Source organism: Dermacentor albipictus, chromosome 1 (genome assembly GCF_038994185.2).
Source record: "Dermacentor albipictus isolate Rhodes 1998 colony chromosome 1, USDA_Dalb.pri_finalv2, whole genome shotgun sequence".
In the NCBI taxonomy this organism is placed as follows: domain Eukaryota; kingdom Metazoa; phylum Arthropoda; class Arachnida; order Ixodida; family Ixodidae; genus Dermacentor; species Dermacentor albipictus.
This window is the reverse complement of record NC_091821.1, coordinates 71327711-71616068: the sequence shown is the minus strand read 5'-3', so window position 1 is coordinate 71616068 and position 288358 is coordinate 71327711. Positions and strand designations below refer to the sequence as shown.

The 288358-nt window shown below is 46.2% G+C and overlaps 1 protein-coding gene, 1 long non-coding RNA gene and 1 pseudogene across 6 annotated transcripts; 1 reads left to right on the top strand and 2 right to left on the bottom strand.

Moving 5' to 3' along the window:
- Window positions 1-89578: 89578 nt before the first annotated feature.
- Zasp52 (Z band alternatively spliced PDZ-motif protein 52) lies at window positions 89579-196404 on the top strand. Of its 4 annotated transcripts, XM_065434408.2 has the most exons (17): window positions 89585-90355; window positions 141420-141571; window positions 145445-145565; window positions 147650-147819; window positions 149779-149987; window positions 154428-154623; window positions 156072-156157; window positions 157649-157751; window positions 163985-164258; window positions 168641-168706; window positions 172782-172869; window positions 176047-176133; window positions 186757-186868; window positions 187960-188146; window positions 189992-190112; window positions 193426-193541; window positions 194702-196404. In XM_065434408.2, exons 1-17 carry the CDS (start codon window positions 90248-90250, stop codon window positions 194777-194779), a joined length of 2274 nt encoding a protein of 757 aa, XP_065290480.1. In that variant the 5' UTR covers window positions 89585-90247; the 3' UTR covers window positions 194780-196404. The 4 variants fall into 4 exon arrangements, with proteins under 4 accessions (XP_065290477.1, XP_065290480.1, XP_065290479.1 ...); XM_065434405.2 differs by lacking the exon at window positions 176047-176133 and having other exon boundaries at window positions 89579-90355; window positions 186280-186868; XM_065434407.2 differs by lacking the exon at window positions 176047-176133 and having other exon boundaries at window positions 89586-90355; window positions 149779-149864; window positions 186280-186868.
- On the bottom strand, window positions 98658-132062 carry LOC135903936 (uncharacterized). 2 transcript variants are annotated; one of them, XR_010564963.2, is made up of 4 exons: window positions 131680-132062; window positions 131450-131493; window positions 129898-130030; window positions 98658-99120 (listed from the first exon to the last, which is right to left on the bottom strand). It is a non-coding gene; the product is annotated as an uncharacterized lncRNA (long non-coding RNA). The 2 variants fall into 2 exon arrangements; XR_011507400.1 differs by lacking the exon at window positions 131450-131493.
- A 46203-nt stretch (window positions 196405-242607) lies between the features above and the next one.
- Window positions 242608-242787, bottom strand: LOC135903987 (U2 spliceosomal RNA; annotated as a pseudogene).
- Between the last annotated feature and the right edge of the window lie 45571 nt (window positions 242788-288358).

Genomic DNA, 288358 nt, shown 5'->3' with positions numbered 1-288358 from the left:
GGTATTACACTTGATGGTTTCTTAAAATGACACTAAAGATTAAAGTTAAGTCAACGTGGACTGTTGAAATACCATCCCAGAAACCTCGAAACGCTTGTTTCATGCGAAGAAGAGACTTATTTTAACAGAAAATGCGTTGTGAAGCGTCCGCGTACCTCTAGCGCAGTTCAAATCACCCGCGCTCCAATCGAGGAGTGGTGACGTCATGGTCTCATAGTGACGTTGCGCCGTCGGTGAGTAAAAAGTCGACCGCAGACAGCGCTACGGCTTTTCTGCGCAAAAGGCAAACGCGCGGCCAGAAACAGAGCCAAAATAGAGCCGACAGCAGCGCGAAAGCGGAACTTTGGTGGCTAGCGGAAGGGAAAGTGCGCGACGATAAGCTGGCGATTTGGCTCGCGATTTAAGCACTGATGAACAGGGGCGTAGCCAGGGGGGGGGCTTATGGGGCTTCAGCCCCCCCCGAAATTTTTTCGTGCTGTCATGCGCCGCCGACCAAAAAAACTCCCGGCGCCGGAAATAATGCTCGGTTTTGTCTATAATGACCTTAATTCATGCTCGAAAAAACATTTTAGCGCGAACATTGCCAAATCCGGCTGGATTTCGCGGCAACGCCCATGCTTCGGGAGTCGCATATCGTAACGCAAGGAGCCCCACCGAGCAGAAAATTTCAAGGGCGTTTTGATGGCAAGCGGGCTCGTCTCGGCATCTCGCGGAGGCCGCGGAATCTACGGAGCGCTTGGATTTCAAGTCTCAAACTTTGTGGGTATAAAGTTCTCATAACATGTTGATGCGAAAGGTGCATTGACATTTCCAAAGTCGTGCTTTAGATTTTCAATTACGGAACTTTGTGGGTTTAAAGCTGTTGTAAACATTTGACGCCAAAGGTGCATCGACTTTTCTAAAGTCGCACATCGCGCCATACAACGAGACAAGCCAAATCAACATAGTATCAGACAAGTTGACAAAGCACGCAGCGAGGTCCGATGAGACAAAGCGTTGTCGTGGTTCATTTGGGCCGTCAGGTCACAGAAAAGAATATGAACATTTTTTTTTCCACCTGCGCCAAAGCATCCATGTCAAGACACTAAATCCAGCATTTTAACTAAGTTCTTATTTATTTTTCTACCTAGACTTTTATTCGCGAGGATACATTGAGCCTCTTTCTCTTTTTTTTTCTTTTGTTCTTGTAACCCGCTGGCTGCCGATCCAGCCAGAGCGCATGCGTTTTTCTCGTGCTGAATCGGCAACCGCGCTGCGCACTTGGATGCGCGTTCGTTTTTCTCTGGCCGACTACATTTTCGCATGGCAGAATTTTGGACGCTTCCTGGCTAGCAGACGAGAAAAAGAAACAATGCATAGTCGCTCGCCGCCAGCACTGCGGGGACTCGACGGATTGCAACGCGTTCGCTTGAGCGCAACCTTTCCGGAAAATTTTGTCTCGCCGGTGTAGGATACCGAGCAGTATGCGTATGGTTTTCTGTGGACCAAGCGTCACACGTTTTCTTCGATATTCCTTCGGTAGCCACACTAGGTGCCCAAAGCAGGCATTCGATTGTAGCCAACATGCTTTCCTTTGCGTTATTCTATTTCACCGCCCCCCGTCCCACAAAAGAAAAATAGACATTGTTGCGGCGCAGCGAGTTGTCGCATGGTGAAAGTTCGATTTTGTTACTTCTTTTGCGGAAAGTAATGGGCCACGGGACGCTTCAGTTGCCGGATACTATTACAGTGAAAGCTCGTTAATTCGAACTTCAATAATTCGAATTTATGGATAATTCAAACTGTACGATTTGGTCCGGCCAAGCTCCACAGAAGTCTATGTATAAAAAAGTCCGTTAATTCGAACGCGAGAAGGTTCCCTCACGGATAATTCGAACTACGCTCGCCTGACACACGGCCAGAGAAGCGCGCCTACTGCCTACACACAGGGCTGTATTGCCTCCGAAACGGAGAGAACGGCGAGAGAAGGCAAAATCGGAAAAAAATCTAACCGACGCGGGGTCAGCCAGAAGGCAGCGGCGGCTGCCGCCTCTCCGTTCTACGTAACCTCCGAGACTTCATGCCCGTTGCGAATCTCGGAGGCTTTGCAAATCTTGTACAGCTGCTAATGTTGTGTGGAGATGGCACGGCAAGCTCCCAAACACAGCGAATCAAGTATGTCGCAGCTGCGCTTGCAATCAAGAACCAACGAATCAGGGCCTTCGCCACCTTCACATGTTCAGGGTCTTTGTCTCGGCAGTCTTCATCGGTCGTGCACCTCTGTTTTCAGCTTAGGAGGTATCGGCCGTCACGATTCATTGTATTGGTGTTAAGCCTCGGCTAACGTTCGTTTCAGTGGACATCGGTAGTGTGGCACAGTCGGACCCAGAGCTTCGACTTCAAGATGGCGTGGGCCCGCGGCACACGCCATCACTTTCTGACACGCCAAATTTCTGACATGCCCTACTGCTTCCAAATCGCAGTGTACTGTTGCCCTCCTTCACTTTCGTTAGTTCGAACTTTCGTTAATTCGAACTGAAGCGGCTTCCCCTTGCGGTTCGAATTAACGAGCTTTTACTGTATATTATTGCGATAGCAGCTATATGAAGACTCCAGGCGCATTCCTGCCGTTGCCCTCATGTTCCGTATAAATAAAGGCCAAGGGCGATAACATCGTGACCGCGCGCCGCATGCTCTATGTGCGAATGAAAGCGTGAGGGGGGGGGGGGGGGGGGAGGAGGAGGGGGTGAGCCGACGATGAGTCTTGTGTGCGCAAGGGAGAAAAGCGGGGAGGAAGCGCACCGCCTTCCGTCGCACGCGATACATTTTGGGAGTGGAAGGAGGGGGGGATGCTGTGATCTGTGAATCTGTTGTAGCGCAACCTGTTTATTTGCCTTGTTTGACGCATTATATATAGTGACTTTTTCTTAGGTGCGTAGATTTATTGGAGACTTATACGTATATTTAAATATCTTGTTGCGAGGTTTTGTGTATATGCGCAGTGAACTTTGTTTCCAGTGACAATTTTTTCCCCTGTATCAAGCTGTAGCTTTACATTTGTATATTCCATTGTATCTTCGTATTTCTAATGTACGAAGGCAAGTCAAATGAAAGTGAGACAACCCGCCCCGCACAATAATGGTTCCGTTCATTATTTTCGAGGCATGCGCGTAGCACATACGCATCTCATTTACAAGTGACATGCAGAGGTGAGGTTAAATGTTCTTTAATGTTCTCATACAATGGGTTGAACATGGTTGCGTGACGATGGACACTCCAAAAGTTGAACAGCTTGGTGTCGTGAGGTTTCTGATAAATGAAGATGTTTCCCAAAAAGAAATTATTCGCCGTATGGCTGCCGTATGCGTTGAACATTGCGTTTCATTGGCCACTGTGAAGCGTTGTAGCAAACTGTTCAAAGGACATGAAAGCTACAAAGACGATCCATGGCCGCGCCAAAGCCACCGTGCAATCACCCCCAACACAACTGAAAACGCGTTGGTTGCTCAGTGGCTATGGTGTTGGGCTGCTGAGCACGAGGTCGCAGGATTGAATCCCCGTCACGGCGGCTGCATTTCGATGGAGGCGAAATGCGAAAACACCCGTGTACTTAGATTTAGGTGCACGTCAAAGAACCCCAGATGAAGGTGACGCCTTTTTGTCTGCAATTGTGACCGGGGATGACTCATGGTGCCGCTACTACTAGCCTGAAACATTACGGCAAAGCTTACAGTGGAAACATTTGAATTCACCACTCCCAAGGAAAACAAAGGCCGTCATTTCTGCCGGAGAAGTGTTGACTTCTTTTTAGATCGTTAGGGGCCATTACTGATCGAATTTTCTAAACCTGGAGAGACTCTAAATCGTTTCAGATATTGTGAAAGGTCGTATCGGCTGCTTGTCGCAATCAAGAACAAACGACGTGGAAAATTGAGCATTGGGAACATCTTGCTTCACGAGATTGCCCGTTCCCACGTCGCTGATGTGGTTAATACAAATCTGGCAAAGTTCAAGTGGGAAACGCTGCAAAATTCCTCATGCAGCCCAGACCTGTTGTTTTGCGTCTTTCACATTTGGTAAAATTTGAAGAAACTGCTCAAGTGAACCAAATTCGTGTATGAAGATGACGTGTAGTCATTTACAGATTTTTGAGGCAGCAATCCAAGGAGTTTTATGACACTAGAATTACGCGACTCGTTAGTAGGACAAGTGTCTAAATACTCATGGTGACTACACTTAAATAAAGTACCCCGTTTGTCATATATTCACATTGTCTCACTTTCATTTGACTAGCCCTCGTATATTTTGCAGAACTCCTGTTTTTTATATGTGCTCTCTGCTGCGACTATAATTTCTGAGAAATTACTCGCAATACACAACCGCTGACAGCTGCTCCTGCGCAATACATTCTAACAAAGGACAGCGTCATTGAGATTTTCCCCTGGTCGTTGCATATGTACGAAAATGTAAACAAGGTTGTTGATTGACAGATATATATATATATATATATATATATATATATATATATATATATATATATATATATATATATATATATATATATATATATATATATTGATTCCTCGACTAATTCTATAAGGGGAGGCCGAGCTGCGAAGTCAGCCCCCCCCGAACGAAATTTCTGGCTACGCCACTGCTGATGAACGTGTCCTGCTGCGGAGGGCTTGTGCTGCCGGCGTCGTTGCGTGCTACTACGACGGCAACTGTATGTCATGGCTGTACATATTCGCACGTTTGTAGCTTTTTCTTCGTGAAAACCTAATGCCGCCCTCACCACCCCGTCTTCGACCTGCAGTTGTTCTTGCACTTCGGAGAATGCAGGCAAGGGCGATGGAACAGCGCTACGGGAAAGCATTGCTTTGAAAGGCACTCCACACAACTTACGTCAGCAAGTCGGCGTTGAACTCGTAATCCTCTGGAAAAAAGTGCAGCGAGCACAGTATGAGATTTTTCGGCTCTTTACCAACGCGCTGTGGCCGAAGTACGGCACTTAACCACTTCGAACGGAGAGGTTCACTTGGCACACAGTGATAAGTAACGTTGGATTCCCGGCTGCAGCTGCCCTTGCCTAAGTTCCGCGGACCGTTCGCGCATCCCATGACATCACATGGACGTGGCATTCTCGCTGCTTGTTCCAAATGCAAGTTTCGCGAGTCATCAGAACCAGCGCAGCAAGACACGATAACGAAACAACAGAAACTCCAAAGCACGTGCCGCGCAGAGTCGAGCGCGCAGAGTCGAGCGAAAACGAAACTTTTCGACCAGCCATACTACCGAAGGGTAACGTCAAAATGTTATGTTTTCTTAGAATCGAAGTAGGTAAGTATCATTTTCTTCCGTCTTATAACCTAATGAAATTATCTTTTTCATAGGAGTAGTTGAGTACTAGTGACAAATTATGATGAGGTGTGCATTCGTCATCGGGCTAGTACCGGAACGTCGCTGGGGGGGTCTCAAATCGTGTCACGCATTTACCTCAATTTCTCTGTTACTAAAGCTCTGTTCGCGATTATATTGACGCCTTGGACGTTCTAGAGCATTGTTTTATCACTTTAACTTGACTTCATAGTAACCTTTTGTGTCCCTTTAAAGCTCAACGTGCCATCAAAAGCTCCCGGCTCTTATGCCACATTGTTGTGACGCCTCTGCCTTAGGATGGTCATTACAAAAGCTTACTCGTCCCGCATTGGAATTGGTGACACGTTTGTGTATGACTTATTCAAGCAATTAAACTATTCAACAGTCTTTGCGCCTTTGTCACCGGTTCGACATCGAGCGTGAACCTCTCCGGACAGCATTAGGCCGGCTGGACACAAGATTATTTTCGGAGAGGAAGACCCTTGGGCCATGGTCGTAGGCATCGATGGAACAGAAATCAACAAGAGCATTATTGCAGTACTTCAAGATATATAGGTCTCTGCGACCGTTTGTAAACTTCCTGCACATCCTCACGTGTCCGGGCAGCTAGTGCTATTTTTCTCCCCGATATGTCTGTTTTTGTCCCTATATACAGTGTCCTCAGTGCAGAGTAGCAAAACGGACGTGCGTCTGGTTAACCTACGTGCTTTTCCTCTCTTCTATTGATATCCCCATATCGTTCTCATCTATAGATCCTCTCTGTTGTTTGGCTGACTGAAAGATAGAGCGACATCATTAAATGGACAGCTGAGAAGATTACCTGTCCGTAGGCATAGCATGCTACTTCAGATTGGCTGTATTATACAAGAAATAACACACACACACACACACACACACACACACACACACACACACACACACACACACACACACACACGCACCCACACACACACACACACACACACACACACACACACACACACACACACACACACACACACACACACACACACACACACACACACACAGGCACGCACATAGAGTGAGAGAGAAAGATAAGGGCAAAGGAACGATAGGGAAATTAGCCAGAGGATATCTTCGGCTGGTTACCCTGTAACGGGGAAGGGGGGAAAAGGTGCGAAAAATGAAAGCAAATGAAAGATAAAAAAAGAGAATATAGAACTGCCTCTCTGGACGCTTCACACAGTCTGCGAAGACACCACGTAGTCTTACACAGTGCAAACGTTCTATTAAAACATTCAGTGTCCCACAATACATAGTCAAAAATGGACCCACAGTCCAGTATATCTTACGTAATACACTGCAGCAGCACCTATATAACGGCTCGAGCTGATGTCCGTGTAGGCTAGTGTCCAAAAATATTACTTTCCCTGAGTGGGCGCTTCTCTAGCTGGTCTAGGGTGGCTGCGAGCGCTGCTCTTTGCGGGTTGAAACGAGGGAACTTGCAAAGAAGGCGCGTGATCGTTTCGCTAAACCCGTAGACGGCACAAAGGGTCATTGGCCATCCCAGTCATAAAGGAGTACGCGTTTAAAAATACTACTTTGAGACATAGACCGGTTACAAGGGTGCAGTAGATGGTTGCAGGTTATGAAGGCGTGAGGTTGTAAATTCGGACGATTTACGTTGAATGTTATGTTATGCTACGCACAAGCGCGCTAAGTTTTTTTTTTTCGCTGAATCGGCTCTCGAAGGGGAGTGAAAACACAGTTGACGCCATACACAGAGAAGACACGCACACAATATACTCAAGCATACATAGTGAGCTGCGATTAGCGCATCTGATTATTGCCATTGTGCCCCAAGCACCGATGTAATGAGCTTGCTTGCGTTTTCATAACGTTCGTTGTTACTTGCTCATGGTAATGCGTTGCTAGCAAACGTGTGCACTGAATGCCATGAGAATCACTAAGCTTTCATCATTGTTTCGTTAATGCCGCACTAATATGTGTGCTGCCTCGTGAGTTCACCATGTCCTAAGGTTAAATACTTAATATCTTCCCCTTCTTTATTGACTGCAAAATCTGGGAAGTCTATGGGAAGTCTGCCTGGGTAGGTCTTCCTGACTCATGTTTTTCCCTGCGTTGTCGGTACTACTAGAACGCAAATTAAGAAACAAGGGATGATCAATTGTAGCATATCGAAAAAGGAAAAGAAAGCTGATGAATGTGGAGAATTGTTGCTTACAATAAGAATGGGGGAGGGGGGGAGCAGTGATTGATCTTGTTAAGCACATCTTTTTTTTCGTCTCTGCGAACCAGACCACCGCCGCAGGCAAAAAGTTCACTCAACCTACAGACACATTCCGAGGCCAACGCTTTTAGAGTTAGTCTCGAGCGCGGCAATACAAAATGCTGACACAATTTAGTAAACACTCGAAAGCGGGTGCAGTTTTAGTGTCTAGGCTGCTCGTTAGAGAATAACGGACGCGTAATCTAGAAATCCTTCCAGTGCACATCTGAGGCTTTCGTTGACTTAAGCGATCTCCTAATGGGTGCTTCCAAATGCTTTTTATAACAGCCGGGGTAAACAGACCGGCAGTGACCACTTTGATGAAGAGTTGGAAGTTACGCGCAAATATTGCCCAAAACCAGGGGCAGAAGCACGGCGGTGCGAGCGAGCCACGTCAACTCTGAGACGAGAGCGATCGATGGCTACGACATAGGCGTACACTGCCCGGCGCTTTATGACATGAGACTGAGATACCGATTGCTTACTACCCACAGGAACATTTGATTAAGCTGATGAGTTACATATTTTACCCGTGATAAGGGAGTTTGACCGATACACGAGTATAGGCAGGAAAGCGAATGCTGTTTGATGACGTTGATCGATATCGTGCAGGGTCTTCCAGAGAACTGGCTGGTTGCAGAGCGAATGAAGCTGTGCAGCTTTCGGGCCGAAGACGTACACTGTCAAATATACATGTCAAAGCCAAGGCGACTGTTTTAATATCCTTCACAGAGATGTAGGCGCAACCTTTCCAACGATCAATATTTAACAATCTGCAGCTGAGGATCTTATTCTAGTGAATGTATTTAATGCGATATATCATTAAATCATGAGATACTATTAAGATGACCTTTGGTGTCACAGTGCAGAATAAAAGCACGCACGCGATATGTGAACCAGTGCTGTCACATGTTATAAAAATAAATATACACAAGTAACACGCATGTTGGAATCTACGTGAAGTGAAGCTTTTGTGAAGCGGTAAATAAATGGAGTAAAACAAAATACACTATGTGCAATCGTCCTCATTGTCATCCTATCTATCTTGTAATCTCACGCAATGCTTATGTTTATGTGCCACTAAGGTCATAACTTTAATGTTGTACAATGTCCCAGCATCGAAAAATCTGTTCAGGAAGGAAGGAAGGAAAAAGTGGAGAAGGAAGGCAGGGAGGTTAACCAGTTTAGGTTAACCGGTTTGCTACCCTACAAATGGGAGCGGGATGGGGGAGATGAAAGATGGGAGGAGAGAGAGAGAGAGAGCACATAACACAGCGAACACATCGTCAGTTACAGTCCGTCACTCTTGCGCAGTACGCGGTATCACTGTCACAGCCGCTTGTCCAAGCCGGTATCCTTCATAAACCGAAGTAGTCCCTTCGTCGCCTTCAGCTGCGATGTCTTCTGTCGGCGATATGTGAAAATGGTTGCAACTGACAATGGTCTATTGTCCAGGTGCGGTAGAACAGACGCCATGGACTGTCTCTGAACATTATATTCAGGACAGTCGCACAGAATCTGTTCAGAATTTGTATGACACCTATGACGAGTTAAAAGGTTCTCTCAGTGGGCAGGAGAAGGGCGTTTGCGATTTGCGCCACCAAGTCGACACTGTCGAGGAGTCACAAGAAATGACAGAAATTGTTCGGTTAAAACGGCAAGTTATCGAGTTCGAGCAGTACAGCCGACGACAAATCATCGAGACTCATGGCCTTGCTCCTCGCGAAAATGAGAACCGTTTACAAGAAGTTAATAAAATATGACGCTGCCTTGAAATTTCTGAAATTTCCGAGGGTGGCGTAGATAGGATGCACCGACTTCCGCCCAAAGAAGGCAGGCCTCTAGTTGGTACTCTCTGATTTTCGTCAAGAACAGTCATTGCGGGTGAAATGGTTCGAGAAACGAAGGCAACTAAGGATCAAGCATCTGTTTGTAAGATATTTTGCCAATCTCACAGAACAACGACAGCCACCAAGCGACTACTCTGGCTGGCGAAGGACTAAGGGAAGGAAAAAAGAAGCTATATGTTTGTGTGGACGTCAATAATGACGAATCTTTGTGTGCAAGCGTCCTGAGCTGCGCGCAATCAGAATCTCGACAGAGTGTCAGGATTGGGGGCTCAATCCCATCGCTCGCAATCAGTTGTCAAGATTGGAGTCGGGCATGAATTAGAAGGTAGCTGGCTCATGCCGTCGTCCAACTAATTCACGGTAAGGACGTTGTTGTAGGGAAGGACTGCTTCTCATCGAGAACGAGGAATATGGGTTTATTTAGAGTATCTCAATAAGGACGTTGCAGTTCATCAGTCTAGCATGACTGCGAGAGAAAGTACATCAGTCTAGCATGACTGCTTGAGAAAGTGTACTGCGCAGCCACACAACACCAGTTTATAAACACACGGTCCTCCCCCGATACCCAGGTCAGGGAAACGGCTGACCAGTCATCGTGAACAAGCCGCCTCTCTGCGGGACGGCTTACACACACACACTTCCGCAGAGGTTCACGGTCCGGAGCCGACGTCAGACGGACTTCTTAGAACTCGGGGCTTGTGTCAGGAAAGGTGCCTTTTATTCCCTGAGCTGACCCCCCGCAGCGCGGCCGGGTGCCCATTGTGCCTCGAACTACGTTCCCGCGAGCACTCCCCCGCTCGCGGCAGACCAGGGCGGCGGTGGCGGCTCAGTAACAATAGTTGGTCCACCAATCGTATCAGTCACAACGGCGACGAGGTTATAGCGTAACGGTGGCGTTCCTAGAAAAGTTGCCACCGCTGTCGCAACTGGCTGGTAAAACTTGCACCTGAGCTGGGCCGTTCTTAACAGCGCCTCCATGGCCCGGAAAATCTCGACTGTCCAGCGCTGACAACCGCTGGGCAGGAAGAGAACGGCTGGTGCCCAAGGGGTGATGCCTTGGCTCGCAGCGACAACCTGTGTAGTGATTTCACCATCCCCAAAACATCCAACAAGGACAGGCAACTGCAAAATGAACCCCACAACATGACTCTGCGCCGAGATGACGTACCTTGGATCTCCCTTTAGACCCGCTAGGCTTCAAAGAACACATAAGTGAACAAACAAAAAATGCTGCATTTCGCTATGTCAATTTTTGAAGCAATTTCGTGCTGACAAATTCAGCAATCATGAAGGGAATCTTGCTAAATGAGAGAGGATCTTCTTGGCTTAACAAAATTAACAATAATAACCCTAAAGTTTAGGCGGGACTCTTAAACGCAGAATTCAAATTAGCCTGCTCAAACCATCCGCATTGCTATGCAACTTTCCCTTCTTATATCTAACGGAGAAGTTGTACTCTTGGAGAGTGAGACTCCATCGGAGTAAGCGGCCATTTTTGTGGGACATTTGATTGAGCCATGTCAGAGGACAGTGGTCGGACTCGAAGATGAACTTCGCTCCGTACAAGTAACACGACAACTTCTGGGCGGCCCAAATTAAACAAGCGTATTCCTTCTCTGAAGCGCTGTAGGCTTCCTCTCTTACATTTAGTTTACGGCTGGCATAGAGGATAGGATGCTCCTCGTTATCGTCGCCGACCTGGCTAAGTACCACGCCCATACCTCTGTCGCTTGCGTCGCACTGAATTATGAATTCCTTTGTGTAGTCTGGCGCGTGTGTAGTCTGAAGCACAGGACGGATGAGATTAAGAAACTTGCAGGGACAACATCGCCACAATTAGCCCAGGACCGGGGTAGTTGGAGAAGTATGGGAGAGGCCTATGCCTTGTCGTGGGTGTAACCTGGCTTATGATGATGATGATGATGATGATGATGATGGTGGTGATGGTGATACACTATAGAAAAATCACCGCCCAAGCACACCGTACAGATGGTTAACCAACGAGAGAGAGAGAGAGAAAATAATGCAGAGACAGGCAGGGAGGTTAACCAGAGGTAGTTCCGGTTGGCTACCCAGAACCAACGAAGCTGAAACGTGCTGTCCCAGTGTTTATCACTGGCTTAGTCCCGACGGTTCATTAAACAAAAGCTTGGTAGGCTGTCGGATCCTGGGTACGCAGTTGCTGCGTGCGCCCGGCTGCGCGAGCCTGTTCTTGTGTCCGGGCTGCAGTATTGGCACGGCGTAGACGAGCTCGTTCCCGGTTCTGTTCGCGACGTTGCTCACCGAAAGCAGCATGTTCCTCAGGAGTACGTATGACGCGTGGCCTAACCATTTTGGAGCCGGAGGAAAACTGCTGCGCGCGCGCTCGGCTGCAACTGAGAGCAACGACGTCACTACTGGCGCAGCAAATCGCGCACCTCTCTTTCACTCAATTTTTTTTCGCGCATGCACTGGAGGAGTTTTCGGAGTACAGGCGACGGACGGACGAATCGGCTAGCCGTATACTGATTCAGTGTAATATTTACAAAGTTTCGTTAAGGCTATCGTGGCCCGCAAGATCGTCAGTAGCGCTTTCATGGCGCGTAACGCGCAGGTGGTGCTTTGCTATGGGTCAAGAATGTGCCGCAGTTCCAAGATCGTGTCCCATCGTAGGTGTAGTGTCGCCTTCGAAGACAATCTCCCGGACGCGTAGCGGCAGCAGTCGCACAGAACATGTTTCAGGAGGTCAGGGGTGTTATATGCAGAGCTTGTTGGCGAGTCCGTCAGTTGAATCTTGCACTTGAAGTAGTTCGTGCCAACCATGTTGAGTCTGATGCGGAGAAGTCATGTTTGGCCTTGTGTATTGAGGCCTCGCGGCATGTCAAAGTCACACGATGGATTCATTTTGTGCAGGGGTCCACAATAATGACTTGCATCTGTCCAGAGGGATCGCTGGAAGTGTCAAGCGTGGGCAGATAGCAGTGTCAACGTGTCTTTTCTAGAGAAAGGTATCTGGACCATTTTTCTCAACGTGTCGTGTCCAGCTTTGGCAGAAAAGTCGGCATGGACGTTGCCTTCTAATCCGCAATATGCTGGTAACCACTGCAACTGCAACACAGCTAGCGTTGTAATGCAGTTCGTAATCTTTATTGCATAAGCATCTGATCTCCATGACGAGTTGTTCATCCGTGCGTGAGGACTTCAGGGACTGCAAGGCCGCTGTTTAGTCAGTGAAGATTACCCAAGACTCAGCTCTCTGGTTTATGATGTAAATAAAAGCTGTCCGCAGTGCAATCAGTTCAGTGGCTGTAGCGGAACTGCGATGACTCAGAGTGGCAGAGATGGTAACACTCACAGACGCAATCCACACACCAATGGCAGATTATGTAAGTGTAACGGAATAATTAGTGTAAATATGACGGTGAGCCCCGTAGCAGGTATTAATATGCTGCAAGGTATGTCAGCGCTGGACTGGGAGTATTTCTCTTGCTCTTGAACCCAGACATGAAAGGGACAATTCACCACGAAGGAAATTTCAACAGTGGCTGCGTTGGCATAGAAGCGCTTTGATAATTCGACGGGAGCTAGCGCTGCGCCACAGGATCGCTGTCTGAAGCAAGCGGATGACCCGACACTCTGGCAGCAAAGCGCATATAAACTCGAAGAAACTCCTGCTGCAGAAGCACTGGAACCAATAGGCGTCTTATACCTTCCTGCAAGGATTCCTACACTTGATGTATTTTTCGGTAGGCCGAGGCACACCCTCAAGGCTTTTGCTTGCGTACCAGTGAGCGGTTTTATGTTCGTTTGAGAGATGTTCTGCAGCATAAGAGGGCTGTATCACAGGAGACCTTCGCAGAGAGCCGTATGCATGCATAGCAGAGCATTCACGGAGCAGCCCCCAGTGTTGTTTGATAGCATACGGAAGATTCTCGCGTATGACCTAATTTTTTCTTTTAATATTGGAACATGGAGTGTCTACGTCATTCGTCTGATGATTGTCACGCCCAGGAACTTGTGATTTGACACATGCCGAATGGGAGAATGCGCAACCTTTTATGTGTAGCGCGAGACATCATGTTTAGTCAAAACAATGGCGGTACACTTACCTGGTGACAGCGTTAGATCTCGTGCGAACAGAAATTTACCAAACGATTGATAGCTTTCAGCAATTTCGCTCGTAGGACACGTCTGTTGCAACCACAGCTCCATATGCAGATGCCGTCTGCATATAAGGAGATTTCAACCGATGTGGAAACGCGCTTATTCAATCTAATAACAAAGATGTTAAATAAGGTCGGGCTTAAAACACCACCCTGGTGAACTCCTCGACACCACCGCAGATGAAGGTGGTTGTGTCACCTTCTTTTGTCGACATCTAGACTGACCGATCAGTGAGGTAGTCAGACATCCAACAGTACATACGACCACTAACTCCGACGGACTTAAGAACATATGAAATAGCCTCTTGAGTCACGTTATATAAACGCTCCTTTGATGTCCAGGAATATGCCGATGGTGGCATTGCGTGCAGCTTTCTTGAGTTTTACTCAGTTGACAAGGCTGGCCACATTGTCTATGCTGCTGCGGCTCTTTCGGAACCCTGACATTTGCAGAGGGTAGACATTGGTGTTCATCAGGAACCCGTACAGGCACGTCAACACCACCTTCTCCATAAGCTTTCTGACACCACTCAGAAGGGCTATTGTACAATAAGAGCTTGTCTGTTGGAGACTTACCAGGCTTGATGACAGAGTTACCACGAGCTCGTTTCCAGCAAGGTTCAAGGTGGCCACTCACCGAGCTGGCATTGATGATGGTAAGAAGGCACATTTTTGCCTTGTCGCCGAAATGTCATCACTCGGCGTAGCTGATACAGTCAAGGCCCGGAGATGTCGCCTTGTCGACCAATGCCAAGGCGCCAAGCAGATCCATGATCGAAAAAGGTTCGTCTGCTGCAATAGTGCTCATTGTCGCTGAAACCTTCTGTGCTGCTCGGCGAAAAATTGTGAGCGTCGCTGCAGCAGTAATCTTAGAGCAGAAAGTCTCCGCCACGTCCAACTCGTTAGTGGTACGAAATAGCACTGCAGAACTGAAAGGATGCAGCTGAGTCGGCGGGGTTCTTAGATTGCGCACAATGCTCCATATTTTTGACAGCTGTTTTCTGTGATCAAGTTTGGAACAAAAGGCGTGCCATTGACTCCTGTTCAGCTTTTCGAGGTGACGTTGGATATGTCATTGCATTCGCCTAGTGTCGCGAATGTCATCGACAGACAATGTCCTACGAGCATGTCTCTCAGATCTATGGCGTATTGACCGGAGCCAATCATACTCAATATCGGCCGTGAAATGAGTTCGAGGTGGTTTCAGCTGTTTAGTCCTGCTTTGTTTGCTCGATTTAGCGCACTAACAAACTCCTCGTACGTCAATCCAGATAAGTCTGAGTCTTCGATTGTAGTATTGTGTACGTCTCATCTAGTGAAACGAGCCACCTTTTGTTGTGTGTACCGCGTAGGACAGCCCAAAGAGAAGCAGGGTGGTACGTGGGCACTGACATGACTATCAATGCCTGCGAACCAGATCGCCGTAGATATGAGGTGCGAGGAGATCATGGTGACGGCGAATGCGCAGGATCGGTCTTCCTTGTAGAAGGTTGGCTGCCTTTCGTTAAGAATTGCCAAGTTATTTCAATTTGCTATGTAAAAAATAAACGCGTCGACCGCGGGCTGAAGACCTCCTACCCCCCAGGCGGGATGTTCCATCTTGGCAGTAGCGACGAGCCTGCTCCGGACACGTTAATCACGTTCTGCCTGTGCTGCAGGTGACTGCCACGCAGCCGCACTGCGCGCCTACGAGGATCAAGCTCCCGGCCCACGCTACGCGCGGAACCATGAAGTTTGCATCGTCTACCACCAGGAAGGTGTTATCGTCGGCTGCACCGGTGACCTGCCGCGTCGGCCTCTACGTCACAGCATCGGCAGTACAAGAGCACCTTCTTCGTCTTGGCCCCGACACTTGGCAGTAGCGACGAGCCTGCTCCGGACACGTTAATCACGTTGTGCCTGTGGTGCAGGTTAGTACCAATAACACACGAATCGTAAACCTTTCTTTTCACGCTCGTCGCTCCTGCCAAGGAATTGTTCTTGTAAATCCTCGCCGACTTTGTGTTTCTTACCGTCGTGTATGAACTTTCAGAACGGCTAAAGAAATGGGTAAAATGAAGAAGGAGATGAAGGCAGAGTTTTTGAAACTAAAAGAAGAAATGAGAGCAGAGCTGAAAGAACACCGCGAAGCGGTCGAGCGTCAAATACGGAGCGAGCTCCGTGAACTGAAAATCGAGCAACAAGCTTTGGCTAAGAGCCTTGAGTATGCTCACGGAAGCATTAAAGAGCTAAAAAAACTGAACGCTGAGACTACAAAAAATGCTAGGCCCGCATCTGAGAACGAGGCGCGTCACGCAAAGCACGCAGCGATTGAAATCCTTTCCAAAGTTGGCTCTGCGATTAACGAGCCTATCGACGACGGTGATATCGAGGTCTGCCACCGCGTGCCTACGCGCGACGCTGATAGGTCTCATATCATTGTCCAGTTCAAGTCACGCACAAAACGCGACGCTAAGAAAACTCGACTAACGAACAATGACCTTGGCCTTGAGAACGCAACACCAGTTTACGTGAACGAACATCTTTGCCCCGCCCTAAAGAAACTACTTGCCATGGCTGTCAAAAGGAAGCATCAATACCACTGGAAAAGCGTTTGGTCATACAATGGGCAGATTTTCGCAAAAGAAGCTGATGATTCACCCATTGTTTTGATAACGAATGTAAACGATGTCAGCAAGATCTGTGCTCGTCAGGTTACCGGTACACCAAGCGAAGCGTCCGCCGACGTGCGAGGCTCTGCTGTGGTGCAGTGAAGGAAGTTCCGCTTCTGCTTGAAACAGCGAAGACGCGATGAACTACCGCCAGTTTTGTTTGCCACACACAGTTCAGCTTTATGATTTATCGTGTGCATCAGCCCTACACATTATTATACGTTCTGTCAACAACGATCAGGATTCCATCGCTTTCTTCTTAGACCAATTTTCTTTCAAGTTCAGCATAATCATGTTTTCGGAGACCTGGTATCAAAATGATTCCCAAATATTAAATCTAGGCGGCTACAATGCTTTCTACATAGATCGGAATAATAAACGAGGAGGTGGAGATGCCACCTATGTTACAGATCGAAAAAAATGCGAAATGGTTTCAGAATTTACCAGAATCACCGACGACTATGAAATTCTTACTGTGGTATGCAAAAAGCGAATTATCTCCGTTATCTATCGCCCTCCGACAGGGGATGTGCTGCGTTTTTTAGATTTATTCGAACAGTTTCTAGATTACATAAGTAAGAAGAAATATTGCGTAGTTTGTGGTGGGGACTTTAATTTAAATATCCTGGACCAAGATTGGTCGATTCATGAATTCAACACCAGGCTCTCTTCATACGGTTTTGTCAACTTAATTACGACTGCAACTCGAGTCACACAATGTAGCTCTACTGCGCTTGACCTTTTTATTACCGATATTGACACTACCGTCTGCAGTGCTGGCACAGTAGCATCAGATTTAAGCGATGATTGCCCAGTCTTTCTTATTTACTCCTCTCGTTCCGTGGAAAGGGATGCCAGATCTGAGCCTTTGATCGTTCAGCGAGTTACCCAGGACAGGCTCGTATCATTTAAACAAGTCGTCATGAACAACGATTGGTCATTTGTATTTCATAAAACCAATGTAAATGAAGCATACACAGAATTCCTGCAGGCTTTTGTGCGCATTTACGCACGACATTTCCTGCTCATAGCGATGAAGGTATCTAAAAAGATACGGAAGCCTTGGGTGACTCAAGAACATATAAACATGATAAAAAGTAAAAATCGCCTCTATCATTCTTTTTTGCGGACGCGTTCAGAAGGAACGCTCAAACAATTTAAGAGATTTAGAAATCAGCTTAACGCAGAGTTGCGGCGATCTAAGATGAACTATTATCAACACGTTTTTGGACATATTACTCGGCAACGCCCTGATGTAACTTAGAAGACAATAAATGATGTTCTCGGTTGTAATACCAGTATGCCTTCTATCAAAACGTTAACTGTAGGCCACCGTGAACTTAAAGGCAAAGAGCTTGCAGACTATTTTAATACTCACTTTGTTAATGTAAATGTAACAGACAATAGCCCACCAGACATCAGCACACAATATAGCAATTTTGTTGACAGTATATTTCTCGAACCAACCAATGAACATGGAATCCACAGCACGTTTATGATATTGCGAAATAGTAAGGCTCTAGATATCGACAACATCCAAGTTGAATCCGTTAAGCATGTTTTGCCGTTCATCACTTCCCTAGTTGCTTACATCTTTAACTTAGCGATGAAGACTGGATTTTTTCCTGATGCCATGAAAAAGGCTAGAGTATCAGTAATATACAAGGGGGGAGACAAAAACAATGAATCGAATTACAGACCAATCTCTGTTCTACCTGTTTTTTCTAAGGGGTTGGAAAAAATCATATTTTCACGATGAACGAAATTTTTCGACATGAAAAATGTGATAACATAGTCTCAATGTGGCTTCCGAGCGGGAAGATCTACAGAATTGGCATTATTGTCCATAAAGGAAACCATCCTAGGAAACATTTAACAACATTTGTATACAGTAGGTCTTTTTTTGAATTTTAGTAAGGCTTTTGATTCCATTGACCACGATGTTCTTACGACAAAGCTTACACAATACGGGATTGTGCGATTGTGGCACAATACGGAATTTGGCCTTGCTTGAGTCATACCTGTGTGACCGACAGCAATGTGTTTTTATTAACAATAACAAATCATCTTTTTCACCCGTCACGCACGGAGTGCCTCAGGGTAGCGTCTTGGGTCCACTTTTATTCAGTACTTATATTATTGACATTGTCCTGATAGACACCGAAATTAAATTTATGATATACGCTGATGATACCAATTTTACTGTCTGCGGTTCCAATTTAGATCAAACAATTATGAAATGCAATGACGTTCTCAATAAGGTGTCTTTATGGTCCAAAAAAATATAGATTTAGGATTAATGCAACAAAAACGAAGGCCATCATATTCTGTGCAAAAAACAAAAAGGTTTCCTCGTCTCATCAGCTTAGCTATGAACACCAGCCTGTTGCCATTGTCAGTGACCACAAAACTCTAGGAATATATTTTTCTTCAAATTTGAAATGGGATACTAACATCGAATTTCTTTGTCGAAAGTTGCCTGCAGTTACAGGGGTACTATCGCGCTGTCGTAGTATTCTTCCACTACAAGCAAAGCTTCGAATCTACTATGCTCTGTTTTATTCACACATAGACTACAGCAACCTGGTTTAGGCTACCACAACTAAAACTAATATAAGTAAAATTGTTACCATACAAAAAAGAATTATACGACAAATTTCAAATCTTGAACGCACAGATACAACGAAAGAAGCATTTCTAGACCATAATTTACTTCGTGCAGATAAAATGTATGAATTTCGGTTATTGCAGTTGTTTAATTTTTCATCAACTAAAATCGTTAATTACCTCTCTTCTCTGGCATCGTTACAACGTTACTCGTCGACTGTTAAAACGCGCTGCACTGATATGTGGGGGATACCACATTTTCGTACGAATTACAAATTTCAGTCACTGGCTCACAATGCTCCCCTAACACTTAATAAGCACCAAAATACTGCTGGATATAGTAGAAGGCAGCTTCGAACATATGTTGTGCAATTGTAACTAAATGAAAGATCCAGCGTATTGTGAGCTTTCGGTTTGATACCGTGTTTCTGGCCTATTGTGTATTGTTTATATGCAGAGTGTTTGCGATTGCTTATGTATCGTGTTGTAAGTCAGATTGTTGATTTTTATTTCGTGTTTTCATGCCCACTGATTGCGCACAATGCACTTGAAGTTGTTATTTGAGAATGACCTTCAACTTTGTGTCTTTTCGTTACCTGCTCTCAACATTGTTTCTTTCTTTCAATACTTAATTTGCTGATCTTTGGCGTATCTTGTAAAACTGATTTCTTAAACTGAAATCGTGTTTGATTTCATTGCTTGCGATTATACCTGTTTTTTTATGTGTATTGTCCGCTATGCCCGGTAATGGCTTCCTGCGCCTTTTTTCAAGCTGCTCTAGCCGTCCAGATGCTTCTGGGAAATAAATTGAATTGAATTATGTCCTGCAGCCTATCCGCATAAAATGTAGCTCGAGATGGTATGTATGCTGCAATCACCGTCAGGGGCAAATTGTCCCAGTTCACTGTCATTGCAGCACATTCGCTGGATGCATCGGCTGGTATGGCATGAAAATTGATAGTTAGGTCATTGCGAACAGCCAACAGAACTCTGCTGGTATCCGCTCCTGTAGGTAAAAGTGTAATGGTATATCCAGAAGGGCGAATGCCGGTGCACACTCGGGACTCTGAGATAGCGATCACCGGAAAGCGGTGCTTGTGTACAAGTTGTTTGAAGACGGAGTGACGACAGCGGAGGCTGCAGGCGTTCCACTGAAATATGGTGGCTTTGTTTCGAATGTTCTTCGGGTTGGGTGGTTGTGCCATTAGTGCCATTGTGCCTGAACAGGAGAAAGTCAAGCAGCGTCAGGACGCCTATCTGAAAGGACACTGGAGTGAGGAAGCTGCGAGTAGCATCGACAAGCGCAGATAGCAATGAGTATGTGTTTTCAGGGTCTTGTCGAGTGCGGCACTCGCGCGGCCCATCCCAGAACGTTGAGACCCGTGTCTTTTCCGACGGTCCAGCTGTGTGCTCCTGGGTAGCTCGCACAGGAGGAGTTCGAGCTGGTAGGCGAGTCGGTGGAGACGGGAACTCATTTGTGTCTTCAATTTGTGGGAGCTCGGAGGTGGTCATAACTGCCTTCTTGGGTGTGCCTTTGCGGCCGCAGGCGTCTTTGTTTGGCCATCGCCTCGAGTTTACTGTTGCTTGCGTACTGTTGACTGTTTACTGTTGCCTTTGCCGATTGGTACCCAACGTTGTTTTTCCTCTTGTAATTGTGTATCTGTTTCTCTTTACGCAAAATAGCGCAGCGAGCAGACGAGGATTCGTGCTTTTCTGCAGTTTTTTCGGCAACCACATCCAGCTTGCCTGTGCAAATGAAGAGCCATGGCGCCCCGACGCGGATCAAGTGAGTCGTGATTGTTCTACAAGAGTGAAAAAACAGCTTTTTTTTAGAAAATATACTCAAACGTTGCTAGCATTAATTATACACGCATTAAATCATCGCAATGTTTGCCGTCAAGTGGCGCATTAATCTAAGTTGCAAATAATTCGCACGAATCAAATTGCGGATATTAAATGTGTAGTCTAGCTTGTGCTGGAAATAGAAAACTACCACGCAAAACTTCCTCAGTGCTCGCGGAACAATTTTGCGAAGATGTGAATATTATCATTCGATTTTTAAATCTGAGCTGGAAGTTGTACCAAAGATATGATTGTTCATCATCTGTCTTTTATGTTTGTCACAATATAGCAATATTCTATTAATTTATGCAATATCTCTCACACTTTGTTGAGGTAAATGCCAAAACTCGCGTTCATTTTGTCTTTTTATTTTACTTAAATTTTTTGTTTGTTACTATTTGTCAGATTAGGCCACGACCTTTTTCATTCGGAGTTTCTAAACTTCGCACTTCCAGAATAAAAGAAAGGTCATTTGCATGCAAGGAAACTTTTATTTGATGAGCCTCGTAGCTGAAACTTTTGTATTCAAAGTTCTCGCGGTTCGGCGAAGAATTTTATATATATATATATGTATCTTAATGCACCATACCACTGCAAAATCTGAAACTCTATGCGCTGCCGGACAGGCACCGCTGTTTTCCACAGAAACTTAAGCACAGCACTCAGGGCCAAGGTACTTGGACCGTGCCCGCCTTTCGCTGCATACATTCCACTCTTCATTTCCATATTCCTGGCACTGTCTTGCGTCCATTTAACGCGCGCCCCTCACGTAATAAACCCCGAGCAATCGATCATTTGCAGCTTCTTTCCTTCTTTTCTTCTTTCTTTTTTATGTCGCCTTTGCTTTTCCTCCCTGTCAGTGACATTTAGTACGCCTACGTCGTGGTTCTTCGAATACAGCTCAATGAAGCTTCCCTTTTGTTTGTTCATTTCTTACTCTGGCGAGGGACGTGTGAGCCAAGGTGACTTCTAGCTCCGCTGTGTACATGGTTCTAGACTTTGCCTAAGAATGCAATCGTTCTTTGTGCTCTTCCGCCACAAACCCCCTTCTCCGCCCCCCCCCCCCCTTTTGAAAAGTTTTCACCGAGCCATCTGCGGCTGTCTGCTTTACACCTCGAACTACTTTAGTGCTTTAGTTGAAGGGGAAATATATTATTGTATTTAACATTACGATCGTGGAGTTCATCTAATAGTCTTTTTTTAGATCACGTTGGAGCCCACTGTTTCGCTGCTGCAAGATTGACGCTGAAAAACCCCTACACGCTTCGCGAACTGTCTCGCAGGCAGCGGCCAAGTTCTCAACGTTTCCTAGGCAAGGAAAGTTTGAAAAGGAGGTATTCTTGACTGACAAACAAAGCTGACATGCACTATTTTTGCTTTGCTTTGTTTTCTTTAAACTGAAGTCTTTTAAAGTTGGGGGCGCAACTCTTGAGTATGCAGATATAACATCGGTGAATCAAAGATCTAGGCGCGAACAGTGAAGTTTACTTATTTTCCCTTGCATTACTGCGATAGCAATTATATGGACACATTAAGCGAATTTTCACCGTTGCCGTGATGTTCCGTGTATATTTATGTATGTGTGTGCTATAAGTTTTTACCCGCCGCGGTGGCTTAGCGGCTATGGTGCTGCGCTGCTAAGCAACAGGTCGCGGGGGTCGCATTTCGGTAGGGGTGGCATGCGAAAACACTCGTGGCCCTTGCAGTGGGGGCGCGTTAAAGATCCATTGGTGGTGAAAATTAATCCAGAGTGCCCCACTATAGCGTGCCTTATAATCGCATCGTGTTGTCTTTTCCTTGCCAGGGTTGTTTAACCAGAGTTAGGTTTTAGCTCTGGTTAACCTCCCTGCCTTTCTTTCATTTGCACCTCTCTCTCTCTTTTTCTTGCTTCTTCCTTGGGGGGGGGGGGCACGTAAAACACCAGAATTCAATTCTATGCGTTTATCCATGCCGTCTACATGCAAGGTAGGTGCCATGCTATCAATTCATGTTAGTTGCTTGCTCAAGCCTGGTCTGATGTTGTTGGCTGAATAATTCCTCAGAATTTTCGACAATCACAGAGCACAAACAAAAGTAACGAGTAATTTCATTCACAGCGTATGGCTCAGAGCTGAGACATCTAAAGGATCTGAAACCTCTACACTTGGATCCCATTGACCGTACATCTGCCTACCTAGAGGTGAGCTCAAGTGCGCCACCTTCTGAAGCGCGCGTTGGCGCGAGCGCGCCGTGCTGCCAAAAGGCAGGTGCGTGTAGGACTATGGTCTTCGAGGCTGCCAACGCAGCCCCGCGCCGACAGTCTCGGAAGCGCAGCTCGGATAAAAGAGTTTCGCCTGCCGGCCGGTGGTGGCGCCGACGAACTCGTCCTTGCTCGGCAGAGGCCGCAGAAATGCGTAACGCGAGGTGCCACTCAACGATGGCGCCTGACTGCTGCTGACACTGCTGACAAGCTTGACGTGAAGCAAGAATGTTTATTCATTGCTGCGATCCTCGCACCTCCGGCTCGGGTGACACTCCTATCTGTTGCCGGTGGACGGTGGCGCTAGGTAGGTCACTCCTAGGCAGCAGGGTGGACTGAATTAAATGCACACCACTGGGACCTGCATAGCTTGCTGCTTGAAATACCCCAAGTTAGACTAAAGAGGATGGGGATGGAAAGTAGCGAAATAAACACATCCCAGCTTCGCGGATATTTAGAGAAGAAACGGTGGAACAAGAGGTTGTGAAGTCAATTTTGATTTCTGATTACGTACCCTAATTTATCCTAATTTATCTCTCTCTCTCTCTCTCTCTCTATATATATATATATATATATATATATATATATATATATACGAACAATTGTTTTAGCTCTACAATTTAAGGCTAAAAACGGGGTTGTGCAGGGAGAGGCGGATAATAATTACTCAGTACAGTCCATTAAGAAGAGAGCTAGACACTTTTTGCCAGCAACATATCCTCTACAGCCAAGAATAACATGATAGTCACTAATAAGCTCATTCCCATGCCAAAATTCATCCTTTTAGTGACTAACGGATGTTCCAATTAAGGAATTCGTTTGATTGGTGTAAGTGTAACAAATACACAACTGCGAAATACGCGGCTTACTGTAGAGCTGCAGATTATCATTGCGCAACCTTGCGTGTCTTAAAGTGCACTAAATTCTTTCGCACGTTTTTCTACTCTGCCTCCATCTGAATGAACGCGCTGGCGGAAACGTAACTCGTTATTTCGTTCCCAGCAGCACAATCAGACAGCTGTGGAGTCGACATGGCTGCTGTAATTATATACGGTAGTCAATCGAATCAGGGGTAAAGGTGCGCGCGTTTTCGAGGAGTCTTGGCCCGTGTCCCCAACATTTATGTAGAGTCGAGTTTTTGAAATGGCCGGTGTTCGGTCGTCAACCACTCTCGGAAGCAAGTGTCGACATGACAGGAAGCCAATCACTGCGGCGATGGCATAATTTTGGACGCAACTTGCATGCTAGAGTTGTTTTGTGAATACCGCGGTGCTTTGGAAACACCGCAACAGCAACGACGAAGACGACAACAACGACAAGAGCGGGAACACCCTTTTTTTTTTCGTTGTATAAGTAACAATGAGATGAGAGGAGAAGGCGGAGGAGGACCATCACTGTCACCAGATAGTGAGGTCGGTGTATGGTCCAAGTTTCCCGAGCTACATACAATCAAACCGAGCTGGTCAAATTTGGATAATAGTGGTCACAAAGCGTTACTCTAGTTGTTTGTAGGCTTCCAAAGTCCCACGTTCAGCATTCCCGAGGCAGACGTATTAGTACATTCCAACAGAAAGCAAATCTAGGAAAGTCGAAACACGGTTTGAAATCATTATTTTGAACTTATCTTAAGGTTTACTGTTGTTCCTGCATTGATTTCACATAGCGTTCCGCAAAATAAACGAAGCTCCATAAAAGTTAACTTTCATGCTTCCTACCATGCCAGTACAAAAACAATGTTAACAAAACAGCGTATTCTATAAAGGCCGGGAAAGCGTAGATTCATTAGGACTTGTCGAAATTTTTACATGAAACTGCACTTTGCTGATCTTAACGAAGCAGTCATAGATTTTTTTACTGTCGGCGTTAGTGCCCTCCAGACATGAAAATATGGGTGTTGTCAAGCGGCCACGGTCGCAGCACACTAGCCGTGCCCATACCACGTACCTTGTGGCCGTAGCAAGGTCTGAAATTTCATGAATATCGTAGGTTAGAGAGAGATAGCCGTATGGTGTGGTAAAAAGCGCCCACTGTCAAGTTGTTTTCTGATTTTGCTCAATGCTGTCTGATATCTGGTAAACATGCTTCTGATTTCGATACGCTGCATTGTAACGTGTAAATAAAATTCATAATACTTTTTTTCTTGTTTTCCTCCCAAACACTCGTTTTAGTTCACTGTTTGTCTCGGATTGATTATTCAGTCCTGTCTCATAGTTATGTAGTGCTCACTTAGTGAACTTTAGGCGACGCGACCACCTTAGAACACTACGTAACCAAGAAGCACCCCATGTACACTTCGTTGAGCGCCGGCGATAATCTACTCAGAGTGGTGTAACTGCACAGAATTTTACATTTTGATCTGCTGTTGGTTCAAATGTGTTACATGCCTAAAACTCGTTTTGCCTCTGTAGGTAACAAGAGAAAGAGACATGGCTTAGACACGCAGGTAAAGGCCCTATTTCAAATCGACGTCAAGACATAAATAACCCCATGTTGTGTCTTTATGAGCAGTCCTTATGAATAGATCGAGAGAAAATGACTAAGAAGTGAGCTAGATTTGACCTGGGAGATCAAAAGATCGTAGCAAACAGTAAAACAGAAGTAACCTACATCTTCAAGTCCTTCGAACCCCAAATAAGCATGCATAATCCGGCGCAAATACTCAGATTCCAATCACCTCATATGTGCAGAATAATACTAGTTAGTCTAGAATACGAAATAACGAACTTACGTCTGATACAGCGAACAGCCCTACCAGAGAATAATTTGCCTAGAACAAATATATACCTCGTTCGGAAAAAAGTCCACCCAGAAAGAATAAAAAACAGTGAGGTCAAAAACTATAAATGCAGTAAAAAAACGTGTAAAAACATTTTATACAGATGCCTGTTGTCACACGGAAAGTACAGTAAAGCAGCAGTAGTAGGGAAATACTCAGCACTTGTGAAAAATTACTTGAGAGTTCCCACACCTCAAAGCGCAAATAGATGCGTATAATGCTTGTCATAACCGAAAACAAATGCAGAAATTAGTCCCGATTATCATTATAATGATCAGTTAAGTCGGCTGCATACGCATTCAGAATAAATGACCGGTCCCGCGCGAACCTTCAAATTCACATTCATGCGACCACCTTAAGTGTACGCATTCAATGGGTTCCATGGAACCGTCACACCGTCAAGGATTGCGAGGAAATCTAATAGCGCACCAGCCCTTCCACGGAGATTATCTAAGACCTCCTATCCTTTTGGCCTGTGGAAGTTTAACATTTTTCAATGTAACTAGGAGGCCGTCGAAAAAGCAACGAAGCTTGACAGGGCACCTGCCCCCTGAAATCCCGATTCATCCCCAGTGTGACACAGTTTTCATTTTCCATAAAAAGTGTTTGCAGTGCACATACACAAAGAACGCGATAGGTACAAGCACAAGAAACTGGAATGTACAGTAACGCTTTTGTGCAGAAAATATGCAGAAAATAATAATTATTACATACAAGAGACAAGAAATATACAAGGGAACCAAAAGACGACAAAATTTAAAGCAGTAAAATAACAGCGACAGATTGTTTTTTTTTGTGATTTTCAGCTAACACAAAGGGTAAAAAAGGGGCAAACAGCAAACACTTTTTAGGTAACATGAGGCAATGATTAGGCTTGTATTCATAATAAATATGAAGTAATTTTCTTTTAAAAACATTACGTGCGCTACTCTCCTCGATTAAGGTAGCTACAAGAGGGTATTTATTTTAACATTGCAGAATCTGACAGCTTAGTTTTTCAGTGTCGTATTTGGTGCGTTGTTTTTCTTTTCTATAAATCTTATGGAGTACATTGTGACGGCGGTCTTTCGCAATATACCCCTGAAAAAGAAAAAAAGCTGAAGGATCAGACTTTACTTGGGCGTAAATGACCATTGTCAATTTTTTCTTCTTGATGTTTGTAATAGTACTTCCTATTTTTTTAAAAAAGAGAGGCGGCGTCTTAAACCTGTATGACACTGCTTTATTCAGGGGTATAGCTATAGCATTCTTTAGCGAGGCACTAATACTATCGGTGTTAGCTTTAGTCGTATTACCCCATACATTGAACTATTGTGTAATATAGCTATTTTTTTTAAAACATTGTGGAAGCTGTTGTCGTAATTTACGAACGATAGCCGCAGATCTTCAAATGCTGGAGCGGACGTAGTTGGTGCGCATGGACCAGTCTATGTTCTCTCGAAAAAGTGCCTCAAGAAATGTATATGCTCTGACGCGTCAAATTTTTTGTCCCTCAAAAGTTATGTTATGTTGTAGACATTCAGAAACCCAACAAATAAAAAAGTACAAGACAGAATCCCAAAGCAATTGTAAAGATGTTAACATCTCGCAGGGCAGCATACCACTCTTCTCCGCAGGACATCCTACGCCAATTCAAGAAAAGTATCTGTCGTAAGGAAAGGACAAGCACACCCCTTGCACAGACAGCACTCTACCCGTTATCGTTGACAGATGCCCAAGTTCTACAAATTGTAGACAGCTAAAAGCTTACCTATCGCACATTCATACCCTGTGGGAAGGCTCTGTGGTCTCCCCTTGCAAAAATATCTGACCATCAGCGTTACGACCACACCAGCTTCCAGGAAGCTAGGTCGAGTAGACCAATCACCTACAAATGCTCGAGAACGTGTGACTGTCGCTTCTGGTGTGGCGCAGTGAATCTATATACAGGAAAAGAACCCTTAGGCCCATTATAGAGGCCACAAATGGAGCCTTAATTTCGTAGAAACTAATTTATGTTACCTCCTTCAAAGTCACTGTACGAGTGAATATATTAGTGGGCAGGGCGTCGATTGAAAACTTGAACCTCGTTAATAGGAAGAACCTGGTCAATTGCAACAGGTTAACCGGGGACAAACAAAACTAAGAGAAAAAATATGTGATTGAAGAGACGTTCTTAAGGCTAGGGCAACTAGGAAAAGAATACCGCAGTGATGAGCGCAAGCGTTCACTATACTGAAACAGCTTCCTTGTGGCGTCTTAGCAGCATAGACGCTGAAACCCCGCGCTTCGGTGTCGAAACGTTTTCACTAAACCACGACGAAGCTTCCTCAACTTTAGCTTTTCACAGATGCGATTTAACGGAATTTCATTAAAGACGTAACAAATTACTATTCGTCCTCGGTTATGCTTTAAAAAAAATTATAATAGTTTGACAGTGTGCACACACTTTTTACTTGGTTCGCCCACCAGTATGCGCCAAGAGGGATCCCAACAAAAACTTTAAGATAAAACATACCGTTTTATAGGACTGTGATATGAAACGAGGCCCCAGAAGAAAAAAAAAACAGGTTAAGCTGTTTCTTTCAACTTATTGGTTATCAGGCAAAGCGGAGTTTATGATCTGCGAAGGAAAACCGACACCTTATTGTTATTTCTTCAGTACGGTATATTATGTTTCACAGCTACATAATCTAATGCTACTTCTGTAATGGTGACGCATTGCTGATGAAACAACCGAAGCAGGGAGTACATGCCATTTTATTGCGCCATGTGCGTTTACCGAAGAGCTCTTCGGTGATATTTTAAAAAGAAAAGTAATGTCCTTTAATCTGCGCGGAAGTAGCAGCACCTCCATATTTTTATACGTTATCTCAATAAAATTGGTATTAGGACAAAGAAGAAAAGGCACACAAGTTTTAAGAAGCGGCATTTATATCGGCCTTTTTTTTCCCTCAGTGTGTCACAATGACGATAAAACTGCGTAGCTGATTCTCTCCTGGAGTTTTACTCCGAAGGAAGATTAAGAGAAAAGTCACTTCTTACAAGGACATCCTTAAAAACATTGCTGCCGGAAGTTCTGATAGGAAGCCATAAGCATAATACTAAGTCTTAAGATGTGTCACATGAATCTATTCGGGAGTATATAAAACGCCACGAGGCTCCTGCCATTTAATATCCAGGGAGGCATTGTCTCTGCAAAGAGTGCCAACCGAGAGACCGAATCTCGTCACCTCACATCCCACGCACACTCGAACGACTCGGCACGAACCACCACGCCGGACAGATAGAAAGCGGCCTTGGGGCGCGCCCCAAGGTCTCGTAACCTGCGCCGAGGCGCACCTATACATATTCACGTGTACGCGACGACATATGACATGCACGAATGTGTTGTCGCGCTCCTGCTGTCGCATGTTGTCATACGTTTGAAGCGAGCCGCCGCAGCGTACTCACTCAATCCGCGGCGCTCGAAGGGCGCGTGTTTGGCTTCGAGCGAGCGCCAGACAAAACAAACACGCAGGCATTTTTTATGCGTCGCGAGACGTGCTTGTGTCAGGTTCCTCAGAGCGCGCACGTTGCATGAACGTCGCTGACTTCTTGCAGCTCTCTGCCGCGCCATGGACCTTCTTGCTTCTTCAATTCGCACAAGCGGTGCAAGTGACGCGCACCTGCTGAGAGCGAAGGGACTGCTGTCGCTTTTCCGGTGCGCAGCTCTTTGTCCCCACGCGTTGTATGCGGCATTTGTCGCGTGATTCGCACCCGACTCATACCTTCAATCTCCGTCCGATACCAAACTCTTTATGACCGCCTAAGTGCAGTTCCTGATTTCCTAGCCTTTTTTTATTTATAAACTGAGCGGCTCGTATTATGCTGTACATTTAATATTAATGTTAGTCTCAAACCCATTAAAGGTCCTCTTATGCAGGGCATTCTTCTCAATGTATCTCACCGTGTTGTTGCTACTTAGCGGGAGCTAAGGCGAACGCCTAATGGCCTTGACGAACGGGAGTGGCGCATATTGTTTCAGCCTCAATGTATCTTTCAAAAAGGCTTATCAAGCCGCGCTACGGCTTTGGGTGGTGATCAAGGCTTCGTTTTTTTTTCCTCTTCTTGTTTTTCTTCTTTTCAGCCTCAACGCGTGCGAGGTTTGTCAGTGTTCTCGCGCGCATACCTGCATGAACTCTACAGGTGGCCTGTTGAGCTGTCTGCAGTTGCTTCTGCCATTGTGTGTACGAAGCAGAGCAACATATTTAATATTTGAATGCATAATGCAACCGCGCAAGCGAAAATGGGCGAAGAAGGAAATACACTGGACAAGCGTGGAACTTCCACTCAGATTTACTCCAGGGAAGCCACATAGTTATACATGTATTATAATCACACTTGATAATCATCGGATAACCATCACTCGATATTGGCATGCGGCGTTAATGGCACAAATGTCTATGTAAATTATTTAACTCTTTTTCACTCAGTGACACTGAAAAGCTGCTTACGCAGCTACCAGATTGGATTTCACTGCGAGATGGTCACCTCGGGGCTAGAAGCCCTTGCCAAGGAAGCGCAGGGCCCATCAGAGCTCCGCACAAGCGAGGAGCCGCAACGCCGGGGACCTGTTGGCAGCCCGTACTACCACAACATCTCTCACGGCCTCACAAAGGTGGCTGAAAATGGTGAAGTCCCGGTGGTTTTTACGGCGCCCAAGAAACTGGTGGGCATGTGCAACATGGTGCAGGGAAGGAAGAAAAGGAATGAATGCAGTATCAAGCACGTTGACAGGTTCGTGCCATGCAGAACAGGGGTAGTGTACCAGATACCCATCTCATGTGGCAACAGCTACATAGGGCAGACGGGACGGTGTTTAAACATCAGACTGCATGAGCACTGCGCAGGGGTAGAAGGATTGGCGGGGGGTGGCAAACTAGCTGACCATTGTCGCCACTGTCCTCATTGCACGCCAAGGTTCCGCGACACAACAGTCTTGAAGATGTTTGCATCACAAATGAGCCTATAAATCTATGAAGCATATATACTGTGTAAAAATGCACTCTGGCAGCTGCGTAAGCAGCTCTTCAGTGTCACTGAGTGAAAAAGAGTTAAATTATTTATATAGAAATTTGTGCCATTCACGCCCGCATGCCAATGCCGAGTGATGGTTGTCCGATGATTATCAAGTGTTATTATGATACATGTATATATGTGTGGCTTTCCTGGAGTAAATCTGAGTTGAAGTTCCGCGCTTGTCCAGTGTATTTCGTTCTTCGTCCGTTGTCGTTTGCGCGGTTACATTATGCATTCAAATATCGACCATCAACTAGCCCGCCTTTCTCTGTTACAACATATGTAAAATGTTTATTTTTATGTATATTTCTAAGCTGTACAAGAACGTGTTGATAATACAAGATAGGATAATAAAAAGAAAGCGACTTTTATTGTGCAGATAGTGTGCGAAGATAGGCAAGAAGTAGAAGAGGCCAGCGCAAGAGCAGGTATAGTACACGTCTTCATCGGACATTGGCCTTAAGGGTCAACAGGGAATGATTGAGGAAGAGAGGGGTGGGGGTGGTGAAAACTGCTCATGTACACTCTAAGAAGAAAAGGAGGAAACGGGGTATTGAGGTCACTCCTTTAAGGCTGGAACTGATCTGCCACAACCATTCCTCCTTTTAGGGGGTCAGTGCGAGGGGATGAATTGTTACTCCCTATGCGGTTACTTCTTCGGGGACTAACAGTTGCTATTTTCCCGTGCTCCTCATGGGAGTAACGGTCATTCTTTTCGATGCTTCTCAAAGATGGAATTAACGAAATTAGCCATTTATGCGCTGATAAAAAAGATTAATGAGCTTAAAGAAATTGAAAACAAAAGTGCCCGACTGTAGGATCTATCTCACGTCCCAGGTACTCTAACCACTTCACCATGGGCTTGACGAGACAGGATACAGAGACAAGGTTAAGCATCTGAACGCAAGTGCGGCAATGAAAAAAAAAAGAAGAAAAGAAACTCGGCAATTTGTGCATGCTACGCGGGCAGAGTAACGTTGCGTGTACTTGCAACCATAAGCGACTGCAAGAAGAAAGCTGCCCGAATAGTTTTAGGATGATTTAAACTGAGACATTACGTGATGCGTGTAGCGAGTGCAAATGGGGACCCAAGATGACAGAGAAGGCCAACTTATCTGTCGCTTAGCGAGCCCCGTTTGAGCTACACATCGCTTCAGTGAAGTTTGTAATCTCTCTAAAACACGAGGAGCTTAGGTACTATAGGCCAAGAAAATTTGGCAGTCCATCAATGACTTGCGCATTTAATGTGTATCGCGCACTTAAGGTGTGCAAGCACACGAAGTGCATGACTCTTAGCATTTTACTTTTTAAATTTCACGCAATTTTTTTCACGAAGAGGTGAAGTGCTACTTTGCGTGTAGTTCCATAGACAGTGCACGAACTTCGAACTATTCGCGCTTTATAAACATATATACCTTTTTTGCCGCGTCACTAGACGACACGAACGAAAACAGCGTAGTGTATGGGGAGTAACTGTTGCCATTCGTCCTCCCGTTGCTCTCTTTCGGACCAGGGACTAGACGTTTACTCTCCGAAATTTGCACATGGCACGCACATTCCTGCAGTTAGTCCCTTGAGAGACGAAATCACGTTTTCTAGCAATAACTGCCCAGTTATACTCCCGTTTTTTCTGGCATTTTTCTTAGAGTGTAGAGTTAGGCACTGCATGATCAGCGGCAAGCCTAAGTGACGCTGGAAAGCTTCTTGCCTTAACGAAGCACGGCAGCGACACGAAGATGTGACATCAAATTTTCGCGCGCAGTTTATGCGCGAAGCTTCTCCTTGCAAAACCGAACTTCAGGAACATCTTGCAGCGAAGAAAGTATATAAACAGCGGAACACATATTACATGCATTCCCCGCGCACCGCGACGACAGATTTTGTCTTCAGCACCAAATTGACATCATTTGTCCCGTTACGTAGCGTTACGCAACGTTGCAACGTTACGTGAAATCTTAGGTCCTCTTCCCTGCCATTCAGACCAGCGGCAGGTCTCGTATTCACTGTTAGCATGTTCTTCAGAAATTTGTCTTTTATGAAACGTTTAACCAAGGTTGACTACATAAAGGAGAAAGACCTGGATATAAAGCCATCCATCCAAACAAAAAAAAAAAAACGTTTCTTTCTATAGTACCATGATACATACACAGTAGAACGTATCATTGACCAATTTACAGAACGCGCTTTATTAGTTTTTCTGTATGAAGTGAACATTTTTACTGTTTTACATTTTGTTGAACCCCCAAGGTGGAAGCGCACACAGAGTTCGAGCAGGAGGAAAAGGAGTACAAGCAGTGCTTCATGTCCTTCATATGTGTTGACCGGGCCTTGAAAACAACCACTGGCAATTTTTTTCACTCGAGCATCTCCGCTCAAATGTATGAGAAGCTGGGTGATCAGAGAATATGCGTAGAATGTAAATACGTGCAGCTGTGTCGCTATTCAACATAACAACATATACTATTAAGTCCAACGAAAACAACGGCATTCGATCCAGCGCAAGTTGAAAGACTGCCCTTCGAACCGGAACATTAGCATGCGACCACCTCCTCTTCGTCGGTAACACGAAAAGGAGTAATCGACCGGGCGCTGACGCAATTAGCACCCTATAGACAATTCCTCGTCCGAGTTGAAGAGAAATTTCCTATCTGGAAAATGTTGGTTTGCACGTGCGATGATTGCTACTTTGTGTTCGTTTTGTCAATAAAAGTACCATGCCCTTCTGAAATGAAATCAGTTTATAGTTAGCGTATGTCCTACCGTATTTCTTGTCCGTGTCAATTGCAGCGCTATATGACATAAAATACCGCAGCGAACCAACTAACCTAGAAATCTGTATTCTTGAACAGTCAAGTCTCGTGATCTCACTTCGTTACATTGGAAATGTGCAGTGGTTCAGATAACCCTTTTTTAATTATGGAGTTTTACGTGCCAAACCACAAACTGATAATGAGGCACGCCGTACTGGGGTACTCCGAATTGATTTTGACCAACTGGGGTTTTTTAACGTGCATCTAAATTAAGTACACGGGTGTTTTTGCATTTCGCCCCCATCGCAATGCGGCCGCCGTGGCCGGGATTTGATCCCGCGACCTCGTGGTTAGCAGCGCAGCACCAAAGCCACCTAGCAACCACGGCTGGTTTCGATAACCTGTAGAGTCAATTGGGAACGAGAAGGTTAGGTTCGCGTTCTTTCAAAAAGCGTGAAAAAAAAAGCACCAGGAAGAAAACAGGAGAAAAGGAGCTCTCCACCACTTGGTGAGAGATGAAAAATCTGCATGCCTATTTTAAACCAGCGCAGACGCTTTGGCTCTCAGCAGCAGCAGCAGTAACGACAGCTGGGGCAGTGGCAGCGCAAGGGGAGAAGCTTGCATTCCTTGGAGACACCTATGCAGGAGGGAGCGGGAAGTCCGGGTCTCGCTCTTCCGGGGCCTCGTCCCGGGCACGGGAGAAACCAGAGACGAGCGACCGCATTCCGGCGGCTATTCGCGGGAATGGCCCACAATCGGCCCGCGCCTCACTCGGGGCGCTACATGCCGGTGCGACAAAGCGAGGGAGCGGCGGCCCCTGGAAGACCTCGCCCTGTTCTTCACGCCGGTGGCATTGCACCCAGGAGGCCGCGTGCACAAAACGCTGAGTCCACCTGGCTAACGCGATGCAGGGAGAAACGCTACATCCCAACATTCGGCTCACGCTGTATTCAATCATGCAGTGGAAAGCGGATGTTCTGCAATGATCCATAGTGGATCGACAAATACAAAGTGTACTATTATACAAGGCGCACCAAATAACATACAGCAAGTCTAATCGTACCCGTCGCGGTAGCCCGGTGGCTATGGGGTGGCGCTGCTGAGCTCGAGGTCATGGGTTCGATCCTGGCCACGGCGCCGGCGGCATTTCGAATGTGGCGAAATGCGAAAAGCACTCGTGTACCGTGCATTGGGTGCACGTTTCAAGAACCCCAGGTCGTCAAAATTAAATCGGCTACTCCCACTACGGCGTGCCTCATAATGAGATCGTGGATATGGCACGTAAACCCGAGAGCTTAAATTGCTTTTAAGTTTAATCGCTTTGAAACAAAAGCCTACTGTGAGCATGACACCGACCCTGTAATAGCATCCACGAGGATGAGGCTCCGGCATTTGCCGTATTCCGCCTAATTGGTTCATTAGTAAGCGCCAATTAGCTCATTTTCGGGGTGCTCATGTTTCAAGGCGAAAACATCTGATAACCTTTCAAGTAACTGTACCTTGGCTTAAGAAGCGTTGCCGTCTGTGCACCGTTCCTCGACCGGGATAATGTTATGATTCTCTCTGCCCACGATATCATTGGGAGCGGCCGGCCTTATTCGGTGGATCATAGGAATATATTCCAGCGAAATGAATTGTTAGAGCAAACCAAGCCCTATTTTCGCGTTAAACACGCGCTACCTGCTCTGCGCCGCTACTCTCAGGAAAGTCGCGAATAGGACCACGCGCGAGCCGACATGACCGAGCAGCCCATAAATGTGAGATGTCGCCTTTTTCTGAGGCGAGGTGGTACCTGCATTCGAGCCAGACGTTGTATTTGCTTGAAGGGGAACATTGAGAGCACGTGCCAGCGTAATTATGGATAGCGCGGCTATTGCTCATTGCTTATCGATCTCACAAACTGTCGCATGCAGCCGACCCGGAGTGGGTACAATACTGCTCGCTGGTGCAACCTTAGCGATCACATGACCTTGTAAAATGTCTACGTTGTAGCAAAGTCAGGCATAGAACGGACTTATGAACCATTCATTCGCTGTTTGTTTCAGTAAAGCGGTGCAACGAGAGCAAGTGTGGTTTTTGACGTGAAACGGTCTTTAAAGGCGGTCAGAACGGGTAGCTTGTTAATACAGGATGTGACGAAAACATTTAATAATATCATCGCCTACGTCCATCTTTGTTACCGTGCTCCCCACGCTTCTTGCTTCGGCATCGTTGTGTATACGAAAGAAGCCATTATTCTATCATATAATGCGTTGCGTGCACGATGGCGCTATGCATGACGCAAACGCAGCTAAATTTAGCCTCGCGTGCAGCGTTCAGAGAGGCGCAGCTCGGCAGTACGTTTGTACATCCGAGAATGAATAGTCGCGTTTGAAAGAGCTCATCTGCCACAGCAGGTATAAGTTATATCAAACTCAAACTGGCGCCCGTAAGGTGTTACAAGACCTACAAATGTGCAATTTCTTCCAGAAATTTCGCGCTTGCTCGGCTACGGGCCACTGCGTTCGACACGCGGGGTTCACAAATGGCGTGAAGAGACTGCGTAATTCCGTAGAGAACTTAATGCGTAGAGAACTGAGTTCGCGGATTGATTTATAACAAAAGAATTTCAATTCCTTTGTTATAATCTGTTGCGTCGGTGGTTGAGGTACGCCGATGTTCGAGGCAATGGCAATGGGAGAAAAGAATTCAAGAAGGAAATCGTTGCAAAACTGATGTACGCTGAATTATATCGTGGATTCATTCTGATTATTCGTGGCAGGTCGTATTTATAGCACCTCGTTACAAGTGGAAGGCATGTGATAGGCTTTCGTTTACTCGCCAACGAAGCTGTCAACTTCGGTTCATTGGAGGCGTTACCCATGCTTGGAGCAACCTGCTATATTTTTTTTTTGTTATAGGAGTAAGGACCTTCTTTATTTATACGCAACAATGACCTCAGAGCCTGTGAAGGAGCGGGAAAAAATCTGTGGGTATTGAGCGGCAAAATCTGAGAGAAAAGCGGTAGCATTACATCGCAGCTATTCGAGGTCCCGAATATATGATTCAAACACGTCTTGCCTCTTCAAGGAGCAAAGTGCAACACTGACGGTAGTCCGGAGCAGACCATCGTCAATTGTGCCATATAAATATATATATATATATATATATATATATATATATATATATATATATATATATATATAAATATATATATATATATATATATATATATATATATATATATATATATATATATATATATATATATATATATATATATATATATATATATATATATATATATATATATATATATATATATATATATGTATATATATATATATATCAGAAGAAAGGAGGTTAACCGAAGGGCCCGATTTTTATTAATAATATCATAAGAAGCCAACAAAGACACCAAGGACAACACAGGGGAAATTACTTGTACTTAGTAATTGAATAAAAGTAATTATAAATTAACGGAACTGAAAGTGGATTAAAAAACTACTTGTTGCAGGTGGGGAACGATTATTACGCGTTAATCTCGTTACGCGTGTGATTTATTTATCTATTTAGCAAACACTGCTGGCCTGTATATTACAGGCCTTAGGCAAGAGTGGGGTACAGAAACAATAAAAACAGAGAAAACGTACATTGCAGCAGAAGAAGCAAACAACAAGACTCGACCAGAGCCCAAAAGACAGTAAAATTAAGCCCAAAAGCAAAACACTGGGCTCAAAACAGGTTGCATGTGTGCCCTATTCTTCACTCAGGACTTGTAGAAACAACTTCACCGTTTCGGAACTGACCACGTTTCCAGGCAGACAATTCCATTGAACAATGGTACGGAGAAAAAAATTAGTATTTAAAAACATTTGTTTTACATGACAATGCGCCGACTTTTTTAGAAGGATAGGAACGCGCAGGGCGTTGGGTAAGGGGTTAAACTAAAATGCCTTCCTCTAGTTTTATTTTATTATGACAATATAAGTAAAATAATTTTAGTCGCTCGCGGTTACGTCGCATGTCCAGCTGCTCGAGTCCTGCGGTGTGCAGTAGGGCTGTTGGGGATATGTTCCAGCTGTAACAATTAAAGGTAAATCTGACTGCCTGACGTTGGACATTTGCTAGTTTCACTTTGTTACTTTCTGTCCAGGGATGCCATACTGCCGCAGCATATTCTAATAGTGGCCGTACATAGGTTTTATAAGCTAACAGCTTTATTTCTTGAGTAAATTGTGCTAGTGTTCTCCTCAAGTAATGCAGTTGTAATGCTCTACCAATTTCGCTACCGCTGCGCCGTCTTGCCATCCACTTTCTGGGGTATTTATGCGTTACTACTAGAACTAACCCTCCGAGTGTTAGCCAGCGCCCCCATTCACAAACCTTGACGGCGGATGGGGAACATCCTTTCTGCCGCAGGCGTCACTAGTACGTGATCTTTTAGGGTGAAGGCAACTGGGTCCCAGGGTTTGTTCTAGTAGTAACACATATATACCCCAGAAAGTGGATGGGAAAAGGGCGCCGTGGTGCCTCCATTGGTAGAGCATCGCACGCGTAATGCGAATAAGTGGGGTCGTTCCCCACCTGCGGCAAGTTGTTTTTTCATCCACTTTCAGTTTCATTCATTTATAATTTCTTTATTTCAATTAGTAAGTACAAGTAATTTCCCCTGTGTTGTCCTTGGTGTCTTTTTTTGTTGGCTTCTTATGATATATCACTTTGACATTCCTAATTCTAACGTATTAAAAGTACCGTACGTCTTCTCTGGGGGTCCGAATTGCCCTTTCGGATGTAGAAGAAGAGTGTGCGATAGGGAGGACCATTTAGCCGTTTTTTGCTGGCAATTTTCAATTTGAATGCTGACCCCGACTTAGGAAGCGTTGCGACTCGGAGTAATGCTGGTTGCCGGTCGAATCCGCAGCTGGTGTAGTATAATCATCGGCACTTACGACACTTATAGTCCTAGTGAACAGAGGGGAGTAGCGCGGGTCGGTCATTTCAATTCATAGGCTGCTGCGATGTTTCCACCTGACCTCGTGTGAGGCGTTAATGAGACACCCAAAAATAAGCCTTGGCAAAATTATGCCTTCTTTCTTAGTCAAGCTACAAGGGATGACCACCGAGCACGGGGGGGTTATTTGTCGCATCTATCAATGAAAGCAATGTTTAAAAGTTTCAAGGCGCAGCCTGCAATTGCCACTGATCATGGAACACGGTGCAGCTGCGGTGTCTTTGGGATTGGCGGTTTGGCGGATTTGTCTTTAGATTTGTCCGCGTGTCCAGGGTCCCATTCAACGGTGATCTTGTGTTGATGCATCCCGTTGAGTCGGTGACCTTCTTATGCTATTTGCAGCCGGGAAAAGACACGGTTCAGTTTGGTGAGCGCTTGCGTCGTATCCGTCCTAAGGGGATATTGGCTCATTTTAAAAGATTAAGTCAGAATGGCTTTCATAAATGTCTCAAAAGGCCATTGTCTCCAAAGGTGTCGGCGTGTCGTTTTCTGCCTTCCGATAAGTATTGGTGCCATGTGTATCATGTGTGGGACAGTAATTAGAAATCTGAGTGCTTTCATTCTGGGCACTTTCATATTGAAGAACAGCATTAAAAGGTTTATTCCGATTCTGAGTTTGGATGACTAGTATTCGTCACTAGTATTCACTAGTAGCACTCGTGACTATACTTAAGCACCTCAGAGCGGCCGCTGCCTTTTAGTTGCATAAAATGACATAAATGTTGAGGCATAATGACGTAGATGTGAGGATGTGGTGAAAACAGAGAGAATGCGCTTTACTGAACAGTAGGGAGTTCCGCCTGCATGTTCAGCACCAGTAGCCCAGTGACTCTGGCATTGCGCTGCTGAGCTCAAGATCGCAGATTCAACCCGGCCACGGTGGGCGTATTTTTATGGGGTCGAAATTCAAAAAACGCTCGTGTAGTTAGACTTGGTGCTTGTTAAGGAGCCCCAGGTGATTAAAATTATTCCGCAGATGCCCTCTACGATGTGCCTAATAATCAGAACATTTATTTGTCCCGTAAAATTCCTGATTATATATGGAGCTGAAACTCGGAGAGTAGCCGTGAAATTTGGAGTAAGCTAAGGGCTACGAAACCAGAAATAATAAATAAAAAAACAACCACAGGTCTAATGCTAAGATCTATAGGAAGACGACAGTTAGAGAGCAATTTGAGCAAAATAATGGATGTTTCATGCGATGTGTACATGGCTATATACAGACCTAAATTACTCCCTTTGGCTAACTCTGCTCTAGATTTACCCAACCTGTGACGTGCAGTCTAAGACGACAGAGCAATAGGTGTAGTGATAAGATTGTAAATGTTGCAGGCGTAGAATGGGGTTCACGAGAGCAGATATTTGGGTGAGTTGGTACATAGATACACGGTGGAAATAAACAGCACAACGTTCGGCAGAATGCAGACAAAGACAGAGAAGCGCTTGTGTGTCTCCTTTGCCTACAGTCTGCGCAAAAGTTGCCCTGTTTATTTGCATCATGTAGAATGGGGTTGGTTGGCGCAAAACACGTGTACTTAGAAGCCGCTGTGCGAGACCTTTGTCTGGCTGTATATTTATATTGGTTAGTGTTGATGGCGATAATGATGAATAACAGCTTCGTTAGCGAAGCACCTGATTGACTACAACTTAGCAGAGCCTTTTTAACTTCGAAGTCAGTCGAGACGTGCAGCACGCCCCTGGTAGTGTTTCACTGAATCGAGAGAGAGGTGCACTGCTCTCGCTTCACCACTCGCGTAGCGACTGTCGTCATGTGTTCAATGTATAACGCAGCACTCGGGCAGTGCAGAAACTATGTTTGTCGCGTCCATCTTTGCTCACCGCAGTGACACTCGAGCAGCTATACAACCGCGGATGAAAAAAATGTGTCCCGTAGCTATTTGAGAGAGGGGGCACACGTAGACCTCAACGCGTAAGGGGCGGAAGAAAGAGAGAAAGCCAAGCGGAATGAGGTAACGCGGTGGAAAGTCGTTCGCAGTGGGACGCCTCGGCATTCAGGAAACCCAATCGCTGCGCTGCACGCAGCCTAGGCTGATATTCATGCTTCTGCACGGTTTCCAGTTACGAAAGAAGACTGCTCCGGGCTCTTCACACCTTCCGGCGTTCATATGACGACCACGGCTACGGAAATCCGGCTCAATCCGTTCTCATATAACACGTTGGCACTTCGCATTCGTGTGTAATGCTGGCACTCTTGTCGAAAATGCGCGGCTACTGCGACGCTATTTTTCAACGGTTCTTTTCATTTTCTGTTGCTTTTGCCTTTCGTTACTGGATCGTGCGAAGCCTTGCAGCTGCTGGCGCGCAGGATCGCCCACACCGCATGACGGATTGTAAGAAATGAGTAAAATCAGAGGAAAACACACCTTACAACTTGCTACAGAGCTACATTTGACAAGCCTGGCTGTGCATGTGCGTGCATCCTGACATGGTGTTGCGTAAAAAAAAATATGTTGCGAAAAGAACGTCTGTACCGCGATCACTTGCCCTGTACGTGGCGGTGACGCAGCGAAACCATAAAAAAAGGAATTTTTTTTATTGGCAGGATGCAATAGGAGAGGTTCGGTGGCACCGGCTACTCCTTGTCGCTTGGCAAAGAAAAATATGGTCACTTAGTATTTTCTTCTAACACTTAGCTTGGGCGTGATAATCCCAAGGTCAGTCTTGCTATCGCCTTGCGAGGCGTATGTGTACACAGTAGCGTCGCTCTACAAAATGATCACTTATGGTTCTGAGCTGCCGATCAACCGCTGCCGTTATTGTTATGTGTTCAACAAGAATAGTGGCTAGTGCACGACAACATCTTTGCTGATATGGCAACTTGGCAAACTAAGCATTCAGCGCAAGACAGACAGCGACACGAATAATACTAACACAGAAATGTCGACAATCAATATGCACCACGTATTCTGCTGTTTTTTTTTTTTGTTGATATGTAATTAAAAGAACGATTGGCGCCTTTATTGGAGCCGGTCACTCCTGTTCGAAGGGAAAGCAAGAACAAAAGCATAAAAGGACTGAAAAAACACTGAAGACAGTCAAATATCACGAACATTTGCGTAGTATACCCAGACACACACACACACAAACACTCACCCACACACAAACACACACACACACACACAAACACACACACACAAACACACACACACACACACACACACGCACACACACACACAGACGCACGCACGCACATTTAAACAGGGAAGTCTAGGGAAGTCGTACCGACAATCCAGTATTTTTTTCATCACGAACTATTAAGTAATTGCTTTTAATGAGTAAACTTTTCACTTATTGTTTGAATCGCGAACATATCCATCATAATGTTGTGGGGCACCTCAAATAACCTCCGAATCAAGCATTTGTTTTGTGCTCAGCTTTGCCTCGTTGGCTTTTCCGAGAAAAAACAAACCCGCGAAACATCCAAAATACGAATTAGATACGCGCTAGTGCGCTACTACTCAAGTGCTCCCAAGCGGATAGCCACAGATACGCGGATTCACTAGCGGCGGCAGCTCTATACAGGGCTTCAAAGCCCGAGAGACATGGTGCGATTTTGGGTGCGATCGGTCGTACGACCATTCGCATCGGCAGCCGCACGGAACAGGTTCTCAACCAAATCCGCCGCATGCAGCGTCGAATTGCTCGCCGCGCATGCGACCAACGTGCTTGTCGTGCGACTGCCGCATCGATCGGACGACCGCAGCCAATGACAGCGCCGGTAGCGTGAACGTCATGGCCACGTGGTAGACCCGACGAGGCGAGGCCGGCGAGCGAGCGGCTAGCCGCTCCGATCATGTTTGTATTTATTTTTCTCCCTGGTCGAAACGCAGACCTCTTTCACCGCTGACGGCGGCACATAAATCGGCTACAGTTTGTTTCTGACACAAAATAACTTGCAGAACAAAGTGAACTCGAAAGTTTGCGTGTTATAAAACGTTGTGCGAAATAGTAAATCGTTGGCGTTATTTCTACTCGGACCAGCAATCGTCGATATGAAGCGGCTCGCCTGACTGGCGTGTTACTCATCGCTGCTAATGGTGCCGGGAAAACTAACCGTATTTTCACTTAAGAGAAACATACATGTTCAGGTATTTATTGTGCTGATGAATTTAGGTGCTTTATTACGAGCTGCGGAGGCATCGCTGGGGCCCTCGGCCCCGGATAGACCACCGGCGGGCTAGGCCTACACCGTATCCTAGCGATCGCAAGCACGCCTGGCATGCTCGTTCGCTTCCGTCGGCGCCAATGAAATAATATGGGCTGCAGTTTAAGCGTGACATAGTTGTGTACAAGTTGTGACGACTAACATAGGTGCTTCGTTATACGAGCTGCAAGCGATCGTGTCACAAGCGCCACCGGTGCCGGATTCGATGGCCGAGTGAGCTATGCCGGCCGGCTCCTAGCCATCGGCGGCTGCCAACGGAGCCGATACTGCGGAAACACGTCGACAGTGCTCGTATAGACGTGTTTATATTGTCAACGTTTGTTTCAAACCAGAGAGCTGTGCAAACACGTTTGCTTTCACTTTCTGTTCGAAGTTAGCATTCCAAGCATCCACGCAGGGGCGCAGGTTCTGGGAGGAGCCACCGACTTCCGATAAGTTGCCCGAAGAATACCGGCAAGTGCTTGTGATGCTTCGGTCACTCATAAATACCCTTCGTATACTCTTAAACAAGCTGCATGTTCCGTCAACGCAAAGTGCAGTGCAAGTGCTGGATGCTCCTAATTCAGTGCTTGCAAGTCTCGAGCAAGCCCCTTGGCACAACCAAAGCCTCCTGTTGGTGCGACGACCGCTGGTCCTTGGGTCAGCCCAGATGTCTTCAACGCACATAACCAGCTTTGGGATTTGACTTTGGTGTCACGATGCTTCGCTGCACACACAGTTATCATTTCCTCCCTCTTTTCCGCTTTCTATTCCCCCTTTCCTTTACCCCTAGTGCAGGGTAGCAAACCGTACCTTCGTCTGGTTGACCAATCTGCCTTTCCTCTCTTTGCAATCTCTCTCTCTCTCTCTTTCAATTTTCTAACCGCAGTCGTGGCCTAGTGTCAGAACAGCCACCTCAGTTACGGAAGGTCGTGGGTACGATTCCCACCACCACCTACTACTCACTTGTTCGTTCAGAAAGGGCGCAAGCGTACCCCAGCCTCGGCTTTCTTTAGGGGGGATACATTTCGGAAAGGCGCCCACGCCCTGAAATCCTCCGAAAAACTCGTGAGCCCACAGAAAAAAAAAAGAAATAATAATAATAAAGAAAGGAAGAAAAAGAAAAAAAAAATAGCAAAAGAAAAGGAAGTTTGGCGGTCTCGTGCCGCTAACTTGTCAGTGGGTGTGCGTCGTCCAAGCGTCTGGAACTCCCGGAGTTGCCGAGCACCTGGCCGGACGCGCGCCTTTACCTATTTTACCGGTAGGTACCCGCCGGCAGCACTCGTTTGCCTCCCAAAGCAGCGGCGGGTGCTCGACTACTTCCCCAAAGCTGTTGTGGGGACAAGGGGCGCCCAGAGACCTTCGCAAATCTCTACAGGGCCCCCTTTCGAAATGAGAACCCATATAATTTAACCCGAGGGCCTGGATGTGGGTCTCTCTACATATTAGAAAAAAACTCGCGGGTTTCCAGCGGCACCAGGATTTGAACCTAATACCTCCCGGATACGAGACGGACGCTCTACCGTTTCAGCACCGCTTCGGTGCTTAAAAGAAAAAAAGAAAAGAGTCTCGCACCCGCGCTGCCAACTTCCCAGTAGGTGGGTGTCCTTCCAGCTGTCTAGAACTTCCGTTGACGGACAGCGCACGTAGTTCCATTCTATGAATGATTCATTTAGAGCGCGAATTTCTCTTAAAATGAGCATTCCAAAATTGATAAGTTAAAAAGAAAGTGGAAGCACGAAGCTTACAAATTCATATATCTGTACTAAGAACAGATATGCCAGTTCTGTAAACAGCATCCGTTAGAGCATCCAAAGGGGACAAATGTTATTGGTCAAGTTACATCTTATGTGAATTTATTCCATTGCTTGCAAGGGTTTTGCAAACGCGCTACTCACATCTTAATTCTACTCACATATTAATAATTATATTTGAGAGCCATATATAATGCATCAATTTTGTCTGCTTTAGATGTACTATTAGATACCATTCACAGAACTGTGATATCACTTTTCATTGCTCAGTTACCGAGCTGTAAACTTTCTAGTTTTGTTTTCTGGAAATTTTCGATTTTCAACAATTTTTACGAGAATAATGACGACCCAAATAAACAATTCACAACCAACACTCACTAGATTTCAACTTTTATTTTAAATGCAACAAACCTAATCAAATTTGGTGCAGCGGTTACCGAGAAAAACGATTTCTCATTTCCCATGTATTTAGAGAGGAGCTCCCGAGGTAAAGCTTCCTCTTAATACCAGTTTCAATGTCAACCTATTGGGAATACAGGATAGGATAGGATAGGATAGGACTAAACTTTATTTGTCCAACACATAATTCAAAGCGTGAGTGTAGCTCACGAAATTATTTCCATTTGGCGCTCACTAAGTCATCTCTTCCCTTTGTAAGGTTATCACTACACTAATAGACGCCCCAGTGTTCCTTAGCTTACACTGGGCATTGGTGAAAAATCACCATGTGGAACGACAGGAAAATTTGTTGGCGAACGCTGCGTTCAAACGATGTTGATTATTTAAAGCATGCACTACGTAAATTGCAGACAAAATGGCAACCGCGAACGGCTAAGTCAGCTTAGCCATTGCTACCGCTCATTCGTCACCATTTTAGCTTTCGTCAAAGGCATATTATTGAGATCATTGGTAAAGCTACGCGACGACGATAGGGCAAGCTAAACAGAAAAATATTTGCTTAACAGTCGGCAAGTTGGCTTGAGGACGAAAGCACGATCGTATCTACGAAACGTGGGCTAGACGCTGTGAATTCCGAACTACCCCCCCCCCCCCCCCCGGCCTTGCATGGTTACTCGGAATCCACGACCTCTCAGCCATGCGGCGCTTCCCAGGACCGCCCCTGAAACACGAGAGAGGTTTCCAAACACCGGCTCATCTCTAGTTAGCCAGCGGGCACAACGCTTCGCAATGCTCCACCGCCACGCCGCCAACCACTGCGGGCGAGAAGCACAGTCAGCGGCAACAGTGCCGTGAGGTGAAGCCCACCTATGCGCCGTGCGCTGCGAAAGAGGGCGGTTTCCCGGCAGCCTCGAGAGTTTCGGGCCGGGATTCATTCCGGACACCCGGGGCCCCTGTCCAATTGTGGCTAGGAGAAAAGCGATCTACGGTGACGCAACGCGAGGCCCGCGAGGGGCGAACTTGCGAGCGCTCTATTTTGGGGGGAGGCCGGCGGCCAGAAAAAGCGCTCCACTTGGCCCGCCTGCGCTCCGGCACGCGCGTGGCGGCGCCGCGGGGTTTGCGCCGCCGCTTGGCCCGCGTGCTCCCTGAATCCTTCTGCAGCGCCGCTCTCGTTGTTGCTTTCTTTTCCTCTTCGCTTCCGTCCCCGAGCGGCTGCTGCTGCCTGCTGGGGCCGCCGGACGCGCTGAGGCATCGCGCCGGGAACGCGAGACACGGAACCCCCCGCGCCGGGACGCGCGGTATTTCAGACGTGGTGTACGCGCGACGCCGCAGCGTTGCGCCGGAGCGTGGGTTGGCTTTCGCGGCGAGCCTACAGGGGTGAAAAGAAAAGAATGATGAATGTACACGCAAGTTGTTAATTGCGTCTGCGACCTTCGACATACCTCTGCTTTCGGGGGCGGACACAAAAGGGACAGCGGCATGGCCACTGCACACGCGCGTGTTTACGCGTCCCGCCGCATCAAGAAGCGCCCCCTTAACCGTCACCCGGGCTCTGTTAACTTGAGCGTGTGGTGCAGTGTATACGCGGGTAGGGCGTTTTGTTTTTCTCGGAATTTTGTTGCGGCGCAAGGAGAAAAAAAAAGAAAGAAACGAGAGAAAGCAAAAAAAGGAGCAGTGCTCGCATATCCAGTAGAGCTGTCCGTATTCTTTTCTGCAGCACCGTCCAAAGAAACGCCAGTGTATTTCTTGAGCTGCAGATATGACGGGTTGCAAAAACACGACGTAGAAAGTTTCCGCCGTGCTTACATGACACAGGTGCGAGACAGGGTAAGAGTCTTGCCCACTGAGTCACGTTGTTAGCACATTCGCAGAGGGTAACCCGAATAGATCTATGAAAGCCAAATAATTGCCTTCTGGAATTCTATTTCGATGCTCCGATTAGCTACATATGTGATAGCAGCGAAAGCACTGTTATAAGGTCTCTGACCAGTCTCCTTAAGTAAAGAGGGCGTGCAAAAGCAGAAAGAAGCACAGAATCGAAGACTCCTTATCGCGACTACGCTATACCACTACATAATTTGTTGTCTTTACAATTATAACAGAATATCTCGCCAGTAGTCCATGATATACATCGCTCAGTTGTGCTCTTTCGGTTCACTTACTCGAAGAGCCACACATACCGCAACCAAGAAGTAACCATACAGAATTTTCTAAGAAAATTCCACTTATCAACTGATCTATGGTCACATGTCACAGTTGCCTGACTGAAGTCAAGCAACACTCAATTCGTGGCCATTTACCAGGAATCATGAAGCTACACTACTTTCAAAATAGCCGTTCCTACAGCGTGCGCCGTATACATTGGCGTTTCACGTAATATTATATCGCTCCCCCCTCCCTCTTTGTTCAATGAAAATCAAAAAGGTTAATAATATAAAATGCCTTAGTTATATATGAGTATATTTCGTGAGCGTTGTGGAAAGGTACATCTCAAATGTGGTCGTAGTCGGAAAATTTCCTTTGAATGTGTTTACTTCGAGTCTTGTAGGTCTTTAATTGCGCAGTTATCACAAATAAAAAAATTATGCAGATACCCGCCGTGGTTGCTTAGTGGCTATGGTGTTGGGATGCTAAGCACGAGGTCGCGGGTTCGAATACCGGCTGCGGCGGCCGCATTTCGATGGGGGCGAAATGAGGAAATACCAGTGTACTTAGATTTAGGTGCACGTTAAAGAACCCCTGGTTTTCCAAGTTGTCATGGAGCCCCCATTACGGCGTGCCTCATAATCAGAACGTTGTTTTATCACGTAAAATCCCATAATTTCTTTAAATTATGCAGATACCACGTACGGCGGGAATCAGTGTTATGCGAGGCCTTTTGCAGGTAGCTGACTATGGCGTTAACGCTATGGCGGTGCGTCCCGACCAGCTGTTTGACTTCCTCGATGACTTCGAGCAGGCGCTCATTGTGGAGCGCAGACATGCTGAGGAGCACAAAGAGCATGGGCTTGCCTTACTGCTCGATCATTGCAAACACGTTCCCCTTCCTCTCCGTCAAGTAGTACTCCACTAGTACGCCATCTTGGAGCTGCTCAAGTAAATCCCTGATGAACGCAAAGTGAGATTTGACGCATGTTTAGACAAAGCTGCACCCATCTAAGAGCTTCTTCGTTGGCGTCAAAAGCCGGGGTCGTCGATCTGAGTCGGCGTAATGACGCTGCCATGCTGGAGTTCGGCGCAGCGTTGTCGTACTCAGACTCCATGTGCAGCACGAAAGAGCAGGCCTCGATGCTTGATTAAACGGCCCGGTAATTAAATGCGAGATGGGCCGTGTAAGCCCGGTACAAGCGTGCAGAGGAATGAGTAGGCGGTGCGTTGCTGTCCGGTGATCGGAAATCAATGCTCTGGGGGTAACTTGCTTTTCAATTTGTTCGTACGGAGGAAACCACCACCCGGTGTTCCGCGGCCGAGGTGTCCTTACGCGCGTCACCTGCAGGGCTCGAGCGCAGGTAGTACGCGAGAAGCAGAGGCGACAGTCGAATGACGATGCTCGAATGACGATGATGCCGCGGCCAAGACATGAGTATATACCCAGCATGCAGTTCAAGTTGGTAGTCACCATCAACACAGCGCCGTAGGGGAATATAGATAGATGGATACGCCCGAAATGTCTGAAGTTGGTGAAGAATGATTTGCATTAATACAGTTGATGAAGTGGAATCATGCTGTCTGCTACCACGCTATGCCGTAACATATTGTTCTAAACAAATAAGGAAAAAGTAGGTGGTAAATGCTGCGCAGCGTGTTTGCACAGTATATTTGCCGCGTACACGACACCCAGTAAACGCGTCAAATTTATTGCTCACTGATGTAAAAAAAAAGAAAGAAAAAAACCCTGTCAATACTTCCGGATAGCACGTGCCAGCGGCAAATAATATCGCAACAGCAGATATTTGAGTTGAGTCAGACTACCAGTGGCGCCCTACCATATATGGACACAGCACCGCAGATATAGCAATATAATGGCGAAATTCACACTGATAAGAACTCACTTTCAACGCGGTCAAATGCATGCATCTGCTTAGAACAGGGCAGCGCTATAGTATTGCTCAGCCCTTCCGTATCGTCGCAAAGCTTAATTCCTCCCTGTGATAATGCGCACCATGAAGGGAGTGTAATGCGTAACTACGCTAAGAGACGAATGAAGATATCGTGATATCGCTTAGTGCTGCGTGTTGCGGTGGCTTGCAAGCTGGGTTATATTTAACGCGTGAACTCACAGTCTAAGCCTTAGCTCTTGGCACGTTTGAAAGTGGTGAAGGAAAGGGAAGGATCGGTGCGCGAGCAGGGAAGGGCACCGTGCCGGATACTTCCTTCAGGCGGGTTGCTTAGAACATAACTTTAGAGGCGTGCTGAATAACGGGGAAGAACTTTCGGCTCGGTTTTCAAATAGACTGCGTTGTAGCTGCATGACACCCCCTGGTCGTTACCACCCAGTACTACCTAACTTTCCTGAACCCTCCCGACCCCGTCTCCCGGCGACAAAGCGACCAATGGCAGCAGTAAAAAAACAGGAAAATTGGCCTCGTGCCTGCTTTGCTCTGTTTCCCTCGGACTTACTTTCTCTGCTTGACTTGTCCTGCTACTTATCGTCTCCTGAGGGCGATGTACAGCGCGTAAACACCAAGTCTGTGGGGTGCCACGACCAAGCTTTCGACTCCTTAAAGGGAAATAAGCGCACTATATGTTGGGTGAAGTGTGACATCTGTAACAACCTATAGCGTTAGTGCAGTACAATAAATAAGCGAGTGTGTCAAATCGGCAAAGGCACAAGCCGAACGTTCGTAAAGTGTGATGCCGAAAAAGAAAGAAAAAAAGAAAACGAATTCCTGGAACGGAGTGTCTGGTATTGCAGCCTAGTATCTAAGTCACCTAACCTTGTATGACCCGCCGTGGTTGCTCAGTGGCTATGGTGTTGGGCTGCTGAGCACGAGGTCGCGGGATCGAATCCCGGCCACGGCGGCCGCATTTCGATGGGGGCGAAATGCGAAAACACCCGTGTGCTTAGATTTAGGTGCACGTTAAAGAACCCCAGGTGGTCAAAATTTCCGGAGTCCTCCACTACGGCGTGCCTCATAATCAGAAAGTGGTTTTGGCACGTAAAACCCCAAATATTATTATTATTAACCTTGTATGTTCCCTACGAGTTGTGTGTTTAGTGAGTCGAACGGTAAACTATTGGGTCCCTTCTGTTAATTATTTCGCTATTCTCGCGCATTTCCTCCCGCCTGCCCTCCTTCTTTTTTTTCTGTCTGCATACCAGTGGTCCTGCATCTACCAAAGAGAAACGCCCCGCAGACATAAGCAAAATATGCAAGCTTCGCTTACTGCCCGCTAGTCCTCTCAGTCATAGCTGCGGACTCTGCAAAAGCCCCCGCCCACGAAAGTTACGAGATAGCAGGAGAAAAAGCAGTCGACTCGTTCTCATTTTTTTGTTGGCCCACTATTCAGCCGTGGATATGCGGCTGAAAGGGATATTGGATATCCGGCGAACTCTTTCGGCAGGTGACAGTGCGCGGAATCAAGAGAATCTCGTGCCAGAGCTTGGCATCAGCCCGTTTAGACTTGCAAACACGGGCGCTCCTGAGCTAGCGGCCGGTGCCACAGATGTGCAGGGATAGCGGTGACGCTGCGCGTGCTTGCGGCGGCGAGCCGCACGAGCCGCGAGAATGACGACGCCACGATTTCAGCGCCATAAAAAGCCGGGCACGGCGACCGCGAAAGCAGCGCGAGCGAGGCCTTCCTTTTCCGGTGTTCCTCCGATACAACACGGCTGCTTTGTTTCTTGGCGGGCGGCGAACGCGCGGCTGAATAAACGCGCGCCCCGCGAGTTCCGGCGCTAGGCGGCACGCCCGCCCTCCCGCCCGCTGGGTGCCGGATGCGTACAGGGCTCACGGCGGGCGAGCGACGTTCCCGGTCGTGGAGGTAGCGCCCTCGTGTTGTGCCGCCGAGCGGGAATACGAGGGCCCCAGTGCTGTAGACCGAAGCTGACAGCAAACAACCAGATGGTGCAAAGCCCCAGCGCTACGTCTACCTATACCAGTTGTGACGCACTCGCTAGCTGGCCAACAAAGTTAGCAGAGGCCTGCCTCGCTTTGGTCTCGCGACGGTGACGCGACGGTAGAACGAAGCGCTCGGTCTTTGTCTTGTCTGGAACGTGTCGCCGGAGATGAGCAGCTCCGGTAAAAAATACTCATCATCTGTCGAAAAATACCTCGAGTCATTGCCACCTCAACCTGAAAGGGCGGTCAACCGCAAGAAACACTAAGCAGAGAAAATAGCTGGCGCGCTGGGAGAATTTTTTCGTCGTGAGGGTCGACGAATAGGTTGCTGACAGCGCCGTCGGTGCAGTGAGTTTTTAGTCCTATGGTGATATTTCTTTTTTTTTTGTGTGTGATGACGACGAGGAGAGCGAGGAAGAAGACAAAGACCTTGCCTACTCTCAGCTGAACCTCCGGGAAACCGTGATTTCGCGTACATTGGCGAGTGTAGCGCTACAGAGGAAAAAAAAAAAAGACATGTTTGAACAGCGAAGCTGTAAACGACAACCAGAACGAATACCCATGACAACGTAGGTTGAAATTATTCACGTGGCGAGACTGACATGTACTTTACCTAATTATAAGCCTAAGATGTTTCGACGGCCTACTACTTGGATTGCGCCGCTACTTCATGCACTTACGAAGAGTGGACCAGAGAGAGCAGAACTTCGTCGCGCCTCGTGTGCACGCTGCTCTTCAGGAGTCCTCGCCATACGTGGCCTTCCCATAGCACTGTCGCAACACAAATCAGTTGCTGGGCGGCTTGTTCTTTTACGTAGGAAAGCGCAGTTACCTCGCTCCCTTACCCTAAGGAAAGCGCTTACCTCGCTTCATATCCTACAGTGAAGCTACTGCCACCGCGGCAGCTTGCGAAGCATTAATGTTTACCGGGAAACGTATGCGGGGAGCGCTACGTGCTTTGCATTGCTTGCAGGCGCAGGAGTGCCTTATCGTGAATTATGTGGTTCTGATGCTTGTCTTGATCTTCTTTAGTATTGAAACGTATGCTGTTCTGTATGTTGTATGCGTAATTTTCAAGAAATGTATGCACTGTTCGTTTCACTTTGTTGACTTCTTGTAGTCCCTGCCTTATGAGCCATTGCATTTGGGGGAGTGAGCCATACATGATAGTTTTCTGTCGACGTCACGCCACGAAGAAATCTCGGGATCCCAGCCATAGACAGCTTCGCTGTAACAAGTAACAGGTATGAAATCACTGTTCTTTTGGCAAGCAGGTCAATCAGCTTTGATAGCGAAGGAATCGCTCCTCTGCCTCTTTGCAAGCAAGTAAGCACTCTGCAGAAGACCCTTGGTTATATCCTGCCTTTTAAAGCGAAGGCTCTCTTTGGCGAATTTGGACAAATTGGAAAGTTGGACAATGTCGCACAATAAACAGTGGCGTCATACCCAGGGACCGAAGTTGTCTACTAGCTTGGGTCACTAGTTATGTGCTGGCTGCTGTCTTGCCGATCAGACAAGGGGCACTGTGTACGTGCCCCCGAGTATACACCTTGCTGCTGGCTCTCAAGCAGATCACATTGGAACTTCTGCATTGTTCATACGCTAACTGAATTCATGTTTACACGGATGGTTCCGTCTCGGAAAATTCTACGGGCGCCGTTGTTCTACCATCTCAATCGGTCGTCATCAAGTTTAAGACTTCACACGTAACGACATCTACAGGTTCTGAACTGGTCGCTCTTCGCGCTGCTGTCGAATACATTGAAAAAGAACCGCCCAACAAATGGGCAATATTTTGTGACTCGAAAGGAGCCCTCCAGAGCTTGCGAAGTTTACGACGTGGCAATTATGAACAACTGGTGTCACAAATTAACGAAACCCGCCATTACGCATCTGAAAGAGGACATGATATCATATTTCAGTGGCTGCCGGGACATTGTGGCATCGTTGGTAATCACCTCGCCGATGACGCTGCCCGACGTGCCCAGGCTGGCTCACCGACACTCCTTATACCTTTATCCAGAGTCGACGCTGCAAGAGAGCTTCGCAGTCTCGCTCGTACAATCACGTTAGGTTGCTGGCATACACCACAGAACTCTAAGTGTCGTTTACACAGCCTCGACACATCACTAAACTTACATTACCAGCGAGCCTTCCACGACGTGACGCAACAATGCTGTGTCGGCTGTGGGTACGAGTAGCATTCACCAACTCTTACAACTATCGTATTGGAATGGCGGATTCACCAATGTGCGCTAAGTGCAAGTGTGAAGAGACCATCAGTCACCTTCTGTGCCACTGTTCTCGCTTCGATAATCAACGTGAGACTCTCCAGTGTGCCTTAAATAGACTGGATGACAGGCAATTTACGGAAGCGAAGATCTTGGGAGCCTGGCCTCACAGTTCATTGGCCCAGAAAGCAGTTCGAGCGCTTTTTCGCTACCTGAGGGCAACAGACTTGAGTGCCCGACTATAGACATCCTACACCGAAGTTCTCTCTCTCCCTCTTTCACTCCCCATTCCCTTCCCCACGTGTAGGGTAGCGAACTGGACTCAGTCTGGTTAACCTCCCTGCCTTTCCGTCTTCCCTTCTCTCTCTGTCTCTCTGCCGGGGTGACACAAGAGGTATGTATTAAAGCAATAGGGCCCATTCCGCAACAGATACCGCCGCGTCAAGTGCGGTTGCTTGCTGAATACTCGTTGCAACGAAATACTGGGAATACTGGAGGTTGCTTAAGGAGTTACAAATGGGGTGCTGTGATTACAACAAAATATACCATGTCGTGGTATCATTCGGCATTGTGGTTGGCAGCGAGATTGCCCCTTCGTGTGTCTGCTGATGTGCCCATAAGGTGACGCGATCCGTGGATGGCATGGGGATGCGCTGCAGGTTACACAACAAAGCTATCACTGACTTTGACCATCAACATCATCAACAACGACGACGACGATGACAACAACAAAACAGTGCTTGGACTTGCAGGCAAACGTGTAACAGCGCTGTTCGTCAAGCTATATTCTTGCTTAGGCATCATTTACCGTTCTTCCATACGAGCTGTGTAGTGTCAGGATTGGGGGCTCAATCCCTTCGTCCGTGGTCCTTTGCCAAGATTGGAGTACGGCATGAATTCAAAGGTAGCTGGCCCATGCCGTCGTCCAACTTATTTACGCTGAGATCGTTGATGAAGTGAAGAACTGCTTCTCATCGAGAACGAGGGAAAAGGGGTTTATTTACAGAAATTAACTCAGTCTAACATGACTGCTTGAGAAAAAGAGTATTAGTCCAACAGGACTGCATGAAAGGAGTGAACCAGTCTAACATGACTGCTCAAGAGAAGTGCGTCCAACAATCGCACAACCACAGTTTTTATACACTCGATCCGCCCGTCCACGACGCGGCGGCTGTTCGTTTACACATCACCAACTCGCAGCTGCTCTGAAGACCAGTTTACAGACACAAAGGCACACACATTCCGAAGCCCAAGCGACGGTGTTGAAGGTGGTGCCGTTCCGGAAAATCGACGTTGTCGATCGCGCGTCGCTCATTGTTCCGAGCCACTCCAAACCTTGAGAAGCACAAAAATAAGTCTTCCCGCGGTAGCTTCTCCAGGCGTGTCAAATCAGCCCCGCGTTGAGGAACTCTGGAATCATTGTCCACACACCGAATTCGTCCCGTCACCATGTCGAAGGGGCTGGAGGAAGGCGGCGGGTTCCAGCGCAAAGGTCGCTTCTTTGAACGCCTCGCAGCTGCAGCACGGAGAGGTGCAGGTGCGCGTCTTGCACCCCTTGTCGTAATCAGGTGGCAAGGTGGCAGTCTTGTTGTGCAACCCGCCGTTCTTTACAGTAGCAAACAAAGAGCAGCTTAATTATGATCCCCCGTTGCCTTTTAACTTTCTGTCCTCTTTGTCGGCTTCTACAGACCTCCGAGGTTGGCTTTGCGCACACTGGATTTCCCCTTCAGATGTGTACTGGATTTACTTTCCTGTTCTATCTTCCATTCCTTCAGCTTAAACTCATTTTTCTTTTCCCCATGTGCCGAATAACGAAATGAATGTGTCTGGCTAACCATTATTCCATTCTTCTTGTCTCTCTCTCTCTCTCTTTCTCTGCTGCATTCGCTTAGTTGGTGCCTCCAATAATACTCTTTAAAACTGATGTTTCGGCCACCACAAGCGAGCCTTGTTCACAATGCGTACATGACTTGATTGATTGTGAACAAGGCTCCCGTGTTGGGGCAGACACGTCAGTTTTGTTGAAGTATTTTATCTTAGTCGGCGCTTCCTTCTTAGTGGCCTGCTTCCTTTTTTTTTTTGCCATAACTTTACCTGACCAAATGCAATTTCATCAGACTCCCGAATTCACCCCTAACAATATGAATAAGGACGGATTCAGGCCTTCTCCCAACTAAGAATGCCAAAAAGAAGAAAGAGAAGGAGAGAGAAGCCAGCTGCCTAATTCAGCAGAAATGTTTGCTTGACAATCCAAAATTACCTAATGGAAATAAATCGATTACCTTGTTTAACTGATCGTTCTCCCTCCCCATCATAGCTTTTATTTCTTATCTCTTGTTAGATTTTTTTTATATACACGGTTTTCTTCTGATTATTTTTTTTCTCCACCCACAAAACGTTTATTTTTTAAGCTCCAACGTTCAAATTGTTAACTCCCTTGTCTTTATACACCTAATTTACCCACCCGATTCATAGCCAATCCCCCCCTGTGTGTATGTGCCACAGCCACTCAGGACAGCAAAACAACAACAGTGCCAGGCTCCGATGGCATTACTACGACAATAATAAAAAACTATCATAAAAAACTATATTAAAAGATATCATCGCACAGATTACTTCCCATGGTAAACCATTCTATTTAAAATTCGTGGATTCCTCCGGAATGCAGACTTTCAGCAGTAATCCCATTAATAAGAAAGAAAGGTACCGGTTAGTTACCAGATAACATTAGGCCATTATCTCTTACATCAAACCTAGTAAAACTCATCAAAAGAATCTTACACGACCACATAGATATTTGGCTGACAGAGAACATGATTTTGAGCACATGATCAAACTAGCTTCAGATGTATGTGATCGATTTGGTGTGCCCATGTCGACCTAGAAATGCGTATTCAACTAGCTCGATGTCAGAAAAAATATGCAGCCTTAGTCACTTTAGATATCACTAAGGCGTATGACAGCGCAGAACACGTAAGCCTAATAAACGAGCTTCAGAATACTCTGCTGCCAAATTATTTTGTCGCATGGGTTTATGAATTTTTGAACGGCAGGCAATTTTACTTGCTCTACGCGGATTGTCTTCATTAACGTATCAACAGTCAAGAGGTCTGCCTCAAGGATCGGCCCTATCGCCATTGCTGTTTAATGTTTTACTAAGTACTGTATCTTTGCAACAGGATGTGTATGCGTACGTATACGCCAACGACATCGCATTTTTTGCTGCATCGGTAGATTTACATGCTTTGTACCAAACTCTACAGTCCTATATGAGCCACCTAGAATTGTGACTTGATGACATTAACCTCTCTTAATATCAGAAAAAGTGCCATCCTAGTTTTCTCTAAAAGCGTTCCTGAGCAAATTTTGGTTCTTTGTCGACAAGACAGTATCCCACAGGTGAATGCATTTGAATATTGGGGTGTATTGTACATCGAAAAGCCTAATTGGAGTCCACATATGCAGCATATTACCACAAAGGGAGCACGCGGGGAAGGAATGCTGCGTAAACTAAGCAGAAATCGATAGAGGTTGCGTCGGCATGCCCTCATTATGATCTATTGCATGTATGTTCGCCCGATAATAGAGCTAGGCTGCGTTCTGTTTTCTGGCGGACCTGCATATGAAATTCGGCCTCTGATTCTATTAGAACGAGAGGCATTATGTCTATGTCTTGGGCTTCCTAAATTTGTCGGTAATGATATCTTATATCAAGAAGCACGCCTGCCTTCTTTTCTCATGCTATTTCATAACCTAACAGTACAAACTTTTCTAAAGATATTGGTCACCACAGAGGAGATCACAATATCTTTTGATTAATGAATCGGGCTCATTTTTTAACTATCAGTGGTATCACTCACGTTGCCCTCAAGTTGTTTTCGTACAACAGCTATTGGACTCACTAAATGTTCACCTATGCGAAGTGGCCTTACTAAATTCCTCGGTTCCAGGCGCTAAAATTGAATTTTACGATATTTTCCCAAATATTTCTAAACATATTCGCCATCACTATCTGAATAGTATTCTGGAAGACCACCTTGCACACCTGGATACAAAGACCGTTATAGCAACTGACGCTTCCGTCTCTGAAGAAAAGACAGGTGTGGGCATTGTATCACCCCATCTAAATTGATATTCTTCCATTCGGCTACTTGACTTCACGCCTATCTTTAAGGAGGAATTATTGGCAATTGTCTTAGCTTTACGCAAATTACCATTGTCTATGTCATCAGCCGTAATCTTAACTGATTTCCTGTCTGTCTGCTCTTTACTAACCACATCCATATGGTCAGATTCAGACAATCTGCATGTCATTAATTGTAAGTAAAAGCGCAGTCTTAGAATTCCCGTTCACGGATCTGATTTTAATTTCTATATCTTATAAGCAAGATCCCATTCCCCAGGTTGAGCATCTAAAATATTTGAGAATCATCTATGATGGAAAACTAAACTGGAGTCCACAGAGAACGTGTAGCGCGTAAGGCACAACGTGCTTTAGGTATACTGCGCAGAATGAGTCACCGACAGTATGGAGTTCATAGGGATTTTCTGCTAATGATTTACAAAATGTATGCGCGCCCAATATAGTAATTAGGGTGTGTATTGTTCTCAGGTGGCTATGCTTATAAAACAATTTTTTTAGAGCGTGAAGCGCTGCGCCTGCGTCTGGGACTGCCCAGGTTTGTGGCTAATAATGTTATCTATCAAGAAACGCGCCTACCAACATTGCCCTGCAGGTTGCGCATCTTTACGATTCCAACATATCTGAAATTTTACAGCTTGCTGCGCACACGATCTGAATACACCTTTAATAACGATTCGAATTCTTCTTTCTTGCTCATTTGCCTCGCTTTTGCATTCCATAGACTGTATTCGTACAAAAAAAAACAATTATCTAGTCTGCATGTGAACATTTGAGAGGTAATTCCATCAACTGAATCGAATCACAATATTAAGATAGAATTTGACGACATTTCCCCCCGAAATCCGAAGATTCAATCAATCACATTCTTAAGTAACCTGCTGCAATACCACCTTGCACACGTACAAACAAATAACATAATTGCTACAGACGCTTCAGTGAAAAACGAAAAGGCGGGTGTAGGCATTTTCTCACTTTCGTTTGGCTGGTCATTCTTGAGACTGCCAGATTTCCCTCCCGTTTTTGAAGCCGAGCTATTAGCAATAATTTTAGCGCTTCGGAAACTCCCTTCGAACGCAGTAAGTTTGGTTATTATAACAGATTCCCATTCTGCCTGTAATTCGCTTACATCTTCATCCAGTTCACCAACTCTAAAGACGTTTCTAACATTATTTCCTCCACAGTTAAATTTTTCTCAAACTATCATGGGTACCAGGTCACTGTGGATTACATTTAAATGAAATGACAGACTCATTAGCTCGAGCATCCCTGAGTGGACCTATCATGCCGGTTCTTCCACTAGTGGCGCACATAAAACCAATTAGATATTGAAAACATTCAATTCATAGCGACGTCATTGAATCAGTAATAACATGGGCAGAATTTCGACGCGTACAATTTTCATGGAAAACCCAGTGGTGCCCATCAAGACAACCAGAAGTTGTGATCACCAGATTACGCCGCCGTGTCCCTACATTAAACCTATATTTACACAGGACTGGTCTGACGTTATCGCCTCCGAGTCCATATACTGCCAAGAAGTAGAATCCATAGATCACGATATTTCATTATGTCGCCGATACAAATTGTTCAGAAAAATACCATTAGAAATTCCACTTGCTAAATTAGGGTTAATCTTATCATCAGAAATAATGCTATCTTTCGGTGCGTCAGTTATTGGTTTCAGCCACAGGGACGTGTTTGATGCGGTTTCCGGCTACATACAATCAAATAAACGAATAACTTTTTTAATGTTCTTTCGTTATTGGTTTCTTTTTGTGTTTTTTTAATGGCGTATGTAATACTTTAAAGGACTAAGTAAACGTTTCAGCACACAATTCTTGGCCAATCCCTTAGTGTGGGTATGAGCCATATCATGAGGCAATCATCATCATCATCATCATCATCATCATCATCATCATCATCATCATCATCTTAATTGTGTCCGCCTGTAACAGCCGACTCTTTGAAGAAAGCCCATAAAATCTTCCGAAAGCAATTAGTGATGCGTTGGTGAAAGGCAGCGAACATTGCTTATGCGGGCCTCTTTCCAATGACCCGGCTACTGGAGGTGGACACGGGGATAAGAAGCGTCTTTCTGATGTCTCCCGTTGAATGGGCAACCCGTAGAAATCGGAGTGGTGCTTTTTAAGTTTTATGAAATTTTAAAAAAACACCCTGTTGCAGAGAGCGTAATTATACGCCTCTAAGCTGGATTATTCAGAGAGGCGGACATTACATAGACAAGAAATCGAAACGCATAATCAATTATTTACAAAATCCACTAGTTATCTTTGCAATTAATTACTTTTCGGCACACATTTTCAGTTACAAATTGTAGCCGCTGAATTCGCAAGGCATATCCGCTTGAAATGAATTTGCAATATGTGCCCTAAAGTGTTTAATTAAGAAGTTAAGCAGTTAATTTTTTTTAATTGGATGAACACGGATTTTTGATTTTTCGTGCTAGTAACGTCCGCCTCTTCAAATAATCCAGCTCGAGGACAAGAGTTACGCTAGCTACCAGAGGGGATTTTTAAATATTCCATAAAACTTAAAAATGATCACTCTGTATATGTGAATGTGTAGAACACCGCTAACAGCGTACTTAGCCTCTCTGCCTTTCTTTTTCTTTTTTTCTAACCAAAAACGACTACTACGCTCCAAAGGCATGATGGTTTATAAGGCTGAGCATTTTTACTTACCTAACTAGTATCCTTTCTTTTTTTTTTTTTTAATGACAGACCGTACGTGGTGGCTGTGGCTAGGGCGTTTTGCTGCTCTGCTCGAGGTCGCTCTTTCATTTGCCCTCCGCTGCGACCACATTTCGATGGGGATGAAATGCGGAAATGCACGTGTACATAGATTTAGGCAGACGTTAAGTAACTCCAAGTGGGCGAAATCAATTCGGAGCCCCCCGCTACGGCATATCCCGCAGCCCCAGTACGTGTTGCTTTACTACACTAAGCTCCGTGATTGAATCAATTCCTTAAATGACTACACTCAGTGACACACTGGCTGGGATATCTTGCTATTTACCTTCTCGGCTGAAGGTCTAACATATTTTTTTTGTGTGTGTGAAATATACAATGGCAGTATAGAGGCAAGTTGTATGACAGGCGTCACATTACACACGTCTTAACGCTAAGCTGTGGCGCCGGAGTTACCTATAGGTCACTCCTGAAATTTTTTTCTCCGTTTGATGGCAACGTTAGGCCTGATGAAAAATAGCGCAAACAACTAAACTTGCGTGTGCGTTGTGTATTTGGAATAAAAAAGCACCGGTTACCTATAAATAACAAAATCGGCACCTCTATAAATTAAGTGGCAGTGTTTAGCATGTACTGGCCCTCGCAGCAGTTGATTCCATTTTTTTTTATTCTCTCTGGAAGCAAACCACGTTCGCCACCTTATTAGCCCTTACTATTGAACTGGGGGTCTCATACAATTTGTGGCGTGTGTTTTTTATAGTAGCTTATGTTGAGACAATGATATTCTCTGTACATGTGCTGATGGGCTATAGTTAGTCATAATCTCAGTTAAGCTAGCGTGATAGCAAAACCACGTATAACATAAAGAAGCAACACTAACACACGCAGAATAAGGAGAGGCACGAAGCGCTGAAGTGGTACTACTTAATTATTACTCAAAACTATGCTCTCAGTGAACAAACAAAAAAAAAAGAACGAAATGCAATTTTAAAATGTTCATGGTTTTTAAGTGGCAGCTTGCTTCGCAGCCCAATTGACGTATGTAATATTATGGTTTAATGTAAAATATAAGCTTATATATTCTTTGTATCACGGTGTTATGCTGACAAGATAGACACAATAAAAATTTTTGAAAGCTTTGTACTCTTCTTTTTTTCTTTTGAGAGAGAGCTATGGACGCTATGTGGCTCACGTGATTGCAATATAGACCGAACCACTGCAAATTTTGTTCAAAAGGTGAGGATCTTGAGGCTTAGCGTGTATTCATATTAGTAAGAGTGGATGACAGCAGGTGAAACACAGGGGAGAACGTGTCTTACCTGCGAGATTGGGTTTCCACTTACGTTATCATCACCAAACTGTTATTTATGAATGGCGCTATTGCGGCTTTAGATGGCTTCACAAGTTCACTAAAGAGAGAGAGAGAGAGACAACTTTATCAAATGTCCTTGCTGGGGTCAAGGGGGCGGGGTCTGGGAGACTAAGCCCACCGGAACTCCCCTTCCTCAGGCGGCAGCCAGACCTTGAGTCTTGGCGGCGTCGTCGGCCAGCCGGACTACCCAGACTTGGTTCTCCGGGCATGCGCTGAGCAGCAATGCCTCCCCAGGGTTCGGGCGGGGTCACTTGACACGTAAGGTTACTGCTGCATTTAATGTGTCGCTGCAGGTCATGCCCAGATAATGTGGTCGAGGTCGGCGCGAGCCACGTGAACCACATTCAATAATGTTCAATAAATTCAATACAATAAAAATCAATAAGCCCAATAAAGAGTCGTATCGCCATTCTGAGGCATAATCTTACGAATGTGTTTGAGCGCTCGCAAAATAGAAGCGAGAAGTACTCTGTGGAACGAATTAACAATTTCTTATAATTTTGTGGCAGCCACGTTAAAATATACTTTCAGAGACAATGAAGAGTAACACAACGTTTCCCACTGAAAATTTTGAGCAAGAGTGCCCTGGCGTAGTTTTTATTTTTCTCCGCTAGAATGTGGATAGGATTCCATAAATAATCATGTACTACATGCAAAATTTTATACCATCCCAAAATTGATATAATCAAGCAAAGGAAAACCACACGATACAGATTTCTTATGCTTTTTGGTAAAGCTTTGAACTACACCTGGCGCGTACTTTAACGAAGCGCCTGATAACCACTGTCATCGACAGGAAATGCGCTGTGATGAGTGTAATTGTTGACATTTGCGGACTTCGTAGATTTTACGCACTGGGCCACCACGGCGGACGCAGATTGTTTCTTGACGTGGAATAATGCACCACAATAGAAGCAAAATAGCATTTTCCACGGCTATTGGCTAAAAAGTAGTGTTTCAGTTCGAAGGTATAGTTGGAGTTTTCTTCCGGAGATATCTCAACGCGTGCGCAACAAAATTCACACCGAGTTGCTATTAGTCAATGCAACTCACCCGAGGATATCCATACCTCGCATACTGAGGGTACTGTTAAAGGCATCAGATGACAGCCTGTGCAGAAAGGCTTACGAGACAGCGAAGAAGGCGTAGCAATGGGTTGCTGCAAGAAAAGAAAAAAAATCAGAACAAACGTTTCCTAGACGCGGAAATGGGGACACGAAAGGCATGGCACGAGTGGTGGCAACCGACAGATTACGTTGTTTACTAACTGCAGTGATACGCGCTTTCAACTCTGCACAGTGCAGGTGTCTGTCTTTTTGTACCCAGAATGGGTAGAGTTATGTACTACAGCACCCATTTTGACACATCCTAAGTCGCAGCGTTATCGTTTATAGTGAAGCTGTATATGAATAGCCGATTCGTCCGTCCGTCCATCTGCCCGTCTGTCGGTCGCCTGTACGCCGAAAACTCCTCCTGCGCAACCCCATGCGCATGCACTAAAATAAATAAAGAGAGAGAGAGAGGTGCACTATTAGCCAACACCCCCTAGATAGCGCAAGGCCGGGGCCGTTATCTTGTACACGTTCGAAAAGCGGACGTTCGATTTCGCCTCGCGCGATTGTCCAGGCTGCACCGATATCGCGGCCTACACTCTAAGAACAGTTTACACCCTTTGGCTTGCCCCTTCTGCCACACAAAAATAATCGTCATCTGCCTTGATGCGTTTCCTTTCTTTATCGCTGCGAGCCCGGAACTTTCCAGTAACGAACGGCACGCGCGTTATCAGCATAGAACAGTTTACACCCTTTGGAGTGCCTCTTCTGATAACGCGCGTGCCGTTCGTCACTGGAAAGTTCCGGGCTTGCAGCGTTAAAGAAAGGAAACGCATCAAGGCAGATGACGATTATTTTTGTGTGGCAGAAGGGGCAAGCCAAAGGGTGTAAACTGTTCTTAGAGTGTAGGACAATCTAGTCCGATCGCGTGAAGCGAAATCGGACGTCGGCTTTTCGAACGTGTACAAGATAGCGGCCATGTTTGCTCCGATCCATGACGTCACGCTACCTGGCCCGTAATTTCCATTGACAAGGCTGGCGTGATGACGGCGGTGACGTCAAAATCACCGTTGCCTGCTCGGGAACATTCCCATTAGATTCTATGGCAGTCGGGCCAGGTAACACGACGTCATGGATTGGAGTGAAAGGTTATTGTGCTATCTAGGTGGTGTTGGAAATAGCTGCGCTGGTGGTGACGTCGTTGCTCTCCGTCGCAGCCGAGCGCGCGCGCAGCAGTTTGTCCCCGGCTCTGAAATGCGTATAGGCCACGCGTCATACGTACTCTTGAGCAGCAGGCAGCTTTCGATCAGCAACGCCGCGAGCAGAACCGAGAACGAGCTCGCCTACACCGTGCCGATGCTGCAGCCCGGGCACAGGAGCACGCTCGTGCTGCCGAGCGCAAGCAGCAACTGCATACCGTGGATCCGGCAGCCTCCCATGCCGTCATTTAATGAACCATCGGGATTAATCCAGTGATAACCACCGGGGCCGCTCGTTTCAGCTTCTCTGGTTAACCATCTGTACGAAGTGCTTCGGCGGCGATTTTTTTCTATGAGCAAGTCTATGTGCTGGCGTTACCAATAACTACAACGCCTTGCTGTGACAATCATTCTACCAAACAAGGTGTACCCTTATGGGAAGCAATGGAATTGGTGGCAAGTGCTGCGATGTCTGCGGCTGCGATGACCGCATCGACTATCCATTGTGCTACATGCCACTGGTAATCGACATGAGTTGCGTGGACAGCTCCCACCACTCATCCCATTTGCGCAGTGAGACGACTGGACGCTTGCCCACTGTCCATTCCCAAAGTTACTCGAACACCAGTCTCACAACTAGACGACGAAGACACGTGTATGATTGAAGGTGAATGACCAGCTAAAAGCAACGTACTTATGAGTATAGAGGACGATGGGATGAAGCTTCGTCCCGTCGTTTTAGTGCTTCCGTGTGCGTTCTGTTTTCAAGCAAAGCTTGTATTGCCGCACTCGTGTCGGCTTCGGTGTTGGGGTTGCCGTACGAAATAAAAATTGCTTGTTGGACTGCGGATTCGAACCTGCGATCTCCGGGTTGCGAGACCACCATGCCAACAGATTAAGGCACTGTCGGTCCAGCGTACGTGACCTTTAAAGCGGGGTTTTATATGCATGGAGAAGTAGACGCAGCGCAAGGCGCTAGTCATTAACAGGTGTCCCCTCCCTCCGGAGGAGGGAAAGGGTGTGATCGCGTATTCACCCGCCTCGCGCACGCCGTTTCCCACCAGTTCAGGCCTTGCAGTCGGATGGGGAGGCCGCGTTTGGTTCAATCTGCTGAAGAGCAGGCTGCGGCAGTGGAAGCGGGCCTCGCGTCGTTCGTTCGGCCGAAGAATAGGTGGTGTTTGATGAACGCCGCCGGGAACTCGCTCGAGAAAAGGCTCGTCGTCTACGTGCCGACCTCGCAGTGAGGGAGCGCGAGGCCGAGGCGTTATGACAATGAAGAGCAGCGGATTCCGAGCTTCGATTGCACCCCTCTTCACAGTAGTGGAAGGGCTGTCAATTTATTATTTCTTTTCTGTTTTAGAGCGCAGCTCTTAGGCGCCCGTTCCTCCGTTGAGCGTCGACGTGCCTCGGCGTCGTACCTCGTAACCGAGTGAACAAGCACAGCGAAAGATAAAAGCGAACGTGGAGGGCAGCGGGAGATGAAAAAAGAGAGCGCCAGGACGAAAGGGGAGGAGGAGGCTTCAGTGAAAGCATGAGGTGTAAAGTAGAGGAAAAACGGAGGGGAAACGGCCTGAACATGCGTTGAGTTGCCGGCTGCCATGGAATCCGCAGCCGCGTGGGCGATCTCATCTGCGCTTCCGAGTTGGGCCAGGGTGGCGTGAAGTGGGGAGGGCTACGCTCGTCTGCAGTACGAGCATGTGTGACGGAGATCACTGCTCCTGCAAGGAGTGATGGCGAGCGGCTACGAGTAAGCCGCGATATGACGCTCCCTTGGGATTTGTCGCTGCTCACACTGGTGGTACCACCCCTTCCCCGCGACGAAGGGGCGCTCTCGTCATTGGTAGAACGAAAGCCTGAGATGAAAACTATAGTGCCGCGCAAGACGGGCTATGCGGCGACGACGCCTACGATATGGCGCCAGAGTAGTGAGCGTCGTCTGTATGGAAACAAAGCGCTGCATAAGAGGAGGTCTGTCCGCGGCGGCTGCTGTGAATCGCGCCCACGTGTCACATACGCGCCGCCTCTCGCAGTCTCCCGCTTAGCGAGGCAGTCGCGTCACACTTCACTCCGTTTGCAATGTGCCGCACGAGACAGATTGTCCACGCCAGCTACGCTACTCACAGCGTTCTCTTCCTGATATAAACCATGTACCTATATAACCATAACAAAAAATATTGACACGCGAAATGAAAACACACATATAGCTGCGCTAGAATTTCGCATTGGGAAGTATCGTAATCGTCGGTGAATTTTTTAGCTGATTATTCACCTTCAGTCATCTACCAGCTGGCCTACCTTTCGACCTCGTTACTTCACACGTTTGCGTTTCTTGAAAGCGACCGGCTTGTGCGAACATCTTTAACTGCGTGGTGTTAGCATGGTGCGTTTGCACATTATTCAACGCGTCTTGCCTTCGCATCTTTCTCATGTTTCTATTATCGTAATTTCTGCGATCGTAACTCCAGTGTATAGGATATCCTAACCGGTTATTCTTTCTATGGCTAACATCGCTACATTCTGTCTTCTTCTGGGGCCCCATAACGTAAAACTGTTCCAATCTGTTTTTATTCCAATCTCCTGAAGTAAGTCAAATTTACATAACCACAGAGGAAAGCATCGGACGGTAACCCACAGCGTTGTTTGAAAAGCCCAATCAAACGCGCTCCTCGTTTATAGGAGGTCCCTTCTTTTTCTTTCACAGCGCATAGCATTGCCTACATTGAGCAGATTTTCTTATAGAATTGGCTGAAAAGAGGCGAGGAGTACGCTAAAGTGGAGAGGGATTAGCCAGGGCCGTGCCAGCACAGCGAAAGTAGATAAACGAATGAAGAGGGTGGTGCCGACGTCTGTGATTGATCAGCTTCCCCTTACTTAGCTTGCGGTGGCTGGTCGAAAATCGCGGCAGCGTGCAACGGAACACTAAAAATGCCGCCAGAACGGATCCTCAGCAATGAAGAGTTGGCAAGTGATGTATACGTGCCAAAAGGGCTCGATAGCGTTATATTTGCCACGGAAAATGGTTTATTATACGCAAATATATCCATGCTCCCTGGCCGTTCCAAGTAGCTATAGAGGCAGTGCAATCGGCGGGCAGCCATCTTCTATTGCTTTCGGAATGGGGCAGACTCCGGCTATTAAGGAAAAAAATAAGTTTTTTTCGGGATATTAAAACAAAATATGGGGTTTTCGTGCCAAAAACGCTTTCTGATTATGAGGCACGCTGTAGTGGAGGGCTCCGGAAATTTCGACCACCTGGGGATCTTTAACGCGCACCTAAATCTAAGTACACGGGTGTTTTCGCCTCCATCGAAATGCGGCCGCCATGGCAGGGATTCGATCCCACGACCTAACATCATAGCCACTGAGCCTAACACCATAGCCACTGAGCAACCACGGCAGGTTTTTTCGGCATATTAAAGCGTCTTTAGTGCGTAAATGTCACTTTGACGCAGTGAGTTCTCGCGGTTTTGTGACGTCGCGTGACAGACAGGCGAAGTGGGCGCAGCCCGAAAACGTTTGATCAATGGCAGAGTATTAGGGCAAAAAAGGCGTCGAATGAGGAATAATTACTTTTATTTCATTCGCTCTAATCACGCATAATCAATGTGCACAGGTCATGTCAGATGGCGCGTTTTCGAGGGTTTCGTGACGTCGCGTGAAAGACAGGCGAAAAGGGGTTGGTCCGAAAATGTTTTGACCAATCATGGAGGACTGATTGCAGAATGGGAATAGAAATTATTGGAATAGCTTTACGTTGTAGCGCCCCTGATCTCTCTTTCACACGCATTTTATCGCAGGCATTTAACCTACACATTCATTGCTTTCTATAAATTTGCGTTTTTTGGTTTAGTTTCGTGCTTTTTTTTTGGACGTTAATGTTTCCAGACCGGCAGGGATTTCATATAGTCGAAGTTTTGAAAGCTTGTAATGAATGGGGTTTTTTAGTAGTTTCCTTGTCCTTCATGTAGCACCCACACGTAACCAAAAAGAAATCAAATCATTATGTGCCGAACCAGATAACAAAATATGTATCTCTATGTATTTCTGATTCGGACATCATGTTTATCATTAATACAGATACCGGCGCCTCCTTTTTCCTTCTTCTTCTTTTTTTCTTTTTGTAAGAAATAAAGCTCATGCTCTTATGCATTCTTTCTAATATTTGGTCTTTTTTTCCTCTTGTAAACGTCTCTTCCACCCTTTTAAGCTGCTTGTTGGCTCCATTGTAATTCTTCTCCAAGCTGTTCAAATGGTGCATCGGTAGAAATACCCGACGAAATATTTTCATGAGCAACGCTCATAGTTTATTTGACAGAGCCGTTCTTCCTAGAACGCATTACGTTTCACTTCCACAGCTTCAAATGTTGAATCCAACTACGTCTCGGCCTCCTCCATTTGTGGGCGTGCCATGTGCGCACGTGCCTTATTTACTTCTTAGCTTATCTCCTGCTAATAGTCAGGTAGGAAATCGAACACTATCCAAGGCTTACGGCAGCGTTTGCAGAAGCACGAGTCACGGCTTCACTGCGCCCTTGATTGTCGCACGAATAACTCCACATTTATTGCGCCTCTGTGAAGAAGCCCTATACTCTTCAACGGACGCATTTATGTTTTTGCTATAAAAGTCCATTTCTCCTCACACGGCTATATAGAATTTTCCGCCATTGAGACGCTACTGGAACGCCGTATCCACGGATTATCGGCACAGAAGTCAGTGGAGGCGCTTTTGTGCTTTCTGGAAACGAGTGGCTGGTGCGGGCGCATTTGGCTGCGTAGTGCTGTCCGTGGACGCGCGCACATTCACCGCATTTCTCTCTATATATATTGCTACGGAACAATACGTGCGATCACGAAAAGGCGAGCAGTGTGAAGACGACGACGACGATTAGAAGCTAGCGCGGGCTGTTGCCTCTTGGCCAAGCGCAGCGCATTTTCCTGCAAATATACTTGTATATAGCTTTTCCTCTGCGTCTTCCTACGTAAAATATCTGGTGGAGGTGGACGTTCCCTGTACCTCGTCACGGAGCTTCGCAGTGGACGGTACGTCGAGCCTTCCTTCATGGCTCCCGGCAACGACAACCGGACTCCCCCGGCTCCGACACCTGCTGCCACTTCGACGACCTACATCACTCTCCCCGCTCCTCGTGATCCTGGCGTATTCTCGGGCAAAGATGGGGAAGACGTCGATGACTGGATCAGCCTGTATGAACACATCAGCCGCAATAACCGGTGGGACCCTACTATTATGCTCGCCAACGTAGTCTTTTACCTCGGTGGCACACCTAGAGTTTGGTATCGCACGCACGAAGATGAGCTCACCAGTTGGGATTCACTTAAGACACAGCTTCCATACTTGTTTGGCAACCCCTACGGTCACCAACTTGCCGCGCAGAAGGCGCTTTCCGGCCGTGTGCAGACGTCAACAGAGCCCTATGTCACGTACATTCAGGACGTCTTGGCTCTGTGCCGCAAAGTTGACACCCACATGACTGAGTCAGACAAGGTTGCCCACATCCTCAAAGGCATTGCCGATGACGCCTTCAACTTGCTCGTTTGCAACAACGTGGCGACGGTGGGTGCTGTTATAAAAGAGTACCACCGCCTGGAACTCGCTAAAAGCCGACGTAATGACCAGCAGTTTGCCCGTATGCCCAACACCCCAGCGACATCTTCCTGTGCCGACACTCCTCGTCCCAACAACACTGCCGATGTTACCAGGATCCTCCGGCGTGAGTTCGAGGCCGCCTATCCGGCTGCCTTCGACTCCAGTCCCACCAACACATCTGCAGTCACGGTGTCACTGATCCAGGCAGTTGTCCGCCAAGAGTTTGAAAACATGGGTCTTCACACCATCTGCTCGGCCCATCGTCCTGATACCCGCCCGGCTTCTTCGATTCCGCCCCGTCCCGCATCTTCTTACCCACCACGTTTCCGCAACCCATCTGAATGGCGCACTGCTGACGACAAGCCCATTTGTTTCCACTGTCATCGAATCGGGCACATTTCTCGACACTGTCGCAGTCGCTGGAGTTCCTCGACCCGGTCTACTTATACTGCCTACTCTCGCCCCCCAGGTGGCCCTTCTCGTCCCTATGCCGCACGCTCCGATAACGCCGCCGCTGATTCTCCTGCACCGAACCACTCCTATTCTCGTGCGCCTTCGCCCCTACAACGACAATCTCGCTCTCCCCAGTCCCGTCGCTCCTATTTGCCGACTCCCTTCGGACGCCGCTCCCAGCCGGAAAACTAGACGATGCAGCGCTTCGAGGTGACGCTGCATTGCTCCCTACGCCGCCAAATCCTCTACTGACGTTGCCCACTCATCTGAACCCTGTTGACGTGCAAGTCGACGGTGTTTCTGTGTCTGCCCTCATAGACACTGGGGCGCATTTGTCCGTAATGAGCGCTGACTTTCGTAACCGGCTCAAGAAAATTATCACGCCCGCCACGACGCCTGTTGTCCGCGTCGCCGATGGCGGAACAGCCCCCGTAATTGGTATGTGTACCGCCCGCGTCTCCTTCGCCGATCGCTCAACAATCGTGCTATTCACAGTCATCGCCCACTGTCCCCACGACATCATCCTCGGCTTAGACTTCCTCTCCGCACATTCTGCTCTCATCGATTGTTCCGCCAGTACTCTCCGCCTTGACCTGCCTGTTCTGGATCCTGCTGAACCACAACCCAGTCGCCTCAGTTCCGTCGACTTCGTTCGCTTGCCACCTTCGGCACTGACCTACGTTGACCTAGTGTCTTCCCCACCAGTCCCCAACGGTCACTACATCGCGACTCCTATGCAAGACGTCCTCCTTACACACGGGATCACAGTACCTCATACAGTTTTATCTATTACGGCGAATTGCGTCTGCCTGCCAGTGGTCAACTTTGGCTTGACGACACAAGTGCTGCCACACGGGATGTCTCTGGCCCAGCTTTGCTCATTCGAGGATCACTCAGTAGCATCCATTGCAGTAGACGACACTTCATCTGATACTCCTCTACCATCGCAGTCGGCAAATTGTACGATCGCTGAATTACAGAAAATGATTGCGCCCGCCTTGCCGTCCGAGCACGCTCGTGAACTCTACCGCGTTCTGTTTTCCTACTACGATATTTTTGACTTTAACGATCGTCCTTTGGCCCAAACTACAGCTGTCAAGCATCGCATTAATACCGGCAACTCTCCTCCTATTCATCGCCGCCCGTATCGAGTGTCACCAGCTGAGCGTCAAATTATTCACGCAGAAGTTCGCAAAATGCTTGCCAAGAACATTATTGAACCATCATATAGTCCATGGGCGTCACCTGTTGTACTGGTCAAAAAGAAGGATGGCTCATGGCGCTTTTGCGTCGACTATCGGCACCTTAACAGGGTTACCAAAAAGGACTTGTATCCCCTACCTCGGATTGATTGCCTTCACGGCAATCAATCAACCTTGACTGCCTTCACGGTGCTCGCTATTTCTCCCCTATTGACCTTCGCTCCGGCTACTGGCAGATTGCCGTGGACGACCTCGACCGCGAGAAGACTGCTTTTGTAACACCCGACGGTCTTTATCAATTCAAAGTGATGCCGTTCGGTCTATGTAACGCCCTTGCCACTTTTGAACGCATGATGGACTCCCTTCTTCAAGGTTTCAAATGGTTCACGGGCCTGTGTTACTTGGATGACGTTATCATATTCTCCCCAACGTGCGCTACGCACCTCGAGCGCCTCTCAGCAGTCCTGGACGTTTTTCGTCGAGCAGGTCTGCAACTCAACGCATCGAAGTGTCAATTAGGCCGTCGCCAGATTACCGCCCTTGGACATCTCGTTGACGCGAACGGAATGCAACCGGACCCTGGCAAGATCCATGCTGTTGCGCACTTCCCTGTTCCGAAGTGTGTCAAGGATGTGCGCAGCTTCATCGGCCTTTGTTCGTACTTCCGCCGTTTCGTGAGAAATTTTGCCGCCATAGCATGACCACTAACCGAGCCTTTCCAGTGGGGTGATAACGAGGCCTCTGCATTCTCACATCTAATCGACATTCTCACAACGCCTCCTGTTCTGGCCCATTTCGATCCTTCTGCGCCTACCGAAGTCCGTACTGATGCCAGCGGTCACGGTATTGGCGCAGTACTGGCACAACGCCAGCGTGGCCACGACCGTGTTGTCGCTTACGCCAGCAGGCTCCTCTCACCCGCGGAGCGCAACTATTCCATCACTGAGCGTGAGTGTCTGGGCCTAGTTTGGGCGGTTACGAAATTCCGCCCCTACTTATATGGCCAACCCTTTTCCGTTGTCACAGACCATCACGCGCTTTGCTGGTTAAGCTCACTGAAAGATCCTACAGGAAGACTTGGTCGCTGGGCCTTACGCCTCCAAGAATATTCGTATACTGTCACCTATAAATCTGGCCGACTACACAAGGACGCTGACTGCCTGTCTCGTTACCCGGTTGACGAGCCTGACGACGCCAACAGTACTAGCGCCAACGGCATTTTCTCTGTGTCTGCCTTCGCTAACATCGCCGATGAGCAGTACCAAGACCTATCGCTGCGAGCACTTACCGAGTGTCTGCGCTCAACACCTACCGACGCATCCGTTCGCCGATATGTGCTCCAGGGCGGCATTCTGTATCGCAGGAACTTCCTCCCTGACGGCTCTGATCTTCTTGTCGTGCCAAAACAGCTACGACAGACTGCGCTCTTTGAGATGCATGACGCACCCACTGCAGGACATCTTGGGGTAACCCGCACGTACGACCGCGTCCGCCGCCGCTTCTATTGGCCTGGTCTCGCTCGCTCCGTTCGACGCTATGTTGCTGCTTGTGATCCCTGCCAGCGTCGGAAAACACTTCAGGTGCTACCTGCCGGTCATCTCCAGCCGATCACCGTCCCTGTAGAACCGTTCTTTCGTGTTGGATTAGACCTGTTCGGTCCCTTTCCCACGTCATCCTCTGGGAACAAATGGGTAGCCGTCGCGACTGATTACGCCACCCGATACGCTATCACTCGGGCTCTCCCTACCAGTTGCGCCACTGACGTCGCGGACTTTCTCTTGCGTGACATTATCTTGCTTCATGGCGCCCCGCGACAGCTGCTTACTGACCGTGGTCGAAACTTTCTCTCGAAAGTTATCGCTGACATTGTGCGTTCCTGCTCCATTCAACACAAACTGACTACCTTATACCATCCTCAAACCAATGGCCTGACAGAGCGGTTTAACCGTACTCTTACCGATATGCTGTCCAAGTACGTTTCCAAAGACCACCACGACTGGGACATTGCCCTTCCTCACGTAACATTTGCGTACAATTCTTCCCGGCACGACACCGCCGGATTTTCTTCATTCTATCTACTCTACGGTCGCGAACCGACCTTGCCCCTTGACACGGTACTTTTTCCTGCTGCGACCTCAACAAGCGAGTATGCGCGCGACGCCATCGCCCTCGCCGACCATCCACGCCAGCTTGCCCGTGCTCGACTGACGGACTCGCAAACCATGCAACAGTGTCATTACAACGCCCGCCATCGTGACGTACAGTTTTCGCCTGGTGCGCTCGTGCTCCTGTGGTCGCCCTCCCGTCACGTCGGACTTTCAGAGAAGCTCCTTTCGCGATACACAGGGCCCTACCGCGTGCTGCGCCAGGTGACGCCTGTGACTTACGAAATTGCTCCTGTGGGTTCAACCTCGCCCTCTCCTCTGGCATCAAGTGATGTCGTGCATGTCTGTAGGCTCAAAGCCTATTACACTGCTTCCGAGTCCGATCTTTAGTCGCTCCGGGACGGCGCTTTTGCAGCCGGGGGTAGTGCTACGGAAGAATACGTGCGATCGCCAAAAGGCGAGCAGTGTGAAGACGACGACGACGATTAGAAGCTAGCGCGGGCTGTTGCCTCTTGGCCAAGCGCAGTGTATTTTCCTGTAAATATACTTGTACATAGGTTTTCCTCTGCGTCTTCCTACGTAACAATATCTTTATATTCCCATTTTCCCCTTCCCCCAGTGTAAGCTAGCCAACCAGATACATTTCTGGTTAACATCCCGACATTCTCTCTTTCCTTTCTCTCCTTCTCCCTCATTGACACACACACGACTCTACCTTAAAGCCTCTCCCATGCGTTTATCTATATACAGCCAGACCGTTCATACAAATGTGGCCTGTAGCAGCCCGATTCCAACATTTCAGATGGATTAGGCATAGCTGGCTAGGTACAACAAATCGAGATGTTTATTTCTTTAGTTAGAAATGCGGAACCTTTTAACATATTCACGGGGAAACATAACAAAATAAACAGATTTTTGAACAAAGAAAACGAATACTAATGAGAAAATGTCTGCCGAATTTCTTACAAACAAACGTCGCAAAACTGGAAAAACAGGCATATCGTGGCGTTCAATCATGACAGCATATAAAACTTTGAATGCCCGAGAGAACGTGCAGGGAAATAGCTAGCGAATATTTCACCCAAAAAACGGTGTGCGAACCAGAGTTACCATTTCCTTTTACTATGATTATAATGTAGGCGTTATTTTGTGCATTCTCTTGTGAAATTATACAGTCGCTAGTAGCAGTTGTTTTAGGGCTTGCTGATATTGATACATTTTGTTCCATAACAAAGAAAGTTGATATGTATATAGTCTAGCCTGCCATCAGTGTGCCACTTATTGGTGCAATATATTTCACTGTTATATCTAGGAAGGAAGCCATGTTGCTTATTTGGAATTATTTTGAGAAAGGCCAGTCGCTTGCTAGCACTATTTCATTTGATCTGCCTCATTAAATCATGATCTACGTCTCCGCGTCATCTGTTTCGCTCACCGCACTTTCGCACATTTCATTTCACGAAAAAGAAGTTTCTCGACAGTCACTTTTGCCCCGTCATACAACTATTACAAGGCTCATAGACAAGGTGTGGATTACCAAAAGTGGAACGCCCCAGCTACTTCGCACTGGAGTCCTGTTTTAATCTAGCCAAGGTAACCAGTTGCTAGGACCCCTGTTTATTTTTGCAGCCACTGGCTTGGCATCTGCTCTCGTGGGTCCCTCCTTTACATTGTTGAATTCTCTCCAATTCTCTTCTCATGACCCGCAGTTTTGTTCCTGTCACTTCCACAACTCAAAGGAGCCTTCCTACCTCGATCTTAACCTCCCCTTTATCCTCTAACTTCCAACATAACGCGTTTTTTTTGCGTACTCTCTTTCCCTTTTTTTCTAATCAGCAAATACATCATATTCAACACAGCATCAATCTATGAAACAAGAAATTTTATTGAGTTGAAAGGATGGACAATTGAAATTTTCAGGTATTGGAAAGATAATTCGCGATTGTTTATAATGTCCTGTTGTTGTCAAGACCGTTACAAAAGGACGCCCAGACGGTATGCATACAAAAGGTATGCTATACCAACGCTATCCGTGGTGTTAAAAGAAAAGAAAATGGTGCAGTATAGGGGTGCTATAATGTGAAGCTATTCGAAACTTTTCTATTCCAATTCTGCAATCATCCTTCCGCCATTGGCCAATAACATTTTTAACCACCCCCACTTCGCGTGTCTGCCACGCGACGCCATGAAAACTGCTGTACCTCCCCATCTCATATGATGTGAACACATTGATTATGCATCACTGCAAAGAACAAAAGAAAAATAGTTATTTCTGATTCGACGCCTTTTCACCATTAGACCACGGCTATTGGTCTAAAGTTTTCGGGCTGCACTCACTTCACCTTTCTGTCACGCGCCGTCACAAAACCTCGAAAATTCACCGCGTTAAAGTGACGTGTACGCGTTAAAGGTGCGTTAATATGCCGAACCAAACTGAATTCTTGTCTGAATAGCCCGTTCCGACAGGAATAAAAGATGTCTGTTGTCCCGTTCCGACAGGAATAAAAGATGGCTGCCGCTGATCACTCGGGCAGTGACTACTCGCACCTGCCGGAGAGCATGGGTTTATTTGCGTACAATAATACTTCTTGCGTGGGTGTGTAACGTTTCCGAGCACTTTCGACACGTTTACGACCTCACTCAGTCTACTTTTCTTTGCTGATGATCCTTTTTAGCGGCATTATTAACCTTCCGTTGCATGCCGCCGCGGTTTTCGACGAGCCACCTAAAGCTAAGTGAGGGAAAGCGGACCAATCGCAGTCGCCGGCACAACCCTCTTCATCCGGTTATCGATTTTCAGTGCACTGGCTCGGCCTCATCGAATCCCTCTCCACTTGAGCCGTGCTCCTCCCCTCTTATCGGCCAATTAGACAAGACAAGCAGCTCAGTGTAGGCAATGTTATTAGTTTTTAAAGCAAACAAAAGTGACCTCCTATAAACGAGGAAAGCGTTTGATTGGTTTCCTTGAACAACCCTGCGAGACACCGCCCGATGCGTGCGTCGGCGGTTACGCAAGTTTGACGTCAGGAGATTGGAATATAAAACATATAGGAATAGTTTTACGTTATGGGCCCTAGGATTACCAAATTTGCGGTGTTCGGTCGACAGTCCTTTTGAGTCACCAGGTTAATTCTTCTGTAGTGATGGTGTGCATAACTGTAGAATATTATTGAATCAATTGTTTACTTTCTGAATTAAGGACACAACCTCCAATCGGAAAGCTTCCACTGCGTCCTAAAACATTCCCTCCACTTGCTTTCAGTGCGATATGCCCAGTGTAAATATTTTTTACTTGAGGATAGCTACTCGGGATAAAATATGCGCGTAAGTTTATTTATTTTTAATATGTGGATATATGGCTAACGCATTTTTGAGAAATGAAAAAAATAAATTCCGACAGTACCCATCTCACGATGAATGTTCACGTTAGTGCGATTAACATTGAAGCTATGTAACGACACACCGTATTGCTACAACCGAAATAAAAGCGTGCTAGACACGAAAAAATGCCGTGTGACTAGTCACGCGGCACTTTTCGCGTGCTTTTGCGGGCTTCTTTCAAACTTGGAGAAAAAAAAACTTTCATGCAGCACGTATAGAGCAACAGAAAAAAAATGGATCGCGAATCTTTCATGATGGCCTACAGTTTTCTGATTGACAATGTTGCTAAGATTATAATATCTGAGAATTGAAAGAAGTAATAATAATTAAATTTGCAATTAGGTGAATTACAAAAGAAATGCGGCAGAACCCATCTCACAATGACTGTCGATGGTAATGTGTTACCATTGAATCAAGATAGCGACATAACGCATTGCCACCATCGAAACGAGTTATCTATGAGGTATGTACTATAACCGGACTCCTCTTTCGCGCTTCCCTAGGAACACTCGGCGCCATCTAGCGCCGCCGCTGCGAAGCCTGCGCGTGGCCCGCGAAATGCATGGGGCATCGGTGCGCACGAAGGCTAGGAAACACGTCATGCGGCAACCTGGCTCTTCTCTCGCGCTTCTTTCTGGACACGCTGCGCCAACTAATAGCATTACCTAGAAGTTCACGCATGGCCTCCGAGTCGAGAGGCGCGGCGCGCCGGTCCGTGCAAACACGCAGAATTGTTCTATCCCTTGCCGCACACTCAGTGGCACATACTCAGCGACTAAAGTTGTCGAGAGGTTCATTGAAGAGAGGTACGCACCGAGTGCATTTGTGGCACAGCCTTCTAATGTCTCGGGCTGCTGTCCTTGCAGCATCGGATAAACTTAAGGGATCTTTTTCATGACCCAAGTTAGCGTCGAGTGACCAAGTGGCGCATACGCAACGCTCCAAGTCGGCGTCAAAGTGTTTCTTCGAGCAGCGACACCTACCCAGTCCCGCATCTTACGGTGACCCATGCAGGTCGGAAAGAGGTTCGTTGCAGAACGGCGCGCATGTACACATTGCCATATACTCAGAGACCCAAGTTGGTTCGACGGTTGGTTTCGAAGCCTGTGTCCTCAGCACAGCAGCCCGATGCGCTACCCATTCGACCACGAAATACCCAGTGGCGCAGGAAGGCGGGAAAACACTTGGCTACAAACAGAAACAAACATATATCGATACGTAGTACATACAGAGATAGACAGATAGACAGATAGACAGATAGCGCCTTAAAAGGGCGCCAAGTACCTTAAGAATCCTAACGAATGAAAGATAGTGTCACTTGCTCCAAGTCACTGGAAACGACATTACCTCGGTTCTGTCCAGCTACGTGACACTCGCATATTTTTAAAGTTTTTGGCACAAGTTACGTGCGACCTGATATGACGCGGGTACATGATGCTGGTTTGATTCCGCACTGCGCCGAATAAATTTTAAAGGGTATTTTGTCATGGAAGAGTGGCACATACCGAGTGATCCAAGTTGGGGTCAAAGAGGATCATTGAAATGCGGCACATACCGAGTGACATGTAGCCAGTGATCTAAGTTGGCACTAAAAAGATTCAGCGAGAGTGGCACATACCGAGTCACATGTGCTCAGTGACTCAAGTTGGCGTGAAAGAAGTTAATTAGTGAGCGGCACACACCCAGTGACACATAATTTGTGACCAAGGTTCGTGTGACGGTTGGTTTTTGAACGCGGTTCCCTGAGCACAGCAGCCCTATGCTCTGCCCATTAGACCATGGACTCCTAGACCATGGACCTCTTTCCTTCATCCTGTGTCGCGCTGTTAAAATAAATCTGCTGTTTTTCAAGATCTGCAAACTAGCCAAAAGGAACACGCTGCTATCATTGACCACTGTTTTGTAGATTGCCAAGATGCGGCATTCCTTTGGGACATGCTGCAAAGGACAAAGTACGTTGACATACCATCATATTCAATACGTTTTCTACCATTAAAGAAAGGTATGTGAAACTGTGTAATGTGTATCTTTTGTTCTTTGCAGGATCGATGTGCCAAATGAACACCACATATTGCAATCTACAAAAGAGTGCTCCACCCTCTACCTTAAAAACGGCCCCACCTTAATAGAAATTATCTCCCTCTTTCTCTTCCCCTCTGTATCATTGAAGGACCCTGGCGGCCATCTGTATGGCATGTTGATCTTGTCAGAGCTACAGAGTATTTGGCAGAGTTTGATGTGTGACCGACATGCACAGACACCGAAGTCTACGAAGCCACTCTCCCGTGAAAATGTATCATATGGGCGTATAGCGTGTACACTGCGCAAGAGTGGGTGCCAGAGTGGACATTTTTATTCGACGCTCGTGTTTGTATGCCTCAATACTAGGCGTCTGTTCGCGTAGACCTCTACGATGTGTTTTCCATGTAAAAAAGAAAAGGAGAAAGTTGCGCGGAAGCGCAGCGGGTAGCGCGCCCGGCTGCCAAGTGCGCATTGCCGCCGGGAGATGAGTTCGTACAGCGGTGACAGATTTTTTTTCTAAGCACTTATTTGGCTACCAACATCGTGTTTTGCAGACATTTGTATGTAACTCATACGTTGCAACACTTTAATTGTTAGACCTCTATGATGAAACCATTGACTCTATAGTAAATCATATGCTCTTCCGTTAGCATGTCTGCGTGCTTTTAAGCCACCTAAGTATAAGCCAAATACGCATGTGCAAGCATTTTAAGGTTAAATATTTGTTTATACAAAATACAGAATACCACCGCATGCTGACCTTGTGGGTCAGCATGCGGTGGTATATAAGCTGGTTTGCTGGGGGTTTGGACTGTCTGCAGCGCAAACAGTGCAGCGGTGGTGTTGGGCAGTTTTATTACTTTTTTCGCCATATGGGGTGTGCAAAACTGAAGTAGAAGAGGTTCCCTGATGACGACATATCGACGATGGCTTGACAACGACGGTCGTCGCAGTCCTCAGGGTCAACATAACACAAATGGCAGACGGACGAATGGACGCCCGGACAAAGCAAACCCAGTTTGGATCGTTGAACTGCTGTGGTATTAAAATAAATCTAATGGGAAGCCGAAGACAGTCGAATAGTATAAGCGAATGATTGCTTCGGAATACGAGTGCCTTAATAAGGTGATTTGTGTAGCGAAGCAGGTTACACAAATTGCATTGTGGTATACCTCGCAGAGGTGTGATCTCCGAGAGAACTACGCGGTTGTTTTGCTGTTCACGTACGCACTTGAATGCTCATCAGCCGTTGTCGTCATCAGCGTCGTCGCCGTCGTCACCCCCCCCCCTCCTCCCCCATTACCCCCTTTATTTATTTCTTCTTTTCCGTCACGGGGATGAGCCTTCAGTATAGGAGAAGACGGCTCCATGGCACTTGGGTTGACACCACCACTCAAGCGTTTAATGTAAGCTGGCGGCGTCCAGCCCGGCGCCCCATGCTGTTTTATTCCGCCGAAATATGTGGCTTGAGTTTAGTTGTGGCAAGGAGCGAGAAGTTGATATAACCGAATACTAGAGGCAAATACTTGTAATCCCTCCCGCGCGGGTTGCAAACAAACAAACAAACGAAAGAATGAACGAACGAGCGAACGAACGGACGGACGAACGAAATGCTAGCGAGAAGAAAGCATGTTATTCTAAGAGAGGCGTATCGTGGGAATCGCTGGAGAGGCAGGCTCAAGCAGCTGCTTCCAGGAACGCCGCTCATGTCACCCATATGTTCGGGCCAAGCCGTTGGCGATGAGGCTACTTATATTGTTTGCGACAAGCGATGCGTGGCCTAGCGCGTTACTCGCTTATCGCAGCGCGCCATAGCGTCAAGTTGCACGGGGCCACGCGGACGCGCTGCGCGAGTGAGCAGCACATTGCCCGTGGCTTATACCACCAGGACGCACACCGCTCGTTTACCACTGCGCGTCGCATCCGCGTCGAAATGGTTGCGAGGCGAATGCGACCGCTCTCCTAATGCCTACATCCAACGCAGCACAAACACTCGTGACACCGGCAGCTCCTAGACGTGGACGAAGAACGTCCGCTGCTGGTAAAGAAAAGAGCAAAACGCGCAGCGCGCCCCACGAACGGCGGGCGCGCAGGTGCTTGCACCGTCCACTCTGCGCTTTGGAAAGGCCGATAACTGCGATAACACTCGCGAAGCTTGCGAAACGTACCTAGCCGTCCGTCCGGCCCGCCAGCTGCGGTTGAGCGGTGCGACGTCACACACATTTAGATTTGCACCCTTTCCGCGCGAGCCCTCTTGAAGATAAGAGGCCACGAGGAGAGCCGATGGGTGCGATGCACGTGAAACGGCTGGCAGTCGACGCGCTTAGGTCCCCATTTGCATGCACGCCCTTGTTGAAACGTGACTGCGACGGTGAGCGGCGCTAAAGAAAAGCGCTGTGCTGCCACCGGAGAAGAATTTTTCGTGTCATTTCGTACAGTCTACTGTCGTTAATCTCTTCTCGCGCTCGCCCAAGGTCTCGGACGAAAATTCCATTTAGTTAGCTTTGTATTCGCCGCCATGCCGAGGCCTTAGAGGATGTAATACAGAATATGGGAAATAGTTATTACATTTTGTCCCTAAAATCATCATACATACTTCAATCTAGGCTCGATGCCACACACTTTTTTCTGCTCGTTTTTTCAATATCTTTCTTTCACTCCTCATCCTTCCCCAATGCACGGTAACAAACTATAGCAGTCTCTCTTCCGGTTAACCTCCTTGTTTTTGCTATCTCATTTAGCTCTATCTCACTGCCCTCTAACAAGTATTTCCTCGGAAAAGAAATTTGGTGACAGCCCTTATTCACGCTCTCACCACACGTGTAGCGCACAACGACAATTTTCCCCGACGTCGTTGGTCATTTACGAGCACGCAAACACGTAGGGAGGCGTAGCACTTGCTCAGTCACGCGTACGCTATTGCGTACGCAGCTCAAGTGCATCATAAGTGATTCGATGGTAACTGTCCTCAAAAAAAAAAGTATTTACCGACATTACAATTGCTTCGGTGCCACCTTCACATTTGAGTGCCAGTGCTACTTAGGCACCTTTTGCGTCTCGATAACACCATATGCGGCCGATACAACCGCTCAGACTTTGCACCTCACTTAAGCCGCAAAAAACATTCTGCCATACCGTGTGCTCTTGTCTTTAAGAACCTATTAAACACACACGCACACACGCACACGCACGCACACACGCACCCACCCCCACACACACACGCGCGCACGCACGCACGCACGCACGCACGCACTGTGTGCAGGCGCGCGCGCGCCTGCACACAGTGTTTGCATATGTGAGAACGACACTAATGAAAATAATATCGTGTCAAAAATGCTCCCGGAAAACCTGTGGCCTCGTGTGACAGTCAAAATCGCGGACGTATAAAACAGTGTGTGTATCTAAACAAGTGTCTGGAATCTTGAAGCACTGTAATCACCACTACTCCTTCGGAACCGGTCAGCTAGCTGCATAGACTGGTAATAAAACGCTACCATTTTACTGCCGACCTCTGTAAAAAAGGCCGCTACTCAAACTACCGTTGCCAGACGTCGACTAACTCCGACAATGTGCCGTCCTATTGAGTTGTACAAGCGCTTTCTAATATCACGTGGCGCAGATCGCAACGAATGCCTGCTACCGTCCTCGAATCTGTCAAGAGGCCAGGTTCCTGGTATCTGCCGGGGATTTCTGAGAGGCCGTGCGCGGTCAGTGGGGCAACGAACGTCCTCGATGACTGAGCGTCGTGTTTCTGGGCATCGGCATTTCATCTTGGAAAAATGCGAAAAATCGCCAGCAGGCACCGTATACGCGCAGACTTAAGACGGGGAGTAAATATTCTTTAAGGGGCGCGCTCTATACTCCATAACCCACATATTTGTTTCATGCTTGCCCATAAACGACGGCCACGCATACCGAGGCGTGCACCGGGTCACTGTATATTTGGTGTTCTTCGTTGCTCTCTCTGCAAGGAGGGCCATGCGATCCGTTAAACGTTCTGCGCGCTCAATAGAAGCGATGTAGAGCGGAGGGGTGGGGTACCAAATCTCCAAGAAAAAGAACATAATCCACAACAATAACAAAAAAATATATGAAAGAAAGGGAAGAAAAAGCAATTGTTGGAGAAGACAGGGAACACGGCGAGGTTCTTATCGAAGCTGGCGCGACCCCTTGGCGAGGGACCATTCCTCCTTCTTCGACTTCCACAAATCGCTTTCGATCTCGGCGCGCGGTCCTCGCGTACTTCGATTTCCTGGTGGCGCCACTGCGGCTTCCACTTTTCTTTCTTCCGCAAGCGGCGAGACTTTCCAGAGGGGGGTCAACGTTGTTTTTACCTCATTACCTGATCGCTGTCATCGTCGGAGAACGCTAGGGAGCACGTGGCTCCGCGTTGGAGGAAAACGAGCACACGACGCCCCACGTCTTTCTCGACGTTGTTTTCCCCCACCGAAGTTTCAGGTCGCCGGTGGGATTTACCGCATTTTTTTTTCTTCTCTCCGTCGAACATGCGTCGTCCGCGTGCACCCTCATGCTGCGTGTACGTCTAGCCGTCGTATACATTACGAACGTGCGGAAGCGCAGGACTCGAGAGGCTCCGACCCGATCTTATCGCGTTTACGGCGATTGGAAAAACGAAAAGGGCACCGACGCGTGGATGTCCTTTAACACCAAAGAAGAAAACCGTACCAATCTTCGCAAGGCAAAGCGCCGGGCTTTGCCGTGCGAAATTAGGGAAATAACGCGTAGTTGAGTAACTTCAAGCAGGATCCGTCTCTCCAGCTTGACTAACTCACTGTTTATTAGTGGGAAAGAGAGAGAGAGAGAATGCTATCCAGATTATGACACCAAATCGGTCTTGTTTTGATAACCTGCAGCCTCTAAGCTGCTGCTGAATCTGCAGCTTTGTATTGAAATACGCATTCCACGGGACACTATTTCTGCTCACATACAAGCTGACACCGGTACCAACAGTGAGCTGCCACCAACTTTAGAAGCATCTTTCCCAAAGTGATCCCCAGGATGATTTTCTCTACCGCAAGGTGGAGGAAATTCTCCGTCACACCACACCAGGCTTAATTCCACCGTGTGGTTGGAACCTTCCAGGCGGCCTTGCCCACCAGGAGGAGGTGCTGTTGCGGAGACTTCGTGTGGGAGCGGCATTTACCCCATCAGTCACCTATGCTTGTTCCACAACATCTCCGTGGACCAATTACGGATACCTGCCCATATTACTCAGCTCGTGCGTCCGCGGCTGCAATCAAACACCTTTGTGGACATACCGTGGCCTAAACCAATTGGTCTTCATCCCACGAGACCACCGGACTATGATTCTTGGCTCTATGGGGCCAACCATCGAGCACTATTGATTTACATCGCTGAAACTGGCCTAGATTTGTATCATCATCATCATAATCATAATCATCATCATCCTATTTTTTATGTCCACTGAAGGATGAAGGCCTCTTCCTGCAATTTCCAATTACCCCTGTCCTGCGCCAACTGATTCCAACTTGTGCCTGCGAATTCCCTAATTTCATCACCTCACCTAGTTTTCTGTCGTCCACGACTGTGCTTCCCTTCTCTTGGCACCCATTCTGCAATTCTAATTGTCTACCGGTTATCCATCCTACGCATTACATGGCTTGTCGAACTCAATGTTTTTTTCTTAATGTCAATTACAATATCCGCTATCCCCGTTCGCTCTCGGTTCCCCACCGCTCTCTTCTTGTCTCCTAATTTTTACGCTTAACATTTTTCGTTCAATCGCTCTATGCGCAGCCAACTTGTTCTCGAGCTTCTTTGTCGACCTCCAAGTTTCTGCCCTATATGTGAGCAATGATAGAATGCAGCGAATGTACAACTTTCTTTTCAATGATGGTGGTATATTGAATAGTCTATGCCGTTGGGTAAACTTAAAAAAAAAAAAAACATAGGCGGACTCTTTTGATGGTTGACAAACCTCGCCACATACAGTGACGTGGGCTCTCTGTATTAGAGGAAGAACCTGCGGGATCTGATGAATCATAATCAAGCACGAAGCGAAATGCGGGGGCACAGTGCGGTAATTTACGTACTTTATATCTTTTTTTATTTTCTTGCTGGTTGACCTTTTGGTTTCTGGTACGTATAGTGCGCATTTTATGAAATTTATTTACCGTGTAGTCTATGCGATGCATTGGCCATGTTATTGTAAGGCGATAAAGAACAGCATGCATGTGTCAAAAGCAGCTGTCGTTTCTATCGACACGAGCCTTGCATCAACCCCGTGGCTCCGCAACAAGTCAATGCGCAAAAACGGTCAGGTCGGTGACACGCCATGGGCATTGCTTCATGCAGGCGGTAATAATTGCCGATTTTGCCGTAGGCTCGAGTGGAGCAACGACAGCACTGAGGTCTGTCGATGTGGACACCACAGCAGTCGAGAAAGCTGTGCGCCCGAAAAATGTAGGATACCACTTTATCAGCTGTACGGCTGCTGGCGGTGATCCGTTTCAGCTGAGATGTTTGCCTGTAGTCCACGCTCACGGCGCAGTTAACTGCAGCGCGAACATAAGTAGAATGCCAGAGGCCGGTCGTCACCATTCCGACCAACGTTTAAAGACTTCGAAAGTAGCTTTATCTTTTTTATTGCATTGTTCTCGCTGTCGACAAGGCCTCGAGTGCAAAGCGGCGCACCTTTCATTAGGGCCACATCACCTCATTAATGTGCGGAGGCCCTCGAGGCACTCCGTGCAGACGCACGTGCATGACTGTTCACTTCCGATTTTACTCTTGCAGCCGGCGCAAAACAACATCGTAAAGATCGTGTGCAACTGTCACGATATGCTACGACAACCATAAGAAAATGGATTTTCCGTATATATTAATTTTTTTCTTCGGTTACGATCAAGTTAAGAGAAACTGTACTAAGCTTCATTTCTTTCTGAGTGTAGTCAGTTGAATATAAAAATACTTTGCGTTGGATAGACATAATAAACTTCTAATTGACTGCGTTTATTATCATTTCATTAAAACAAGTATTGAGAGCATTTACCGTCTTAGAAACAGAAAATATCAGTTTCTACAGCCAGTGGCGTAGCTAGGTCGTCTGGCACCCGGGGCCCATAGGTCTTCTGTCGCCCCCCCTCCCCGGGTGTAGCCGGCGGAAAAAGGGGTGTCTTCAGACGTATATGAACACCCCCCCCCCCCTCACTGGCCCCTTGCACCCGGGGCCCACGGCCCCCCGGCCCCCCCTGTTGCTACGCCACTGTCTACAGCAGAAATTTTTATTTAATTCGAGACTATAGAGAATTTCTGTTTACGCCAAAGACAGCGTTCCTTGATTTCAACCTTATGGTTACCGGTAAAGGGAACACCTAATCATGAATACTATGTATGAAACAAGTTTCTTTAGTTTCCTGAATGTCCTCAATTACCATTTGCGTATGCGCAAGCCTATTTCATAAGTCTGCATTTCTGAAAAAAAGGTACAGCTGCTGAATGGACCAGTCATGCCACTGAGAGAATGTTTGAGTGGATACTTCGATGCGTCGCGGAATGCCGGCTGTCTTCTCAGTCCTGATATGTTTTACATGTGGGGCGACTTTTCTGTACTTGTATATACGATCTGTTACAACCGCGTCGCGGCATTCCACTCTTCCATAGACTGAAAACTGCAGTCAGAAAGACGCTAAAAGTTACTCCCATAAAGGGATAGTTTCCCTCCCATAAAGTGAGGGAAACTATATTGCTATTATTATTTTACTTCTTCTTCTTCTTATTATTATTATTAATAATAATATTATTATTAACGTAAATGTACAAAAGCATCACAAATGAGAAAAAGAAGAGGGAGATAAAAGAATATAAAAGGGGAGGGAGGCACACCACAGCACACCACACAGTCGCGCGTAGAGTACGACCATTACAAAGGACACTCCAGCTCCATGGTGGACAAGAATTCCAGCGCAGCTTCGTTAGCCTAATATCGAGTTGAAGCACGACCTTTCGTAAGGAAGATAATATTGAGCGCAGTTCCGGCAAGATTAAGACCATGGAACTTGCTTAGTAGCCCACAGCGAACGCTAAGGAATGTTGGACGTTCTACCAGCAAGTGCTCAAGTGGCTTCCTCGGCGCGTTTCCTTGTCGGCGAATGCGATGTTCGACATTAACACACACCCAATGCGTAACTTGAACAGTAAATACCTACTGCTTAAGTGAACTGACGGAAAAGCCGCATTACAGTGAAACTATCGGAAAGATCGGAGCAAGCAAAGAAAGGAAATTGTCATAATTTTTTTGTCTATTTCACAATTTTTTTATTTTTTTATTTTTTACAGTGTGTGGTTTAGCAGACGCCTAAGTAAAACGAAATAGAACTTAACAAGTGTACTCACTGAATAGAAGTTTAATTGAAGGTGAATTGTGAGTTTCATTTATTTCCAATGTGCCATTAAAACTAAATTTATGTTATGGAGCAAGTTTAATGAAAACCTAATAAAAATGGTGAAAAAATATTTTTTGTAAGGAAAGGAGGCTGTTCATTCTACCTATAATACACACTGTATGTGACCTAAATAAATTAGGTTGAATAATGAAATTACGAAGAACGCGCAAAACAATTGAGGTGGGAACCTCACAATGTAGTTTCCCCTTTCCACGTCGAGGTAAAAGAAGAGGAAACCGACGCCAGTGAAAGGCCTGTGCGCAGTGGGTATGTTCGTTTGGTTCGTATTTGGTTGGTTTCTCGTGTTCATATTTATAAATTGATGCTAATTCGCCCTATAGCTTTACGCCATATGTAAAAAAAAGGAAAAAAAAAACCTTACATTATTGAGTTTTACGTGCCGAAACAACGATATGTTTATGAGGTACGCCGTAGTGCCGTAGTGCCTCCTGACCATATCGTGGTTTTGGCATATAAAACCCCAAATATATATATATATATATATATATATATATATATATATATATATATATATATATATATATATATATATATATATATATATATATATATATATATATATATATATATATATATATATATACTTTTTTTACATATGGCGAAAAGTTATAATCAAGGTTAGTTTATGCGCACACAGTGCACACAACACTTGCGCGTTTTTTTTTTTTTCTTCTTTATTTTGTCTTCATCGAAATGCGGCTGGCGGAGCCGAGAATGAACCCGCAACCTCAGGAGTGCAAAGCCATAGTCATTGGGCTACTGCGGTGGGTCATATGTTAAAGCAGTACGCTTTTGCAGCACTCCGCATTGCTTATTTTCTTGGCTACCGAGGCATTCCACCGCATAAATTAGGCGCAGAAAAATTGGCAGGTGTATCGGGACAACGCTCTTGCTCGCAGCAGTAGCTCAGATTTTGAGAAATATATGATTACGTTGCCGTCTCTTCCTATGTTACGCGTTGCTAGAGATAGATGAACCAAATAACTAACAGAAAGAAATTGAAGGAAAGTAGGCAAAACTGCTAAAAATAAAGAGCTTGGAGAAATGAAAGGGGAGGGGGGTAAATCATCTATAGATAAACTCGAAAACAAGCAGCTAAGAGAAGTTAGTAAAATCGTTTTTCACTCACAAAATGACTTTTTTTGCTTTTTTACGATTCTGACCTCTGGCGTCTGTGGCTGCACATGGTTAGGTAAATTGAGAGGTAAGCAATAGAGAAAATGAAAAAAAAAGAAAGAAAACATTTAGGAACCCACAAGACACTTGTAAAATGACTGGCCTACTCAGCAGACCGAGAGAAGTCTTTAAGGCCCTCCTTGAAATGTATATTGGAGTGTTCGGTTTAGAAAATTATGCTTACTTTCTTTATTATTTATTTTATTATTCATTTACTTATTCATCTTTATGAAACTACGCACAGAATTGAGCAGCGCTGATATATGGACATTATCTATACTCACTGTGTCCTGGAAAAGTAGAAGCTCCGGTGGGCGCTTTCTATGTGGGCGTTTCGTCATTACATACAAGAGCAGATACATTGCACTATCACAGGCACAACAGATACTTGAGGCACGATAGCAAGTACGTAGGGTGCTGTCACTATTCCCATGAAAGCGCAGCCGCCCTCCCAGTGTGTCCATACACTCGCTATACGCCCTGGCGTTCTGGCGCACACAACTAACGTAGAGAACAATGTAAGCGGCCGTTGCGGAAACAGCGGTGAACGTATACCAGCAAACAAACAGTCGTGTGAAGGTCGCAGTCGAATTCCGCGTACAAGCATTCGCATATACATCGAGGCAAACTGGTATAACCTGACTTCGGTATGAAATACTACTTAAAGTGCCCGCGCCACAAAGATGCGGCAGTCCAACGATAAATCAAGACTTGTAGAATATTAATAACAAAGATTGTACAGTAGTCTTTTTTATAGAACTTGTATTGGTGTAGGGTGTACGGATCAATCGGGTCAGTTAAGGAACTAATTTGTGACACCCAGGTTGAACTTTGGGCTGTTATTGGTCTTCTATTCTTTCACCTAATTTACGGTGCTTGCGGCCAGCTTAAAAGTGGTAACTGAGGCTTAAAGACTTGTCTGCACTGACGTTGCGTTTGTGTTGTGCAAGCTCGTTCAATTCTCACCACCTACTGTGCCTAACAACGATTTTTTTAACAATACAGTATCTAAGACAACAGTGCCTATTGCTGGAAAGGAAATATAGGTTATCGACTGCTGCACTTGTGTGTTTTATCAGGATTTGCGTGAAGAAATATAGCTCCTGATGGTTTTGCAACTTTATGCAGAACCAAGGATGTATACGTATGGTAATATTCTTAGAAGTAACACTACTTCATAGTAGTATTTGTAGAAGTAGTAGTAGCAGTGGTATTAATAGCAGCGAAGAAGACGAACTAGCTCGAAATGAATTAGACTACGTTGTAGTATAGAGCATCCCGCCAAAAACAACGATCGACAGCCTAGAATTAGGTACGTGAAGCTCGTGCCAAGCCCCACTGCAGATCACCGATAGCGTTACTGAGCGCGCTCATGGCTTCATTTTTTTCTTTCTTTCTTTGTTTCGCTTCCTACGGTCTGTCTGGCGAGTATGACACTCGGGTTGGCGTCGCGCGCGCCACGCGTGCTTTTCCTCCCCGCATCGCCGCAGTGGTGCTGGGCGCTCGCAGGGGGCCGGCCCGTGCATGTGCGTGCGTTTATGAGAGCAAGCAGGCCGGTGCCGGGCGCACACGCGGTTCGCGTTGCCCCCCTTCTCGCGGCGCTCTCTTAAGCGGCGACAAGGCACGCAGGAAAGCTTGACGTCAGTGGCTTTTGCACACGGGACGCCGTCTCCCCTCGCGCCTCGCGCGCGCCGACCGTCCGGCAGCGAAACCGCCCCGTTCAGCTCAGCACGGCGAGGGATTGAATCCAGTCCGCAAGCGGCCGCGCTCTCTCCTCCGACGAGAAGCGATTCTTCCACCACCCCCCCCCGCCCCCCCACCTTCCGCGCGAGGAGCGACGACTGTAGCGCGCGCCCGCGCACCGCCCAGCGGCTGGCCCGCACGCACTCGAAAAAAGAGAGGAGCGACTCGGAAAACTTTCTCGCGGTGACCGGGGTATATCGATTTGGATGCCGCTCGAGTTACCGCGCGCACAACCCTTCGCTGCCGATCTCCAGTTGTCGCGGGATTAACTTCTGCGCTCTCTCTCTCTCCTCCGTGTTCAGGCGGCGGGTCCGACGATCCAACTGAGAGAGCAAGTGCGCGCCGCGTGTGGAGGAAGGGAAAACAGTAAAACGTGCATCGGGAATTTTCGGCGGCGTGCGACGACTTCACCGACTCGACCAGCTGGACAGCGACAAAGCGGCGAGGCATCAAGCGGCCCTTCGACGAGGCTACCACTACTAATACTACTGCTACTACTGCTACTGAAGATATAGAGGAAAGGCCATCATGGTTGACACGGTGATAACGGTGAAGCTTCAGCGCGGAGAAGGCACCTCCTGGGGCTTCCGGCTCGCTGGCGGCAAAGACTTTGGATACCCGCTCTCTGTTCAACGGGTAAGTGGGATTTCCTTCCCTACCGGGCCCGCAGGCAAACTATTCGGTGTTGTTCGTTACCTCACAAGTCCACCAAATTTCAAGAGTAGCAGTGCTACAGGTCAGACCGATGCTGCCTGTTTGTCTCCCACGCGATAGAGGTCCTGGCGGCCGAGCCTGGCGTTCGTCTTTCCCGCCTGACTCGGCGGTAGCGACCGCTTGGCTCGGACTGCGGGCGCTAAATTCGGAACGCCCTTGTGAAATTTCTCAGAGGACGCGTGTGCCATCTCCGCGTTTAAGAGAGCGAGGAAGAAAAAGAAAGGGAGAGATGACGGAGCGTCTGGTTGCATATGCCTCTTGCACGAGCTCAAATGACGCGTCTGACATTTGAGCTCCGCGCACGACAGTGATGTAAATTGACGTTTCGCGTCATGTTTCGCTTTAACCATGCCTTAGGTTAAAAATAACGTGCAAATTCGTCAAGTGAGCAATGAGTGCATTTTCACTGGAGGTCTTCGGTAGTTGTGACGTTGGTCTCCCAAATCGGGAAATATTTCGCCAACGGGCTTTATTTTATATCTTATGACGTGAAAAAAACGAGTTGATTAGTTGAGTGTTTAAACTGTCCTTTAATGAGAAAGGATTCAAACTAGCAAGGCGCAAATGTTCTTTTTCTGTGAATATCCAAGGGTGAAAGTGCAAAGACTTCAGAAACTGTGTCCGCAAGTCTTAGACGCACGGGGCAACCCTGCAAAATCCTTTCCTATCCAGTTTCCTGGCACGCTGCCAGAGGAAGCCTTCTATGTCATCTCTCGGGTAATTCATGGCCGCTGAATAGCGGCGTTTTCGGCAATGACAGCTGAGCATCTTTCCCTCGTTTTTTACTTCCCCTTCTTGTTTTCCTCCAATTCGCTTCCAATCGAACGCACACTGAGATATAATTCGAAAAAGACTGAAATATCAATGCTTACATTCCCGAGCCTCTGAAACTGAAGAAATTCCGCAGTGAAATGGTTGCCGTGTGCAAAATGTTTCACCTTATCTGCGGAAATATAGCTCGCGTGAAACATGCACCTGCGCCCAGCTCTAATTGACCCGCATGGACCAAGTCGCAGTAGGAGATTCTGCGACGCATTGTGTTTATTGGAATTATTAGACTGGTAACGTTCATTAAGTTTAGAAGAGTGTTTGGTAATGTGGGAAGGAGAGCTAGAGTTGAAATTTGACGTTTTGCACCCGAATGGGCATTTGAGCTACAAGGCGCGCGAGTTCCCTGGGGTCGAGATCCGTGCGCCGCTGCTAGGTCTGCGGCCTAAAAGTTAGCTTATCTATGGTGTGCACTTCATCTTACTCTTTTACTCCGCTCTGACACCTGGTATTTAGTTTTTCACCGATTGAGTAGGTGTTCACAGCCGAAGCTTTGAAACAACACTGAAACACTTTGAAAGACAGCACTTTGAAAGACAACGCACGGTATTACAGCCCTTGTTAGCAACATTTCAAGCATGGTCATTTAGTTGAACTGCAGATCATACGACTATCTTAGCTATAGTTAATAATCAGTAGACTCAATGTCAACTTGTTCATGCTCGCGTGCGAAGCACGACCGAGAGCTCGCAAATAATGTGTAATGTCATTGTGACTCCTGCTTGCGATAAGAATACAATACTCGGAGAACAATTAAAAAGCCGAGATATGGATATGCCGTGGAGGTGGCATGGAATGGCGTGGAAGGATAGAAGTGGGCCACTTATATCTGGGGAATGTTATTTTGTTCTAGGGCAGCTCACAAGTGCACGTTGTATAAGAGTTCGAAACACTGATAAGAAGATATAGATTAGAGCACCCGAGGATGTCTGGGTGCCCTTTGGCATGATTCTGGAGTTCCATCTCTATGTCAATACGATTAGCTTCATGCATATGTATCGGCAGCAAATAAAAGCCCAGGTATATCTGATATAGTTGAGAGCGGTGAAATGCGTCGTGGATCTACGAAGGCTGAAGCGCTGTACTTATAGGGGCTTCAAGAGCGTGTAGCTTTTGCGGATAGACGCAGAATGCCTATAATTGCTTGCGCAGCTGACCGTAATTTAGCACCACTCAAATAAAAAGGCTGCAGTGAATTCTTCTTTGTTGGCGTTTGTGAGACATTGATTAGTGTACTAGTCTATCTCGAATCATGGTTAGCAGATGGTAGGGAAAATTGCGTCACGAGTATACTCTTTGAGGAGGCGTCATGTGGACGGAGCCAACTTGCACGGCATTTGAACTGACACATTCTTGAGCAAGAGCCGTAACTCACACGGCGAATCGTCGGTGACTCTATCATTCACTGAAGGATGACGTTTACCAATTTGTGTACATCAAGCATTCTGTGTTGCATACATAAAATACATAACAGTTGTTTGTGTTTGCTTCGAGACAAAGTAGATGACTGAACAATACGATAACGAAGAAAATTGCTTCGCTAGAGGAACAATAGAAATGTGGGATGCTCGAAATAAAAATTAATTTAGGGTGTAGGAAAAACGAATGCTGCGTACTATAGCTTCAAGCGTATTTTCCCTGAATTCGGCGCTGCTACCAAATCTCCCTTCGATGACCCGCGACTCTTCAGTGTAGAGTATCGCGCTTTGTTTTCGTATAAGCGATTTGTCTTGCTTGGAGGCTTATAGGATTGCACAGTGCGCAGTAAGAGTCTACCGCGCCTGCAGGACTGCGCAATAAGCGACATTAGTTCCCCGTTAAAGTTATCTACCGTAGTTGCAACATCACAGAGCAGAATAATCTTGCTGTCGCTTCCCCGAATATATTTTTATCGAAGAGCTTCGTCGCTATGGGGTTCTCTGCTGCCAGCGGACAACGAAGTGTACGGAAAGGGCAACGCGACCAAACTTCCTGCATAGGGTGTCACACAGACTGTTACAGTATGACACTGCGCAGTGCAGTGCTGTTCCTTACGTTCGGGTTTTTCTGCGCATACATCTACTATGTGTGAATGCGGTTTGTAAGTGCCACTCGTACCTGGAAAAAATAAATACACAGAAAGAAAGCCAACTAATACGCTAACAATAAAAACTTATCGCTCATAAGGCACATATGTATTTGTTATTGTTACAAACACTATTGTTAGACACACAGACACAGGCACAAACACTGACACACACACACACACACACACACACACACACAAAAAAAAAAACACTCGTGGGAAGGGACGCAATGTGGCTGTAATAGCTATATGGGATGGACCGGTCACGAAGGATCTCTGAATATACAGAGACGCGAAGCTTGCTTATTGATTCATATTCAGGCGTTCTTTACGCAGTATCAGCGTTGCGGCAGTTCCTTATGAGCGAACTATAGGCAGCCTTGTCCTGAGTGAAGCATATTTGTTTTGGTTACATTTGGGTACATGTTATTGAATGATGAATGTCCTATCTTACTTGAAGTACTTGCCAATGTAGTACATTACTACAGGAAGCATGTATGTCTCTAACGCGTGCACCTTCGTTTACATGTGATACTCTCGTTAACGAGCTTGTTGCATTCTGCGTATCCTTTAAAATTTTTTGCGCCACTTCTCATGGTGAACACTGATTGGATGAGTGTCGTCGTTTTTTTTTTCTTATGGTAAGCATTTATCCGCATAAAAACTCGATAATGTAACGTAAATAAGACCCATTGAATAACCTACAATATTCCGAAGGGGATTGAATTCACAGAAAGGTGATGGCGAATTCAGCATGGTGACATATTTTGCGCAGAAAGAGACGCTCAGGAGGAGAAATTGGTGGCCAGGTCTGCCAGGGCACAGCCTGCCTGTAAGCAGGTTCACCACCACCACCGTCGCCACCACCATCAGCTTCTTAGATCACTGTTTTCTTGACTGTCCCGTCCCTTTTAACACCTTAACTGTATATGAACGACCATCAGTTTTCAAGCATCTAACATCTCGTACTATTTCGTTTCGCTTAAGGAACCACAGGTACTAAAACGTAATCTGTGCCTGCATTTAAATCATAGCGCTGGTCACTCAGTTTTTACCTGACAGTAAAGCCATTTCGCCGTCGTGTGCATACAGGGACAAGCTTAGCTGGCGGTCGATTCAGGTGAATGATTAATTCATTTCTGTTACAATCGGATGGCTGTGGAGATACCGAGGTAGAACATGGCTCAGCCACGCCACATCTATCTGTCTTTCAGAAAAGAGAGATCGACAACAAAAAGAGAAAGAAAGAGGTAATACAGACATCTTCGGCATGAGAGTCATCGTGTAATAAGATGTAGTTGGAATAGATGAAATTACGCTGAAAAAGCGAGGACACGACAATACACAAAATGTGCACCACAAGCGCCTACGTGCAACTCAGTTTACTAGTTGTAAGTGGGTGCTTTTGGTGTTGGTAATCTGAGTTAGTAAACTCAGTTGGGTGTCGGCGCTGGTGGTGTACATCTTGTGTGTCCTTACGTCTTCGTTTTTTCCGTGCCATTGCATATACTATAAATATGTACCAATTAGCTCAAGCCTTAGCACCGTAGCGTCATGGCTGAGGTCATACGCCACACCGAGTCACGAATGCAACTTAAAACTTATTCACACGCCCGTGCATTCCTGAAGCCGCATTCCTTTCAGTTTTACGGGGAAGGAGGGGAAGCTGGCGTCTAGTGAGCTTGAAACGAACATTTACAGATTTCTAATTACTACTGTAAAACTAAGGTCCTTGTTTTGTATCTAATTCGCAGATCTATTCCTTTCTAGACACTTCAGTAGCTTATGCACTTGAATTGAGTTTTCATTCCCTGTCATTTTTGGAAACAATAGTGAGAATAGTAGCAACTGTAGGAGGAAGAGGAGTGGCTTGCTACTTGTACAAGCTATATCGCTGCACATTTCTGGTGTGGTATACGAATCTCGGTTATATGTCGATGACTGTTGAAAAAGAAAGAGAAAGAAAGCTGGCGCTTTCACAAGGGGACGCGAGCCACGTCCGAGGCTAAGCTTTTTGTACGTTGGAGCGAGGTCCCCTTTCACTCGACTCACGTCTGCCTTGACAGGCTCCATTAAATGAGAGCGCATCACACTCTGAAAAATAAGAAGCAGTTCTTTTATTTCTTTCTCGGAAGATTCCAGATTTTAAGGCAGACTTTTAGACTACTCTGTCCACTTCTCTTATCTATTGCCAGCGCTCGGTCCAGTAATTTCAGCAAGCTCAGTTCCTGGACGCGAAACTATTTCCACCAGTATATTCTGTGCATGTTCAAAAAAATAATAAAAGAAAAGAAAAGAAAACAATACCAGGATCAATTTTTGGCTCTTTGATAATGCTTTATAATTTCTGCTGACATGAGGGCCCCGCCTGGTGCTTTTATGCCCGCTTGAACTTTTATTTTTTGGTCGGGCAGGTTGGACACCACTGTGACGCAGCATCCTGTGTCTCCAGGTCGTTCTTTTAAGCGGCTGAAGCAAAGAAGACGCCGATAGGAAATTCCATCGGCTCAGTGAGTCACAAAGGCGGAGGAAAATAAATAGCGTGCTTGCTTAAAACCTCCGCGTTCACTCAATCGCTTGGAGTGAGAGCATCATTGAAACCGGTTCTAAGTGGCGCGGAGACCGCACGTACGCCGCGGCCACTGCACGTCAACGAAGGTTCACTCGTATACACAGAAGCGGGGTGAGACGTTCGAAAACCACGCGGAGGAAAGTGTTTTGCAGAAAAGGCCGAAAAGAAATGAAGATGACGCCGGAAAGCAATAAAGCTCGATGGAAGAAAGCCCACGACGAGAAGAAGCAAAGATACGTCCATACCTGCGTGCCACTTGCATTCAAATTACGAATCACGTGACCGACGTGGAGAATGCGTATATGTGCTCTCAGCAGCATGTATACGTATTGCGAGTGTCCGCAGAGTTGTCATGAGGCGCCTATGGTCGCTAGCGAAGAAAATTTTTGCTCGTCGTACTCAGGCTTTGCCTTCGCAAGAGGAGAATAGAGCTGTGCACAAACTGAGCTCCATGTCGCTTGTGCACGTGCGTATCACAGACTCTCCTTACCGATATCTGACGCCAGCGAGAAACGAAAAGTAGCGGCAGAATATGGAATAAGTTTTCACGAGAGAAGGGCAGAAACAAACCGCGCGCGCCGAACGACGCTTCGCTCCCGTCGTCAGGTTCTGACGTTTTCTTCCAGAAGAATGCGTTCACAGAAGGAAGAATAAGGAACGAAATTATGCAAGGAGGCGAAGAAGAAACCTCCAGACTCGGCCGGTACGTGACGCGCGCTGTCATATATATTGCAACATATCTATTTCGGAGTATTGGTGGAGTTAGCACGGTTGGGGTCGAGCTGCGCCTTGCTCAATCGGCCGTGCGCGCGTTTTCTCCAGCGTGGGCGAAGCTGGCGGAATGGTGTGCGAACGCTGGCTCACGCGGCGGGGCAGTTTGGATCGGGTTCGCTGCTGTTGGAAAACGGCGAAACGCCTTCCCTGTTTCGTCATTCATTGCACCTTATCTTCCGCCAAAGTAAGCGTGATGTTGCAAATGAAACTGCCAAACGAATTTCCATACGTCTCTCGCTTACGGCTCTCTGCGGTATATGTAGGTTGCGCGAGACGGCAAAGGCCGACTGTCAGCGCCGTGGCGCAGACAGCCGCCACGAGCCAAGATGGGAATCTCTGGAATACAACGACCGCGCATCGCTGATCCCACCGGACTCCGCGCGCGCGGGGGTCCGCTTCGGAGTAGCTGCTGCGGCAGTGCCAAAGGGCACGTCGCAGAAACTCGAAGAGGGCGCGGGCCGCGCTTCGCTGTTTATTTTCGGGCGGGCCTCCCGCGACTGGTGCGACCCTTCAACGCGCGCTCCTCTTCTGTTTGCTGCCTCAGCGAACAGAAAAACACAAACGCTCGCAAGCAGAGGCCCCCCTTCCCTTCGTCTCGACGTGTCGCATGTCGCGACGTCGGAGCGCATGCGCCACCGGCAGCCAGCTCGCAATATATCAATGTCAACCATATGTATGGATTAATCAGACGCGGTCAGCGAGTTTCAATAAACGAGAATATTAGTCTCCAAGCCGAGGAAAGGTAAACGGGATCAGCAGAAAACAGGAGAGAAGTTGGAAGAGGAAGTCGAAGGAGAAGCGAACGGCGAGCATGCGCGGAAACAGCGATAAACAACCCAGAATATCACCTTAACAGCGCCGCGCTGTTTTTCGCCTCACACCAGAGTTCGTATGAGCCTGCTTCGACGTCGACGGGCAGAACGGCGTCAGATGTACTTGGTTGCATACGGTAACTGCGTTAATTACGAGAAGAAAAATAATACACCTAGTGGCAAAACGGGCTTTTGATTAGACAACTACGACCACTGGAAAAACTTGGAGCTGAACTTTCTTTCCTCTTACTTGAACGCGACGCCGTGAACTGCAATTTCTTTTCTTTTTAATTACGAGCTTAAAGTTTAATTTTACCAGAACAATATAGGAGTGTCTGCGGGTTACGGGTTGATACACAAGGATTTATTGTCAGGGTGTCTTATTTCTGTGATAAGCGTCAATAGCAACTAAGCGCCTGACTGACGTTGAGCATAATTTCGACTTCGTCGGCGGCGGGTCAAGCTGAGGCGAATGAAGTTAGCTTTGCCCCTGCTTTGTGGTCTCTTCCTTAATATGTAGAGCACCTGCGCGCCTTCTCCACGTTCTTGCATTTATGTATCTTTACTTACCAGAAGAAACCAAAAACTTTGAACCTTTCATTCTTTTGGTTAGCTGCCGACATAGGGCATGGCCCCCCTTCTGGAAGAGCAGAGCGTTTGAAAAGCAGCGCTGGCCCGGTTAACGGTGTACAATTGCCACCAAATATAGGAGCCAGTTGCGCATGCGCACTTGCTCTATACTGTGACACGCATACGTACACTTAGCTCTTGGAAGTGTTTTAATCCTACAGCGTAAGGCCGCAATATCACGTTGCAAAGCTGAAACCCTTAGAACTTCCTGCGGAAGTTTATGGCCCCGCCTGACAGTATACCTTCGACGCTGTATACGGGTGCTATGGGCTTCATTTCCCTTCGCGGGTTATGCGTACACGTATACTTACGGCAGCGTCCCTCAAGGGCGAGCTCCGGCCCTATTCGAGGTCACCGTTTCTCACGAGGCATAGCGAGAGCGCCGTAATGAGGCGTAATCTACTCACGGACGCCTCGAAATGGCAGTTCGCGCAGAAGACAGCCCCCTCACCCCGCCACCCCACCCCTGATGCGCGGTTAACAATTGGGCAATGAGCAGAAGAAAGGTCATCAGGAACACGTCATTTTCTTGAATTGCTGGGAATGAAGCGCGCCAAATGAGCTAATCTTCTGGGTGTTTTTTTTTTATGGCGTGCATTGAGTCACCATAATGTCGAAGTTTTAAACAAAGTAGGAGAAGATAAAGCTTGGAAAGGGGGCAAGTGGCGCGGAGCTATACACGTTGGCGCCGGAACGTCAGCGTCTTGAAAATTAGTTCCAACAACGAAGCAACGAGCAAGATTTCTCCGAGCAAAACGTTTCAAGGCGCTACACACGTATACGGGGTTTTCTGCTCAGCCAAAGACAGGTGTACGTTGATCATTGGCAGCATCGCTGTGTACGTAGCACGTGCGAGCGCTGTGCAAGTTTGCCGGGACATCACTTTCGGTGCGCGAGTGCGGCCGGGCTTGTCTCGGCAGTTCCTCGCGGCTCCCCTGCGAGCTCCGTGGGGGTCGGGTGTCGTCCGTCTGCGGGAATCGTGCCGGACCGTCATAACTGAGTGCGCCTGCGTGAAAGCGCGCTGCAATGCGTAACGCGAGAAAAGTTTCAGGGTCGCCGCAATTAGTGCTAATTAGGCGGGCGGGCGACGCGCGCATTGCCATGCACGATGTGGCAGCGCGGCCACATTTAATGAAGCCCGCGGCGCCAATAGGCGCTTTTGTTCGCACGATTACGCGTGCTAGGCACGGGGCTCCGCTGCCTACTTACGGTGAGCCAAACGACGCCCGATGCTGTTGCGCAACTGAAAACTCCGCAGGGTGGCGTTCTCCTGGGAAGCTGAGCAAACTTTGCGAGCCTTGGTTTTTCTTGCCTTTTGGTTCATCTCCTATTCAAGAATTACGCGTGCTAAAGAAGTCGCTCTCTCTCGATCGCTACCCTGGAAGATGACAGTTCATTAATTGATAATACTCTTTTCGGTCTACATGCTTGCATGTCTGTCCCAGCAGCTGCAATTCCTTAGCGCGAAACAGCCAGTTACAGCGTCTGTCTTAGAAAGAAGTGCATGTTTTCCTATTGGTTGATGAAGCGTCCTTCGCAAAGCTTCGAATACAGAACAATTGATCCTATACAGGGGACACAGTTGCTAAATTTAAAGTCTTAAAAGTTCAGTTTTAGGGCTTCAAATGACAAAACCGCCATGTGATCATAAGGCATGCCGTAGTGGGAGACTGCGGAATAATTTCGACCACTTGTTTTTTTTTTTTTATGCGCACGTAAATCTAAGCATACGAGCTTTTTGGCATTTCGCCCCTATCGAAATGCGGCGACCACGGCTGGGATCGAAGCCGCGACCTCGAGTTCCCGGCAGCCACACCCCATATATTTATTAAGCTACCGGTCATGGCGTGGCAGCATTTTTTGTGGGCGTAATGCGAAAAACCCTCGTGTACTTACATTTTGATTCCATGCTAAGGAACGCCAGGTGGTCAAAACTAATCTGGAGTCCCCCACCTACGGCGTTCCTCACTATCATATCGTCGTTTTGGCAAATAAAACCGTACAGTTATATATATATATATATATATATATATACGCGCAGACTAAGAAAAAAGGTTCTTACGCTAGCATTGTTCGTGAGAACATTTGCCACCAAACGTGCATGGTGTTGGACAATTAGCGTAGACGGCCGGCCAATGCAAAAACGCTTACAAAAAAAATTAAGACCCCGATTTACTGCGCAGTGAGGACTGATGAACGTGACCGTTGCGCTTCGATTTCCACGACGAAAGGGTCCTTAAGTGCGACGAGGACGGTGGTCCCTGCCTCGCCCCACTTTTTCTCTCTTTATAAAGTGCTTTGCCTATTTTTTTTTACTTACTCTTTTCATTATTGTTTTAACTGCTCCACGCTAATCGTTCCTGCCGACACACGTGTCCCATCGTCTATGTGACGGCAGCCGGGTTGTGACGACGTGTACATAAAACGGCGTGTCTCGAGGAAATCGATGCATTAGAGGCGCGCAAGAAGAGAAGCGCCGTGTCCCCCCAACAGGCCGAGATCGTTCTCGGAGCTTCTGCGGGCGGCTTGCTAGCGGGTGCCCGTTCGTGGCTTCGCGAGGAGACGCGGACTATTCCGGGCACCCCTAAATATATAAGAGGGCCCCGCGCCTTATGCACAGCTGCGAGGGCACCTTTGTGGCGAGGGGCAAGTCGCGGCGTCTGGGAATTTTCGGGGATAAGCGCGCGCGCCCAGTGTGGGCAACCCTTATACGTACGCTCTTTCACTTTCTGTCCTTCTTTCCATGCCAAGAGTGTAGAAATGTTCAGCCCCGGATTATTAGGTACCGAAGAGCTGTTCCTGCGCGAGCATCAATTTTGGGGGCCACGTTTCGTTAGGACGATTTTCCGGTGACTCTATAGTCACTTCCTGTGATTATATCCGTCTCGCCGAGTGGTCGATATCACCGATAGTTCATGCTAGTTAATGAAAAAAAAGGAAAAGTGAAGGAAAAATGCACGAAAAAAGAAAGGCTACGAAATACGGGCCCCTCTTTCCAACTCTGTAGGGGGACGGAGCGTCGTCAAACTGCAGTTTGCAGATTTTTGTCGTCACCCCCATATTTATCATGTAGAAATAGAAGTTCGTTTGACTAATTGATTGACTGATTGCCTAATTCAGTCTTTGATTGATTGATTGCTCCAGAAAAAAATAACTTCTGATTCTGAAAGGGTTCGTAAGAGCAGATGTCAGCCTGACGTGACGTCAGACATAATATTAGCAAAGGCTTTAGGTCCATGGCACACAGTACTTACGAAGACTTCGTGAATTCGGCCCACGTTTCTTAGGTCTTTTTCTTCTTGTCGTCTTAGACCGATGAAAATTCAAGTTCAAACAAAAGGGACCTCCTATGAACAAGGAGAGCGTTTGATTGGTCTGTTCAGACAACCCTGCGGGTGACCGCCCTGAGCTTGCGTCGGCGGTTACGCAAATATGACGTCAGGAGATTGGAACAAAACCTTTTGTAATAGTTTTACGTTATAAAGCCCCATGACGCAGAACAGTTCATTTGAAGAGCTTGGTTGGCCATGCGAAAAATTCTATCAGAACGAAGCAACAGCGGTAAGCTGGCAAATAATTGAAAAGAGAAGGCGAGGTCGAATTCACAAAGCTTTTCATCCGCAAGTGTTTTTCGCCATTGGCTGGCCGCCTTCGCTAATGAAATGTACAGCATCAGGATTGGTTGGAATTCGTTCTCACGGACAATTCTAGCGTAAGAGCTTTTTGAAAATATGAGCTGAGCATTCGTTATTATGAAAGCTCCTGGAACTTGGGTATTAAAACACGCTCAGGTTATTCACCTGACAAAAAAAAAGGTAAGAGTGAGTTCAAGCAGCCATGTTGGAGGCTCGTGCACTATAACATGTGGCTGCCAAGTTACGAAGTGTGCGCGACAAATCAAGACAGACCAAATGCATAAGTTGCCGGCTCACGGTTTTTGCACGGCCTTCCTATATAGCAGGATGACTCTATGGTTTTATGTGCCACAACTACGATATGACTATGAGGAACGCCGTAGTGGGGGACTCCAGATTAATTTTGACCGCGTGAAGATATTTAACGTGCATCAAATATAAGTGCGCATTTGTATTTCGCCCCCTAAAAATCGTAAGTGCACCTAATTTTTTTCGTTTTATAAAAAATAAAGATAAACTACTAATACAAGTTGAATGTAGTGCGAATCGCACCCACAAAATGTGCACTAATTCCGGCTACGAAGGAGTCGTAGCTTTCGGAACGATAAGGCCTGCTTGGAGGCAGGAATGATGCCAACTACAGGATAGAAATACGTGATCCATAGTCCTGTTTCAAAGCCGCCCCCCCCCCTCCCCTTTAGCGAAAAAAAAGAAGAAACTTCGCACACTAAAGGGGTCTGCCCGAAAAGGTGCAGTAGACTTTTAAAACACGTGTCGGTGAACTTAAGAAAATAAGAAACGCGTATTTTGAATAGAAAGTAATTTTTCTGTAGATTTGAATGAGTGAGGGTGTAAAATTCAAAAGAACAGCAAAACTATTATGCGGGCCTCACGTACTCTGGGAATCGAAGTTAAGCGAACACGTTTGCAGGTAGGCTGGCGAAGGCATCGACCTTGCGGCGGCTCTCTCGATGACTGCGAGCAGGCGCTCATTGTGGAGTTCGGACATGCTGATGGTCACAAAGAATGTGGGCTTGTCAAACTGTTCGATGATTGCGAACACGTTCTACTTCCTCTGCGTCAAGCAGTACCCCAGTAGTACGTCATCTTGAAGCTGCTCAAGTAAACCTATGAGGAACGCAATGTCCGAGTAGACGCATATTTTCTTTTTTTTTTTTTGACGAAGCTGCGTCCTTCCAAGAGCTCTATTGTGAGCGTCAGGAGCCAGCTGGGGTGCACTGGGTGGGACACTTGCTTTCGAACCGCAGTTCGTGCGGACGCAACCGCCACCCGGTGTTCCGCAGCCGACATGCCCGGATCTTCTAACGCGCGCCGCCTGGCTCTGCGCAGGTATTAGTACGCGAGAATCAGAGGCGAGAGTCGGAGCTCGAATGACGGCGATGCCGCGACCACGCGGGCAACGCGAACACGAGCATACACACCCAGCAGCTCAAGTTCGTAGGCGCCGCCAGCCCCGCGGCGCAGTAGCCTAGATAGATACACTCGAAGTGCCTGAAGTTTGCGAAGAATGCATGCGTGCTGAATGAATGAATGAATAGACTTTATTGATAGGAAAGACAGAGAGGTTGACCTGAGCTAGTGTGCTCTAGTCTGCTACTCTGCACTGGGGAAGAGGGAAGGGGAGTGAAAGTATTGGGATGGATGATGGTGATAAGAGAAGTGGTGAGTGCTTATGTACATGAGACAGTTGCCTCGCTAGAGCCGCTCGTCGAGCTTGGTATCCTGCAGGAACTTCAACAATACTTTTGTTGCACGCACTGAAATTACAGTGTCAGGCCATGGGCCGAGGATACCTTCCTCCGACAGTAGTTCTCTGCCAACGCGTGCTAATGTTTGAGGAAATGCGCTAGATGCACTGTTTCATTTTTTTTTCTCATGTTACAGTTGAGCGAGAGTTAGGCGCGGGCAACTGTGGCATCGCTCCTGCGTATGACTAATTTGTGCTGTACTCGGTTGTTCGTTCTCGTGATTGCCTATGTTGTTTCTATTAATCGTGCTTAATTCCTAAGCACCGTAGTGAGCGACCACCAATTCTTTATTTATTCTTTCCTTTTTTATTTATTCGTGATACTTACGATCCCTTACAGAATAAAGATAACTGGGACAAAAAATGTATAATGTATACATTGAATAAAAATATCCTATGCATTCAGTCATATACTGTGCATCGAAACAAACACAATCAGTGCACAAAACACGACCAGTTGTAGCGAATGAACTCTAGAATGCCACTTTTACACCCTTAAAAAAAATCTGAGGACATAGACGCGAACTCCCATTGGCTAACTGCACCGACTACACAGGGAATTGTTTTCCTTCTCTCGCTGCTCGAGATATGCCACGCTAACATCTCTAGCATATCATTAAAGTTTGTATCTCTCTCTCTCCTTTGCTGCTCGCTAAAAAAGGAATACATATAGCATACTTTCATAATAATAATAATAATAATAATTATCACCAGCCTATTTATGTCCACTGCAGTACGAAGGCCTCTCCCAGCGATCTCCAAATAGACCTGCCTTATGCTAGCTGATTCCGATTTGCACATGCAAATTTCATAATTTCATCATCCCTCCTAGTTCTCTGCCGCCCGCAACAGAGCTTCTCTTCTCTTGGCACCCATTCTATAACTTGAATGGTCCACCGGTTATCTACTCTACGCATTACATGGTTCGCCCAGCTCCATTTCTTTTCTGGTAATGTAAATTAGAATGTCGGCTATCGCCATTTCCTCTTTGATCCACACCGCTCTCTTCCTGTCTCTTAACCTTATACCTAACGCTTTTCGTTCCATCGCTCATTGCGCGGTCCTTAACTTGTTTTCGAATTTCTTTGTTAACGTCGAAGTTTCTGCCCCATATGTTAGCACTGGTAGAATGGAATGATTGCACACTTTCCTTTTCGACAACAGTGGCAAGTTCCCAGCCACGATTTGGCAATGCCTGTCGCAGGCACTCCAACCCATTTTCATTCTTCTGTAAATTGCCGTCTCATGATCAGGGTCCCCTGTGAGTAACTGACATAGATAAACGTACTCCTGTACAGACTCTAGAGGCTGATTGTCGATACCGAATACGGATCCCGAGCTTCGCATGCATATTCTAGTACAGTCCGCCCTATGTCTGCTATAGATATTCCGTTTTATCCGACAAAAACTGCCGTCGCAGCAAAAGTCGGTCAAGGCTTTGTTGACTTTTCTATGTGACAGTGGCCTATTAAAAAGACTATAACGACCCCATTTCATCCCTTTTCATATTTTTTTCTCACGCTTTTGTTTTTGTCACGCTCTTCTTTCCGTCTTTACTTCCCCTTTCCTTTCCCCTAGTGCAGGGGAGCAAACCGGAGGTGTTAAGTCTGGTTAACCTCCCTGCCTTTCTCTCATTTGCATCTCTCTCTCTCTCTCCCGTTTTATCCTAGACGTAGTTTCATTCCCATACTGATTCTTGTTAACCAAGACCAAGTAGTTCATCATGTTGTAAAAAACAAACAAACAAAAAAGGTCTAGCCTCTTGTGGTTTCTTCGATGTTGGAGTAACGAACATAAGCCGGCTTTTTCATAAAGGGGCGATACAGAATCTAGGCTCCTGTAACAGGAATGAATGCAAAGCGGTGCTCGACGCTGTACACTTTCAAATGTGAGTTGATGTTTCTTAGCATACGGATCCCAAGATTTGCATGCATAATTAAAAATAAGGCACCCTATCCTTTTGAAGGCGATTAGCTTGGTTTCGCTAGAAGCAAGTTTGAGAGTGCGGTGCGTAAATTCTAATATTTTATTCGCTTTCCTAACAATATTGCTAATGTGATGATTCCATTCCAAGTCTAAAGTTGGGGTAACGCCCAGATACGTATAATATGTCACTTTTGTGAAGGAGTTGCCTAGCAATGTGTATTTGAAGTCTTGATGCCAGTGTATGTGAGTTGTGTGAGTTATGGTGATGCATGCAGTTCTTTTTTTTTTGCGCATTCAGTGATACCTGCCATTTATTACATCATTCGTTGATTGTATTCAAACACTCATTTAATTTAGTTTGATCAGCACTAGATTTAACTTCAATTTACAGAACGCCATCTCTGCAAACAATCTAGCTAGAAGAGCACATTGAGTCATCAGATTATTTATTTATTTATTTATTTATTTATTTATTTATTTATTTATTTATTTAAAGATACCTTACAGGCCCCTAGAGGCATTGTGTAAGGTGGGAGAGTACGCTCAAAGGTTATACCATAATTATAATAAATATGTGAATACATATACAAGAAATACAGCGTAAGAAATGCGCTAACATGCAGTAATGTTGTGTTAAAAATTGTGCAAAAGACAAACCGAATGCTTTATAACGCGGGAGTTGAGTGAACAAGAAATTTTCACAAAGTATAACCAATATAATTACAGAGTTAATGTACGATTAACGTACATTAACAACGCAAAACTCGAACAGGTAGCATTACGGCACGTCTAATTCAACATAACAGATCTCAGACCTGTTTCCATCAATACAGACATACTGCCGACGGTTATTTAGAAATGACTATATTGATTGAATAACGTTACTTCTTCCTATAGTTGATCTTTATTGTATAATTAATTTCCTGTGAATTACGGGATGAAATGCTTTCTTGAAGTAAAATTATATAATCTTTTCTTCTTGACCCCTTCTATCATGCATTTCGGCAATATAATGGTTTCTACTAGCCGTGTCACTGTACATAAGTCCTTCTGAAACAAATGTTGATATTCGTTGAAAATTCCTTGAAATATGTCCTTAGTAAATATGTGCTCGAATACTTTGCTCGACGTAGTCATTACCTTTCGCTATCAGAATTAGAACGCTTTCTTTCAAAATTTACCAGTAGTTACATAGCCATCCATTGGTCATACTTCCTCAGCAATGCATTGGGAATTTCGTCTAGACCCATCGACCTAGACGTTTTCAAGTTCAGTAATACTTCTAATATTCCGTATTCTGAAAGTTCCGCATCACCCACATCCGCAGAAGCACTGAATGATCCAACTTCAACTGATCTGCCTTCTTGCTTCGTGGATGCGCTCAAGAGTGTATGTACGATCAGCTCTGTTATAATTCATGTAAGATGAACACAACCGAGTCTTCTTGTGACACTGGTTCAAGGTCAACGTTGTATTTACAATGTGATGACTCGATATTCCTGGTGTAGTATACATCAACTGTAGCACATGTCATGCTGAAGTGCCGCGTGAGTAACGCCACTGTACACAGATACATCCTGCAGCGTACGGGATGTTTCATTCGCTGTGCTGTATACACAGACTATGACTCGGAGCGCGTTCTTCGGCCGTCTCGTTTTCTACAGGTTCCTTGGCTTCGTCACTCTCAGCGCTTACGTCAGCAGCCCGTCGCTCGGGTGTTTCAGCAGCGTAGCGCGTATGTGGCGGCTTCTATCGACGTCTTCCTGTGAAACACGACGCTCATGGGCCGAGACGTCTTGGTTACCTTTATTTTATTCTGTCTCGTTTGCCCCCCCCCCCCCCCCCCATACTCACCACCGCAGTGTTAAACTTAAACTACCCGACCCCATCACCGATCCGATCCCTTCACGTTTTCTTATAACTCGCTTCATAGCATGTACTGTGTTGTACACTCATTAAGACGTCACCGCAGTTACTCAGCCGTCTCATTTCCAGTGCCCCAACGCTTCACCTCTCAGTGCTTCCAAATGTGCCTTTGAGCGCCAGCCGTGCGCCAGTAGCTCCGGGTGTTCATATACGCCTAGCTGCTTTCCCCTGTCTCTTCTTTTTTTTTTTGCTTTCTGCACTTGTTCCCACGTTTTCTCCCTACGATCCTCCTCCCCCTCTCCTCACGTACTGATTCCATTGGTGCACTGTTCCTTTCGGCATTCCTTGCTCGATTAGTGCAATAAACGCGATGAAATTTGTGGAAGCTTAAGTTGCAGTCACGTCAGTACCGTGTATTCGATGTCACCTCGAAAACCAAGCTAACATACTTCCCATTGCGCGCTCTGTGCGCGATCCGGCTTCATCGTGCAGATTTCGTCACTGAAGGAAAAGTGAAAGAGGACGCACGCAGCAAGTTTTGCAAAATTCGGTTTTATTTTGCCTTCGCGGTGATTGTGAAGTTCTAGCCGAAGGAAAGAAATATACAGCGCGGAATCTTACATTATTAGTCGATAGACTTGGTTCACTTTACCTGGTGCTATATTATATGAAAGTTTTTCCTCCTCCGAATAAATTAAATGATCGTGATCCACTCCTCCGAATGTCTTATCGCGACGGCGGCGCGGGTGCAACTTCATGCGGTCCAATGACGAAGCGGAGAAATAATGTAAAGCGAAAGGAATCGTTACATAATACGGGCCCTAAGTTTCGAACGTTAATCTTTAAGCTTCACTTTAAAGCTCCTCAACTGACACTAACCGCGTAAATAAGTCCGAAGTCATTTTCCTATGCAACCCGATCCGCTAAATATTTTGGTACTAAGACGGCGCTCGGGATATTTCTCGTCGATGTTATTGTTTCTGCCGCTAGCAACTTAGCAAGCAAATGCACGAACCACGCAGCCATGTTCATCGTTGGTATCGGCATAAGAGCACGGTGCGCTAATTACGCGTCTATGACATCGTAACAAAATCTTCAACGTTAATTGCAGCCTTGATACACGCTCGTCACCAAAGTGCATGTGCTGCGCAAAGCCTCAGCCTAACAACAACAAAAAAAAAACTAGATCGCTCACACGGCTAATTGGTAACTGGATTGGGCGATGTCGCGAATACAGACTGCCTGTCTGTTTCCTATTCTGAGTGCTTTGCCCCGCACTCGCATAGACCACGTATGGTAGAAATAACGGAAAAACACGTACAGGTTAGATTTTTTTTTTGGTAAGTCGGAAAGTTTAACTCCCCGGCACATAGAAAGATAAATAAGGATACGTCACTGTGCGCGAGAGCTTCAGACAAACTGTGAGCCTTAAAAACACTTTTTTTTTTAAATTGCCGCCCAATTGGCAACATCAGTATGCATGCTGATGAACGCCGGTTGTTTTCACCGCTTATTTAATTCAGTCGAGCCAAACTAGTCATAACATTGGTGTCAGCATCCGTGTCATCGTACTCTAGCAATGAAGTATGGTGACTATAACTTCACTTTTGTTATTCATGCGAATCCCGTCAAAATATACAAGAACCACGCCGAGCGTGGGCATTCGTGCACGTGCGTGCGCATGTTTTTATGTGTTTGTGTGCGTGTATGCGTACAGGATAATTAGTTGGATATATAATGAATAATTTGTTGTGTTCTGTGTATTTATTAGCTTTTCTATACCTTCACTCGAGCGAAACGGTGGAAACTGTCACTATTGTCAGTATTGGAAACTGTCACCTCAGAGAAAAGATTTCTTCGCTGGTTATAATTTTGGTAGAGGCAAACATATGCATTACGTATATCTGTATAGCTCACGTAACGATCGAATGGAGTATTCCACGAAATAAAAAGAACGAAAAAAAGAAAGAGGAAAGCTTCGTAATAAAGGAAACGAAACGGCGCAGTTGTAAACGTCAGTCGGAGTTATGTACGATCGCACTTTTTCGAACGTCAGAAGCTGTAGTCGTGCAAATGATACTTTCTTTCAGCTTATTTTATCGGCGCGAGATGGAGACGGAACGTTTGTGCGAAGCCAGCGGAAACCCTGTTGCAGTAGCCTGTGACGTCCGCACAGTGCAATGCGACAGAGCTTGCAGCACATGGACATCATCGTCGCGCGGATGTCTGCGTGGAATATTCGGGGAAGTAGGGGCGGTGGCGACGCTGACAGGCGTATACGCAGAAACATGAGGTCCATGTCACAATGGAGACGAAGACCTTCAAACGAAGAAGATGGTGGGTAAACGCTGCAACGCCATGACTACTCAAGGTGTCGTCCACGTTTCTGGAATAAATTATAATAACGCGGGACATTGAGAAGGTATATATTTTTAGTCAACTATACATGAAGTCAGCAGACGAGGAGGTCAATGAAAGTGTAGCGCAAAGAAAGTTCTTAAACTCTCAGGGAAATTGTACTAGGTCTTTAAGTTTGCGGTAACAGTATTATTTTTGATCTAGAACAAGGCAACTGAAAGTCGAAGAAAATACAACATTGCTGCCGATGAAAGCCGAACCCGTGACCTCCGTGTTTGATGCTCCGCCTTTTCTAAGTTTCTCACATGATACTGCACTCTTCGGGGCAAGGGTGTCTACAGTGCATTAATCATTTTCCCGTTCCCATGGTTTACCCTGCATTTAAAATTAAGCGAAATTCGCTAGTATTGTTTTCTTATGAATCGTATTCTAGAAAAAAACGAGGGTGGTTTTTCTTTGACAAGAAATTAAATGAGAAATGTGGGCAATTTAATATTCGATTAATCTGGCCATCTACCTTTTTTATAAACAGAAAGGTGTGTTGGGCTTATTAAGAACACTGCTGAAAAGCAGTGCAAGCGTTGGCAGTCGACGAACGCAACATATCGATTAAGACGAACTTGCATTCGCGAATAGCTTATATACGTGGAATTTTTATCAGTGTCTGTAGCCAAAAGCACATTGTCTGGCAGCGGATGAGCAATAAATTAGATCTTATTTGCAAATGGCAGCCTCACTCGTGAGGTAGTCTTTTCTCGTCAGCTTTACGAAAGGTATCACGACCAAAAAAAAAAATTGCAGGTGTGGGTGAAAGCGGGGGGGGGGGGGGGGCGAAGGTGGCTTAGCAAGTGCGTTTTTGGCGGCTGTCGGTGTTTCTGGGGTCAGTATTCTCGAGCGTATGCGAGCAAACATTAGCCTTCAGTACATACACGGGGCTTTCCAGCTGACTTGATTGACGACCAATATTTCGCACTTGAACCAATACAGCACTTTAAAAAGAACACGATGACGCCACTTCTTTTGTTATTAAACGCGAAAGACAAACCAGTGTATCATAGGAATTCGCGTGAAACCAAACGAAACAAAATACAGGCGCGAAGAAATGCAAGAAGCCTGCGAAGTCGTGCGCGCGTTACCATCCGGCATGTCGTTCTCGCCGGTCGCCGCAGCGATACGGCGTCCGCGTCCGTAGGAAATGAGGCGAGCGAAGCGGAAACGCGCCCAGAATGCTTGTATGCACGCCGGCGTGTATACGTGCACAAGCAAACGGTACACGGCGTCCACCGCGCGCGCGTGTAATGGCCTCTTCACGAGCGACAACAACTCCCGCCACGAGGAAACAATCCCTCGCAAGAGGAGAGAGAGACGACGCGGCCGTGCTTTCGCTACTGGAATGTGATTCACTGCTCAGGAGCCCTAACGAATACAATAACCAAACAAATGAAGCAAAGCAAAGCAAAAAACGAAGCAAGAAAGTAGCTACTGCGAGGGACGTCTCGCCTTACAGATGCGACGAGAGGAGAAGATCACCGTTCGGAAAACACGCTGCAAACGCTGCTACTTGCAATGCGAACGTTTAGTCACAGGCGCTGTCACGGACTCCGCTTATGTGCGGCGTTAGGAAACGGACCTGATCCGAAGGATTTGCGTCTCCGGAGGATTCAGGCGTTGCTCCCGCGAGACAGGACGGGAAACGACGCGTGGCGACCGCACGCCGGATATCCTTCGAAAAAAACGAAAAGAAAACCGAAAGGAAGGAAGGATGGCTGCCGTTCGTTCGACGCAAAGAAACGATACGAGAGAAAGAAAGAAAGAAAGGTAGCGAGGGTCCTTCTTCTACAGTTTGTGCCATGGTGTTTGGCAAGGTGTGACAAAATAAACAAACGAAAGCCACAGAAGCTGAGACCTTGGGGATTAAACTGAGTCCGATAGAAAGTAAGCAGCCATTTTGCTTTACGTTTTCACAAAATAATGCAGGAGATAAACGCAGAGATACACAACAACGTACGCACCGCACCTTCTTTTTCCTGCAAAAAGGTGTACATAGACGACCATGAGGGCTAGCCCACGTTCTCATCGGAATTAAATTGTTGCACATAACTACAAAAGCAGTGAGCTGCAAAACTAACTACCATTGGCGTAGCCAGAAATTTTGTTTGGGGGGAGGGGGAGGGGGGGCTCACATCGCAGCTCGGCCTCCTCCTCATAGAACTTGCCGAGAGATGAAATGAATGAATAATAACTGCGTTATCATTGCCAAAGATGCTACAAACGAATTCTGTAACGCTGCGCACTGTCAAGAAAAGTAAAATATGTACTTTTTAATAAAAGGATATATTCGTATGTCCCAAAAATTGATATCAATGCTTCCATATTTTTTGTCTATTTAATAAATAAAGAAAACATCACAAGAACTTTAGAACTATATCAGTTCGAAACCAGCAAAGCAGAGCATGCCGCTGATATGAAAAACATAAAGGCCATGAAATGAACAAGTTGAGGACTAATAATTTTAATGAAACTTTGTCATTCAATAACCTTGTTTACATTTTTGTACAAACTTTGTCATTCAAGAACCTTGTTTACATTTTAGTACATATACAATGGTCAGTGAAATATCTCAACGACGCTGTCCTTCGTTCGAATGTATTGTGCAGGATCAGCTGTCACCGGTCATGTATATTGAGTAATTGCGCCGAAATTATACTCGCAACAAAGAGCATATAAAGAAGGAGGAGTTCTGCAAAATATACATTAAAAATGCGAAGGTACAATGGAATAGAAAAATTCGAAGATACAGCTTGATAAAGGGCAAAAAAGTGCCAATGGGAACAAAGTTTAATGCATGTATACACAAAACCTCACAACAGCCTATTTAAATATACGTATGTCTCCAATAAATCGACGTATCTAAGCAAAAGTCACTGAATATAATGCGTCAAACAAGGCAAATTAACATGTTGCGCAATCACAGATTCACAGATCACAGAATCCTAAGGCTTGGCCCCTCTCCCTCCACTCCCCCCTATGCATAACGTGCGACGGAAGGCAGCGCGCTTCCTCCTCGCTTTTCTCCCTTGCGCACGCAAAACTGAGCCACCATCGTCGGCTCAGGCTCCCCCTTCCCCCCCCCCCCCCACACACACGCCCCTCCTGGCGCTACGTCCCCCCCCCCCCTCCTTCCTGGCTACGCCCCTGCCAACTACTGCTTGCGTGTTATGTTGAACGATCTCGATGCGGGCAGGGAAGACTTACAAAAGGCATGACTGTTGTGCACGTGCACTGGATTTGGGTTTTGTCAGCGTGTCAGCATGTTTTGTCAACCCACGCACTCAAAAAACTTATTTCGTTGAAATACGATGCTGCTGGGCCGTGCCTTACGACACGACGGCTTGGCTCCAACTACAGTTTGTAGGTGCCTCTCTCGCTGTCCGAGCGGATCGCTTTTCATGTCATGACGATATGGACGGTAAACGTGCGTATGTTTCTGCGGTACGGAGCAGTCATGCTGTGATCATAGAGTGGGAACGCTCAATTTGCTTCTGAGAGAAAGAAAAAGAAAATAAAGAAAAGAAAGGAAAACAATGTGGTTGACTGAACTCTCGTTCTATTTGCTATCCTATGCAGGGGGAAGGAGGTTAAGGGATAGAAAGATAGCAGCAGAGGAGAAAAAAAATTACTGCGCACACATCATGAGAGGTACATGAACAGTACAGGTGGTCACAAAGGTTAGTTGACTTTAGGAACTGCATCATTGAACGTGTCGTTTCCTGAGCTATCGACGCATGTGGCCGCTGTCCGCCGTATACGTTATTCACCAAAAATATTTTCGACCACAAGTGATCTAACGAGGTGTCGACTAGAGGGCGCTGGTAGAGTAGTTGCGCGAACAGATGGATAGATGTTCGGCGGACTCATCACAACGGCAACTGTCGCGTGAAGGTGGGCGATCCATTGCAATGAATAACGAATAAGGCTTTGTGGATAAGGGTTTGATGATTATTCAGGGAAGGATTGAGGGCGAGCCGGCGACAGGCGATAGCGCGTGAGACGCGGGGAGTTCCACTCGGCTAGCCTGGTGTTGCGAGTCAGTGAACTGAGTTCTTCGGGGTCGCCTCGAGTCGTAGGTATTGGAACTCGAAAAAAAAAAACGCTAAAATTTCTCGGTGGTTCCTGTACGTCATGATTTGTCTCGCCACGGCAAAGGGGCAAGTTCAATCACTGTCTGAGTACTATCGCGGTAGTACCGGGCAGCACTGTCAGCGAGGCAGCAATGCTGCAATGACCCGATCGAGAGCCAGTGAAAAGCGACATTGTGTCCCTCATCGAAAGCATGAGCGTGAGCCTACCGAATTTCGGTCACTGACAGGTGCGTAAGTTCTGTGACGCAGGCTTGACAGCAGGCACGGCTTAGCAAATCGAAAAAGACAGTAAAATTTCTCGGTGGTTGCTGCATGTCATTTGTCTCGCCGCGGCAAGGGGCAAGTTAAATTCCCGTCGATGCCATCATGCCGTCATGATGACGGCACCTGAGCAGCTCGTGAATAAAATACTGCGCTCGGTGTAAAGGTGCGTGCAGTCAACCATACGCCTATTGCAGCGAAGGTCAAATAATCTACTTCAATGTAAACGCAGACAGCTCGGCGTTTCTTGTGATACCTGGGAGATGGAGCCTGTGCGTGTCTTGGTGGAGTAATTATAGAGCAATGGGCATGAAATAAGCGGTGGACACTGTCCCAGAAAGGCATAGTGCTTAGAAAATAAAGAACAGCATGATGACTACCACGTTTTGAGCACAGAATTATACAACTGAATATTTATGTGCAATACAATTTGCTAAGAGCAGGTGGGAGGGATTGTATGCATAATTGCAGTTTTGTAATAAAGAAACAAGCTGCGTGCACCGGGTGACACAATATTACGGACCATGAAGTCTGAGACAAAGCTGAATATCTCTGCAACCTCACAACGCAGCTTCGTATTTGCATTTCGGGCCTCGACTAGAATATGATAACAACATTGTCGCATACAGTTTTACTGGATACTGCTACAGGCTGCTCGGGTATTGAACGTTTTCTGAGATCACGTGGTTTGTAAAATTTTGTGGTCGGGTGTACATAACCATACAACGACATCATACATTTATCATGCGCACCGGTACTTACCGTTAACTAAGCAAAGTGAAAGTGACACAGAGAGTACGTTTATTCACCAATTACACATTTAAGCCGCGAAGACTCCTTTTTATGGTCTCTTGCGCAAAACTTTTTGATACTGAAGAGTTTTTGAAAATTCTGAAGAAAGACTCGTCTCAGTATAACATATGAGCATAGTAAACGCCGCTGCGTTGTTCATTCAAAAAGCAGTGCTGCAAAGCGCGCACTGTATCGCACTGTGAAATTAGGCTTGCAAAGCAGTGGGGAAGAGTAGGCAGCAAGCTTCGACAAGAATTTCTGGCATACATTTCACAGGGAACATTTCGGACGTTCTTCAACTTGTCGAGTGGAGGGAAGCCGTACGCGCGACACAGGAGAATTACGTGCTGTCCTTCCCTCCATAATATATGCGATGAAGGTGTAACTATAAGACCCCGTATATAAAGTAGCTTGAGCGGATTTTATTGCTGAGGACACTCAGTTAAAATGAAGCTGTAGGTGAAACTGCATCCGATATTATATTGACGCGTATACTTGTCTATACTTCTTCCGGGGACTGCATTTCCCGCCAGATGTCACATTATCGTGACAGCGTAGAATAAGACACTGTCAAAACCGTGACTTCGAACATTAAATTTTTATTGAGCGAACATGTGCCCAGAAAAGCATTTGACACCCAAGCACAACGAAGGCGGCGAGCGCAGTCATCGATAGTCGAAAATCTGATCTGCGGGTCAATCGCGTCGGCTTTTATACATGACCCATCGAACGTTCTACCGTAATCACTGATGCCCGTATGCCTTCCAGAAAGTACTACCCAAGTTACCCTGTACTACCCAAGTACTACCCAAGTTCGACAGGCAGACAAAATCAACAATAACATTCGAGTAAGTTCCAACTCATGCAGGCATGTCTTGCGCTTAACGATAACTGTAAGTTATTCGCGCCTGAAACGCCATCCCCGCAAAAAGGATAAACAAGTATACGTGTCAATATAAATAATGTCAATATCGATATAAACATGTTTTCAGAAAAGAAACATCAAGGTATTGTTAATGCGTTTACCTAGATCACGTGGCCCCACCACACCCCCTTCGCTTGTCTCGCGTGTAGTCGACAGGGAAATGAGTCACTTGACGCTCACGCATACACCCCGTGTTAGCATTGACGCCGACGTGCAAGACACGTTACCCTCGCTCTTCGCTGTGAGCTTCGTGTCTGTAGACGGTGTGAAAGGCGCAAACCAAGTTCTCTTCCGAGTACACTCACTGTGTTATGAGGTGACATTTTTCACGAACCCCAAGCGCCTGTACTCTCGACGCAGTCATTCAGCAGTCGTCATGTTCCCCCAAGGACATACTGAACGACGTCTGGAAGTGTTCCGCCACCTCGTAACGTCCGTTCCGCGGACGCTGACCTAACCTAACTGTATATGTGAGGTGAACTTTGAGAGAGGGATCTTTCAGGCGAGCACAAAGCCGTGTGGTGAACAAGAAGTAATTTATGTCCATGGCACGCAGGTGGCTCTTCATTGTACAAAACGCAGGCATGCTACGTGTTATTTTTGTCGCAATTGCGCTCGGATAGGCGGTCTGAAACAAAACTCTTTCTTTAATTTGACGTCAGCCTCGGCGTTGACTTACCTGGCATGCACTACAGCTGCTTTGCCGCAAAGGCGTTTGTCAGGAAAGGAAAAAAAAGAAAAAGAGAAAAGTTGTAGCGCGATTGAGCTTCCAGTTGAAGTCGACGAAAGACAGACTTACTGAACGAGTCGAGGGAGAGGAATGGGCGGAGTCACAGCGCATCCGGGCAAACCTGAACGCTTTCCCGCCAACTCTACCGAGTCTCTAAGAGACTACGATTAACAGTACTCAATGCGGCTTAGTCTGTTACGGAGTTTTCAAGGTGACAACAATGCTACTACAACACGCATACTTCCGACTCTGTCTATCAGCGCCTAATAGAGAGAAATTTGTGCGGCTTCGTTCCTTCTGCAGCTAATCATCACTCTGCCTATAGAGTGATGGTTAGTCACTCGGCTTATAGTCACTCGGCTTTAAGCGATACTTATAACCGAGAGCTCCCACAGGAGCCATGGCCTGGCTACGGGTCGCTCGACGAACGTCACGAGAATTCACAGGTGGCCGCACGCGCGGCGAGTAGAATGAGACCAATGGCAAAAGAAAGGGAGTCGGTAGAAACCGCACTTGCCTCGCCTACGAGGCGCACGTGCACGCGCCAGCTCAGTGCGCAACCGAAGACATTCTTTTTTTTTTTTCGAGTGCGGTCTCCCAGTATCGCGATTTTAAATTAACACATTACGGCGCCACGGGTGCGCGGGGGACGGAGCGAGGTCGCGCCACGCGGAAGGGAGCCGCCACCACCGCCGTCGCGCGCTCGGATTGAGCCGCGCGAGCTGTCGAACGCACGCCGAAAAGGCCGCGACCTCCCGCTGCTCGGCTGTGAATGACGCCGCGCTGCAGCCAAGGCCGTCATGCAAATGAAGGCGCTGATAGGATGACGCTCGACTCGACGACGCGCCCCGCTTCTTCGCCGTGCTGTCTGGGGCGGAGTGCAGGTCTCGTGTATTGTACGGGCGGATGTATTATATAGTGCGCGCAGTGTGCGGGCGCTAAAGGATTGCGCAGCGATCGGCGTGGCCTCGTGTCAGCTCAACATGGAGGGAAGTTGCACGGTGAGTTATCCGAGCGAAGAGCACCATCTACTAGCCCGCAGTGATGCGCGCGTTGGTGCGCTCCTAATTCAGTGCCGTTTGAAGTTTTCGGGGGCTGCTACATGACTTCGCCTGGTTGCGACAGTCTCCTTCACGTCGGCGTACATTGTGTCTATTTTTTGTCACTGCTGCTTATGATTATTATCTTGCAATTTCATTTTATGGGCATGTACAAAGTACTGGAGCCGGCCTCATCCAGTAGACAAAAGCGACCTCCCCCATCCCTCCCCTCCTACACACCCCACACACTCTCACACACTTACTCTTTCTAGGCTCCTGAGCCTTCTGGGCTTTTTAAGAGGCTGCAAATCTTCTTGCTGTGCTACCTATGGAAGTTACCAGTACTTCCATTTTTAGATGCGCGCTCTAAATTAAAACTGACAGGCTAGCAAAAAGAAACCCGCTTTTAAACTGTTGCGTGAAGAAAGAAGTGTCCGTGGACGGACTGTTAGAATTTCTTTCGACAGTTGAGGCCATTTTCATTAGGTTCACTGAAATTGACTTGATTAAGTGTCGGGTACTTGCCGAAAAGCGTGGGAGCCTTTCCCGAAGCTCACTCGACGGAGGTCCAGCGCACCTCTAGTTCCTGAAACAGGCGCTCCATGTGCCGTCTGCCAGAGCAGAAGATTTTGCTATCGTACGTGACACCGTGAAACTTCGAACATGATTAACGGTTCGTTAAATGGTTACAAAACACTCAAAAAGAGGAAATGCAGTCTATTGTACATGAAAGTGAAGGGCCAGTCATTTCGCTGATTACAGTATGCTTTGATGGAAGTGTTTAGTTACATTAGCAATGTAAAAATCATGCAAAAAACGGTATACTTCTTCCTCTGTTCACTTGTAATTGCACAATATTAAGTTACGCGCGTTGTTTTTGTCGTATATGCGTTTCAGCTGCGGTCGCTTGATCGCATGTGCTTCGGCAGTGATATAAATGCTGGAAGACCTGCGGTCGTGCGTTATGGTTTCGCGAAAACGACCTTGTATACTTGAAATATGCATCACACGCCGCGCCGCGTTCACTGTTGTTTCACCAACTTGATCATCAAACTCATCAACGACGTCACTGTGCACAGTAGCAATGAAACTGAAACCCGGCTTCATTAGTATTCCGTTGTGCGACCGCTGTGTAGCTATTTGCTTAAACTGCTTCTTTGGTCCCGCAAGGTCAAATTGATTGTCTTAGGTGTGAACAAAAAGTAACGATGTGTTTCACAGGCGCGTCGCAGACACACACTTTTTTTTTCATGCTAGCCAGCAAGTGAGACAGTACACAACCCCGCGCACTACCATTCGAGTGTTCTCCAATACAGCAGTCCGAGTTGCCTTTGCTGAGCTGCGCACACGATAAACATTTCAACAGCCTTAAGAGGGTGTTGAAATGTTTTGTTGGGTGTTGGGTGTTGGGAGCTGCGCACACGATAAACATTTCAACACCCTTAAGAGGGTGTTGAAATAAATTAATTTGTTAGACGAGCATCTTAGGGTTTTAATATAAGCACACTTATTTGATTAACAACCTTACGAAACGGTGTTTGGCTGATGCAGAAGATAACTGTAAGACTCGCAGCTCGTTATAATTTCCACCGTTTACGACTTGTTTATTAGCATTACTACACAAACGGCATCAAAGGACAAACACTTCACCCCTAAATATATTGCGAAAGAAATGCATGGAGGTGAATTCGAATCCAGAAACTTCGCGTGGGAACCAGGCTCCCTAAAAACTGCGTCAAACAGGAGTCACGCTTCAGCTCTTCAAATGAAAGTATATACGTATATGTATAAATTGTCCAGAAACCCCAGCTGCTTCATTTCATGAGAAATCTTGCACAAGGTCACTTCTTGCATGGAAGAAAATGCGCTCGTTACGCTTGAAACCTAACGTTCCTGTAGCTGCAAGGACAGTTTTCAACGGTAGCGAACGTGCAAATGCCTACCATATAGGCTGTTATTTTCTCCTTCGGGTCTTAATTTTTTTATTGTGCATTGATCTTTTTTCGCACGCTCGCCTACTATAGGGTCTATTGAGTAAAACTGGTGCTCATTGGGAAAAATTAAAGGCGTAATGTGAGAGAACACCCTCTTATACCCATAAGGGTGTTAATCTCTTCAGTGTCTCGCATACTGGTTAGCATTCTTCAATAACCATCTAATAGACGTCGTCATAATGTATCTTTACCGTAGTTCTCTCGTCTCTTTATTTCTCGCTCTTCTGAAGTTTACTTCTTCAGTTGCTGAGCATGAAACGGATCGCTTTCAACCAGTGGGAGCACTCGAGGCTTCATCTTCTCCACAGCGCACAATTTACGCACGAAAGACCACCGCAGAGCTCAACACAAGCCTAGCAAGACAGACAGCGAACGAGAGGAAAGTTAGTCTGTTAACTTATTTGCGCGGGAACTTCTAACGCGCGAAAATGAGTTTCGCTGCTTTAGTAGCCGCTTCTATAAATGTGCACCAGGATTCTCGGCTGAAGACATCGCCTTGATTCCGCGAAAAAGACCGCAGAGGAGATGTTGCTACAGGATCTTTTCGTTTGTTTGCTTCTTTCATCGCGATCTCGCGGCGCCCGCAACGAACGCGAGAACGGCATTGCGCAACGTCCACATCACGATCACTGGCACGCGCGCGTGCCCAGTATGCGCAAGCTCACTGGCGGACCACCGGCAGAGCCTGGGAGAGCACGCCGACACCAATTAGCTTGGCCATCTGGGTCTCTCACGTCGTGCAAATCACTTCATTAGCCAAACGGCCTGCGCACACTCCATGTCTGTCTTTTTTTTTTCCCTCCTTGAGCTGCTCCTATCCATTCTTTCCCACAGTATGTTCTAAGAGGTCCGTGTAAGATATATATAAATTCTTGTTCCGGAAAGACTCGCCGATTCCTAAGCCGCCGGTGGGCGTTGCTGGTAGAGGCTCACACAAGCGAGCCGTGAAACTCTATACAGTGTTGCTTGTTCAGGTGCTGTTTCTCCATCTTCAAGGTGTCTGCTCACGCCGAGCACGTGTCATTACCGTCAACGTACCTGGTTACCCGCACTCGCTGACTAGAGTAAGACGATAGGGGTTTACCGGGTGGTGATAATTCCTTCCATGAAAGCAACGAATTACAGCCGAGGGGTAGGTAAGAAAACACACACAGGAAAACGACAGTGATGAGGAGAGAGACAAAGACGTCCATCTGCTTACCGAGGAGAGAGGTATGAATGTAGTAATTTCCATAATATGGGAAATATATGTACATACCGCAGTTATTTATTTTTCTCTCTTTCTCTCTGCGTACATCTGAGCAAGTTCACTGTCTCTTTTTGCACTTGTCGTATTGTCCTTACTGTCTTTATTAGTATTCCTGAATTTGCTTCCGAATTCACTGCTGTTTCGAACTTCATCCTCCGGACGAGGAACTTCGTTGTCTAGAATGTTCGTCTTGAGGACGCTTGTTCTTCCATGAACAATTCTTCAAGAAATGAATCTACTTCAGGCGCACATTGATAGCGATAAGCAGGTGGTTCTGACAGTTGAGCATCTTTTTCAGAATTGACAATCCGATCGCTTGACTCCCGACCCGAGCTGTCTCGCAGACATTCTTCCCTTCGCTTGCACGTACACATTGAAGGCTCGCGTACACTAAAGAGGAACTCATGGTAACCTCAGCTAATGACGAACTTTACCTTGCCTTCACAGGACCAGTGCATGATTCAATTCGACATCTTTAATTTTCCTTTATATGAAATGAAGATATCCTTCACCAAAAGCGAATACATTTGATAGCTTTATGAGGTGAATACGACCTCGACTCGACGGCAACAGACATGACGGGTGCACAATCATAAAAAAATAACAACGGCATGTTGGTAAGATGTACAATAAACAAAATCAGTTACTGTAACCTAAAGATGATACACGCAGCTTTGTCAGCTTTCAAATAACGCAAACAAAGGCAAATAAAAAGAATGGGGCGCTTGAGCTATATACACAACATTAGACGTCTAGCATCAGATAAGTGTTTACAAAGCCTTCGCGACAAAATATGAAAAAACCCCGGAAAACACTGCCCCTTCAATTGAATATATTCATAACAAATACGCCTCGAATCATTCTTACTGGTATCATTGTTATATTATTGCGCTTATCTTGAAGTTCATTTAGCAAGGTAGCGAGTCGATATCATAGTATCTGCTTTGCGAAATTCGTACGACTGGTAATCCATCGTTCATAATTTCGGGTAGCTTGCGTAATTCATTAATTTCAAGCCTTTCAAGGGCTTCTAATGTGTTGTTTATCTCTATTTGAGTGAGTGCATAGCGGTGAGATACTTTGAAATCAGAAAGTGAAACCACACTAACGTTCTCCTCTATGGGACAGATAAGGATATTTAAACACAATTCGAATGACATGTTTTTGCAGAATCAAAAGCTCATTTATGTTTTCAGACGCTTTAGTCGCCCAAACAAGTGCACAGTAACTATGAACCGAGGAGAACAATGGGTTGTACAATACAACATTGACTGAAATTGAAAAATCCCTGCAGTGACGCCGCATAATACTGACAGTGCGATGATGAACACGAAGACCGTGTGCTGCTCCGTGCCCATATTGTCCCGGTAAGGTTTCTTTTCTTTAATTAGATAATAGTCATTGTGACCAAATAGTCAAGGCGGTTGAGTCTATAGTGTCGGAGGGCGACTGTGAACGAAATCGGTGTGCACTTGAATGGCTGACAAATTTTTTTTCTTCACAATGGGCGCTACAAAACAAAGGAGTAGGCGGCCCCGGCAGAAGGGGCAATCAACCCCCGGAGAAACAAAGAAAGCAGAACGATCGCCACTCAAGGCCAAGCACCTGTAACGCACGAGGCGCGCATGCACTTCGGCGCCAAGCTGCACACGGCTGTGCCGAAACTAGGGCGCCACACACACGCCTATACTCTGATCGCCGCGGCCACGTACTGGGTTGGAGGGGGCTGCTGCCGGAACTTTCTCTATTCCGCCAGACATGCGGCTGCTGTTAAACGCGGGAGTCGCGCGTAAGTGAGCACACATGCAGTGGCTGATGGCGTCATTCGTCTTCCAATTAACACGTCCGTGCCGAAGCCTGCAGCGGCCATAGCGTGGTGGCGGCGGTGGCGGCGGCCGACACCACGCGTCGCGCTGAGCGAGAAACGCACGGCGCTATCGGCTTGAATCGACGCCGTTCTGTATGGCGCCGGCCCGCCACCCGCAGCCCTGCATTGCAGCTGGCGGCCAACCGGTCTCGACGCAAGGAAAAATGCGTCGCGGGAAGGGTACAACGCGTTCACCCGGTTGCTCTGACCGAAAAAAAAAAATGCCGACTATTTCCACCCATGTTACGCAAGTTCCCATCGCCTCTCCAGGCTTTACAAACACGGAAAGACAAACAGTGACAAGTAACGGATTCTGCAATACCGTTTGACGCTTTGAATGCATAAGTGGATCTAAGCATTCAAAATAAGCATTGTAGTGAACTGATTAATTTTGTATGTATTTTTCATTGTTCAATTTCTGCATTCTTTTATTGACAAGTCACTGAACGACACTCTACAGCAGAGGCAGGAAGATGCATGTTCACGCAGTGCTTTTAGCATCGAAGCGGTGAGTCACAGCTTCTCTTGCGGTTGGATTTATTATTTGAACAGTCTCGCATATGTAGGCACCGCTCGCGTCCGGCCTCTTGACGACAGTGCGTCCCGCTGCGGTTTGTTATATGCTGGTGCGTAGGGGAGCAGAAGCCCAGGTATTCTCAACGATGCTCATTAAGGGCCGGCATCATGTTTTAATCCTTGGAACACCTGTCCGCAATTCATCCTCCCCCATGAACACACGGAAAAAGCTCATATTACGCGCACCCGCCTGCTGGATGAGAGTCCGCGGTAACCATCAAAATTTATTGCCGCCCTCCAGTAGCAAACGGGATCGTCAAATACAAGACATCGCCAACTGCTAGTAACCGCACTGCAAACCACTAAAGCTGCAATGAGCACCCTTGCACTGAGATTTAATATTCATGGACGCACGAACATCTGGTCTTATGTTCAGTGTCAAGATGTTCGCAGACACGGACTGTGCACTGCAGCATAAAATCTTAATGCGCCAACTTTCGTTCATAGCGTAACTTCTTTTTCCTCTCAGTTAAACTATTTAAGGGTTTCTCTTGGGTGTCTGCTATACTCATGTAGAATGGCTCCACAAAAACTAAGTGCCTTGCCCTTCGAGGCCTTTTCTGCATGAAGACGGTTTCCGTGAACTCGTTAGATTAACCAGCCAATAAACCTTCCAGTTAGGACGAGCGAGCCGGCCGCTCTGGACCGCGATAAAAGTTTAACGTTCGCAACGTTAATGTGTTCTATACATGTTTGTGTAATATTCGTAGCAAGTACTTGATTTTACCGTGGTGCTTGCAGGTTCGTTCCAACTGACTTGAGATTGGCACACCGGTCGCTGCTATAGGTAAACGCTCACTGCTAAGGCGTTCATTGTCACCTGTCCGAAAGTATAAAAAAGTATACCGGGTGATATAATTATTTAACAGTTAAGTTTTTTGTAGCGCAAGCTATTCCTACAAAGACAAGCGGCTGGGGGCATTCGCAGTCAGTTATCTAGGTCAGCTCAATCGGTCGGCTTGTTATGGATTATCAGTGTCACAGGTGATAGCAGTTTTTTTTATCTAAGAAGTTCCGAGGTGCTTTAGGCTAAAACTACGATCTGATTATGAGACACGCTGAAATGGGGGACTACGGGCTCAATTAGACCCACCTGGTGTTTTTTAATGTGAACATAAATCTAAGTACACGAGCGTTTCATACATTTTGCCCCCATAGAAATGCGGCCTCCGCGGCCGCGATCGAACTCGCAACCTCGAGCTGAGCAGTGCAGCACCCTATCCAATAAGCTACCGCGGTAGCTATTCATTTCTACTGTCCCCCCCCCCCCCCCTAAAAAAACATAATTATAAGTATGATTGCCAAGGAAACTTTTTACACAAAATACTTTTCGAGATGTGATCTCTGTGCGAAGATGCAGCTCTGCAAGCCGATATTAAATTTGAAACACTTCTTTTAGGCCATGCGGATAAAAAACACAGATATCGATACTTGAACATAAAGCACGTTGCAGGAAAGCAAGCAAGCAAGCAAGCAAGCAAGCAAGCAAGCAAGCAAGCAAGCAAGCAAGCAACAAGCAAACAAACAAACAAACAAACAAACAAGCAAGCATACAAAATTCGGGCACAGACTTTAACTACCGGTAATTGTCAAAGTATGCGATAGCGTGCTATAAGTTTGAGAGGTATATAATTTTATATAGGTAGAAGGGAACGTGAGATCCAACTCACAAGCTGTAACTTATATGACGCGAACACTTCGTGACGCGTTACCTAAAGGCTATAATATTTATTTATTTATTTATTTATTTATTTATTTGAGTACCCTAAGGTTAATGTCTATACCCTAATGTTAATATTCTGCCCCACATGTTTGCAGCGTAACGCATTGCGTAGCAGCTATGCTGGGGCGCACGTAGCCGCTAAAGTCACTCTTTGAAATGTCTGGCGCGTGCATCATAGGCCGGCTTCTCACATTCTCCCAGTCTCGTGAGAGCCAGCGCTTTGTTAGGCTGCAGTGCCTTCGGTGTCGGCCCGTATTTTTCGTCAGACAGATACCTAGAAAGTGGGTGAGGTCCGCCTATAATCCTAGCGCATTAAACAAAGTAATAATAAGGGCCGAGGAAGGCAAGTTTTTGAAGGAAGATACGTGGCCCGTTGAGCGTGAGGTGTCACGCAGTGTTGAAACACGATGTGCTTGACTCGGTGAGACAGGCCCGTCAATTGTGAGGCGGGCGTGATTCGCATCGCGCGTTAACGACTGCGTGATGCATGGGTCACACCTGACTGGCAACCTTGGACTTGCAAAACGGCGCATTACACGCATGGGCGGATTTCTGCGGCGGCGGCGGCGACCACCCGCGCGTTCGCGCCGGCTTCTGCAGTTGTGCGGCACCGGAAGAGAATCACGAAAGGGAATTTCTAATCACTGTCACACGCTGCGGGAAAGAAAATAAACAAAGAGAGAGAGAAAAAAAAAAGATGTTGCTTCTCACAACGTCTGGGTCACGCGCAGCCGCACCAGGAAATAATAATAAATAATAATGAAAAAGGTCGTTCGTACACCGAAACAAAGATGCACTTTATTTTAGTTATATCTGCAGGTTGATTACGCGGCTGCATTTTGAGGGCCGGCATAATAGAGCGATTTTTTATTACCTGTATTTTGGGAGATGGCGCCTGTAGGTAGCGCCGGCTGCTACTCTTATGTGAGATAACTGTACTCAAAATTATGAGCAGAATATAAGCATTGACTAGAAATAAGTACAGTGAGATTATTTCTTTTAAAGAAAAAGATAACGCTGTGTGCGACACACAACAGTAGGTCTTCTTGAGAAGGATTTCCGCCCTGAGATCTTGCTGCTATCGCACTAAGCGTATTCACCGCTGGAGGATCGCTAAAGCCTACAGATTTTTTTTTTTTCGTTTAGTGGCAGTATCGTTGGCTTTCTGTCTGTGCACAGTGAAGCGGATATTTTCACAAAGAAATCAACAAGCTCAACAAGGATTGTGTGGTCAAAAGACAGGCCATGAGCCCTACTCCCAGCAACATTCCGATGTAGACAAAACATAACAACCGTGGCTTACTTACTTATTTGGTTGATTGATTTTCGGCAACTTTCGTCGCCGTCTTTTCTACATCTTATTGTCAAATCAAAAACGCCCGCGTCCTGATATATCGGTGAAGGTACAAGAATAAAACGAGAAACAAGAATTCAGCGCCAACCACTTTGCAGCGTATCCTATTTTTTGTCGAAGTGCAATAACAATGAATTGAATTCTGAGGTTTTACGTGCCAAAACAACGATATGATCATGAAGCACGCCGTGGTGGAAGACGTTGGATTCATTTTGGCCATCTACTTTCCTTTAACATGTTGCACTGTGTTTAACGCGTCTAACTGTTCCTTAACGCGTATTTTTTTTTAAGTATACGAGCGTTTAGCCGGGCGACCCCATCAGAAATGCGTCCGCCGCGGTCGTGATAGAGCCTACCGTGACCTAGAGCTCAGCAGCGCAGCGTCATGGTCACTGGGCTACCGCGATGGGTAAAAAATGCAATAATAAGAATGATAATAACGTAGTTTGCTTAAGTAAACAGTATGGGAGTTCCCCATAGTCATCAACAGGAAATAAAAGCGTGCAATGAGCCTTTTGAAATGAGCGGATTCTGATGTCACGCGGGAAGGCCGAAAGTCCCTTGTATGTCACTAGACGACGTAAGCTATTGCTAATTGTATTAATACCTGGCATATCTTTACATAGGAGCGTAGGCCTTAATTTCTTTAATTAGCAAGACACCATTTTCGCCTTCTCGCTATAGCCTACTTGCGCGCTGACTGTACTGGCATTCGCGCCCGTCCACGGACAGCAGCTGGGGACAGCGGTAATGGTAGCTCTACGCTGAAATCTCGCCATAATTGAGCGCGAGATGGTTCGGTTTTGGTATACACAGCCGCTATATCATCTCGCGCGCGAAAGCGCCGGCCTCTCCGCCCGGGCGCGCGGCGGGTGCGCAGACGAATCTGTGAATCGGAACGCATCAACTCCACGAGGAGTGCGGGTGGGGTCGGGGGGGTGACGCAATCCCAACGCGTGTGAGTCTTCGGATTGCGCAACGTCGTCGTACAAGGCGCGGCGCGTGTGCGCCGGCCCGCCGGCGGCGGCCGCACGCTTTTCCGGCCGGAGGCCCGCTGTGGGTGCGGCGCGTGCCCTCCTGCCCCCCCCCTCCTCCCCTCCCCCCCTCGCTGATCGCCAACTGACGCTCGCCGCTAGAATGTACGCCACAACCGAGACGAAGCGGTCATGGAGCAGGAGGAGGAGGAGAGGGGGGGGGGCGATCACGAAGCCCACACCGAGGATGCGCGCAAAGGAAGAGTGCGATATATATACAGTGTACAAGGCAAGGAAGGAGAAACCTCAAAGGTGGTGTTGGAGGAAGACCGGGGAGGGAGGGGAGAAGAGCCAGCGCGAAAAAGAACCCGAATCGCGTCGATCCCGACAGGAAAACGACCCAACTGGCGTTCCTTGGCACTCTTATCTCGGCTCTCGCACTTTCCTTTTCCATTTTCGTCTTTAAAGCTGTGTGCATTTGCGGCGACACCATTCGAGGAGTTCACCAAGGCGGGAAGGCGTTGGTGCAACTACTGCTCGCCGCCGGAAAACCACCACTCGCGAGAGGGCATCCTATCCGCCTCCTTTTTTTTTTGTACTTGTTCTTCCATATATTTATTTGCTCACTGGCTGGCGTCCGTCAAGCGACCACGCAACACTAAGAAAATTCCTCCACGGTGCAGAGCTCAGTTCAGGAGATGGAACAGGTATGTGTTGCGGGCCGTTCGATTTTCTTGGCGGTTGCGGTTAGCGGTTAAAACGCGGCGACTGCGCTTTTTCCAAGAAAGTAGAATTGGGAAAATACGTTTCCACATGCGCAATTCACTAATTTCATAAGCAAGAAAGACAGAAAAGCTTTCAATGAACGATCAGTGAATTGTTTTTAATAGAATTTGTGGCACTTAGTTGCGTCCAAGTCTCTATATGATTGGGGGAAGCCGAAGTTTGACTTTGCATTCCTGAATTACTCTCGGAAGGGCGTGCAGGGGAATTGATAAGAAAGAAGAAGAGAGGGAGAGAGAAAGAGTGACAAAACCGTATTGTCACTGAGTGGATTACTGAGAAGGTGGCCTCAGTCGAGGCCACCTCTGTCAGCGTGCTTGATGGCGGAGAAAAAAAAACACACACAATAAAGTCTGCAACTTTTTCTTTTTTTGTATCCTTCATTGTTTCTGTACATATATTTTCCTATTCACTTTATCGCTCGATGAATGAGAAAATTTATGCGCTACACGTCTACTTGAACAAAAAAAAAAAATCGGAGGTTGGCGTTCCTAGCCAAATTTACAGAACGCTTCGGATTGCACAGGAATGTTTGGATATCGCCCTTTCAGCGCATTGCACGAGTGTCGGTGGAGATATGTTTTGATGCGCTGCAAGTGGCGGCATGTGCGAACTTTAGTTCGTTGCAAGAAGGGACGCAATGATTAAGCTAAGGCAAGGTCTTCCAGCAGCACCACGGCTGCCGATCTTAGTTCCGTCGGCAGCTCGAACCGTAAAAACACAAGGAGTGAATATACTACACTTAGCAGCGAGATGCCTCGGAGCGCCGAAAAAGGAACGTCGCGTGTTTTACGTGAGGTTTAATAACGTCTAGTAACCACTCGTGCACAGAGACAGTGAGGTCGCCTAGCTAATAAGTTGCAAGGAATGCATTTTCAAAACTACATAACTACACACCCGCCGCATTGTTCGTGAAAGCCGTCATCAACGCTTCCCAGTCGCTAATGAGTGGGTGCCTATTAGCGCGTTTCTTCTCTTCACGACTTCACAGATGCGTAACCCAACGATGTCGGCGCTCGCTGCAATGCTTTCTTTATAAACAACCTTGTATAGATCATGATTGGCGCTATCATTGCTTTGAAAGCGCTGTCTTCTAAACATAACGTCATGAAATCATTTACACGAAGCCATGGAGCAGTCAATAATGAAGCCAAAGAAAGCATAGCGGGCACTACTGCCTTCTTTATTTTAAATCTAGTTCACACGCGCGTGTACCCAGGAATCTGGAAAATGGGACAGCCGCCTCCATGGCAGCTCAAGGGATATTATCGCACGCGGTATGCGTAGATTGTTCGGTTCCCAAAAGGGCAAGTTGTCTTTTCTTTCACTTCCATTCCCCTTTTAGTTATTATTTCGATATCTCAATCAAAGAGCCCAGTTAACTTCCCCAATACTTTCCTTGGCTTCATTGTCCGTCATCCTCGTGCTGTTAAAAAAAAATGAGCTTGTTGGCTTTGGCTCTTTGTCCTGAAAGCGTGCAATTTGTAAGGTAAAGCGCGAAATTTAGTGACAAGGACCGAATGCATGAAACATAAAAGGCGCTCCCGCTACCACAAACGCGCAGGGACAGGGAAGAAGCAAAGCGATACGCGCAGGCACTTCGGTATGTGATGCCAGCCAATTATAGCGACTGGCTTCACGAAGTCCTTTAAGCCAATAATTCTGCGAGATGCAAGCGACCGGGTCATTAAATTGAAGCTACGCGGTTGGTTGATGTAGATGCCTTAAAGGGAGCACCCATAGTGGGACTGCTGTATATATGATATCCATCAATCCCCTTTCATTACTTTCCCACATCCGCTGTCTCCGGAAAGGCGCACCTGGCGAGTCTTCCAGATTCGGTCAGCGTCGCGGAATGCCGCTCTCGAGCGATTGCATCTCGTGAGACTGGATGCCGGGGTAAGAAAAGTTTGGCTGCCGCACTAGGGAGGGGAGAGGTAAGGCGCCCTACCCCTGCGACATAGAATAAGAGAGAGAGAGAGAGAGAAGGACTTAATTATTGTATTGTGAAAAGAAAGGAAAGTTTCGGTTCAATGTTCACGACGAGCCACCTAAACGCGCGACCGAAGTGATTTGTACCTCTAATTATCGTGGTTTATGTGGGTGTTCAGTAATTGCGAAATTACGCACAAGCGAAGCGTCCCGTATTTTGATGAACTCGATTTGAAAGAGAATTTCGCTCTCTGATGAGTCGCATCACACCGCTACCCAGGATACAGCACGATCAGTTGCTGAGATAGAAAAATAAACAAATAAAAGACGGTCTCATTATTTATTTATTTATTTATTTATTTATTTATTTATTTATTTATTTTGCGAGATGGCTCGAGAAAATAGAAAGCTAACGCATGTGGCTCGAAGGTTCTTCGCCTTAGCTGCTTTGAAATGAAATGAGGATATTTATCGTCTTCAATAGGCCAGAAATATGCGCCACGATTTCACTTCAGAACGTGAAGAGCGAAAAACGCAACAACGCCGAACAAAAGACGGGCGCGCCTGTTCGTCCCCCTAGCTTCCCCCTCAGTGTTTGCCGCTCTGCTTCTGGTGGGACATGAACCAAAGAGCATGAACTATCGCGAAATATTTATGAAAAGCAAAAAAAAAAGTATTATTTCGTTCTATTTATTAATGCTGCGCGACACACTTTTTTATATTTAAAAAATTCCGTTTGTCTGATGGAGGAGTATCCTATGAAATCCTCGCAGTTATTCATTCGGGCACTATCATTGACAGATATAGAAAAGTCCCACGTGCCTAACGAAATCGATTCTGCGGATGGTTCGCCATTTGTGCTAAAAAAAAAGGCGGGCTCGGTCAAATTTCGCCCGTGCCGCCACAATATCGAATGTTGCGCGAACCTTCACTCCAGGCTCATTCCTATATATAGGCTCACACGGCTTAGTATGGTGAACGCGTGGTGCCGTTGTCACGCAGGTGGCTATAGGCACAGCGGGCTTACCCTGCAGGCGTATTTTGCCCTTTGAACTGTCACGCAGGTGCGCTACTGTTGAGGACAGGTGATTGTGAAAATGTCGTGATTAAAAAAAATATATTCCCCTGTCCCAATATATTTTCCTCAGTTTGATTTGAAAAGCATATAGCAGTAAAACAAAAAAAAGAAGACAGTTTATTTGTGAGCTGCGTGTATTGTAGCAACACCACTAAGGTAACACAGGCGTCAAACGAGTGGACCGAAATGTCTGTGTGTGAAGGAAACCTGCCGTTTCCTTTGGGCCCAGGATCCTTTTAATCATGACACGGCAGACGGGAGCCGTTTACATGCAACACAGACTATACACAGACACGTTAACACGGTACACGCTCTCCAGCAGCGACCCGAAAGTCCAGCATGGACTACTAAGGCACGCTCACCGAGTAGCAACCCTCAGTGGTGCCCTGGAATAGGGGCGTCGACCCTGCGCAGATGGGGAAGAAGACCGTGAAGACGGCCGACCACATCTGCCACCGCTAATTTCTAACCAATTAGAGCAAATAAAGTTTTTCCTCCTCCTCCTCCTTTACACACACGCGTACTACAGAGTAAGAGTTCTGAAGCCGGTCTGTCCGTCTATACGGTGATAGCACTCATGCAGCAGACTCGCCATTGTGCGTCGTTGTTGCGGTGCCCGTGACGGTAGCAGTTGCCGTTGCGTCGCTTCGTAGTCCGACTCTTCGGCACAGCTGGTAGGCTGCTTGCGACGCCACGTCCTGCGCCGTCACCAGCCTGCCGCACCTGGTCGCGACGTGGAAAGCTGGGGGGGGAGAGAGCAGGCTGGCAGACCACCGGGCCACTGCTGTAACTGGCCTGCGGCTCGTCAGCCACTACTGGAACGTCTCGGTTACCAGCACGGAGCACTGCACCAGGCCGCTACGACAGCAGGCCGCTGGTGTGCAGGAGAACACAGCCGCTAGTGAGATCTCAACCCAGGTCAACACGGTAGCAGGACACCCAGTCGCCAGTACCCGAGCCTCGATCGCCGGTATTGTCTTGTCTTGTGTCCCAGACAGTGGCGCGTACCCACTATGGGAGATTGGCCAAGAAGCAGGCGGTTTTCCGTAAGGTTAGATTGATTGACTGATTGAGTAACCTTTATTTTACAGTCCTGCAGAACGCGTATTAGCATGTCGCGGGCCGCTCCCACGTCGGGACCGACAGGCCTAGCCTGCCAGCCGCATCGTGGGCCTGCTGGACAGCCCAACGTTGCTCAGCCAGGAGCGGGTTGCGGAGGGCCGCCTCCCACCTAGCTGAGTTGAGGTCAGGGCTTGCTATAGAGATACATCCCCAGAGCATGTGCGAAAGTGTAAAGGTTAGAAGTATAGAGAAACTAGATTTGAATAGTGTAGCGTGAGAGGATAGAACTGTAATTTAGACTTGCAATCAAAATATGGTTATAAATTTTGATAAAATAATTTAACGCAAAGAATTTAATTAATAGAAACTATGGATAATTGCAGAAAATCAGCAAGGTACTCTTTTTGCCTCTCTAATTAAATTGTAAACTGCAAGAAAAGCATCCCTGTGGCTGGATCCCAGTGAAGTCGCTCCAAAAGAAAGAATGCTTGTCGAGGTTAGCGATAGGCCAAATTTGGTAAATGAGTATTCTAATATTTTTCTTTGTCTTCGAAAACGGCGGCATGAAAGAAAATAATGTTCGATAGTTTCAGGTGCACTGCAAAAAGAACATAGAGGGCACATAGCGAGACCAGACCTGTGTAAGTAAATATTTAGAGGAGGTATACGACATCTCAATTTTGTAAAAGATACTTCCAATTGCCTTGAAGGACACCAATTAATATTTCATGGGAAGCCAAGATGGTGGAATTCACAATACGGTGTTAGCATGGATATTGCAGAATTTTGAGATATAGCGAAATTGCTGTACCTAGCCGCGGTGACATAAGCTGATGTCGGCAAAACAGATATGATAGGGCCGTTCAGGGATGCTCATGCGAGTGAATCGGCCATTTCATTCAAGTGCAACCCATGATATCCCGGTACCCAAAGCAAACATACATTTTGGTAAGTACGGAGATACTATCGAACGAAATGTTCTTTGAATTCTTGTATCTAAAGATGCAGTTAGTGCTGTGCATACAGATAGTGAGTCGGTCACGATAACAGCTAATGGGTCTTTTGGGGGGAGTTTTCGTAATGCTAATATAATCGCTAATTATTCTGCCTGAAATATAGGTGTGAAGTCGGGAAGGCGAAGGGAGTAGGACCATTGAAGAGATTCAGGGAAGATCCCCACTCCTGCCCTCTCATTGCAAACAGAAGCGTCAGTAGCTATTACGTTGTCAGTGGTTAGCTGGTGTAGGTGGCCGTGTAAGATATTAATTAAATCTCGCCTTGGTAATAGTTTAGCATGATTAGGAAATATGTCCTCGAACTCAATTTTGAGGTCTGTAGAGGCATCATTTGAATGGTAAACTTGGCGTATGGATACATCCAATTTTTGTAACTGTGCTTGTACGAATACTATCTGAGGACTGTGGAATCTCGACCACGATACTTGGAAAAACTCAGCAGGTTCAGTGATAAAAGCATATTGCGTACGTCTATTTAAATTGTCATAAATTTTTAAAAATGTCTGAACCGTAAGTATGCGGAATCTGCAATCTAGGGTGGGTATATGAGCTTCCTGATGTAAAACAGCGTTCGCAACCAATCTAGGTAGCCCAAGGCATGACTGTAGAGCTTCTCTTTCTAAAAGTATGAGAGGTTTAATTTTGTAGGCGGTGCCACCGGAAAATATCACGCAGCCGAATTCTAATATGGACCGAACATACATTTTATAGACCATCAGTAAGGTATCCCTGCGTAGTCCAGAGCGACTGTGGCTGAGCCAGCGGAGCTCGTTCGTTCGTTCTACGGGTCGTTCTGCCTTTGTTTAATATGTTCAATGTGACTGCGCCAGGTGAGTTTGCCATCGTAAATGACACCAACGTACTTGACTTCGTCAACTTGAGGAATGATTTCCTGTCGGTATTGTAAAGATATATGCACCTGCGCCGGTCAGCGAGCTGCCGTTCGAGCCTCCCGCTCTCCGCATGGCGCTTCCTCGTTCGTGGCGTGCCGTCGTCTTCTTCTTCCGTAATCACAATCATTAATTCTCCCCTTGTTGTTGCCACACAATCCCCATCACTACAAGCTGGCTTGTCACTGACCTTGTCTTGTCACGGCCACACGCCACAATCCGCATCATCATGCTATGTTCATTTAATTAAATTTAACTCTGGAGGTTTGACGTACAAAGACTACGATGTGATTATCAGGCGCACGCGCTTTTGCATTTCGACCCCATCGAAATGGGGCCGCCGTGGCTGGGATTCAAACCCGGTCTCGTGCTTAGCAGCTAAATGCCTCTATGTGTTCATTGTCAAGCACAGCGCAGCGAAAGCGCGAGGGTGGTAACCACCGCTGCTTTCATGTCAACAAGTCGACATGACTATATATACGGACTGTCGGTCCACTTTTGTGTCGTCATTAACAAAATTCGTTTTGGGGCTAGTTGGCTCATGCTTAACAACTGAACACTGGTAAGTGCAAGTCTAAGACGGGATAGAAGATGGTCATGTGCTTCTGTGTCTATCTTTTGTCCCGTCTTAGAATTGCGCTTACCAGTATTCAGTTGTGTCGTCATTGCTTATAGCATATCTTGCGTGCCTGCGTGTGCGTGCGCGTTATCTAGATGACGTTTGTGGTAGTCGAGCAGGAGTTTGTGTGTCGGGTCATAACACGTACATATGGGCGCCGGTGGCACGGAACAATCGCAAGTGATAGTTGCGTCTGGAGCTCGTAGTCCCTGTGTTGAAAAGATGCGTCATTTGCTTTTTTTTTGATAAGGCAACTGAAAGCCGTGCACGCGTGCAAGTTGATTTTATTGCACATTACCATGACTCTAAAGATCACGCGTCCCTCTCATTTGCCCCGTTTTCCTAATACTGCCATTTGATGAGGAAAAAAAGAACTATAGAGCGTAGCGCTCACAATTACACGACAGCAACCCGCCAGGTGACCTGAAGTTGTATCAACACCAGTTGGGGAATTTTACTCATATACATGTGAGCCAGCTAGCCAAGGTCCTAGATTTCGTTTTTCCGGGGATTTCTTCATTGTAGTGAATTTCTATAACAGATCGAACACTTCGTCCTTACATAGGCCCTCGAGTTTTGGTAAATGTCGCGACACGAAGAAAGAAAGAAAACAGAACGGACGAGGATAAACAGACTGAAACGATCGCTCAATACTGTCTGTTTCTTATTGTCCGTTGTATTTTCATGCGCTGAATTTTGTCCCAACCTCGGAATAACTGATTCTCTCCTTGCAGAGATTCCAAAAAAAAAAAAACGATTCGCGTAAGTTGTGTGAATATATTATGAGAAATCCTCTGGGGAAGGTCATTTGTGCTCGAGCCGGTACCTAGCAATCTGCGCTATAGCCATAACCAGTCCCAGTCAGCAATAACAAACCACTCAACTGTCCTACGGTTGATTTTCGTCGCCGGTTGTCTAAAACGTTGGTGAAACGTCTTTCACTAACGCACAGCCAGCAACCATTTTAGAAGAAAGAGCCGCCTCTAGATTTTTTTCTTTTTTTTCAATTTTAAGATCCCAACCCTCTATTGTCTTTGGGCAGGGCTGCCGTCATTCGACTTATACATAGTCAACGTGCTCGGATATGAAGTGCACGGATTGGCTACCCTAGTGATAACTTTAGGTTCCAGCAAGAGTACAACGCGTACTACCACTGTAAGAGCCGAAGCGTCACAAGTGTATCGGACCAGACTTTGTGCCTTGCAATTCGTTCCTGACGTTATGTCTTCAATTTAGAGCCCCACCTCGTCAGCTTGGCTTAGCGGTCGTCTCTCATTAAAATGCAGCTGAATTAGTCGAAGATGCTATAACAGTGTGGCGCGCGATCAACTCTCTCATATGTGGCAGCCCAACTGGACAAAATAAGCACCCCCAATGAACATTTTCTCTTGCTGCCATGGTTATGGAAATGTACCCTAGAGGTGACACGCGGTCGCACTTTCATTTTTTTTTTTGCACACGTGTTAGGCATTTTTGACCTTCAACGAAAGAAGAATGAAGTGAATGCAATCTGTCACTCTTGGCCTCGCAAATATTCGCAAGGGAGTCCTAAATACCTTTCTGAAGGCGTTATTCAGTAAGCACCGTGCCGACCATCACCGGAACGACGAAGCGCCACACTGGCTGCTCGCGCATCGCTATGCGGTAATGACATTTTGATGACAGTCGCGAGGATAAATCCCAGGTACCGCTTTCTCAAGAAGAACAGAAATGCGCACAAAAGAGTGGAAACTGACCGTGGGAAATCGAGGAAATTCCTCTTTCCGCGTGCAAAGACAAAGACGAGGGACCCTCCACACCCGGCGAGTATAAAACCACTTAAATGACCATGGCTGACGGAGGAATTCAAGGCCGCGAATGTTTGTGTAACACTCACGCGTCCGCTCGTGGCAGCGTAAAAGGGGGACGTACAAGCCTGCCAGAGAAGAGACCCCAGTGAAAGTATAGAGAGAGGTTCAGGTGCTATACAACTCTGGCTACGTGAAGGAGAATGCGGGACGGGTGCGCGGTAGTGGCGCCGATAGCCACTGAGGATGCCAGGTGCTGGCTGCTCAATATCTGCTCTAGAACACGCTTATACATGCGCAGTGTGCCGTTCTTTAACTCAGCGAGGGTGGCGCTCTGCACGGAGTGCGAGTGGCTGATACTTCACAGCACGCGTACCTCTTCTGGATGGATGGATGCTATGAGCGTCCCCTTTGGAACGGGGTGGTGGGTTGCGCAACCAAGCTCTTGTTATTATATTGCCTAATGTCCTACCTATGTTAAAAAAACCACCATGAATTCCCATAAGCAAACTTTCTGAACTCCGATGGCGAACTTTGTTATTGCACGCCTCCGCTCTTTGCCGTTTCCTTACTTCCACCAATCTTCGAATAGCCGCTTACTAAACCCTACTGCGGGCATGCTGCTTACTTTCCCCCTGCTCTCGCTGAACCCAAGTACTTCAAGGAGGCCAGTGGTGCCTAAATCGACCGCTGGGATCTCCTATTGAGTGACCACCACCTGGCGTCGGTGCTCGCGGTCGGAGGTTCCAGCAGTCACGCACCTGTGGCGTATGGTGGAGGTGGGGATGCCTTGCCACAGAGGGAGAAGAGGGAGAGAAACTGTTAAATGAAGAATAAAAGAAAGCGGGCAGGTCTACTTGAGCAGAGCGCTTTGCTCGATAACCTGATTGATTGACGGAGCTTAGCCTTCCGACCAGGGCCGTGAGAAGCGCCACTGGGAGAGCTCCGTATTATTTGCAGCCCCATTCGACTTACTGGGATGTCGACTAACCAAGTATGTACTGCGGAAATCGGCAATGTGAATGAAGTTTGACACGAGGAAGAAACTTCAATCCACTTAAGTGCAGCACGGTGCTACAAAGGGAGCAGATTTTGTCTGATCAAAAAAAAAAAAAACCCTCACTGTAGAGGAATCTGATCTGCTGCGGCAATAAGACCTCATTTGCTATTCTACCATCTAAGATAACCAGGAGTTTATCGGGTGGCAGCACGAGGCCGAATTGACTGACAACTCCAATGGCCGAAACGTGACATGCTCAAGCGCGTGAAGGACACCACGCTAGAATGCCGAGGAATTTTCACAAGCCTTATCAAATGCTTACTAGTCGTCACGCCGATGCATCTATTGGGAACATCTTGACTGACACTTTCCATGAGTCTTGCTTACAGCCCGTGGGACTATACAGAAGCGCTATCATTGTCACGCCTCTAAAGTTACAAGTGAGAAAATCCTATAGATAAGCCGATGCTTATCACCTGAGAGCAATGTTTAATAGCGATTTATAATTTGCTGCTTCATAAGTGTTACATTATGCATCGCTCACATTGAGCTTAACATCTTTCGACACCATTACGTTGAGCACCTGCCGCCATCGGCGCGTTGTTCGCAATGAGAGGAGTGGGTTAACGCACACTTGAGGAATCGTTACGAATCCACCGAGGTGGCTCTGGCGTTCTGCTGCTGGGCACGAGGTCATGGGTTCGGTTCCCGGGCGCGGTGTCCGCATTTCGCCCTCAACGAAATGCTTGCGTGCTCAGACCTATGTGGTCGTTAAAGGACCCCAAATGGTCAATGTTAATCCGGAGCCCTCCACTATGTGCAGTTAAATAACTTGCGCTTACGGGACGCTAAACCCAACAATTTAAGAATCTTACGTAATCAACAAGCTTCGATGTCTGCCTTTACTGAAATCTCGACAATACATGACCAGTATGGAGGATACGTGCGCTCGTGTCTGCGAATGTGCATATTCTCAGTCACAAGTGTCAGAGGTAAACAAGATTAGCCTACTGTATTGATGATAAATGTGGTCATTAACCTGTTAAACACTGACTAATGAAACAGTATGGCTACTGTATTGATGGGAAATGTGGCCCTTAACCTGTTAAACACTGATTAATGAAACAAGTGAGGCATCCTGAATGTGCGCGACCTCAGTAAAAGCGATGAGAGGGCAGTGCAGTTGGACCGTCGTTTGATGTAGTAAATTACAAACCAGTGTTTCGACGTGATGATCGGCAGACGTTATCTCGGCGATGAACTATTGATGTGCGTGTAAACGCTGATGTGAACGTAATGTACGAAGTCGATCCTGAAGCGGCATGCTATGGATCCTGCTTGAGTTATGCAGCGTTTGCGTCTGTTTTTTATTACGAGATTTTAGTTACTACATTGCAGCCATAGTAGCACACTAAACTGAGTTGGCCTTAGGTTGTTAAATTGCCAGTGTCCTTTTTTTAGGAAGATACTAAGCCTAAACAAAATGTACGAGCTTATATAAGTACATTATTCAGAGAAGCAGCTAAGCCACTTTCCTTTTTCAGACAGATGAGGATAGGTGCTATTCACCGTGCCACGAAGTATTAATCACACCGTGCTGCCACAAAGATTGAAAAATGGTCAGCAGATAGAATAATACATTCGTTATATGGCACCAGGTGGACCACGTATTCAATAGCCAGGAAAAAGTGTGTACAAAAAGCCTCCCAGCATTTCCAGGAAAAAGAAATTGCCATTCAGTTGTCTTAATTACAATTAGCCAAACATAATTATGACAGGACAAAAAAAAAAGGGAGTGATGTGGTGGCACATTTTCCAGAAAGCCCTTACATCAGTTTTCTATTCGAAAGAAGCGACACTGCAGTGTAGAATCTTATCTGAGACGCTCATTACGTGCAAGTAGGGCACCGTGTCACCATGCATCGGTAAAGCGCAGCGGCTTGCTCAGAGCTTGTACGTATTGTGTATGTGAGATACTTAGGAAGTAGTCAGGCATGCCTGAAGCGACACAATGGAAACTTGTGAAGCCTTGTCATCACTGCCTTCACTTAGAGATAAAGCCTGCCTTTGCGATTCCAGATCGGAGCGTCGAAATATTTGCAATTTTTTCTTTGCGGGACCATTCGAAACCAGGAGCGTTTGAAATAACTTGACCCTGTTTAATTACTAGGCACGTTCTCTAATCGTTGACAGTGTGCAGACGTTATTTTACGCCACTTAACACTTCTCATGGTACATATATTTTCTTTAGATCAACTGCAGGCGGGGTGGCGATGGCACACAGCTGCATATTTAAAAGAAGACCTAAATACACGAACATAACATTAAAGCAAGGGTCGTCTTTCCAACCTCCCTGCCCGTGTCAATTCTTGCGAACTGCGCGCAGTTTAAAGAGAAGCCCGTGCCGCGTTAATGGGGCGCAACCTGACGTTTAAAAGACGTCCCTAACGATTATTGCCTGCTCTCTTTCACTGCCATCTCTTCGCCAGAACCGAAAGCCCACCGCCATTGACTTTATTTCTGCTCTTCCTGTCCCTCGGTCGCACGCGGCATTCCACACGCGCGACCACCGGTCTCCCAGCGGGCCGTGCGCTCGCCCAAGGGGCGGTGCTCGTTTCGGAAATTCCGCGCCGGTGATCTCAGCCGCTCCGCACGCCGTTCGCCGCCTGTCGGCACAGTAGATATCGGTCAAGTGCGCGCTGCCCTTTTCCTCCGGCGGAAAAGAAGCCGTACGCGGGAACGGTGGGCCGTAATTGATACTGGGCGCCTTTTCTCGAGTGCGCCATATGGCACTTTGCAGTGCAAGCGCTCTGTGACGACGCGATATATGGTAGCGCCGTGCCGGGAATGAAATACTTGGCGGCCCCGCGGCTATATACGCGCTTCGTTGCGGTGAAAATACGCCCCTCGGGGTGCACACTTTTTCTGCGCTTTTGCCTCATATCCGCTACAGCGCCCGCCGTGAAGAGCGTTTTATAGCGCGTTCCAGCCACGAGAGGCTTTAGCATTGGTACTATCGTTCTCATCGCCGCTCTACACAGGAGACCCCGCTCGGCAACGGTGCGCCGTATGCTGTGCGGCCGTCTCATGAACTCCCGCCTCCGGCAACGCTAGAGCGCGACCGCATGCGGACGGTTGCCTGGAAAGCCCTTCGGCATCGAGCATGTAACGATAACGGCCTGCTATTGGTCATGAGGGTGCTCGAGGTAGCTCCAAGATTGCGTGCGCCCTGATAAGCCTCTGGTCTCTCTTTTCGCGCGTCTGTGTAAAATCAAGAACCATTTACGAATAAAAACCAACGCCTATGATCAGAAATACGCTTCCGGAATTTGTAGGGACGACGCCATCATATTAGCTAGACTCAAACTGTGGCAACGTCTGCTCCTCTACACCGTGGGAATGAGATAAAGGTAAAAAGGGTTATAAAGGATGACGATGATGATCAGACAATAAGTCGGCCAGTTTACGGGGCGAGGTTTCAAGTGCGGGGGGGTTCACGGTACGCAAGAGCTAGACAAAGCACGATAACCTAATGATTAGACCCAGCGGGATACAAAACTTAAAAGCAGTGTGACCCGTGTGTGTAGGTGTGTGCTTTGCGCGAGGTCCTTTTGCACAACGACAACTCTGTTAGTTTAAGAAGCTTCGGCAAGCAGCTGCTGTGCCGACAAAACGCCGGCGTATAACCGCTATTTTACTCCTCACTGACCTTTCTCTCAGAGGTGTTTTCCATATGAACGTGCTGTGGCAGCACCTCTGAACGTTAGCCTGACTGATTTAATGAAACGACATTAAACTGCTCCTACTCTATCATCCTTCAGTAACCATATAAGGCTTAGCACTATGGCAATGAAATTACGAAGTGTAACGTGCAACAAAGTGTCATATTTTAGAAGACTGCTTCAGCGCCTTATACAGACGTGCAGACATTGAGGTCCACACGTTCTATTGCGCGCAGGTGAACCCCGGCAGCCTGGCGGAAAAGGGTGGCTTGCAGACTGGTGACGCCCTGCTAAGCATCCAGGGCAAGTCGACCGATCAGATGCGTCACAAGGAAGCCCAGGACGCCATCATGCGCGCGGGAAACTACCTGGAGCTGCAGGTTCAGAGGTGAGACTGATTTTCTTTTTGTCCCAGTCTCTACAACCTCACCTTGCACGTTGCCTATTTACTGTATAGTGTTTCACTGATTGGAGTAACCACGTTGCACCCAGCGTCACTGTCCATTATATAGTAGCACGCTGCGGAGCATCCGTACTGCCCCCAGCTGAGCCGTGCTATACTGCTCGCCGTCCTATACTGTTTAAAAACCACTCAAGTCGTTACTGCTGACATATTCACTGTTGCAAACTATCAAGTGTCTCTGACCATGTGCTTTGTGCACGACCTAATAATGTGGTCACATTGTCCTCACCATGGCGCTTCCTGAAGATGCCCTGTCATATCGCCCAGATTTTCCGCTTGAGTGAGGCCAACAGAAAAGCTAAATCGGCCTTATGCTCGAACATCTAAAGATGGTCGAACGCCGGGAGCTGGAAAACTTCTAGACGCTGCTCGGGCGACGTCTTTAAACTATTTGCGCAACTGTTTTTAAGAAGCAGCTGACGATGAAGGCTTCCCGTTTACCTGTGCTAAGATATGGTTTGCGCCCAAGATAGCCTTGTAACGTAGTTTGCACAAAACCACGTATAACGCTGCAGGGTGATGCAAGAAATAGTATGTGAATGGGAGGAATGGCGGCCGACGGGGGGCATTTCTAGTGGAAGTGTACCGGTGACTGTAGCGAGACGCCACCTCTCGCCGCAGCACCTGCAAATTTCAAACAAATATAACATTATTAGCCACGTGGAGCTTGCTGCGTAATAGGCTGCTGCAAGTTTACTTATTTTATTTGTTTATTTATAAGTAAATAAATAAAGTAATAATAAACTTTAGTAAAGCAATAACCAATAAAATAATATGAACTCGACAACCCTGAACATCAAATAACATGAACAAGAAGAGGATGATAGGTTAGGGGCAAAAAGGCGGTAACGGAGTAGCTTATACTAGTACAGGTATATTGTTAATCTATATAGAGAATCTATGACCAATAGGATCCAATTTCTGTTCACGTTGCTGCAATTAACCAACGACAACGCTTTTTTCTTGCAAGAACCAACCGTGTTGCAATTTAGTCTGCCCAACTGTTGCGCCAATCTTTTGTTTTCTTTTCCTTTTGGTGACTGTGCGAGACATGACATACATTACATGCCCCACGGTGAGTATGTGCGACTTGTGCAGAGGAACAACAATAACAAAGTTTACGCAATGGAAGGAAATTTTCGAGACATACGCGGAGCGCTGTGACCTGGACGCAGCATTTTTTTTCGTTGTCAGCACATCTAGACTTAAAACGCACTCAGCGCAGTTTCATCAGCTTTTAAATTAGCAGCTGTTTGGAGATTTTGTGTGCAGTTTTCTTGATGAAAAATATTAATGCCCCTTTCAAAAATTCTAACGTTCGTTAAGCTTCGCAGAGACCGAATTTCCACTCGAATCTATTGTGTTCACGGACTGCTCATGAGTCCTCGAAAAACATACGTCATAGTTCTCGCAAAATTATCCGGAGCCTTCGCAAGACACAAGGCCAACCAAATAAGCGCAATAAATACTGCTAAGTTTCTCAGAAATATGAGTAGCGGCCATGTCAGTATCGCTGAATACGACATCGCTTGGAACACCAAGCTAACAGGCGCCACATTGCCGTCTATGTGCAGCGTACGTCCGACTGAGTCGTGTAGATTTTGCCACTGCAAGAGGAGTGAAGGAGAACGTACGCACGCATGTACCCACACACACACACACACGCACAAACACACACACACAAACACACGCACGCACGCACGAACACACGCATCACGCACGCACGCACACACACACGCACACTAAAATGAAAGGTCTGGAAGACACATCATAAAAAGTGGGCGCGTCGTGCCTCCCGAGAGGAAGTGAAAAATTACCATGTGGCTACAGAAGATGACGTGAAGGCAATGGCGGGTGTCTGGTAAATTTCGGCTGGTGTCTAGTGTGTCTGGAGTGCCTCTGCTGTGAGGCGTGTTCTCCGGCTGTAGGAAAAGTAATAGGCGGTCACCTTAGGGACTTAGGTCGGTAAAGAAGAAATGGAAGCGGGTGTTGTGGAAGGAAATGGTTCATTACCGCCATGGAGGGCGATTTCGTGAGCACTTGTTCATACGTTGACCTTACGAAAAGGAGGTGTTGTGTATCCACTTCTTCTCTTTTCTTCTTTTTTTTGCCTCTGCAAGAGCAACGGCTTTTCTACTCGTATACATTATAAAGCGCACAATCCGCCTCCTATGCATGTGGTTCTTTCTGTACGCGCAGTTATGTCTATAAGGTTTATGCGCTGAAAACAATTTGCTACCTGGAATAGGGTGGCCACTTACCTTTGACCATCAATACCTTGGTACCCTAAATAAAGTTTATTCACTCACTCCCACCTAGAAACTGTTTTAGTTACAATGCGTCTGCGCAGTGCAGCATTGCATGTCAGCAAGTAAGAAAAGAAATTTTCAGACTCCTAAGACGCTAAAAAATTTAAACTTATTTTGCAGTCTTGGTTCAAGCCCTGCTTACAGAGTGAGCTTTCGTATGAAAGCTCACTCCGTAAGTTTTCATTTGAAAGTTTCTCGTTCTACCCATACTTTCTCGGAATTAGCATGCTCTCCTCTTGGGGAAACGATTGCCTCGAACTAAATAAGGAAACTACATCGTGTGTCTACATGTTAAACTTGTACATGCTGCTGCTACCATGGAAGACACAAGCGGACCCTCTAGTACACACTGTTTAGAGAAGCCAGAATGACGCCACAGACGCCTCACAGCCGGCAGGCATTGTGATATTGCTTGGGTGCCTTGGCCGCGCGGCGGCATCTTTTCCTTGAACTATTTTCCTTAGCGCGACACGCAGCAGCTTGTTTTTGCGTTCTGCAAGCTGTATGCCATTTGGTTTAGAACTTCTTGCTCGGTGAGTTGGTGCATAGCTATGTTAGGAAGTGTTGCGCCTAAGGAAGAACGAGCACAGGAAAAAATACGAAGTAGACGGAAAGAGCGCAAACTCACAGCTGTATATGCCATTTCCGTAAGGGATTGTCGTTCTTGATGAGTTTCCTCCGCTTCGCTGTGTTGGTCACCCACTGCGCCCTCATGCTCTTGTGGTATAAATATTCTTTAGTGTTGTATGCTGACTTGGCCGACCTTGCTTCCTCTTGTAGCCAACGCTCATTTTCTTCGCCTCCTTATACCACTCGCCTCTTCACGATACTTGCCCAAACTATTTCCCGCTTCCTTGTTGAAGCTTTGTTGCACTATACACGAATTCGGACGTTCCTGAAATGCAATCGTTCCTATTTAGTAGATAGTTTCTCGGTTTCCTGTCTTATCTCTCCCCGTTGCTCCCAAGTCAGGAATGATTACTTGGTTTGAAAACATATATAAAGACACATCGACAGAAAGGAACACAAGGAATTTTGGAGTTGCGGCAGAGTCCATCGCAGCACCTGTATTTTAAACAACAACAACAACAACAACAACAACAACAACAACAACAACAACAACAACAACAACAACAACAACAACAACAACAACAACAACAACAACAACAACAACAACAACAACAACAACAACAACAACAAGTTGAGAACGAGGCTGTTTAAAACCTGACGAACATTTTTGCATTATTATTGAAATGGGGTACATGAAAGCGTAACCATATGGCCGCCATGGAACCGACGAAAGATGTCACAGCGAATTAAACGAGATTGATTCATAAGAGCCGCCTTCAACACGGACAGAGAATCGACGGAAAGCCTAGCATTGAGCATTTTAACAATTTTCGTTGGCCTGGAATACCACGTTGTTATCACACCGTTGGGAGAAGTGTCCACGTCGGCTCGAGGCTACAGCAAAAGGTGCCGCTCGCAGGGGCGCCAGCATGACATGGAAACCCAAGGTGACGCCTGTCGGGTCGATGCCGAAGCCCAGCCCCATGAGCAATGGCGGACCAGCCCCGGTTACGAAGACGTCTCTGGCTGCCAACAAACAGGTGAGGCCATGGCGTCAGCTGTCACGGTGACGTCGGTCTGTGCACCTTCCTACAACCTGGCCAGCCAAGTTTTCCGTATTTCTTCAGTGTAGGAAGGAGGACATCTTGGCAGTGGCAGGTTGCAAAAGTTTGCATACTGAAAAGATGGCTAAACTGAAATATTAGAAGAAAAATTATTCGTGCTGAAATATCACCGCGAATAGATCATACTGGTAAAAGCTGAATGAAAAGGACCACACAAATGTCGGTGACTAGCCGATGGTAGCATGTAGCTGCACAAGCCTTTAACGTCATAAGGTTAGACGCGGTTCCGAGCAAACCAAGACATCGTCCTGGCCCGGCAAGAGCAAGTAGCGATAGCGGAAGCGGAAGTTGTTGGTTTTCCCGATAGATTTTATAAGGAAAGAAGCGCACTCAGAAAAAAAAAAATCTTATAAAGACAAAAAATAAGCAAGTTGGTAAGGATTCATGATATTGAAGAGGCAAGCGTAGAAAAACCGACAGAATAGGAGCGAAAAGAAGACTACTGTTTTGGTTTTGCTCGAAACCACTGCGCCTGCCCGTATGGAGCTGAAACCTTGAGCGGCTATGTGTTACTATGGGCTGGCAACCGCTGTTTGTGTTTTTCTTTTTGGTCCCCGTTTGTCCGTGCTTTCCACGCCTGCCTTTTCAAGTTACGAATTCTTAACAACTTCCTTAACTTTCACTCGTACTATGTCTGGCTTTGGGTTCTGATCATGGGTGTGTTGGCTTTTTTCGCCACGCTCAAAGTCCATTTTGATTTTTTCTAAGACTGTGAAGAAAGTCTTTGCGTCATAACAGCTTTAATTCAGCCCTCAAATAGTCTTGTGTGCTTAAAATGAAGCACACGTTTCGTGAATGTAGCTTTGTCGCTTAAAGATTACCAGGTTTCCCGATTCTGTCCTGTCTCCGGCTTCTGAACGCTGGGTCAAGAAGTGCAAGGGATCTTTCTCGTCACGTATGCCGCGTGTTGTTGAGAATAAAGAGAGAGAGAGGAGAGAATATGGAGAGGCGAAGCTAGGGAAGTTAAACCGGAAAAGCTTTCCGTGGCTACTCCACACAAGGGAAGACGGAAAAGAGAATATAAACAGATAAAGAAGGAGGGCAATATTCCAATGGTGATTCCCTATGTGCACGGCCTTTTGGTATCACTGCAACAGACTGCAGAAAATCTCGATATTCATGTGTTTTCCGCGACTCAACAAGTTGGAAGAGCCTGTGCGGCTATTGAGTTAAATGATCATCTTGAAGGGGCAGCGCAAAAAGACGATGACAGAAGGCAGGAACACACAGGACAGCGCTGAACTCACAAATAACTTTATTAACAGCGCTGTCCTGTGTGTTCTTGCCTTCTGTCATCGTCTTTTTGCGCTGCCCCTTCAAGATGTTCAACCAGTACCAACTCGCACAAATGTCGATCCTTCTAGAGTGAAATGATAGCTGACAACGTGGTAAGGACCACTTTCGTGTAAAACAGTGGAATCTTTTCGTCATCTGTGTTGCATATGTTGTGTATTGCATTCACCTCTTTCTTGTAAAGTCGTTTACATTGGGCAGACAAGTTGTATCTTGAATAATAGGTTTCGGCGACATAATGATCTATAAGGCATGCCTTACTCGCATGTGGATGGCTGTCCATTGTAGGTTGCGTGGGTGGCAACCGTTTCTTTGATGACATTAATATAAAAAAAAGCACGCGAGATCGTGGAGGAGAATCATATCAGGAATGACTTTCATAATTGCGTGTTAGTACCGCCTGTTTCCCATTTCAAATGCTGGATGGATTTCGCTGGAAATTCTTTGGATTGAGCTTAGGCAGGCGGCAGGTTCACTTCTTGTATTTATGCCGTATTTTTCGTTAATACAATTGTCAGTTGTTAGTTAGCCCCTGTCCTTACGTTCTTTTTGCGCTTCAGGCTGCGTGAATTGCAAAATTGAACGTATATCAACTGATGTAAAAAAAGAAAAATCGTAAAGCTTAGCCGCGGCGCTTAGGTGGCACGCAATGGCACGACTAAGTGCTGTGCCTGAGCGCATGTCACAATGGCGCTTTCTTTCTCCAGCCGTACAAGCCGGTGGGTACTGGGCACAACACGGCAGCCAAGCCTTTCGGTGGCACGATGCAGGCAGTGGTGCACAACCAATACAACTCCCCGATGCCCGTGTACTCCATGAACAACATTGCTGACACGCTTTCAGCACAGACGGAGGTGCTCACATCTGGCGCCGTTGGGTGAGTGCATTATAGCGGCGACGCCTTCCATTTCATATAACCCCATCGTGTTGTCAAAAGTCACAAGAAAAGACATTTGTGAAAATATGACGTCATAAAGAGGGTCAGCAGGTGTTGTCTGGAAGTAAGTAAACGCTGAGCACGTAAAACGACAAAAACTGTAGACAGTCTCAACACGCCTTTGCTGGTTCATTCCTTCATATTGTTCTTTTTAATATTCTTATATTCTGCGGGGTCGCATGAGCAATGGACAGACTTTACTACTGTGTATTCTTGATGGTTCGCTGTTGAATTGCATTAAGTTAGAACAATCTACCTTCTAGGTTAATGCAATCCGTGAGTGGTTGTGTACTGAACATGTACAACCACGACATTTGTGGTCGTGAATACGGGAGCGTGGGCCGTTCGATAGAAGCTGAGCACTGCGGGGAGCGGCAGGCGCACTCATGTTCGTGCATGACTGCAGCAAGGTTGAAAGCAGGGCGTGTTGGAACTGATGCATTATCCTTTAAATCGGCGCGGAAAACGACGACCACACTAAAAGTAAGGAAACAGGACGAGCGCTGTCTAATCGATGGATGGATACAACTTTCTTGTACGTCCGGCAAGCCCTGTCTAACAACTGAAGTTCATTAAGAAAAAAACGCAAAGAAAGACACCATCTACGTGCGTATGGCATCAGCTCACTTGGGATAGATCGCCAAGCATTTGCGTCTCAGTCTAACAAAGAGATGGACGACTCCGATACGCACGCGATTCGCACACCATTAGCGGACGCACTCGCTAATCGCTCTAGCGTATTGTCTGTTACTGTCACTACCGCATGGCAACTGAAAATGCTTACACATGCCGATGTAGCGCTTTTCATTGTCCTGCAACACAGAGGAAAGTTGCACCCGTTATCGCATCACGAACTTCCATTGCTTTTATTGAGAAAGACCTCTAATGAAAGAAATGTGTCTAGTTAATAATTTTCTCTGCAGTATATGTGCACAAAAAAACGACATATCAGTGATCTCATGTGTGTGTACCTTGACTTCTCGTCGGGCAGTAGACCGCAGCAGATGACGGGCGAGCGCGATTAGGAAATGCGTCCGCTACGCCTACCTATATCACAGTGGGTCATACCGCTCAAGGGTGCTCCCCCAGTAACATATGCTCTCGTGTTCACGGTCGCAAAGCATGCGACATGTACCCCGGGCCAAGCAACTTAATATCATTGAGCAAAAAACATCTGAAAATAATAAAAAAGAGCAGCGGCTCTCATGGCTGGTTCAATGGGAATGTAACTTTATCTGTCATTTCTTGAGCGATGGCTCGAACACGCATATTTGGAGCGTTTTCAAAGGAAGAAATTCATACTTTGTCAGAATCTATAACCATATGCTGAATATTTCAACCAGCCCGTCCTTACCTGCTGCCAATAACGAGAAAAAAAATAATAACAGTCAAAGGGAAATTAAACTGGTGCTCACATTGCGAGCATTCTTAGACTGTTGTCTAGTTAGGAAAATGACATAATGGTCAACCATATTTGAACCAGCACATATAAGGACGAGCACTTTGAGTCAGCAGCGCTAAGCACAGACGAAAGATTTCTGCTGTCAGCAGCGTAAAGGATGTGCCACTCCTTTCTCCAGCATTCGAGCGATGCTCCGTGGAGCGAAGAAACATGTAACGACAGCTGCTGGGTTCAAGATGCGTTGGTTACTTCTTTCAGGTTGACGTCGTTGCAAGTGCGCACAAGCATTGTCTCTCGAATCCAGCAGCTACGCTCGAATATCGCTTTCTTTTCACTTCGGCTCACAGATCAGGCGCCCTATAGGCAGAAGTGGCGCGCTCTGCACTTGTGCTTTCGCGAACCTTTGGAGAGCGCATGCTCAGATAGACTCGACAGAGAGCGACTGCTGCCGTAAACCCTTGCGCTTACTCAGCCGACGCCCTATCCTCTCTCTGCAGCATAAACTTCATGAAGGGAGACAAACCGCTGAACAAGGAGTCGGCCGTGTACCGCATGGTTCTGGAGGAAGACAAGCACCCAAAAGGTGATGAGAGCGACCTGGTCAGTGTCTCCGAAACGCGGACGCAATCGCTCGCCTTCCGCAAGCTGCTGGCTGTGCTCGGCGATGACGATGACTGCCTGCGCTCATCCTCGCATGACGTCACAGGTTTGTGTGTTCCACGCATGCCTTCCCCGTCCTCTCTTAACACGCTCCGCTGCATGTTTTGCCAACGGGCGGAAGCTCGGCTCTGCCTGCTATGTAGTGTTCTATATCGACAGCTATACCGCCAGCGCAACGCAGGCAGCAGTCAAGAAGCGCTCACTTAAGGTACAGCGTAAATCACTTATATATCTTGAGAAACGCCACCTTTGAGACAAGCAGCCAACAGAATACCTAATACGCCAATAGCCATTTGAGATTCCGAGTATATTCCGAAGGTGCTATGTGTGGTAATTTTGGATAGCTCCAGCGATGAACGGCTCTGCATAATATTCATCAGGGCACATCGCGCTTTAGTGTCATAACGAATGTTTGTTCAGAAGCAAGCAAATGTGCACAGGCTTGCTTTCTTAAGGGACAGAAACTGCAGAAATCATAGGTACACATTTTCGGCTGCAACACTTCTCGGGCTTATAAATGATTGGTTAGAATCAACGTAAGCCGTCATTTCATTTTTTTCTGAATGACTATGGCATTAAACGTTAAGTCACGGACGTACACATTATCCGGAAGAAACTGTAAGGAAAGCGGAAAAAACAACTACAGCCTATATTCTTTCAGCTCCTCGTCGCGCTTACGCAAGAGTTTGCACCATGCATGATAGCAACAGCACTGACACGCAGAAGTAAACAGTCATGATGGTTTTGAAAATAATATATGCTTGTATCTTCAAAGGAGGCATGCCTTCTATAAAATAAAAGTAAAAACAAAGGTACTCAGCTGCGACAGCGTGCTCCAAAATTTTAGCCTCCGGCGCAAAGTACCGTAAGCTACTGGGCAGCTAACAAAGAGCATAGAGAGCGGGCGATTTGCTTCCTCCAGATGGTCCCTCAATGTGCCCGCATGAGTGCCATCTCTTTTTATGCATGATTTCCAAATATATACTTGTACTAGCCGCCTTTCCTGAGTGCGGAGGCAAATAACTCGGTTTGAAACGGACGCTATCTGTGAAAGCTTTGCACTATACGCATACATTTAGAAGTTAAGAATGTCTGTTACATGTGGCATGAAAAAAAAATAATATAGACTACCTCTGATTAAGGTTCCTGTAAACGGGCTTCCAATGTTCGCACAAGGCATCCTGGTTTCTTCATGGGAATTCCCGTTTCCTGAAGCCTTAGTTGGAGTACTTCAGTCTATACTAGCTTTGCACCTAAGCCTGTCTGCTATTTACTTGGACCTCAATAAACCGTTTGGCGTTGATATTTAGGGTCCAAACAATGACTGAATGTGCTTTGTGTGTGGTTTTATGAAGTCCTTAACCTTAGTGGCGTGGAAACTAAACGCTATACTTTTATGCTTGTAAATAACAGCCACCTGGGAAGCCAAAGGTAAGTAAATATCCTGCAGTAGAGATCCGGCAGTCTTTTCCTTTTTTTTGCATTTGTGAACGTGAAAACTACACACATTTATACGAAAGATCCCGAACACGAATAGAAATTTAACTGAAAACATTGTCCGGCGACATTCAACTGGCGGGAGTACATACTGCTATGCAAATCTATTCTAGATGTAACACTGTGTTGCGAGATAATGCTCCTTTAGGTTGTACCATCTACAGCAGAGGCAAAAACCTGAAAGTTCTTTTTATCCGCTTAGAACATCTGAGTGCTAGTAATTACTTTGCAGCAAACATCATTCAGTGACATAAATTAAAATTATTTTTGATTAGTTTCTGTGATGTAAATGGTGCTACTTAGGCGAATATGAATGAGCAATATATATATATATATATATATATATATATATATATATATATATATATATATATATATATATATATATATATTTGTCAACGTCAAAAAAAGCAGTTATGCAGAAATATTACAGAATTTCAGTGGCATCAATGAGGCAGGCGAGCGCATTTCGCCTGATATCTGTCACTGCAGAAAACATCAAATAATAATATCTGAAAGTTGGCAAATGAAACGCAATTTGATGGTCGTGCCTGGTGTCGCCTTCTAGATTTCTTAAAATATCTCTAAAGTTCATTGACCCATGCAATGTATATGTAACATCGGTGCAGTTGAACAGAGTAATATTACCGTGCTGGATGACATGAAAGCAGAAGGCCTTCTTGCACGCACCCTGGAAGTTTACGGGTTCATCAAAACTATGCAGTGGTGAATGTGTTTAAGAGCACTTCGTCTGCTCAATTTTTCATGTACAAAGCTTGCACTCGTTTTCTTGTCACTCAGAAAGGCCTTCACAAGTACGGTGAGTATAGAGGGGAAGTCGTACAACATAAGCAAGAAGTTCGTGGTTAGAATAAATGATGGCGTCGTACCTCCCAGGAACTTTTCGTTGCGATGGTAGTTCAAATACTAATTCGCCACACGCGTCAGCGACAGAAGCGAATCAAGTAGCAACTGACGCAACGATCCAGTGGCAAGGCGGCTAAGCTTCTGCAGCTAAATCACTACAGAAGTGATAAAGTGAATCAGGAGGGGGAAGGGGGGTGGGTATTCTGTAAATGTCCACCTAGTGGACATGTGTCGATTCCAGCTGCTGCCGATGAGCTGGTTGGGTGGTCTGGGATACCAGCGAGGAAGCAGCATTCGCCTTCAGCCAGATCCTTCGTCGCTGGTTCAGCTCCAGCCGATCAGCGGTGGTCGAATTGGACAGTCCACTAGGAGATAGCTCCAACTTACAAGTAAATTGTTGCCATGGGACGCGGTGCAGCCGCAAGCGTCTCAAAGCCAGTGGCGTAGCTAGGTCGTCTGGCACCCGGGGCCCATAGATCTTTTGTCACCTTCTCTCACCCCCCCCCCACCCCTGGTGTAGTCAGGAAGGCGAGGATATCGAACATTTCTGGGGAAAGGCGGGGGGAAGGGGTGATGTTTCAGCACCAGCACAGTCGCCGTGAATAACGCGCATGTGCCCCGGGGCCTCCGCTCTCCCTTTCGTTCCCACAGATTGCGAATGTAGCAGATATACAGGCTATTTTATTTTCTGCGCTAAATAACACAGAATGCCGCAGTGATAACTTGTGCTAAGCGCATTTGCACATCTGCTGTCAGACTGTAAGGCTTCGAAACCAATGCAAATGCAGCACCGTGGAAAATAAGACTCACAATTAACAAAAAAATTTTAATAAAGTTTTAATTAGCGATTTCAGAGGCAATATTTCATTTGCGAAATTGAAGCCCGACAGTCATATGTTGCCCAACAACAACTCCACGAAAACCGTCGTAGGTACTACGGCGCGCCGTCTTCCGTCTAGCGCAAGCCTTCGGGGCAGAGTAGGAGGGGGGGGGGGGCGCCTTTTACTCGTGGCGTCCGCGCGCGCCCGCCCGGTCCCGGGCCGCTTTATCTTGAAAGCCATCTGCGACGGGGACCGAAACAGCCATGCGCTGTGTATTCGCGACTTAGCGTTGATGCGAGAGGCAGCACGAAGGTGGATTCGCTCGCTGCTGCTGCCGCGTTTCCTCACTCCAGCGTTTTGACAGCGAGCTTCCGCAGTCATTGAGTGAGACGTGTTCATGCTTGCTTGTGCGCGCGTGACACCATACTTGTTAATTTAGATAGTATGCCCATGTTTACAAGTTAATACGGCCGATAAAACTACTATCCTTACTTCGTACAGCTGTCCATTAATTTGTTATGGCAATCGTTGCTTCGCCTTTCGGGCGAAACTGCGACTTCTTTTTTTTTGTGGTCGAGCGATTTTCGCTACCCGTCAACACGCGCAGAGAAAGCCTGGAAATCGATCCCAACAATGCTTCACATTAAAAAAGAAATATGTAGCATGTTGTGGGTACGCAAAGATTTATTGAATGTTAGCGAAATGGGATGTGAACAAGTGCTTTCATTCGGGATTATGCATGGTGTCTCCGTTTGCAGCGATACAGTATACATAGATTGTGTCAACCCCGTATAGCTCTAAATTGGTACCAAAAGAAAATGAAAAGTCGTAACAAAATAATCGGAAATAAAAAGCACGGGTGCAGTTCTCGAATAGGCCGAGCAAGCTATTAGTTGGTGAAGCCCTCGACAGCGGCCCCACATATTTAAGACCATCGGACAAGCGTAAACGAAAGCCATGCATCAATATCCTATCTGATTAGAGATGAATTCGGCCAAAAGACACCGCCAGCTTTGGAGGATAGTGGATGGGGACACCCTTAGATTAGTTAGACGCTGTGCCTTGTTAGCTGGCGTGCCTTGAATTGAGAAGCAGCAAAGTACATCTAGCCGACGGGGCTGTAACTTAATCGTTCTCCTTTTTCTTTCCTGTTCTGTAGATAGTGTCTTTAGTACCCGTATAAGTCGGGTACAGGCTCTCTAAACGTGACCACTGCACATCGTAAAAAAGAAGAAAAAATCATAGTAAAGAGGCTTGTTGAACGGCGAGGTTTGATCAACTCGTGCCCACTTACACCGCAGACTTCTCGAGTGGCGGCAGCAACAGCCCCGCGCCGGGTGGGCCCTCACCTGTGGCGGCCAGCAGCCCGACGCCGGCACCTATGGTCAACCTTCGCCACGTGGAGGCCCCCAAGACGGCTCCCGCACCGCCGGCTGGTCAGCCCAACACCTCCGTGGGCGCCCCCAACACGTGCGCCGACTGCGGAAGGCTCATCGTGTACGTCCCCTCCTACGCCGCGGATACGGCGCACGTATTATACATGCATTACGGGCAGCGGGACGCCGCGCGGCGCGCATCAAACGCTGGAGGAGTCGACCGGCGTGCCACCGTCTGCTCGCCTTTAACTCTTGTCATTCGAGGGATCGTCGTCCGGCGCCCGTGTCGCTGCCCCCTCCGGCACCACTTCCTTTCCTGTATTCTTACTAAAACCGTGCAGCGTGCCTGAAGCTGAAAATGGCGACAGTCAGTCGGGGCTTGAATGCACATCTGTGTTCTCAAGTAACAAAGGTTCACGACTGGCTGGCGCTCTTGCGCCGGCCGGTAACACTTGGCCGAATGTAAGGTATCCGAGGCGCCAACCAATCGCGAAAGCTCCCTCTTTTCCTTCCCCCAGAGTAGGGTAGCCAACCATACGCATTTCTGATTAACATCCGAGCTTTCTCTCTTTGTTTCCTCCACCTCCTTCTAAAGTGCGCAATGGTTTGTGAATTCGGCTCCCAGTTCGGCTGCCGCCAGCTTCATCTCACGCAATGTTGCACAGTTTTCAGTGGGACAGAGTCCATACTCCTCCCGCCGCTGTTGCTTCCTTCTCTTGATGCGCCGCTCCCCTGTCGCTCTTTCTGCGCCAGATTCATGAATTAAAGAAAACGCTTGAGGTGGGCTTCAGATTTCCGGAGACGTCCGGTATCGGGAGTGCTTTGAAACGCGGATGCCGGGTGGAGGAAACCGGGAAAATAATTAGAGAAAAAATATAGAGTGAAGGAAAGAAAGAATTTGTAAAGATTCCCGGCTCGCTGCGATAACGGTGTGGTTAGCACGTAGGGAGGTGCTGATAACAAAAGTAATCCCTGTTGCCGAGAGCACAGCTGCAGAAAGAACCCGGCCGAGCATTCGGCGGGAGAGGGGCGGAGGAGCGCAGGGGGCGTGTATTCCGCGTGTCAGACTGGAAGAATTCAGTGCACGTACTTGGTTTTCGCTATTGATTCTATCTTGGTCTTTGGTCCGACGGCTGCGCGTTGCCTATGTTTACTTCCTAAAGCACTGCGTCAGGGAACTTCAAGGATAAATTTATAACGAGACTTTCGTGACTGAAGCACAAGCCATAGGGAAGTGGCCATGAATTGTGGATAACATTTAGGGCTCAAATACGAGTGTATTTATCAGATTTTAAATGAATAGTTAACCTTCGCTTTTTTTATTCGTGTTCGAAAGCGCTTTTGATATATATGATCTACGTAAGTTGATGTGTGAACGATAGCGAGGGAACGTTGGAAGACGTGTACATAGGTGGTTCGTCTTTGCACTGGCTTGAGTTGTCCCACATGCTGCTTTTGCTTCGCTAATTAATCAAGCATTGATGTGACTATTCAAACGCTAAATGTGGTGAAAATGACAGTTAAAAAAAAACTAATAAATAATTTTCTGATATCCCGATTTTATCGCAGAGGTGTGTTCGTTCGCATCAAGGATCGCGCCCTGCACGCCGAATGTTTCCGTTGCGCCACCTGTGGGACGTCCCTGAAGAATATAGGTAAGCGATGATGTTTTATTTTTTGTTTATACATGTGTACAAAAACGATGCACCAGGCCGCGTACTTGGATGTCATAATGAGGCTGTACGATTTACTGCCACTCCGCTTCAGAGACGCCTTTTAATGCTTCAAAAACGCAATGGTTCACGCGCTAATGGTTACGCATGGTTCTTTTAGTGCATGGTAAACACGAACAAAAGGGCATGGGGTAGTAGGTTAGTGTATCTCCTTTTCTGCTTGAATGCACCTGGTACCTACACCCATATCCGCTTATGAGATGCCAATAGCTGTATCCTGGAAGGCAAGCTTGACGGGACATTATGTTTGCATTGTCGCTTTAACAATCGAATTTAGGTCTATGTGCGTATTATGTTCTAAACACAAAGGAAATATCACTGCAGCAGCAGCAGCAGCGGAAATGCGAATTAAAACTGATCGTGCTATGGCGTAGTCAGGATACGCTGAAATACGGCGATTACGTGGTCACGGGACAATGACAGAGGCTGCAGTAAAGTTTAAACATTGACTTGCTGCTTGAGAGCGTTTCTTTTTCTACAAGAAAACATTGCAGTGCTTACAATCAACCTTACACAGCTTTAGTCGAAGCATAAGTTTTGTTTTTACAAACTTAGTAGCAGCGTAACATCAGAACGAAAAACCCCTAAATTATGCAGACACAGAAAGCAACAAATAGGGTGAGACAAGCACTTGTGCTGTGTTTGAGATTTTTTTTTTGTCAACTTTGAGCTGCCAGCTTGTTTGCTAGCAGGAGCCACCAACTAAATAAACTTTTCGTTGTGCCAGAATGTTCTTTGTCTTTGAGAATCGTAAGTACATCGTAAGTGAAATAAAGCTCGCTTTTGATGCCACGTGTATAGTTGAACAACGAAAACATGTCAGTGTGTCAACATCTCTCACTGCGAAAGCAACCTTTTACGCATGGTATTTTCTACGCGTCTGAACACTCCAAGAAACCCGCATGGCTGCGTTCAAAACTGGGCGGCAGGAAACGTTGAACTCCATGGTTTAATAAACGTTTAATTTGAAATGATAGTCGTAATAATTAAAGATAGGCACAATATGTTGGGATAATCTGCATTGCGCTTCGTGATTAGCAGCAAGTTGTACTATTCAAAGCTGGAAAGAAAAGAGACAAGGAAATAAAGAAAGCTGGGAGGATGCGTTCACACAGTTCTTCGTAAAATAATGGTTCTGACTGAACAAGCGCGTTGGATGTTATTATGTTTCTATAAAATTATGCTCGCTGTCACAAACGAGCTGCGCCGGCCACTACGGAGATTGAGAGAGCGAGAGGAAAAGGATAAATGAAAGGCGGGGAGGCTAACCAGGACGGAGCCCGGTTGGCTATCGTGCATCGGTGAAAGGGAGCCACTATGCACGCAGCGCTCGAGCTGCCTCGTGAGAGCATGCCGAGGTTTTGGTGTTTACCGCAAGTTGAATTCTGATCTCAGTGCTTCGTCGCATTCTAGGATACTTCAACATCAAGGATAAGCTGTACTGCGACATCCACGCGAAGCAGGCCGCCCGCCACATCGCGCCTGGTAGCAACCTGGAGCCAGTGCCCGTTCCTCCGTGAGTACAGCTGCGCGAACGCAGCACATGGCGCTTGCGCCCGGTGACTAAGAAACGCCTGGCTAGATAAAGACTAAGAAACACCGGGTTAGATAAAAATGTGCACGCCCTGCAGGAATGTGGGGCCCTAAAGAGACATACGCGTATGCTCTGACTGTGCGGAATTGCTCTTTGGATAACAATGAAAATATGCGAAGGAGAGCTAAGGGCTGCGAGGCTCGGATAGCAAAATGGCCTCTGCTTTGGCTGTTTACCTTCTATGCATACCACAATCTTCTGATTGCTGCCGGAAAAAGCGAACGCTCGTCAAACTTCCGGAATGGCGTACAAGTATGTTATAAAGTTCAGACGGCTTGTAATGGATATTATTACCAATGTAGCAATGACAATAAATATATCCAAATGAGTAGCATGTTTTTAGTTTATTGGGACACGAAATAATATTTTGCCGGATAGCAAGATTGTTTCTATGCTAGCGTTCTACCCCGTCCTAGGAAGAGTGGGCATTTTTCTGAAATCTTACACCCCCCTACGTTGAACGCTAGCATAAAATGATACCGACGTATCTAGCGTGAAACAAGACAAAACATAGTCAAAGAAGGTGAATAGCGCGTTGCTATAGCGTCCAAGAAAGGATCCGTAATGTGAGAAAGCACATTTTAAGTCTTCCAGTTTCTTGAGATTTCCTGAAATGCTCTTCCTAGTAGGAACATTGTAATTACCTGATTTGGGCCCACTATTTTTTTCTTGTCTGGTATCTCTGTCCGGCAACACGTTCATACCAGCACGGAGCATGCTAGGCCAACAGCCGCATCGCTAGAAGCATAGGCGCTGACTACGGGGAGTTTTTCGGGAAGGAGGGGGGGGGGGGGGGCTAAGCCTCCCTCCAGGCGATTTCTAAACTTCGCCCCCCCCCCCCCCAACACACTAAAGTGCCAGCACCAGAGCTTTGTCACCGACATCATTCGAGATTTCTTTTAACTTTCCTTGACCTTTTCCCTTGAAATTTTACTGGGGCTAATGTCTTACTGCATCATTGTTGACGCGGACGTGCACGGCTTTCAATTCCTACTTTCGCTTTATTTCTGCAAATACTGACGATAGGAGGACACACGCATTAGAAGCACTAGCAGTGGCTGCCTCATGGCTATTTTCTTACTTTAACATTGTTTTAAATTTCCGCTGTAAAAACGATGCACATACACAATATACTTAAATATACTCACAGGCCAAAGTTTATTATATTTTTGAGAGAAATCGAAGTAACCAATTAAAAATTATTTCTAGAAGTATGAATAGCCAATGCCTAGAGAATGAATATGTTGGTGCATGTTCATCACGCTTCTAATCGCTTTGCGTCCTTTTTTGACCATGAAAAAGAAAAAAACCTACGAACTTCAGTAACATCTTCCCTGCATTTCCCATCCCGTTTATCTCTCTCTCTCTCTATCTAGGCAGAGTCTTTTATCAATGGTGTGTGAAATGCACGCGAATGTTCTGTGCCGCAGTATTGCTTCTCTTTTCAGTAAGCAATGCTAACGACTCATGAAAAAAATCATTTCGAATAATTTACAACATTTATAAGGGATGGAAACATCGTTAGTTGCATGCACAGGTAATAAATATATGCAGGGTGTCCCAATTAACTATCATGCACCAAGATTAAAAAGAAAGAGGAATGCGTCATTCGAACAAAACGTGGTGCATATTGTTTACAGTACAGTGGAGTATCTTCCAGTAATTTTTAATACTGTAATTTAATTAGGTAATTGTAATTAATTATCTAACTCGTGACGTACTATCCTAACTATCAAAGTGTCAATGAGGCATTTGTAGGGAGAGCCAAGGGACATCTAACTGCGGTATCTTCAGTGACGTACTAATTGCGAACTAATTTTTTCCGTCTGATTAATAAACCCCGCGAAATATGGAGAATACCACGTGACTGCTGTCCCACCCGGATCACAAACCAGCGCCTTCGAACATGCTCCCTCTGAGTTATCCAGAACGAAATAAAGGAAATAAAGAAAAACATTGTGATCGAGTCATTGCCTTGTCTACTGCGCCCCGGCTGAAGTAACACGTCGCGTTTGGTGTCAGTTGGAAACAAGCTGTGATAGCTGTTGTCTTAGCGTAGATAAACTGCACGGTTGTTTCTTTTTTCTTTCACAAAACCTATCACGACAAAAGCGAATTGACAACGCCAATGCAAAGGTTTACAGGTGTGTGTTGTTTCGTCCCAGTCGCCATGTCTTTCTCTAATGAGCGGAAGATGAACATGATCCTTGCCTTGGGAGCTGCAAATGGCAACGAGAGGAAGGCTGCAAACATATATCAGTAATGGAGGTAGTCATGGAGTCGTGTGGTGGTAGACCAAGCGCGTCGACAATCGTCAGAAATTATGACAACCTGAGACAAACTGGCAGCGGCGAAGGACTCCACCTTTGAGTCCTAGCATATATATGCACGAATGTTCCAGCATTTATGGCCTCAAACCTTCACGCTAGCGCGCGGGATGTGGCCGTCCAGGTGCCAATTTCCAAGTCATCAGTTTGGAGGATTCTAAATGACGGCCTTTCACCCGTACCACCTTAACCAGCACCGATGCTTGGACGATAGAGACCTGTAGAATCGTTTAGATTTCTCGAATTGGGTCCTCACAAAAGCCGATGAGTCACCGGACTTTTTGAGCAACATCATGTGCACAGATGAAGCCAATTTTCCCAGAAACGCCCAGGTAAATTGGCACAATGCACACTATCGGAGTGATTACAATGCACACTGAGTAAAGCGCAATCGGCACCACTACCAGTGGTCGTTTCATGTAAAGTGTGGAATTTACGCCGGTGCTATAATCGTTCCAGTCTTCGATCCCACACTAACTGGACAGCGTTACGTGAACAAAATCCTTGGAGGGGCGGATGAGTTTCTCAGCGAAGTCTCGCTGTCACGTCATCCACTTCTTTGGTATCAGCAAGATGGGGCACCCGCACACAGCAGCAGCCGAGCACGAAACTGCTTGAATGTGACTTTTCATGCGCAATAGATTGGAATGCACGGGCCTCTAAACTGAGCGGCTAGGTCACCTGACCTCTCTCCATTCGATTTCTTTCTTTGGGGTTATGTGAAAGATCATGCTTACATGATCAAGACGGATGTCAGATTAGCTCAAGGCAAGGATAGCAGATGCCTGCCGTAGAATCCCAGCGTCGGTCATGAAGAAAGCCACTAAAGATGGGATAAAGCGGACTCAGTACTGCGTAGCTGCAGAAGGAGAGCTATTCGAACACGTTCTCTAGGAAGCAGCTGGTGTTCAATGGGGCTTACGAATTCATGTGCACACTGAAATCTGTTGTATTTAAAAAAAAATTTTTCTCGTTTGTTTTTTGTGCATACATCCGGCCTGACTGCCAATTCGGCTCATTTAGAAGTGGTATATTTACTTTCTTGAACGCATCGGTTTTGCCTTTTCTCTACACGTTGGTCGCTTCCCGGTTTGTTTATTTCGCTTTTAATTTTTAACATGAACCTGTTTTGCAGCAGGATCACACTTGCATGAAAACTGAAACGCTCACTTTAATTTGGCTTTGGGCTGAAGCAAGTTTCTGGCGCGAAATATAGCTTCGCACGCACTCTTTCGATGCGGTGCGAGCAAAGCCGAGAATTAGAAACATTTTATGCCTATTCTCTTGCTTTTCGCATCTCGTGCGTGGTGAGAGCGGCGCTTCGGCCGCGTTATCAAGGGACTTTCGTTATCGATGTGATATGTCTGTATTGAGAGACGGATATTAAGTGTGACGTAGAAATGAGAGGAAGGAATAGCTGCAAAGCCGCGAAAAGTGCTGTTGATGCTCCTTCCGTACCATTATCAAGGGGATGAGCTGTCTCTTCGCGTTTGTGACAGGCAATACAGTTGCTTTCAATCAGTATGATTTGGGTGGGAGCGCACTCACGTGGTATTTTTCATACTTTGTGAGGCTTTTTTTGTCAGTCGGAAGAAATTGTACGCAATTAATACGTCACTGAATACACCGCAGTTAGATGTCATTTCGGGGTGCCTACAAATGCCTCATTGACACTTTGAAAATTAGGACAGTACTTCTCGAGTTCGATAATTAATTGCAATTGCCGAATTACATCTCAGTAACGAAATAAATACTGGCGGCTGCTCCACTGTACTGGAAACAATATGCACTAGGTTTTCTTCGAGTAACGCGACTGCTCTTTTTGAGGTCTTGGTGTATGAGAGTTGGGGAACACTGTACAATTCACTCAGTAACCGAAATGAGGCCAAGCAGGATTCACTCGAAATCAGAATCAACAGCAGCCAAGTGCACCAGTGCTTATACTCACTCAAAAAAAAAAAAAAGAGAGAGAGAGAGAGAGAGAGAGAGAGAGAGAGAGAGGCTGCAGTTCCGCCGGAAAGGCGAAGCAGTATGAATAATCGCCAAGTATGTGATAACTACACGAACAAAGGTTACACCACTGAGAGAAGCCAGATTGTTGGTGTTGGGAGAGGACTTAGTCTATGAAATGAGGGGTTGTATATACTCATATAGCGCCGTCACTTCAGCGCTCAATTCTTCGAAGTCACACGCAGTTTCCTCAAGTGCAAGAAATATATGTATGAAGTTCGGAAAGCTGGTTGCGCCCCAACCCCCCCTCCCCCCCCACCCCCCTCGGAACAAATGAAAGCTCTTCGCATATGGCTAGAAGCCCTTGCGTTGGCTTTCATTGAACAAACCGGTACCGAAGTAAGAATTTTGTTAGAGTTACTTTCCTCTTCTGAGTTATAATGTTCAGTCTCCTCACGAAAATTGCTGAGCTTCCTCTAAAGAAGACATGGCGAACGGGTGCAAGGGGAGAACGATATTGATACGATCGGTCGATTAACGGAGCTTAACGTAGCAAATGTGCGGCTGGGATATGATGAACGCAGTGGCTGAGTCCTCCGGATTGATTTCTTTAACTACCTTTGTGACTTTAGCGAGTCTCAAAGTTTTAGTACGGAGACATTTCTGCATTTCACTCCAAATTAAATCCACAGACTGCCGCCAGGTGACGGAACCACAGCTTCGTTCTGTGCAGGGAAATGTAAAATACACTGAGCCACTGCGGCGGCTATTGGGAAACGTTAGTTATAAAATAAAGACCGATGTGGGGAAAAAAATGGCATCTTAGTAACGTCACCTTTCTGCTTCGCCTTTGTACTTAACGACACACTGTTATAGGACGAACGAAGGTTAAGAACATTATACTTCATTTTGTGCTCAGGCTCGGTGTTCTCATAATCTGCAAAAATCGTATATTAGAACAAAAAAGCAAAACATTGAGCATGGACAACGCGCGACTATGCTTATTATTACGCTGAACGTGCCACAAACGGGGTAGTCTCCTTTAAGTATGTTGAACCACTACACTCGGGAGCAGTTTAACAGCCTCAGCCCATGCAGCCACAATCCATCACAAATATCGTACAGGTGTCATTACTGGCCATCGCTTTATCACTGTATTCAGCTAAAGTTTGTACCACGTTGTGCTTATTAAAAAAAAAAAAAGAAGTCGACTCCGGAAGTGTAACCGCTTCTAAGGTACTGCATGCACTGACACTGCACGTTGGTAAAGAGACACAAAAAAAGAAAACAAAATACACAGATCCCTTTAGAGCGCGAAAGTGCACTTTAAGAACGCTATTTTCGCTAATTTCGCAATTATGGGCTTGCTGTTAGAAGCCAGAATGAAGGTCGAAGTTTCATTTCTTCAAAAATTTGCGCAGAAATCCCGACGCCGAAGCATCAGGGTGACTTCATCCATTTCAAAGTACTTTATCGCATCTAGGCCTCGTTAGCTGAGCAAACGTTCGCGAAACCGGCCTGGTGCGATCTTTATTTCATTTGAAATACAATGTAGTCCATTTTTACGCATAGAGAATCACCTATAGTCTCTAGAAGACGCCGTCGATATCTATGCCGGAACTGTGAACTGGTGCGAGAAATTCAAGGCGGCGTCGCAACTATATTCTTTCGTTCTTAAGCGTCTTTCTGGCTTACGAAGCCTCTGCTCATGATAAGAGCGGCATGGTAAGATTGGCTTTTTCGTTGGTATCGTAGGCGAGTGATTTACAGTATTCTTAACCATACGGATGAGATCATTTTTCTCTTTAGTGTCGCTTTAAGCTTTTTCTATGCGTGAACAAGCGCCCTGACGGAACCGTCCCTGCTGCATCTTCCCAGGGGCGGCCACATCCCGCAGGGAGTGCCGCTGGCCCCCGCCCCGGCCCCCGCACCGGCGCCGGCTCCGGTGGCCGTAGCCCCGAGGGCTCCCGCCGGAGCCTCCTCCCCGATGTACACGCCGCCGGCGCCCAAGTTCACGCCGGCCGCTCCGTACACGCCGAGCCAGGCGGCGCCCGCCGCGCACTCGCCGGTAGCGGCCGCTCCGCTGGCCGACCAGCCGCCGCCGCCACCCGACAGCCCCGGCATCTGCTATGACTCCCCCGTTGCCATGGGCGTGAGTAACCTCCGCAAAGTCTTCCAGAACTAGGGGCTCGCGCCGGCACGCGCCGCTTCCGCTCGCATCGACGGGAAGCCAAGCCCTGCGCGGTGCAGGACTCGCGTCTCGAGCGCAGCCCCGTCACGCGACCGGGCAAGCTATACGGCCTTCACGGTGTGATGTGGAGCTTAGCGATGCTCGCGGGTCGCCTGCCCTTTGTGTCGGTGCACACAGTGCGCTATGCTGCGCCTGGTGGCGTTCACCGCGGCGGGCCATCGTAATATGGATGACAGAGCAGCGTGACAGAGCAGTTTTTGTGTGGCTAGCTAATCTTCTTGTGCCGACCTCTATGTTTTTCGGGAGGACGCTTCTGCTTTTCTCTATTCGTCCTCGGACATCAACGTATTTGTGCTGGCAGTGTTTGCAATAGCTAGCTTTCTTTTTTCTCGTCACCTGTCTGGCGTATGGCTGCAAATCGGGCGGCATATAACTCAAACTCGGGTGCTGAATGTCAACTAGTACATGATTCGAGATGGCGATAATTTAGTTCTGATGTGAGGCGCCCATGAAAATCAGTCTCTGGTAGACCTTGCGGTGAGCCGATATGCCTCGAGAGCACTCTCCATTTTTTACTTTTTTTTATTGTGGCAACTGTTTGTACAGACTGTGTAGAAATTGAAAGCATGCCGTGGTATTCTGCACATAATGCTTAGAGGGTTGTGAGTGTGCTTGCGTTCACTGATGTTGGGTCTCGGCGTGTGTGTGCAAGGAAAAGTAACGAGCTACGGGTCAAGGCAAGAGCCATTGCTGCTGTCTGTGACTGACAAAGGAAGTTTGTCCCCACTGTATCCGTACGCATATGAGTGTGTTTGAAACCGTTTCGAGAATATAGGTGCCTGACCCACAAAGCGCATTCAGCGATCGTTTCTAAGGGCTATTGTGCCGTTTTCTGAGCACATTTCTTTCCTGCCAAACTTATGTGATGTTAGCTTCTACATGCCTCATATGTGTCTCTTTCAGGTATTTAGGCGATATGTGTGATAATGCTTTTTCATATTCTTAGTAGAAATAATGATGCTCTACCAAACGCAATAAGCTAGTCGAATGTAAGGTGTTTGCATTTTTCTCAGGATATTGCAATGCTGAGTGTCAAAAAGAGTACCTGCAAAATACTCAAACGTTAGGATTTTTGTTTACCTCGTTAGTAATCCTAGGAGTGTGGTAGAGTGGTGAGTGTTCGTGGTCGCTCTATAGAGAGAGACGGCAGCTTTCTTTTTCAAACCCTCTTGAAGCTTCTTTGCAGTCATAGTGTGGTACTCCAATTGTTACCGATTGTCAGCGTTTTTGTATTGTAAAGTGAGTTGGGAGGTAGTATGAGAAACACGCGATCACAGTTCGTCTTCTATGTTGATTGTTAAGCAGCTACTCTAGACGCATGTGGAAGAGACCATGCGCTAGAAGAAAGCAAGTCCATCGACTCTTTTTTCTTTGTTTCCTTTTTTTTTAGTAAGCTTGAGTTCGGCTACCGTGTATCGTCTGCCTCGTGTATAACTGTTCTGCTCGTTCGGCGTTGTTGGCCGCGTCCAGTCATCTATCCCAGTGTTGTCGCGGAACCTTTTGCCTCGTACGAGCTTCGTGATTTCGCGATACCTTATATTTGTGTATACAGCAATAATTTGGTGGACCGCACTACGATACCCAAAGAGGAGTGTTAAGAACGTCATTTTCGCTGTGTTGTCCATCGTGTGATGAAATGCTTTTCAAATAAAGTGCCAAACAAGTCAACGAAATCCACTCTGGCCATCTTGGGTTCTGTTTACTCTCTTGTCGTCGTCACGTGCACGAATAAGAAGACTAACCGTGTAACAGATGCACGACGGGATGAGCGGCTGGAAATGCCTCGCTCTTAACGCTCCTCACGGCCTCACGAGAATGTGTCTCTGGTCGCGATCTTGCAGCGCGCGGTGTCTCGGGCTGCACGCGGCTATAGGCGGCGCTTCGTGGTCTGGGTGCTCGGACTCAGTAGTCGTAGTGTGCACGGCTTTCAGAGCGTGTGTGCTTCGACGCGGTGCTTCTTGCTGCTTGGCTCTGGACTGATGACGTATTACTGTATGCTTGAACCTAACCCCGTGTAGAGCTTCCGGCCCTTTGTCCTAATTCCCTTTTTCACATTCGGCCGATTCCTCTGCCGCGTGTGTGCGCCGAGTCTCGGCTAGAGCTAAATTTCGCGTGCTGTTTGTAGAGCATAATTGCGATGACTGCGTTTGTGTTGATGCTGAAATGTGCGGCTGTATGAGGAAGTTAGCGGCGCCACCAGATATGGTTAGGTTGCAAAAAAAAAAGAGGAAGAAATGAAATAAGAAAGAGGCAGTACGCTTATCGTGCTGCTTTGCTAATGGCTGAATGCTGCGCTTTTCGTTCAGTAGACCGTGCCCATAAGCCAAGACTACACTTACAAAGTGCAGGTTTTTCTTGCGGAAGAAGATCGCGGGGGGTTACGCCTAGCTTCAGTTCTGTGTGAAGGCTGTCTTAATATACGGGGTACACAATGAAAAGAAGAAGAGGGATGATTGCTAGTAACCGCAAAGTCAATTCGTGCAGCGCTTCGGCGAAACTAACGCAAAAATAATTTTTCCCCAAGGCCCGTTACCATACTTGTTTTGCAATGTCAGGATATTTCAACGAAACAAAATCTGAGCTTATTTCCTTCTTCGAAATAAAAGAGAGAGAGATATGCTGGAGGTGTTACCTGGCTGTTCGCCTGACATGCTAAGGACTTCATCATACGCTGTCCGCAATCTCTGGCAAGAAGCCATCTGTGTCTAATGTGTGGTCATATTAATTTGCCCTCTTTACTGGCAAAAATAAACCTTATTCTTCAGTTCAGCATCACACTTTCCCATGCGTACATTTGTTGCGTATGTATAAATGGGTGCATGTATATGTCGAGATCGGCCTGTCCTATTATGAGTCTACTATGTATTGTTTCTCCACGGTGCGTGCGTTGGCGTTCTCATGAAGTACGAAGAAAATGCATGCTTCACAGCTTACCATTGCTGCAACAAAACTCAAGCCAACTGAGATGAAAACAAGCGAAGGAAACACATGCACAAGAAACAAGGAGCACACAAGACGATTGCTGGACTAACAACAGAATATTATTGCTGACATAAACCCGCAAGGTGGCACCAAGCACATGCGCCATTACAAATCATCGAAAGGTATCTGTATAGCGCAACAAAACAAGGACACAAGAAGAAACGAAGACGAAGCCAAGTGCTTGTCTTCGCCTTCATTTCTTCTTGTGTCCTTGTTTTGTTGCGCTATACAGATACCTTTGAATGACCGACCAACAAGCCCATATCGCCACCCTCGGCCATTACAAAGCAACACTATAAACACCACGAGTTACAAGCATTATCACTCAATCTTACTACCACACTTAAGTTTCTAGATACGCTAGATACGAAAACTGAAAGTATGATAGTAAGGTTGAATGATAATGTGTGCAACTTGAAGTGGTTATAGTGTTGCTACGTGCTGGCGCTACGGTTAGCGAAACTTTGCAGATTTATGTCAGTGAGAGAGGTCAGTTGTTAGTCCAGCAGTCGGTCCTGTGTATTTCTTGTTTCTTGTGCATGCGTTTTTGGCACTGGTTTTTATTGTAGTTGACCACGGTAACAGCTCGCCCAGCACTTAGCCTCGCTGCTAGTACTCAAGCCGAGTCACCGGGTGTTGGCCCGCTTGCCTGTACGTCTAGATGTGTGGTCTGCGGATAAAATGAATGGCAGTAGCACAACTTCGTTCACACAGTGAGGTAATATTTGTCTCGTCGTTTTAACCGCAAACCGGCCGTCAGGCAGCCCTGCCATTCTCGACCTCAAGAGACGAATAATGCTTTTGTATTGTGCCTATTGCACACAAAGTACGCTTGCATGATCGACTAAAAAGATACTTAACGACTTCTGGCGTGCAGCTCTAACAACCTACCTACTGAGGATATATAAAAAGACAGTATTAAATTGAATAAAAAATAATAAAACGCGAGTGTGTAGCTAACAAACGATCAATTTATGCGCCAGTCTTGGAGCAGACGGCATGACCTTGAACTTTTAAAGAAATACTATGCGTCTCAGTAAAAATATTCGTGAGTCGCAAGAGCCAGAAAGGAATTATGCAAACTTAGAATCTATTGGTGCCGGACCTATACTGCATGTGTACTATAATACACGAGCTTCCATGTAGTATGGCGTGATTTGCAACAGCAACGCTTGACGCGGGGTGTGATGAGCTGCATGCGAGCTGTGTTCACTTGCACATTTGAACACCCCTGCATCTTGCTGAGTTTGTCGCTTTGGTCTCTTTTTTTTTCTGCGGCACTTCTGTTGTTCCCTGGACAGCGCTCCGATTTCCGCCCGGCGTCAACGCATTCGCCCATGGTGGGTTCTAAGCCGCAGACTCCGCAGGTAAGGCGTTTCGAGTGGGAGCCAACTCACTTACGACCTTGCACAACAAGTGGTGAAACAGAGACAACAAAAGCTTTCCTGCTTGAGGCAGGTGATTATATATACCTCGAGCTACATTCTTTATCTTCTTGCGACACGCATACGCACACGCACACACACACACACACACACACACACACACACACACACACACACACACGCACGCACGCGCGCACACACACAAACACATGCACACGCGCACACGCACACGCACACACACACACACACACAAACACACACACACACATGCTCACACAAACACACGCACACACACGCACACACACGCGCGCACACACACACACACACACACACACACACACACACACACACACGCACACACACACAAGAATATGAGGCGAACAAGTTAACTTTAATAGTAAATTCAGAAAGCACTGCCTAAAGCTTAGAAGTGCCTCTTAAATGATGCTTTATGGCATGAGCGTTCAGTTTACTGGATTTGTACTAAACATTGAAGGAACGGCCGAGGTGTATATTTTACTTTCGTTAGCATGGAAAGTGGGCTTTTGCACTCCTGCACACTGGCTAAACAAAGAAACATAAGTAAGCTAAGTCGTGGTAGCTCGTATTGGCGAATTACACTGAGAGGCAACGAAAACAACACACCGAGGTGACATGGGATGCGACCGGCGTTCGTCGCCTGCTGTGCTATAACTTTCTGCGTCATTTTCGCAGCTATACTTAGCCGAGTTCGCTAATGTAAGCACTACGCCGGCCTATCGCGATGCCTTCATCGCGCTTCGTACTACTGTGCTGGATATGCATTGAAAACAACTGGAGGGCACGTAAACTCTGAATCATTAGCGGCCTTTGCACCTTACTTTCCCTTTTTTGAAATAATGGTGAAAATCCTAAGCCAGAGAGAGATTATCTGTACGCTTAAGAAAAACAAAGGGAATATATACGCAATATTACGCAAAATAAATAAGAAAAATAATATGCAGATCCCACGCCCTGTGGGAATCGATGTAGCCGAAGCTTTCTTTGCTGTTTGCTTTAACTGACGATAATTAGCGGCGATGCTGACGGCAAATGTTTAATTTCTTCAAGGTTTTGTCCAACGCAAGTTGGGTGAGTTCATGTTAAACGTTACCTTGCGTGCACCACCACTGTTTGTCTGCGTTGTTGGGCGTGTAGGCGTTGTTAGGCGCCATATTTCATAACCTCTGAATGGGTTGAGTATTGTCATTGCCTCAGATGGCACATCACATCGTGGCAGAAGCATTAAACCTGACAGAGAGAGAAAGCAAGGACAGGAAAGGCAGGGAGCTCATTGGATTATGGGGCTGTACGTGCCAAAACAACAATCGGATTATGAGGCAGGCCGTAGTGGCGTACTCCGAATTAATTTTGGCACCGCGGTGTTCTTTAATGTGTCCCTAAATCAAAGTGCGCGAGCGTTTTTATTTATGCGGCTGTCTCGATCAAATCCGCGACCTCGAGCAATGCCATAGTTGCAAAGCTATCGCGGCGAGCACAGAAGTGTCGATTTGACGTGCGACCACTTCCGTGGTGTCGCCCAGACCGTGCAGTGCGCTTTAATTATTGCGGCTGTGCTTCTGCATGCCCTGCGTAACTTGTCTGGGAACTGCGAGCGAAGAGTGGCAAGGCTGCATTCACTCGTTTCGCGACTGCGTCGGTTCTACCCACTCTCTGCTACCTCTCTCCCCTCCGGTCTTCCATTCTATCTAGCTTCCCCCAGGACTTGTACGTTGGCCGAAGGGCTTGCGCGGGGGGGGGGGGGGGGTTACGGATATTTGCAGCTGTGAATAGGGTAATGTGGCGACGACCCGGGAGCTCCAGAGGGCATTATGCTCATTCGACGCAGTCAAATCCAAACGAGTTCCTCGCGTATCTTTTCTTCGTTCCACGCTCCTTCCATGTATATACACGCTCTGAACCACCCCCGACGTGGTGTGCCGTACAGCAGCAGCCACAGCAGCAGCAGCAGTGGGAAAGTCGAAGGAAAAGGCAAAGAAAGCTTCGCTTTAAAGAAGGAATACATTCGATGACTCAGCCAATAACAAACTGTTTGGCAGACCTTAAAACATTGCGAATGACTGGCAAGCAATTTTCGGTTCTAGAACACGTTGCAATGGAAAGAGAGTGTAAACCCGTATACGTGATTGCAGCCTTTTTGGTTGCAGGACAGGGAGTATCGCGGTCTTAATTCTATCCTCTACTGAAAACCCGCACACAAGAGCCGCTATATGTTCAAAGTACTTGAACGAAACGGAAAGCCTTATTACGGAATGACCCGAGATGCAGTAATGCCAGCGCTATCACACCGTAATGACACGCGTAATGTGCTATAGTACGAAAACTAAGCCCGTATGACTGAACAGCACCTGTGCGACACATACACTGGCAAATGTGGAAAAGAAAATACGCCTCCTATCTTGTCTTGTCAGGTTTGCTTTTTATTACGGCGTGATTATAGATACCTACAACATACACAGATAAGAAATGTGTGACATTAATCGATGCACAAGCTATTGCACAAAGGCAATTGCATCCCTGTGGGTCATATTTATGCGTAAAGACCTCCCTTAAAGGTTTTGACTCGATTACTCTTCGCATTGCCTAAGCGAACAATATATTATAAACAAATGTATCGACTATCGCTTAATATTTATCGTGAGCTAAAAGCATGTACAACCAAACTAACTCTGACTCTTGCGAAATCATTGAAGTTCGCCTGGGGCCCTATAACGTAAAACTATTCCAATGTGTTTTTATTCCAATCTCTTGACGTCAAATTTCCGTAGCGGCTGACGTAAGCATCGGGCGGTGACCCGCAGGGTTGCTTCAACAGCCCAATCAAATGCACTCTAGTTAATAGGCCGTCACTTTTCTTTGCTTTCAAAACGAATAACATTGGCTACATTAAGCGGCTTTTAGTTTGTAATTGGCTGCCAGGAGGAGAGGGGCACGCTCAAGTGGAGAGGGTTTCTATAGGGCCGAGCCAGCGCACTGAAGATATATAACCGGATGAATAGGATGGTGCCGGGGTGTGCGACTTGTCCGCTTTCCCTTACTGAGCTTGCTGTAAAATCGCGGCGGCGTGCAACTGAAAGTTAGGAATGCCGCTAAAACGGATCCTCAGCGGTGAAGAGTTGGCAGAGCGAGGACGTAAACGTGTAGAAAATGCTCGAAAACGTTACACAGTCATGCAGAAAGTTTTATTATAAGCAAATAAACCCAGGCTCTCCGGCAGGTGCGAGTAGCCAGTGGCTGAGTGATTGGCGGCAGTCATCTTTTATTCCTTTCAGAACGGGGCAGCCTGCGCCTATTCAGAAAAAAAAAAATCACTTTTATTTGTGCATCTTTAACGCGCACACGTCACTTTGACGCGATGAGTTTTCGCGGTTTTGTGACGTCGCGTGACAGGCAGGTGAAATGGATGCAGCCCAAAATCTTTTGACCAATAGTCGAGGGCTAATGGCGAAAAGGCGTCGAATGAGAAATAACCATTTTTTTTTTGTTTGGTCCTATCATAATCATTGTGTACACGCCATATCAGATGGGGAGCTATCGCGGTTTTCGTGACGTCGCGTGACAGACAAGCGAAGTGGGGTTTTTTGGACCAATCGGGGAAGGCTGATTGCAGAATTGGAATAGAAAAGTTTGGAATAGATTTACGTTACAGCGCCCCTGTTTTCAAACGTGTTCATCTTTGTCTTAGCTCCACTTATGTGCCTTCTCACAGCGAAGTCTTTCAGCTAAACTCCCCTTTTTCTTCTTCTGCACCCTTCTTTTCCTGCAGCCGTTCTAATGATATTTAGAACGGCTGCACTTGAGGGAGAGTTGGTAATGCACGCCTGTCTACTTAAGTCTTCATGTAGTTTGCGTAAGTTAATCATCTGCAAAAAAAATGTGGGCTTACTCCAAAGGAGGGAGTCCAATATTTGGCATTCAGAAAAGTTGCAAAAAAATACAGCAATAACAAAACAAAAGGACACAGCAAGAATTCGCTCCTTGGAACTGACGCCGCTGTTACCGTTTGCTCACCTGACAGTCAGCGAAGACGACTCCGCCGTTCGGTGGCATGACACCGCTGCATCCCGTGACAGCACCTGTGGCCGACGCTCACCGTCCGATACCAGGTGAGAGCCGCGAAGAGCTGGAGACACGTTGGCGTGCTCCTGTGATCGCAATAGTCGAGTGTAGCAAGGTCTACCGGCGCAGACGTAGAGCAAATGTCAGTTGCGATCAGATTATTGCCTAGTTAAGGAGAGAGAGAGAAAATATACCGCAAAGTGCACGCACTTTGCCGGATTAAATAAATGATGAGACCTTTCCTCACTGCTTCACCAAGTGCGCGGTCAGTACGCAATCAATCAATCAATCAATCAATCAATCAATCAATCAATCAATCAATCAATCAATCAATCAATCAACCAATCAATCAATCAATCAATCAATCAATCGATCGATCGATCGATCGATCGATCGATCAATAAATCAATCAATCAATCGATCAATAAATCAATCAATCGATCAATCAATCGTTCAATCAATCAAGTGGTAAGTATAGTTTTGTGGTGAAGCAAACCTGCGACCTTCAGCAATGAAGAAACAGTGCCTACTTTATCCCCCCCCCCCTCTTTTTTTTTGCTTCGATGCACACATTACTGGCCATTAATTACACCTGTACTATGTAAACAACTTCATACGAAACACATGATTTTTTTTTCATTTAGCGCTTCGAATGACCCTCAAGTAGAATTTTTCATTACGTGTCCTGAAGATATAAGGCTGCCTCTCAATATTAAATCGTGTATGCACTCGATGTCGTACGTGCGCTTCATCGTAATCACCACGGTAATTTCTCGAGGCAGCAGCGTGTCTAAAATATTCGTACATAAGTGTTTCTTTCCGTACGACTTCGTGTTGTCATTCCGCTCCACTCATTGATATTAAGAAATTTACGTGTCCTGTTATATTTATTTTGACACCTATGCTCCCGGACACGAAGTAGGTTTTGATGGTGCGTGATTAAATAAAAATAACATAGCTCTGGCGACGCAGTGCTTTATTTGCACAGGAATATAATATATACCTACGATTACTATCGCTTTTTGGCATATTAAAAGTTACAGAACGTTTGCACCATAAGCCTCTAAATATTTAAATATTTGAGCTTGCTCTCTCGGAGGTTATGTATATATATATAACCTCAGACAAAGTATGCTAGGTTAGGTTAGTAAGATAACATCGGCCGGGTATATGCGGTGACCATTTTTTATTTTGATCAAAAAACTATATTGTGTTGCCTGAGAGCCAAGGAACGCGAAATCAATATTAGTATTACGAAAAAAAAGAACCTTGTCTTCACAGAATAAATACAGGAGCATCCGGTCAGAGCGAGCTTTGCTGAACCCTAATTTCGCTCAGCTACCAAAGAAAAACTGTTGTGGCTACGGTTCCAAAAATAGAGATACTCTGCGCGTCAACTATTTGCTACGAAGTATAACCGCTATGATGTAAAGAAGCAGCCGCGAAAATGGAACGTCGCACAATAATGGCCGAAGTCGAGATTTTTTTTTCTCCGCATTTCTAAAAAGGACGGTTCTCAAATTTCATAAGACTTGCCGTGACCGTTCGTTAAAATTTGAGATAAATATCTCTGACCTAGTCGGCACTAAAATTTCACGAGAGACGCTCAAGTTTAGGCATGTTAGTAGATTAGCAGTACTTAAAGAACTTTTTTTTTAAGGAGTCCATCCTCAATATTTAAGAAAAATTCTAAAATAATTCTATTGACTTAATGTAATGGGGAAAAAAGTTGCATCGGTTATGTGTTGGAATTAAAAAGCGTGAAATGTGACCGAATAAAAGTTACCGCCGCTGCGACAAACGAGGTGCGTGCGTGTTCGTGTTCGCAGGTTCCTTTTTTCTTTTTAAATACCGCTAATTTACTAGCATGGCCTAAACTTGAGCGCTTCTCGTGAACTTTTCTTACCCACTATGGCAAAGATATTTACCTAAAACTTTAGCAACAGTCATGGCAACAGAGTGACAAAGTTTAAAAGCTCTGCTCTGCACAGATGCGCAGAAAAAAAAAAAATAAGTGCGGACATTGGCCAATATTGTGAAAGGTTCCATTTTCGCAATTATTTTTTATCCACATCATGGGAGTGGTATTTCGTGATAAATAGTCAAAATCATTGCTGTTTAACGGCAGTTTACCTCCAAATATTTTTAGCGTGGTAGAGAAAACAGTTTTCTCGGGGCAGCTAACAAAAATTTATATTCGGCAGAATACGCAAGAAGAGCTTGTCACTTATCGGGTACTTGTATATTTTTGTCGGGAAGACAATTTTTTTTTTCTGCCAGAACTAAGCAACAAAATATATATTTTTTTAAAAATCTGAATTAAACATGGTCATCGGACATGCCCGGTCGAACTTATCTGAACACGTCCTGCTAATAACTTTACTGAATTAATCCCGCGCAAACGAGAAACCATAAGGACCTCGTTATACATGTAGTCTTTGAAGCGCTGACATTAACTATACCAACACGCGCATAGAACTGAAGAACGATTGGGCGTCACATGAAAATCGCTTCTAGCTCTGCGTATGCCGGGACGTGCAGAGGGCCTAAGCTGACTGTAACTTACAGCAAACTTGTGGAAAACAGGACTGTGGGTAGGCGTCGACCGTCTTATGTTTTTTTTTGTAATTATGGGGTTTTACGTGCCAAAACCACTTTCTGATTATGAGGCACGCCGTATAGTGCAGGACTCCGGAAATTTTGACCACCTGGGGTTCTTTAACGTGCACCTAAATCTAAGTACACGGGTGTTTTTGCATTTCGCCCCCATCGAAATGCGGCCGCCGTGGCCGGAATTCGATCCCGTGACCTCGTGCACAGCCTGCTTGTTTGCATGCATTTGGCGCTGCTGGAATAACGTATCGTCCTGAGTGTGATAAACTAGCAGCAGCACATAGCGGAGAGTCAATTTCACGAACGAAAGCTCATATATTATTATCACGTCCCCCCAGCTTCATGCTGTTTCATTTTATGACCCTATGATTTTACACTAGCTCAGTTAAGCCATCTAGCACGTTGTTACGGTTGTGTATTGTTGTGTGTGCATGTGACATGGAATAATAACGCCATGCCGGCCAGGCGGGATATGGGAGGAGGAGGAGGATGATAGGGGGGGGGGGGAGTTGACAGGCAAAGATGTGAATGCTAACAGCACGTGTGTGTCGTACTGATGGATGGAGTGAACTGCAGTGTCGCTAACAACTTGCACGGCCCGATGCACGCAGCTGCCACAGAGCCCCCCGCTCCTTACACAAACGGCATCGGAAATGGACATGCGCACGAAGAACCAGAACTCGAAGACCTCTTGGAATGTTAGTATACCTCCTTTGTTTTTTACCTCCTTTTGTTCCCCTACTAACAGCGTGCCTTAATGGCGTGCACAATAATTGCTGTGATTTCAAGTTTTGTCGAGTCCAAGGTGCGTTTGCTAACTGGCTCGCGTTTACGATGTTGGCCAGACCTTTTGAAGTATCTCTCGACCACTGTAGCGCACATATCGTCTTCAACTAACGGGTAGTGCGTGATACAAAGGGTATGAGAGAATATGTCACAATTAGGAGAAAACGTAACTTATTTCGTACTACTGATGCGAAGTAAGCTTTCAGCATTTTCGTTTATTCAAACAACGTTACAGTGGTACATTTAATACATTAAGTAAGAAAGGAAAAACAAAATATTGGAGTGCTATCTGTGCAATCAGCGGATAGCTTCAGTGTCTTCGCAGCATGCGCCAAATGCCTTCAGTTATACAAAGCAACAAGTTGAAAGGTTGGTGCATAGATATCTTGTTGCATCGTCCTTAGAAACTCAATCCGCTGCATTAAAATGTATAGCCAACCAGCCCAGCCATTATCTTTCCAAGCAGCCGAGAGCAATGGAAAATACAGCTGTGAGCGAAAAGGTATGTAAGCGCGAGCGTTGTCGGCAAAGGCTCCGCACAGTGCACTGTAACGAGCAGTGTGCGAAGTTTTTAACACATGGCATAAGTGTTAACATATAAAATATAACGCGTGTTTGCAACATCCACGTGGTGTTCATGGATGAATAAAGTAGTGTCAGGTCAATTATCTGAATTATATTCCTGTAAGAGAAGATTCAAGTGCGTCGCTCGTGCCATCTTGGCGGACATTGTAAATATGTATGAAATAATGAATTAGGAGTCTATTTATAGTTATGAGCTATTTTTATTCCAATTTGGCCATTTACAGTTTCCTTGCTTTAAAAAAAAATTATTTGTAACCGCTACGGAACACTCGATAACCCTTTCTGTATGTCCGGAAGCGCGAGGCGGCTAGATGCTGTGGCTCAGTGAATTATGGCTGACACGACGCATGGTGCGGTAGTTTCGTAGCCAGGGTACGCGAGTTGCGCGTCTGTGGAAGACCGGTATGGTCAGTGTAACGTCATATTGGAAGACCGATTATTCTACCAAAAGCCTTCGCTTTGTACGATCTACGGGCCTGCGAGATGGCCTGTGATGGTGACGTGTGCCGTTTCAATTTTGCGCGCGGATTCCCGTTGCTACACTCGTCTTTCTCCCTTCCCATCTTATCACATCTTTTTCTTTTCCCTTTATCCTGTACAGGGTAGCAAACCAGACTTTTTTCTGGTTAGTCTCCATGCTTTCCATTGTTGTTGTTTTTTCGCTCTCTCACTCTCTGACACTTCAATGAACACTGTTCTTATGCGAGTCCCTCCGCGACTGGCTAAGCTGCGGCGACCCTCCTCATACCATGCCTGTCGCTATCGTGCGAGCCGGGAGCTGGAATGCCGGCTAATAGGGAACCACTACTGCGTAGGAGCAGTTGTGTGAATACCAGCTCAGATCAGTGCTTGTTGGGGTCCGCGTCCCGCAATAAAATGCGTGGGCTTAGATTTCCCGCGTGACGTCAGGGCTCCAAGCCCACCGGCCTTCTGTCGTCTAGAAGGGGCTGGCCAAGATAGTCGCCGACAGATTACCATGCTTGCTCGCCACTGGCACGAATATGACAGAATGGTGTCATGGCGTGAAAGATGCACCCATTGTCCACTCATTTTTTGTTACAGTGGGTGAAATGCTCCAGAATTCAGGTCGCTACACATAGTAGCATTGCACTTTTTAAAATATAGTCTCATCTACATAACGCGCGAGGAGCTACAAGCTTTAGCTTAAAGTCAGCTATGTAAGTGCGGTAGTTATAAAGTTATTTGTGAATTTTAGATATTTTTAAAGGTTATTTTAGTGTCACAGTAACCCGTCCCACTAACGTCACAGTAACCCATTACTGTGACGTCAACCACTGTCATTTTAGTTGCCATGACAAGCCAGTTCACGTATTCAACATGCCAATTTGCTGGTGAAACGCAATTCCAAAGACCAGGGGAGACACTGCAACATCAGTGACACTCATGACTGCAAGTTACTCGTATTTTACATGTTTTAGAACGTTAAACAACGTTAATAGCAACGACTAGACCTTGGAACACACACCGTTATATGTCTGGAGCTACATTTTGCTACGGCATTGATCAGCACGTGCTATTACGAACTGATTTAGCGCATATGAAGTGCTGCGCGAATACATATCCTGTGTCCATATTCATGAAGCTGTTCTTACGCTATAGTAATTCGCAAAATCAGGCGACAAAGACTCGTGAAGCTTCTGTGCCTTCGAAGACAATCACTCAATGCAGATTACTTACCTATGCACATGAACAACTTCGGGTAGTGGCGCGTGGATGTGACCAGCGTTCACAATCGCAAAACGAGAACGAGCCTCGGTACAGGAAGAGAATATTATAACTGAAATATTTGTGAAGAGCAATGAAGGACCTTGACCCAGTGACCACGTCATCGATAGGTAGCCTTTGTTCCCACCATATGACTTACTGTGCACATGTTGAGTTTATTCATACTCAAATACGTAAATGCAAAATTATTGTAAGATGGATGAGGGAAAGTTTCGAAGGTGTGCTTCAGAGATAGCTCTCTCAAGCTGCTGTGAAGATACGCGACCACGAGAAGGAACATCAGTATAGTTGCGGCTTTTAGGCAAACCACGCCAATGCAAGACGCCGAGATATTCAATTATAAGAACACTTTGGACACTGGGCCCTTTCTTGGGTCCTAATATTGCTGCTACCGTGCGTAGCACTCTGTGCACTAGAAGTATTGCATAATATTCTGCACTCTGTCACGTGGAGCGACCTCCGGTGTCCTTGACATAAAGGAATACAAGGGGTTAAAGGGTCGATGCTTACTTTTCATCGCTGCAGGGCTGAACCACAATGTCTGCAAAGCTAACGCAATATTTGGTGCAGACGAGACGGGTAGGATAGGCCGTTCACTTTATCTGATCGCTTATTCGCTTGCCATTGGAACGGGAAAGAGAAAAGGGGGAAGGGGTAGGAAGAAGACACGCGAAATGACTCTAACGAATTCGCGGAGCCCTTCGAATTCCCGATAGCATGAAGGCAACATTAGAAAGTCTCTCTAGCAATCCAGAAACTGTGCTTTGCTGCCCCGATTTTGACACTTGCACTAGAAAAAGAAAAAAAAGGGAAAAAGAAAGCAATGCCCTAGCAAAGCTTTTAGTTAAACTGCAGGCTTCTGTCGAAATACTCAATATGCGCGGTTGTCACGGCGAAACGCGAACAGAGCCGTCATCTGGTGCCACATTGTTTGATGGTGCGGAAGGTTCTTTCCCTTTCAGTTACCCCCAATCCTCGGCGACGCATTATCGAACGCATGCAATTTCGCGTTCCGCGTGACGAAGCTGGTCACAGCTGGCTATTTTGTAATTGGATCGATCTCGGCGATCGAAAGACGAGCCTCCAAGATGATTAGCCTCTGACCTTGCGAAGGACACCGAGCAGCCTCGCCTGGGATCGAAGCACCAGTAAAGCACAGAGCCGCTTCAAGGAGGAGAAGGCAAAAACGACGTCTGCCTCGGCCTTGTTATTGAGTGACTGACCTTGTTTGTCCGAAAGACGCAGAAGTGCTCGTGGCAATGGGACACCTCAATCGAGGCTGCACAGGAGGAATCATTTCCAATTTTAGACCAAATAAAGTGGCCAGCTGAAGACGATAACCTTCGGTAAAGTGTCATACGTAGCAAATAATCGCCCTGTAGAAAGGTGTGCGCAGGTCGAACGGCCACTTTCGGTTGTAAGCGATCGTGACTCCAGCATAAGCTATAGTTTCTTAAAGGGTGCTGTTTGAATACAAGATGTGTTTCAACATGCGTTGCTTGCTTATTGTTTTTCAAGCTGCGTTGTTTCTGTCTCACTTACTGGCTCTTACTGAATGAAGCAACAGTTATGAACATATGCGCCATGAAAGGGCAGTGCCAACCATAGGTTGCTGCCGATACCTAAAAGAGAGAGGCTGCATTGTGCACGAATGAACTGCCACATTACTACAAATTTGCGTCAAGCTTATGAAATATTAAGTCACTAAACGCTTAATTCGCGTTTCAGAGGGCATTATCAAGAACTCTTCACGTGGAAACGTGTAAAGCTGCTGCCGCCCACATAGGAGAAAACGGAACCCTGAAGGAAAGCGTACAAGGCTATTAGCCTCTCATATCTGCATTTCAGTTCTTTCATTAGACTGCTATGGCCATTTTCGTCGTCGCCGCCAAATACGATTACTTTTTAGCCTTCCCTTGACCAACACCCACACGATATCAGGAAGAACCACTCATTCGTCCGTAACACATCTGGTGGGCCTGAACCTTGCCCATTACCGTAATTCGTTACGCGGCAAAAAGTCTGCACCTGGGGCCAGCCGAGTCCGCGTGCGCTTTCGCACATCGTTTCCAGCTATGGTTAACGTCATCTTCTCAGCTAGGCGCCAGCTACACGAGCGCTGGTTTCACACGTCATGACTGAAGCGGTACGTCTAGCACTCGCGCAGCTGGAGCCTGGCATGACGGTAACGCAATCGTAAGACAGCAGCTGTTTGGCTAAAACGTTTTAGGATGCTTGAGACGTATGCTAGTTCTTTAAGGTTACACATCACAGGCTCCACTCCAAGACTGAACCACCACAATAATTCCGTAACGCTGTGATGCCTTAGTGACTAGTACTTTAGGCCTTGTGATCACTCTATGCGGTGGTCCGTCCATATCCACAGGTCGACAATGTTAGTATGTTCTGCATTTATGTAACGCAGATATAGGGAGAGAGATATTTCAATTCCGCTGGCTTCTTTCGTATTCTGGACTAAATGATTCCAAGGAGCCTTTCACGGTAAAGACAATCAAACAATTTCTGAAACAAAGTCATTACTGCAAAGACTTGGCCAGGACATGCATATGATCCGCGAAATACGGGTGAAGCACGAGACTTTGTCGTTTCGGTAGATGTGACGGCGGCTTAACGCGAACGAAGGGAACTGAAAACAGGGGCGATGTGGACGAACATGGCGATGCGCGCTTCGCACAGGGTGGATGGCTATCACTTAAAAATCAGCAGTGCGTAACCTGCATTAAAGCCCCAGACCAGTGCTCCGTATATTACGCAGCGGGCACCCTAGAATGTAGCACGGCGGATGACAGCGTCTCCAGGGTGCCGTGTGCTGCCCCGTCGCAGCCTCGTGCAATGCGGTGGAGTAAACTTCAAGTAAGATGTGTCGCGCCGAATTTGGGCCGTTCTTTCCGCATTTTAATTTCCTTCCTAGATTCATATTTTCTCTCCGTACAAGGTTGTGCAAGTCTCTGCAGTATTTTCATTTTTTAAAATATTTTAACCACAATAAGCCAATCTACAAAGAATTAACGCGAGGTTAAAGATAGCTCCGCCGTAGGTAGTTCCAGTGATGTAGCCCTCGTTGTGCCCACACTAGCTCCACAAGCACCTACGTTCTGCCTTGTTAGGGAGTATAGCTTGTGAAAAGTTATTCCGTGGCACTGGCCAAGAGTTCCAATGTTCTCAGCCAACTGCCGCTTCTGTACAACGGAAAATGAAAAGGACAACACCGGTGTACCTACTTCATAGCTATGACGCCACCTGTATTTAAATGTTGACTTGTTGATGCCCCGCCTCATAAAAGCATTGCATGGATCATGCGTTATATTCAATTTGAAAATGGCACTTAACCATGATAAGATGCACAATATATCAGCGTGAACCGGTGACGTTGGCGTGGTTACTCTGAGCTAAGGCAAGAAGGAGGACGAAAGGAATGGGAGCCCATAACGCGTACAAGTATCACATGCGGGCATAAGTGAAACTTTTCCGCCTGCAGTCTGAGTAGGAAGATAAACTGGAACAAAACCTGCAAGATCTAAAACAGACACTAACTCGTTCGAAAATACTTGAAGGGATATCCCAGTGCTCATATTCGTGACGGACACGTATTGCCGTCACCATGAGAAGCCAGTCAAATATCGCACAATTTAATGAGACGTTGCCTTAGATCGAATACATACTTTCGGTTCTTCTTATGCTGAATCAACCGCAGGAGGCTGATATAGTGCTTATGTTTATTATTTAGAATTGGTAGCATCGACGTATTGGAATTCTTCAGTTCTAACGTGCATCGCATGCAGTTGCATGTTGTTTTTTGTGTGTTCACCCAGAAGTTAAATGGAATAACCAGCAGCAAGTCGCCTTCAAGCGCTATTCCCTATCCTACAGTCTCGCTACTTGATAGTGTTTTGTAGTCGACAAGATCAAATGTTACGCTTGTTAAGAGGAGGCTTTAGCTCGGGGGCTCCTATATAAATACATGGGGAACGAGAAATCGCTTTTCTCGGCAACCACTGCACCAAATTTGATGACGTTTCTTGCATTTAACAGAAAAAGTTAAAATTAAGTGCCTGTTGGTAGCGAACGTTTGATTTAGGCGGTCAATTTTCTTTATAAAAATTGCTGGAAATCGCAAGTTTTCAGAAAACGAGAATATCAAGTTTACAACTCTGTAACTCAGCAGTCGTCAAAAGATGATATAACAATTATGTCAATTGCGTATAATAGTACATATAAAGCACACAAAATTTATTTAATGTACATCTATCAAACAGACCACTAATATGCGAGTGAGACTGCTGTAAAACCCTTGTAAACAATGTAACACATTCACGTAAGATGTAAATTGATATATCAAACTTGTCCGCTTTGAATAGTTTAACGCATGCATTTTACATAACTGCGATGTCTGTTCTTAATGCGGAGATACGCATTTGTAAACTTAGTGCTTCCGTTTGTTTCAATGTAGCCACGTTTTCAAAATCGATTTTAAAGAACCAAAGCCCTAAATCGAAATTCCGCTTCCAAGATCGCCAGAATTTAGCTTTCTCTCTCAATTGCAGCAAATTTCATCAAAATCAGCCCAGTGGTTATTTGAGAAAAAAAAAAGACGTTTCTGGGTTTTACATGTATTTGAATAGGCGGCATCGGAGTTGGGCCAGATCTAAAGCTTGCTCTTAAGACTCCGTTTTCAATAAACGCATGGTGCACGTGCACAGGAGTGCAATAAATATACGTTTCTGTGTGTAACAAATAGTTTCCGAGCTACGTAACACAACATTGTTACTCGTGCCTGCAACAGTACCTCCATGAAGCCATTCCTGCTTTCTTTCGGGCTGCTTTTTTTTTCTTTTTTCTTTTTTACGAGAGACAGAAAGCAAATAGAGGAAAGGTGCGGAGGTCAGCCACATAGGGGGCGGAGGTATATAGTTTGCTGCCCTGCAAAAGCAGCGCCAAGACATTGCAATGGAATGGACGCAATATGCACGGGAAATAAGCACACAAATATAATTTGTGCACCTAATACGCGACAATGCGAAATTAAGAAACCTCCTAGATTGGCTAGTTGAATCTAGCTCGCTGAAACTGGTTCATGTATGAGCGAACCAAGTTCTGCCAAAATTGCACAATACGTGTAACGTAGGATGTGAATTTATAAACTGTAATACTCACATGCAATCCGTTTTATATTACTCTATTTTATGGCGAGCTAGCTAGTGCCGATATATTCATTCACCATGTGCAGCCATTTGCTGTTTTAAACGTATCCGGAATCTCCATTCCCTCAGAAGTACTTAACTAGTGTTCCAGGAGCAGTGATGAAAACACATTACTGCGAATTTGATCGCTAAATTTTCTTGAGTTTGATGTTTGTACTGAAAGTAGAAGCAAATAAATTATATCTCGAAAATATAACAATAATGCGCCATCCTCACTCGCGCAGAGAGCCCAGAAGAGTGAATATGCTACTGATAGGCAAGAAATAACCGTATCGTAAATGCCTCAGTGTAGTTATCCTTCGTCCTTTATAATAACAGCGTGGGTAATTGACGCCTCTGACTCCATCGTGTCTAAAAAAGTTGGAGATTGACCGCTAGCACCTCATGCTGACGGCGGATTCTAAGCTCAATGGGGAACATATTTTAAATATCAAATGCAGAGCAACGCTTCTTGATGCAATAAAACCACTTCGTTGAAATATTTTACAGGAGAGTCTCTCACTAAATGCGACGTCTCGCTTACATATTTCTTGTAATCGATGGCCCCTCTTATGTACGCATGAAAACACCATAGATACGTGTGTACAATTTCTGTATTGGAGAAGTGCGCCTTCATCCCCTGGACGTAACATTTTAGTGACGTAGCCTCCAGGAATTACTCTTAGTACCTGTCGTGTGGCTTAATTCATCAAGGTCACTGACGTACTAAGGGCATGTTTGTAGAAAACGTCTGCAAAAAAAGAAGCATTACGAGAGAATGTGCCTTCCGTGCGACTGTGCGTCACCCGAGAACACATGCAACGTGCGTAGCTGTTGTGTACACTGGTCTTCCGGTAGGCGGAAAAGAGCAGGCAGCTCATGTCTCTAAAGCACTGCAGGGCAATCAACTTCTTTCAAGGAAAAGTTATTTTTCAACACTTTGCATGAGCTGCTGCGTTAAACATGAATAAGCAGGTTTGGAAGCGCTGAAGCAACCATAGTCTCAAAAGGACCCAAATGTGGACGTCAAAATCCATTTTTCCATCAAAACAAGAAAATTACAGAGCCTCTGCAGTAGTCTATGAAAGCGTGAAATCACGTTTATCAATCGTCACAAAACTCAAAAACTATAGTGAGCAGGATTATAAGCCGGGTCATTTAGAGATAATCACGGCTTTGTGGACACGATTATGAAAAATGAAGACTCTGTATGCTGTGTTACTTTTCTCTAAAATGTGAAAGTGCCCTAGAAGCACTGCGTTTCTGATCAAGTCCCACTCACCGCTGCTGTCGTCAACACACAAATAAAAGTAGTTATCTACGATAGAATTAGATATCTTACACTGTGAATGGTACTGTATTCCTCTCTACACAAAACTCTGAACATTAAAGGCGATTTTTTTTTATTCTGATACCCTAAAGGCTCTTGCGGGCATTAAATAGGGGGGGGGGGGAGGAATAACAAGATATTTTAAACACAATTGAAGGGGAAAGGCAATATGGAACGCCGTAGTACAGGCTACTAAACACAATAAAAAATAAAGAAAAAAGAAAAAAGGAAGAAGTGCATACAAGATGAAAAAAAAAAAGACTCTGTACAAAGCCTGTAAATGCACTTACAACGGGTCAAAAGCACAAAATTCTGTTTTTACTAGACATGCGTATTTAAACTGCGCTTCAAATGGCTTACAACAAAGTCACGATCATGTATAGAAGCAATTTCTTTTGGCAGCTTGTTCCAGTGATAAATAGCAAGGAAGAGCGGTGATTGTCAAAGGAGATTCGTACGCGCAAACATGGGACGCACTTTGAAGGGATGGTCGAGGTGGGAGAAAATTCGTAGCGGGTGTTTGATATGGGATGCAGTGAAGGATGATGGGGTATGATACAATCTGTGGAAGTGGGAAAACAATGCGAACAGTCGTCGTTTATATAGAGAGGGTAATTGAAGGGACTCTTTGATAGCCGTGACTCTTGAAACTAATAATTAAACGCTGCCAGCTAACTTTGACCAAAACACAATCTTGTCACCAAAGTGCAAAGCACCAGCGTAATGCAGCAGAAGCAACATACAGGGACGGCCTAATGAGATGAAATGAGTTTATGGGAAACAATTAAATAAGAAAGCAGTGTCCACACAGGTACAATTGACAACTAGCAGAGCGAGAACTACCTTTAACGTCGTGGTGTACAGGCAAGCAAGTCCGATGCCGAGAATTCTTAGGTATGTCAACTAAATTTATTCTACGGTTGTTGTGACATGCAACGGTTGACTGCTACGGGTAATCGAAGGTAGAGGTCTCGAAGTGCTCGGCGCTGCAGAGATTTCTGCCCCGCACCAGCATGCTCTCGACTGTCTTCTTTCGCTTGTCTTTCATTTCTTTTCTCCCTGGCTCTGTCCCTCTCTTCCTGTCTTTTCTGCCCTCGCCTTCCCTGTCTTCGTCTCCCTGGCTTCCGCCTATCCGCGACGCCGTGATGACCGCGCTGCCATTTCGGCGGACCACCGCTGTCTTGTCGGCCGGCAAGGAGGCGCCAAGTTCACCTGGCCGCCCGCACACGCCGGCGGTCCCGCTCCCGCCAGCAGCGTTCTGGAGTCGAACGCCACGCCGAGCGTGCCTACGTACCGACCTCCTCCGGGCACTCAGCGGGTGACGACGGCTCCGTCGACCCCTAAGTGGGGCGGTGGCCAGCCGATCGGGGCCCCGCCGGGAGGGCCCTTCCGGCCCTCGTCCCCATCCGCGTCCCCATACTCGCCCGTGTCGAGCCCAGCTTCGTCGCGACCACCTTCGTTTGTGTCGTCCTCGCCTAGCCCACTGTCGGGCTATGGCGGCGGCCAGCAGCAACCGATCGGCGGCGTCAAGGTGCCGCCGCCCACGGCACCGAAGCCGGTGTCACGCGCGCCGCCTGCCAAAATAGGCAATGGTGGGCCCTGGGCCCCCGTTGGGCAGCCCGCGCCTGCGCTCGCGACCGGCGCCTCATCGGCTCCTTTTACGGGCCCTTCAGGTCTCTCCCAAGGAGCGGGGTCCAGGCCGGCGCCCAAGAGAGGCCGCGGAAAGCTGACGCAGGCCATCGGCGGCAAGATACCCATCTGCTCCAGCTGTGGATCACCCATTAGGTACGCCACTTCGCGCACTCCATGCGCCTGCGGGAGACATGTTGAGTGCGAATGGCGAGAGAGAGGGATTTTAGTGAGCGGAAATGAGGAAACGTTGGCTGTAAACGTGTGTCTCTGGCGTGCTGCCCCTCACCGGGGTAAATGAAACTGAGAGAGACAAGGAAAGAGAAAAAGAGAATGGTTGGGGATAATGCAAGTATACAATGAACTGTACTATGTACAACGATAGGAGAGGCTGCCAGGCTACGACTTTGGCATTCTTCCCCGGTCTCTGAGATGTGCGGAGAGCCCAATGAATCATATCTATTTTCGTCCTAACTCAACTTCCCACAGGTGTCCGTACATAGGCTCCCTTAAAGAAGTAGCTGCGATAGCCCTTGTACCGAGACCATATCTTTTGGATTCTGAATGTCGCATAATTCAGCATTTGAATCGAGCTTTGCGATGTGCAGCAGTGCGTCTCGTAGAAGCTACACTAGAACGTTCCATGTTACCACCACGACCTTGTTACTACTATAATGATACCTGTTCCACCTCTCTGAGGTGAAACAGGTATCAGGTATTTTTAAGTACAGAAAAATACAGAACAGGTATTTTTGCAATCTGCACATGCGCGGCGCGGTAAAGTCAAAGTGTGCCGCTGGCAGCTGCTTGGGTCGTTAAGCGGAGTGGCGGCAAAACTATACTAAAATGTTCTATTCTCTGTCTGTTGCTCTGGGTCATACTTTCAATTTAGCTTGATATATCCTACAAAACGCTTAGCCTTATAGCTACTGGGACATTTCTGACGTCAGTGAAGAACCGGATGCATGCCCACTCATCGGTTTCTTTCTTCACGTCACTTTGTTTAGAGCTGTGATACGGTGCACTCCGAAAGGGTATCTTCTAAATGGCCTCGTCGTCATCTTGAATTCAGTATGAAACAATTGCTTCTGAAATCATTAGTACCGAAGTCAAGCAGGACAATTATAAAGGTCAATCGTGAGTCTCGCGAGTGTTAGGCAATTTGTTCTCATACTTTAACTAACTTATGATGGGAAGAAACGAAGCACGCGCTCTAAGCACTGCCTTTGACTGAATTTTCTTCGCAGGGGGCCGTTTGTGACAGCGCTAGGACGCAATTGGTGCCCGGATCACTTCTTGTGCTCCAACGGTAGCTGCCGCAAGTCGCTCCAGGACATCGGCTTCGTCGAGGAGCAGGGAAAATTGTACTGCGAACACTGCTACGAATGCTACATGGCACCCATTTGCAGGAAGTGTGGACATCGCATCAAGGGCGTAAGACTCGCCTACTTTTCAGCCTATCGTTCACTAAAACTGGAAGGGCAATACTACACAGCGTGTCCTAGTTATAGCTATAGCCAGAATTAAAAAAATATGCAAATGCCAAGTAGCTGGACAGAACAAAGGTAATGTTGTGTACCGGTGCTTGGAGATGCTCAAACTATATTTTTCATCCCACCTAATTAGATAATTACTCGTAATTAATTAATTAACTTCCAGAATGTTATAATTAGGTGAAAAGTGTCATTGAGAAAATTTTACAGCGATATGAAGAATACCAGTTACAGCTTTCCGTTGCTCAATACGTGCTACGTAAAAGTGTTTACCGAGCGTGAAAGAAGCCCGCGAATATACGCAAAATGGCCGCCCGACTGGCCACTCGAGGCACTTTTCGTGTATTCGCAGGCTTCTTTCACGCTCGGGAAAACTTTTATGTAGCACGTATTGAGGAACAGAAAGTTGTATCGGGAGTTTTTCATGTCGCTCTACAATTTTGTCATTGACACTTTTCATCTAGTTATAATATTTGAGAAGTTTATTAATTAATTAAGGCTAATTATCTAATTAGGTGGGATGGAAAAAGAAATTGTTTGAGTACCTCCAAGCGACGGCAAACAACATTATCTTTGTCCTGCCCAGCTACGTGGAATTTCCATATTTTTAAACAGTGGCTAAAGTTAGCTGGGACACCCTAGGCATAGCGTCTAGGTTACTTTTGTTGGCACACAGTTTCTGTCGTAGGGTGTGCATTGAGGGTTTGTAATCTGTAATATAAAGCTTACTTGAATCATTCATTGAACGAGATGAAAGGAGGTTAACTAAGGGGCCCAATTTTTATTAATCATATCATAAAACCAACAAAGAAGGACACCAAGGAAAACACAGGGGAAATTGCATGTACTTACTAATTGAATGAAAGAAATGATAAATTAATGGAATTAAAAGTAGATGGAAAAACAACTTGCCGCAGGTGGGGAACGATACGACGTCTTAGCATTACGGGTGCGATGGTCTACCAATTGAGTTACCGTGGCGCCGTTTTCCCATCCACTTTCTGGGGTATTTATGTGTTACCAATAGAACTAATCCTGAGAGTGTTAGCCAGCGCCACTACTCACAAACCTTGGCGGTGGATGCGGAACATCCTTTGTGGTGCAGACCTCACGAGTGCATAATCTTTTTTGGGTGAAGGCAACTGGTCAGTAAACCCACACGTGCTACCTGGAGGCATCAGTGTTGCCGGATTCGAGACCCTCATTATGTAATGAACGAGGAGAAAGGGGGTTAACCGAGCGACCCGATCTTTATAAATCGTATCATAAGAAACCAACAATGACACCAAGGACAACACAGGGAAAATTACATGTACTTACTAACTGAATTAAAGAAATTATAAATTAATGTAATCGTTCCCCACCTGCGGAAAGTTTTTCTTTCTTCTACTTTAAATTCCATTAATTTATCATTTCATTAATCAAATGACTAAGTACATGTAATTTCCCCTGAGTAATTCATTGTTACTCATAGCTCAGATTTAAAGCGCAAGCATCAGGACCGGTATTTACTAAAAGTTATAACGCTATGATTATTCATAAGAGCAAGTTACAGCCAATCTTGAAACTGGGTATATTATTAGTGAAGACAGCCTGCCAGTAGGAAAGATGGCATACGAATGAAAAGCTTCGTGAATTTGACACGTGAACTTCAAGTGGGAACACAGGGCTTTTATTTTTTTGTTCTGAGAGTTTATCGACGCAACTTAATATGCTTTGTTACTCTCATTCTGAGAACTTACCACCTGCTATAGAATCCTGTTATTGGTCTCCTCTCTCCCTGCAGGATTGCCTGAATGCTCTTGAGCAGACTTGGCACCCCGATTGCTTCGTGTGCACATACTGCAAAACAGCTTTTGGAAACAGCTCGTTCTACCTCGAAGACGGAATGCCCTACTGCGAAAAAGGTCGAGTACCTCCGCCTTGCACGAATTTTCTTCCGAGCTAAGACAGCAAAAATACTCTCTATGACTGATTGATCTATTAGAGAGAGAGAAAATAAAGCAGAGGGAAAGGTAGCGAGGTTCACCAAGGATGTGCCGTCTTGGCAAACGTACACTTGAAGAAGGGAAAAGGGGAAAGGATAGGTAAGAATGAAAGAGAAGAAAACTAATGAAGAGTCACTGACAACACAATCGCAATGAAATGTTTGCTGTCGCTTTCCTATCTAGTAAGCTACTACCGATTTAGGCGTCACTTATTGTGCTGGTGACCAGTTGGAAAAATGTATGGTGCTGTAATGAACCATCTGGCCACTATTGTTAAAGGGTGTGAAGTGGAAAGTGATTGAGGAACGCCAGAAACGATCCTAGCAGTGCAAACAGAGAGTGTGATAATGAATTCACGTATAAATTACTTAGCGGATAATAAAATTTTCTCCTTCAATGCTTGTCTTACGGGTAATTGTGAGACATTTCAAGGACGGCACATCCATGAATGCTCCTGTTCGGAGCGCTTCACGCCTGGTTGTCTCTTCGCTGGTCTCGTAGCGTTTAGTATCAAGTAATGTAATCTATAGGCGCTGTCCTTACGAAAACAGTCTTCCTTCGCAGTGCATCACTTAATGTCTATGTCTGCTCTTTAAAAACCTGCGCATATTTTTAGGCTTTTCTTTGTATTTTGTATATGTGTACCACTGCCTACCCTGTATGCGCTTCATTGTGCTCTCATTCCTCGGACAATCAATTTATTTTTGTCACTGTTTTGCCGCACATGGGGTGACAATACGGCGTTCGCCTTGAAGGCGGTGGTTATCGCACGAATGATAATACATCGACTCTTACCGAAATTTAGTTACTGGTGGTGTTTTACCACACAAAACTAATAGAGGTCATTAGGAGCGATGAGGCACGACCTTGAAATGAATTGGACTAGAGTTGTTTTTTCTAAGGCTGCATAAATGCGTTTTTGCATATCGGCGCCATCGGAATGCGGCCTCCTCGGAGGCGAATAACAATGGTGACCTATTGGGGTCACTGCCACCGCAGCAGAACGCCACAAGTGCTTAACCAGCGGGACTGGCTTGTCTCCCCTTACAAATCATTGCTGGATGTTGCGTTTCAAGACGACTACCAATATAGTATACACATTGAATACAATAGAACTGCATACTGTACTGAGTAGTCTGTTGTAAGGCAAGTTATCACCGCATTGTTCGTGTTTTCCCTTTGCTGTCGGCAAATTACACTATTTGGCGCTGTAGTAAGTTACACAGAGGGTTGAGATTTGGGCACGGCGCTATTTTTCCGGCGCTTCTACTCATCAGTCTGTACAAAATAAAGATTTTATTGAGAGAGCAAGGTATAGTTAATAAGTTGACCAATGCCGCAGTAACTCGGCGGCTGTGATGTCTGCTGCTGAGCACGACATCGCGGGTTAGATACCAAGCCGCAGCGTCTCACTGGCCTCAATGCAGAGCGTTCGTGTGCTTAGGTTTAGGTGCAAGCTAGAGAAACGCAGGTGCCCAAGATGATCCGAACCCCCCTACTGCGAAGGGCGTCATAACCCTCGTTCAGCCTTAGGTAGTTGCAACCATCGCTTCTTCTTCATATTATTATTATTATTATTATTATTATTATTATTATTATTATTATTATTATTATTATTATTATTATTATTATTATTATTATTATTATTATTATTATTATTAAATTCGCTAGCGTCCAGCCCGCGAAAGCAACCCGTCAGACAGGTTGCCTATTTCCCGCACTTTGTGTTAATCCCCACGGTTTTTCGCGTGCTACACACGCGCAGCACATCATTAGAGAATTTACTAACGAATGGCTATCCTATGAACACGCTGGTATAAACATTTGAAGATGGAAGAGGAAAAAAAAATAAAGGACGCTTCAGGTTACACGCTTAAATGTAGGTGTGTGGACACCTGACAAGAACTGACGTGTGCTTAGCGCCAAGCGCTCCGCGAATGTCGATTAAGAGTTATTTTTCAGGGAAGCTTCTGCGTTCATTCCAAGTAGTGTGGCAGTCTGCCCAAGCAGCAGCGGTAACCGTTGAGCACGCACAGAGGAAAAGACATTGCTTCGCAGAAATGGCACGCGCATGCTCTAACGCTGATCCATAATGCTAAAATTGGGAAACTAAAAGTGGAACTCAGTAGTTCCGCGGCCACAATGCGTGCCATGAGTTTTATTATCGGGAACGCCCGCGATGGCTGTCATAGAGCGCCATTCTCTGACTATAATAACTTAACTACTCATGTGAAAGTATAATAGTCTCCGCGCATGAATGGAACCGGGGAACCCAATTTCACATGAAGTGTGATCGCCGTTGGTCGTAAGCGATCGGCAACGGCCAGAATGAACGCTTCCCCACACGCAGACGTTTATCTATAATTTCGCGTTTCATTTTGGTACTCTGTTTCGAAGACCACAATTTTTGGATGAAACTTGATGGTGGTTTTGAGGTCCGCTGTCACAAGGAGTCTCATTAAGTTTGTGAAACCAATAAATTCCACCCGACACGCGATTCTTTGCGAAGCATTTTCATCTGCACAAGAAGGCCTCCAAACGCGGACGGTTTCCATCACTTGAAGTCTATTCGTTACAGTCGCTGTTTTTGTAATTCTACAGCACTTATTTCTTCTCGCAGTGCTTGTATAACTTATATCGCTTGTATAAGTGTAAATGTACTAAGATAGTCGAAGGTGTATATTGTCCAAAGCTATACACATGTTTTTACTGTGTCCAAGAAAGTATGCAGGGTCAAAAAAGAAGAAAGAAAGAAAAGGTATAGATGGCTAGGCAAGAGTTAAAGAACTGACGGTTTCTCGATACCAGACCACGATATCTATGCAGCAACGCGAGAGGGCAGGTCAACCAATCTGCGAATATATTTCGAAGTGCACATCGAATCAGCGCCGCCTAAGGAGCTGCGCTGAGGCCTACGGTCATCTTATTTCTTCATATCGAAGCACACTCTGGGAAAAGTGGGCTCCCGCTAAAGTGACTCGAAAGAAATTACTCAGCGCAGAACTACATATAACAGAGAAAAAATATGTTTCATTTGTTTTCGAAATATTGCACTTCATGAAATTTGATTTGTGTACCTTGACTTTCTTCCACTACATGCTTTATGCTGGCGAGACAAATCAAGTGTGATCTTCGGCATGGTCAAGTGAAATAAAGCCGACGCCTTACATCTGGCATGAATCGGCACTGTGTCCCACTCAACCGGATATAAAATATCCTCTTGAAATCGCAGACTGGAACGAGCTCTTCACCACCAAGTGCGTGGGCTGCGGATTCCCGATCGAGGCCGGAGATCGCTGGGTTGAAGCGCTGAACAACAACTACCACTCCCAGTGCTTCAAGTGCACGGTCAGTCGGAGGCATGATACAACGGACATGATCACAAGGATCAGTGAACGAATACTGATAGAAATTAAACCACGAAGTAAACTGCACGTTTTAACGCAGGAGTTTAATTGTAGTGTCTTCGCAAGACAGTTTTGAGCTACCTTTGATGGAAATTAAGGGAACACGCTGGTGTGAATAGACTCAGGATGAGGGTTTACTTTATTCACCTGACAATCAAGATTATGAGGGGAGATTAAGTGACACTGAGTGGTATTAAATGTAATTATTAGTAATGTAAATGAAGTTAAGCAGACAATTTTGAACTGAAGTACTATGCTTTAGTTCAATTCTGGAAGTTAAAAAGTCACCTTGCAGAATTTGTAGTTAGTGAGCCACTAACGTTATAGTCCACCCCGTTCTATGATTTGGTATGTTTGGTGTTCAAACACATGGAACATTTGCAAACGCAAAGTACGGCTTGCCGCTCGAGGCGCATTAATACTGCAGAATAACTCGAGCCTACTATTCCATACTACGGGTTGCTTGTGCACATATTGTGAAATCTCATTATTCGGGTTGATTGTTTTGGTGGCGTATGTCTGGTAGCCATTTGTTACTCGCATGCGGTTAACCCATACGAGTAACAAGATGTCATCGAAGATAAAAACGGGGATCTTCTGTGGCTCCTAAAACTTAAAAACATTTCTTCACGACGCATTTCAGCGGCGTTTCTGGAGTCCCCTCCAGAAACCATGGGTGCCGGTTCACTAAAACAACAGATCCATTACGAAGAGTAAATGTAATTTTTTTTGGTAGAAGCATTTTAGAGCGCGCTGAGCTTACAGCTTATTAGATTCAAAATTAATAGAAAAGGTTGAAAGAAAGAAAATTACAAGAATTGCAGTTTCGCGATTACAAAAAGCAGCCCCATAAGACGGGACAAGAGAGAAAGGACAGGGCGGGGTCTGTGTGCCCCTTTTTAACTTGTCTAGTTTTTTAGCACTGCTCTTCTGTAATCGTGACCCGATCACAATCACGATCACAGCCTGCCAGTCGCTTTTCCCATGCTTACAAATAAAATGTTGGCTACTTGACTGTTAACGGGTTTTACAGACACAGACATATCTCTTGCGCTCTTTCATACAACTGATGGGCTATTTCTTCTCACTCACCTTGCGCAGATCTGCCAGAAAAACCTGGAGGGTCAAAGCTTCTTCGCTAAAGGAGGGCGGCCCTTCTGTAAGGCGCACGCCCGCTAAGCCGGCCTCTTGGGCAAGAAGATGGACTCAGCGCCTATGGGGCATTCGCAGTGGCATTTGGAGTCATCAAGCACAAGATAAATACCGAGAAATAGAGAGAGAAACAAAGATGTCGATACCCAGCGTTACACCGTTGCGTGAAGCCGCTTCGCCAGATAATTGCAGTGCGGAACTATGAGTAAAAGTTTCACAAGAACGGCTCGGCGGGGAAGCGAAGCAGCTCGAGCGGATGGAAAGGGGCCGATTGCAATCGTCTAGTCGACTGTCGGTCTTTGCGATTATTAGTTTGCTCAGAACTGCTACGCGCTGGGACATGAAGCTTTTTTTTTATTTTACTTGAAGCCGCATCTCTCTTTGCGTTCCAGAGATGAACAAGGAATGAAACTGAAACGATAAACGTGCTTTTTATGTTCTATAACTAAAAAAATATGCTTCCAGGAGAATATCATACCGCTGCTGAATTCGACATTGCTTTTATGGCATTACTATACAAGCTGCGCTGAAGAAAAAAACATGATTTAGGCACAGTTACGCTACGTTATACGAAACATACAGGTTTCTTGCTTTTCTTTTTCTCCTTTTGCTATGGCGAGAAGGTGATGAAGAGGGCAGCGTATTTTGCTGACGTCGCATTCACTTTAAGAAGAATGGCCTCTGGGCAAGAAGACAGGAACAGGTGCAGAAAGCTACGAGGTTCACAAAGCGACCGATATTTCTTGAAAAAGTGATCTTCCCCTAGAGCGACAAGCTGTCTTGAAAGTTGTCAAACATTTTTTTCTTTGTATCTCTCACAAATACCATGTTCTCTGCTTGCATGAAATAATGGAATAGACAGAAGAGCCTTGGGCATATTGCATCACTTTATGTCATAACTATTTCACTGGGGTCAAAAGAAAAAAAAAGATGGAAACAACGTTTTTGGCGAAGGATAATCTAGGCGCCTGGGAAAGCATCGATGCTGGTATGAACCAGACAGGCAAAGAAACATGAATGAGAGTATACCCCATATAACGCTACGATCTTTTGCGCCTGCACAAGCGACAGCTGCGAGTGGCTTAAACATTCTTCTAATCAATGTCGTGGCAAGAAGGCGGTTCAACTAAAGAAAATGTTAACAATTAGAAGCGAGAAACAGAGCAAGCTGAAACGCGATTTTCGTTAATTCAGTGAGGCGAAACTGAATAGGCGCAAACATGCACGTTAAAATAAAACGTACTTAACAAATGGCGCTGCATTCGTCGCGTTCGTCTATACACTTGTTCGTGCCTTTATGCTTTGCTAACGTCCGGTGTGCTGCATGTTCTCGTTTTCGTTTTTGCTGGGTCTCGTACCCAATGGAAGTTCTAGTCGTCTTATTTGTTACTTTTGTTGTAGGCATCATTTACTGTATTACAGCAACCATCGTACCAAGCCGTTGGGAAGCCGTCGTGAGAAGGCAAAATGCTTAGATGTGTCTGCTTACTCCGTCACGCGGTCTTATATGTGCCATACCTGAACAGGCGGCATGTCTAATCCCCCATTCTTACCCTCCCCCGTTTTTCTCCATCCACGAGGCTCGTGCTTTGCGCCTCGACGCTGATGAAGTGTGTACAACGAATAAAGCTGATACTAATAACTGTTACAAATGTCGCGTCTGTTGTTCATTTCATCTTCACAATTGTCTCTGACGCATTTGACATGTCGCCAGTGGGAACGAGCTTCGTGGAAACCGTAATGTATGGCGGCGCAGATTGCAGAGTCGAGCTCACCAAGTAGGCTTAAATTCTGCAGTCGGTCGATCGTAAATAAATAAAAGAAAGCACATCTTGAGACCTATGTGATGCGTAGCTTTCGTGAAGAGCTTAATCAAATGCTATGCATTCACCCATTTAGTTCCTGCGTCTTCCGCTTAAAAGAAAATGGCACGCGCACACGTGTTCTTGCGCACCTGTGCCACGCAATGCGACACGCACGACGATCACCTCCAGGAGCTTCAATTTTAATTCAATTCAGTTCAATTTATTTTTCATTGACAATACTTTGTACAAAAGAACTGTTGGGCCGGTAGCCAAAGGCTAGTGTAGGCCCATAGTCATATATGCAGCAGCAGATACAAAGTCAAGCGCATATCTAGTTATTAGTGATACAACCTAATACAGTTAGATGGGTACATACAATTACAGCCATTAAAAAAGAAAACAGTGGATATCAATCACTAGTAATAAAACAGAACTGTTAGGAGAATGCATACACAAAAAACAAAAAAAGAAATAGTATATTATACGTAGAAGTAACATATTTGCAAGGGTCTGTGCTCAAGTGTTCAGCCTTTCCGAATAGATCCAAGAAGGAATAATCTGCCACAGTTTGAAACAAGTGGAGAACCAGACTGACGGCAAATCACGAACTTTTTGGTAGGTATAGCTTTTTTACAGCAGACACGAAATGGTTGTCCATTTTTACCTCAAGAGGTACTGCGTTCCAAATTTTGGCACCATGAAACTCAAATAGTTGTTGGCCATACATGTTACAAGTGATTGGTAGGTCGAAATTTATATTTGTTCCACCCCTTGTATTGCCATTAGGTGTAATAAACAGGCTTGGTGATAATGAATGATTTCCACGTAAGATAGTGTTAATCAAAATGGAAACTTTCATTTCGCATGCCATAGATAATGGTAATTCAGCGAGGCGACCAAACAGCATGTCACTATTATCATGTGGGCTTCTGTATGTCATAATGCGCAAGGGACATTTCTGTAACCGAAAGGCGGGATCTATGTATGTTTTATATGTCCAGACCATGATTTGGAACAGTATATGATGTGACAGTAAAATATGGAAAAGTAAATAACTTTAAGTACGCTAAGGTCAATATATTCTCTGGATTTTATTAATAAATAGGAAGCCGAAGCTAACTAGGTGCATATACTACATATATGTGGTCTCCAGTTCAAGTTGCAATCCAATAATACCCCTAAATATTTTAAAAGCATTGAAAGACAATACGGAGATTATTGTGCCACTACTCACTAAAATACTCAACTGTATAAGCTGAGGCACATACCCTGACATCCTAAAGATCGCAAGAGTTTCTCATATATAAAAGTGGCGACGTCAATGACCCAGGAAGCTATCGGCCTATCTATGTGCTTAGCATAATAAATACTGTATCTGAAAGGGTCATCGCGGCTCAACTGAAGCACTACCTAAACGAACACAAGCTTCTAACAAATTCTCAGCATGGATTCAGAGCCAATCGATCAACGTCATCAGCAGTGTTAGAACTAACCCAGAGTATATACACAGCTCTACACAAAAACGAGCTTGCCGTAGGACTATTTTTAGATTTAAAGAAAGAACTCGACACGGTCTGTCATTCCATGCTTCTAAAAAAATTACGAACTTATGGTTTAGCGAAATTACAATGGAGCTCTTTTCAAGCTACCTAAACGGTCGAAACAATATGTAAAATTGGGCTCCTTTGCTTCCCAGTATACTAATATGGTTACAGGAGTTCCGCAAGGATCAGTTTTGGGGCCCATACTGTTCTCGCTATATGTCAATGACCTCCCATCATTTTTTTTTATTGAAATGAATATTAGGAGAAATTGGCGCCTTTATGGTGGCGCTGGCTACTCCTTGTAACTCGGCAAATGAAACAAATTTGCGTAAAAAGGGAGAATAGCGACACGAAATAAGGCACTCAGTAGAACACTGGATGAATAAAAAATATACAGTCCAACAGTACATGAGTCGCAAAGTTCTGTGCATTAGTTCAGTCCACATGCGCTTATATAAAGTTAGATGTTTTGAACAGCCAAAACACACAATACATGTGATGCACTGCAAGTAGAGAACAGAATTATACATATTGCGTAAAAGTTGCGATCACCACATAAACCAATTATGAACCACGAACAACGTTTGTGTTGCTCATTTAGCGTATTTGGATCTTCTGATACCTAATATTTTCCCAAAATGTTGGTGTCCTCTAAAAACGTTTTCAAAGCAAGAAACGCTCTTTTTTGAATGCCCGCAGTTGGCCATGGGCCACGTATCTTTTTTCGAGTGAATGGTCTTCTGTCTAATATAAACAAATTAGCTTGCAGTACCGTTCTTTGTGTATCGTATTTCGTGAACTCGAGAAGATGATGATTCACATCTTCGTCTGGATGGTCACAAGAACACTGCGGACTAGAGACACGTTGTATCCTGTACAAGAAGTGTTTTGTAAATGCAGTACCAAGACGCAGGCGGTGTACCAATGCTTCAAATTGAATGCTGAAGTGGAGGAATTTCTATGACACGAATGCATCGTACGTACGGTTCTTACCTCCCATCAATAGTAAAGTGGGAGAAGAAGAAGAAGTTTGGTTCGACAAAGATAATTATTTTTTTTTCTCCTCTACGTAGCATGACAATCTACTGAACCGTTTCGATTTTCCCTCGCTTAAATTCATGTAACAAAATTTTAGATTTTTACCTCCTTTTCTGAACACATAAGCAAAGTCTGCCCGACTCTTGGCCAATCCCCGCGAGTGGGTAAGCGCCAAACTCATCCAGGACATCATTATCATCATCAGTCGCACTGCTGTCTCGCTCCCGAGTGTCTTTGAATTTTTTCGACGTTTTGTCAAATAGATTTGTCGAAGACGTCGGACGACTCGCCAAGGTACTTTCCCTACCAGAGGCCGGGGGGACCTTCGCCTCCCGTCGCTTCGATAGGAGCCTGCAGAAGAGCCCGATCTGGTAGCGGCAAGAGCTCCGTCATGACTACGCCTGACCTGACACCGGGCCAGAGGCCACCGACTGACCCTGAGAGCAACCGTGGCTGTAAGCGATACAAGGCTACAGAAACAGACGACGAGTCTACGCTTATTGACGATTGTGACATAGCTGACATCACAGATCCGGACGATGAAGGCTTCAGGCTTGTGCGTCACCGCAAGAAGAGGACCGTCGGAATCCCAGTGATTATTACCCCTGCCACAGAAGGAGCTGACCTGAAAAAAGTAAATCCCATTGCTCTGTCTACGGAAATTGAAAACATTCTTGGCACATCACCAGTTAGGAGCCGATTTACTGCTCAAGGAGCCCTGCTTCTAGATGTACAGACAGAAGAGCATGTGAATTCCCTTCTCAGCTGCAAGTCAATCTCAGGGACTGCAATATCAGCACGAGTGCCCAATTCGTACCTGCAAAACACGTGCATTATTAGAGGAGTACCGAAGTGGTACACTGACGAGGAACTGCTGCTATACCTAAAACCACAAGGTGTTTACCATGCCAGGAGAGTCACGCGACGCGTCCAAATTTCCGAAACCGATTGGGAGTCCAGGCGAACCAGCTCCGTGGTTCTTACGTTCGCTCCAAATACAGACCGTCCAGAGAAGATCAACTTGGGCTTCACAAGACACGAGACCATCGACTACGTTGAGACACCACCTCGGTGCTTCAAGTGTCAGCGCTATGGACATGTGGCCAAGTACTGCCGTGGTGAGCAGTGGTGTAAGAGATGTGGAGGACCACACGATTTCAAAACATGCGCATGCAGCGAGAACTTTCTATGTGCAAACTGTAGTGGTGGTCATCCAGCTAGTTATAGCAAGTGTCCTACGCGTGCAGCGGCAATAAAGCGTAAGAAAACGTTTATCTTGGGGCCAACAGGAAACGATGAGAAAAATACGACGAAGAAAAAGACAGAAAGTCACAGAGAGTCGGACGAAATCAAATGGAGCTCAAAGAGTGAAACTGATTTTCCAAGCCTGAAGCCTTCTCCAGGAATCCAGGACACAGTGGTGCCATCGCGCAGCGGACCGGCTAAAGCAGTCAAATCAGTGAACAGAGGCCCCGTAGAAGAGAGGACTGCTGAACAACCGGAGCAGCGAAGTTATGTGTCTGCACTGCAGCGACCCCAACCGCGTTGCGATGAAAAAAATCAACAGGAGGACTGTCAGCAGGTGCTACGTGCTCTCTTCAAAGCCTTGCGATCACACATAGAGAAGATGCCGGCGAGCTCGATGAAGGAAATGCTCGAAGTAGTCCTGGCTCTCGAGTCAGTGATTGTAAGCTCTGCCTCTTCTTAAAGCACCAAGCAATATGGATGTGGTCAGGACACCATGTTCACCATCTCGTCCACAGGTGCCACTTATTATGCAATGGAACTGTGCGGGTCTTGCGTGCCACTTACCTGAACTGTCGCTTTTCTTACGCAACATGCCTGTGCCAATGTTGGCCCTGTCCGAGGCTGGTGTTCCAAGTTCCAGATCAATTGCTGGTTATGTCGCACATGGAAACCAAAGTATTCCGACATTTCCGAACGGAAGCGCCATGCTATATGTGAGACGGGAAATACCACATTACGTTCTACCAGTTGAAGACCTTTGCAGCAGTGCTTTGGAAGTCACTGCTGTACAAGTGCGGCTGGGAAACCGAAGTCTCAGCGTGGCCTCCGTATATGTGAGCTCTCGTCAGAAGGTCCCGATGGGAGAAATTATAAGAGACCTCTGCAGCCGCTGCCCAGCTCCGAGGATTATATGTGGGGACTTTAACGCGCACCATACTCTCTGGGGCGACAAGACGACTGATGCACGTGGAAAGCAAATTGTTAGAGCTTTAAACACCGAGGGACTCTGCGTGGCAAATGACAAACAGCCAACGTTTTTTCGACCACCGGCCTCGTACAGTGTCATTGACTTGACGTTACATTCAACCGACATCCTCGCATCGTCAACGACTAGCAAAGATAGAATGGGCAGTGATCATTTTCCTGTCTTCGTTAACATTGCTGGATATAGAACCAACGGCCGAAGATCCTGTCCTGTGACGCATTGGGATACGTACAGGGACGGCCTAAGCGAATCATCTGGAGACCTGTTCGCGGACATGCTACGTAGCAAGAGATTGGCTACCGCTGAGCTGAAGCTACCCAACCACTTCCCCGCTCCGGATCTAAAGCTAAAAAATCTATGCGCTGCCCGTAGAAGAGCGGAACGGAGGCTGATGAGGACGAAGGGTGACCCACCAATGAAGACTATATACAACAGGATTAACGCAGTGATTCGGCGGTATACAAGGAAACTAAAAAGAGATCAATGGGCATCATTTTGTGCAAGCCTATCGGTCTTCACATCAGTTCCAAGGATATGGTGGGTCGTTAATAACCTTGCTGGAAACTTTCGACCACACAAGCCATTTGAAGCCCTAGCATTGAAGTTAGGCAAGACACTCGCTTGTCTTGCGAATGCGTTCGCTGAAATATACTCTTCCGGCAGGTCAGCCGGCACAACCGACCCGCCTCCGCCGCTATTGTCGTCTCTAATGGATGCTCCTTTCACACTCAGAGAGCTGGAACTAGCCATGAGCAGCCTCCGACGTCGCTGTGCGGTCGGACCTGACCTTATCAGTAATCAGATGCTGACTAACCTACCGGTTGAGAGGCGGCGTGATTTGCTGGCATTTTTCAACCAAGTCTGGGCCAGTGGGGCTATCCCACATTTATGGAAGGTAGCATGGGTGGTACCGGTTCTGAAGCCTGGAAAGAATCCCGCAGCTCTGGACTCATACAGACCGGTATCACTGACCTCGTGTGCAGCGAAGCTAATAGAGAAGATGGCGTGCACAAGACTCACTTGGTATGTCGAGCAGGGTCGAAAACTACCATCGTGCATGACTGGGTTTCGGCAGCGTCTAAGCGCTCAAGACAATGTGCTGGACCTGCTAAGCCACATAGAACATTACAGTGCGGACGGCCTGTCGACACTTGCTGTTTTTATGGATGTCTCTAAGGCTTACGACTACGTGTCTCAAAGAGCCATCATCAGCCAGTTACAAGTTATAGGCGTCACGGGTCATCTCTTGCACTACATACATACGTTCCTCAATGATCGTCGCATCAGAGTTCGTCTTGGCGACACTTTGAGCAATGAAATACGTATATTTCGTGGTGTGCCACAGGGGAGTGTTTTATCTCCCTTATTATTTAACATTGCCATGAGTAGCCTCCCAACAGTACTAAACCGTCGAACACCAGTGAAGATATCAATATATGCCGATGATATCTGCATATGGGTCTCCGGCTACCAGCATCGCCGCCTCGCACGAATAGCCCAGGGAGCAGTAAAAGCAATTCAGGGTCACTTGGCAACGATTGGATTAACACTATCAGCAGAGAAATCATCATTCATACTATTTCCTGGAGTGAAAAGAAAATCTACACGCTTGACGCTGACTTTGGACGGATACCAGATTCGACAAGTCACCAACGTCCGATTTCTGGGCGTTACCTTAGACCACAGGCTACTCTGGCGCCGCGCTGTTGACCACGTTGTGGCGTCATCGTCACCCAGGCTACATGTGCTCAAGCGAGTCGCTGGCATACGCTGGGGCAACCACCCGATGTCGATGCTACGACTACATACAGCGTTGGTTACCAGTCGAGTCCTGTATCAGCTACCTCTGATGTCACCCTCAGACAGCCAATACGAGCGCTTAGAAGCCATCCACAGAAAAGGTATCCGACTTTGCCTTGGAGTCCCTCAGCCAGCGTCAAACAAGAAAGTGCTCTACGAAGCTGAGTCACGCCCTCTGCGACTTCAGGCTTCCGAGGCTCTCATGATCCAGCTACTACGATTGAGTGAGTCTACGCCCGGCAGAGCCCTCTTACGACGTATAGGTAACAGGCCGCGCTCACATTTTTATGCAGCATTGAACACACTTCGCGTATTAGGATTGCGCTGCTCGAGACCGAGGGAAAGGATAGAACCACCCTGGACATTCGAGGACATCATATGCAACTTAAGTGTACCACGATTGCAATCAAAGAGCTGCATCCCATCTGCAGAAGCCAAGTCATTAGTCCTGGAACGCCTGAACACGACTTACCCGAATCACCTACAAGTATACACAGATGGCTCTGTCAAGGCAGATGAAGACCGCTGTGCAGCTGCATACTACATTCCCTCTCTAAGATATACGTGGTCTGGGCGTCTGGACTGTATAGCCTCGTCGACACTTGTGGAAGGCGTAGCGATAGCTTCTGCTCTGCGCAAATTAAAGACTTTGCCTCCGCAGAATGTGGGTGTCCTTACGGACTCAAAGGCCGCATTACAACAAGTATACCGTGGTTTGCCATCCCTCAAGTTCTCACGCAAATCCCTAGCCATCGTGAAAGAACTCAACAACAAAGGCTTCACAGTAAAGTTTCAGCGGATTCCCTCCCACATTGGTATCTCAGGAAACGAAAAAGCTGATGCGCTTGCATACGCAGCGCTCTATCATCCTCCCAAAATCAAGGCTCCAAAGAGTAACCAAGTGCAAAAATCTGAAATTCGAAATCACTTTGCGTCGCTTTGGGTTCCACCGCATATGCCCTGCGTAACCAAGAGATTGCACCGAGAGGAAGCCTCACTTCTATATCGTATAAGGACAGGATCTGCTAACACACCGGCCTGGTTATTTAAAACGGGGCGAATCAATTCTCCGAACTGCATGGCATGCAACGAGAAAGGAGACATTGAGCACTTTTTGTGGTCCTGCCAACAATTCCAAGATGAAAGAGACACTCTCCTGAAGAATTTGCAAAACAAGGACCTTCCGAATGCGCGCCTGCAACACCTTATATTTCCCGAGGGATCAGTGATGGCCCGCAAAGAAACTTCACGTCTCCTGATCGAATTCTTAAGAGACACTGGGTTGATGGACATATGGTGAAACCCATCAGCGGTATTGTGCGAGACGCTCGGGCGGAGCAATTGCCGGCCTTGTTCGCCAGGCTAAACCCGCCTGTTGCTACAATCCACCACCACCACCACCACCACCACCACCACCACCACCACAATAGTAAAGTCATCAAAAGCTGTTATGTACGCTGACGACACCACATTATTATTTTCAGGTGCCCTTGGCGTATTGAGGAACACCATAAACAGCGAGTTATCAAACATATCAACTTGATTTGCAAGTAATAAGTTAACACTAAACAGAGATAACACAAAATACGTAGTATGCAACTCCTGTTATTCCAAGTGTGACACAATAGGCATGCAAATTCACCTTCTAGATGGAACTATAGAACAGCTCGATCACATAAGATAGACCACAGCTAGTTGGCGTTGGTAAGATAGAAGTACACGCGCGGTTGTGGCCTAATGGTTGGAGCATCGGGCTATGTGCTAGAGAGCCGCGCTTCGATATCGCCATCAGGCACGTAATTCATTTTTTTTTAAAGTTTGAGCTAGTCGGCGAGTGAGGAGCAGCACCAAGCCACGATCAGGGAAGAGAGGGAGGTTTCGCAAAGAAAGCGTCGCATTAAATTGCGCTAGTTAGTGGTGGTTCGGGCACATATGTCTCTGATTGGCCGTCTGAAGCGGAAAGTAAAGAATCGTGAAAAGATATCTAACCTATCTCCACAGCTGCGAATAAAGCTTAGGCAAGCAAAAAAGAAATATTACGAGGAAACACTTACGAATTTCATAGTATCTTCTCCGCAAAAGTTTTGGCGTCACTTGTCGCAAATCACTCAAAGTCAATACAGAATTGTTGTTAACGACGAAATCATAACTGACTGTTCGAAAATTGCTTCTTACCATATTAAGTTCTTCCAGGCTGCCTTTTCGAGTGTTTCTAACTGTATTGATCCAACTACAGTTACATCATTTTCGCACGTCTCAGATATATGCTAGAAGTACGAATTAGCTGTGAAGGAATACTGTTGCTACTGCTAAACATTAAAGAACGAAAATCTGTGGGTCCTGATGGAAATTGAAATGCCTTTTTTGCGAAGATACGCTGAATGGGTTGCTCGATACTTGAAAATTATCTTTAATGCATACTTCCAACAAAACGGGTCCCAGACGACTGGCTTGTCGACACAAAACCGCAGACAAGCAGAATCGGAGACAAGCAGAAACCGGAGACAAGCAGAACCTGCATCTGCTGCAAACTCCTCGAACATATAATTAACATTATGGGGTTTTACGTGCCAAAACCACTTTCTGAATCTAAGGCACGCCGTAGTGGAGTCCTCCACAAAGAAAATTCACACAGTAACGCGAAACTACGCGCTACAACGTTCAAAGGCGGTCTCACAATTCGCATGTCCTTAAAAACTTCAACAAAGCCCTTAAGGCCTTGAGTGCCGAAGCCCGTCTGGACCAGTGTATTAGAGCTTTTTCCTCTGTAAAGGGGCGATTGTCCAGTTTTGCGAGAGTGGTCACGAGCACTTTTCTTCGCACTGCGTAACGGGGACAGTCACAAAGGAGGTGTTCAATCGTCTCCTCGCAGCCGCAGGTGTCACAAGTAGTGCTGTTGGCCATTCCAATGCGGAATGAATAGGAGTTCGTGAATGCCACGCCGAGCCACAGGCGGCACAGAAGTGCTGCTTCCGCTCGGGGCAACCCTGGTGGTAGGCGGAGTTGCAGACGTGGATCCAATTTGTGGAGACATGCGTTCGTGAATTCACTGGTGTTCCACAGATTCTGTGTAAGCTCGCGGGCGAGGGAGCGAAGACTTGTGGCTGCATCTGTTCTTGACAGCGGTATGGGTATAATCTGGGCACCATCATGAGCCGACCGGGCAGCGTCATCCGCACTGTCATTCCCTGAAATTCCACAGTGACCCGGTATCCACTGGTAGATGATGTTGTGTTCCTTGTTGATTGCGTGATGGTGGAGTAGTCGGATGTCTGCGACTAGTTGCTCATTTGGTCCATGGTTGAAAGGGGACATCAGACACTGAAGAGCTGCCTTTGAGTCACATAAGATGGACCATGAATGTGATGATTTGTGAACAATAAACTCCAGAGCAGCACGGATAGCTGCGAGTTCTGCAGCCATCGATGATGTAATGTGAGATGTCTTGAACTTGAGGGTTTTTTTTCCTCTTCTTCTTCTTTCTCCTTTTATTCCCTTTAACCCTTTCCCCAGCACAGGGTAGCCAGCCGGTACTTACACTGGCTAACCTCCCTGTCTTTCCTCTCCTTTGTCTTCTCCTCTCTCCTCCAGAAATTTCGACCACCTAGCATTCTTTAACGTCGCTACGCCATAACAGTGCTATGGTAGAGCATCGCACGCGAAATGCGAATGTTGTGGGATCGTTCACCACCTGCGGCAAGTTGTTATTCCATCGACTTTCATTTCCAATAATTTATCGTTTATTTCATTTATTAAGCACAGGTAATTTCCCCTATGTTGTCCTTGGTGTCAGTGTTTGTTGGCTTCTTATGATATGCCTTTCTTCTCATTTAATATAACTATGAAAGACAGGCTTGCTATGTATGTTTCTGCTGACCATCGTGACTGGGACGTCGCTCTGCTCTTCGTAACATTTGCTTATAATTCCTCCCGTCATTACTCAGCAGGTTTTATCCGTTTTATCTCTTGTACGGCAGAAACCCCAAGCTGCCATTTGACACGCTCCATTCCGCCGCACTTGACACGTGGTCAGAATACGCCCGTGACGCCATATTAAGCAACGATGCTTCTATGATGCACGCCACCGCGATGCCCACTTCACCCCTGATGATATGGTCCTTCTTTGCACACTGTCACTGCGGGTTGGCCTTTGCGAAAAGTTCATTTTGCCTTACTCTGGTGCGCACCGTGTCTTGCGCCAAGTGACCGAGGTCACATATGAAATCGCCCCTCCCGATTCCACCATGTCTCGACCTTCCACCGATGTCGTCTACGTCACCCGCCTTAAGGCATACTACTCGTGCGATCGAGCGAGCACCGGGACGGCACCTTCGCCGCGGGGGGTCATGTTATCAAGCACTGCTAGAGATGAAGCTCTTGCAGAAGACAGAAACAGAAACAGACAGACAGAAACAGAAGACGACGACCCTCGCTGATGTCGCGCGTACTGGCGTCCATCTTGTATGATAGTGAATGCTTCGTAAATGCCCTGTAATTATATTAACTTATGTGGTTTTACGTGCCAAAACCACCTTATGATTATGAGGCACGCCGTATTGGAGGACTCCGGAAATTTCGATCACCTGGGGTTCTTTAACGTGCACCCAAATCTAAGTACACGGGTGTTTTCGCATTTCGCCCCCATCGAAATGCGGCCGCCGTGGCCGGGATTCAATCCCGCGACCTCGTGCTCAGCAGCCTAACACCATAGCCGCTGAGCAACCGCGGCGGGTGTAAACATATTTAAACCTCTCTCTTCCCCGTAACAATATTATGGCAGAGTTTGGAGATGGATATATAGAAAGTGGTGCTAGCCATAGGACTTTTGTTAGGCCGACATATCTTCACTACTGCTCAATGCTTAAGCGCATAATTAAAAATTGACTGCTGAACATTTCTAATTACATTACTGGACGTTATAATTTAACGTACAAGTAATTCCCGCCTCTTTAAATAACCCACCTGAACAGTTAGAATCACGCTATGTTTCCCAGGTTATTCAGAAATATAGGTTCGAACTAAAGATAAATAATATTCCGTATAAATACCGTATGTTAAAATATATTCTAAGGCTGAGTTTGTTGGTACGAATTTAATTAGGAAAAGCAACGCGAAAGATGTGCCATCTCTGAGGAAACTGCGCGAGGGCCTTCAACCGTTGACTTCAGAGCCCGCGCCAACGTAACCTGACGCAGCGCTCTCCGATTCATCTATGCGCTGCCCTCTCCTCTTGGATCCTTTCTCCTTTCTACGGCACTAACTTCTCTATAGCCTCAACTCGTTTTCCTCCTGTTTCACATTTGCGTTACCCTACCTCCTAGCCAAGATGAAAGCTCCGAACGCGGTGGAGACGATGACGAAATGCTTTTCTTGTGTAAAAAATAACCTGATTTCGACATTGGTTTCTTTCTTTTTTTTCACAGCGTGACCAGAAAAGCTGGCTGCCCGTTTTGCGGCAATGGACTCACAGCTCTTTGACACTCTGCTAGGCTCTCGATCTTCCACGGTAACTGCCTCAAGACAATGGAAAAAACGCTTCTAGCGGCAGCGAGGGCACCGTAGTATAACTCCGCATCAGATGATAATCTACCGCAAGAGAAAAACTCTCAAGACATATTCGGCATCAAATGTGTGTGGCCTAAAGCCCTGGCCTCAAAGTTGGCCCCGTACAATGTCGTTCGTCCCAGAGTACTCTACCATCAATCTGCGTGCGCTGAACAGGCAAGCTCTCCATATTTTCCGTTGTAGTTGCAATTGTAGGGTCACTCCAGGCGAATTTACACCGTCGCTGTGATTTTACGTATAAAGTCCAAATGCGATAAGATCTTATTGCGCACTGATAGCCGGAGTTATGGGTGTGAGGGAAAGTGCGAGGGAGGGAGGACACGTGAGAGCGCGACTCATCCTCCAGCCCGTCCGGGCCGGCACAGTGCGCTGCCAGTGAATGCATACGCGGCCTTCACACCCAGTCTATAATGTAATCTCCAGGCGCAACGGTAAGGCGAGCCGACATGGATGGTGGTTTTATGCGTGTTGTTTTCCCACGTGCCTAGAGTTGGAGGTCGCATAATCTCAAGTTTCGGAGAAAAGTTGAAGCAAGAAGCAGCGCGAAGCTTTCTGCTCCCTTGTGTCTGCGCCCTTTATCTCACCACCCTTGTAATAGCCAGTGTTCGCGGTCATCGAGTGAAATCTGTTCATATGTGCTTGTTCACGCGTAACACCGTGTTTGTTATTTTAATTAGTAAGCGAACGTTTATTGCTATTCATACGACAGATAAAACTACGAACCTTACTTAATGTAGTTTAGTACTTTGCCATCACTATCAATGTTTTGCCCTTCGGGCGAAACTGCTGCTTTTTTAGAAAAGAGCGCACTGATTGTAATTATCGATGCCAGGTTTAATTCCAGAGGAAACATCCTAGTCATTGATATTATGGATGTGGCTTGGCACTATGCGCAATATAACGCGGCTGAGAAACATTGAAGTTGGATGTTTCATTCATGATGACACGGTCACCGCAGCTGGCGTCATTTACGGCACTGACGTGGATATATTGAACGCGCACCCCTCAATACCTAAAAACCCTGCTAACTAAGGTGTTTATTCCTGCACAATGGCTCCCTTGAGTACACGCGCTGCGTCAAGGTTACATTTAAGGGTGACTCCATCCTCGCATATGTCAAGATGGGCCACTTCCAACATACGTACAAGTTCGCCCATTTAGTCGCAAACCACTCAAATACCACTGGAGCCTGAAAATTGGGCACGCGAAAGGCGCGTCTTCGAGCTCAACGTTTTGTGCTCGGTGTGCGGAGAATCACACTAACGACACCTCCGGAGCAAGCATCTTCCACGTTCGTGAGCTGCTGCTGTGGTCATCAACAAGCCGCTTTAAAAAAAATCTTCTAATTACAAACGCTTTCGTTATCGCAAAATAAAGGGTCACTGAGGCCACTGAAATTGTGTTCGACGTCGGCGACGTCGTCTTTCAGGCAATCGACGATAGCTATAAAGGATTATATGAATCAAATCAAATTTATTTCACATCACAACGACGTTAGGGGCGCAGACCAAAGTTTCTACAAAAGCTGGACTGAGAGCCTGCGCCCCCTTACAAAAACTTGGCATATTGTGGTACACACATAAAAAGCAGGAAATAAAGCAATTACATGATGACAAAAAGCATTGAAAAATTAAACTAAGAGCAACATAACACTGAATAATTAATGCAGTTACTACCATTGGAAAACAAGGCACTGATCAATAAATCATATGCGCAAATTTTAGTCTTAGCTCAAATACGCTTATGCAGTAGAAATTCGTAAACCTTTGTACGACACGCGATAATCTGAGGAAATTTACATCTGCTTGGTTTAGATAATTATTTATTATTAAGGAAACTATTTAACTCACGGAAAATTGAGTGGCACATTTGTTGGTCATAAATGGTCCTAACTGGGCATGTGTGAATACTCAATATTTTCGAATATTCGGTGAAATACTATACTATGCGCTATGCGCTTATTTCCGAATTTCTGCATTGTATATATAAGCTTCGAAAAAATCGAAACAAACGAGGATACTTATTTCTCTGTGTATAAGCCGCACCCTCCATTTACAACATTCCAGAAAAAAGAAAAACAATACCAGCCGTAAAATCCATGCAGATAACTAAATACAACGCCCGAATCTTCGCAAAAATGCTACAGAAAATCTGAGAATGGTGTACTAATGTGTAAGCATTATTTTGCTCGGCTGCTACTTTCCTTTTCCTTGCTTATTCAGCTAACTTATGCATGTCTACCAATCGCTACCAATCATCTACTATTACACTATTGTAATGATTGCATGTGTTAGCTTGACCAATTATCCATTTATTTTTATATTATTGTATCAACTGAGCCGAAACACCGTCCCGACCGGTTTTTTTTTTTTTTTTGCCGCACCGCAGCTTTTCCTATATTCCTTTTTTGTTACGCCCTTGACGTGGCTACAACACCAGTTGTTTTTCTTTCTTTTTTAATGCGAAAGTATTTTATACCACTTTAAGCAAAAATCGGGCGTTGTAGTCGGCGGCGTGACCGAATGATGGTACCGAAAATGGCCGACGGTAAACAGTAAAACCACATAAAAACACTTGAATTGACATCGAACTTCTCAGGGAGGTTCCTCTGAAGAAATAAAATTAATGCCTTCGAACAGAACACTAGTCAAATTTATATCTAGGTGAGAATGGAACTCGGGTCTCCGGGGTGCGAGATGAGTACGCTTCCTCGGCGCCAGGGCGTCCTTTTTTTTAATGTCTGTTTTGTACTACTATATCGAACAACAAATGGCATTGGCGAAAGCAAGATAAATTAGTAAGTTTTCAGCACCAAGTGTCAGCCTTACTGGGCTGACTATTTTAGAATTCTTTAAGCTCGGTCAAAGGTTCCACCCTCGACAGCCTCGCAGGTGCGCAATCTTGTGCTTCCTGAATAACTAAAAATCCTGACATGGATTCTCGAAAATACATTCGTGCAGGCTAAGCATCTGGATCGCAGTGAAACCCCGCCATACGGGCGTGCCATAGACAGTGAAGGCCAACTAGCATAATAAGGTCAAACAGAAGTCCATCATCGTTTTCTATACATAAATATATAATACCCTGTGGATCTAACGGAAAATCTTTCTTGGTGGCCCTCTGAAGTACATCCCAAAAGAAGACAAGATCTAGAAAGGTGTGCGTGCGTCATTGAGCACCTCACGTCGCAGCCATCTGGCCGGCTAAACGTGTGGCCTAGTGCGTGCGTCGTTGTTCACGTGACGGCGCCGCCAGTGGGCAGGAGGTGGCGCCACGTCATGGGTGTATAAAATGAGTGTATAAAAACAAAAAAAAACATTCATGCCAAAATTGAATGAACCTGAGCGGTCCCTCGAGTAATGAACTCCTCGAGGGCAAGCGAGCGCGTTGAGGCGCTTGACGCGTTTCCACTTGGCCTCACCGAGGCGCAGTTAAAACGCAGGCGAGAGCTTGCGCTGACAAGGCACGCACAGTGACCCTTGAGATTTTTTCTTTCTTTTGCTAGTGCTACCAATCATCTACTATTACATTATTATAGCGATTACATGTGTTCACTTCTTTATTTCCACCCGCTGTGGTTGCTTAGTGGCTGTGGTGTCGGACTGCTAAGCACGTGTTCGCGGGATCAAATCCCGGCCCCGGCGGCCGAGTTTCGATGAGGGCAGAAACACCCGTGTGCTTAGATTTAGGTGCACGTTAAAAAAACCTCAGGCGGTCCAAATTTCCAGAGTCCCCCCACTAGGGCGTGTCTCATAATCAGAAAGTGGTTTTGGCACGTAGAACCTCATAATTTATTTTCCTTTCTTTTTTGTTACGAACTTGATGCGGGGGCGTGAACGTCACCATATATTTTTTTTAACGCTACAGTGATCTACTACAATGATCGATGCACGTTTTTTAACGTGCACTCATGACGTGAGATGTGCTTTGGGTCGGGGAAGGGGACTGACACTTAGTCAGGCATTCGTGCCTTTTTGTCAGCCTCTTTGACAGAAACTCTTCGTAATTTTTTTCTGTCAAAATAAACAAACCTTCATTCAAAAAATAAACAAACAAACTATTACATAATTATAACAATTCCACGTGTCAACTTCTTTATTTTCCTTTTTTTGGTACGACCTTGACGTGGCAACGGCGACGTAACCAGTTTAATTTCTTTAGTTTTTTTTAACGCTAACAATCATCTACTACTACTATAATAATTACAGGTGTTAACTTGACTAATTATGCATTTATTTTGCAGATATACGGCATCACAGGACGGTCAGATCTTGCTGGGGTATTCGCCAAATAATGCTTACGTACGCTGCGCTCTACGGTTCCAATCCCGCTCAGAAGTGTTTTACAGAGAAGCTGTTAGCCTCTCGTTGGTTGGCATTTCTTGTGCCTGCGTCCATGGGCAAAAATGTGCGCCGATTCCGGATGTCACGCAATACCGGGCCGATCTGCCGTGTATGTGAAACAGGCGTGAAGAACTCGGCAAAAGGAGGCGAAAAGTGTATACATTCTTTGAAATAACGCATACAACATACTGAGCAGCATTCGTCAATAAGGAACAAGCACAAAACAAGCATCCGACTCACATAATTGATGATAAGACGCTCCTGTAACAATTCAAAGCACGTAGCACTCCTCGCATACGTTATTTGGTAAATACTACTGTTGCGCAAGCTGCCATGGCGACGGCAGCTTGCGACGTAGAGAGTGACTTCACTAGCCTTTCGTATGCAAAAGTACGAGCCTAGTAATTGATTTCCTTGTTTTTTCAGCACCACTATGGGTCGACAACGCATAGTTAGGAATCCAAAGGAGCAGCGTGAATACGAGGAGCGGCAAAGGGAAAAAGAAAGGGCGATACGACCAGCGGCAGCGTGCGGAAAACTTTGCCCTAAAGGTGGTTTCACCAGAGCTGGGCCCGCGCTGCCGTGAAGCCACACCTTAGGCCTAAATTCACACATAATTTGCACGCATATTTTACTAATACATTCTCTAACTTTTTTCGGCTGTGCGTTTGCAGGACGGAACGCGCTAAGCTCGCGTGTAGGCGGAAATCGTCAAGCTGAACTTGCGCAGTAATAAAAATATTGCGCGCTAGCGCAGTGGTCAGCACGTTCGCCTCCCAAGTGCACATTGTTGCAGCGGCATGAGCTCAAATCCCAGTGGTGGAGGCTGTGAACGGGGTTTACCTTCTCTTCGCCCTATGTCGATAGTGAAGCTCAGAGTGAAAGGTGGTCTGATGGCTACACCATAGCGTCGATGCAGACAACAATCGCCGCCAGGGTATCGTAATGGACGGACGGGGGGCGGACTGGCCAAGTCCAGTTTCGAGCACTTGCCTACTGCCACAGTAAAATACCCATTTTACACGGAACTCTTTACACTTGGGCTTTGAAAAAATTAACCGACGATTACGATACTCCCTAAAGGGAGAGAGAGAGAGAGAAAGCAAGGACAGGAAAGGTAGGGAGGTCAACCAGAAAAGTATCCGGTTTGCTACCCTACACTGGGGGTGGGGGAAAGGGGAATAGAAAGAAGAAGAAAGGGAGAGAGTAAGCACAGAGTACGTGTGGGAGGGACACTATGCATAGGGACACTATAAACGGTCTCTTAAACCGGTGTACCTCAAGTATTGCAGTAATGCACGATTCGCTTTTCGTGCCAGTGACGGGTGTGGCCACGGTCCGAGTATCTTTGACTCCGTGAAAGGTCGTAAGTCTAGTTGGTGTAAAGTTTCCTGCAGAGAGAGGCGTTGTACATCGTAGCGGGGGCAGGTACACAATAGATGCTCGATGGTCTCCTCGCACCCACAGGAATCGCACATCGGGCTCTCAGCCATTCCCAAACGAAAGGAATATGAGTTTGTGAATGCTACTCCCAGCCATAAGCGGTACAGCAAGGTTGCTTCACCGCGGGAAAGGCTAGATGGCACTTGTAGCCGTAGCGTGGGGTCCAGTTTATATAATCGGCAGTTGAAGGCACCTGAACTCCAGAGATCTTGCGACTTTTTGCGTGCATGTAGGCGAAGTTCCCTGGCAGCATCAGACCTCACCAAAGGTATGGAACGCGTCTGGGTATCTTCGTGGGCAGACCGGGCAGCCTTGTCTGCTAGGTTGTTGCCGACAATGCCACAGTGAGCAGGAATCCATTGAAATGTAATGGTGTGCCCTCGTTCCAGAGCATGGTGGTGTACTTCCCTGATGTCAGCTATCATCTGCTCGTATACTCTGTGACGTAATGCAGACTTGATGCTGTGAAGGGCTGCCTTAGAGTCACAAAATACGACCCATTTCTCTGTGGGCTCTTCGGTGACGTACATCATAGCGGCATGGAGAGCTGCAAGTTCTGCCGATGTCGATGTAGTCGTGTGCGACAATTTGAATTTAACTGTAATCTTCTTGGCAGGTACGACGAATGCGGCAGTTGAGCTGGCACGTGAGGTCGAACCATCGGTATATATATGTATGCGGTCATGATACGTCTGGTGTAGTAATAGAAGCGTAAGTTGCTTCAGAGCCGGCGATGGATGATTTGACTTTTTTGTAATTCCAGGAATATCAAAGTTCACTTCAGGCTGTCGTAGGCACCACAGGGGAGATGAAGGCTTTGTCGCCGGTGTAAAAGATGACGGTATGCACTCTTGATGAGCGCTAATCACTCGTGAAAAGGTCGCTTGAGGTCTTTCGGCTGGTAGGGAGGTCAAATGATGGTCGGGGATCCTTGACAGATGGCGAATGTGCGCTCTGAGAGAGTCGACAACTACGTGTGTCTGGATCATATGGTCCCCAGCGATGGCAATTGTTGCTGCTGTTGACGTGCACCGAGGCAGCCCTAAACACGTGCGTAGGGCTTGACCTTGTATGCTCTCCAAGGCGCGAAAGTTCGTCTTGCACGCATTTGACAACACGGGTAGACTGTAACGCAGGAGTCCGAGAAACAGTACCCTGTAGAGCTGCATCATAGAACGGACTGGTGTACCCCAGTTTTTGCCGCAGAGAAATTTAAAGACCTGAGCAATGGCAACCAATTTCTTCTTTAGATAGACGCAGTGAGGGCTCCACGAGAGGTTGCGGTCAATGATTACACCCAGAAAGCGATGTGTCTTAGAATAGGATACCGCTTGACCATTAATTGAAACAGGATACGATGACATTTGTTTGCGCGTAAAGCCAACCAATGCGCACTTTTCAGTAGACAGGCTGAGGCCTTGTTCTCGTAGATAAGATGCCGTCATGGTTGCCGCCCGCTGAAGCCTGGCTCGTACCTGAGGTCGAGTCACCGCAGAAGCCCAGATGCAAATGTCGTCGGCGTATATTGAGACGTGAACTGACCGCGGTAGGTACTCCGCTAGTCCTACCAAGACGAGGTTGAACAGAATGGGGCTCAACACTCCACCCTGCGGCACACCATGCCTGATGTAATGTGCCGAAGTTGGGCCGTCTTCAGTCTGTAAGAAAAAGCACCTCTCAGTTAAATAGTCCCGAATCCATTGATACATCCGGCCACCAACTCCAACAGCCTCAAGCGAGTTCAGTATGGCCTCATGGGCGACGTTGTCGTATGCTCCTTTAATATCTAGGAAAAGTGCCACTGATAGGCGCTTGAGGCTTTTTTGATTTTGGACCCAGGTTACGAGGTCAATGACGTTGTCGATGGACGAGCGACCGCGACGAAAGCCCGTCATGGCGTCCGGATAGATGTTGAATCGCTCTAGGTACCATTCCAAGCGAGCAAGAATCATTCTTTCCATCAGTTTACCGACGCAGCTCGAAAGCGCAATCGGACGGTATGATGAGAGCTCAAGTGGAGACTTTCCAGGTTTCAGAATGGGGATCAAGCGGCTCGATTTCCATTGTGTAGGAACGGCGCCATTCTGCCAAGACTCATTGTAGTAGCTGAGCAGCTCATCACGTGCGTCATGTCCAAGGTGGCATAGGGCAGCATACGTGATGCCATCAGGTCCTGGTGACGACGAACGCCTGCAGGTCGCCAACGCAGCATCGAGCTCTTCGAGTGAAAAGAGCACGTTCATTTCTGGTACACGTGCCTCAGGGATGTCATTCAATGCTGCGTCAGTAATGGTGGCCGTGGACCCAGGAACCCGTGCACAGAACTCTTCAGCCACTTGAAGCTCCGAGCGGAGTTGGTATAGGGCCAGAGCAGCAAAGGGATTCCTTTGATGCGGAGATGAGCGAAGTCCCCTAACAGTTCTCCATATGTGCGAGAGCGATTTTCTGGGATCAAGCGACTGACAGAAAGTTTTCCATCGCTTGTCATCCAATTTATCTATACGACGCTGTACTTTCTTCTGTATGCGTCGTGAAGCCCGCAGATCCAAGACGGACTTCGTGCGCCGATACCTCCTCTCCGCCCGTCGGCGTTCCGCACGAAGCCTCTCCAGTTCCATATCTGAGTCTGTTCGCCTTGCTGACCTTGTGAGCGAGCAGATGGATGTTTTCAATGTCTCTGCGATTGCATCTTCGATGGTGTGTGAAAGGCCTTCTCGACATGCGCCATCCATATCCTTCTTAAACTTTGTCCAATCAACTGTACGCAAGACAGTAGAGGAGCGTTGCTCAACTCCTCTAATCTTTATGTATGTTGGAATATGGTCACTTCCATGTGTTTCAATGTCCGTAAACCAGTGGACGCTCGAGGCAAAGCGCCGTGACACGAAAGTTAAGTCCAAGCAGCTACTATAGGTGGTGCCTCGCAAAAACGTAGGGCTGCCGTCATTCACACAGCACAAATCATGGTCGGCAGCAAAGGAGGCGAGACTCCTGCCTTTGGAATCAATTTTAGTGCTTCCCCATAGCTGGTGATGCGCATTGAAGTCACCTGTGATAACCCAGGGGCCATTGTTCATCAGTAATATTTTCTTGAGTCGTTCGCCGTCAAAGTGACCCGCTGGGGATATATAGGCTCCAATTACTGTGAATGATACATCTTTCTTTTGGATATTCAGGCAGACATATTGGTTGTCATCGTGAGGCTCTACTGCGTTAGCGACATATGTAAAGTCCGTGCGGATGTAGATGATTACTTTCGTGCTCGCACCACATGTGGACGAGACGAAAGATTCGTAACCGGACAGTCTGAGTGGTGTTGACGTATTTGGTTCGCAGATGACCAGTATGGGAAAGCGATTTGTAAAAATGAATTGGCGAAGGTCTGCTATGCGGGTCCTTAGACCCCTAGCATTCCACTGAAAGATCGACGCACTTTTAACTTCAGTGCGGAAGGGGACTATTGGTCGAGCCATGATGCTTAAACGATGCTAGCAAGCACTGGATTTAGTGCATCCAGTATTTGCAGAGCACTTCGAGCTGCTGGGGTTTGCAGCTTGTTGAGTATGATGCGCATTGTATTAATTAGTGATTGCAGCATATCAGCCACCTGCTTGTCGTGGTCGCACAAATCACTGACAGTTGACTTCGGGGGTTGTCCAGCAAAACTTTGCTGTGATTCTGTCGGTGGATGCTGACGTTTCGGTAGAGGCGGCCAAGATTCTGCAGGTGTGGTCTTCTCAATTGTCTTGTTCTTCGCGGTCCATTCGACAGTGTCTGGCCCGGGCGGCAGAGGAGGAGGAGGTGGTGTAGGAAGTGGCATGCGCGTCGCAGAGACAACAGCCTTCCTTGAGGGGCGCCGGCGACGGGAACGTCGCTTCCTGACTTTTCGGCGGCTTCGCGATGAGATGAATGATCTCTCGCCATCTCCTTCAAGATAGCCATTTCCTTCCTAATATGCGGGCATTGCCTCGAGCAAGCTTCGTGTGACCCTCCGCAGTTTGAACACTTCATCACAGTCGCGCCACATTTATCTGCAGCGTGGGGCTCGGCGCAACGGGGGCATGCTGCCTGATTTTCGCAGATGCTGCTCACGTGTCCCAGTCTCATGCATTTGCGGCACTGGAGAGGTTTCGCAATGAAAGGCCGCACTGCATGTCTGAAGTGTCCCACCTTAACATGCGAGGGTATATATTTACCCTTGAATGCAATCTTCACGCAGCGTAAACTGCCTAGCCGCTTAACATCAACAATGACCTCATCATTGGCTGGCTTGATAAGAATTGGCAAGTCGTTATTAAGGATGGCGACGTCTACGTCGTAGATAACGCCGCTGACCACGTCAGATCCCAGAGGGATGTAAGAGTGCACCTGAATGCCATCGATGTCCGTCACGCTGCGTAGAGTGTTCAAAGCAGCCGCATGTTGGACATCAACCGCCAGTAGATTTTTCCGAGTGTTGACTCGAATGTCCGATATTTCATTTGGCACCAGGGCTTCCAGTGACATCGACACAGATTGCCTGTTGAGTAGCTTCATGTTGACGGTGGGAAGCAAGGGCACAAATATGATGGTATTGGTGTCCGGCCTCTGCATGTGTCTTACTGTTTGCGTGCTTGACGATGAGGACGTCCTGGTGTTTCTGCGCTTCGCCCTGCGGCTCTGCACCAGCTGGAAGTCGTCATCGGAAGTGTCCTCACTGCTGAGAGAGTAGACATGGGTGTCCTCGCTGTCGCTGTCGCTCTGCTGACCGTTCCGCTTCCTGGAGGCGGCCGCCGCTGACGCCGCCGTCGCCGGCAGACGTGCGGGGTCATCCACTTCCATCACGACCAAGCAGGGAGCGAGGAGCAGCGGATGAACTTAGAATTTCACAGAAATAAACTGGAGCAAGGAAGAACAGCTCTGTGTCAAAAACACTTCGTCGTCCCCCTAAAGGGAAATTTGAACCAAGCTCTGTATGTGTTCTCATTTCGCAGTATATTGAGGCTAAGATTTTGAGAGACATGTAGCAGAGTTGGCAGTCGTCGAAAATCTGATCTGCGGGTCAAGCGCGTCGACTTTGTGAGGATTTGGGGAATTTGACGCGCCATTGCGCGGGCGCATTTCGCCTGTTTCTGCAATCCCTACGCCTCACTCCCTCCTTGCCCTGAACCAGTTGTCAGCGGTGGCGCTCCACTCGCAATGGTTTGCCGTGAGGGCGGAGCCCCTGGTGGCTACTCTCGTGGCGTTAGCGTGTGTCTTCTCCCTTGAGACTGCACTCGGTACGCACATGCTTCCTCTCGTACGCCGACACCTTTGTGACTAGGACTGAGCTCACGCATGGTGCATTTGCCCGTGCGGGGAGCGCGTACCTCGTGTTGATCCTTTCCCGACGCTAAGTCGAGGAACGGGTGTCTACTGCTCGCGCGAGTTCGTACCACGCCGAGCCACACTTATCGGAGTCCCAAGCCGAAGGAGATTGCCTGAGCTCTCGCGAGTTGGCCCATTTATTATCGTGAGAGCAAGTAGCATAGCCGGCGGGACTTCTTCTAGCACCGTGTCCCAGTGCCTGCGAGGGCCTGTGCCCTCGCAGCCACGTGCTATAGACGCCCCTGACTGTATCTTTCGCCCTTGGTGCGGGACCCCTTTGGTTCCCCGTCGCCCGGGAGTGGGCGTTTGTGCAGTGTCGGGTGCCGGCGGATACAGTAAACGGTTTCGGCTAACCAGGACAATACTGTTCTTGCGCACGTCGCTCGGTAGCCCCTTGCGACCTGAGCTTGCGCGAAGTGGTGCTAGAGGCTGACGACTGACGCGGCCCTGTGGCTTGCTAAGCTCGTACCCGCGGTGGTCGGTACACCTGTGAGACCTGGAGATCCCACACTCCCACAACCTTTATACATGACTCGTCAAAGGTTCCAGTGCAATCGCTGGTGCTGCGTGGCCTCCAAAAAGTACTACACAATTCCAGTCGCGCATACAATCAGATTACAAAACAATCGCAGACCATGACAACCGAAACAAGCGTGAACGAGACCAAAGCAAGCAAACCAAACAAGCGCCAGCGATAGCTGGCACGAGCAGAAGGTAGTACGAAACGAATTGTCCTGCTGAAACCAGGTACGAGTACGCATCGAGCGGTCGGGCGGGTGAGCATGACACCAGTTTCTCGCGCGCACGTCACTGAAGGGGCCGCTCTCATTCGTCTCAGCCAATCGCGGCTCGCATCTTTCATCTCCCGCTCCACGTTCACTCTTTCATCTTGCGCTGTGCTCGTTCGCTCGGTTACGTCGTCGCCACCGCCGCTGACGCCGGCGCTCGCCGCAGGAACGGGCGCCTAAGAGCTGCGCTCTAAAATTTGGCAGAGACACGTAAGGCTTTTCACGTGTAGAAATGCGAAAGCATTAGAGTACCTTTGGTGAAATGTTTTCGAATGATGTTTTCGGCATGCATTAAAATTCTGTCTCCTGATTGGGTGTGTGTGTTTGCGTAAATATTGGCCAGAGACCGGCTCATTTTCTGCACTCATGACGTGGCGTCGTGAGTCCGTCACAGTAGACACAGCACCGATGAAATCCGAAGAGCAAATGACGAGCGGGAGGCAGCACGCTCATTTTATACAAACAAGACGTGGCGCCACCTCCTCCCCATCCGCTGTGCCATCACTTTCCCAACGACGCACGCACTAGGCACACCTTTAGTCATCCGGAACCGCGGTGCCGCCGTGGTGTCAAGGAAGCGTGCTCGTATCCAACCCAGACCGAAATGTACCTAATTTTCTTTTGAAAGCCGCTAATTTACTTTGTTTACAGAAACCTCCCTGAGTAATTTGACGTCAGCCCGATCATTATTGACGTGTTCTTACTCTGCGCCGTCGGCCATCTTTGGTGCCTTATATCGGTCACGCCGACGACACCGACGGGTTTTCGCGTAATGGAGCGTATAATGCTTTCGCATTTATATTTTCCTGCTGGGAGCTGATGAAAGGAAGATCTCGAGTCGACTGGTGAAAGTTCATTTACGTGGGATCATTATATGAAGCACACTGATGGAAATTATGAAGCTTAACTCTCACGGATTTAGGTGACATTCTGCGCTAATAAACTCACCGCCAGTCTTGCGAAACGGGCTCTGTAACTTTTAATTCGTGCGGCTTTTAATTAGATGCGCATGGGGCTCAGAAAGGACTAATGATGGGTTAAGAAAAAGCCAAGGATGACGTCGGTTACTTCGTACGGCGTTCATCGTCATTATGAGCGGCTTAAAACTGCCGCTTTGAAAAGTTTCGTTTCCCTTTTTCTAATGTTAGGTTCCCTTCTTTTCGTTCGTTCGGCTGAAGGAGCACAAAGATTGGCTTTTTTCCCCCTCATATACTTCTTTGTTATTCGTATTTGACTTGAACGTACAGGTTTTCTTTTCAGCTGTTATTTGTCAATAGTACATCTTTAGATGGAAAAGGTCTTTCGTGTCTTTCATATTGTATTACATCCCGTTTTTCTCTTTCCTGCAACGGAGCTTGACTCGTTAATTTTCACGCGGCAGTTAACTTCTTCCATTAAAGCTTTTCGTCTGTTGCAGCGAATATAATGCGGACGTTTAAATAACGAGCCACTTTTACCTATTCAGGGCCTTGCGCATCAGTTTTTTATGTATATTTATTATTTACGAAGCCCTCATGGATATGTCCCACCTGAACCGTGACGTATTAGGAGAGTGTCATCTTGACAGAAGCAAGGGCTCGAACATGTTATCACTCGGGTGCGACGGCTGGTCAGAAACATTGTAACGGCACCTCTAGCACCACTGAACACAAGCGTCAACAAGTTGAAAAGTCTGATGATGAGTCAACAACCATCGGAGCAACAGCTGTGTCAAAAATGGAAAACAGATGAGGACGAGGATTGTGTTATTTCAATTATCCGTTAAAAACCTTTGTGTTGATTGTACCGGTGGAGAGAGAGAGAGAGAAAGGCAAAGGAAAGACAGGGAGGTTAACCAGAGATTATCTCCGGTTGGCTACCCTGTTCTGGGGGAAGGGAAAGGGGATGCAACAGGTGAGAAAGAAAGAAGGATAAAAAAAGGAAAAAGAAAAAAAAAACCTAAGCACACACACGCACGTACACACGAACTATTTCTGTGGGCACTGTCACGCAACCCGCAAAGGCATTCCTAGTCTTACGCAGTGTCACCGTACAGTCCTGTGCCACACAGTGTACTGTCACAATTTGTCAGAAAGTCCCGTGTCTCAAGTATCGCAGCAGCGCCTTCATAGCGGATCGCGCTGATGTTCGCGTAGGCCAGGTTCCAAGGATCTTGTCTTCTGTCATAGGGCGCTTGTCCAGTTTGTCTAAGGTGGCTGAGAGGACAGTTCTTTGTGGGTTAAAACGAGAGCACTGACAAAGAAGATGCTCGATCGTTTCGTTGCACCCGCAGAAGTCACACAGTGGGCTGTTGGCCATTCCGATAAGGAAAGAGTAGGCATTTGAAAATGCTACTCCAAGCCATAGACGGATAAGAAGGGTGCAGTCACGTCGTGGAAGCTCGGACGGAATATGGAGCTGTAAATTAGGGTCCAGAGTATGGAGGCGTGCACTTGTGAAATCGGATGAATTCCACTGGGCTAATGTCAGGTCACGCGCAAGTGTGGCAAGTTTTTTCGCTGCGTCGGCTCTCGAAAGAGGAATGGCAACGCAGTTGACGCCGTCATGGGCAGATCGGGCAGCTGCGTCTGCTCGATCATTGCCATGTATGCCACAGTGACTAGGCAACCACTGATATATTATATCGTGTCCTTCGTCAACTAGTCGATGGTGGACTTCTCTGATCTCTGCGGCGAGCTGCTCATGTGATCCATGGCGCAGTGCTGAGAGTACACTCTGTAGGGCTGCCTTGGAATCACAGAAGATTGACCATGCCAGGGATGGTTCCTCCTTAATAAAATGAAGAGCCGCACGCAGGGCTACGAGTTCAGTAGCTGTCGTTGATGATACATGTGACGTCTTTAGCTGTATCTTGACGGATCTTCTTGGTATCAGCACAGCGGCAGCTGCGCTTGCAGATGTAACTGAACCGTCGATGTAAACGTGTACGCGGCCACTGTGCACCTCATGTAAATGTTCTAACGTGGCCTGCTTAAGGGCAAACGAGGACATGTTGGCTTTCTTCATGATTCCTGGGATGGTGAGGCGTATGTCAGGTCTGTGCAGGCACCATAAAGGTAAGGATGGTCTTGCTGCAGGCATGTAGTTCGATGGCAATGAGGGGCGATTGGCATCAATTAAACGACTGAAAGTTGTGTGTGGCCTTTCTGTGGGTAGAGCGGCCAGATGGTGAGAAGGTAATCGGGCAACGTGCCGAATATGCGCCCTGAGAGCGTCGGTTGCCAAGTACGTTGATATTGGGTGATCTCGAGCTATGACGATCGTTGCCGCTGTAGACGCACACCTCGGAAGACCGAGACACGTCCTTAGGGCCTGAGCTTGTAGTCCCTGGAGTACACGCAGGTTTGTTTTGCAGGTGTTGCCAATCACAGGGAGGCTGTATCTTGCGAAGCCGAGGAACAAGGCGTTATACAGCTGCAGCATTGACCGCACCGAAGTGCCCCATGACTTTCCGCCGAGAAATTTGAGGAGATGTATTATTGTCAATAATCTCTTCTTCAGGTATGAAACATGCGGGCTCCATGATAGGTCTCGGTCAATAATTACTCCTAAAAAGCGGTGTTTTCGTGCATTTGCGACTGCTTGCCCATTGACCTTTACACTGTAACGCTTCATTTCCTTCCGAGTGAATGTAACAAGGCAGCATTTCTCTGAAGACAGCTCTAAGTTCTGTTTTCGCAAGTACAGAGATGTTATCGTAGCTGCCTTTTGCAGCCGTGCTCGTACCTGCAGCCGTGTTACGGCAGACGCCCAAATGCAGATATCGTCGGCATATATTGATACCTGAACTGTGTTGGGCAAGGATCGGACTAGGCCAACGAGCACTAGGTTGAAAAGCGTCGGGCTTAACACTCCGCCTTGTGGTACTCCACGGCACGTTTGGTGTTGAGTCGTGGCGCCATCCTCGGTCATCACGAAGAAATGCCTGTTGGTCAAATAACTGCACAGCCACTGAAAAGTGCGGCCACCGATTCCGGCTTCAGTAAGAGCATTTATAATGGCATAATGTGCTATATTATCATAGGCGCCTTTTATGTCTAGGAATAATGCAGCAGTGAGTCGTTTCCGGCGTTTTTGATGCTGAACGAATGTAACCAAATCGATGACATTATCTATGGATGAGCGCCCACGCCGGAAGCCAGCCATAGCATCTGGGTACACGTTGTAACTTTCCAGGTACCATTCCAGGCGAGTCAAAATCATTCGTTCCATTATTTTCCCTATGCAGCTGGCCAGAGCGATGGGGCGGTACGATGACAAGTTTAACGGTGATTTGCCAGGTTTGAGAAGTGGAACCAAGCGTCTGCATTTCCAGTCACGTGGAACCAAACCGTTGCGCCAAGACTCGTTGTAATGGTTTAGTAGCATGAGTCGTGCTGTCTGCCCAAGATTGGCGAGCGCCGCATAGGTAACCCCGCCTGCAAGTCGCCAGTGCCGCTTCAAGCTCCTCCAGCGAAAAAATTACATCCATGTGGGAATCCCGTGGCACAGGAGTAGCACATGGTGTAATTGCGCGTTGGAACTGCAAGCTGGAAAGTCTTGAGCAAAATTCTTCAGCAATGTCAATTTCGCTGCGACCTTGGTGCAAAGCGAGGGCTTTGAAAGGGACACGCTGTTGTGGAGATACGCGAAGCCCACGCACGGTTCTCCATATTTGAGATAATCGCTGACGTGGATCCAAGGACTCACAGAAACGTTTCCATCTTTGAGATTGTAGTGCATCGATGCGACGTTGAATCTTCTTTTGCATCCGCCTTGCCTCTCGGAGATCATGGATGGATTTAGTTCTCCTGTATCTTCGTTCAGCCCGCCGGCGAATTGCTCGTATTCGCTGCAGTTCTGCTTCAAATTCTGCATATTTCGGGAAAGGCTGGAAACTACGCGTAGCCTCTTGCATGGCTTTTTGAATTTCGTGTTCCGGACTTGAAGGGTTCCCTTGCTGACATACTCCCTCCATGTGCGGCCGAAACGCCGAACAGTCAATTCGCCGGAGCGTCATGGAGGAGTATTTCGATAGTCCCTTGATCTTCAGGTACGTCGGAATATGGTCGCTTCCATGTGTTTCAATGTCTGTAAACCATTGCACGTTTCTTCCAAGAAGCCGAGAAACCAGGGTCAAGTCTAGGCAGCTGCTGTAGGTAGGCCCGCGTAAGTATGTCGGACTACCATCGTTGAGGCAGTAAAGGTCGTGCTGTGTGGCAAAGGATGCTATTCGCCTTCCCCTGGAGTCCATCTTCAGGCTCCCCCAAAGCGGATGGTGAGCATTAAAATCTCCTGTGAGAATCGTAGGGCCGGGTGTCGCTGATAGCACGTCGTGTAGTCGTTTAGAGTCGAAGCCACTTGAAGGAGCAATGTACACAGCAACGAGTGTGAACGTAAGCTTATTCGATTTCACGATTAAACAAACGTACTGGTTGTCGTCGTGAGGCGGAACTGGGTGCAACACGTAAGTCAGATCACTTCGAATATATACAATTACCTTGCTTACATCACCACAGGTAGAGGACATGAATGCCTCATAGCCAGAAATACGTATAACATTCTGCACGTTCGGTTCGCAAATTACAAGGATGGGAAAACGGTTTTCGAAGACAAAATGTCTAAAATCTGAAATTCTTGATTTGAGACCACGGGCATTCCACTGCAGTAAAGATGCTTTCTTGACTTCCTTGTGGAAGGGCAGCGAGGGGCGGGCCATGGTGCTATGCGATGCTTTCAAGTACTGGAGTCAGCGCGTCCAATACTTGCAGTGCGCTACGAGCAGCTGGAGTGTCCATGTTCGTCAGTAGCAGACGCACGACATTCGTGAGCGATTTGAGCATGGCAATCACTTGTGAGTCCTTGTCTTGCATTTGGTCAACTGTAGTGACATTTGACTGTAAATGGCGAGTCATTTGCTGTGGCTCTGGCGCGTGGCATGTTCTCGGCAGTGCCGGCCACGCATCACTTGATGAAGCATGGCCACTTCTTTTGTTGACATTCGTGCTCTTACTCGAGACAGATGGAACAGGAGGTGGCGTTGCCGGACGAGACATTTCCCTTGAACCGGAAGAGGGTTTCATGGACTTTCGTTTCCGGGAGCGATGTCGCCTTATCGCTTCAGAAGCATCTCTGTGTGACGATCCGTCTCTGGCCATTTTTCTCAAGATTTTCTGCTCCTTCTTTAGGCGTGGACAGTCTTTTGAGGACGCAGCGTGCGATCCTTGACAATTTGGGCACTTGAGCTCTGTTGCACGGCAAGTGTCGGTGTCGTGGTGTTCGGAACATCGTAGGCATATCGTTGTATTTCGGCAGACAGCACTCACATGTCCAATTCTTTGACACCTTCTGCACTGAAGTGGTTTTGGTACGAAAGGTCGTACCACATGACGAAAGTGGCCGACCTTTACATGTGATGGTAGGCAGTCACCTTTAAACACGAGCCTTACACAGGTCGACTTGCCAAGGCGCCGAGCTTGTAGTAAGGCAACACCATCTGTCGCAGGTTTGATTAAAATTGGCAGGTCGCTGTCGTTAATGGATGTGCCAATGTCATAAACAACACCGGCCGTTGTTTCGTTGTCTTGCGGAATGAGGTAGTGGACATTAATGTTGCCCAGGAGCTTTACTACCATCAAAGCATTGATTGCGCTTCGGTTGTGGACGTCAATAGCCAGGATGTTCTTTCGAGTATTAATTCTGATATCTTTGATTTCTCCTGGGACAAGAGCCTCCAGAGAAACGGAAATCGCTTGTCGATTAAGGCGGTTGAGGTTGTCGGCAGGTGCGTCCGGCACAAAAAGAATTGTGTGCGCCGATGGCCTGCGCTGTGGAATGACGGTAGACTTACTTGACGAAGACCGTCCGCTGATGTTTCTTCTCTTGGCCTTCCGGTGCACCACTCTTTCGAAGCCTTCGTCATCTGAGGCGTCATCGCTTGAGTAGGAGTACAGCGCAGTGTCCTCGCTGTCAGCTTGACTCGGTGGGCAATTTCTCTTCCTCGGGCCGGTACCTGACGCAGCAGTCACGTCGCGTCGGCATTCTGCCGACTCCACTTCCATTGCCGTGGCAATGAGAGCGGCGTCTCCCAGTAAAACACGGGAAAAAGCCGAAAATACTGCAGCGCGAAGGAATAGTGGTCTCTACCGTACCGGTGGAATGTACACAGTGAGATACGTGTGGTGACATACATCCCCAGTCAGGCGCCATATTATCACACAACTAGCATTTCCTTCAGATGCAGAGACGGACCGACATGCTAATCAGTTTTCTTTAGTGCAAGGCAATTTCTAATGCAGCCGTCGCCGCACCCGTGTCACCGCACCTACACGAAAAAAACGTAATCATAGCGGTACCAAACTGGTATTCAGAGGAAGACCTCTTTGCTTACCTGAGACCACAAGGAGTATTACATGCAAAGTGGATACCTCGTCCAACCTGGGCAACAATTCCGCGTGGGAGACGATTGCGTGTCTACTGTTGAGTGTAACTTCACCTACGAGCACGAAACATCCACAAAAATATAAATTTCTGCTTCACAAAAGATGAGATTGTGAGCCACGGGAAAGCGCCAGCTAGATGCTTTCAGTGCCGGTGTTTCAGGCACGTAGCGAAGCCCGGCCATTGATAGCAATGGCGCAAACGCTGCTGTAGGCCCCATAGATTCAAGACCTGTGATCGCACGAAGAGCTTTGTATGTTGCAACTGTGGCGGTGACCATCCGGCAAGCTATAGGTGGGGCTCTACCCAACCTGCAACCCTGCCCAGGAAGAAAAGCTTCATCGTGAGGGCTGAAATTGGAGTCCGATTTACACATCCAGAACGTTTGTGCGAATCTGCCTCAGAATTGGGGTCCTCACTTCGACTACATAAAAGGATTTCCTCTCCTGAAATTGGAGAGTATGGTTTCCAGCACAGTTGCCACGGAAAGCCGGAAAGCAGCCAGACAGCCTGCTACCATGGAAAACCAGAATGAGATACTTGAAGGACGTCCACAACGACCACATGAGTTGACGATACAGGATTTCAAGGTAACTGCCAAGCTATCTGCACGGACTGGTGCTAATACTCCGCCTCAGAGATTTAGCCTCAAACCTTTGTAACCGATCTTATGTATCGGCGCTGAAGCAAACAAGAGCGACACACACCGCACTGTTTTTATTACGCAGTACTTAGGGGATGATGTCGCCTTTAATTGGCGCCGGCTACTCCTTTTCACTTAGCTATTAAAAAAAGAATAAATCATAACAAAAAATAATAAAATTATAATATCACCATGTGCCGTCACGTAAGCACACTAATTTCACGCTAAAACTGAAAGTCAACTCAAACTCATAACAACGCAAAGTACAGTCACGTAGGCGCAATGAAAGCATATGAATCCAGGCATTGAATTGGCCAAAGTTGTGTAAAAAAACAGAAATGAGCTTATCACGTTTAAACACTCTACTCAATAGTTTCCGAGGATATTCATCGCTTCTAAATTTTTGAAGGAGCAGTGACGCTTGTCTTTGCAATGAGTATGTTGGCGAAGGACCTAAGATCGTTCTGAAGCTGATGGTCTTGCGTTCTAACGCCACTAAATCACGTGCTAAGCGTTGTCTGTGTGTGTCGTCTCACGGACGTATTGCCGGAAGGTACTGTACATCCTCATCCACATGGTCACAAATGCATTCCGGACTATCAGCTCTTGCAGTTTTATGTAGAAAGTGTTTTCAGTACGCGGTACCGAGTAGCAGATGGTGAATGACCATTGCAAAGTCTCCGGTTGTATCTAATGTGGATGGGATTTTAAGTTGAAGTGATGGATCAATGTGAAATAATTCACGCCATGTTTCTTCCCCTAATTTTTGTAGCTGTTTCCGCATGACAGTGGATTTGCTGCGTATTTCTATACGCTTCTAAATTTCCACTCCGGCGATAAGCTCTTTCTGCTCTTCTTCCTACAGCTCTCACATGTTCATATTCTCCATCAACTGATGTGTACTCATCAGGAAGGTTCACTTGTTTCGTACACATTTTCATTGTTTTTTGTGTCACTGATGTGAGTTTTTCTACGTCAGCTTGACAATTCACTCGACTGCACAAGTGTTCACGAAAGAGCTGCCAGTTTGTTATGTCCACGTATATTCGTTTCCCAGCGCTATTTAATCGCGGATGTGATATAACAATTAGGAAGTGATCGCTTCCACATGCTCCTGCATCTGTTGTCCACCCAGCATCAGTAACAATATTATTAGAGCATAGTGTCACGTCTATGAAACTACCGTAGCGATATCCACGCATAAATGTCACAGATTCATCATTCAATACTGACAGATTGCATCTTTCCGTGGCGCATTGAACGATATTCTCACGGGCATCACAGTGATTACTCCCCCATATTACGTTGTGTGCGTTAAAGTCTCCAGGTATGATAATGTTTGATCTCGTGATGTTAAAAATATCTACCAAATTATCAATCCTAATACGTCTCGATGCTTGCAGATATGTGCTCGCGACAGTTACACATGTTTTAGCGAGATATACTTTGAAGGCTACATATCCAGGAAAATATGAACTGCTTGATTGAATAAGGTGAGAGGGTAAATCTTTTAGAACGCAGAGCATTGTTTTACCGTTTGCAGCGGGACGAGAGGATTTACATATTACGTAATTATAAAGACGAAAGTCATCACGTACTCCAGCCTCCAGTGTGCACACAACAGAGAAGCTGTATTGTGCAACTAACTTGCGAAAATCAGCAGATTTGGATCCAAGGCTATTATCGTTTCACTGAAATGCTACGACATTTTCGGTAACGGCTGTTCAGGATTGCCAACCGGTAGCATGGATGTGGACAGCTGAATCAGTAATGACCCTATATACAACAGTGCCTTTACCTCTGAAAGCTTGTTTGCCTGAGGTAGAGCTGTGACATTTACTCGAACAGCAGCAAACAGCATGGGTAGGATCATCTGTACAACACTGAGTAGCGCGGTGCTCTCCCGGAATGCCAGTGTTCCGGCCGCCGTCTGCGGGGATCACTGAGAGGTGTTGTGAGACGATCGCTGATGTTTTCCTAAATTAGGCCGCTGATATTGTTGTGATGTGTGGCCTTCAGTGGCGTAGCAGAATGATGACTCCGCTGTCTCTTGGATAATTGCACAGCTTGCTGCTTTAATACTGACGAGTACGAGGTTTCTTTTGATGTTTGTTCAATTGCTGTAAACTGAAGATCTTTTGCTAGGCTTACTGCACCAAGATTTGGAAGAGGCTCCTTGTGTCGTGGTTGCTTCCTATGAATTAATTCATGTTTGCGTAACATGGATACGGCCTTGTTATGTGGATATCCCGAGAAGGAAGCCGTATGATTACCCGCACAGTTTGCACATTTAGGCTGTCGCACAGACTTGCACTCACCATGCCCAAGGTTCTCGGAGCAGATTTTACACTGACGTAATCCACGATAGTTTTTTGCCAGGTGTCCAAACCTTTGACAGTTATACCACCTCAAGCCAGGACCAAGGTATTCTTCTACCGGGTTATTGAAGCCCAAGTGGAATCTCTGAGGCATTGGTTGGTCATCTCTGAAGTGAAGGATTACACTCTGCAAACAGCGGGATTCAACTGTACCATCCTCCGGACTGTAGTATTTTGCTTGTCGGCGAATTGATATTACTCCAAAATCTTTCAAAAACTCGAGCAGCTGTCCTTCTGTGTACTGAAGTGCCACGTGACCAATTTTTCCGGCATTTCTATTGTACAAAGCCGGCATGCAGGGCTTTTATGTCTTAGTCCTGCTACTTCATGCAGTAAAAGCAAGTTTCCGCTGATGCCACTAAGGTAGCACACATTGGAAAACTCAGTGCCCTTCCTCTCTGTCAAGAAGGATGACCAGCGAAGCTGTGTATGTGGGCCCCTTAATGACGAACTGCACTTCCACCACGGGTCAGCCCAGCATTGCACTGTCTTCGGGATCGGCCCACGTAAGGAGAGGGATTAACGCCAGCTTCACCTCCGCCGCGGGTCGGGCCGGTATTGCACAATATTCGGGATCGGCCCACGCATGGGGAGTGCTTAACGCCTGCTTCACCTCCGCCGCGGGTAAGCCCAGCAATGCACTGTCTTCGGGATCAGCCCACGTAAGGGGAGGGATTAACGCCGGCTTCACCTCCGCCGCGGGTCGGGCCGGTATTGTACAATATTCGGGTTCGGCCCACGCATGGGGAGTGCTTAACGCCTGCTTCACCTCCGCCGCGGGTCAGCCGGGCATTACACTATCTTCGGGATCGGCCCACGTATAGGGAGTTTTTTAGAGCGCAGCTCTTTGGCGTCCGTTCCTGGTCCGTTCCGTCTGTTCCTGGGTTCCTGGGTTCCTGGGTCGTCGGCGTTGTCGTCGGCCTCGTAACCAGCTCCGCCCCCCTTTCATCCCCCCAGCGCTAGCAGCGACCGACTGATACCGCTGGATGCCGCTGACGCCGCTAGAGAGTCAAGATAACGTGACTGCATATAACACCGTCGCCGCCATGCAGAAAGAGGAGGAAAGGGTCCCCCCCCCCTGTTCTTGTGTGGCGGATAGGGTGCTCTTCAGTTGCCGACGCGCCGGTTATTTCACGTAGGCCCCGGCACGTCGACGAATACGTGACCACCTTCCCACGGCTAGACCTGGTTCTTAGCGCTGCGGAAGCGAGGGTATCATATTGTTTGTGTCGGCATCGGCGGCGTTGTCCCTGAAACCAACTCCGCAGCTGGGGTTGACTCACTATCGGCGTCAGCGGCATCAGTCAGTCGCTGCTATCTCTTCCCTCCTCCCTTTATCGTGTTGTCCGCTTGCTGCGCGCGCTTCTGCCCCCATCGTTTGCCGCTGGGTGTACACGCCGCCCCCCTCCCCCCTCTTCCTGCGAGTCTCCGGTTGTCAAAGCGCCGGCTCGAACTTAATTCCTTTCTTCGCTCCTCCTCCAATGCAACCCCTGTGCGGTGGCAATCAGAGAGCCAGATCGGTGTGTATATGTGCACCGCCCGAGCCGAAATTGCCGCTGCCGTTCGCCCTGTGCGGTGGCAATCAGAGAGCCAGATCGGTGGCGGCGGATCTGTATATGTGCACCGCCCGAGCCGAAATTGCCGCTGCCGTTCGCCACTGCGAAATTATCTGCCAGTTCTTTCTGAGCCATGAGCGAGACGACCGATGGAAGTCCTCCGTCTGCTGCTGCTGCTGCTGCTCCCCCACTACTAACACCGATGTTAGTAGTGGGGGACTTTAATGTTGACATAAAGACAAACAGCAATTTCCTAACACTTATGCGGGAGAACATCCCGTTCCTCTCGCTCGTAACGCGTCCCATGGCTGTGACAACCTCGCGAGGCACTTGTATAGATCTCGTCTTTGAGAATCAAGCATTGGTGTACCAAGTCGAACATATATCAGTCTATTTCTCCGACCACAAAGCTTCCTTCATGACTGTCAAGAACTGTTAGTGGAGTCTTTGTTAAAGGAATACGTGTGAAAAATAAAAAAAAATTCTGTGATAGCGCATACATGTGTTGCTCGATTTCTTTGCCTCAATCTATCGAAAAGGTGAAACAGCTTATTTGCTGCGCTCAAATTTCGCATTAGGAAGTAACGTAATCGGCGGTAATTTTTTTCTCACCTCGCCAACAACGACACGAAAATTTCCTTGGACGGTAGAGGTATACAGCTTCGCTGTAGAACTGCCATCTCTGTTTACTCAGAACGTCTGAGCTTTTTCCTTTGCCGCCGAGACCATTTCTGAGGCAGCATTATTTGAATTCACTTGCCAAGAATTGTGTCCTTCTTCTGATCGTCGGATCACCACCGGGATTCCTTCTTCTTTTCTTTTTGTAGTTGACGAATGTGAAAGGTGCTTCATCACACTCAGTGGCTTCATAATTGCTTAAGTCATAGTTTGAAGTACTGGCGTTACTGATTCAGTGTCTCATCAAGACGAGGTTTCTTGCTCTGACCTTTGCGGGGTTGCACCATGGTCACCGGAGGCGGGCCGTCAGCACCTTTATGTTCAAGTCTAACCGTGGCGGCTTGCTAATGTCATGCGTATAGTGTGTGTTGACAATCTGAACAGTCTTTGTCCAACACATTGAGGAAACTAGATGATCGTCCTCTGAGTGAACAGACAGTACTAGAGCACCGTCCCCACCGATCATCGTCACAGAAGGCAGTGGAGGTATTTTTGTGCTTTCTAAGAACGTCTGGTTTGCACGAGTGGTTTTGATTCAATGACTGTCTGTGCGCGTCTCTATGCATTTTCTCTCGCCCTTCTCTCTCTCTTCCCCTTCTTCCTTCCCCCAGCGTAGCGTAGCGAGCCAGACTCTTGACGGGTTAATATCCCTGCCTTCCTTATATTTCTCTCTCGCTCTCTTGGGCGTGCTCCTGCGTTGCACTCATGTGCCTCAAAACACGCTGGCGGTCATAGGGATCGTGCCACCGTTCGCGGCTGCCTAACGCCGTACCGGTAGGAGACACTCCGTGGGAAAAGGCAAAGAAGGCTTCGTACCTGGTTTCAGTGGGCTCGTAGGTAGCTACACTTCTCACTGAATTCCTGAGCAATGAAGTCCAGGCACAATATAAACTAGTTAAAAGTGCAGTAAAAAGCGAGCAGCAAGGAACAGGGCCACGGCATCGAATAACTTCGTCTTCCCCAACGCACTTCAATCGCAGGAATGTTATCAAGTGCTGTGAGCTCTGTTCATGGTCTTGCGCTCGCACATTGCTAGAATTCGTGAAAGGTCTGCAAGTACTTTTCATTTAATTCCATTTCATTTATTACCTTCAAAGCGTACATGCATACTTGTTGGTTGGTAGTACTGTATAGCTCCCGAGCCAGTGATCTCGAGTGCTTTTTCCTGTTTCAGTTCTCATGTTCCTGCCTTAAAGTGCCCTTACAATGCACTGGAGCTGTTCGAGTCTTCATCTCTACCTGCCTAAACCGGCTTAACTCCTACGCAACACCTCTGTGACCATCGTCGCCCTTTCTGAGTGCACATGGTATACCACCTTTGGGAGAAGGTCGTATAGCACAGGAAACGACCCTTCAGGTATGCCCAACGGTGGTTCTATTCCAGCTTACGTTGGTCACGCAGACCAGAAGATTCCCATTTTCCTAGAATTGAAGTGTCATTATTTTCATCAGGCGCGAAATACCACATATAATTATACTGGCACCGATATTTGCACCACTGCTGTGGAAGTGGTCGACGTGCAAGTACAACTCCCGTTTCTGTAATAGAAGCAAAGAAACATTCACCTTCACCTTCACCTAACTAATCACAACGATCCTTAGTGCGGTGGAAATCCACCATTGCCCCCTGGAAAAAGATGTCCATGGAAAATGCGCAATCGTTGCTATGGTCCTACAGTCTACTGCAGCGACCTCAATGCACACCGTTCGCTCTTACTCTTAGAAGCTCGAGGAAAACAGCCTGTTGAGTACCTGAACGTGGAAAACATATGTGTGGTGATGAATGACAGGAAACCAACCTTCTTCAGACCATATAGTTCTAGCAGCGTGACTGACCTCATGTAGATTGCCTAGTTTCGCCAATGATAGCTCGACATCGACGGAGAGCGACCACTTCCTTATACTTACAAACGTTGCTGTAGATACCACACGAGCGAAAGAAAGTACTCCTCTGTCTCTCGTTGGGATCCATGTAGAGAACTTCGTGCTGAGACCATCGGAGATCATTTTGCCGACATGTCCCGCACCGGTAAAGCGGCTACCAGATTTATGGAATTTCCAGTTCATTTTCCTGCTCGAGCCTTATAGTTATGGAGCTTCTGGACAGACCGCAGGAGAGCGGAGCATATGTTCTTAAGGAAAGTGGACACTCTGTCACTGAGAATTACATATGACCAAATAAATGCAGTGAATAATATGCATACTAAATGAAGAGGGGAGATAACGGTGGGTGGCATTTCGCGCGACCTTGTCGGAGTTTACCCTCATGCCAACAGTGTAAGGAATTATCGGCACACTCATTGGGAGGCCTCGCAAACAAAGACATTTTGAAGCCGTCACCTTGAAGCTGTACATGTTTTTCGATGCCTTAGCTGAAGATTTCGCAGATGCCTACTCATTTTGTCAATCATGTGACGCCATGGGCTCTTTACCACCTCTTTCTTCATCTTCATCTTTCACACTTCGGCCTCGAGAATCACCACTAAGCAGCTTACGACGGCCTTGTATTCTGGGCCATGACATGATTAGCAAATAAATGTTCACAAATATGCATAAGCCGCGAAGTCAATAGCTACTTCAACGATATGGAGAACGAGGACAGAAAGCTAGAAGACAGGGATGTTAATCAGAAATACGTCTAGTTGGCTACCCTACTCTCGGGGACGGTATACATTACAGGTGACATACCAGGGCTTTAAAAAGTAGCATGGGGGGGGGGGGAGAGAATGCCAGTTCTTAAGCCTACAGTTAAGCTGCCGTTGGTTTAGCGAAGTATCCTCGGGTTACTTCCCAGAGAGAGGGAGAGGGGGAAGGAAATGCAAGGTATTTCAAAGGACATGCTTAAAGTATTTTAGCAAAACGAGTTACAAAGCAGACGCCTCGGCATTTGCTCTCGATGGCTAAAGGCCGTCATGTGGCAGGTTCACTTCTTTCATTATTTTCATAATGTTTTATATCAGGCATACATTTCAACTGTCTGAATAGGCGCGTTCCAAGTATTCTAGACATGAAATAATGGGAAGTTCTCATATATGACATTCCTGTAGAGTCCTCGCATGAAATCGACATTCTGTGAATTGGACAAGACTAATTGAAGACTTGAACTTCCTGTATGTGTTCTTGACCTCTACGTTTCTCACATTCTGAAGAGGCAAAAAATTTGATTAAACTAAATTTTCATTTAGCAGGATTCATCGGCGCCTGAAGGGATTAATTAGAGTTCGTGCTTTTTGAGCCGGAGGACGGGCAAGTAAACGAGAGTAGGAGAGAGAAAACATCAGCTCAACTAACATACTGTATGGCGAAGGTCAAGAACAAAACTTGTGTACACTAGCTCAATTTAGTTCGCAGAGCAGCAAGGGAAACGTCTAGTATGTATGTCTCGTTTTTGACAGCATCTATGCGCTCATTTCAGAGTATTAGTTGCCATAAGTCCCATTGAACACCTCAAAGAAGGTGGCCTCTCAATCCTTCCCGTCAGAGCATCGTAACGCTCTCTCATTGGAAGCCGACAATTCAGCAATTATCTCGTGACATTCCTCCAAAGAAACTCTGTTGTCAGCCTCCTTATTCATTTAAACAATTTGCCAAAGAATGAATTAAGATCCCATTTCAGCGCATACATTGACATGTTGATGTCACTGATAACGAAATAGCAGATGCTCTTGCAAATAAAGTGCTTTCAAAGTAGAAAACAGTGAGAGTTCCTGTAAATCACCAACATCCTAAAGAGACAATTCGTCCCCACTTTGGTTCACTTTAGAGTCCACCGTATCAGCACCCCCATTACAGAATAATAACAGTGCCGACCTACAATCCAGCATGAACGTTTAAGGGCGACCGTGCTGCTTCTCCAAGCTGCGCTGAATGCAATGAAGTGGGCCGTATAGCGTACTTCAACTAGCCCTGCAAGCGATTCTGCTCTGAAAGGAAGAGCCTTTTCGACAACATGACAAGAAGAAGGTTTCCTCATAGGTGTGCAGAACAGTCAATTTTCCCAGAAGAACCATGGATGATGACACACATACTACTCACATTTCTGCGCGGAACCGAATTATTGGAGCTATGGTTACACATATTCATGACATGGTAAGAGATGCTCAGGAGGAACAACCGCTGACCAAGCCTCCTGGCTAACCACTCGTGTAGCAACACCTTCACTACCTCCACCACCACGTTTTTGTGCCACTGTTACCAAGTCGCTCTATAGCCACATTCATCATCATCATCACCATCATCATCATCACGATCATCATCATCATCATCATCAGCCTGGCTACGCCCACTGCAGGGCAAAGGCCTCTCCCATACTTCTCTAACTACCCCGATCATGTGCTAATTGTGGCCATGCTGTCCCTGCAAACTTGTTCATCTCATCCGCCACCTAATTTTCTGCCGTCCCCTGCTTCGCTTCCCTTCTCTTGGAATCCAGTCCGTAACCCTTAATGACCATCGGTTATCTTCCCTCCTCATTACATGCCCTGCCCATGCTCATTTCTTTTTCTTGATTTCAACTAAGATGTCATTAATTCGCGTTTGTTCCCTCACCCAATCTGCTCTTTTCTTATCCCTTAACGTTACACCTATCATTCTTCTTTCCATAGCTCTTTGCGTCATCCCCTCAATTTCAGCAGAACCCTTTTCGTAAGCCTCCAGGTTTCTGCCCTGTACGTGAGTACTGGTAGGACACAGGTGTTATACACTTTTCTCTTGAGGGATAATGGCAACCTTCTGTTCATGATCAGAGAATGCCTGCCAAAGGCACCCCAGCCCATTTTTATTCTTCTTATTATGTCAGTCTCATGATCCGGATCCGCGGTCACTACCTGCCCTAAGTAGATGTATTCTCTTACCACTTCCAGTGCCTCGCTACCTATCGTAAACTGCTGTTCTCTTCGAGACTGTTAAACATTACTTTAGTTGTCTGCAGATTAATATTTAGACCCACTCTTCTGCTTTGCCTCTCCAGGTCAGTGAGCATGCATTGCAATTGGTGCCCTGAGTTACTAAGCAAGGCAATATCATCAGCGAATCACAAGTTACTAAGGTATTCTCCATTAACTCTTATCCCCAATTCTTCCCAATCCAGCTCTCTGAATACCTCCTGTAAACACGCTGTGAATTGCATTGGTGAGATCGTTTCTCCCTGCCTGACGCCTTTCTTTATTGGGATTTTGTTGCTTCCTTTATGGAGGGCTACGGTGGCTGTGGAGCCGCTATAGATATCTTTCAGTATTTTTGCATACGGCTCGTCTACACCCTGATTTTGTAATCCTGCATGACTGCTGAGGTTTCGACTGAATCAAATGCTTTCTCGTAATAAATGGAAGCTATATTTAAGGGTTGGTTATATTCCGCGCATTTCTCTATCACCTGATTGATAGTGTGAATATGATCTATTGTTGAGTAGCCTTTACGAAATCCTGCCTGGTCTTTTGGTTGACAGAAGTCTAAGGTGTTCCTGATTCTATTTACGTTTGCCTTAGTAAATACTTTGTAGGCAACGGACAGTAAGCTGATCGGTCTATAATATTTCAAGTCTTTGGCATGTCCTTTTTTTATGGATTAAGATTATGTGGGCGTTCTTCCAAGATTCCGGTACTCGAGGTCATGAGGCATTGCGTATACAGGGTGACCAGTTTTCCTAGAACACTCTGCCCAACATCCTTCAACAAATCTGCTGTTACCTGATCCTCTACAGTTGCCTTCCCCCTTTGCATAGCTCCCAAAGCTTTATTTACTTCTTGCGGCGTTACTTGTGGCATGTCAAATTCCTCTAGGCTATTCCCTCTTCTATTATTGTCACATTATAGTATATATGTTGCTCCTATAGTCGTTCTATAATCTATATGTAAATAGTTGTCTTCACTCTCTCTGCTATTCTCTCTCGAGTCTTTTATTCTCCTACCGCCAGTATCCTATTGATGGTCGCCGTTCAGCTGTCAACAAAGTGCGCTGGACAGTTACACTGTCGTCAGCCTAATTTTTACATCTTCCTTTTCTTGTATTTATTTATTTTTATAACAAACTACCGATCATCACTGTCATTGAACGAAATTGAAAGCGCTCTGAATGGGCTACGATCTACTACAAAGAATAGCAGCTTGTGTTGGCCATCAATTCTTTTACGCTTTAGTACTGCTCGAGAAAACGTTCACGCAGCGGCGTAGTGTTGTCAGATCAAACACTACATCTAGCTTAATCTAACCTGCCCGGTTTGGGTCAGGTCAGATCCGTAGCGCACGCCGTGCGGTACCACAGACACGCGTGAGGTTGCCTTTGATAACGCGTGTGACCTCCCGAGTCACACGCGAAATGGGTATCAGCTTTTGTTGTTAAATAACTGCACAGTGATGAGAAGATAGGCTACGTTTTAGCCGGCTATTCCAATACACGGTTGAGAAATACGCACACATGTTACAAACACACAAGTTTACTAGGTCTACAAAAATAATTGTAAACTAAAGAAAAAGAAACTAAAGGAGAGAAAGCGACTCGTTCACCCACGTTAAATAAGATTTATTGTACACCGTACAATAAAAACACCGCTTACACATATCATAGGATGTCCCATAAGTTAATAAAAACGTATAATTCAAATCATATTTAGGAGACTGCTGTGTACAAGAAATCCCCGTAAGGCTGTCAAGGCAGCGTGGGACCATGGACCAAGTACTTTCGAAGTGGAAAACTCATTTCTGTCCAAGTGGTTCAATTTATCTCGAAAGTGGACTTGCTGTGGGTATATTGTTGACAGTCTATGAGCAATTGTTCCAAAGCATCTCAGAACAGGCTTTTGGGCTGCTTCGTAAGGCAGGTCCGGATAAAATCAAGCATCACTTGCTTACTTGGTTCCCAGCCCACGTTGGGCACATGGCGGGTGTCCCAACGAACCTCAATGAGACGGCCCACGCTACCGCGCGCGCACTGACTGACCGCGCTGGCGCTGTAACGGCCGAAGAGAGGGTTACGCATGGTAGGGACGCGCCTGCCACTTATAATGAACTTCTTAAACACTTCTATCTCTCGCGGCGAGAATACCGTCCTCCTCACCCCAAGCTCACTAGGCCTCAGGCACTGACATTCAGACTGCTGCAGACAGAAACTTATCCCAACCTGTCCACGTTACATGCGATATATCCGGAGATTTACACTGATGACGCGTGCCCTGCTTGCGGGGATAAATCAACACTTTCGCACATGCTCTGGGGATGTATCTCTATAGCAAGCCCTGCCCTCAACTCAGCTAGGTGGGAGGCGGCCCTCCGCAACCCACTCCTGGCTGAGCAACGTTGGGCTGTCCATCGGGCCCACGATGCGGCTGGCAGGCTAGGCCTGTCGGTCCCGACGTGGGAGCGGCCCGCGACGTGCTAATACGCGTTCTGCAGGACTGTAAAATAAAAGTTACTCAATCAATCAATCAATCTACTTTGAAAATGGATGGTGCTTGGTGTCACCAAGCTTGTCCTTTCTTTCCTTTTTTTTGTGCTGTTCATCCTGCGTCTCTTCTAAACCCTTAATATCGTTGGTTCGTGCCGACATACATGAAATACGAAAGTATCTTATTGCCGTTATACGTAATATTCGTTCTGCAGCTCCGGGCTCCTCGCAGCCGCAGCGCGCTGGCGGCGGAATGCGAGGTTACCTACGTAGAACGTCGCCTCGAGGGACGCGGCTTTGCGCTCACTGCAGCCTCCCAGTTTCGCTTTGGCGCGCTCTAATATAGCCGAAATTCGTCGGCGCACCATTCCGTGGGTAATCGCAGTTTTCCAGTTCAAAAACCACTGTATGACTGAAGCTAAATGTTGAAAAGTTAGTCAATGAATTTTTGTTAATGAGTTACTAATTACCCCGTATCACCCATCACACCGTGGTCTCTTGCACTGACGTCACGTCTCCGAAGGAACTGTGCTTTTATTTCAAAACGACTGTTGTTAAATATTACGGAAAATTCTTCGTATAAGCACCGTGTATACCTTAAGCCCCCTGAATAATACCAAAGCTAGCGACATACTTTTATCTTTCCGCCGCAGCTGCTGCGAGGAGCAGGAAATGAGGCAGGAGAGAAAGTCTGCGTCTCCCAATTGGTCGAGCGCCATCACGTGGTATTTTCCGCGCCCTTTTCTCTATTTTTTCTTCTTTTCCGCGTTTCGGCACACTCGTCACCATGGCAGTTGGCCGTCGAGATGCGGCGGCGAGGCATTCGCAAGAAATTTGGCATGTTTTGGTTAAGTTTCGTGGCTATCCGCGTTACTAAAGAACTGTCTTTGTTTCGTTTTATGCTAGGGATTGCTTTTGAGGGTACTGAAGGTGCAAAAGTGTACGTACAGAGCTGTTTCCTTAGTTTACGGGGTACGCAGCTCAGGCATGGGTAAGCTTATGCGCCGGTGCTATTCTCAGCGCTCGTTCAGATTGTTTTTCCCGATTCCGCTATCGTCAACAAGTGTATGAAGCTATGGAGTGCGTAGGCTGTATACTGTCGTATATGGTGCTAAAAACTTAACACGTGTTATTATTGTTCTACTGAGAGTGCGTAACTTTGTAGTCCATGCTTTCGTTAGGCGCTGCAAATGTATTTCGCACCAATTAACCAATTAACGCGTTTTACACTCGCATTGCAACACGACAGGTCAACACTTGTAAGGTGCTCATAGATGGAAACCATTTCTATGTGTACATTTCGTCCTTGCAGACCCTTTGTTTACCGATGAAGTGCAGGTAGGTTCCACTGTGATGTTTGCGTTTGATAGCCAGCGAGAAGCAGTTTGTCATAAAGGCGAAGGACCACTTTCACTGCATGCAGAGACGACAGCGTCATGATGAAACGACCAGAACAGGTGAGATGCCCCGCGTTGATCGCGCATATTTCTACATGACGCTCGCGTTATTCAGGCGAATATGTCACGCGCCTTATGTTCGGTCATCGCCGTGGTGCTGACATAATTCAATTATTAAGATTCACAAGCTCGACACACGGCAGCCGATCGGGTACACGCAGGTATACACGTACGCACTTTCTAGCAGCGCAAACACATCGAGTTGTTGAATCAGTAGGTGTCACATAGTGCTTCACACACGAAAACGCATCGCCTGTCGAAGCCTTGACTTCATCGCAGCCCTTTCACGGCCGGGCAAGTGCCTTTAGAAAGCCAAACAAAGAATCTTTTGCAATAGAAATAACTCGCGAAGCGGCTTGATGTGTGCAAGCCATGACAGTGTTTTACAGTCAAGCTGTGTATGGCTAGTTTCCAACGTATGGATGTCCGCCTATGGTACAAACCGTGGGCCGATCCCGAAGGTAGTTCAATACAGGGCCGACCCGCGGCGGAGGTGAAGCAGGCTTCGTGCGCTCAGGGAACTTGCAAAAATAAGTTTAACATCTTGGGCACAAAAACAACCCGTTTCAGATATTAATTTGATAAGAACAGATACTACACATTGACCCGCGTCGGCCATGTCTACGTTCGCACCGCCATCTCTTTGTATTCGTGGATGAAAGAAAATGCGCTTAGATTGGGCTTTAGTAAATGAATATTATAAAATACGTCATAATGACGTTTCAAGTAAAGATGTAGTTGAAATCAAGACATACTAAATGGTTGTTTCTGTGAAAAAAGTAAACAAATAGGTACTTGTGTTGTTTGTTTGATTGCGAATTAGTAGCGATAAACAAACGACGCACGTAGCTTTGAACACTTTTGAGGACGTTTGTTACAGCGATGCTATAGCTAACAGCGCTGCGAACAAGTTTATTTATTTATTTATTTATTTATTTATTTTATTTATTTATTTATTTATTTATTTATTTATTTATTTATTTATTTATTTATTTATTTATTTATTTATTTAGGAACCTATATCGCCCAATTGGGCACTATTGTAGAGAGGCATATAATGCATTCCAGTTTCGCTCGCCCGGAAGAATCATAAATAAGTACTGAAAATTGAGTTATGTAGGTTGTAGAGGAGAAGGCGAATTTCAACGCATGCAGTATAATCAACATATTCCAAGAAATTAGCTAAAGATATTACCAACAAGTCCGAATTCCTCCCACTCTGAAGCATAATCAAGATTGGAAGCAGCGTTATTAGACACAAAATAAACACAGATATTCTGAGAACGATCGTGTGTGCTTTGAATTAGAAGATATTTGTGAGAAATAACACACGTTAGAAGTTACTCTTTAAGAATGTGAATTGGCGAGTACTCTGGGCTAGGACCGGGTACGTTTATGTAATTTTGTTGCATTTCAACGTGTTCAGTTCATTGGCCTTTGACTTCAACAAAACACGATCCCATTAATGTGATACTTTCCTAACCAGACAGGATGTTAGTGCCTGCAGTGCCAGCCGCGAAATGTGGAGAGTTGTTTTAAGCCCGATACAACACGTGTACAATCGCGTGGAGAACACGAAATAGGAAAGCTAATTACTGCAAGTAAATCAGAAGGAATGAGTGAAATCCTAAGACGGAGCCGCGGCACAGGCATGAACTCGCTTCCTTTCTCAGAGAGTCAGAACTATTTCACTTTTATAATCCAGACTCCGATGCACTTTCACCTAAGCCCTTGCATTTGAAGTATAACAGTGTCTCGCCTACTTTTTTTTTGCTGAAGCTTATGCGAAAGGCATTTCGTTTGCTTTAGAGTTTCTGTGTAGCTCGATATCACGTGTTCATTTCCCACAGGTGGCAGCATGGTTGGCTTAAAATAATAAGAATGTTCCGGGGATAAATGTGGTAGCAAGTCAATTCTAAAAGCGCGCGAAAGGAGTAGGAGCCCCTCTTCCTTGGGCGGACGGATGTTTTAGCACAAAAAAGCTACTTTATTGGTATCCGCAACAATTGCAAAGCCTGCACAAGTGTCTACTTCACATATACTACAAGAAAAACGGTAAGCAGCCCTTTGGACAGCAAAACAGCACAGTGCGCGAAGGTTTGAAGTGCTCATCACGCCAAGCTTCAAAGAAAATGACAAATGAGCGTATACATTTAAGACTTGACGAGCGAGCGGTTAAATTTCATTGTCACTAAAATTGAAAACAAAGGAATTCGAAGGTTGTATATGTTAAATAAAGGAGGAGTTAGGATCTCATGGCACAGATGGTTTGATATGCTGACAAAGAAAGTTGCGCTTAGTAAAAATGAGAGGCTTAGTAAAACAGCTTCTTTTTTTTGACGACTTATATAACCGATCCGAATACAAAACCATTTTACTCACTCCACAATAAGCCAGGGAGGCCCCTTTCTGCAACTGTTAAGTAGAACACACCAGTTTACAAAAGAAGCGATTGCGACACATGTCTTTGGAACAAAGCTCGCGGCTTATTGTGATACAAACACGCACGGCCTAGCGTGACAAACTTTTCCAAGTAAAACGCAAGGCACACAAGCGTTCGTGTGACGTCGAAAACCACAAACACCGTGGATCGGCCGAATGCCCAGGGGACTCGAAAAAGCGGCGGCAAGGCCGCAATCGGCTGGTAAGGATTGCGCGACCGTGGTGAGCAAGGCAGCAAACTGTAATAAATGACCACGCTCCCTGAGCGCGAGCACGATCGAAGACCCCTGGATGGAAAGCGCGTCGTTGCGAATGAGTCCATCGCAAGGCTGCCAAGTCGGTGTACGCAAGCATTTCGTAGGCTAGAACGGTTCGCAAGCCCCAGCGGTGGCCAATCCTGAAAGCGAACATATTATCCCGCTCGGCCAATGACACACAGTTTTTGCGAACGGTCAGAGTTGTGAATTCGGCCCCTTTATTAAAGTCGAGCGAAACTCGCTACGCCTGTACTAGAGGACTAATAAGAAAGTCTTTGCTCCTATTTTTTTTTGCCAAATTATGGCTGTAAATGCGAAGTGAACATATCCATTGCTAGCGGTGGACCTTTCTCGGACCAGCCCCGCCTTATCTGCCGGTAGCCTCGCCGTATGGCGCTGCTGGTAGTTGTTGAAGATGGCGGTTGTACTTCACGCGTCCATGGCGTACGAGCAACGAAGTGTGATTCGTTTTCTATGGAGCGACGGACGAACGCTCTGCGAAATCCAGAGGGAAATGCAGCCCAAGTATGGGGAAAGGTGTCTCGCTTTGACAAGTGTGAGGTGGTGGTGTTGCGAGTTCGCAAAAGGCCGTGAAGAATTGCATCACAATGAGCGTTCGGGGAGGCCGCGTGCGTCGCTGACTAACGACATTTCTCAAATTTAGTGCTGCGATGGGACAAATGGTCTGAACCGATTGGGGGGACTATGTGGGGCAATAGTGTAAGGTACGTAGAATAGTACGTACATTTGTATTTGCCTGCATGTACCTTACTTTGGCTAATAAAAAACAGGTGCATAGACTTTCTGATTCGCCCTCTACATTCACGGAATGGGCGTGCGTCACATCGCGCCTACTTGCATCACGTTGATGCCGAAATAACCAGGAGCCACGGCGAAATAAAAGGAAGCTTTTCTATCCATTGAGCTATGGGGAACCAGCGCTGGATAGGCGGCGCGTCGAAAAGAGTGCGTTGCACGCCGCCCTGGCGACGAAACGCGGCATATTTCAGCCACACAACCAGACGACACACACACATACGCAGCGCCGTATTATAGTTCGTATGTTCCGTTTTCGCGCCGCTTCAAGTGGAGTTTTTGTAAAGAAGCTAGCGCCATCAAGTGAAAAAATGACGAAAGAAGCTTTTTAAGCTTTATATATTTTTCACAGTGTGTCGCGGCGAGCACGTGTGTTTCTTTAACGGTTGCGTCGTGTATCGATGCCATGCTTGCTTGGCTGCCTGCCTCGCAAATCTAGCAGTTATGGCTCCGGTCGAGCTGCGCTATGGTTTCGTAAGTATTAGTCGGCCTGAAGATATTCCATATTTCTCTGGCTAGACATAAATTCTGATGTTACTTCACCACAGCAGTAAATGGAGAAGAAAGCTTTATCGTATCAGCTGACTCGCGCAAGCAAAGGTTTGAGTGCTCCGCTGCTTGATCCGTAACAATCCTGGCTACATTTAGCACTAATTACATAAATTTGCCGGATGCATCTCAGCGCCGAGTCCTCATCCGCATGCGCATTTTTATAAACACATAGGTGGCTTAGTCGCGCGTGCGCCGGCACTGTGCGCATACAACTCGTATTACAAGGCAGCTTCCCATATAATTATTGGCAATGAATGGATAATTTTTACCTTTCGTATCGTTCACTTGGTGCGGTGGCGTTGGAAGGGGCTTGGCGGTGGCATTGCGAAGGAAAAATGGTACATATGCCGGATGGTGCATGCTATTGCTCATTTTGTTTCCGATGAAATACCGACTGCAGATTCTGCTGTTTGGTACTGTCTGCCATGGCTGACCGTCTTCACTATCGAATAAACCAAGGATACACGCGAAATTTGATTTAGAAACCAGCCCGACACCGCTTGACAAGGCGACAATACGGGAGCTTACTCCGCTCGCCTGACTGCTTGGATCCAACGCCGCCTCCGTTCTTGTTCGTAGGGTTTAGATGGAAAGACGCAGAAGGATACATCCTCCCTCATCCCGACTTAGTTGTGGCACTTGTATACGCAACAGTATCGTCGGCGCCCTTTTGTTTTCCTTCGACTTTAAGGGCACGCAACGCAATTTTCGTCCACGGGGGAGGCTGCATTGTGCACGTTCTGACCGCCAGGGCGGCGCTGCAGGCGCCGTGAAAACTCCAGCGCTGGTTCCCCATTGCTCAATGGCCGATGCTTTCGCTATCGTCTCGTATAAGCTCTCTCGTAACGGCGTCAAGCTACCATTGGCCATGAAGAAAGGGCAGAATGGTGTGCTCCAGAATGATTTTGTAACATCTGGCATTCTTCTACAGGCCAATGAAACCTCAGGTCACCGCCGTATTTCCTTCCAATCCGTCCTCCACCCTATGCCAAGGGTTGCGGTCAGCACGGCAGGGATTCGGACTCGCGACCTTGTGTTCAGCAGCTTCGCGCCATAGCCGATAAGCCACCACGGCATGCGTAGCTGCCACGCACGATACATCGATTTGCGTATCTATTCACAAAAGTTTCACGTAGAAGTATTTACACAATGGCAGGCGTTCGGGCACTTGCTCTTTACGATAGCAATCGGCATGATAACAGGCCGATCGCCGCGGCTATGGCGAATCAAAGGTGGCATTTACGTAAAAGGAAATTTTCAGAATACAGGGCCAGAATAATGTATTGAAACTATTTTGATGCTATTCTTTCTTGTGCTACTTCAGTGGTTCGTGCGGCGCTAGCCCGCCCTCCATTTAAGCGGGATCAGCCGGTTGTGAACGGCGGATAAGAAAGGATTAGAATCGATGCGAAAGGGATTACCGGCCCTGGTCCTGCTTCGTTGTGCTGCGGGCGCCTTTCTGCTTAGTAACATGCGGCTAACAGAAATGAAGAGGCGAGAAAAGAAAATTAAAGATTTGTTCTTGATCATGAATAAGTAAAAAAGAAAAAGAGGAACGCAAACACAGCTGAGAATAACGCGGCAACGAAGCTATAGCAATGAAAACTTTTAAACGCCAGCCAAATTAAGAAATGTCTAGAATTACTTATTTTATCACAACGTCGAAGAATATCATGTCTTTCTTTGTTTCACAAAAATACCCCTTAAACCCAGCTCTCCGAGCCATTATTTTCCGCCCACCATAATATATATCAGCGTGCAGTGACGACATCTTCAATGCCGGCAACCTTGCCAGCCGCACCAACTCATAGGATGATCCTTTTACCCCCAAAACAAGCAATAAGTGGAACCGCGTATCTGCCTCAATCGCTTTGGCCATTGACGTTAACACCTCCAAGCCAGCCCTTGATAAAGAATACATTGCCTGCTATCTGTTGTAATTGCGATTTTTTTTCTTTCCTTTTTTTCAGTCATCTCTGTAATGCTTCGGCTTTCAGAGAATAAAAAGGAGCCTCAATTTCGCCACAAAGGAGAAACATCGATGGCGATAGCTAGTTAGTAGACAGCCATACGAAGTAACGATAGTAGTTTTATTGGCCGTATACGCTTTTAAACGTTCGCTTACTAACTATATTAACAAGAATGTTGTCAACGCGCACAGGCAAGCATGAAAACATCTCGAATTCGACGACGGTGGACACTCGCTTTCAAAACTGCGTGAGGAAGAGCGGCAGCAGCGGCGAGTGAAGTGACCTTCGCACTGTCTATCACCTCAACGCAAATTGACCGGCGAGAAAACAGCGCACGCAAAACTACGAGACGTCGGTCCACCTAGACTGTGCCCCCTAAGCACATCGCTTTCAATATAAAGTCCGCGCGACCGCGCGCGTACACACCATACGTAGTTGCCGCCGAAGTATAACGACCGCCTCCTCTTCCTTCCCTTTCGCGGTGCCATGTGCGCGACGGACGCCGGCGCGCGTCTTCTCCGCTTTCCTTCCTTGCACGCGCGAGATTGAGCCACGATCGTCAGTTCACCCTAGCATGCTGTCATTGCACGTACATCATACAGCGCACGGCGACGGTATTAGAGACCTTTAGCTTGTACGCTATTCCGGTAAACGGGAGCGGTTTGCATGGGCGGATTACCGAATGGTCGGGGCGTAAACGTGAGCGGTGAAGCCGCCTGGTGTTGTAGAGCTCAGCCAGACAAACGCATAGCTAAAACTGCAGTAACTCGCCGTATCCTGCTTCGACACTCGTGCAAATTTTTGGCTGCGGCGTAATTGTGAACACGATACACCACTGTCAAAAATTTACGCCAGCAGCTAAGCAGAATATAGTAATTAGCTCTGTGTTTGTGTGGTTGAGCTTTGCGCCACCAGCTGGCGCCACCAATCTGGCCGCTCACCTTGACGCCCCCGCTAAACCGGAAAACCGCCCGCGCTTGCCCGAATACCGGACACGCTAAAAGTCTCTATTATCACCCTTGGACTTTGTACCGAACACTACGGCGACGGTGACGGTAATAATGCGCCTGGAGTGTCCATATAACTGCTATCACAGTAATTAATAAATAAAATAATCAGTGCATGAAGGCTCTCGGTAGTTTTGCTCTGTGTTTGGTGCACGTAGACGTACACCAGACCATCAACACTGTCATTTTCGGATGACCCGGTACACAAAAGCGTGGCACTGGTGGATGCCAGGTGACCATCGAGCCTCTATTGTGCGTCTACCCTCGATATACTGTTCAACGCCTCTTTTTCCATACCGCATTAGATATAGGCTGGCTATAGAACGTTTTAAGACATAAATATTTCGCTACCGGTGCCAGGTGCATCGCTGGAGCAAAATTTTAAAAATGCGTTCGTTTTTTTTTTCTCTCTGTCATCTTTCTAACCCCTATCCCCCATCCCCAGTGTAGGGTAGCAAACCGGAGACTCATATCTGGTTAACCTCCCTGCCTTTCCTCTTCATTCTCTCTCTCTTAAAAATGCACATTCAACACACATGCTGGAATATAATTCTGTGAAGCGAAACTTTCGTGAAGCGGTAATGAAATGCTATAAAAGAGAATGTGCTGCGTACAAGTGTATTCATTGTAATCCTCTATACAACGCGCAGTCTCATTTAGTGTTCACGTTTATGCACCACGCTTGTTCTAACTTTAACCTTAACGCAATGTTTATGTTTATGAACCACCCTGTTCCCAAGCCATTCTGAAATGCAAGCAGCAGTTCATGCAGACGTACACTGTGACACGTCGACGCTGTGATGTCACGAGGGCGACGACAATCTCTCATGTTTGTCGAGGGAATAAACGTGAATAAAGGTACACGCAGAGAGAAATACGACGTCAGACACGGAGTAAGACTGACTATTATAGGCCGTTTCTTAGGACTAATGAAAACTCGCGTGCGCGCAGCACGCGCGAAGCAGGCGCCAACCGTCTCAAAATGCTAGTTGGCGTCGGCACGAGAAAAGGGAATATCATAAGACAAATGTTTTCACACTGTACCGCGGAGAACATATTTGACGGTGATTCAGCGAAACATCTAAGGTTATAGGAAAAATTTATCCACGTGGACAAATATAGGAGCAGATTTCCTGCGGCACATAGATATATTGATTCACAGGCTTCGATTGGAAGTGGCAAACAGAAATAGTTTTCTTTACAGAATACGATCACTCTACTTCCACTTAGCGCTCTTGTAGCAAAAACGCCTTCGGTTCCTCCAATTTCCCAATAAAAGAATTTATTCATTCATTGTTAATGAATAGTTATCATTATCTTTGTCTTCTGCATATTAATCTTCAGCCCCGCTCTTACACTCCCCCTGTTAAGGTCCTCAATCATTTATTGTAACTCGCCCGCAGTGTAGCTGAATAGAACAATGTCATCGGCAAACCGAAGGGTGTTAGGCATTCGCCGTCGATCCTTACTCCTAAACCTTTCCAGTTTAATAGCTTGAATACTTCTCCCAAGCACGCAGTGAATAGCATTGGAGAGATTGTGTCTCCTTGTCTGACCCCTTTCTTTATAGGTATCGTCCTATTTTTCTTGAGTAGAATTAACGTGTTTGTGAAGTCTTTATTTTTTTATTTATTTACATTACCCCTAAGGGCCCTCATGCGAGGTTATTACATAGGGGTGGGGGAGACACAAACATGAAATACACAGAAGAAATAAAACTACACGAAATAAACAACCACACACGAAGAACATAAAATAAATAGATATGAAGAAGGGGTATATGCACCAAGTCATGAAAACGCAAGAACTTTTTACGTAATATGTTAATATGTGCATATAACAAATAAGTAATAACTAATCTGCTACCACTAACCGTTTTCTTGCAACAAGGTTTGGAAAGGTGATAAGTTAATTTCAGTAGCTATGCGTGATGGTAGGTTATTCTATACTATTATTGTGCTAGGAATAAAAGATTTTGCGTAGAGTGGTTAGCAGCACGTTATGCGTTTTACTTTGTTAGCGTGGTCACGGCGCGGGAAGACTGCAGGGGGTGGTGAAAAGAAGTCATCGTGAAGCGTGGAATGGTGATAAAGTTTATGAAATAAGGTTAGGCGAGCAAAATGGCGTCGACGTGATAATGATTCCAACTCGGCACGTTGTTTTAAGGATGTGACGCTGGTGAAGCGTGAATAATCGGAAAAGATGAAGCGAACAGCACGGTTTTGCAGAGATTCAATGTTGTTGATTATGTATGCTTGATCGGGATCCCATATGGCAGAAGCATATTCAATTTCTGGGCAGATCAGCGTGATATAAGCAAGTTTTTTTAAGTGTGAAGGTGCGTGCTTGAGGTTACGCTTAAGAAGACCGAGTGCTCGGTTAGCTGATGCTAAGACGGTGTTAATATGGTAATGCCAAGTTAAGTCAGACTGAAGATGAAGGCCAATATACTTGTAAGTTGGCGCAAGTTCTATGCTAGCATTATTGAGAAAGCAGGCGGTAGGAAGTCGAGTGGAATGGTTGGTAAATGACATTAACTTGGTTTTAGACGTATTTAAAGACATTAACCACGAGGAGCACCAAGCGGTCACCGCATCAAGATCAGTTTGTAAGGAAAGCCTGTCAGCGTCATTACTAATATTACGATATATAACATATTCATCTGCGAATAATCGAATTCGAGATGAGACACATTTGGGTAGATCATTAATAAAAATTAAGAAAAGTGGGGACCAAGTACGCTGCCCTGGGCTACTCCAGATGTTAAAGGAACAGAAGAAGAGTTACAGCCATTAGCACAGGTGAATTGTTGTCTGTTGGAGAGGAAATCTTTAATCCATGCAAGAACGTTTGGGTGAATATTTAAATGTGTTAATTTGATTAGAAGCCTGTGATGAGGAACGCAATCAAAAGCTTTAGAGAAGTCAAGAAACACTGCGTCAACTTGGAAATCTTCGTTAAATGCGGAAAATTTATCGTTGGTGAATCCGGCAAGCTGAGTGTCGCATGAATAACCCTGGCGAAAACCGTGCTGGTACTTGAAAATGATATCATGGTCTTCTAGGTAGTTGATGACTTGTGTATGTATGACGTGCTCGAGAAGTTTACGTATGTTGCTAGTTAATGAGATAGAACGATAGTTAAGTGGAACAGAGCGATCACCCGATTTAAACATTGGTATTACTTTGGCTATTCGCCAGTCATGAGGAATAATGCCAGATGATAATGATTGTGAAAACAGGGCTGATAACACTTGAAACATGTTTAAAGAAGCGTTTTTAAGTATCTTATTATTGAGACCAAGGTGATCAGAGCTAGTAGTAATTTTGAGGTTATTCAACAGGGCAAGAATTCCAGATTCACTGATGACAATTTCTGGCATGGAAATGTTAGGCAATGGCTCTAATATTGGCGAAGAAGTTATATCTTCATTGGTGAACACTGATGAAAATGCATCGTTCAGAAGCTGCGAACACTCAGTTTCAGTGACTGGTCGTCTGTTAGCAATAATTAGTACTATAGCAGGATAGGAACTCGGATTGATGATGCGCCAGAATCTATGCGAATTATTGGTTAACATAGTAGACAGGTCGTGATTGAAGAAATTGCGACGGGTTGTTCTAAACAGGGACTGATACTCTTTATCGCAATTCTTGTACGTGTTCCATGATGACAGGAGACGCGTGGTCATTGCTTGGCAGTACAAACGTTTTTTCTTATTATTAAGACAATAAAGACGATGTGTGAACCAAGGTGAATGTTTATGATGTCGGATGGTGATGATTGAAACATACTCATCAATAAGGTGAGACAAGGTGGTTTTGAATGACAGCCAGTTTAGTTCAATTGTGCGTGATGAATACTGAGCCAGGAAGTTCTCAGAGAAGGCATGTAGATCCGAGTTAATCATCTCAATATTCGCGCGATTGTAGCAATGAAATCGCTTAATGGTAGTTTTCTTTTCAGTAAATGGATGCGCGATACATCCTGTGATAACGTCGTGCTCGGATAAACCATTTAAATGCAGTATATCAGAAAGAACGTCAGGGTAATGTGTTAGGACAAGATCAAGAATCTTAGTTAGGACTTGATCAAGGTCACTCCGCTACCTTGATCAAGGATCAAAGTAGCGGAGCGACGGGTAGGACTAATAATAAGTTGTGCAAGAGTAATATCTAAGCAGGAATGAAGAAAAGCGTGGGCTTCTTTATCACTGGAATTAGCATAGACAATGGGCCACTCAATGTTAGGAAAATTAAAATCGCCAAATACGAGGAAAATAGAGTTAGGAAAACGCACATGTAAGTCGCTGAGTATTCTGTGGAATTCACCCGAGAATCCATCACACATATCGGGCGGCCGGTAGAAAGCACCAATAATAACATCAGTAACTCCGAATTTTCACCATATGCATACACATTCGAGGAAAGTATCAGCAGCAAGGGGAACAGCAGATAGATGTTTCTTTGTGGCTATAAGGACACCACCCCCTTTTCTATTTTTTCTGTCACACCAGAAAAAGCAAAATTCAGATTCACTCAGAAGAATGTCATCATCCGAAACGGTATCGTCCAGCCAAGTTTCAGTCAATACTAGAAGTGAAGAGCACGTAGAATCTACGAGCGAAGAAAGGGCGGCAGTTTGGGAAAGAACACTTCTAATGTTTGTGAACAGGAAATTAGTATTACTCTTCAAATTAGGACACACATTAGGCAAAAATGACGCAGTCTCTGAAGATGACTTATCAACCGACACATGTCATACTTTGGTGGGATGACGAACTGGCACAGCACGGCTACCCGCGACATCCCACACATAGGTATCATTATTGATATGCAGCTTGACGAACGTTAGGCGCACCTGGTCACCTTGTTTTTTAATCGATCGAGAGAATTGCAGAAGCTTCCGGCGTTTATCACGAACGGCTTGGGAATAGTCGCGTCCCATACTGAAACCTGAGTCCCCCAGCTTGCTGACTTTACTTAAAATAGCCTCAAGTTCTTTATCCTTGAAGAACTTAGCTATAATGGGGCGCTCTTTCACAGTCGAAAAACGGCCCACATGGTGTGCCCTAGCAATGGAAGTTATAGTGACACCAAGCTTATCACGGCAGAACTCATGCACAAGTCGCTCTGAACTTTCCCAGCTTTCGGATTCGTTAGTATCGGTAACGTCATAAAACAAAACATTTGATCTACGCGACTGGTTTTCTAGGTTATCGATTTTGTTAATGATGCTAGAAAAGCCACTTTCGAGAGCTCTTGGGACATGAACTGATGAAGCAGTTTCTAATTTGTTTTCCAGTTCCTTCACACGTTTGTTTAGCCTTTCGAGTTCTGTTTTGAGTTCTGCGTGCATATTTAGGACTTTCATTACTGATTCGAGAAAACTTGCGTTGCTGGCTTCAAGACGCTTTACAGCTTCGGTCACACCATCTAAATTCTCTTCTTGAGCCTTTGTCATAGGTCCGGGGTTTTCCTCACCATCCCCACTCAAAAGCAACAGTTGCAAAACATAAACAAGAGCAGTGCAAGACCGTTTGAAATGGTTGGGTGGCGACGACACCGCAAGAAGGCAAACATTGCTACGGTAACAGCGAGTTTGATAGTAACAGACCTGTAGAAAAGCAGTTGGTGAGCGCCGAACCCTTATGGCAGTGTCATGGCCCGAAGCTTCGTCCAATCTCTGTAGATATTTTTCTCTGTAGATATCTTATTCTATAAAATGTATCTGTAGATATTTTTCACTGTATTAACGTAAGCGGTCTGTACTCCTTGATTACGTAATGCCTCTATGACTGCCGGTATCTCTACTCAATCAAATGCTTTTTCGCAATCTATGAAAACCATATAGAAAGGCATATTGTACTCTGCGGATTTCTCGATAAACTGATTAATGGCATGGATGTGATCCATTGTATAGAGTAACCTTTCCTGAAGCCAGCCTGCTCTCTTGGTTGACTGAAGTCCAATGTTGCCCTTATTCTATTGGAAATTATTTTGGTAAATATTTTATATAATAGTGGGCGTAAGCTAATGGGCCTATAATTTTTCAGTTCTTTAACGTCGCCCTTTTTGTGGATTAGTATAATGTTTGCATTCTTCCAGTTTTCTGGGACCCTTGCAGTCGATAGACACTTCGTATAGAGAGCCGCCAGTTTTCCTAGCATTATGTCTCCTCGATCTTTGATTAAATCGGCTGTTATTCCACTCTCTCCTGCCGCTTTTCCCCGTTTCAAGCCTTGCAAGGCCTTTCTGACCTCATCTCTAGTTATAGGAGGAGTTTCTGTATACTGTTCATTATTGTTTCGAATAGAGTGCTCCTGAGTCCTCTGGGTACTGTAAGGGTCAGTATAGAATTCTTCCGCTGCTTTTATTATACTTTCGAGATTGCTGATGATATTACCCTACTTATCTTACAGTGCATACATCTTGCTTTGTCCTATGCCACGTTTCCTTCTTACTGATTTCAGGGTGCGTGCATTTATAACGGCTTCTTCAGTATTTCTCTCGTTATAATTTCTAATATATCACTTATTTTTGCTTTCTTGATCAGTTTTGACAGTTCCGCGAAATCTATCTAATCTCTTGAGTTGGACCATTTGATTCTCTGTCATTTCTTCATTAGGTCCTTTGTTACTAGGGAGAGCTTGACTACTGGTTGCCTTGGTGCCTTTCCTCCCACTTCAATTGCTGCCTCTGAAGCCAGCCTCGTTACGGTTTCATTCATTACCTCTATGTCATCATCATCATATCTCTGTTCTAAGGCTGCATATTTGTTTGCAAGTACAAGCCTAAATTTGGCTGCTTTTAACCTTACTGCCTCTAAGTTGACCTGCTTTTTCTTGACCAATTTTACGTTTTCTCTGTTTCATCATAACCATCTTTATAGCCTGGTTACACCCACTGCAGGGCAAAGGCCTCTCCCATACTTCTCCAACTAGCCCGGCCATATACTAATTGTGGCCATGTTGTCCCTGCAAACTTCTTAATCTCATCCGCCCTCCTAACTTTCTGCCGCCCCCTCCTACGCTTCCCTTCCCTTGGAATCCAGTCCGTAACCCTTAATGACCATCGGTTATTTTCCCTCCTCATTACATGTCCTGCCCATGCCCATTTCTTTTTCTTGATTTCAACTAAGATGTCATTAACTCGCGTTTGTTGCCTCACCCAATCTGCTCTTTTCTTATCCCTTAACGTTACACCCATCATTCTTCTTTCCATAGCTCGTTGCATCGTCCTCAATTTAAGTAGAACGCTATTCGTAAGCCTTCAGGTTTCTGTTCCGTACGTGAGTACTGATTTCTCTGTTTAAATTGAGGTAAATCCTGGCCCTCACTAACCCATGATCACTACACAACTAGAGTCCGTGGAGGAGTACGTTTACCTAGGTCAACTAATCACAGGGAACCCTGACCATGAGAAGGAAATTCAGAGAAGAATAAAAATGGGTTGGATCGCATACGGCAGGCATCGTGAGCTCCTGACTGGGAGCCCACCGTTATAACTGAAAAGGAAAGTGTACAATCAGTGCATTTTACCGGTGCTGACATACGGCGCAGAGACTTGGAGACTGAAAAAGAAGCTTGAGAAAAAGTTAAGGATGGCGAAAAAAAAAAAAAAAACTCCCGATTAGCTTATTCCTTTTTATTGTCGCCGTACTGAGACACTTCAAGCGGTAGTTTCCCTGTGGCCATGTTCAATCCGCAAGCAGACTGCAGGCAACGATCATGCGGGCTCGAGCTTATGTAGCCTGCAACACAACAGCTACTCGCTGTCTGTGATATCTAGTCGCTGAAAGTTACGAAAGTCCCGCGGTTTCTTTTTTACATCGTTATGGGTAAGTTCATAGTATTTCTTTAGATTCACAAGGTTCGTGCACTATTCACATTTGATTTAAGTTAAAAGCAATATTAGGCAGAGTTCGAAAGCTGCCCCAGGTGCTCTTGAGCACTTTTTCACCTTAAATAAGGGCATGGCATTGCCAAAGTCTGGGCCCCCATTTCATTTTCCAGGTTTTCTGCGCTATCAGAATTTGCTTTCTATTTCGCAACCTTTGTATTGCTCAAGTGCCGCTTATGTATTCTTGTCGACTATTCTTGCAGACAGCCTAAGTGATGACTGCCAGATCAAACGCTGTGTTGCGTACCGGTTTGGGCAGCCGTATTTCTACATTGCTTGCAGCCCTTCATACAAAATGCCTCACGACTTCAAGGGTTCCAGAGAACTAGGAGCATGCCAACATTATACTAATCCACAAGAAGGGAGACGTTAAAGAATTGAAAAAGGTATAGGCACATTAGCTGACTTTCAGTATTGTATAAAATATTCACCAAGGTAATTTTCAATAGAATAAGGGAAACACTTGACTTCAGACAACCAAGAGAACCGGCTGGTTTCAGGAAGGGATACTCTACAATGGATCACATCCATGTCATCAATCAGGTAATCGAGAAATCTGCAGAGTACAATCAACCTCTCTACATGGTTTTTAATAGATTACGAAAAGGCATTTGATTCAATAGAGATACCAGCAGTCATAGAGGCACTCCGTAATCAAGAAGTAGCGGAGGCTCACGTAAATGTTTTGAAACATATCTACACAGATTCCACAGCTCCCCTAATTCTCCACAAGCAGGAAGATGCCTATAAAGAAAGGGATCAGACAAGGAGGTACAATCTCTCCTATGTTATTCACTGCGTGCTTAGAAGAAATATTCAAGCTATCAAACTGGGAAGGCTTAGGAGTAAGGATCTACGGCGAATATCTCAGCAACCTTCGGTTTGTCGATGACATTGTTCTATTCAGCAACAATGCAGACGAGTTACAACAAATGATTGAGGACCTTAAATGAAAGAGTGTAAGAGTGGGGTTGAAGATTAATATACAGAAGACAAAGATAATCATCAATAGCCTGGCAAGGGAACAAGAGTTCAGGATTGTCAGTCAGCTTCTAGAGTCTGTGACGGAGTACACTTACCTAGGTCAATTACTCACAAGAAATACTGATCGTGAGAAGGAAATTTCAGAAGAATAAAAATGGGTTGGATCGCACACAGCAGACATTGTCAGCTCCCGACTGGAAGCTTACCATAATTATTAAAAATAAAGGTGTACAATCAATGCCTTCTATCGGTGCTGACATATGGGTCAGAAACTTGGAGACTGACAAAGAAGCTCGAAAATAAGTTAAGGACCCCGCGATAGAACGAAGAACGTTAGGTGTAACCTTAAGATAATGGAAGGGTGTGGATCAGAGAGAAAACATGGATAGCCGATATTCTAATTGACATTAAGAAAAAGGAATGGAGCTGGGCAGGTCATGATGCGTAAGTTAGACAACGGGGGGACCATTAGGGTTACAGAATGGGTGCCAAGGAAAGGGAAGCGCAGTCGAGAACGGCAGAAAACTAGGTGGATTGACAAATTAAGAAATTCGCAGGCACTCGTTGGAATCGGTTGGCGCAGGACAGGGTAATTGGAGAGCGCAGAGAGAGGCCTTCATCCTGCAGTGGACGTCAAGTATGATGACGATGATGATGATGATGATGATGATGATGATGATGATGATGATTCTACTTTGGAACTGTCCAGGAATATTTTCTGTGAACTTCAGAACTGATGTTCACGTTCTTTTTAAAGCGAATATTTCTTTGACTACCATTCCATGGTTTCGCCATGGTCGGTCATTCGCTGGTCGGGTTCTTGCCGAGTATGTTCACGTTCAGTTAAATAAAAAAAAAATGAAACGCGTCCGGTGGCAGCCTTCGAACCACCCCTTACCCCCTCCCCTCTTCTCGGGCAGCAGCCCAATTCTTTTTTTTTTCGTAGCATTTATTACAAATATGAAACGTACGTGCGCTGGTTAGTTACATAGTGGACAAAACAGTCATAGTCGTATCTATACGCAGAAAACAAATACTTCACACTACAATAAAACAATTCTCTAAAAGGAAGGCAAAAGGATACACTTCGTCAACAGGGGGTACCAGTCTGGTTGGAAGTCTACTTTGATCATAAGAACATTTCATTTGTGAAATCATCTAAATGAAATGTGAATGCGAAGATACAATTACTTCTGCATTCAGATCCAACATGCGAGTTTTCCATGAGTTGTGCAACCATATCAGTAGCAGCATGTCATAAGGCGCATCTTGACATTTAGGTGGAATAAGATATCGTATGCTATCAAGATTCTTTCTGAAAGTCCTTTGGAGAACATCCCAAAATAATATGGCGTCCTTGTGTTAATAAAGCAGTGCTGTATAGTTTCCTGTACATTACAAAGACGACAGTTAATCTGAGATACATCAGTACCTTTCTACTTAACCAGGATTTAACAGATAGCTTTTCAATATGTACTTTGGAGTGTGTAGAAGTTGGCATTTACAGACACGTGCAAGCACGTCCTGTCCAGATAAGTCGATGTATATAGATTGATATAACGGAGGTATAAAAAGCAAACCAATTAGTTTCTTATACAAATTTTCCCGTGAGATAGAGAATGTTCATTTGTGGACTTCACTTCCAGGAATCGCACTGAGAGGTCCACTTCATGCATCAATTCCTACAAATCAGGAGGGGAAGCACATTTTTCGAAATTATCTGAATTTGGTAAACCGTTGCGAGATTAACTTGTAGGAACGCCCGAAGAGACGCGTGAGAACCGTCACGCAAAAAAAGAAACGAGACACTAATTGTCTAACCCAAAGGTGAGCCAGTCGAAATCCGGCAGCACTAACTCGCCTGAAAATACTGTCGCGCCTCATTGGCCCAAAGTAGATTAGGCCACAACCGCGCATTCACTTCTCTCATGTCAACGCCAACTAGCGCTTCGTAATGATCGCCCTTTGTGTTAATGATTGTGATTCGCATACTATGGCACTACCCACAACGGGAGATAGGCCAAGAAGCATGCCCACGTGTTGATTATGATGATGATTTTCATATTACGGCATATACTAACAATCAGAGTTGGTCAAAAATATCAACTCGCCATCGCGGCCCTACGAAAGTGGATGTCGAGCCAAGCTGTTCAAAACCACCACTACAACTTCTGAGGGGGGTATGCAATGCTTTATGGCTTTAAAGGAATGGTAGTAATGGGAGTAGGCAGGCAGGCAGTGAACTTTATTCAGCTGCTGAGGAGCGACGGTAATTTTTACAGTACGCCGCCACCCATAGCTGTGCTGCAGCAAGATTTAAATCAGTTGATAGGCTGGATATTTTACATACCAAAGGCTAGGGACGCCACTCCCCACGTCGCAAACTGCCGTCACCACGGCAGCCTGCGCAACAGTGATCTTTACCGGGAAGCGTATGGGGGGAGCGCTGCGTGCTTCGCATTGCATGTAGGCGCCGGAGCGCCTTATCATCAATTACGTGGTTCGGATGTTTGTTTTGTTGAGGCTGTTCTTTATTGAAACGTACGCTGTTCTGTATTTAGCATGCATGATTCCAAATAATGTATGCACTGATCGCTTTACTTTCCTGGGTGCTTGTAGCCTCTGCCTTAGGAGGTATGAGCCATTGCATTTGGGGGTATGAGCCATTGATGATGATAGTTTTCTGCCGACGTTACGTCACGAATAAATACCGGGATCCTAGCCATGGATAGACAGCTCAGCTGTAAAAACGTGTGGTACATATCGTGCCAACGCCAACTAGCTTTGAGATGATCACAGCGTGTTGATGATTTTGATGTTCGTACTATGGCCCATACCTACAAAGGAGGACGGGTCAAGGAGCGTCCGGTACATTTCAAATAAATAAGAATAAATGAACAAACACAAGCACGTCTATAAGACATGACACATTGCGTAGCAGAGGTACGCGAAGGCCCATGTGTGCGTCAATTTCCTTTACACCACAGACGCAGGAATGAAATGGGGAAGTTTACAGCACTGTATTACCCGCTTCACGAAAGCTTCACCTCGTATAGATTCCAACATGTGCGTTGAATCTGTACAATTTTATCTCATCATCTTGGATTGTTTTGTGCAGATTCATAAAGCCAAAGAGGAGAGGTAGCTGTTGCCGCCTATAGGCGGTTACATCTGAAGTACAAGTAACAATAAAAAGAAAAAAGAAAAGAAAGGGAAAGGAAGTCCCTGTTAAACATATTAAAAAGTGCTGCACCGCATAGAATGTTTTGAGTGTGCTTTAAATTCAGTATGATAATTCTGGTAATCACAAAAAGTGCATTTGTTTTCGGCAAGAAACGGGCGAATGTCCCAGCAGGTAGACAACGGGACAATTGGATAAAATTTAAATTGGATAATCATTTTAATATTTTTTAGCCTACCAGGGGCTCCACCCAGGGCAGCCAGTCAGGAGCAAACTGTTGCGTTTTGAGCACTTCAATTTACCGGACAATGCTGTTTACTCTGTTTTCTCTTTGTATAGTAAGGTAACAAGCGTATGTCACTGATATTTGTAAGGTGTTAAGAAACCGGTAATAAAGAAAAAAAAGGAATCGTGGCCTAGTGGCTATAGTGCACCGGGCTGCTGTGCTCGGCGTCAGATGTTCGATTCCACCGTCGGACACTTCAATGTTCTTCTTATGAAACGAGGCGAGATTGGAAGCTACCTACTTAACGCAAAGTACCTGGGATGAGCCAAAGAATGCTTCGGATTAAACAAGTTAATTTGCTGAAATCAAGCTGAAATGTTGATGCACGATGCTCGTCGCATAAGCTCGTCGCATTAAAAAATGTCGCCGAGAGATAAATTTGTGCGGTGACCATCGACGATGATTGTCGCTGCAAGCGATAACCGACTGCTTCGACGAAGCTACTCGCTTCTTTAAGGAATGGTGCGCTTATATATTGCACTGAGGATATTTAGGTTACGTTTATTGTTTCATTGCGTTATTCCGAAGAGAACAGAGTCATTAGTCAACATCATCATCATCACCACCACCACCAGCAGGATGGTTTTGTTGCCAACAGGTCCTCTTCTATTACTGTTCGATGCTTTCGCAATATATTAATTCCACTCTGCATGAACACAACATTGTAATAGGAGTATTGTTAGACGTTAGGAAAGCATATAATGCGGTTAGTTATTTCATTTTACTGGAAAAGACGCATTGCTATAGAATCACAGTTAACTCACTTGATTTCGTTTCCAGGTATTTATCAGCGCGTAAACAAAAGATAGTCATTGGTCGCATTAATTCATCTTACAGCGCTACTAACTGCGGGGTACCACAGGGCTCAGTTTTGGGCCCTATATTGTTCTCTACTCCCATACATGATGCCCCAAATACCCTGGAGAGGTCAAAAGCACCGATATACGTAGACGACACTGCCCCCGCCCCCCTTAGTTGACATGTGTATATTTTGTTGTATATTGCATTGGACCGTCCACTAGCCCCTTTAGGCTATCGGTCTAAATGATCTTTGTATATATATTTATTTTTTGTTCTTGAAAAATAAACTTCCATTGATTCCATCGATTGTTTGACCCTTCATTACACTTTTGACTACCGCCAAGTCTACCTCAATGCGAGACAACTTTACTGTGCCGCTTGTGGTTGAGCGTCGCTTTTACGAGCGCCTACTGCTTCTGTATCAGCAGGATGAAGAGTGCGTCGTGCAGAGTTTGTGTTGGCGACGAGACAGTACAACATATCCTTATGTACTGCCCCCCTTTGTACAATGAAAGCCGGACACTGCAGGCCATTTTAAGCGACTGGACGGCATAGCATTTAAAGAAAAAAGAAATATTGGCACCATGGTCCCGATCGCTATTCGCGCTGCAGGCTACATGAGCACTGCTGCATTTTTGCAGATGACTGAGCTCCGCGACTGCCTTCGATTCCGTAGAAACCACACTCTTGTGTGAGAGCGCGCATCATTTGTTTTTGCAGCGAAGCTGTTAGCCTCTCGGTAGTCGGTATTTTTACTGTCCGTCCGCAAAGAAAAACTACCATCATCAGCAATGGCTCATAGTCCCCTTTCGCAGGGCCGGGATGCGAGTCAGTTTTTGTCCTTTCTTTGCCCTTTGCCCCTTTGCCTTTTACTGTTCTGCCCATTTCTACATTCTACAGTGTATGTAGGGTCGCAAACGACGTGCGACCTGGTTTACCTCTCTATCTCTGTTTCTGTCAGTCCATCGTCTTTGAGTATTTCTTCTCCATTGCAACTAGTTGCATTTTTGTATGTGCAGGTTTGCGCGTCGATCCTCATCCTAGCCTCCGCCACATCGCCGGTTACGGGGGACATTGGACGGCAGCGCTCTGATTCCCTGGCTCCGATCGACGAAATGCTGTGGCAGCTTCCTGGATTCATCGCCGACGCCCATCGCCGTGCACCAAATATGACTGATCATCGCCTCGTGGAAAACGACCTCTGCGCACCATCGATGAGCACAGTGACGTCACTCCATCGTGATACGTCACGGAGCCTGCCAGCTATAAATCTGCTACCGAGACCTACGATCATCAGTGGACACGGCGGCCCTGCCGTGACGATGTCACCTGAAGTGCCTTTGTATGTGCAGGTTAGTGCAAAATGATACAGTTTTCGTGGTGATTACCTTTGTCTAGTTGTGCTGCCGTGTCCACAAGTGCTGCTTGATTGTGTCTGCGACTGTTTTTCAATGGCATGCATACTTCTTAAGCTATCAGGGGATGTAGAGGAAAACCCGGGGCCTATTTCTCAAGCCACCCTAAATGAAATTCTACAAACCCAAAAAGATATTTTGGCCAAAGTTACTCAAATTCAAGAAAAACAAACTTCGTCTGAGGCAGGTATCGTGAAGATGCAAACAAGACTCGATTCCATCGAAGCAAAACTCGTGGTCCTAGAGAAATCCCAAATAAGGCTATCAAACATTGAATCTACTATGAGTGATTGTCAGGCGGAAATCGATGCACTAGCTAAACAAGTCGATGGCTTGGAAAATCAATCCCGGCGTAGCAACCTGATTGTAAGAGGTATACTGGAAGAAGCGAATGAAAACGAAGAAACATTGCTGAAAAAAGTAAACGACGACGTTTTTGAGGCAAAACTCGGAGAGAAGTTAAGTACCATTGAGAGAATACACCGTCTTGGTAAGGTGAATCCGGGTAAAAATCGTCCAGTTATCCTTAGGATTGGTGATTTTAGGGAAAGAACCAAGATTATGAATAATTGCTACAAGCTTAAAGGAGGGAAAATAAGCATTTCAGAGGACTATTCTAAAAGAGTGCATGATATTCGGAAAAAACTCTGGAATACCACTGTTGACGAAAGGAAAAACGGGGCCAAGGTAAAGATGGTATTCGATAAGATGAAGGTGAACAAAATCCTTTACGCCTGGGATGAAACTACGAAACAAAGGTACAAATGCCATACCCCTTCTGGGAGTGGCAATTGACGCAGGAACATAGGGTCAAAACCGTTCAAAGTTATAAATGTGAACGCCAGAAGCATATTAAATAAACTTGTCGAATTAGAAAGCCTAATCATAGAACATGAACCTCACCTAATAGTAGTCACCGAAACTTGGCTGCACAAGGATGTACTCGACACTGAAGTCACCCCTCCTAACTATAAAATAGTAAGAAGGGATCGAGAAGACAGAGGGGGGGGAGTTGCGTTAATTATCAAAGACAACATAGCATTTTCTGTACTTCCAGATGTGAATGGCGTTGAAGCACTATGGGTCAAGATAAAATTAGATACACAAACAGTCTTCATTGGGGGTGTTTACAGGGCTCCAAATGCTCCGTTGGACGTCCTGGTAAATCTACGAACATTTATGGACACTTACCTGCCTCAGGATAGTAGGAAATTGTTACTTGGGGACTTCAACCTACCCGGCATTGACTGGTGTTCGCAATTGCCTGGAACACGAGAAGTGCCTAGTTGTGAGCAGTTACTTGAACTGGCTTTTTGTCATAATTTAGTTCAAGTTGTGTCTGTTTACACAAGGATATGTCCTACAACATCATCCATACTTGATTTAATTTTTGTTTCCGAACGAATACAAAGTTCTGTCTGCGAATGTGAAACACTGGAGGGCTTGTCAGATCACAGGATGGTTTTGTTGTCATTAAATGCATCACCAGATGTCATAAGTACTTCGTCCAAAAAAAGTTTCTTTATTTTCATGACGCTGATGACGCTGCTGTGATAGACTGTCTTGATTATTCATATTCAGATTTTATGCAGCTGTATGACTTAGGTGCTAGCACGGACCAACTATGGGAATTCTTTTCGCAATTAGCAGAACGGTGCCTTAATCACTTTATTCCTAAGAAAACTAAGCGCACGAATAAAAAGAATCCCTGGATAACCAGAGATATACTTCATCTCAAACGAAGACTTAAACGCAAACGTAAGGCTTACTCACCCAACCCAAACCCCCAAAATAAACTATGTATTCGCCGCATGAGTCAGGATTTAAAGAGACTTCTTAAGGAATCAAAAGACAGATTCTATAATGTGACGCTCACAAAATTTCTTCGCGAGTCACCTGGCAAATTCTGGCGCTATATAAATCCGTCTAAAGTTCTGCACCCTGCTCAGACCGAGGAGAACGCCCATAAGCGTGCTGAAGATTTTAATCAATATTTTTCATCTGTTTACGTACGTGATAATGGTATACTGCCTCCTTTTAATATTGACACTGAAAGACCTCCTATTGCTGATTTACAGATTCACGAGCAAGGTGTTCTAAATCTGCTATTACATATTGACATTAAGAAAAGCCAAGGTCCAGATCGTATCCCTAATGAGTTTTTATATAGATACGCTGAATGGGTATCTAAATACTTGTCCAAAATTTTTCAGTCTTCTTTGAGTAGCGGATGCTTTCCAACTGATTGGAAGCGAGCAAAAGTTATACCGGTTCATAAAAGCGGAAATAATTCTGTTAGTAATTATCGCCCGATCTCGCTCACTAGTACAGTTTCGAAGTTACTTGAACACATCATATCCAAACACCTACTCGGCTATCTCGACCAGCATGATATCCTGTATTATCGTCAGCATGGCTTTCGAAAGGGACTGTCCACGATTACCCAACTGATAGAAATAGTTCATGACCTTGCAGAAACAATTAATTCACGTGGTCAAACAGACATTATCTACCTTGACTTTGCAAAAGCATTTGATAAAGTTTCGCACCAAAAATTGTTATATAAGACTAATGCGGTCTTTCAAAATCGAACACTCACACAATGGTTTTCTGCGTATATATCCTCCCGTGAACAGTATGTAACTGTTAAAGGTTGTCAGTCCAGCACACTTCCCGTTGCTTCTGGTGTACCGCAAGGTAGCGTCTTAGGCCCACTCCTATTTTTGATCTTTATTAATGATTTACAAAGTAACATTGATGTTCCATTAAGACTTTTTGCAGACGACTGTGTGATGTACAATATGGTGAATACAGTTGATGATCAGATTAAATTAAATTTAAACCTGCAAAGAATAGTGAAATGGTGTAACGACTGGCAGATGGAGTTAAACTTTAAGAAGTCTGTGTTCATGTCAGTAACTAGAAAGAAAAATGTTCTTGACTACAATTATGAAATCAACGGTTATATGCTTGAAAGAGTCGATCAGTATAAATACCTAGGCATAACATTTACATCAGATCTACGATGGAACACCCACATTGAAATTGTCATTTCCAAAGCTTTTAAAACACTATGGTACCTGCGACGCACTATGCACAGTGCTACTCCGGATGTAAAGTGCCTCGCTTACAAAACCCTAGTCAGACCGATAATCGAATATGCTAAAGTAATATGGGATCCTCACACAGCAACTAATTGTCACAAGCTTGACAGGATTCAGCGACTCGCTGTAAGGTTTATCTTTAATAAATACCGCCGGAACCACTCTCCAACAGAACTCTGCCAACAAGCCCAACTACCTATGCTAGAAACCAGAACCAGATATGAAAGACTAAAAACTCTTTACCTCATTATCAATAATTATCTCAAAATAAATAAATCAGATTACTTTGAGATCAAAACTAATGAAACATCAAGGCATCGTCATAGTAAGTTTATCTCATTACCGACTATAAAAAATAATTGTTTCAAGTTTAGTTATTTTCCCCGAACTTGTAAAGACTGGAACTCTCTTCCAGATTCTGCTGTTCGGTCGACATCATTAGCTGAATTCCTACGCCACTTAGAAAATTTCATCTATGGCACTAGCATAGGGCGATGAGATCAGATTGCTGCCGTATAAGATTACTGTTCTAATTTCTGAGTGATGCATTTTTGTTTTTGTTTATGTGTGCATTTCACGAGATGATCTTTTTTTTTTCCTCTTAAGTAATGTATAACTATGGTTTTTAATATGTACTGTACTACTTATTTTGCTGTTCAGTTCCGTTTTTTTCCACTCCTGTTATAGCCCCTCAATGAGACTGACAGTATTAATAAATGAAATGAAATGAAATGAAATGTTGGAGCAATGCTCTGTTGCTTATATTGTGCACATTAATTGGAGATTATGGCCTTGAAAAAGCGTACTCCTTGACGAACTGTAAGCCTGTGATTATGTTATCACAGTTCCAGCATGTGTCCTGTGTGTATGTAGCCAAATTTCTAGGAAATGCATTTCCTTTGTTTCGGTTAGCACACGCCCGACGATGGTTCCTTGGCTGACGTGGAAGTTGTGTTGTACTTTGTATCCTAAAACTTTCTTTTGTTGATTCTGCAATGTACTCTATATCCTCGCATTTTCTTTTGTTAGTTCTGTTTACAACTTCTTTGCAAACTAAGTACACACACACACATACGTTATGCCAACCCCGTTGTTTCATCAAAGGTAAGGAAGAAAGAAAGCTGACAGGACGTTGTGCATACTGTCGTAAGTGGTTAATGAGTAGTCGATTACCTAAGGGAGGTTGAAAGGTGGAAAAAACGAATAAAAAATAAAACTCCAGGGTATAAAAAAACTGTCTCCACATAATGTGGGTTCGCACTCAAGAGACGTGAGTGCGTTGCGCTGGGACTAAGTTGATAACAACATAACCGTGGCTGGTTACTTCTCATTGCTCTTGTTATTTCTGGTTGCTTCTCGTATCTCAAAGTCCCTTCACAGTTATTCCCTGGAGCTCCACTCGGAGGAAGTTCTTTATTCTCGAAGACTCCGAGCCACGATGACAAAGAAATGGCGGCTCGTGGAGTTGATACGTACAGGGGAAGAAGAGATGCAAATAATGTGCATAATATATATATATATATATATATATATATATATATATATATATATATATATATAAACTTCCATACCACTCATTCTACCAAATATGACTCGTACTGCTCCAGTCCGCTTTCCATTTAAGCCACGACCGCGAACAAAGAGTCGTTCTTTATTGATAAATTCGGTACATTCGCTTAGGGGAGCTTGGGTAACTTATCTGTTCTCCCAAATGAGGCCGGTACACCCTAAAAACGAACCAACCATGTACAAATTTCATTATCTTTCATTTCTCTCGGTCTTTTCAATATTATTGCGGCTGCTACGAACCTCCTTGGAAGTGGCCTCTTAGCCCAACTTTCACCGCAAAACGACGATGCCTGCGCCAAAGCGGCGTCCCGCAGCGTCACATTATCGGGGCGTTAGGTTTACGTCATTTTCTTTTCCCATTTTGTTGGTGAAAAAAGAGGGATGGGGTATTACTCGCTGTGCTGCTCCATGCGTCGAGTGTGAAACTAGAGGCATAATCGGGACGGGGAATTGGTAGTTAGTGAAAGGAAGGCGACAAATGCGGCTGAAAATTATCCGCGTTCTTGCCAGCGATAACTAGCACATGTGCAAGAGAGCGGTATTGCGCAGCTGGAGCGAGCCGCACGGCGCCGTGCCCTATCTGCTTTGTCCTGATCTTAAATATTTTTCTTTTATATTTCGCCCGTCTTCCGCCCTTACGACATCTTTTCTAACGGTCTTGTGACACATGTGCAGTTCGCCTACGTGCGTGTGCGCCCCACTGTGGTGTTTGTAGGCAGTCCCTCTGCACTATGCACATGCGCTCTTTCTTTTCTAGTTCGAGGAATCCCGACCCAGTTTACAGTGCTTCTTTGCTCCCTTGAGCGACTGTACTCTACAATCTTTATCACTGTTCCTGTTTTCCCCTTTCCTGGAATATATTTTTGCAGGATGCTTGTTATGCTGGGAAACAGACAAAGTTCACGCCAAGTATGCTGTTCCGATATGCGTGGGATGTCTCAACCAGTCTGTTACCTATCCTAAAATGTTGGGAATTAAAAGCAAGATTACCCCCAGGTTGTTAGATAAAGGAAAATGAAAGTGGACGGCAATATGGCACCGCGGTAGTGATTTCGTCGTTTTATTCTTTGACTTCTGCAAACTTTCAAAACATATTCCCATAAGATCTCATTTCAGTTTTGGAGATAAGAAGTCGCAAGCAGTAAATTACGATGGTAAAAAGGATCAAGGTGGGTAACATCATACCACTTTAGGCAGTACGTGTTGCACGCTCAGTGCTGTAAGGGCGGGAGATTCTCATGGTGCACAAGCGACTGGCCTTAGTTCTACAGATTGGTGCGTTTTCTTTGAACAGCAGCCACTCGAAGACACTCCAGTAGCTCTGAAGAAATTCTTTGGCGATTCTCTGCAGTACGCTAGAAGTTCATAGAGGCTCACCAAACGTATGGAGGCTACCCGTGTCCTTCGCCCCCCCCCCTCCGACATATGTGGAAACCCGACAGCAGCATTGAGCATTGCTACAAATCAGTCTGCAGTAGTGCTAGCGGATAAATTTGCAGATTCCTTTGCGACTATGACTACGACGTATACAGGTACAGCTTCATGATATCCGCTGAGAGAAAGCCCAAGGTAGGACGATTACAATGCGGACTTCTGTATTTATGAACAACGACATGCGCTTCAATTATCGAAACAGCGCAGTGCGCCAGCTGAAGAAGGAATATCATATCAATCACTCTGGAATGTTGATGAATCCTTTCACCGAGGAATGTTGGATGAATACAATGACATTTCGCGGTCTGCCAAAACTCCACTGAACTGGAATTCAGCAGTCGTGATACCTGTGCTAAAACCAGGACGTGCAGCAAACCTCCTTAAGTGTTCTCGTCCCATCTCCCTCACATCACATCCTGAAAGGTTACAAGAACGCATGTTAAATCAGCGTCGTACTGATATCTTGCGCAGGAATAGCTTTTTTCTCGAAGTTATGAGTGGGTTTCGTCAAAATAACTCCGCAGCAGATACTACTGTGGACCTGGCATTATCGCTAGAGCCAGCAAGATGCAATCGTCTGTGTGCGTACTTCCTTTTTCTGGACATCACGCAAGCCTTTGACTTTCTCTCACACGTGGCCTTTGCTGAAGCCCTCAAACACGGTGGTAGCCTTCAAGTACACTGGTGGTGAAGGCCGCACACTGGATAACGTTACGGACTAGTTATCGCACAGAGCAATGAAGGTACGCGTTGATCACGTGAGAAATAAACCTCGCCCTGTTACTTGTAGAGTTCCTCAGGGCAGCGAACTGTCGCCAGTTTTCTTCAATTGTACGCTTCTATGCCTACTTCGCTGTTTATCTGAGAGAAGGAACTATCCAATAGATTTCGTAGTGAAGGCACACGATATCGCCTTTTGGATTACTCGTCCTTCAAGTGCTGAACCACAACTAGGAGAAAGAATGCAAGCTGAACTGGATGCGATAGCGGAATATCTTGATGAAACCGTCCTTCATATTTCTCCGTCTAACTCGGCAACTATTGCCTATCACACTCGTCAGTTAGCACGACCGTCCCTGAAACGTTTTCGACTGAACGATTTTTCTATACTTTGGGTAAAACAGCATAGATACCTTGATATAATTGTGGATGACCCAATCAGCTGGCGACCTGCTGTTGAGGCAGTGCGTACATTATCCCGGTCTCTCCTAAAATATGTAATGGCACTGACAGTTCGAGGCAATGGCTATGATCAGACAATTGTTCTACGAGTTTATCAAGCACCGTTGCTTGATAAACTCGAAGAGCAATATTTTTGCTTTGCTTTTGGCTCGTGTTCCACGTCGACTGATGGCTCTGCTAGAGAAAGATCATCGACTGGCTCTTCGAGTAATACCTCGCCTACCACATTCAGTGGACAGCACACACATTGGTATCTCAGGAAAGGAGGCTGATGATGCCCCGGCGGCGTCAGTGCACAAGCTTGACTCCACAAATGACAATTTATGTTAACTCGACGACACTGGCCTGCCTAATGCCACCACTTATAGCGCTCACGCCCGAATGAAGGCGTCGCCAAGGAATTGTATCCTACAACAATCTCTGGCCATGCTCTAACCCTCGGCAGTAGGTCACTATAGCTTAAGTTACACATCAGGTGTGTTAATGTCGCACATCGCCTTCACCAACAAGGACGTGCGCCGAGTCCTTCGCGTACCTGCCAACCTTTTAACTTCAATATTCAGAAAAATCCCGTAGACACAACCCCGAAATGGTGAAAGAGGGGAGATAGCACGCAATATTTCTACTTTTCCGGAGAACACACCTTTCGTGGGATACGTACGTACTTTATTATCAACGAATTACCTTTACAGGCTACATACATGCAGCAGCCACATTAGGACCACCAGAGACTGTCAAGCAAAACATCGTTTTTAAATCGAAGTGACTTTTCGAGTAGCTACGCTGCTAAAGATTTCGCCTGCCTCAGGAACTTCTTTGAATAAGCACGCTCGAAGCAGGTACTTCTTGTGTACTCTTACAATCAGAAGGCATCCAAAGGTAAGGTCGGAACTTGACGAGCAAAAGTTTTTCGCGAACAGTTTATTTATCGGGAAACTTGGTGAATGTTCGTAAAAACTTAGACCGAGCATGAATTTATAGTGTTCACGAAAAATTCGGAAGACATGGCAGGTATGCCTCCCTGCCTGAGTTGTGGACACTGCTGCGAAACGCTTGAGCACTTGCTGTTAGAATGTCCAACTCTAAATAGTTGTCGCTGTAGGCTACTGAGCAAGTTTCAACAACATAATCTTGCTCGAACTGCTGTTAATGATATTTTGTTTCCGGAAAGTCGTGCGTCAACTCGGTATGAGGCTCACAAGCTGTACTGCAATTTTTGTAACCTCGTGATGAGACTCTCATCTGCTACACTGGTACTCGGCGCGTGACTGTGTTATGTGTTGTTTATTCCTCTATTTTAGCGCGCAGCCCCTAGGCGCCGATTCATGCGTTCAGCGTCAGCGTGCATCGGCGTCGTACCTCGTAACCGAGCAAACGAGCACAGCGAAAGATGAAAGCGACCGCGGAGCGCAGCGGGAGATGAAAGAAGAGAGCGCGAGGAGGAAGGCGGAGGAGGAGGCTACAGTGAAAGTAATAAGACTGAAAGGAGGGCTAGTAGGTCTGATCTTATTGTGGAAAGTTTTGCGCGCACTAAACGACGACAAGGACACAAAACCAGCGCAGTCTGTGTGTCTTTTTCTTGTTATCGCCGCTTAGTATCCGCAAAACTTTCCACAATACAGTGAAAGCATGAGACAGAAAGTGGAGAAGGAGCGCAGGGGAAGCGGCCTGCGCATGCGCTGAGTTGCCGGCGGCCATGGCATCCGCAGCAGCGTGGGTGATCTCATCTGCACTTCCAGGAGAAGGGGGGACAGGGTGGCGTGAGGTGGGGAGGGCTATGTTCGTCCGCGGCGTCAGCTGCTAAGGTCAGTCCGCGGTACCAGCGGGTGTGACGGGGATCGCTGTTCTTGCAAAGGGCGATGCTGAGCGGCCATGAGTAAAGTCCGATGCGACGCTGCCTTGGATGCTGTCGCTGCTGAAATTGGTGGCACCACTATTTCCCCACGATGAAGAGCCACTCTTGTCGTTGGTGTAACGAAAGCGTGAGAAGAAAACCGCAGTGCCGCGCAGGACGGGCTATGCGGCGACGATGGCTACGATATGGCGCCAGAGTAGCGCGCATAATCTGAATGAAAACAAAGCGCCGCATGAGCAGAGCTCTGCGGAGCTTTGTTTTCGGCTGCTGTGAATCGCGCCCACGCTTCACCCACCCGCCACCCATGCACAGCCTCTCGCGATCTCCCTATTAGCGAGGCAGTTGCTTCACACTTCACTCCGTTTGCAATGTGCCACAGGAGACAGATTATCCGCGCCAGCCACGCTATTCACAGCGTTCTCTTTCTAATATAAACCACGTGCTTAGATAATCATAATACAAAACATTGACACGCGAAATGAAAACACGTATAGAGCTGCGCTGAAATTTCGCACTGGGGAGTATCGTAATCGGCGGTGAATTTCTTTTTATTCCTTAATCTCCTTCTTTTCTTTCTTTTCATCTCCTCTGCAAGCGAATGGGAGTGTTATCCTTTTAGGAGAAGTTTGAAGTCTGAAGTTTATTACAGAAATGTCAATACAAGCATACCTGCCAACCTCTGAACAACAAAATTAGTACAAATTCCTCGGACATGTGGGTGAAGGGGGGTGAAAGCAAGTATTTTAGTAAAGGGACCAACTAGCAATATTTATGGTACCCATTAGTTTTTTCTTTCTTCTTTTTGTGTGTGTTTGACGGAAAACTTACGGGTGAGAGTCCAAACTACAGTGATAACGCCAAAATCATGAAACATTTTTGTCAGATTTTTTCAATCTGAAGTCGTGATCGTGTATGAATTCCTGTGCTACAAACAGTGAGAGTTGAGCGCGATAGCCATTGTACGTCAGCTCTAGTTGGGAGCAGAAGAGAAGTGCGGCCCCAGCCGTAAGAAATAAATCTTTCGTGAATGAAGGTGACGTTCATGCTGTTCGTGCTTCTGGAACTGCACAATTATTTCCACAATAACCGCTACGTGCTGTCGTGGTTTCCTGTCGAACTGCTTTGGCCATATACAAGTCAAGTTCTTTTTAGCCAAGCCAAACTTTCGAACATGAAAGGACACTTTCATTACAGTGAACTCAACCTTTACACACGATGCGCAGTTCAGCGTGTTGTCGTTCGGAAGCATGTCGTATCTTGGAAAAATGAGCGAGCTGAAGCGAAGAAGTTTATCTAGAATGCACGATCAGACCTTGCATTTTAGAACATCGACGGGACTCAACATCGCATGAGAAGGCCGTGCAAGCGCTACTGGGCATCATGAGATCCACTGGCCTGTGTGAACGCCTCTAATTAGAAAGCCCTTCCTATGATTTATACCTCCCCTTGTTTTTTCACTCTCGATTCTTTCTAACCCCTATTTACCCACTCCAGTGCAGGGTAGCAAACTGGAAACTCGCCTCTGATTAACCCTTTCCTTTATCTCTCTCTCCCTCTCTCTCTCTCTCTCTCTCTATATATATATATATATATATATATATATATATATATATATATATATATATATATATATATATATATATATATATATATATATATACAATCTTGCATGGGAAAGGCGTAATGTGCGCCGCCATTAAATGGGAACCGCCACGCCTCTGCTGCTCTACTCGTCGCCGCGTAAGTAGCACCGCTTGGAAGCGTGAAATTTCCGCAAAATGTATGCGCATAGAATAATGTACACACGCATATACAACATAAATAATGTGATCTTAAATAATGCGCATGGGACACTTAATAGCAGCCCACTTAGTAGAATAATTTTCGGTCACAGGGTAATACACCCAGCCTTTGTACCACAGTTCCACCGTTAACGACTTTCTGTGTCAATTCAAAATTATGATGCCTGCTTAAACCGCAGACATGTTCCATTCTATCGCTATAAACCACGGCCTTTCCATTTCCACCAATATCTCACTACATATTATGAGCACTTGTCGGTCCCTTTTTTATAGCTTGCTCTGAGCGCACCTTTTATGAAATGCATATTTACTGTGTTACAAGGAATTCACCTTTAGACTGACAAGCAACATATAATTTTGATATAATAGGTACTTTCCAGTTTCTTGTTGCCGATTGCATCTGCTTCAGGTACTTCTCTGAATAATCTTGCTCGAAGCAGGTACCCCGCTAGTGTATGACCTTAGCACTGCCACAAAAGAGCAATACATACTAACACAATTAATTTTTGCATGTATTTCTTTTTGTCATCTGTTACTGACACATTCTACAGAACCATTTTTGGTGAACTGAAGCTATTTTTTGTAAAACTCGACGCTATGTTCCTAAAATAATAAACGAATTCAAATTCGTAAACATTACGAAAAATTCGGGTGAGTTGGTAGGTACGATACCAGTACAAAGATGTGCTCCCGAGACCCAACAATATTCTTAAGGCGTCCCAAAAACACATCCCATGGGTCATCCACATCAGTAGCAGCATAGAATTGCTCTAGTACATTTTTCTTTCTCTTTGTGATGTTTGTCAATGTTCACATGAGCCTTAATAATTATAGTAATAATAATATTAGTTACGCACTCGCTTGGTCACATCAAGGTAAGGGCTGGTTGACCGTCTTAACTTGCGGCACAAATTCAAAGCAATCAAAGCGCGTTGATGTAAAACAAAATTACGCCAGAAAAACTCCCATTATGATGGTGAGAAGCATCATGTAGCGGCTCTTCATTTGCATGTTTGCGAGCTAAACGTTCCTTGAAGAAATTAGCGTAACGCTGCCCATGGCTGTTCTGGCACATGACGCAGAATCAACGCTCACTTTCGTTAGTCAAGGCATGTTTGCAGTCCTTGCGAGAGCAGAAGCAAGTGGGGAGAGTGACGAGCGGAACCCCATAGAATAAAGAACCAACTTTAGAGAAGGGAAACTGTACCTTCTGAAAGTGGTACGAAAATAAGCAGCGGCAGCACATGGAACTGACGTAGGTTGACACCAGATGGCGCTGCTCAAACAGGAAGCGAATGGCTAATATCTGTGAACAGGAAGGCAACAATTTAGGTTTGAAATTTAGTGTTAGAAAATCAGGTGTTATGGTATTTAATGAAAACAGTGAACAGACAGTGGAGATACAGGGCCAAGAAATACCTCGGGTAACAGAATATAAATACCTTGGTATATGGATAAACGAAGGCAATGGATATACGGAAGCACTAGAAAAAACATAACAGTAAAGGGGAAGAGAAATGCAGCCATAATGAAGCACAGAGCGCTATGGGGATACAATAGGTACGAGGTCCTCCGAGGTATGTGGAAAGGTGTAATGGTTCCAGGACTTACTTTTGGAAATGCGGTTGTTTGCTATAAATCAGGGGTACAATCAGGACTCGATGGCAACCAAAGGTCAGTGGGTCGCCTCGCATTGGGCGCTCAGGGGAAGACTACAAATGAAGCTGTGCAGGGTGATATGGGCTGGACTAGTTTTGAAGTGAGGGAAGCTCGCAGTAAAATTGAGTATGAAGAACGGCTGATGAATATGGAAGAAAGTAAATGGGCTGGGAGAGTGTACAGGTATCTGTACAGGAAAAACATTGATTCACAGTGGAGGAAAAGAACTAGGAAGCTTACCAGCAAGTATGCGGCCTGTAGGGTGGACAATACAGCAACAAAGAAGGTCAAGCGGAAAGTCAGAGAGGCTGAATTAATCTCATGGGTGGCTGCAATGCAAAAGAAACCTGCCACGAGTAACTACTTAAGAGGAAAAAACGAAATCAGGAAAGAAACCATTTATGATAACTCAAAGGTAAGCTCATTACTTTTCGAAGCGAGATCGGGATGCCTTAGAACGCATCCTATAACGAGATATGAGAAGGAAGAAGAAGCATGTGCTTGCTGCGGTAGAGCTAGGGAAACTACGGAGCATGTTTTATTAGAATATGAAGACGTCTACCCAGCGGTCGATTTTGGCACCACTGGCCTTTTTGAAGCCCTTGGGTTCAGAGGGAGCAGTGGTAAAGCAAACATGTCCGCAATAGGCATTAGTAAGAGGCGATTGGAGGATTGGTGGAAGAAAAGTAGGGAAACAACAAAAGACGGAGACGTACAAAAGCCAAGTTCGCAATAGGGGATCAGAAAATTTGGACGTGGTAGTTTACAGTGTACTTTTTTTCATTGTTTAACCTAGGTAGGATATTAGGCAGTATACTAGCAAGAGCTTGGTGGCGCAACCCACCGCCCCGTTCCAAAGGGGACGCTCATAACATCCATCCATCCATCCATCCATCCAGCGAAAGTGCAGTTTCTTTAGAGCAAAATCCAATATGCCCGCTTCTTTACCGGTAGCGTACGCTGGTACGCGCCATGCTCGCCCTGCAGGCTATGTGGCATGCCTCAATGCCTTGGCGGCCGCGTAGCTGGTGGGCTCTAATTGTCAGAAGACCAAAGAGCCTCTACTGACGCCCAAACAAGCAAGCCAAAAGTGAACGAACAGAACGTGCGACATTATTGGCAGGAGACCAGCAGTATACACTGCCGTGCAAGAGCAGAAATAAAATTTACATGTCGCGATACGGTGGAATCATTGAAGCGATCTCGTAAACGGCTCAATATCATTGTCATACTTGGCGACCTGGTAACGAGTGACAGCCAGCAGTGCAAGCAGATTGGGCAGAGTGTCCCACCTATTTGCAGCGACAGTAGCCGTTAAAGGTGAGCCACCTGATTGCGAAGCAATCACGTGACGCAGGCATCTGCTGCGGCAGCCTACACAGCGACATGGACACCTGGCATTTTAGCGTTCACTCTTTTCCAACCTGCACGTTTCTTTTCTTTCGGAGGCCACTAATATGTGGCTCCCACTTAGTGCCCCACTTTGTCTCAATATGGACAAATCGGTCCTGTGGGCATCACCTTCGGCAGCCACTTTTGCGGGCCTTTTCACGCACGTCGCTATCAACTTCATACACTTCAAACCATGTAGGCACGTATGCTGGTCTCCGTGCTCAGCACATCATGGCCGAGGAAGGCCACAAGCACAATTTGCCCATGGCTGCAGCAGGAAAGAACGAACGGGGAGCACCAGATACGGTGCGTGTATACTGGGAATATATGTCGCTATGCTGACTGTAGGAGCAAACGCTTGCCTCGAGAGACTGCTTACCAAAGCAACTGACGAGGCTCCCACATCCGAGAAACGTAACACGGCGACCACAACCAAGTGGGCAGCAAAACCAGATTCTGCAATCAACCACTTGAGTGTAGCTTGCGCAAAGACCCAGGCTATTGAGGAAGAAGAGGAATCATCAACGAGACTAGGAATATGAAAAATGAGAAAGCTTGCATTCAAGAAAGAAGCCATTCTGCTCTGCAAGCATTGAAGGCTAAAGACATCAAGAAAAGCAAAATGGTGCATAGCACACAGTACGTAAGTTAATGCAAGACACATGCCAATGTTGCATCAGATATTTCAGGAGAGGAATTGTGCATGACAACATATACTAGAAAATACTGCTACAGATATGTTATGCTACTAGACAGTGACTGGCATTAAGTATGAGCGAAGAATCGGTTGACCTTTGTTTGGATGAGGAAGAATGATCTCTAACGAAAATGGGCAATGAAAAAGCTTGCATTTATATAAAAAAATTACTCTTGGCTAAATGAAACTGACATGGCCAGGAAGCTGATTAAGGACAAACTCACGGAACTCTTTTGGCCAGCGTCGTCCGTGCTTGCTCAGACGTTGCAGGTGCATCTGAACACGACAATTTCTAGAAAGTCCTTTTTGAGTTACCTGGATGACTCGGCCAAGTGTCCGTGCTGGTGGAATGGTGGCTGAAGCTCTTTTCAGTCTGAACACAGTCCTCTGCCGACTTGATATCTTATTCCAAATTCTTCTGCAACCGCTTCTTTGTTCGTGGTGTAAAAGCCTTGAAAACTCGGCTCCATCCCTTCCTGTTGGTGTGGATGGGAGCTCCTGTGATGACCAAGATGTGCTTGGCACAGATTCTGTTGGGGCAGAACAGTGACACATGAGATACAGCACAGATTAGCCAGACTCATGTAGTGTTTTCTTTTATGTTCAAACCATTTTTGCTGAACCATAAATATAACAAACATTCATATATGCTGCAAACAAATGACATGTATCTCAAGACTAGCAAGCCAATACAGCATTTATCAAGCATATTTATTTCTTAACCAGGTGTTGTTTATCTTGTAGTACCAGCCAAAGTCCACCAGTCGCCTTGTTGTAGCAGGCAGCAGCTTCTCTTTAGAGCATGGATTGTGTTGCTTTATACTGGTGCCGTCCTTATTACTGCATGCCTAGAACAGAAACTTTGACTGCATCAGAAATTGAAAAAGCACAATTTTGTAATATGAAATGCAAAAGTGTGACATATATATTGTAATCGTTTGCGACTACAGAACATATGCAAATGTACACTGTCTGTTACAGGGTGCTTGAGCAGCATGTTAAATAAATATTGCTGCTGTCCATAAAATTGATGTCTGCCTAACTACAATGCATGACAGCAGCTTAAGTATTATTAAGATCACCAGTGAGAACATTTGTGCGCTCATTTATGCACTAGAAGAGATCACACTACTGTCTCCACAAGCAAATGCATGAAAGTCATGAATCTATTAGAACTGATGCATTCTTTTTCTACACGAACGTGATGCACCGCTTCACTACTGCAAAAATAAATGCCTTACGGCAGACCAAACTTAACAGCAAGGACATTTGGAACCAACATGTACGAAACATGGGTGTATTATCATGCTTGCAGCTGTTTAATACATTAAATTCTGTACCTTCTCTTCATTTTACTGAAGGGTGGATCGGTTTTGTGGACGAAAGTTGCTGGCGGACTCGAAAAAAGTTATATATATATATATATATATATATATATATATATATATATATATATATATATATATATATATATATATATATATATATATATATATATATTGATAAGGCTACTCAGTCACCTATAGCCACGGATACAATAAGATAAAAAATATGACGTGCTTTCCAATATCGCTCTCTCTTTCTTTTTTCATTGTGTGTGTATAACGACGGCCTCGCAACTAAAGGTTTACTTAGGAAACAGCAACAGAGGTTCCTTACTGCCCATATGTAATGCAGGATCTAGTTCGTAAACTTGTCTCCGCCTGTAAGTTAATGAGAGGAATATTAGATAACGATTCAAGCAGCGGTGTTAAACGACTCGCCGTTATTGCCGTTGTCAGCCGCAGCAGAATCCAGTTCCCGTTTCAATGCAGACGTGTTCCGCATGGCTCATGACCGAAACATAGCTTTCGGGCTTACATGTCCGCTTGCAAACACGTCACTTCACCCTAAGTTAAATAACGCGAGACATCGAAGCGCAATGAAATAGTTTTAGCAACAAAGAAGCAATGAGCGTAAGTGTACGAACGAATCAATCCGTGTCGCCATGCATTTGAAAATACCAGTAAAAATTTGAAAGTCAGGCCAGAGGTCACGTGGAAGATCGATGATGCTGAAGGCTATTTACGTTTATAATGACAAAAACAATAAATTTACTAATGAAGAGTACGATATCTAATTAGCCACGATAACTTTGTACTCTTCTTTATGTAATAAAAATGCTTCGATAATTGTAATAAATTACAAATGTTTCGATAATTGTAGTAGAAAGGTTGTAAGATAAATAGATGAATGGATGGATGTTATGAGCGTCCCCTTTGGAACGCGGCGGTGGGTTGTGCCACCAGGACCTTGCTATTATACTGCCTAATGTCCTATGAACTCCCACAACCAAATTTTCTGATCCCCTATTGCGAACTTTGCTTTTGTACATCTCCGTTTTTTTGTCATTTCCCTACTTTTCTTCCACCAATCTTCCTCTTATTACGGCGCCTCTAGCGAGAAATATTGAAACTAACGCAGGCATCCCTACAGTAAAGTTTCGTTCGTTCTCTGTCCTCGCTTCACCGTTGGAACATGAAGCTTCTCGGACGATGACCGGCAGTTGTTGATCAAACGCAGGCAGGAAACGATGAGATAAGATGTACAAGAAATGTTTATACGTCAACTTTGCTATATACATGGCAGGTAAAACAAATACATTACAAATTTGAAAAATTGAGAAACAAAGTCTCACTCTTTGACTGTCTCAATAACTGTTAGAGCCCAGACTCGTTTTAACGTACACAGTACGAAGGCTCACTGATCTATCAGCAATCCTGATTTCAGCCAAGTCTGAGGGACAGCATGTCGTCCCGATTTTTATAGCCCAAATATACAAAGAAAAAAAAGGCGGTAGGGCCGTTGGTCCGTCCCACAGGTTCAGTTGCCAATCAGAGTCAACCGTTTGTTAAGGCACAACCCACAGGGATGGGCTTACTTTTAAAAATAAACATATTGGAAAACAAAGTTCTTTTCCTTCTTCCCTAAAACTCCGTTGCCCTCTCATTTCTCCGTAGTTAGTGACGGGCTCAGCAAAACACGCCAGGCCCGAACAAGTTATCGCTAGGCCGCCTCAAATCCAAAGGGCGTCTCTAGGCCGCAACTGTCTCGGAAGCAGGGGCATCGATACCACGTAGTGCGGCCGTACTCAAAGTTTGTCCGCATGGGAGACTGATGGCCCTCCTTGTCCTTCAAACTTATTGTCTACAAGACAAAGTTCTCCGTGTGCGTGTTTCCAAGACGCCGTCGTCCGAATGCACTCTTTACGTGTGCACCGCATCCCTACAGCGTGCACTGTAAGGGACGATTTACGCTCGAGTCGCCCATCGCCGCAAGCCGCACCGCACGCGTGCGGTCGCGCGAAAGATTGCACATATCAAACACTTGTGCACTAATTTCGGTTTACAATGTGTAAGGTATACACTGTGCACATAGTGTAAATGGTAATTTGTGCACAAGTGCTGGATACGTGCAATTTCTCACGCGACCGCAAGCGTGCGGTGCGGCTTGTGGCGATGGGCGGCTCGAGCGTAAATCGGCCCTAAGCTGGCCTTCGACACCACACAGGCAGTCGCACCCAACAACAAGGCTGGCGATTGCGTTCCGGACGCGTAGAAGATTAGGTCCATGCTCACTGCATGCGGCACGGGGTCAAAGTTACTAAGCCCTTCTTAACCTCGGCGGCGCCTCCAATTAGTCAGGTACTCGGGAGCCAGACCCGCAATACCGTGTACAGCGGTCCCTTTCAAGGCTGGTCTGTGTGGACTCGTGTGACCGTCGGCGGACTGCCAACACCGTGCGCACAATACCGACTTCCCGGAATCGGCACTCGCCCTCCTGGCGCCTGCCGCGACGCGTCACCCAACACGGCGCGGTCCCTGTGACCCCACATAACACGGCAACTGTTGCCCCGCTGACATGGGGGGAAGTGAACCCCCTCTCTATACACAAAGCACGTGGCCGATTCGTGACACTTAAGAACACGAACGATCAGGGCGGCCTTACACCTACTATGCCTGTTTTATTGGCAGCGGCGCGTGGTCGATTTCTTTCGTCCTCTGTGGCCATTTGTTAAACTTAAGAGTGTGCTACCCCTGGGCACCCGGTGTCCGATCATTGCACCAGTGAGTGCGCGCCTCCCCGACAGGCGTGCGCCAGTTGTGCGGTGGCTGCGTCTCTAGCGCGTGAAGGGGGCCAAAGCTTCGGACTTCGTTGCGAGTGATGTGGCCTTCATACCCAGGACCCCTAAATTGACCACTTGCAGAAGTACGACTGCGCATGCCCCGAAACCGGCCGCGGGGTGGCGCTTCGTGAGCGCCGTCTCCGTGGTTGGAAAGCAAACTGCGCAGCTCGGGCGTGACATGCCGGCCAACTGAGTCGCTTTCAGCTGCACGAGCTATTATTGTGGAAATGGAAATAGTAATTTCTTCAGATTTCCGCCCGCGAAGGTTAATGTGGGGAGGTTTGTGGACGGCAGCGGTGAAGCGGTCGAACCCGGACGGCACGCCGTGGCAGCTAACAGTGCATTCTAGGATCTGTGGCTTATGCAGGCGACTTCTATTCCCTTGTCATCTTCTGCCAGTTCTGCAACGCTGAACAGAAGGCCAGTGACGTGCTGGCAGGGCTCGCTGAGGCTGTAAAACATAAAGAATGCAGTTTTCCTTCGCGCTCGTCAGCTGAGTGACCCTGAGTATATGCGACTATGCGAGTACGATTGCGAGTACGATATGCGAGTACGATTAAGCGATTTCTGAAAAACGGCGCAAACACATGCGGCCAGTCTATGTACTTCATGTCATTTGTGAGTCTGCGCTCGTCTTCTTTTTTCCGTACATGTCAGTTGTGTTGCGCTCTCTTCCACCATGACTTCGAACCAATTCGTCAAACTATTTGCGTTGATGAGTATTCGCGAGTGAGCGGGAGCGTGCGTACTGGCCTGCGGACGCACGCGCTGCCCATATTTAAGCTAATATAATGTATAATAAAATAGGTTGGCGTAAGCTTTGAGGCCTTAGCGCTCGCAAAAACAGACTGAATAACTTCCCTAGTACATATAGCGCATGCGAAATTTGGGACACGGCTTCGTAAACCACAAGCATGCAACAAAGCAGTCTGACGAAACAGCACGAGATGAATATCAAATTTGCAAGCTAGAACGTGTACATCTATTGTTCCATGCAACAACTAAGACTTCGGGGAATGCGACATGCATAAAACACTCATCCGGCCACACATTCACAGTGCTCTCCGGCAATGTCACCAATGGCTTTTGCGAACTGTGCTGTAACCACGTAGATGCCCGACTTCATGGATGGCGTGTACGTATAGCTCCTATGAGGTCAAGTGGAGGGTCCACGGTGTTTACGTTAAGTTTTATGTGCTTAACTTAAGCCTCTTTTTTAAAGGCCCATCGGCGGTGTGCCTGACGAACGGACGAAGTGTTGGCATGAATAGTTGTCCGTCCCATTTGCAAAAACGGCAAGAGAATGAAGTCCTCTTCAATCATATTTAAGGGAGGTCATATATGGCAACTATCAAAGAACGTCGACGCTTTCACAAAACGTGAAAGAAGCTCTGCAAACACAACGTCGCCACTCGATGCCGCCGTACCAAAGCAAGGCTGGAGCCGGGATGTTTTCCAACCAAGCGGCGAGGCGCATGCTTCCTGTTTTTCGTGCTAGGTGGCGCTCCGACTTCTGCAAGTGGTCAATTACCCTATGGCCGTGCGGCTCACCTTAAATGAACCCTTACAACGCCGAAAATACAGATTGGCTATTTTCAAACTCCCAAGTTAGCGTATCACTTCACACTCCTCACAAAACCATGGAATTTAGTATTTTAAATTTCATTAACTGTTGCATATATCGTCATAAATTTTCAGTATTAAATTTTGTCGGATTCGTAAGCGGGAAATTGATCTTCTAAGGTGAATAAAAAAAACGAAAATGACCTTGTGTGATCATGCTAAGAGCTTCATACACTCTCAAAGAAATGTACGCCCTTTGGGGTGTATATTTGCCACACAACAATAATCATCATCTGTCTTGCTTGCGTTTCCTTTCTTGAAAACGCTGCGCTCACTACTTTCCATTCGAGAATGCTCTGTCATGCTGATAACGCGCATACCATTCGTGACATGGAAGTACCGGGCTCGCAGCCTTACAGAAAGGAAATGCAGGAAGGTAATTTTGCTTAAGAGTGTATATAAGAGCCTGCATTGAAAATTCCCAAAAGAGAAAAGAACTGCGTACACTCGTTGTTCTGTCCAACATATCAAAACTGACGACGCAGTTAATGACAGAGGCTCAAAAGAACGAACAAAGCGTGAGCAGAAAAACACAGAGGAATAAAAAGTTAACAGAAAATTGCCGCGAAACTGGCCGCTCGAGACACTTTGCGTGTATTCGCAGGCATATTTCATACTCGGAAAAACAGTTTTATCTAGCACGTATTGAGCAACAGAAAGCTTTATTGGCAGTTTTTCATGTTGCTCTACAATTTTCTCATTGACGCTTTCAATCTAACTATACGATTTGAGCAGTTTATTAATTAATTAAGACCCAATGTGCCATTAGGTGGAACGCAAAAACTTATCTGAGTATCACCAAGCGACGGCAAACAACATTACCTTGGTTCGGTATAGCTACGAGGCATTTGCATATTTTTATATCTTGGTGCATGATATAGTTGGGAAACCCTGGACATATGTGTGTGCATGTGTGTTTCGTGTTCCGGGGCTTCCGCGAACGAAGAAGCAGACCACACCTGAAACATGCTTTATTGCATGGCAGCGACTTAACATAGCGTAACGACAGCCACAGGATACAAGGGGAAAATGCACAGCGCAGCTTTTCGGCCAGCGCTTATACGGACACAGTAGGCGAGAGTGATGTGATCGCGATAAGGGGCCGTGTGACTGAACGGGGAAAACGCTATCACGCAAGCACACGTGTACAGTTATGCGACAGTGTGCGTTACCATTTTCTGCGCTTAGAGCATAATCATGCGCCAAACTGTGAACTCGAAACTTAGCCTCCCATGCAAAATGGGTCCATCCCTCCTTCCCTTTTATTTTCTTTAGATTATTTTTTGTTCTGACGAAGTAGACTAGTACTTGAATCGCAGTGGTCGTCTGAATTCGAAAAGGTTTTTGACGCATGACCAGGGCACACCTAAAATACAGGATTTGCATGCTTTTAGGAGGGTGGACGGAAAGGCGCAGTCACCATATCCAGCTTTTCTGGACACGTACCAACTAGCGCCCCAAGCGGGCCCGGCACGAAGCTAGCGCGTTTTCAATGGAACGAGCGGGTTTTTGGCGAATAACAAAAGCTGCAGGCCGATTATTGAAAAACGCAGGTGACAAACGTGTTCTGGAAGACAGTCCACACGAGCCAAATGCAGTGATCACTCTATGGCACGTAAAAATTTTGTTCCCACAGCAGTTAAAGTTTTAGCAATGGAAGCCTATGGAAACGACGAAAATGTGTGCTCAATTTTTGAGGCAAGAACGATGACTGTAATAAAACTATCCCGTCTATCGTAATACGCAGTGCAGCGTATGTAGTCCGGAGACTCAGCTTTCGACTGATGCCTCTCTCGACTCTGCACATATGGCGTAAGACTGTTCCCGAAAGCGATTTTTGTGACACTGTCGTGAAAATTGCCGTGGTATCTATAAAAACATGAGCGTACCGCTTGGCGAAGCTTCAGTAGCCGTGGCCGAGTGGTAGAATAGCGAGCACCTTTCGTCCCGCATCACGGCGGCCGTGGTTCGATTCCCCCTTCGCAGCGTTTTTTTTTTTTTTTTTAAGCAGCATAGGGCCTAGTTCTGTAGTCTCTCACTAGATGGCAGAATCACAAAACCCAAGATTTACTTTCGGTTTTGATTTTTCAGCAGCGCATTTTTTGAAAGCCGCATAGGGCTTATAGTCTCCTACCAAATGGCATAAACACAAAACTCAAGAATTGCTTTCGGTTCTGGTTTTCCAGTGGTGCTCTTGAAATATTATGCTTTCTGTTTTTCCTTCATAAAACGTAGCAGTATCGTGTTCATTTGTTAAGTCATCGCTTTTATGAAGGTTTTATTCATTGGACAACATAACTAGAAGCTTGCGCATGGCTTTGTGTTATGAAAAAAAAAAAACTGTCGTGCTTTGTAGCGTGGAACCTGCGAGAACAAGATGGCTATTCTTATTGCGTTCTTCTGGAAAGTCCGTTTTCTTCGACTTTCGGCTGTCCTTAATGGCACACACTCCGAGCGAATGACGTCCAGCTGTGCCACAATGTTACCCGGTGGCCAGTGCCATTCCTATGCAACATTCGTGTGGAACAAAGGGTCTGCTAGGCTGAGTCGCTGCCCTAACGTTAATTATTTCTAAATATTCACCCAAATAAGAAATGCACCAACTAGGAGATGTGCAGCGTCTGGATTAGTAGCTACTGTTAATGTGTTCCCTACAGCCAAGTGGTATCAATCCGTAGGTGTGGCCGTAAAAAACCATTTTAATAAATGTCCTTCGTTCGGTGCATTTGCTTTTAATGCGCAGCATTCTTTGTCGAGTACCCCTGCAATTTGGTAGCAAAATCGTGCAATATCGTACCTATAATGCCGAAAGCTTGACGCATTTCCCATATAAATATATAGGTCTTCAAAAAAAGGTTTGGGGTGACCAACTTGAAATTGGAAGTGGCATCAGCATAAATTGGGGCCAAGGTGAATTTAGCAGTGATATGGGAGTGGCCCTACCTAAATTTGGGGTGAAATGGTAGCGAGCCAAGCTGAATTTGAGGCTGATATGGGGGTGGCCCAAGCTAAATTTGAGGTGATATAGGGGTGGGTAAGCCTAAGTTTGGGGGAATATGGAGGTGGGCCAGCCTGGATTTGGGGATGATATGGGGGTAAGAGAACCTAAATTTGGGGGTGATTAGGGGGGTGGGCCACCCTAACCATGGGCGTGATATGGGGCTGGGCCAAGCTGAATAGAGGGGGGGGAGGGGGTAGGGGGCTAACCTAAATTTGGGAGTGATTTGCGGTGGGCCATCCTAAATTTGAGGTGATAGACGGGTGGGCCAGGCCAACGTTACTAGTAACGTTGGGCCAGGCTAAGTTTGGGGCTGATATGGGGGTCGGCCAACCTGGATTTGAGGATGATATGGGGGTGGGCCAACCTAAATTTGAAGGGAACATGGGGACACGCTAACCTAACCATGGAGGTGATGTTTGGCTGGGCCAAGCTTAATTGGGGGGGGGGGGGGAGGTGATGGGTAAACCAACCTATACTGGGGTATGATTTGCGGTGGGCCATCCTAAATTTTGAGGTGATCGAGGGGTGGGCCAGCATTAGTTTTGGCCTGATATGGGGGTGGGTCAACCTCGATTTGCAGGTGGTATTGCAGGTGGGCCAATATAAATTTGGCGGTGTTGTGGAGGCGGGCCAATCTGTATTTGGGGGTGATATGGGGTTGGTCCTACCTAAATGTGGGGGCAATCTCGGGGTCGGTCAATCTGAACTTGGAGGCGATATGAGGGTGGGCCAACCTAAATTTTGGGGTGCGTCGACTGGAATTTTGGGGGACGATTTATGGAAATTCGTGGGTGGACCAACATGAAAATTAGGGGTGGCCCAATTGAAATTGGGGATGGGCCAACTCCAAGTTTAAGGCTGGGCGGAAAAAAATCGGGCGTGGCCGACTTAAAATTGGGGGGTGGGCCAATTTTAATTTGAGGCTGTGCCAACTTGAAATTTGGGGGTGGCCTATCTAATGTTTGGGGGTGGGCCAATTGAGATTTGAGGGGCCTGTTTACGAATAGTTTGACAACACCAGTGGTGTTTCTGCATCTTTTTCATCATCGCAAAGTACGTATATTAATAATTGTTACCTAATACTCCTCAAGGTGA

What these genes read in the sequence shown, in the direction of transcription:
- Zasp52 (XM_065434405.2), top strand. Translation starts at nt 90,248, where the DNA reads ATGGTTGACACGGTGATAACGGTGAAGCTTCAGCGCGGAGAAGGCACC. An exon ending in CTCACATCTGGCGCCGTTGG is followed by an intron (nt 147,820 to 149,778) that starts GTGAGTGCATTA and finishes CTCTCTCTGCAG; the next exon opens with CATAAACTTCATGAAGGGAG. An exon ending in CCCAGTGCTTCAAGTGCACG is followed by an intron (nt 193,542 to 194,701) that starts GTCAGTCGGAGG and finishes CACCTTGCGCAG; the next exon opens with ATCTGCCAGAAAAACCTGGA.